A 237,808-nucleotide genomic window follows, 5' to 3' on the forward strand; every position below is an offset into this window, starting at 1 on the left:
CTCTGTCACAAGGACGAGCTGTTGGCCCTGCAGAAACCACACAATGACCGGCACAGTTCAGCAGAGCACATTCTTTGGCAGCACCAGCCCAGCCACTGCATTGGGCCGGGAAACTGCATGAATCACAATCAAAATTGCACAAATCTTTTCCCCTTCGGGAAAAGCTCTTGCCCAGAGCTTCTGGCAAACCCATGCCCCTGCCATTCCCTGGGCATGGGAAACAATCCTCAACTTTTAAGCAGAGATGTCCGCCTTGTGGGCAGCTGGAGAATCTTCTGCAGTCTTGGAGTAAAAGGACGTGCTTGGCACCCAGCGTTGCTTCATACCACATCCTCAGGCCCAGCCCCTCATCATCCCTCTCCTTCAAAATGAGGTCCCTGCAGAAGCCATTTGCTCGGATAGCTCAGCAGTGCCTCACCCCCAGCTCAGCACTGCCTGCATTCGGGTTTCTCCAGGCCGGAATCCCCCAGCGCAGGCTGAGTCACCAGGGAGGTTATTTCTGGATTTGCTTTCTGGACTTAGGGAAATGCTGCACGCCAGCGCCCAGCTGCACTTGGAGAGGTGCACTGCTTAGTGAGCCTCGCACATCTATTTCCATGTGAAAGCACATGCATGAATCACTCCTTATAAGAAAATGTTCTGGAACAGAAAGGGACAGGAGAAACTGTTTGCTGAGGGAAAACTGACCAATATTTTTCCTGTGCTGTAATTAAATGGGCACATGAAAGCAGAGGAGACCATGAGAAACCCCATCTCTCTCCCTGCACATATCAGTGTTTTCCTACCATCACCTATTCCAAAAGAGCACAAATTGCTACCAGGAATAAAAAGCTAGAGCCCATCACCTGCAGGTGTTGCTCCTGAGCTTTGGGTTGGTCTTCATAGAACTCAAGACTTTTTTCTTTTTCCCCCACCTCCCAGATCAAACAACGGACTGTTGCATACTAACACATTGCTACTGCAAGGCATCACCTCAGTGTCCTTATTGTCACTAAGCACCATCTTAATGCCCTTATACCAATCCCTGTCATCCCTAACTTATTTCTATTGCCCACATGGCACAACAGCAAATGGACATTCCCTACATATTTTGGTCAGTGGTTCCCTTCAAAACTTTCTTTAAAGCTTTAGATATGATTACACTCAGTGATCAAGATCAATGACTGAAGTTGCTCCTTATTTATAAGTAGTTGTGTACTTAAACATTCTGCAAGCTTATTTTCAAAATACAACTCAAAGATCTGTTAAAGAGCAATGCTGTTTGACCAGTCAGCACATGTGGTATTTCTGCTGCAGCACTGGGAGAGAAACTATCTCAGTCTTCCTGGAATAAGTGCATTAAACTCTGCATTTGCTTCTGTCTCGATTCTGGTAGTTCTTGTTTCCATACCCTAAATCTTATTCTTGGCTCTCCTTCTACAGTCCCTTAGCCAATACATTAACTTTAAATCTCTCCCTTACCCTTATTGCATCATTTCCCTTCTTTATATCTTGCTCTTCCTATTTATGTGTCTGGAAAAGTTTGTGCTGCTTTTGGAGTGTGATGAGCAAAGAAGCTTAGCTGGACTTGTGCTGATTTCTACTGTACTCCTACACTTTTCTAGCAATTCCCAGCTTGCTTGGCTGCCAGGTCATTTTTCCAAACACAAAACAGTGCCACCTCTTTCTGATTCAATGGCTACAAATAGAAGACGTTTGTCTGCTGCTCAATCTGAGATTAACAGCACCCAATATTGCTCACCAATACTTATCACCAATTCTTGCACTAATCTTCCAGAGAAACTGAACTTTTGATGGTGCTCTCTAACATCATGACAAGCCATACCCAAATACAACACATCACACTTGTCAAACCAACCTTCCCCCATTCTCTCCTCTTAGCAATTGAAACAAAAGCTCAGCTGTTTCTTCACTTCACAGTCAGCTGCACCAGGCAAATGCAATGACCTGGCTCCATAAGTGGTAGGTGTTTCACCCCTTGGCAGTGAAGTTGTCCCTCTCTTTCCCCTGCTCGTTCCTTCTGCCCTTGCAGCAGTGAGATGATTCTTGCTCTCACCACCTGGCTGTGACCCAGTGTCTGGTTCTGCCAGGGCTGTAAGTCTCACTCAGGCCAGCCCATATTATCAGGCTGCCCCTTAAACTTTATCTCCCATGCTATTCCCTGTTCTCCTTTGTTGCATGCCAGCTTGCACATACTGAACCCTAGCATCTTCTTTAAGCGCATGTCCAATCTACGGTGAATTTTATCAGCCAAAATATGTCATTGCCTACCCAAAGCCAAGGCACACCATGCAGCTTCTGCATCCTGTCATCTCAGACCTGCTGTGCGAGTGCTCAGGTCTCCTCCAGCACTGTTACCATCTCCTCTTCTCTCACCTGCCTTCAGAAAGAAGCAAATACCTCTGAATTCTCCTGCCACTTCCCTTCCTCATTTGCGTCCTTTCTCTGGCTCCCTGGTTCATGGCTTGCAGGACTTCCCCGGCCTTCTGCCTAAATGTCAACTCTGCAGCTGTATTTACGCTCAGGTGGAGCATCAGCCTGATATTCCCTCCAGAATGCACCTTCTTTCCATTTTAGAAAAATGCAGTCCAAGTGCAAAGCTTATTAGATGCATACAGAAAGCAATAAACCACCAGCTGGCAGATAAACATTACCTTCTCCTCAGGCAACTTCCTCAGAAGGTTACTGCTTCTTCCCTGGGGAGACACAAGATCTCTCATTTATCTCATATCCTGGTAATACTCACAAATCTGCTCTACAGTAATGACTGTACACAAACCACATGCTTCAGGGCTTCATCCATTTGCCTGCTGAATCCAGGAAGGGACTATTTACCTCAGTAAAGGATCAGCCAGCCTGTTCTGATGACTTCTTCTTCTTCTGAAGCATCAGCAGCAGGTGGGATGCAATGTATGACAGAATCATATTGAGGTGGTGAAGAGGATATCCTCTTGTGCTGACCTATTATGCACATATCTGGATGATTTGTGATCAAAATTAGATTTGGCAGTAACTGCTGTTCCTGGTCTTTCACAGCTCTCTCAGACCAGCAATACCTTCATTTTCTCTTACCTTCTTCAATCTGTGTCTCAGTACATATTTCCACTCAGCTACTGCAGGATACCTCCACTTCTCTCATTTTCTGATTTATGGCTCCCATCTTTCTGACTTCCAAGGCTGGAAATGCTTTCTTCTGTCTTAAATTACTGGAACCAGCATATGTTGTTGAATCTAATAGCATATCCCAAAACCAGGGCAGGTATTTCAACTTAATCATGAATGTGGCTAAGGGATGGGAGCCTCTGAGTTGGAAGGACAGATGGAGGCGGGATTGTTCAGCCTGGAGGTGAGGAAGAACAGCACGGACATACCAATGTGTACAAACACATGATGCAGGGAGACAAGGGGCACAAAGTGAATATGGAGTACTAAATGCAAGAATACGTGTATATGGTTTTAAATAAATACCTAGATGTTGAGGTATTTATCAATACCTCATTTTCTTGATTACACAACAGATGCCTGCATGAACTGTTCCAAGGATGCAATAGTCAAAGGACAAAATGATCACTTCTTGCTCAAGTTCTGCTGCTGTAAAAATGAAACAGCTCCAAAGCTCCAGCAAACAGCCACACAAGCCTCCATCCAAAAGCAGGGATGAGCCCCTCAGCAACTAGTGATGGACTGTGACAAAGGAGTGGATGCTGCCCTGTCTGCCACCAAACCTGCAGACTTCTCAGCGGCAGCAAAATCAGTCCTTTAGCACATTCTTTGCCAAGCTGTATAACCAAATTCAAGTTTTTGACAAAGGATGACGGAACAAAGCCAACCCCTCCTTCTCCTGAAGCTCGTGCTGGAGCAAAGCACTGCCTGGAGTACACAGTTATTCTATAGCTTGATAAAACATGACAGCCTATAAAAAAACAAAAACTGCCCCCCAGTTATTTAAAATAAATAAATAAAGGAATAAATTAAAGCCTCATAACACATACATTCTATAATGCTTAGCAAGTCTGACACTGCTAACAGTCAGTTAAATCAGCTCAACAAGCCTAAGAAAAACCAACTTTCAGCTCCATCAGATCTTCCTTCTTTGTGTATCTGTGGGCACGGCTGCAGACCACTGAATTTTCACACCCTTGCAAACATACACATGTGAATGCACGTGAACTGGCATTTATTTTTTCTAAATCTATCAGGAACCAGAAAGCTTGCCCTTTTGCACTAAATGGACATTTTTAGCAGAATCAGACACCCTCTCAAAAAAAAAACTAAGAAAGTGATCTGCAGACTATTTTCAAAACAGCTGCTTTGGTGCTTGTGGGTATTTTAATGTTTGAAATAGCTGATTTTCACGTCCCTGTATTTGTGAAAGAAGTGTGAAGATGCATGGATCTGACTAATCTGAGCAGCAATACCTTGAAAAAGAAGGGAAATAGATTTCTAAGAACTAAAATTATAAAATTAGTTTGAACTTAGAAGGTTCAAATTTTTGTTCCTTTTGCTGTGAACTAAAGCCATGGAAGATAGATCAGGACTGTACTAAATGGGCAGCATCTTTCAGCTGCCTGACTTCAATTTAGCTGGCTACATTCTCAGGAGTAAGCCAAATTATGCCTAACCTGCTTGAGAGGCTGCAGACAATTCTCTGTTGGCAGTAAAAAAGCAAGTCAAAGAAAATGATGAAAGAATTTGTATCTGTGCGTGACAGCTGGTGGTGCTGGTAGACACCTAAGCAGGGTAACACCAGCACAGTCTGGGGGAAACCCTGGACAATAACCAAGACTGTCTTCTTCAAAGAATGTATACTAACAAACAGCTAACAACCCCATAGCTGCTGAAAAGGAAGATCATGGTAGTGCAGAAAATACACATAACTAATATATCATCTCCCTTGGTAGAAACGTAGCAGTTAAATCCAGTAAAGCCTGATGTAGGCACCAATGACAAAAAAAGAAACCAGGAAGGGCAGATGTACTTCAATGCGTGGCATTTTACTGAGTTAGGCCGTGACATCCAAAACAACCTTCTGCAGCAGGCAGAAGGACAGCGAGAAGAGATTAGATGCCCTAGAAAGATAACCTTTGAAAAACATTTTTGTCCTTTTAGAACTTGATTAGAGGCTGAATTCTGGTCTATATTTGATTACAGCCCAGAATATACCTCAGAGATGCCCAGAATGTGCCCTGCGCTAGGGCAGCAGGGCTCAGTCCTGCAAAGAGCTAGGCCATCTTACCTCAGTACACCAAGGACACTATTTCACACACACAGGGCATTTTTTGTTCTTCCAAGACATAAAAAGTTCAAAAAACCTCCTTATAGACTATGTGGAGTTTCCTAATGCAGTTCTCAGCCTGGGCTAACTTGCTTGCCCTTGAGCTCTATGGCATCTCATCTGCAGCAAACCCACAGCTGATTTTTCGCTCTGATGGTTTAGGTTAAGTTTACTGATTTGGAGATCTATGCAACACCACCACCACTGCTGAGGGAAGGCTCCTTTCCTCCTGGTAAACTGCGGTAAGAAACTGCCAGAGCCCAGTTAAACCAATACTGACAATATGATACACTGATGGATACAGCTCTGCTCTGTATCACACAAACTGGCTGCTGAGTGCTACTTCCGATGATTCTATAGAAACTCTCAGCCTGAAGGTAACCCACTCACAGCTGTTCAGCTAGCACGTACCTAGGGCTAACGTGGCAAATAAAACAATCACTGGGATTTACCATTACTTTGTACAGAAATAATTTGATTAGTTAGATGCCGCATGCCTCTTCTCTGTGTTTTATTTCTATACAATCTGAAATAAAAATTCTCTACAGTGAGGGCGGTGAGACACTGGAACAGGTTGCCCAGTGAGGTTGTGGATGCCCACTCCCTGGATGCATTCAAGGCCAGGCTGGGTGGAGCTGTGAGCAACCTGGTCTAGAGGGAGGTGTCCCTGTCTGAGGCAGAGTGGCTGGAACTGGATCATCTTAATGGTCCCTTCCAGCCCAAACCATTCTACAATTCTATGAAAAACTTAAATCTAAAATTGTTCCAGCTTTCTAGCCCTGGATCTTCTGAATTAACTATATTTTTCCCACTATTCCTACTTTGCCAAAATTAACAAGGTGCTGAGATACAGTAGAAAGAACATGTAAGAGAACAGGCACCACACCAACATTTACTAACGCTACCTGAAAGGAAGACTGCTGCAATACCCACTGCTGCACTCTTTGGCATTTTCCATCACTTCTGCACAGGATGAAAGAACTGTGGAAGGATGCTGAGCACGGTTAGGGAGAAAATGAGAAAAAAAATGCAGAGCTTTTACAATTCATCTCTGACTGAAAGAGAGAACATTTGAAATCCGATACGGAAAAGCATTGATTTTTTTTTCTTTTCCTAAAGGAACACTGAAAATGAAAATGATACTAATCCACCTTTTCAGATACAGGAGAAGAGATGGCTAAGAACATTTGTGAGGCCTGTCCATGCAATTTCCTTGTTTCCAAAGAGGACAGGATGCTAACTGCATACTGTAGTTACATCTTCATAATTCACAAGTCACAATGGAAAAAGGGGAACCTCCATTTGCCCCAGAGTTTTCTCTTTGCTGTGGAAGTTTAAATGAGTCTTTCTGCTGTAATTCCCCTGTAAGTTTAGATTTCTAGTTACAAATCTTCTAATTAAACAAGTCTGCAACAACTGTAGGGGGGAATAAAAAAGCAAATTTTAAGTACAGGGCCCTTAGATGAGAGAGGAAGTGCACAGAGAGCACGTTGTGCACTCTGCTGGTGGGATGCACCGTACTCATTTTACAGAAAAAACAACTTCCTAGGTGGAATCGGGGGGGAACTAAACAAACAGGCAGTATGCAGAGCAGTGTAGAACAGCTAGGTAACTTTTATTTAAGTAAAGAACTGACCTTGACTTGTGAAACATGTCCTTCTTCCTTTATACAGATGGTCTTCTCTTGTCCAAAGAGAAAGAGAGTAACAAATGCGCGCGCGTGTGTGCACTTCTGTGATGTAGTCAGCAAGAAAGAGAAGAGCACTTAAGTTCATGCACATTTTTATTGAGTAGTAATATAAAATGCTTCTCTCATTGTTACAAGTGCATGCTTTTGATTGCCAACATTTCGAAGTCAAATTACAAAGGCAAGGCTGTAGGCTGTAGTGAATTACTTGGGCACTTATACAATTGTTAAAAAATATCAATGGACCGTTTTGTTTAGTTTTTCTTTTTAGAATGAACCAGTCGAAACCCGTAACTGATATACAAAGGGAAAAAAGTGAAAAAATTACACATTTTGTGGCACATGACAGAACATAACAAAATGACTAAACCATTATGACATTAACAGTTATCATGCATTTAGAATTTCACATGTAACTACAAACTTATTTAAATTTCACAAGGTTTGCTAAACATGCTACCCATCTATATGTGCACTGACAAGCTCATGTTAAAAACTTTAAGAATACTCTTCCCCTTAGATTTTTCAAAGCTTTTTTTCGATTACAAAATTTCAAAGGCATTAAGCATTTTTTTTTAGAGAATATAAAGTACGCCAGTATACATACATTTCCAGTATAAGTCAGACCACTAAGCGCATTACAGTCCCATACAGGCCTATACAGCCATTTTTTTCTTAAAAAACATGCATAGGCAGATTTTTACAGAATATAGATGCTTTTCACTGCACTTAATATGGTGTCTTGTTCACTATACTTAAAAATGCACCACTCATAAATATTTAAATTCAGCAAGCCACAACCAAGACTTGATTTACCAAAAAAAAAAAAAAAAGAAATAAAATCCAAAACAAAACCCAGAAAACCCCCCAAACCAAACCCTCCTAATTATAAACAGCAAAAAAAGATTTATGTTACCATAATTCCAGTTTTTTTTTTAACAAAGAAAAGGATAATTGCTGCCAAATTAGTAAGATAAGTGTTATATTTAAAGAAGGGCATTGAAGCACACTAAAGAAACCTGAGGTAAGCATAATCTGTACAAAATTAATCCGTCTCTCTCTCTCTCTCTCTCACTCTCTCTTTCTCTCTCTCTCTCTCTTTTTTTTTTTTTTTTTGGCATTTTAAACAAATTTCCAACATTCTTTTTTTTTTTTCTTTTTTTTTCTATATTTTTAAAGACTGCCTAATTTATTTCATAGCCATTGTCTGACAAGAGTAGCAAAACATTATCAATAAATAGTCCTTATTTAGTTTGTACATTTTGTTAAAAATGCTTTGATGTCGTCCATGTTTAGTGCTGCAACTGTAAACGTACAATAGTTAGTAAGAAATTAAACAAAGTTTTCATGTCCAGTAACATAACAAAAGGCCTTTCAGTAACATATCTAGAAGTTCCCAGTGCAGTAGGAAAACATGTTCATTCCCCTAACTTTGCAATATATACCAGCATTAGCTTTCAATTTTCTACAAGCATTTTAAAGGCATGTCCAAAGGAGGTGTCTATCCCCCACCCCCCTCCCACCAAATTAAAGTTTACGATCTCTTCGGAGATGATTTTGTAAACCGAATCCAACACCTGGCCCCCAGAGCGAGTAAGCTATTATCAGAGGCAAGAACATCCAACTGCCAATGCGCAGCAACCCCATCGCGCCCTGCAGCTCACCCCCCGCCCGGGCAGCGGTCACTGAATATTGCTGCTATTACTGCCGTTGCTGTCAGTGCCATTAGTCTCTGTGGAGATTGCCTTGTTGATGGAGTTAAGGTTGGCATCAGATGGCACATCTCTGCGCGGAGGCATTCGCTCATTAATTCGATCTAAGCCTTTGGCCTCTTCGAAGCTAGTGATCTTATGCTGGGGTGAAAATCCTTTGATAGCTAAATAAAGGATTATTAAAAAGTAAAATTAGCAACGCAGAACTCTTGTCAGTTTTTCCCCCAATGAACGCCCTTCTTTGCCAAGAAGGCAACAAGAAGATCTGACAACATAACAGAGTCCTTACCGTGTACACAAAGAGCTGGGGGTGAACCACCGCCACCTCTGGCAAACCATCTCTGTTTCTGAACAAGATCAACTTTCACTACTTTGTCGGTCATTGGGGTTCAGCCTAAAACACTCTGAGGCTGACATGAAACTACAGGCCGTAATGCGGAACCATTCCGAGGGCACAGTGGTGGCCCAAGTGAGTTGGCATTTGTTGTCAGGGCATACAGCCTGGAAGACATTGTGACCCACCATAATACCCTTTTATTAGGGAGAACTTCCACGGAACTTTCAATGGTCGTGCACATTAAGACTAAGGGGCTGACCGTATAAGGGGTTGCCCTGCATTCTTAATAACACAGGCAAGCTGCTTGCTGGTCACTTGGGGCTGTTGCCCTCTCCAGCCTCCCTGGACTTTTAGAAAGCAGCTCGAGTCTAACAGCAGCAATGCTGTGCAACACAGACTAGGGATACCATCATTTTAGCATATTGGTACAATTGAAATTTGAAAACACATTCACAGAGGACCAAAGTTCCAACTGGACCTGAGGACTTTTGAAACGCCTTTCAGCAGCAGCATTGATGAGGCCAACATTGACCTCGGAAGACAGACGCAGGCTTATGAATGTATTCACAGACTGTGATTTATTTATTTTGTCTGTGATTGAAGAATTTAAGATATTTAGCTTTAAAGCAAAAGAGAATAAAGCACTGTAGGCAAACAGCAGGTCACAGCCCCACAGACAATTTGTAAAAGCCTTCTATGTGTCTTCCTCTTATCTACACCAAATCAGTGTGCTGTACTTCCAGAATGCTGCTTGCGCTTTTGTTATGCCTCTAACTTAACATGCCATATAGCAGAAATGGTGCGTTAGTACCAGGAAAATGCAAACTCCCTGGGAAGCAAAATGGCAGGGGAGTTTCAAAGATCAAATTCAATGTTCCTTCCCACTCTTTATCTTCTCCCCTCTCTATCCCAAAGCATCCCTCCTCCAAAATGCAGTCCCGGTTCCAGACAAGCTTGAACTTCTGCTAAAAAAGAAAACGCCAAACAAACAAAACCAAAACCCCGAACCCCAAACATCCCTGGTACCAATCTACCACTCCTTGCATTTAGTGGGAGCGAGAAAAGCGTTTTCATGCTGGTATTTTTGCCAACCATTCCTGTGAAAATGGATACATCCTGTTTGCCTCAGGATTTAGTTCCTTAACCAGTTTCACAAACGTTAGATTGGAACTTTGAATTGCATGGTTTTTAACATGTATCATCCTTCAACTTAGAAAAACAACAACATAATGGCGATTAGTCAAGTGAGCAGGGATGGAGCAGTGAAAACAGAACAGGCCCTACAGTGAGTTTTTTTCCAGTATTTCATCTTCTACCACAAAAATGAGGATGTCTAACAAGCACCCAGGCCAATCCCTTAAAGCAACAGTTTAATGGATGGCCGTGTTGAAACTGAAACACTTGCTGTGTTCTGGAGCCGGCAAGTAGCACAGCTCAGTTGGAATTACAGCAATGGAGCACCTGGTGTCGTCAGGCCCTGAATCAAACTCCAAAGGGACAATTAGAAAAGGACAAAACATTTTCTCCATCATTAGCTTCGTCTGTGTAGACTTTTAGACTTATCCATTACAACTGTGGTTACTGTGTCTAACTAGTGAGGACAGCAAATCAAGAATTAACATGAGGAGTGCATCGTCCTGGAATGGGATCAAGTTCAATCAATTGCACTTCAAGCAGACACATTGTCATCTGTAATACTGAAGAAGGTGCTCTGCTGCAGTTGCTGGTCAGACAACGAGTATTAGCAGTTTACATTGAGAGTATACTAAACACAACACATAGTCACAGAAAATCACAGAAAACAGCCAAACTGTCAACGAGAATGCACACTGCAGATTAGAGATCGCCAATAGGAATAGATAATTCCAACATAAATAGCAGCTTACTCACTGCTATTTAGAAAGCAGTTGTATTTTCTCTTACTTATTTGTTCTATAATTTTATTCACTGCTTTACAAAAATCAAAAACAAATTCAACTGGCCAAAAGGGCACATCTCACCAACAGACAGCAATCATCAGATTTTGTATATTTATCTAAAAAAGTACCCACAGAAAATTTGAGAGGGGCAAGAACAAAATACAACTGAAGAATTTTGTTTTAAAGGGGAATTATGAAAATTCTTCTTCCAAAAATTTATAATGCTGAATGAATACTGTAGATCTGCATCGCAATATGCAATTACTTTGGTATTAACTGAATAGTTAAAAATTGCTTATGGGTAAAAATAGAGGCCTGTCCATAAAGCATCATAGTTTTTGATGCTAAACACTCAGCTATCTTCTGAGGCAGCCAGACACTTTTCATTTGCAGCTAAAAGAGTGCTAGCGTTAATGGTTGCTCTGATGTAAATATCCAGTGTGTAAACTGCCACTACCAGAGGAAGCAGACGTCTTGCAGACAGATGCCTCGTGTTGTTTTACTTAAAGAGAAACAGAAATGTGCTGAACTGTAACAAAAGACCAATAATTTCTTTTTTTTTTAACTAGTGAACTAAAAGAAAAAAAACAACAAACCGAAGGAAAAACAACAAAAGGAGAAAATATTAAAAGGCTGTGTGTTTTCCTCGACTAGAGATTGCTGAGAATGATTAGAGGCAGAGACAAGACCCAGCCTTCAGCGTACAGCTTTGGAGCTATGTGTCGCAGAGCATTTACGAGCTGCTGCCGAGTTATGTCCCTCAAGATCCAAGTCCCCTGATCTCCTACTGCGGCATTACTCAGTGCTTGGTTCAACACACAGAAATTCCAACAGGATCGTAACTTTCAGAAAGAAAAAAAGACGACAACAACAACAACAACAAAAAAAAACATTTTCCCCTTTAAAGCAATTACATTTTGGTTAATACCGAGCCACAATTGTTAGCCCAACACCCACACAATCTGTACAAGCTACAGCAAAATGAATACACCCAGCAGAGCCCTTATCTGTTGTAGCACCAACAGAAAGGGGACTGGCCAATTTACCTTCATCAGCCTCAATAGCCTCAACAGTAGCTGAAGAGAAGAAAGGGGTAGCAAAACGAATGAGAAAAATGAGCAGAGGATTTTAACTCTAAGAACAAATCAGTGAACAGCAAAGGAGCTAAAACACTAATGTTACTGTAAGTGCTGGATTTTGGCAAAACAGACACACACAGAAATGCTACATAAAAACAGTAATTTGCAGATCAAATTAAACTGAAGTGTTTGAAACAGAAAGATTCACAAAGTTTATAAAAGCGTATTAGAAAACTTTTCTTTGAACTAAAAAAAAAATCATACAAAACAAAAATGTCTTCCATATTGCACACCTGATCTGCACATCTGACCTGCAATGTTTACTGTATGATTCTCGTGGCTTCAAATAAGAGCCATTTGATTTGCAGCATCAACAGATAATGAGAAACAGCATAAAGCCATCACTCCAAATTCATACCACTTACAAAGTTGGTTTGAAAAGTGTTAGCTGCTGGTACAGGGCAAAAGAATCACATAAGCAACTTCTAAGATTTTTTTTTTTTTTTGTCTGTCTCTCTCCTGACTAAAAGAAACCTCCCCATAGTGTGGGAAAGAGTTTGCTCAGAGAGCTTTTTTCTTCGCTTGCAAACTCACTCAGTTTGCTCCATCTGGAAGTGTCCTTTATGGCAACCCAATCTTTGGGACAACAAAATCATTTTATTATTTTCAACTGATGGACATTGAAACCAGATTGAAAAGCTTCCAGAGCTGCAAAGCCTGGTCAGAGAGAGAAAAGGAGATTTCTGCACTGTTACAAGTAAATAAATACACTGTACATTACCACTGCTTTTAAACCTTCACAGTTCTTAAAAAATATAGCTTGCATTTGAGTTCTAACCATCAGCTTTGGCTTGAATTTGTTTCTTCAGTCAGAGTTTTACAGATGGAAGCAAATCAGCAAATGTGATCTAATAAAGCAATCATACAGTGAAGTATTTAAGAAGAAATGTTGATTTTCAAGAGCTTCACTGGTTTAAAGAACAGCTCAATAAGCAAAGTTTCTAGGGATTTCTCTCTTTTTTTGTCTTGTTTCTCAACATGGAGAAGCTTTTTTTGACGTCCATAAATCCCTGTTTATTTTTGTGGTTAGGATGTTAAATATGGATTGAGATCAATTCTAAAAGATGTATAATATTACCTTGCTGCATGGGGAAATTAGAGGAGCTAATCCACATGCACCAAGGTAAGCCTGTGCCTCTCAAGCTACAGAGTGAGAGAAAAGACAAAAATTAAGCAAATGAACTAATACAGATGTAAAAGATAAGGAAACATGACAACTATGATGAGAAAAATTAAAATGAAAAACTAGATCCAAACCAGCACTGACACATTAGGAAAAAAAAAGATGACTAAAATGTATTACTTCCACAGAACATAGTGGTCATATTTTCTGTTAAAACATACAATAATAGGAATGTATGCTTAATAGAAACTATGTACATTTCAGACTGTTTGGTGAATGGAGTACTACATGTTAACTAATTCAGATGAACATGTATAGTAATGTTTTACTGTGCTGGAATACTGCAGTATGAGGAGATTTTCCTTTTAGTCATTTGTAAACCAGGCTTCTAGGCAATTTTCTCAAATTCATTTCAATTCCTAACATTCAGCCAGGGCAAAAACAGCAGTTTCCTTGGACCAAGTTTTCTGACGTATATAACACAACCATAGAGTGAAAAAGCCTAAGACAAAGAGCTCAACCCTGCTGAGAGAGGCATCCCGTGGAATCATATTGCAGCATTTTCAAAGCAGAACGTTACTATGTCTGTAACACACAAGTCATCAAAAAGAAAAAGGGAAGGAAAAAAGGGAAAAAGAAGGTGTACCACAGAATACCTGCATCTCCCAGGTAAGAGAAAAGAGACGGTAAACGGGAAAAATACAGAGAAAGAATGCTCCAGGAGGGAAACAGGAAAATCAGAGGCTGAGACTGTGTTAAAATTATAAATATTTCTATTTCTTACATCTATTGCCAACAGGATCTCAGTAAGTCTAAGACTGGTATATATATATACACTCTACAGTAATGCACACAGAAAAAAATGGAGAGCTTATAGTAGTAAATTAAATACTTTGCAGCTCTTCATTTCAAAAGGAATATTTCATCAAAGGCAGCCCTATTACAGACTTAAGGATTACCTATAACAAAAAGCACTTGGTATAAAACTGAGCTGACAATACTGTGTTTGTGTACAAGGCAAACAGTGTTGTTAAGAGCCTCCCTTCCTTTCGGCTTAAATCAGAATGTGAAATTGCTCTCATGCTGTCAGCTAGAATTGCTAGAAGATAAAATCTACTTCTAGAACTATTTTCATTGGTGATTCTCTGTGAGGAAGAACAAATCAGATAAAATAAGAGCTTGAGTGTGATTATCTAAGCTGAATCTTCTGTACTCAGTGTATCAAAAGCTGCTCTTGAGAAAAATAAAAGATGACACTATAAACTGTGGAAACAGTGCACTTCAGATGTGATGCTGATCTAACACTGAACAGTTGATTCTCAGGAAATTTTCCCCCTCCTCTTTCTTTGAAAATCAGTGGTACATAACAAGTCTGGAGAAATGGCCTGACATGAACTGCTCCAAATGCTCCAGTACAACAAATCACCTGTTTCACTCTGTCCTTTATTTATTTATTTCTGAGAAGACTTTGGCTATTTTTCTTGGGTTTTTCACATGACAGTCATTTCTTTTACAAATAATGACACACAGAGGCAAACATGCTTACCGCTTTGCAGTGTTTGTTTTCCTCCAGAAAGCACACCACTGGGCAGCATTCCTGTGGGAGTCAGCCCTTTCAGTGTCAGCACACTTTCACTCTCCTCCCTGCAGAAGATAAAAAATAAGGAAATCATTCTCCTTCCTTCTCCCCTCACAACACTGGGCCTTTGTCCTCTATGTCAGCAGTTTACCTCTGCACCACACTGTACATGCACTGTCACCATAGTTAACAGAATAACCTGCATCTAGGAACCAACATACGCAAATACCTACATTGGATTGCACTAAAACTGCAAACTTGAAAGGATGAAGACCAAAGCAAAGTTATTGCCAATGACGTATTTAAACGTCTCACATTGTGTGGTCCAAAATCAACTTAAATTGTTTTCTTTTTGTCTACCCAGGAGTTATTTATTATTGATCATCAGCCACTTTAAAAACAAAACACGGAGCTAGAAGCTCATTAAAATTAATAAGCACTTCCACCCATACGGGGTGAGTGCTCACCATGAGCACTCTTCTTCTAATTTTGTATGCTGAAAGTGACACTGGATTCGAGGAAAATATTACAAGAAACTGAAATATGTTTTCCAGGCCCCCAAATGCATATGCTTTTCAAGAGATGTCAAGACAAATCCAACAGCTTTATCCAGACATGACGTTACACACAGCCCTCTGCAGTGCTGATGATGTACTTTCTCAGCAGTAAAACTGACCCCAATTCTTCAAGAAATGAATATTTTAAAGTGTTTTACTTTGAAAAATAAAATGGCATTAAGCTGGAGGAAGTACACAGAAAGACAGATTTTGAGACTAATATGGTTTTGTTTATCAAAACTGTATGTACTAGAATTGTTGACAGTGTTTTCTTCAGCCCAACATGCCCTGAATTACTCATTTATTTCAAACAACTCGTTTACCTATGACATTTACTCTTGATGTTCTATTTTTAGTTGAAAATGATTCTTTTCACACATATGCTTTTCTTAGTGTAAAAGTCAAAACCACATTGTGACTGTTTTCACGTTTCTCAGGTGATTAGAACTAATGCAATGGCTCACTAATTCCAAATTTAAGATAGTGTTGCAATGCCACTACAGAATACTGTCAATCTAAGTTTTTGCTTGCTCTTGCTTTGCTGATGCAAGAAATTATATAATGCCAAATAATTTGGTTCATTTCTTCTTTTTCTTTTGAATTAAACTGCAGTATCACTTTGTGCTTCACGTTCACAGGAAAAGTTAATTTACAGTATTCTTTCTTATTCTCTTCAAACCACTAAAGCTACAACTGTAAGCTGTGAGGCTCGTGGATATCACTTAAAACAAAGCACAAACTAGAATTATGTCGTATCCACCTCCCATCCTTGAAATGATTCTGGCCCCACAGTTTCTTTTGAAAGTCACTGATATACAGGTAATATGAATCCTTTGCAAGTTATTAATATATTAATATATATATAGTCCAGGTTTCTGTTATATTCATCCTATATTTCAAAAGGTGCTCCTCAAAAAAATACAGTGAATCCAAATGCTGCAGTGGAAGGCTATGGGAGAAAGCCAGGTTCCCCAAACTTTGTTTACTCAACTATCACCAGACAAAAATAACTGTGCTGTTTTGTGAAGGTGGTGGCAATGTCAGCTCCAGGCTCTCTGCCAGATTTAATACAGATGAGCAGATGGAAACATCTGATTGCACCCCCATCTTGTTTAGGGAAAAGGCACTATGCCAATTTCTCTTTTTTATGGGTACCACTGAAGTGGCTCGTGCATCACTACTGCTTCACACATAACAGTTTGGAAACCCCAGGTATAAACTCCTCCATCTCAGTATGCAATCTAAAACTATGCTGCTGCAATCTGCAGCGTGTGGGTGAACTGTTGCATCCTGAATATCTGCCCACTGCTTGCATGTTGCAGGAGAGTCTCAAATCAAGGAAGTTTGTGAGTTTCACCTGAAATCAAGAGTGCACTCTTCAAGTAACTACATTTATTTCTTTTATTCCCATCATATTACCACACCAATACATGTTTTTAAAAATCCTTTGATTTTGTACCAGTTGTAAAAGCCATAAACAGACTACAACAGAGCAACATACAAGTTTTGAGCTTCTCACTACAAAAAAGACATCGAGGCCCTAGAGCACATCCAGAGAAGTGCAATGAAGCTGGAGAGGGGTCTTATGAGGAGTGGCTGAGGAAGCTGGGATTGTTTCATTTGGAGATGAGGAAGCTCAGGGGAGACCTTATTGCTCTCTACAACTACCTGAAAGGAGACTGTGATGAGGTGAAGGTCAGCCCCTTCTCCCATTTAACCAGCAATAGGACTAGAGGGAATGACCTCAACTTGCACCAGGGGACATTCAGTTGAAGATTAGGAAAAATTTCTTCTCTGAAAGAATGGTCATGTGCTGGAAGATGCTGCCCAGGGAAGCGGTGGAGTCACCATCCCTGTAGGTGCTCAAGAAACATTTAGATGTTTTACTGAGGGACATGGTTTTGTGGGGAAATATCAGTGGTAGGTGGACAACTTGACTGGATGATTTTGGAGGTATTTTCCAACCTTGGTGATTCTATGATTCTGTAAGTTCCTGAATAAACCAATAAAGAAATAAAATCCATCTGCTGCAAGGGAGGAATAACTGCGTTTTCTATATTTAGACTTCAGTAGGGAAGAGCATGTTTTCTATTCTACTCAGAGATATCAAATGGAAAGTTCTAACATTGGCTAGCAACTAGTTACTCATGTTCATGTGTTTGGGGGAGTGCAGCTGAAGGTAACAAGCTGCTGCCGTTCGCACTGATTTCCTGGATTTTTAGTTAATTTACCCTAATTCTTTCATATTTAATCATTTGTAGCGTGAACTATGAGTGACAAAGCAGAACATTTGCCTTCCCTTTCAACGAGGCATTATGTGGAATATATTCTCTCTCTTCATTTAACTTTTGCCTCATAGTGTCTAACAGAGTTAACTAGTGAATGTTGAGAGAAAAAGACTTAGAACAAAAAGTAACCACAATTTTCTTTGCTGATGCCTTGCTTTGTTATTGGTATTAAGTCCAGCAAAAACACCAAGGAAGATTTTTCAATGAGTCATGATAAATAGCAGTATTTTATAAATAAAAACCTTTTTAAAATGTTGCAGCAGCAATAGAGTGCTCTATGTAATCATCAGAAGTTGTCTCGAAAGAAACAAGAAAAAACCCCACAGCAAAAACCCCCTTACTTACCTTAGCACTGAGAAAACTCTAGCCATTTTTCCTATTGCTCTTATCTTGTTCCTTATAACCTCCTTTCGAGCAGCAGCTGTTGCTCCTACAAAAAATACATTAAAAATACTTGTAGTGTATTGTAAATAATATATTACTATTCTGAACACAAGAAATGCCATATTAACACAATAGTTTGCCAAACTAAGCCATTGTGTGCACTCAAAAATACTTTTTGTTACTTGCAGCTCAGGTCTGATCACTTTTCAAGTCTGGTTATTATTATCCTTACAACCGTCATCCTTTTTTCTGCTATATATGAAGCCAGTGTGTTTTTCATCAACGTATTCTCATTTTCCATTTCAAAAACATTTTCAGAAACAAGCTACTTAGAATGTAGTTAAAATGTGAAAAAGATATTCAACATGAACAGTGTCCAAGTCATAAGAAGTCAGTTTAGAATAAATAAATAAATAAAATAGCAATGGAGTTTAAATCTATTTTACAAACTTGACATTTTAAGTGGAAAAACAATCACATTTCACTCAGTTGTCTAAAAAAAAAAAAAAAAAAAAGTGATTGGAATACATTTAAGGACAAGGAGGATCAGAGGACCCAGTACCCTATCAGAAAAATTTAAGGGGTAACAAAACCTAAAACCAGAATTCTGGAAACCAGCATGAAACTGTAGAGATTATGTTGGCTGGCAGCAGCTAATAGAGTTCCATAGAAAGTACTTTTTTCCCATCATTACTATGGCCTGCTCATATTACTTTGAAATTTATGAACTCACAAAATAAAAAAAACCATACACTGGAACAGTGACTGCCTTTTAGCTTGTTTTGCGTGTGCAATTGCTAGTTGGATATAATCAAAACCAAGGATATTACCTATGAATCCAAAAAAAAAAAAAAAAAAAAAGGGATGAAAATCACCTGAATGGGGGAAAATAAATAACTATATTAATAAGTTAACTGAACCAGCAGTTTCTTTTTAAAAAAGCTTATATAAGAAAAGACCGTGCTGTACTAAGCGAAACAGGTTCACTTGATTATCAAAACCGAAACCATATACATCATAAAGATTTCTCCCCATAGCATTCTGAATGAAAGGCAACTTTGCCTTGTATGGCTTGTATATTGCCTGAGTATTCCTACCTCTGAAGTTCAACGGTGCAAACAGAAAAAGACTACAGCAAGGTGCTGCTTGCTTTTTTGCTGTTCCAGAATTCAAGGACAAATTGATAATTTCTATCTTCAATTCCAGGTGAAAAGCAGCAGAAAGCCCAGCCCTGGGCCTGGTCACACAGGCCTTCCTTCACCATATTTTAAGCACAGTGATCTCAGCCAGAAGAGTTAAGAAGGAAACACTGACTCCAGCCATTTGGGGAGCGCTGGAGTGGTCCAACTGAGCTAAGCAGGTTTGCTGGGTACTTTCCACGGCCAACACTGAGATAATTCTTATCGTTGTGGTTCATCTCCACACAGCTCTGCTGACAGTAGCCCCACAGTTCCACTCTCAGGCTCTGTTACCTCTCCTGCTGCAAATCTCTCCCCTACAATTAATCTCCCAACTGCTTGAGTCATCTCTTGGAAGCACAGGGATTGCTTAATGCTATCCACAAGGCTGATCCCCCCGCTATACTCTGGCATTTTAGAAGATACAAAAAGGATGCACTTTTTTTTTTTTTCAGTGCTTGGATTTCAAAATAAATAGCCACCCACTGTAAAACTTTCAAAACTGAAAATAACAATGCACAAATCTTAATGCTGTACAAAAGGAGGCCAAATCAACCAAGAGAACAAGTAGCCCAGGTAACAACTCACAAACTCTGGATGAATTTCAGTGCAGCTTTTAATATCACTGTCAAGAGCAAGCTTAAACTCCTACCAGTAAAGAATGAGTTTCATAAAATGGGAGATTAACATATGCACATGAAGAACTGTGCAGAGCCGCAAGTGCAGTTGTGCATCCCTGACTAGCCTGTGTACAAACGGGGACACAGGAATCAACCCACATGCACCTGTACTGGTCCATTTTCACACCCATGTATCAAGGAGCACAGGCTAGCTGTCTTGTAACCGTGGAATGCATGTTGCTTTTGCCATTCCATCTCTTGGAGCAGTTCTCAAATGCACTATTTTCAGGGTTTTCTAATTGTCCTCCTAATACATCTTGGAATTGAGTCTGCATCTTGAAGTTCAAAATGAAAGAAGCTATGCTCAGAAAGATGTCTTTCAAATCAAGAGCTAGTTTGGGGTATAACTATGTGATTCCAGATGATAAAGAGCAGGAGAAACAGCTGTAACTCAGCTGTAACTGAATTATATCTAAAGTATTAGTAAGAACTTAGTGAAAAATTTAGATTAAACAGCAATAAATCATGTTTGTCAGGAAACAGTACATTCCTCCCTCAGTTTCTATAACCTCACTGAATTGTACCTTAAAGTAGTATGACATGGTTTTCATTCTTTTTTTTCTCCTAGAAGCACTGAAAACACAATTTGTCTTTTCTTTCTGGTCTCACTGCTCCTTTATTACAAGCCCACACTGTTCTAGTAGATCTTATAAGTACACTTGACCTTTTTCAGCCACTGTTCAATTTCCAGAAGAGCTGAGAACTGAAAACTGGGAATATAATTTACTACTGAAGTAAAACACAATGCTCTACCCATAAATAAAAAATAAAAAATGCCCTAAATCATAAAACGTAACAGTCTCAAAATGAGTGTTTTATTTCTCACCAACATGCATACAATGTTACTGAAAGATATACCCAGAGATTTCTGTCTCCGCTGAATTCCCTAATTTGTAACAGATTTGTGACAAAAAAAAAAAAAAAAAAATCTGTTCACTAATTATCGGTAATGATTTCATTGATTTCATTTACTTTATTTGTGTGTGTGGTTTTTTGTTTTTTTTTTTTAACATTATGTGCTAAATAATGCACCTAGCATTCACAATGTGATATTGCACTCCCAATTTTTACTGAATGCTGCTCACTGGACAGTATCTGGATTCCTGAATGATATATATGACTGACAGAGCACTGGAACAGGCTGTCCAGGGAGGCAGTAGAGTCTTGAGATATTCAAGATTCGTCTTGTACACCTACCTGTGCAACCTGCTGTAGGGAACGTGCTTTAGCAGGGGGGATGGACTCAATGGTCTCTAGAGGTCCCTACCAACCCTGTGTTTGTGTGATATTTAAATTTTTGACTCACATTTTAAATGTAACTACACAATTTTTGTGTTCTGAAATTCACAATTACTGCAATTCTCCATGAGTTGCTTCAGCTGCACTTAAACATACATTTAACACGGAACTAAATAGATCATAACTTGAGAAATGACTATGAATAAAGTAGTTAATTTTAACCTTAGCAAACATAGCCTGATACACACTTTAATATACACACACACACACACACACTATTCTTCCAATATCTTAAACTATTTGCATAAAAATAACTAAAAAATAATTATGAATACAACCAAGGTTAAAACTGGACAAATCATTTTGGAGGTAGAATAAAAGCTTTGAATCTCACCTCAGTAATTTAACAAGTTCTACTGGATTTTAGATCTGTAGAAACTATACAGTTATTTTGCAAACTGTACATATAGGATTTACATAAAATATAATCTAAACTTTAAGATTAAGAAGCAAAACAATTAAGTAAAACTGTAAACTGAAAATATTGAGATGTGGGACTGAACAGATATATAGCAAAATTGGTTAAAAAAACAGCAAACCAAAATCAAAAACTGATTTTCTGAATGACATTCTAATATACTATGTATGAATATATCATGCATGAAAGCAATTAATGAAACTTAACCCTTCCAATTTATTCTATACCTTTCTTTTGTGCATAAATGGGATCTTCTTATGAATTCCAAGGGGAGAGGGGAGGAAAGAAAGAGATCAGTGATGTTTGCAGAATGAAAATAAAAAACAACAAAGAACATTTGACAACATCAGTGGAAACGCAATGTTTAAGTAAAGTCTGAAAAACAGAAAAGAAACAAATTAGGCAGGGAACACCCAAAAGGAAAGAAACAGATTGAAAACTATGGGAGATAAAAAGAAAACAACAAAAAAAAACTTAAAAAAAGCATAAGGCCTTGTTAGTAGATTTGCAGAAACAAACATGCAGGCAGATTAGCAGGTAAGCTTAGCCTCAGTGCTACCATATCTTGACTGCATTCTTTCTTCTACATGATTGCAGCTCCTCTAAGGCTCAATGACTTCTCAGAACCAGCAGACTAACCCCTTCCGCTTATTTGAAGTGTACCTGACTGATGATACCTCCTTTCTTACACCAAACACACCAATTCTTTGTTTATTTACATTTGATATCTGAAAGAATAGCTTGCTTTGTGGATGTATATTGCTTCTATCAAAACCAGCATTGCCTATGGGCACATCTTGCAGTTAGCAAATCCAAGTGGCTTTATGATACAGTGTATTGCATTTTAACCCAACTATTTTTGAGAGGAACATGAGCGCAGTGCTCAGAGCCCTGGCACAGCTGCAGAACTGGATGTATTTTGAGGACTGTGGTTACCTAGTGTATGCTGTCAGGCTGGTTCAGAGGCAGAGCACACCAATGTGAAAAACGCTTTGGGTATGGAAACAACCAGATTTGGCCAAAACAGTAAAAATCCCATTAAAATGCTCCTCTGCCACCAGTTCAGAGAGCAGGTATGCCCTGCAGCACAACGTTGCTGCTTTGAAGGGATAATATGAATAGAATGGTGAAAAGTAACCTCAATTTCTCTCCTAGTAAAAATTAACTCATTCAAAAGCTGACTCCCATCTGCCCAGCTAGAATCATGAAATCTCTTATCGAGGCACTAGTAAGCACCTGTGACCTGAAGCCTTTGCTCCTCCTAGGGCACTGTCTGTGTTACCTGGTGCAGAGCTTGCCCAGGTGTAATTTACTGCTGAAGCACATGACACATGCTGATTGCTGCTCGCTGTAGAACCCAGTTTGACCAACAGGACACATCTGACACGGTAACTCAGTTCAGTTTCAGACCACAGCACTTGGCTGCAGAAGCTGTGCTCCAGCCGAGGAATAATGGCTGCTACCAGCATTATGACAGCAGCTTTTTCCATGAGAAGGCTGTGAGCTACAATGTTGAAGGCAATACAAAAATTAATGCAGGTAATTTAGAAGTGTCTTTATACCAAATCATGATAGCAACGCATACAAAGCAAGCAGAGCATTTGTGTTAAGTTGTCTATTACATTACTGCACCCTTTTAATTAGCAGCTTAGTTTTTCAATGAAATGCATGAGGCCAGAAATGTTACTAATTAAAATAAAACAGGATTCTGACTACGTGCTGGCTGGATAGGGGTATTTGTAGCTCCTGTTGCTAAGCAATATGTTTGATGCACAAACCATACAGTGCATAGCTACTGTTCACGTAAGGCATTTTTTACTGGATTGGATTACGTTGCAACCACCACAGCAAGCAGCAAAGAAAGGATACTGCAAGATGAAGCTATCAGAGATAAGAAAACCTGACATATCATCTCCTCTCATTTTTAAAGCAAGCGAAACCAAAAGCCATAAGGAAGACAGTCTAAATGGCACTATGACTGCTGTCTAGGTTCTCTTCCACTAAGCATTCACATAACCGCCTCCAACAAATTGATCAGATCCCCAAGATGTACTTCCTTAAGGGAAAAAAAAAGAAAAAAAAAAGGGTTTGGGGAGAAAGGAATGCATGCTGTGGAGCATCCTGCTCATGGTGCTCATGATTAGATGCAGCATGCATGATGTGGGGTGGGGAAAAAAAAAAAAAAAAAAACAACAAGAAAAAAAGCTTACAAACCATGCAGTGAGGTCAGGCAATACTGCCGGGCTTTGTTTTGAGGGGAAAAGTGAGTGAGAGGGGAAGACAGAGGGCAAGAAAATGTAAGAGAAGATAAATGAATGATCGGTGCAAACCATAGTGATGGATCATTCTCACTACATGTGGGAACCCAGGTCAGGGCATGTTCAAACTGCAAGGAGAGAAAGGAAATCAGCAGCGAGCCCTGAGAGCTACAGGTGATGCAAAAATATGCAATGATCAAACAAAACACATCTGCTGTGGCAGATATCAGACACTTCCTTGTACGGCAAATACTGCTAAGGGAAAATGTCAGTGAGTGAACAGGACTCTGCAGTCTAAAGAACAGTGGAAACGCTGATCCACTGCAAGGCTGTCAGCATACAGCCCTGACAGAACGAGTTTTAAACTGATAATCCTTCCAGTTTGCTTCATTGAGAACACAAATGAAACATCGTGTACTTCCTCCCACAAAAGGCAATGGTTTTAGGAAAAAAGAAAAAAAAAAGCGACAAAAAATAAACTATCTCTGAGAAAAAGATTATTTTCCTTTGTTGTCTGGGTAATGCATAAAGAAATCATTAAAGATATCAGTCTCTATTTAAATTTAAATCAACTTTCAGATGTAGTTTTTATGTCCAAATCCCTCAGTCTCTCCCATGCATGCAGCAGTGCCCCTGGGCCCAGTGCTCCCTCTGGGCCACAGAAACATGTGTCCCACAGCCCCTGCAGCCCCACTGCCACAGACTGTCTGGGGAAACAGGCATGAAGATACCTCAAGTCAGGTTGTAGCTGTGCATCCTAAAGAGGAAGATACTGCTAATATCTTCCTTAACATAATGCTGTACACTGAGAAAGCGTTCATATGGAAAAATCTGAAAGTACATTTAAGAGGATTAACATTACGGTACCAGGAATGGTTTAATTATTCTTCATCTAGAAATTTTAACGCCGTTGGGTGTAATTATTCAATACACACACATTCAAGCCAAGAGGCTTTCAGCCCACGTTCCTCCTTAGGCACCTGTAATGCGGTGAGCTGCATGCCTGGAAGCATGCCATGGTACAGTTCCCTGGGAGACAGCTGCTGCACGCTGCTCCCAGCACACAGCACGGGAAATCCGCAGCCGACACAGAGCCCTCCTATAGCTGGAGACAGCTCAGTCCATGGCTGCAGCAGAGCTGACCACCATGAGTGCTGTTGTCCTGAAGGACATTAGGGAACCTCACCTGCGGCTGTGCTTTGATAACACTCTGCTGTGCTGTCACCTGGACGTGGGAGTGCTGATCCAGTGACATTCAGAAAAAGACGACAGGCACTGGCCTAGCTATGCTCTGCTTGGTGTCAGTGGAAGCTTATACTACAACTTTAAAAGAAAATATTAGGTCAATGCTGAACTAATTTAAAAATCTTTCCCATAAAACCTTTGCTTTGGCAATGAATTCAGTGAAATTTCAGCCTGTGCTTAAGTGCTTTCTTGAGCCAAGGATTTAAGCATATGGTTCTCCTGCTACTGTATTTAATTTGACACAGTTTTTTACTCATTGTATGCCTTCACGCTGTTTCACACGCTGCTTTAATTACACAGTAGCTACTTATTAAATTTCATAAGAAAAGTTTGGGCACAATATTCAGACAGGTGCTTTCTTCTCTGCACTGATTATTCGTTTCAGTAAATGCAATCTTTGTCCCAAATCCTGCAAGATAATGTGCACGTCCACACTGCAGCAGCTACAGAACAGGGAATCCCATTTGGCTTCTCAGGGTAAATGCCAAGTGCTACAATCCATGCTCTTCTTTTCCATCATAAAGGAAACTCATGTCAAAGCCCATGACACAACTTACTCCTCTAAAGATTAAGAATAAAGACTCAAAGAGAATTTGAATGATTAATTCTATTTCATTAAGTATTTGTCTTTCTTGATAGTTCTCCACTTTCCCCTTTTTTCATTCTACCAACAGACTTCATGAGAATTTCTAGTTGCTTAGTAGCTCTGTTTTTCCAGATTTATTTTTTTTTTTTTTAAATATTTCCTATCTCTAATTTTATTATTATTTAAATTATTATATCAAAACATTGAAAGCATTCATAGTAAGAACATTAGGGTTGCACAGGAGTTTTTCAACTTTTCTTAATAGAGAAGGGAAATTCTGGAGAGTTGCAATTGACTCTTGCACAGCCAAATAGCTAAGGAAATAAATTTATTTCCAAGAAACATCAAATTGCAAGATATAAGTATATTTTACTGTCAAAGAAATAGGTACAAGAGAGCTTATCATATCAATTCCCTTCCAAGTTATAGAAGAAATGATAATTCCTTTCTTTTTAGCAAAACATTTTCTGTATTTGCATAAGTTGATTTTTATTGATTATATTTATTTACTTAAATCCATTTAAATAAGAAAGTAAATTGAAAGAAGTGACTAAAAATATTTCAGGTACAATTCTTCCAAAGTTGCAGTACCTATGTTTTGGATAGAGCACTGAAAGCTTATTTTATAGTAGGAATAGTTTTATCAATATAATTAAGCTTTCTGTGGGACTCACTGGTATATTATGCATAAAATCAACATCTAATCCCTTTTGTGTCATGACTCAGACATAACTCAGATTTCATGAAGAGGAAAGCTTTTTTAAAATCAAAACCAAAAGACTGAGACCAGAGAAAGATTTTACTTTTGGCTGGGGTTAGAAAGGCAAGATTTTCATTAATTCTTTCCAAAACATGCAGTAAGCAAATCCATTGGATTCTAGCACAACAGTTGCTTTCAGCAGCACAGAACTTCAATGGGACCCAGAAAATTATCCCAGGGTTAGTAAATAAACCTTTAAAGTAGTTTCAAGGCAAATAATCTCTATTAGGGACAGGATGCTCTTACCATCAAAACCATCTTCTTCTGTCCCTAATTCATCATCTGAGCAGATGTTCAGCACATTCACCAGCATCTCTGTCACTAAAGGAAAACAAATGCAAAATGTTGATATCAAGCTCCCCTGGTCTGTCAAAGAGCCAATTCTAGCCATGGTAATGCGAATGACAATTCAGTATGCAAATGGCACCCACTTTTTAAATATGGATCTTACTTTATGCATGTAATAATACAAGCACGGAGTGTCTGGTGTAGTTAATAAAAGGGCAGCTTGTATAGTTTTCTAATAGAAAATTGTTCTAAACGCAATAATCACTGCAATAAATAAATGAACCTAAATAAAATTAAAAAACAAAACAATCTTTGCAACTGTCGAACAGCTAGGTAACTTCTGTTTTTTTTTACCCCTCAATACATCTTTTATTTTTAATCAACTTGGACAACACAGTTGACTGCTCTTCTCTTGCTGCTACATTGCCATAGTATTTCAATTTGCAGAGCAAAAGAAGTAACATTCCAAATGAAAAATTATAGCAAGAGTAATGACAGTAAGGCTTTCATTACTACAGAGGCTTTAATAAACACCAGTTTTAGTTCAACAAAACATTAACCCTATTGAGATGCCTATAAAGGGGCAGCATCCCTTAAAACCCAGGACAAGTAGTACGAAAACAAACGTCATTGGTAAATTTAGAATATGTTCAGCTTGTTTGCTTTACAACTCAGGCATGGAGGGGCCAGCCTCAGACCTGTAAACTCAGCCCTTTTGAGAAATGGCAAGAGTGAGGCACTGACCTGAGAGCACACAGAGAACAGCCAAAATCCCCCCCCAAAAAATCACAGCCAAGTAAGTGGGATTTAGAGATCAAAAAAGCTGAAGTTATGAGGTAAAATGTGAAATCATTAGCAGACTGATAAAAACTCCACTACATCTACATGTAGTAAGCATCATTAAAATGGTTACCAGGCACAGCTAGCCTTGACCAGCTACACAGACTGAAAGTTTAAATTTGTGAATCAGATGGTTATTAAAATTCTCTTCTGTGACAACTATGATGGTTTGAAACATAAGAAGGGTGGAGCAAATCTATATTTCTCCTAAATTAGTGCAGGATTTAATGTTTTTTCCTTTGAAAATATTAGTGGAAAGACTTTCCACACTAATAATTACAAATGTAACTAACTGCTTCCTACCTTTGTTGGCCTTTGAGGAATAAAAAAATCTATAAAAGAAGAGAATTAAAAAGCTGTATAGAACATCAACTCTTACACTCCATGAGTTTTGTTTTGCAGAAAGGGGAAACACTAATTTTACCTCCTCTTCCTTGGGTTTCAAAATTTGCAAGCAATTGGTAACAGTGAGAAGATAGGAAGGACAACCAATTAAAAAGACAAAAGAGTGGACGTGTTCTCAGGATCTCACTCAATCTTGACTGCGCATTCTGCAGTCCCAGGGTTTCATCTATGGGAATGTCAATGAGAGACCTCTGGGAAATGGTCTGACAGAGCATCCTACAGATGTGCCATGTATGTGCAGAACAGACTCATCATCAGAACAGGGCCTGCCTGAATTTATGGTCAAACAAAATGAAAGCATTTTATCTGCCTCATGAAACTCTGAAACATGCATCAGCACGCATTATGTAATGTCTCCATTAGTGGAAACAGCTGTCTATTCTCTGTTAATCCTCATTTTATTGTCTATCTGTTCTGTTCACAGAGACCTCAGCCCTGTCAGTGGCAGTTTTTCTAGTACAAAGGAGTGGCTGCAAACAAAGCTGGTCATGACTGCAGGTAGGAGCCACAGCTGGCTGTATTTTCAGTTGCCTATTAAGAGGGAACTGTTTTTCCAAGCAGCTTTTATGAGTTTATTATAGTTTTCTGGCAGTAATTGCTGTTGCAGCAATGTACTATAATGGATGGATCAAAGCAAGCCTCATCTCAGGTCCTGAATAAAATGACTTGGGTTTAAGCAGTTTGCATTATGTATTCATTTAATATGTTAGACTAAAGCTTTTTTTTTTTTGTGCCCTTTGTGTGCTTGCCATTCACAGCATGAAGTTGTCTTCAGGCAAGATCTGGAGCATCATGTTTCAATAACTCATGAGCTACATTTTAGGGTGAGTCTTCTCGCCAACAATGAGGCACCATACACTCTGGGTGAAGATGGGGCTTAGAGGCACATTTTCCTTCATGTGCTTCCTTCTCTGCTATCAAGGAACAATAAACCAGAGTGGGTCTTAGCATTACCAGCTCTGTATTTACTGGTGAAAAAGCAACCCATCATCACCTTATCATGGTAGGTCAGCTGGATAAGGCTGTAACCATAATGTAGTAAAGTCTGACGTGATGTCCTTCAAGCAGAGAACAATATCCAAGAGAATTCCCAAGAACTTATACAGCAACAGCTTAAAAAGTAAAAAATTTATTCAGTGAATTCGCCTCTGGCCTGCAGCGTCATAAAATCCATTTCTACTGCAGATACAATGGCAGTATAGCCTGAAAAGAGTGGAAATTAGAAGAAAGAAAAAATAAACAGGAGAAGTGTGGTTAACCTTTGGTAATTGCCAGTCCCTGTGGCCTGTTTCTTCAAATTTGTCTTTGAAAGCAATTCATCCGTGTTCAAATTATTCTTGTCATTTCAAATAGACTATGGCACGTGCACAGTGACTAACAAACCATTCTACAGTTTCTAAGAATATATGAACAAAGAAAATTTACGCACCTTTCTCACCCACAAACGGCAAGGACCAGGTAAACACATCCATGAAATTTGGAAGCCAGTAAGGATGAGGGGAGCAGTTGAACTGCCTGATATTCATAACGTTGTTCTCATATTTCAATACTGCAGCTAAAATAAGAGAAAGAAACAAAAGATGTCAGCTACATCAATGATTCACTCTCAGACCAGTAACACTTGTAGTATTCATAGCCTTCAGGGCTGCAAGACCAGCTTTCAACCACTTGACGCTGCATCAGCAGCACTTGACTGCTAGTTATGATAGGATATAACCTCACAGAAGTCACAAGCCATTTCCAGTCTGGAACTGGTGTCATCTGCTAGTACTAAGATGTGTTGCTAAGTGAAATAATAACTTTTTGAGTACACATGAACATAGGCTCTGGCATCGGCCCCCAGAAAAGAATAATGGAGACTACCCACCCAGTGTTCCTTCTACACAGTTATCTGAGCTTCTCACAATCATACTCAGGAGATAATAAATAAAAGCTTTTATCACTCATATTTTGAATGCTACTTTTTCAGTGAACACTTTCAACATTATTTCATTCATGATAAGATACAACAGATCATACTTTCTTCTCACATTACTCAATCCCTATGAACAAGAGACTGTAGGTATGCAATAATAGTATTTGTCTTGTTCCATTTAAAATTAGTATCATTCTTGTCAAGAGTCTTTAATAGAAAAAGACTACATCTGCTAACATGCAGAAATATAGATATTTATGCTATAGCTAGAAGACTTCTAAAGCACCCTGTCAGTGCTATCTTGTGTTAATGGCTTCAGGTTTCTATCTGAAACAGGATCTGAATGACTTCAACTTATTTTTCCAATACTCAGAACAAAGTAAATGGAAGCACTACAAAATGCATCAGTAAGAAACAGCTATTTATTTCTAGAAAAGAGCATGCTGTACTCTGGCCCAGTGCAGATGGAAGTCAAATGAAAAGGGAAAGGATGAATATTGCTTGGTATTGCCAAGAGCACCAAGAGTGCAGACAGGAGAGAATATCAATTCTCTCAGGGGCAACATCAATTTGTCTAGGGAGGCATAAAGTAATAATGTTGAAAATGCAAAAGATGACATAAAATGAAGTCTAACATAAACCTAGATAACTGCCTTTATCAAAACTCATTTACCAAAGCATTAAGTTTGTCCAGTGTTATGCTAATACTGTTCCACAGCAAATCTAGACTTTTATGCAATTTTAAAATTTTCATAGCCTTAAGTAATTATTACAGTATTGTAGATGACTCAAACCTCTGGTCATTTATTGAGACCACATAGAAGAACAGTGAATGGGGATAGGTGCAATAGCTGTTTGGATCACAGTCTACCTGTTGGCTTTAAAAGAAGATTCTAAGGAAGAAAAAACAAGTGCTGAATTTCTATTGTTCACTTTATGACCTATATGCCTCACCTTGGGAAACAGTAAAGCAATTTAATCCTTTCCTTCTCCACCCTGCCCCCCATCCCCCCAACTCTTTTATCTGCCTTTTTGCAAAGACCTTAAATAATCTTCTCATAGCATCTTAATAATATAGTTGAAGACTCAATTTGGTAACAGTATCTCTAACCTAATTAGTGTATACTTTAATTTACAGAATATGTTTCTTAAAGTTAGTAATTTCTAGAATTATGCAAATATATTTATTTTGCACATGTGTGTATTTATGATGTATGAAATAGAAGAGCAAATATTTCTTTGTTTATGGAGAGAAAGGCAATTTTGAGATGACCACCTAAAAAAATAGGGACTTATAACTATCTTCAACAGAAAGACGTTAAAGTTCTTAAAGAATGCAGGTACAGAAGACTGCAGATGAGAGTTTTCATCAACACGGGACTAAAGCAATACTGCTGAAGTTTACAAAGAAAGCAAGAAGCATAGATGATAATGTCATCATAAATGATGAAATAGCAAGAATCAAAAGTATGTCAGAAATGTAGCATGTCAAAGACACAGATTACAAGGCATATCGTATTTGGTCTTCCCTTTTCCACCTGTCTTTTTCATTTATACCTCCCCAGGAGGAACGCAGTTCCAGTGACTGGTTAATACTTAACAGCCAGTGCTGGTAATGAAGTTGCACGACTTCAATATGTCAAAAAACATGGGGAATGCAATGTATCATACATGGACTGAAAGAGGTGAACAATTAACTCCAATTATTCACCTGTTTCCACTGACCGAAGTGTTTCAATCAGATTTTTTTTTAATCTTTTATTGTTTTTAATGCATAATGTTGTTGCTGAAGGCCTTCCGTTTTGCTGCTGCTTACAGTCTGGAAGTGACCTGGGAATTTCTGAAGCCTGCTTGCTGGTGCACACTGAAAATAGATTGTTAACATTTATGTGAACTTCTGCCAGCTAGACGCCCTTAATTTAAATAAAGCACATTTGACCCTTGCCCATTCTATTGGCAATCATTCTGCTTTTCAGTAAAAATGACCTAATCCTGATATTAGCAAAAATGAGAAAACTAGTGTGAATGCTCTTAATATTTCCTTCACTTTTTTGCTCAAATTACCGAGGAACACATTAAACTTCATTCTTCTTCTATTACAGTGACACAATTGCATAATAAAAATAAATAGCTTGTGGCTTTGCAGTAAAAATGAATCAAAACCACACAAACTTAATGGATGTGAAGATTCATTCAGGGGGACTAAAACTTCAACTGATTCATTTCAGTGAGTTGAAGGAATGTAGTTTCCCTTCCTGCTATTTCTCCAGTTTACCATCAAAATTCTTCTAAGTTCTGTGGAAGATGGAGATGTTCTCAAATATCTCTATTCTTAAAAGAGTAAAATAAGGCAAGGTAGTTACTAGTGCCACAAATACTTTTCTGAATTTGTAATTTACAATCTTTAATTTACAGGTGTAATGTACATCAAATATTTTACTATCTAATCCTATGATCTTAAACAGATCAGCTCTTGCTTAGTAGTCAGAGGGAGAAAACTTCAGCTGGATTGAGAAGAAATTGCTGCTTCTCTGAGCTTTGCTGGCCCCTTTTTTCTGTCTGCTCACAGATTTGTTCTTCCTTTGTTGGCTCAGAAAAGGTTTGGGGGTTTCACCTCTGCTTCATTCTCAACTTTACATTACTCTGATGCATAAGTAGCTACAGAAAACTTCAGTGGCCCCGATGGAGCAGGAATCTTTTAAAGATTATATGACTATAGGCCACATGGTTGATGGTTGAGGAGTTGGAACAAAGTGGGATGCATCCCTTTGGCTGTGAAACCGGTAACTGAGCAAAATCGGTCTCTCTCAAACACTTATTTCTAACTTCAGATGCTTGTTATGCAGCCCCTATACTTCTCATTCCGAAGCTATACTCCAGACACCAGCAGAGCAAGCCACTGGTTGCAGTTTTATAGTCCGTAATCACCAAGAGCAGCAAGAATCTTATTTTCTTATTCCTAAACAGTCACACACGTTTTAACTTCATTTTGGTATTCACAGTTGTAAATGAGTTTTAGAAGCCAATGTTTTGTAAAGTGAAGATGTGCAGATACCCTAAATGACATTATACCTCTTTCCAGTGCTTGTAAACTGAGATATCAGATGCTGAAATCGCATTAGAATGAAATGAAAGACTAATGCAGCAGGCAATGGGAATTCATACTGTTTATTTTAAGCATTTAACATCAGTACCTATGGCTGGAAATACGGGTGGTGATGAATATGCAGGTGAAAACCCTTTTTCCTTCGACCTGGAATGGAGACAGCTCTTCTATCTCATCAGGATAAAGCACGAGCACCTGATGCTACCCGAGACTGCCTTCTCTTTGGTCTCCCTCTGTTACAGAGGAGCCTCAATCACCCCCATGTCATACCTGTCAGAGCTGAGTGTGTATCACAGATCCCTCTGACATAAAAGATGGCACTTGAAAAGCCTGCATACTGGGAGCTGAATTAAGGCCTTAGGCAAAATGAACAACATTAAACTGTGTGCCTTATTGTTCACATACTCAAACACATCATACAACCTGCTTCAAGTACTGCTGAATATTTTTTCAGTGCAAATTAATTGAAAAACTGTTTGTCAGAAAAAGACAATTGAGCATAGTAGAAATACCAGCCCAGAATAAACTGCATTTATTTTAGGTAAACAACCACAAAGTAATTTCAACAAATAAATTAACTAATTTTCTTGTATTTTTTTCAGAATACTCATCCTGCACTTAGAAAAGTAGTGAAAGGTCTCTCAACTTCTCCACATTAAACAGAGGATTTCAATTTCTGACTTGATGCCAAATTAACTTCAGCATTAACTGTGCAACTGGGAGCAGTACTTTCTCCTCCAGCAGAGTTGCTAAGTAACCACAGTGTTTGCTGCCTGAGACAGGTCAGGAATAAGGGCCAGTGAAATGCTTATGGAGTTTAAACATTTTCAAAGGAAAAAATGACTCACAGCACAAGATAATGAAGTAAATAATACAATAATGAAGTAGGGCTAATTGCGGTTGGAAATTCTGAAGAATTTCATTTGACATGTACAATTGTATCTTCAAAAGAAATAGCGCCAAACATCTCTGCACTGGCAAAGACATGGCCTAAATATCCCAAGAGCTTCTCTTCAGAAGCTTTTGTTTCTTTGAGAAGGCCTCATCACAAAAGCAGTGATAGAGCATTCAAGAGAACTGATGGGGCAAACAGAAGGTTGCACAGCTTCCCTTTCGCATGACGGGGTATTATTTCTGAAAGATCATCTTTGCCTTCATTATTCTGCCTTTTTCCAACATGAAAATAACTTTCTATCAGACCAATCTGCATCAGGTATATTTCTTAAAATCTATCTACCACATGCTGATGCTTTATACACACTTGACTGATATGTTACTTATCTGATTTGTTAAAAAGCACATCAATGTACATCTGGTCTTGATTTTTCTAGTATTCCAAACTCCCCTATCCACTGCATATTTCCTTCGTTTCTTCCATCATCTGCTCTTCCTTTCAGCAACAGCACATGTACTTTGAAAAACGTTGGAAGAGACGTATTATTTTCTTCAGCAACTTTGGATTCTCTAGTGGTTATCTCGTCACTATGAAACCTACTCTTCTAAAAATGTTCAGAATAGTCTGTCTTTAGACAGCTAGTTAAAATTGTTCACTCAGCCAAAAAGCATGCACATGCATGCATGACACCAAAGTGACAGCCAGAGACTAAAATATTGACAATAATTAACAAATAAATTGCATGCCTCTGTAGATCTCCTGTAAAATCTTTGTTGTTGTCGTGGCATAAACAGCATTAAAGCAAGTCCTAATTAAGGCAGTATGAGCTACTAAAAATTGAAATGTGGGAATGAATGTTTAAACACTGTACAAGGCCAATAGGTCAAACAATGCAGTGCTTTTGGGCAACCTCTTAGTTGCTACAGAGAATTTCTCCTGGTGATGGGCATTCTAGAATCAAGAGGTAAATCTCAGTTTCTTGATCAGGACAGCTTTCTTCTTGAAGCCACAGGTAATTATCATAATCAGCTATCAAAATCAGGAGGATTTTTAATCTTCTCCAAGAATATTTCTTAGAATACCACCAGTGTACCAGTATTCCTCATAAAAAGTTTTAATAATTAACTTACAGTATCTTTTTCTTTATGCCTTTTAATAATGTGAGTGCATAAAGGTTTGGAAAAGTTATGAAATACTGAACAGAAACTCAGAAGTTGCCAAAAACATATGCATGAATTCTTTGCCTTTGCCAATGTTCTTCATTCTAATAAATATGGAAGGCATTAATAACAATAAAGAGGAAGGAGACGCTAAGCTCCTTACATCTAGGTAGTTTCTGAGTCTTGGAATACTCTGAAAGCATCTCTCTGCCTCCATTAACTACAATGGGACCCCTGACTGTAATTCCTTGAAAAACCCAACTTTGGCACCTTAAGTCATGCATGTGTGTGGGCTGAGGCTGTGACAGACCAACAGCCACTTGATGGCTGATCAACTCACACAGATTTCAAGACGCCATGGCCAGTAACCAGAAAGATGCAGAGAACTCCCTCCTGTGCCAGAATCCAGGGGTTCCAGCCAAAAAAAATTCCGATGGCTGATCAGAACTGTGACAGCATATGTCAAGGGTCCATAACAGCACTATTAACAGCAGATATGCTGAATGTGGTTTTGTTTGGGTATCTTGTCTATAGCTACTCCTGCTGAATTTCCATTTGCTCTAGGAATGTTCCCTATCTGTTCTTTGTATGAGTATCTGATTCTAGCGATTAATCTCCAGCTGGGACTGAAAACCCTTAAAGCTAGCAGCCAAGCCTAGTCCTGGTGAAGTGCTCTGAAGATATTCAACAAAGTATAGTTGCTTAAATGGATATAAGAACTATTAACGAAGGATACAAAATGAGAATTCCTAACCCCTTGTAGCTTTTACTTTCCTTTTTTTTTTTAAATATTTTTTTAAAAGCAACATTATTATAAACAACAACAACAAAACCTGGAACACAGCATTTGTGCCAGTAGGAGATGGAGACACTAATGAACTTACGCAAGGTGACTCTGCTAGCTAAGTTACAACCAGAAGCATATCAAGAACATATATTAGAAATGGAAGGCACTAGTAGGAGTGTAACTGCCTTTCCAAAGGCTGACAGTAACTGAAAACTCAATGGTTTGGTTTAAAAATCAATCAGGTTTCGCACCGATGCACAATGAGTCAGCTAGAGCAACTACTCTGCAATACCTCTGTACGGAGGTGTCCTCCTTCACCTCCTGAAATTAGCCAGCCAGAATCTCTGCATTCTTTCTATCTACTGCACATCAAGCATGTCAACAAGTGGCTTTTTTTTTTTTTTTTTTTTTTGACTGCTTCAGAATGACAGTTATTCCTTTCTTGAACAGGGAAGCAAACGCCCAAATGCTATTGAGATGAACGTGCATGAGTAATGCAGCATGAAAAAATATGCATGATGTGCTTTAAAAGCCAAGAGCAAGTGCAGTCAGTCACATAAAATAATGCATCAGAGCTTCTAATGAGAGAAAAGGAGGCAGTTAAACTAAACAGAAATGCATTAGAAATCCACTAAAGGTCAGCTTCTAAATTAAAAAAAAAAAAAAAAAAAAAAAAGATATATTAAGGAGTGGCACATTGGTGCTGCTCTCCTACCACTGTGATTTCGCCTGAGTTCACTCAGACTGGATACACTCAGCAGCACATCAAAATGTCACTTGTGACCACAGATGGTTATCAGCTCTCAGAAGCTGGCCCAGAACCTTTTACCAGCAAGGACTTTCCACCAGTCTTAAGGTTTCCACAGTGGGAGACAAGTGAAATGACTCTGCTTCAAAAGAGAGATAATAGAAAGGCAGTTCTTTTTCACCACCCAAACTTTGAGCTGTAAAAATTCAAGATTTTGAATTCTATAAATCATTACTTCATAATTAATGTCTGCCTTCATGACAAAATCTGATGCTGTTCACCCACTACCTCCAAGTGCATGGAACTGCCTTCATGTATTATGAAGCAAGAGGCAAATGGTTCATGTCACACTACTTCTACAGACCTGTCATCAGACTGCGCTCTGCCCAAAGCAGCCAACTCACAGCACACTTTTCCACCAAGACCATTGCTACTGCCAAGAAAACACATTCCTTGTTTCATCCTGCTCTTCTGGGTTGCTAGCAAGTCCCTGTATTATTTACTTTTACAAAAATAGCTACTGACAGCTCTACTTAGACAGTTATTTTGCAGAACGTTCTTAATTTTTCCACAAGTTAATATACATTTTGAGAACTACATGAACAAAACTCCTTACCCAAAAGTGAATTATGTCTTCCCTGTACATACATCGAATGGCATAGTAGCTTTCAGAGTAGAAGTTTTATAATATAAAATGATGCCTGAGGAAGCTTTCTTTTGCAAGTTTGCAAAAAGAAAAGCAAAACAAAAGCTTTCACAGGCAACCATCCAAATTAAAAATGTCTCTGTTCAAGGACTGATCTCTTTGCAATGAAATTGCTTTTCCCACTGGGAAAAAAAAATCTTTTTCTTACTAACACATACAAATAACATTAGCTGTACTGGGAATGGGAGGAAGTATATATTACCAATCATTTAAAGATATTGGAGGACAGGTTTATTAGAATGCTTTACTTTCAGAAACAGGTTTGGGTTCTTTTTCAGTTCATTAGAGATTTCAGGGAATGCAGTAAACTCAGAGAAGCTGCAAGCACTCATATTCATCAAAGCCTTTATAGAGTGACCAGTGACTGCTTATTTGTGCAACAGCCTTTCTTTGGCTAATGGAATTTTATTTCCTACCTAATTGCTTTCAAATGATTAATAAACAAAACATAAAGGAACTCAGACAATATGTATTCCAAGCTTTACCCACTGAAGATCTGTCAATGCTTGTTAGTTGGCTAGAAGATTTGTGTATAGAAACCCCATTAATTAAATTAATTTTTGAGCAGAAAAGTGACCAAAATAATTATATTGAACACTGGTCTCCAAACACACCAACAACAGCACTTCATAAAATACTTCTCTTTGTTAATAGAGCTGTTTTTAGTGTTGTTTCCTGTATAACATTTACTTAATAACTTGCAGTCAAAATACAGAAATATCCTAAGGCATGTTAGAATCTACAGTTATATTCAGAGGCATACATCTGCCCGTAATAAAGTCAATTAAATTTGCATTAAGTAATAAATTGAATGGTCATGAACTAATAAATAGAAAAAGGAGAGAAAAGGAAAAATAATGTAATACATTTGAGCAAAGAATTACAATCTACTGTATATCAATAGAAATCAAATCTTACCTTTGTTATTGTATACATCTAGATAGTTTGGTGCTGAAAAAATTGTGATTAGTGAAGGGAAGCCTGTTGTTTGGCTTTTCCTGTACATGCGATACCTAAAGGAAAGAGAAGATATTAATAATTGTCCCTTGTTGAAACCTCACTTATCACTGACCAAATACAGTGCAAAAAGCACAAGTACATTACTGCACTGGGATTTACAAATGCCAGAAGACGTACATATGTGCTTTTTTAAAACAGAAAAAAATATAATTCCTGCAGATTTATTCATTATTTCCAGTCAGGATATCTAAGAATCCACATATTCATAAGATGCAACTCTGACTGCAATTTAGCACAGTAGAAGTTCTTTTTTTGTTATGAATTTCTTAGTGGCCCGTCCTTGCACACTGGGAAGTGGCACCCTGGGAAGCTTCCATCACTTGGTCTTTCACAGGACTGAGTGAAGGCCAGCACCAGCACTCCTCCCTTCAGAAGAGAAGGCAATGTTCTCCCCAAGCCTCTGGCTGCTTATGCTCCTGCATGTGCAAGTGATGGCAAGGCTGGGGAGGTGGAAAGTAGAGAAAGGAAGAGGAACCAGAGGGTCAGATATTTTCAGTGCTACATCTAATCTAATTGTGTCTATTAGCCAACTTATTAGTGCTTGCATGTTTTCATTACTTAACCTTTCTGCATCATGAAAAATAAAAGGCTTACTGGACCAACAGAGCAACACGTAATCAGCCAAGCATTAAACCTGCAAGAAACTGAAAGCCAACTGACCAAACAGTATTTTTGTCTTAATTTGACACAAGCAACACCAAATACTTCTGGTTAGTCTTAAGCTACAAGAAAATGAAGAATGTGGAGGCCATCCACGATAGCTGCACTGAAACCACTGTAGAGACTCAGTGCAATCCTTTCAATAAAACTTTGTATTTCACCCTTTATTGGAAAGCAATAGAATAAAAATGAAATTTCATTACCCTTGGGTATTTCATGCCAGTTACTTTTGGCAGAGAAATAGCTTGCTTTTAATTGCATTGAGGTTTTTAAGTATGTGATAATTCAAGCATTCAGAATAGCTTTTTATATGCATAGTACATATCGACCTAAACCCTACAATATCATTACTTCATCTGTTATTACTGTTCAGGTTGGGTAAAGTTTCTACTTCCAAATAAACACAATAAACACATTACTAATTTATGCAGTACACCTAAAGGTGTATTGCATAAATGCATAAATTCAGATACCAACCCTTCATCAAAATTTCTCAACTATGTTACATTCAACAAATTTTCATGGTAAAGTATATATATTCTTGACCTATAGGTCAAGAAATGTGAAAAATTTGAGAGGGAACAGTTCTGGCCTTCATGAGCCAGACTGCTTCCTAGGCATCATGGCAGTCTGTGTGAGCCACATTTGTAAAATTTATTTTGCTAAGCTGAACTGATTTCCCCTCCCAAAGTTGGCATCCAAATAACTTCTGATCATTTTATGCCACTTAATATCACTAAATGTAATTGGGATGTATGAGGATTCATTAAGTCCTGTAGCTTGGTAGTAATCATGTGAGAGATTGCGCATTCTAATGCCAGTGCATGCTTTTGTACCATTGTACCATTAATAACAAGTAATTTTACATTGCAAGAGCTCTTAAGTTTTGCAGTTCTCTCTCACTCAGTTATTCTTTTCTGCCCTGCTTAGTTTCACCTGGTGCCCTCTCCACACACACTTACCCAGCATCCTGGGCTTCATGAGCTCGAAGTATAGATAACAAGTTATTGTGCTGTAGGAATTCACACACAGCAGGGTAACTGTTGGAAGAAAATAAAAGCACCTGTTATGGTATTACCAGAAGCACCACACTTAGCTCTAGCTTTCAAAAAATGATCCAATATGCATCATTCATGAAATGAGCCCCACTTTGCTGGCACATTTCAGAGACAGCACTATAAGCAGCACTTTCTTCTTCCATCCCATAATTACACTGAGTGAAAACACTGGAAATCTGCAATTTATTACATAACAACCGTGATGCAACCTATCAAAAGTTGTTTCTTCCACTGTACTTTTAGATTCAATGAGCTCAGAACAAGAAAAAAGCAATACAATGGTTGCCTACAGCAAACCTTGTTCCCTAACTGCAGCAAGCACAGGCTGCTTATGAACACCAAGTAATAAGGTAGGAGAGAGAAGGAGAAACAAAGAAAGGCAAAACAGTCTCCAAATTACATTTGTGATCTTATGAATGTCACATCTCTGATAAACAAGGACTTTCCCCTTAGCAACTGAAAATATTAATTGTGTGACTTCTGAACACCCCCAAAGCATGCTCACTGAATGTACTTTTACAAGACATATTCTACTGTATGAAGACAATTAGATGAAAATGGTGCAAATCCCTCTGTCATGATATTTTTCCCGCACATGAAAATTGCTGCTTTCAAATGGCGGGGCCCTTCTCTACCACCTCTGTATCATGAAACCCATTCTTACTGTTACAGACACTGAGCAAGAATGAAGAGCACAACCTGTATGCAGTTTTGTCGGTACGAGTGTGAAAATAACCATTTTTTAGAGAAAAGTTATTTAAAATTATAGCTAAATACATGTTAATTGAACTTGAAATTACTCCATATTACTAATTTCTATAACAAGCTGTTTATTGTTGTAACAGAGATTTTCTTGCTTTCAAACCATCGATGATTCTCCAGGTCTGTATTAAAAGACAGCCAGCATGAAGGCCATCTACCACTTCAGCAAGCAGAACACCACCTATCTTTAGAAAGTTAATGCAGAACTGATCTGGCTTCCTCTGTCAAAAGCCAACAAAAGAAAGAGCAAAACACAATTAAGAATGTGCATTTATGAGTGTAAAGGTGAAGCAGCGGTGGAATAAAAACAACTCTTCACAGATCTGACAAAACCTTATCAGACCCCTTAAAAGCAGCAAGGGCTGGGAAAGACTGTTTAACCAGATGGCAGATGTGGAGGCTCTTCTCTTTTTCCTCTCGTCAAGTCAATCCTATGTAATTTGTTTTGCTTTATGCAGATTTATTTCCCACCCTTGAAACCAAGAGATCATTAAGCTGACTGCTTTCTCTTTCGTGATCCTTCATCCTGGCAAGAAAGTGAGCACCCCGTGAGTCAGCAGACGGCCCTGCTCCAAATCCCTCTGCCTGGTGATCCTCTTTCTGAAAGGCACTTTTGAATTTCACCTTCCTCATTGGCAGAGTTCCAGCATGGTATTGGCCTCACTCTCGCAGCAGCTTAAGGAAGTTGCATTTAAAACATTAAACCTGAGGATAAAGCAAGTATCTTCTGTCTCTTAAACAAAACTTCTGTTTAATTAATGCTCTAAAAAATACAAAATTCCATAATAACCAGACGAAAGGGCTGGTATGCTGTGCTGTCCTAACGTCACCGATGCCCCTTCAGCACCAGCAGATGAGACATCTGTGTAACAAAGGCCAGCCTGCCTTTACCAGAACTCCTGAAGAAGCACAGCCTTCTGTCTCCTGGGAGGCCTTCTGAACGTGGCCTGTCCCACAGCAGAGCCTCAGCTGTGACTGGGAGATGCATTCAGCAGATGTTTTCCTGGATTTGAGGCCCAGGATAAGGCTCACAGATGCTACAGCTCTCTCTTCCTACTACTGGGCAAGCTGCAAAGCAACAATCAAAACTGTTGCTTAAAGAAATAAAAGAAAAATCAAAACAAGCGACAAACGGTGTAAACTTCACAAAACAGCTCTGAAATTTTACCTCATGGCTGAAGAAAAAGCAGAACAGATTCTGTATTAACATCCATTCACAGTGCTATTTTGCAGTATTGATTCAATGACTCCTGTAGTTCAAATAATAGAATAGGCAGAAAGGTTTAAAAAAGGAAATACAAAGAGCTGGAGAAGACACAAAGGCATCTCTACGTTCACTTTTGTGCTGGTTCTATGACACAACGGGCTCACAGCATGCCTGTAAAAAATGCAAGCCAACCTGTAGCGTCCCTGCATCCCTGCATATTTTATTTTACAATCAGGTGTCATTGGTGGATGACAAGCTGGGCATGAGCCAGCAATGTGCCCTCGCAGCCCATAAAACCAACTAATCCTGGATTGCATCAAAAAAAGCATGACCAGCAGGTCAAGGGAAGCGATCCTGCCCCTCTACTCTGCACTGGTGAGACCTCACCTGGAGTATTGCATCCAGATGTGGAGTCCTCAGTACAAGACAGACATGGACCTACTGGATTGTGTCCAGAGGAGGATCACAAAAAATGACCCAAGGGATGGAACACCTCCCCTACAAAGGCAGAGAGAGCTGGGGCTGTTCAGCCTGGAGAAGAGAAGGCTGTGATAGTGACCTTTCAGTATCTAAAGGGGAGCTGTAAGAAAGAAGGGGACAGACCCTGTAGCAGAGTCTGTGGTAACAGAACAAGGGAAAATGGTCTCAAACTAAGAGAGGGATTTAGACTGGATAGACAGAAAATGTTTTTTTACAGTAAGGATTGCCCAGAGAGGTGGTAGATGCCCCATCCTTGGAGACTTTCAAGGTGAGGTTAGATGGGGATCTGAGCAACCTGATCGAACAGTAGCTATGTTACTCTTCACTATAAGAGAGTTGGACTAGATGACCTTTAAGAGTCTGTTCCATCTCAAACAATTCTAGGGTTCTACTATGATGTTACAGGGCTGCACCCTGTAACACCCTGGCGAGAACCCAATGTTTTGCACCTTAGGGACAAAGTACAGTCACAGGGTAATAGAGTTACAAAAAATACTTAAGAACAACTTTTTGCTCAGTGTACTGACCAAGTTTTAAAAAAGTCTCAGCCAAGCAGAAGACCTGCTGTCCCAGCCATAATCTCTTTTGCCACTTTCAAGGCCCACTTGCAACTACTTATTAGCCCCACCAGTTTATTTCAACACACATGAGATGATAATTCAGAAATGATGATGCAAAATCTAATGCTTCATCTTTCTTCAGCTTATCCAAAGGAAATCTTACTACTCACTTCCAACCCTCCTGGACACTTTGAAGCTGAAATGTTCTTCGCAGCTAAAGTCTACAAACCCACTCAAAGGGCATAGTGCTGGTTATGAACATGGCCTACCTAGTGTATGTTCTCAGGTATGGTATTTGGAATCACCTAAAAAACCTGGAATTATAAAATAACTAAAAATCCCAAATTAGATGGGGGTATAGTTTTGGCAACAGCAGTCACCTCAAAAGTTGACAGGCTGCCATTCAAACCAACGTCAAATGAGAACTAATTTGCATACAGTTATTTTCATAATTAATTGTGACTAAATGTAGGCTTATGACACATTTTGTTTAGAAATTTTTACGTTACCTAATGAAAACTGGAGTCTATAGCAAAAAAACTGATAGACAGTTGATTATGTTCATTATCAGTGTGGCTGCTCAAAATGTCTAGCTTAATACGTCTTTTCCAAGGTATTCTTTTCATGCAGTGTTAAGTACTGCTTTTACCACTTAAATGAAGTAGTAAAAAAAAAATTAAAAATGCTTCCAAATAGACATGATAGGTTCTTCTTTCCATTTCAAAGTAGAAAAGTTTTTCTTTTTTTCTTTTTATAATACCTTAATTATCTTATTCATCATACATCCAAGGAAAATAGACTTGTATTAGTAGGATTTGGCTATTTTTCAGATTCTACACAGCCCATTACCAAGAAAAGGCAAAGAGGCCAAGTAGTGTTCCATGCAGATAAAAGAAAATTTGACTGTGATATTTACTTCTAGGTAAATAACATGGCAAGTGTAGTGAAAAAACAATCTCAATACCAAAACAAGTAGCCTACATGAATATTTCAGTTCAAAAACCAGAAGGCAACTCTCAAAGGTTTTTTTTTTTCTTTTGCTATTTGCTGAAGTGGCTGCTGGGGAGAAGCAAAGTTTTCAGTTGTATGTAGATGTTACGTATGCTGTACTGGTTTTGACAATACAGGGCTTCAACTATCAGCACTTTGTTTTGTTCCTGCCCAAAGGTGATTTCATCTTAAACATTCTTTAACAGAAATTTATAAATACAGAAAAGTATCCCACAGTAAAGGAGGGAAGTAAATCCATAGGTAGAATACCAGAAATCCTGAAGCTATGGGCCTTGGAGAACAAGATGTTTCAGCAAGTCCTGCAAATGGCCAAACAACCAAAGATTATGTCACAGCTTACTAGAAACAAGTATTTTACAGAAATTTCCACTTGGATTTTTTTTTTTCTAAATTTGTATCATAAAAATCACTAGATTTTAAAATATTTCTAATCAAAGCAGCCATCTTGTAAGCAAATTCTCAACTTGTTTTTGTGAGTGCTACCCTTCCAGAAACACTCTCCTCCTTGCTATGCTTTGCAGAGCCCAGACTTTAATTCAGATGAGCCAGAAATAAAACAGTTGGCCAAGAGGAAAAACAAACAAACAGAACTCCCGCCCCCCCCCACGCAACAGGCTTTTCCAGAACAACCTACTGCTCTGCCTGCACCTCATGTGTCATGCTGAATCACAGAAGAGCAGTGACTCACAGAGAAAACAAAATATCCCACTGCTAAACTAGAGACGTTATCCTCCATGGAGTATGTGATTGTGATATATCCCCCTTCACCATTCCTTCTTCATTAAAATGTCTCATGAATATTTACTCGTTCTGAGGTATCTTTTGCATGATCAATGATTTCTTCTGCACAGAAACAATACTTAGCTAACATGAAACCAAAAGAGTAGATATTTTTACACTGATCTTCCAATAATAGCAGGGAAACAATTGATTCCATGCAAGCACATCATCAGCATCCATGCCCCGTGATTTCCACTTGCATGGTTTGCATTTTGCCAAGGAACATCCAGCCCTTCTCATAGGAATCACATGCACTTGTGCAAAAGATGCATAAAGAGGCACATTCATAATAACAGATCTCAGGGAAAGTTTTGACTTATAATACACTCCCAAAACAGACCACGTCAAAAATTAATGATAGCACGTTATTGTTTGAATAAAGTTTATCTTTCATCTAGTAATATTCCAACACATTTAAACAACAGGCACAGACATGTTGGGAGCATGGTTGTTCTTTGTTTTGCATTCATAGGATACCTTGAAGGCACGAACTCTTCTGGAAGTCCTTCAAAGCTACCAAAAATACCTGCAACTACGTAAAAATAGCTTCCATCTCAGCATCTTTTAGTACTCCCCAAATAATAGCGCATCATCCTACGCTCCAGGAGCCCAGCCACCTCCACCTCCTGCCTGGACTGATTGGGTCATTTCCTAGCAGACAGAATTTGAAAGTTTCAGACAAACGCAGCTAGTCCTCAGCTAGATCTACGATTCAAGGAAATGCAAAGATAGAACTAAACAACCTACGTGACATGGACTGGGCAGAAAATGACTCACACACATTTGAGAACTAGGCTTTAAATATGTTTTGAAATGTTTTTGTCACAAAAACAACAACCAAAAAAAAAAAGTTATTTACACATACTGATGTTCTAAATAGTGGGAGGAAATGACAAAATCAACCAAGACATTTGGCTTACTTCCCCCTGTGCTCGCCTCCAGATGACTTTTCAGAAGCTGGAGAAGCAGACATACCAGGACAACAACAATCCGAAAACCTTTCTGATCTTCGGTTTAACCCATCTCTAGCCCTCTTATGCGCACCTGGATAGACATAACTTGGACAGGTGAGCACTGTCATAGTATCAACTTTGGCCTGATAATTTTATACATCCACAAATTGCTACTTTCATGCAGTATGTAATCATGAAAGCTTTTTTTAATATATGAAAAAGAATGACTTTTTCTAAAGGAGTGATAATGACAAAATGCCCCATCCTAATTATTATAATCTTGCTTCTTTCTTTTTATACTCATGAAAACCCACAGATACATACTACTTTTAGCCAAATAAATGTCCAGTTTTAACAAAATGATGACAAAGCTTAACACCGCTTACATTTTCTTTTCTTGCAATATTACAAGATAGCAACTCAGAAGGCAATTCTTTGCCAAACATAAGAAACTTTGGAAACAATAGAGAAAAAAAAAAGGTAGAAACTCAAAGTTAATGATCACATGGCCTGGATGTAGACTTAAACTTCCACTGCAAAATGGGACAAAAAAATTTACTGAACTACATATCTTTTGTAATGCCATTAGTGAACAGCTGTAAATGAATTCTTAAAAAGAGGGCACTCAAATTTTTTCTAAGAAGATTACATGTGTGTATAAAAAGTTTTCAGTAAAACCCATCAACCTTGTATTTCAGTCACCAAAGGCTTTTGCTGCTTCACTGTCCTAGGCAGCTCCCAGCAAATCTTTCAGCCAGTTTTCTCTTGCCCTTAATCATGCTGCCTGCACTGAGAAACAAACCAGGGAGCCACAGCAGATCAGAACAATAAATACAAGGGCAGCTCCAAATGTAACGCCTCCTACCTTAGGAGGCAGAGTGACCTATGTACATATCTTCTTCACAGAGTCATTCTTTTTAAAATTGGTCTTGTTCCCAGATCTGATGGTACACATGAGCAATTCCACCAATACAACCGAGTACGTATAATGAAGTCAACAAAAAATTTCTGGCCTTGGAGATGGAATAATGAAAAGGTGGTGAAAATGTTTAAAATGATGGTACTGCACCAGAACATGCATGTAACTATGCTTCATACCGCACAGTGAAACACACTACAATCTTCAATAGCTTTTTAGCACATACTTATTGAGTCCTTGTTACTCACAAACCTAACTTATGTGTGAAGTAAATCACTGAAATGTGCTGACAGGGCTGAAATTATTATCCTACCCTGAGCATTTCTAAGGCCAAGTCACCTTATTTTTGCCAAGGCTAGCAAATGAAGTTCTTTCAGGAGTCTCCAATGGTAGCCACTCTGCTACTGCTTTGCTACATCAACACTTTCCCTTTTTGTTGCTTTAAAAAAAATGTAACAACTGCCAGACAACCTTACAAATCTCAGCACTCCCTAAGAACTACTAATAAGCTCACTAACAAAACCCAGGAAGCTTGTGCACAATGCCTGCAAAAAATTCCCCAGTATTTGCTCTATTTCTGCGGCCATCCACTGGCGTGGGTCAGGCTCATGTTACTCTTATGCTCTTGCTAACATCCATTAAATAACCAAGTCTAATGCACAAATGATTCCAAAAAGTGAGCAATAAGCTTGTATGCTTGCTTTTTCCTGATAGGCAGCCCTGTCACGGCAAGGCACAGTTAATTACCCTAGCAGCGTATCTGGACTCCTGAAGTTCTTCATCAGAGCTCTGACACAATGGAAATTAAGCAAGCTGGGCATGGATCCAATTGCAGTTTTCACAGTTAGGACTTTGTATACACATAGCAACTTTGTCTAAATGTGATGAAAGAACATCCTAATTCTTCATTCATCTCATAAATCGTATGGGAATAATAATGCTTCCACTCCAAGTGTGGCTTAGAAAGGACACTTTTTTGCCTCCTACCTCAGATATTGTCTAAACCACTTTCTGGCTGTCTCTCCTTAAATTAGTATGTTTCTGAGAGAGAAAAAAGTCCAGCTGACTTCAAGCTTTCTGTTCAGTGAAAGAAGCCATTCTTGGATTAGCAGCATGTCTTGCCAAGGTAGATGCATTTCTCACAAAAAAGCCTGAGAGTTACTGTACCACAAATCCAAGAAATAAGTATTATGGGTCATTGACAAGATCAGTACAACCAGCTAAGCAGAAATAAACACATACGATATAAATCCAAAGCAAAACTACATAATCTGATAAACAAAGTAAACTTCTTTATTGGTGGATCAGGTGAAAATCTGAAAAATCTGGGGGAAAAAAAAAACAAAACACCACAGGAAAAACTATTTCCCTTGTTTCTAGCATTCTCTGAATAAAATATTATTTTCTATGGGTTAGGATGAAATTAATTTCAAGAAAGGGAAATGAAATCTCATCACTGTTGCTCTTGGTTTGCTTTAAGGTACAGAGAAATTACACAAATTTCCAAAAAGTTACTTAAATATCACAGCTATTTTTCACTCCAGCATTGTGCTACTGCTATTTCCCAGGACCCACAGATTTTGACAACCTACAGTGTGAAATGCTGTAGGACGCAAAAGATAATAAATGTTCATGTGTAGCACCCTTGAAAACTGAGCTGACTTTCCTTTACATCTCTAAATGACAGGTTACATCTGTGATTTCCAGAACAGATTTTATAGTGCTATCCATACTCATTTTAAGAATTGTGACACAAAAGGAAATTTCTTGAAGAAAAAGCTTGATCAGTCTGAAATTCAATAGGCTGTGAGTGATCACCTAATAGATGTAGTGAAAAGCTTGTCAGACTACTATAAACAACATTCTTTATACTTTCTCACATACATTTAGCTCATACAAATGGCTCGACGTTTCTCAAATGAGTTTTGGATGAGTGGAGAAGATTTAATGTACTCCTGAGCTGGAAAGCCCAGTTAATGTTGCATGTACACAGCTGGAAGGCTGCTTTACTGTTAAACACATCTTTCTGATAGCATTTTGTTATAGGAAATAACCAGAGAAACACTTTAAGTGTCAGTTGGAATTTGCCATGATAATGAGCAGGCCTTATAAAAAAGAAACTATTTATCACAGATATTTCCTGCAATTAAGAGATCTTAATCATCTGGAAATCATTTTCCTGGCATGTGTCTCTGAAATCTTTTTGACATTGCTACAAAATGCCCACAACTATCTTTTAACTTAAAATTCTGGAAATGACTAATTGTTTATTCTTTGATAAATTAAACTAAAGTTCATTCTACGAACAGACAGTCTTGAGGAAGGACAGCCTAATTAAGTCACTTCTTTACATCCTAACTGGCTGCTTTGGAAACTATCCTTCTTTTCTCAGGAGGAAGCTAGAAAAGGCAAGCAAAGCTGGACTATGCACCTGTTATAATGGATTTTGTGTGTGTGTGTTTTGTTTTGTTTTGGTTTTTTTTTTTTGGCCAGGAATTACAATTTAGTAAACAGTGAATGAAATTCAGAGCAATTACATACTTCTTTTAAGAGTAACACTTGCTTTTATATAATCTCAGGCAAAGGTGACTCCAAGCTGGCCATCTGCTAGGGTCATTATACAGCTCCATCCTCCCACCCCCCACATTATCTCACAAGTAGGTATCTTGCAAATATTTCATCTTTTCCTGAATATGCACTTTTCTGTTTATGAAATATATTTTCAGGAGAAAAACTGATGTATATTATTGGGGAATTTCATGGCGAAATAGAGAGCTCTGGAAAACCCTAAAATCTAGAGGTTGTTCCATAAAAATACAAACAAGTATCTAAGCACAAGGCATATCTACAAGGCTTTCTATCCTTTTTAAGAGACGTTCATGAAAGGAAACTACTATTACTCATTGTTTGTAGGAATGGTGCTTGGAACTCCTAGGAATTCATCAGCGTTCAGTGTTGTTCAAAGGAAGAGGAATGATTTTAGCCCTCGGTGTCATAAGCCCATTTCTTCACAGATCAATTGTTTGCAACAGTTTGACACCTTCTTTCATAATGAGACCAAACACATATTGAGCACATTCCAGACTGTATTGATCTGGAGGCTGTGGTATTACTTATCCACAAAAGGTGTGTGCTGACAGCACAGGCTGCAGCACAAATGCTTTGTTCTCAGTCCATCCCATGCTGGAGCAATTACAGCTTAAAGAAAGGACTAGGAAGACTAATTTTTCAAAAGTCAAACCATCATTTACCTTTCTGCTAACGCTGCCAACTAGAAGGTTGATTTTAGCACCTCAGTCTCCCAGTTACTGGTAGAAGTCACTGATTAATTCTCAACATTTTATTAAAGAGTTCAAGATCAGTTACATTCTGGGTGAGGTTTTCTAAGTATTCTAAGACAATTAAAAAAGCTGGATTCTTCACTCTTGCTGAGCTCTTCTGGAAAACTTAAAACTATGTCACTTTACTTTTCATTCTGTCACTCATCCTCCAGGCTCTGCTAGTTCCACAGCCCTATTTTCCTTATAAGCTTGCCTGAATCACAGTAACAACAAAAAACATAGAAAAGTTCCTCAAAATCCCCATGGTTTACAATGTAATCACCACCACCTTTCGTAAGATAACACAGACCCTTCCTATTCTGGAAAGAGAAGGAAAGCAAGAAGACAGGCAGCACCTGGTAGATTCTTCATCACCAGCTCAAGCACACCTACAGGGTGTCCTCTGCCTTATGGCCACAGGACTCTAGAAACCAAGACTAGAAACCTACCACTGGAAATGGAGAAAGACCACAGCCACCTTCCTGTCAGACAGAACTGAGAAAAGAAAAAAAGGAGCTGCTGTTTGTTTGCATTTCCCTGGGTGCTGCTGAAGGGCTCCTCCCCAGCACCTAAGAAAAGGCACTTCTTCGGTGCATGGAAGAGAATCTTCTAATGCTTTATGCTGGTAGGGAGGCACAAAAGCCATGCTTAAAGGACAGAATTAAGGAATAACTATGAAACAGAAAGAGAATACACTTCAAAAAGTCTGAAATCAGCCCACAGATTTGTTTTCAGTGTGCTTCTATTTTTATTATTTAGGTGCGCCACTACTGTTACTTTTCAGAAATAATTCTCACTGCTGTATTTTACTAATGCATAAGTAGATGGAAATAACTTCAGTGATTAATTAAGAGTTTAAGAGATGCCCTTGCATTCAAGTCCGTACATGTTTCTGCAAGAACATTATAGGCACTTGCCTACATTTCAAGTGTTAGCAAGTTCTATTTAACCAATTCTGTTCAAAGCTCAAATGAGAAGAACTAATCCCTAATGTAAGCAAAAGTTCGATAAAACTGGGGTATAAAAGTGCCTGTGTGGAAAAATCTATTTTTACTGACCCTGCAGAACAACAGGTAGCAAGTTCTCCTACACCAGCATCAAAATAAACTTCTAGTTTTCAATCTAGAAATGTAGTTACCTACACTTTAAAAAAAAAAAACAAAAAACAAAAAACTGCTCACACTCGTTTCCTAACTTACAAGAACAAATATAAGCTAAATACACAGGGCTCGGTGAATAAAAATAAGTCATTTAGGTTTTCCCAGTAGTGGGGAAAAAGCAAGATAAATAAACCGAAGATGAAGTTATCTGAAAGCAAGGCAAGCCTGCAGAAAGAAGTGCCCACTCTCTTCTCAATCCAGTTATCAAAGAAGTGTCACAAACATCAAACATATCACCAAACTAGAATGAGATCACACATAGAAATCCATACAATCAAAAAGTAATGTTCACCTGTAGAAGTATGAGCATCCCCTGACTGTGTTGTGAGTGAAGTGTTCCTGAGTCTTCTCATTTCCAAAGTCCTCTAATGGATCTGACCAGAGGATGTCACACATGGGTCCATATGCAGGTGGTTCCTTGAATCGATCTAACTAAGGAAAATAGGAGAGAAAGAAATACTAACTTCTTTCAACTACGTATCACAGAAATACTGATGAAAAGTTATTATTTTTCATTCCATAGGTTGCCAAAAGAACATCCCAAACAAACTATTTTACAGCTCCGGATGCTCTCAGCTTTAAAGCACTAGGATTTTGAGAAACAGTAAAATGCTCCTTGCTAACACTGATGAAGAGAAGTAATAGATAAAACCAAAAAATTAAACACTGCATGTGAATTTTGTGCACGTTTTTAAATTTTTTTTTGCTGTTTTTTACATGTTGTTCTAGTGGCAAATAAAGATGGTATTTCTGTATTTTGTGATTTTTCAAATATCATAGTACTTGATTCATGTGCGTGAGGCATTACAAGAAAAAGATACACTTATTTCAAAACAAATTCCCATTTTTATTTCAATATATTTTTAGGAAAAATACAAGGCAACATTCACAACATAGCACTGGAACAGGCTGCTCAGGGAGGTTGTGGATTTTCCTTCTCTTGAGATATTCAAGATACACATGGATGCCTCCTGTGCAGCCTGCTGTAGGGGGCCTGCTTTGCAGGGGTTTGAACTTGATGATCTCTGGAGGTCCTTTCCAGCCCCCACAATTCTGTGGTTCTGTGATTCTCTACATTATAGAACCTTGCCATATTTCTACTCTTTCCATAAACCCAGTCCTAATTAAATAGCTAAAAATTTGTTTCTATCTGATCTCTGGTATTAAAAACTACAGCCATAAAGAATCATGTTGTAAGTAAGATTATAACAAATAGGGAAATATTAAAAAGCAGTATTCCTCTGTAAGCATCCTTTAACATAAAAACCTCCCTTGTTGAGTGTCAGAATCAAGCAGCAGTCCAAAGCATTCTCTACTCTCTCCATAAAAATCAAATAATGTTAATAACTAACTTAAAAAAAAAAAAAAAAAAAAAAGTAATTTTCAGGAAGAAAAAAGTGGTCTTACATGTTTACAATGAGTGAAAAAGTCTTATTGAGACCTCCACAAATTTAAATTTACCTTTGCACCCTCCTAATGAAATATTCATAGCATACCTAAACTTCTAACTTATTTCAGCTCTTTAAGAAATTAATGCTTTTGTAACTATAATTCATTTCAATTAAATAAAAATTCATAAATATCCAAAATCAATTTTTGCTGACCGCCAAAGATGAATAAACGCCTTTTGGGGGGGAGGGCGGGGAAGGAATGATGACAATGACTCTAAGCCAGAACCTTAGCCCTCAACAATTTTGCTCTGCCACTGCATTGTTGCAAAACCAGCCAAATATTTAGGCTTTCTTTAGCTTAAAGAGATAGTGAACCTTTACCTCAGAAACAAAGCTTTACAGTCAGTAATTTTAAAAAGCGCAGTTACTATCTCCATTTAAGTGCATTTAAACCAAAACATGTCATTACTGGTTCCAGTATTATATTTTAAACCATATTAATATCTTATCAGGTTATAAATTAATCTCAGAATACAATTCCTCTATAAAACTCAAAAGTACATACGCATATTTGCACATTTCAAATTGTATGCAAGAAATAGAAATCTTTACTTCTGGAAACACTACAGATGCATGGATCAAATATTTCTTTTTAAAAATATAAACTGAGATCTCTTTTTCCAAAACATCTGAATAAAAAAACCTTGAAAATGTGCAACAACACGAGTACTTAAAGAAACTGACAGCATCTACTTGGGGCTCATTAAGTTGGAGCTTACGCTGTACTCCTGTATATTGAGAAGTTTCTTGATAGTTTTGACTATACTCACTGCTATCATATATTACAATATCACAACTTCTGTCATGTGCCTTAAGTACCATGAATTTTTTTCTAGAACTGCCTTTTTTTCTTTTCTCCAAGAAAGTGCAGAATGCCTATGTTGCAAGGAACCGTCAGGTAGTATGTTTACAATGTGCTAACAGATCTTTCTTACACGAAATTAATGCTGTGTGTTCATTTGCTCCTACATACTTACTCACCTAACAGTTAGTTTTTCAGAACATAAAGATGATTAAGTTCTGTGCGTTACTGGATGTTGGTGATTTCTTCACCTCAATAAAACAACATAGCACTAATTACAGCAATTCCTTTTATGCTCTATTTAAAAAGACCTTTAAAAGGTGATAAGGTCAGTGTGAATGTCAAAATGACATACAAGCATCTTACATGAAAGAAAGCAAGAAAGGATTCACATTCTGCTTGTCAGTGATTAACTGTTCGCTCATTAGACCTGAGCACTACTCATACTTACTTTTCTGATGTCATCTAGGGTGTTGATCTCTGGAGACAAGCCACCATGTACACACAGGAACTGCTGATTCATCAGAGCTGCCAAGGGAAGGCAGTCAAAGGCATCCATGCAGGCATCATATACTCGTTCTGAATATTTGATTTTACCTTTTAAAGATTAAAATGATAACAGAAAGTGCCATCAACACTTGAAAGGAAAACAGAAATTAGAATGCTACTTAATGCTTTGATCTTGCTGTCACTACTCTCCTGTACTGAGCACTGCACCAAAGCTTGTTTTGCGTAAAAAAATCTTTAGGGTTATTGCTATTAATTGGAGGAAAAGTTATTTATTCTCTAATTATGGTGAAAAATTCTGCAAAGTTTATTATATTTCTCCAAAATATTGTAAATAAACAATTTTATATTCTATTATTGTCTGCCATGAAATCTACATAACAAGCCTTAATAAAGTTTGCTGAACGATAATCAGCTACTACATTTTCACTCAAAGCTCTCAAAGTAATCAGAAGCTCAGTCCCTTATAATTAATTATCTACAGAAATACCATTACGAAATGAATGGGGTGGTACAATGAAGCTGAAATGTTAATTTACCAATACAGATATTAAAGTCAGCAAACCATGAAGCCTTCCAGCCAATTAACATTTCCTTTATATTCACTGCTACGCAGGCATCACAGACTTATGGCAATAGCTTCAGTTTACAACCACAGGAAAAAAATGTTTAATTACACAAGTAAAGGTCTACATCTAATGAGCTTCTGTGTGTCACTGCATCCCTTCTTGCAACAAAGAAAAGAATTCCCTCAAAAAGAGTGTCAGCCTACTTACAAGGTAAATGAGAACATGCCATGTTTTAAGCAGCATTAGCTCTGAATCTAATTGCCTCTCTCCACCACTGAAACACCCTCTCCAGGCCCTCCAGGATGACTGCCCTCTCAGGGAGCATGGATGACACACTGATATTACGTATAGTAAACATTAAAAGTGCCTTAAAAATTATTGATATAAAGCAAGTATCAAATACAAAATAACAAACTGAAGGTGTTGAATAGGGAGTTAAGACAAGAAAAGTTAGAAGGTACACTTACATTCTTGCTTAAATGTGAAATACTCTGTTAAATGTCTACATTCATGATTCCCACGAAGTAAAAACAGTGTTTTGGGGTAAAGGATTTTCAAGGCCCACAAGTACAGCACACACTGAAAAGCAGAAACAAGACAGAGAAACAGAATTCATAATCCATTATGAAATCCAATCACTGTGTTTCCACCTAGATGGGAAAAAAAAAAAAGAACAGAAACAGAAAAAAAAAAAACAACAAAAAACAAGCAAGCAAAAGTAGTATTTATGTGAAACATTTACTTTCAACAGTTAAATGTCACCGTTCACAGATACATTTCAAACATTTCTCTGTGCTTCAATCTGGACTGGTAGAAGCTACTATCAGTATTCCGTAAAGCAGTTGCTCACACTGGGTAAGTCCCTGTTCAGCCTTCACTTGCGACAGCTTTCAAGAAGCAGTGCTGTGCACCCCTAAAATACCACGAGTGTGCTCCACCTGGAAGGTCAGACAGAAATCTGCAGTGGAAACAATTTCATAGGAAGATCTGCATTTCCTGATTGAATAAAGAGTTGCCATAGAACAATTTAACCCACACTTCAGGAAATACCTTAGCTTCCAGTACTACATAATTTCTGTTACCTCTTGTAATGAGCACTTGCTTATTATTCACTTAACCCTGTTCTGTGCAAGTGATCGAGAAAAAAATCCATCAAGCCCTTGCAATAAATGAAGTTACTCCAAAGCTTCAGAAAAGCCTTTTGTTTACCAGAAGATTTCTATTTGAGAGAATAATTCTTCAAAGCATGGTTTTAAAACAAATAAGACTTGAAAGGGCTAGTGTCTGCTCAGACCTCCAGAGACCACCTGAATAAAATAGCTGTGTTGAGCCCAAACTGGCATGGCAACGTAGTTCTTGACAGATGAGCAAACTTGCAACTTTTGTGGAATATTTGTTTAGTGCACATGATGGCACTGGCTTCCAGGAGAGCTGATGGAAGTATGGCCATCCTATGTCACTTCAGGAGAGTTCACTGTTCAGTCTTCCCAATGCTGCTGAGGCAAGCAGCTTGCTGTTGGGAAGAACGCTCCCAGGGGCTGTGATAGCCTCAGGAAACATGAGCTACGAGTCTGACCAGTTTCTCCTCCAACCCTTCCTTTCTTAAACATCCACTAGCTGCAGATTTGTTGCACAAGACATAAAAGGTATCTTTTGCATTTGCAGCTGTCCACTAATACCCCCTTCATTCTGACAGGGGAATTTATTTACCTTAATAACCAAAAGCTTGGAAACTCAACGTACTTCTAATAGTGGTTTCTGCTTAGCACAAAACCATCACTTTTGTCAGTTCAATGACTTTAAATGTGTACAGTATGAATTCTCTTCTACAATTCAGAATGTCTTGATAAAAAGAAACAGAAAGTTTATGGTAATCACATCTGAACATTTCGATTTCTGCTCTCATTTGCTAAACAGTCATCATCTCAAACAAAGAAACGCGACATTTTTATATTTGTGCTAAGACTCACACTCTCTACAGATAATTATATAGCAGCAGGAGTTTTACAATACTGCACTTTATGTTGAATTTATTATGCATAAACATCTAGATGCTGTCTGGACTCCCTAATTTGTTTGTTTATTCTAGGCTTAAATGCAAGTTAAGAAGTAGTGAAGTTACAGGCAGGACTTGAAAATTCAGTCTTCCCGTTTGGGAAAACAAGGAAGAGTTTCTTGAGCTCACATCACTTTCTCCATCCACTCGGCCCTACTGCCACCCCAGGCAGCGAGAAGAGATGGCCCATTGCCAGGAACACTGCAGTGACATCATCCAGATGGAAATTAGAGCATTAGGTCACAGGAGTTAATGGCCTCAAGGTGCATCGGGGGAGGTTTAGATGGGCGTTAGGAAGAATTTTGTCACGTAAAGGGTGGTTGAGCAATCGAATGTGCTGCCCAGGGCAGTGGTAGAGCCCCCATCCCTGGAGAAATTTAAGAGATACATGAGCAATGTCCTTTAGTGACATGCCAAGTGGTGGGGTTCAGTAGGTGTCGATGGTTGGGCTTTACGATCATAAAAGTCTTTTCCAATCTAGATTGTTCTATGAAGTATGTTCTGTGGCCCAAAACAATGAGGAAGAGCATCCCGAGGAAAGGTTTTCTGAAGCTTGTACAGGAAGAAAAGAGTTGGCTTTGAGGATTTCACTTAGCTGGGGAAGGAAGCTGGTGTCATGGGGAAGGACTCCTCCATGACACCAGCAGAATTCTCTAAATCTGATAATAACTGGTAGGTTTCATCATTATTCCAAGGACCCCTGGAACACTCAACTTCTTTTAACTTATTACTTAACATAAAAAATTGATGTAAATGCTGTGAGACAAGATGACTAAAATGATGCCTCCATTCATACATGAAAAGTTTCAACTTTTAAGAAGTTATATTGAAGCTACCCTAGAGCTTCTAGTTCTGCCAAAATCACTTTATAATTTGGGAAAGTGCAATGACTAGTGGAAAGATAAAAGTGCTTTATTAAGAAATAGAGTGGCTTAGATTTTCTTTCAAAATTTTTACATTTTCATAAAGCCCTGGCAAAATTGAAGTGAGCAGAAGATACTTAAAATATCATCCAGGTCTAGAAAGCTAGGCAAATAAGGAAAACTAAGTTTTATCTTTTATTTTTTTGGTGTGTTTGTTACTTGCTTATGCATAGATCACTTATATTTGCTTAATCATACTCTTATTCTTCCATGTTTCCTTTGAAGCATTCAGGAGAACCAGACAGAAAAGGGGAAATCAAGGCACTCCAGAGTGTTCTGCATTTCCAAGCCACTATGCAAGTAACATTAATCCCAACATTCACAGTTTGTGTAGTTTACAGTGCTGTCATACTTAAGGCTTATTTTGTTTAGATAATTCCTTTATTTTTTTCTCTTTTCTGTTTAGGAGTCCAGTAACATACTATATATAATAAACAAGAACTAATTAGCAGATTTTTCTTTCAAACTAAACAAATATGAGGTGGCATCCTCATCATCAGGAAGAAAAGGTCTGTGTAAGTCAAAGATGCACATTTTCAAACTGGACAAGGGATTTAATTCCTTTGTCATATGCTGAATTGGGGCTTTCTTACACTTTGATACCTCCCCACCTTCTGAAAAGGGAAAACAAAAGCCCCAAACCTCTTGCATGAATCTCATATTAAGCACTCAAAGTAATGATGAAAAACAGTCACCATTGCTGCTAATGATAGCACAGCCCTCTGCCTCCTGTATGCTCCTTTGACAAGTGTGCACAGCCAATCCTGTGAAAGCTGAAGATCACTGTTAGCCCTGTGGCTCTGTATGAATAACAGAAAATGAACTCTCTACAAATGACTGATGCCACTGTGCACTCCTCCAGCAGATGAAGTTCAGTGTGAATAAACATAAGATAATTCATACCAGAAAAGATAACTTGAGCCATGCATTACAAAGGTACCTACTGCTCTGTGAAGTGTGGAGTAATGTTTAGCACAGTTCTTTCATTCTAACACACATCTCCTCTAAATACAAAAATTGCATACTTTAACTGCACTGCAACAATTATACCATTGCAGAAGCTAGTACAGATGCAGTTTTCTAAAATTGAATAATTAACAGAAACAACATATATTTTTGCACACATAATTGCATTTGCACTACTAAACTAGTCCAACCATTTTCAGATACAGACACATCGCATCTGCAGCCAAAACAATCCAGTGATGCAAATCCTTTTCTGAGTTCCCATTTCTTGAAGACAAGGAAGAAAGCATTGCACACCACTGAAAATAAGAAAAGATTGCACTGACTTCGCTGCAACCAGTTTTGCATTTATTTCCCACCCTTCCTCTTCTTTTCTCCAGCTTTCAGAGCATAAACAATGATCTCTTCTCTTAAGACTCAGCTGGTAAACAGACAGGATCTTCAGCGTCAACTTACAGGCAGTCTTTATGCCAGTGCAAGATGCTTTTCTAATTGATGTAAGATCAGATAGTCAAATTCTTCAGACTCTCTGCAAACACCTCACTTTTTTCTTGCTAGAAATACAACAAAAGCAGTTTCTCCATTTTGGAATTTCAGTCTCTGTGTTTGGGAAATGAAGAAGTATGCACATTTTCAGTTCTGTCCATTTTGTTTAATTCAACTAATCTCAACAGTCTGCTCTGTCAAAACTGATCAGAATGCATCTCATGATATTCAATTCAAATTTAAACCTGTGTGGTTTTATATGGGATTGGGCAGGAAGAGAATTCCAACAGTTAATATTAATGCATAATATTAATGCATTATATTTGGTATTCACCATGATGGTTGTTTTTCAAACATCAATGAAAAGCAGTCTACATGCATACTCTACACTGCATCAGTCACATCTGACTTTCGAGATAGCCTTCAGACTCAGGTAAAGATCAGATACTCTTCCTCACAAGTCATTCCAGCAGAACCACATACAAGCTAACTATGCTTTGGTTTTAGAAATAAAAATAATTTAAAAATTACTTTAAAATATTTATTTTATCCATGACCATAAACCAGTCTGAAAAGGAAAGCTGAAAGGTCTGCAGTCAAAACCCTGGAACAGTGCACAAGCAGTCTGGAAAGGTTATCAGCTACAGAGCTGAGGAAACAAGTGCACCACATCAGATACTGCAGCTTGCAGAAGTCTGTTATTCTAAGTGAAGAAATGCTCAGCTCTGCCAGAAGACCAAGTGGAAAAGACAGCACAGCTAAGGGATAAAGATTTGGTCTGTGCCAAGAAAGCTCCTCTCATTCTAGCTAGAGGGTTTTTTTTGCTTGGTCTTTTTTTTTTTTTTTTTTTTTTTTTTGTGGTGGCCATTGTAATTTCTTTACTCCCTGTAACAACTTACTTAGAAGTAATCCTACAGGCTAAAATGCTCTCTTCAAGCAATGCTATTAACTCTGCCTGGTAAAAACAGAGCACGCGCATGAAGGATTGAACCCTTGGATCAAAAGCTCTGTGCAGCAAGAACTGTCATTTCTGCTGAGTGCCTTACGCAAACACTTTTCTCTTTTTCCCTCTGCACTATCAAATGCTTTCCACCTACCTAATGCAATTTCTTCTTCTGTTCTTCATGATAATAGCTTGCATTATATAGCACCTTTCATCCAGAAGAATCCCAAATGCTTTCCAGCCCACAGACAGGGATTATCTCGCCCACTGCAGAACTCAGCTAGGTCTAGGCTCAATGGTGTCACTTTTACACTAGATATCGCACAGCAACTGAAGGAGATTTAAAAAAGCTTGTATTACTTGTGATTAGTACCTTGGACCACCTACTTAATTATTTTGGAAAGACCCCAGAACTGCAGTTGTTTCATCTCATCTACACTGGCAGAAAAGGAAGCCAACAGACAGAATAAAGAGTGTGGGGTATAAGTGTGCTGGAAATATGCATTGAGCCACGGTAGGACCGTTTTTCCACTAGGACCTCTAAGCCAGCACGAAGTCCTGGCAAGGACTGGGGCCTGCTAAACGTGCTCAGGACCCCTTCTCCACAAAGCATCCCCCAGCCTGCCAAAGCACATTCCTCCTGTTTTCCTTTCCTTGTCAGTACTTATTCTGTTAAGTTCATGCCTGAATGCATAGCTGTAAATCCAAATACAGTTATGAAACAGTATGCCTTTTCTTTCAGAGGCATTCTTTAATCAAGGTGACAGGTGGAGAGAATCAGTTATGCACCAAAAAAGTAGTAATCTGAGAACCCTACATACAAAAAGGAATAATGTAAGTGACAGTTCAGATATTTCCTTTGCACTGATAGGAGCCAGCACAGCTCCCATTGAAAAAACAGTGTTCCAGAATGGAAAATCTAAATGCAGAATATAGTACATGTATGTGCAGATTGCTAAATGAATTATTTTAAGGGGTCTATTCCCCACCCATAAGCTATTTTGCTTTTATATGACTTGCTCATCTTTATTCAGTAATAGCTCTGCAATAAACTCAGGCAAACTGTCAGGCACTTGAAAACTGAAGCAGATCATTTGCCCTATCTCTTGTATTAAAAACATATAAAGAAATGGAAACAAAACTCAAATCTTCCAGATGCAACTTGGCACAGTCCAAGTCTCCAGGAGATATGAATGAGGCTGGCACATCTGAAAAATGGCAGCTCAAGATTCAGCTGCACAGTAGAATGAGCCTGTGAAGCCCCCTTCCACATTCCCAGCCTTCCCCCAGCAGCCACACACTGAAGGGTTGACCCACAGCTGACCACAGATCTGAGATGGGATAAAGAAAACACACATAGCTCAAAAGAAAGCAGGAAGCTTTGACTTCAGCATAAGACTAATCCCGGCTATATTCAAGATTTACAATAGGTGGACAAAAACTTTGCAGATCTTGAATTTTTAGAGCACTTGGAACAGTATTTTTCTATGTGTTGAGTATTTCACCCCCCAAAGATTCTGTTAGCATTTTAAAGTAAGTTTTAAAATCAGCCAATAAAGCAGAAGCAGTTTTATAGAATCTTATTTTTAAGACAATTCATACAATTCATAGAACTGGCAAGACAAAGCACTGATCCATTTTACAAATACATAAGTAATTCAGCCGTTTGGAACTATGCTTTTTATATTGGTAAGATAGAATGAAACATCAGTGCATGCTGCCACCTTATCAACAGGTACATAATCATGTATCACAGGACCAACATTACTTTTAATTGGTATTTTCCCTCATCCTGGGGGGAGTTCAAGTCCAAATTTTACAGAGAAAATACTTGAGCTGTAACTCAAAAGCCATTACAAGGCTTTCTGACTGGTTCACTCAGTGACCAGATCATCTATGATCAGATGAACGTGTCTAGATCAGATTTTATTTGACAATTGAGCACCTCAACTGTCAGTTTGCAAAACCAAACAGCAAAACAGAACAAATTCAGTTTCTCTCGAGAGCACTGCAGCAATGCACTTATGCCCAGTATTTGACTTTCTTCTTGTAAAAGGTTTGGATGGGACACTGGACAGGACACTGTTTCCTTCAAGGACTTTCCTTCACAAGGCCACTAAAGATACTGTAATTTGACCTCCACATTCCACATCCTGCATCTGCACAAGGTCTCAGCACCTTCAGCAGGTCACATGTGCATCACTGCTCTGTGGATTCAAGTGCTAACTCAAGATCCAGAGATCACGTGCTCTGCAACCTGTACCTAAATAGAAGCCAATCTTCCCAGCACGGTGTGTCACCTGCTTACTTTTGTTCTCTCCCTCCTGATCTAGTCCTTTCATTTCATAACTCAGAAAAAAACATCAGGAAGTCCAACTAGCTGTGAGTTACTTGTTTAATTCCTCTATCTCTTTCCTAATAGTTCATACGTATTCACTCTATTTAACTTGTGCAAGCTGCAGAGCAGATTGCCTTCTGTGCTATCCTAGGAGGGTCACTAGAAGTACCAAGGCCTATTCTTCATCAGCTTTTCAGCACAGATACAGTGGGATTTGGCTGGACATCACCCCAGTGACACGTAACAAGGACCTCTTTTGCTCATGGTGGTATCTCCAAAGAGCCTCAGCATTCCTGAACTTGTAAATTAGTATGCCAAATACATACAACAGTCTGCAAGCAGATTCACAGTCAAAAACAGAAATAAGAAACTTACTTCAATGCTGAAGTACCCTCTGTCCACGTAGTCCCCCAGGAAGAGATACCGTGTGTTGGCAGGAGAACCTCCCACTTCAAACAGTTTCATCAAGTCAAAGAATTGGCCATGGATGTCTCCACAAACTGAAAGAAAAAAAAGAGTAATATTCAGTGTAACCATGTTATAATCATCTTAGGCACCCACATTCTGAGGTCAGTCTCTTGTAAGAAATACATTATGACAATATTGTGCATGGCTCTCTAGTTAAGTGATCACCGGAAACTGCAGTTCAGCAAAAGGTGTTTTTTAAGGACCTGCATCCACTTAAGCGTGCAAAAGGTGACCAACTAATGAAAGTTAGAGCTATCAAGTGAATCTGACCTACATTTATTTTCACTTTTCTGTCCCTTTCTTCTGTTACCCAACAGAATACAAAAGACCTGTGATGGCAAAAAGATGAGCAAAAATGGTTTGAAGAGAAAACATGATCAAGCGAGGTTACTTTCTCTTTCACTATCATACCTATGCTTGTCTCAAGTTCAGATGAACATGACTAGCCTTTCTACAAAAGGAGAAGCATGCCAGTCCTGTGTATGCTGATGCTGCAACTGACAAATTTTGGACTTCTTTAGAATTAGAAGAAACCATAGAAGAAAACGGCCTATTTGATCTTCTAAAGCATGTCTTCAACAAGACGACACTGATTTTTCATACTTTCACCCTTACCACTTTATTTAACCTTGTATGATTAAGAATTGTTTCACTTTATTGCGATAAAGTCAATCTAACAAGCTCTAAAAACAACAGCTCCCAAAAACAACACCAGCACAGATGATGTGCATCCCAGGCTAAATGGGGATGGCTCTTGGTACATCTTAGACTTAACAGATTGGCTCTGCTATCTTGTGAAACTTCAGCTTTCCCCAACTGGTGAACGATTTTAAACATCTTCAGGAAGGAAGGAGAGGCTTTTGCAGTCTTGCATGGAAGCTTAACTAACAATGCTGTGTCAAAACCTGGTTAGTTTTGCTTTGTTTTGTTTCCTCTAACCAAGGGAGATAGGGAAAAAAAAAAACAACTGAACACCCAAGTTAGGGTCAAGTCCAGGCCTTTTCAGGCAACAAGGTTTGACAAAGAAAACACTAAAAGCCTTAAGGCCTGAAAATGAAAGAGATAAGGGTTGGAAGGACAACCTCTGCGGCTCAGTCTCCCACGAGAGCAGTCTGATAACGTCTGTCAAACACAGCTGTCAGTAGGGCAACATCCATACCAATTTTAGGCTGGTTCTGTTTAAATGTTTTCTCCAATGCTACTCTATTTCCAAAGTGAACAACATACTGTGGTAACAAATCTGTTTGTTTATCACTGACTTTTTGGATTTTCACAAGCTTCTAATGCAAAGCAGCTTCTCCAATGACAGGCCTTTGGCAAAGGCAAAGAAGCCTGCATGAATTCAATGCCTCCCGTTTTTTATGAGGGCTGCTCATATAAAATAGGAGTAATAACTCCTATTTTATTGTGTTGTTACGTCAGAGGCAGATGGTGGCTGTACGACAATAGAGGCTGAACCTTCCCAGCAATATCCCATACATTTTGTTACTGTGCAACAGATGGCAGCAGAGGGACAGTCGTACAAAATGGCATCTGATGTAGGAGAGCATATGAAACAAAGGTGTGTTACTGAATTCCTCCATGCAGAAAAAACTGCACTCATTGACATCCATCGACACTTGCTGAAGCCTAAAGAGTGGATGTGAGCACACTGAGGCAGTGGGTGGTGCGTTTCAGCAGTGGTGGCAGAGACATGAGAGACAAACCACATTCCAGATGGCCATGCACAGCTGTCACACCACAAAATGAAAAGCACCTCAATCAGCTCCTCTACGTGAATCAGCTAGTGATGGTGACTATGATGAAAGGTAGTGCTCTGTAGCTGAGAATATGCTCCATCAAACAGTGTTATTGTGCTCTTTGTATCTGTTGTACTTCCCATGGGAATAAGTAGGAGGCATTACTTTCAAAGCGCCCTACATAGACTGTCTCTCCCTTCAGCAACTCTAAAGTTCTGATTTGCAGACTGGACGGGTGATAACAAAGAGGTTGAATAAACCAGGTGACAAAGATGGACCTTATTTTGCATCAGCAACACAACTTATTTGCAGTAGACTTCAGATATTCTCCTTCAAGTAACAGTTAGAGCTTTTGTTATCAAGTGGTATTCTCATTTGAACTTCTAAAATCTGGAAGTCAGTACAAAGGTTTTGTTCCATCACATATTAATATACCTCAAATTTATCTCATGCCCTGGAAAAGCTGAAGTCACATCTCCCCATAAATAAAAAAGGACTATAAAGAATAACAGTTGCAACACCAAATCCAACAAACTGGCTGTGCAAGATCCCTTTACTTTGTCTTTCACTGCAGCTCAGTGTCACATTACACTGTTTACTTATAGTACTTCCTCCTAAACGTCTAGGTTAACAATAGGATCAGTGTAACATAGACACACTATGCAAATCTAACTAAACAAAACTAACAAAACACATAAAAAGCACTGATCTTGCAGTCACTGCTTTCATAAATGTTTATGTGAAATTGGTGGCAATTTACGAGTGCTGGTTAGCTGAGCAGCTTTCTGTAACGACAGGATATTTTCCCCACTAAATAGTATACAGTACTGTTATCATTGCTGCATTATATTGTATAATCTCTTTTTCCAAGTTGATTTTTCCTCATGAGTTTTAGATGACAGCCTTCATGTTGAAGTCATCAACTGATAGAATTTCTGGCTAAGAATAACAAGTGCAAACATTTACACAAAATAAACACAATTTAAACCCTCTAGTAGCACAAAAAACACTCTTATTTCTCTAAAAATAAAATTAGATTTGTGTACGCCAAAGGAAAAATGTTTTTATCATGTTTTTTGTTTGAACAAATTCATCTTCCAAAACCAGGCACGTTGCTCAACTGCACTCCTCTGCATGGACACTGTGGGAAGATGGAAGACACGTGATGTGTTGATGGCCAGGCAATCTGCTTGCCCAGCCTCCAGCAACAAGCTTTCCCTTACATAACTATGCAGTTCTCCTAATTATCGCCCGCCCCCATTTGCTGCAACTGTAAAAAGCCTGAAGTTGAACAAAACTGAAAGACTTGAAAGGGATTTAACTTTTGCTCTTTCACAAAAACACCAGGAAACCAACTATTTATTTATTTCTCTGTGTTCAGAATGTAAACAAATAGACACCATGACAGAGAAACCAAGGGGTTGAAAGGCTTTCTCCAAGTAGCTGCATGTCCACAAGTTTGTTGGAAAGTCTCAGAAAAGCAGAGCACAAGCCAGTAAAGAAGGACGTAAATAACAGCAGTGTTGCAATCCCATGACTCGTAAAATCCCAAACTGGACTGGAGAGTCAATAGCTGATGAAAACTCGAGGTGTTTTACACAGAGCTGCCTATTCTTCCATACTTGAGAGTAGATTCAGAAATATATGGAAGAACAAACGAAAAAGCTAAAAATCCCTCAAGCCAAATCTTGCCAAGCAATTATAGCAGTTCCAAAATAGGAGTGTAACGTCAGCAGGTAAAAGCAGTGGGCACAAGAGAAGATGCTCAAATTGAGAGTTAACAGTGGGATTTAATTCACATAGTCAAATCCCAGAATTCCTACTTAAAGATCACAATGTTACATATAGGTAATCCAATCAACATTTTGCTTTGGAATAGGATGAAATAGCTTAAAGATCCCACACTTTCCAGGTCTGAGCACGCAGACCTGAAACATCCTTTCAGCATTAAGTCTGCATATTCATCTTCCGATGGATGGTCTTATTCAGAAATAAATTAAGGAGAAATTTGCTAAGAACCATACACAGTAACTCCACCCGTAGTTTGAAATTAACTGATTTTAGAGATATAGTTTTGCCTTCTTTCTTTTCCACCAATAAACCCTTACTAATATAATATCTGGAAGATTTCCCAGGCAGCTGAATCAATGCTTCATCTTTCATTTGGTGAGGACGGAATTGTATTTCCATTCATGAAGGCAGAAGCATCCATCAGTCACTGCTCTGCTATGTCCTTTCATGTCTCAGAGCTTCTGATCACTCTCAGCATTGCAATGCAGTCTCACAAACAGCCCACAGCATACCACACCTGTTTTACATTGCACTAAGTTCATCACCTTCCCCCTTCATGTTACAGATGAACATTTTGAAAGCACAGTACTTGTTGTAGGTTCATGCTTACTCTTAAACAAGCATTGCCACTGCATCTATGGATCCTTTTCATTATGCTGAAAACTTCCCTTTGCATACTCACGAATGCTCTATCTTTAGACACTGGAACACTTGCAACTGAACCACATATTCAGCAAAATATGTAACTTTTTTCCCTTAAATGATAACAAAATAAAACCTCTCCAACAGTACAGCAAAAGCAGGAAATTCAATTCTTAATTAACATCTCAGTTAAAAGCAGCTGTGTTTGTACAAAACAAATTCTTCAAGAAGAGCCCTGCACGGTATGCCATCTATTAGGATTACACACAGAATCTACGAGGTTGGAAAAGACCTCTAAGATCTTGCAGTCGAACCATCAACCCATCACCACCATGCCCACTGAACCATGTCCCTAAGGGCCACATCTAGATGTTTCCTGAACACCTCATCAGCTTATAATTAGATCTGATAGCTTTTTGTCCCCCCCATTTCCCCCCAAAATGGGCTGGTTAATTTATCTAGTGCTTTACAACTTTCTTTGTAACCTTCAATTGCCACCTGCAAAACAGCATTTTTTCTAACAATACAACACGCCCTCTGATTTACCAATTTATCAATTCAGGCATGAAGCTCATTAACCATCAATTTGTATAACTTGATATGCTGATAATGTCTATCTACTTAATCTTTCATGACAGTAAGCCCACAAGTGGCCTACACACTACGTAAAGAAAACTTTTAAATTGTTTTACACTGAATTCACTGATGCAATGAGGTTTAGGAAATGCTGTTTATTTATGGACTCATTAGATATTCATCTTTGTTGAAGTTTTAGCAGAAAAAACAGTACTCCCTAAAGATTCAAACTGGCAGGTCTTCCCGTGCTATTACTGGCACTTTCTCTTGTTAAAATGGGTCTATTCATACACAACACCATCTTGCTCTACAGGATTAGAAATTTCCCAAGGAAACTGTGCATAAAATACCATTTTGTTATGAAAGTGGAAATTGGATACAGAGGAGGAAAGGGACTTTTTTCCTTAAGAAATTGTCATCCTAATGAATTTATGTTTCAGATGGCTTCAGAGAGGATGCCCCTCTGAATTATGTCAATGAACAAACAATGGTGAACAAAATTCAGAAAGTTCAAGCTGTACAAGCAGTGAAAGAAGCCCAAAGCTTAGCACCAGTACTGCCATCATATTTAGAGAAGCCAAACTGGCAGAACGGTGATTTAGATTGTGTTGGTTATTGGCACAAATAAGTCAGATATCTTAATTCAAGTAACAAAAAGCTCTTTGCTACGTATAAACTCCGTCCACAGAATATTCAGAGTGGTTTCTGACTACAGATGGATATTAAGAACATAATGTTTATTTATAATACATTGAAAACAATTCAAAAATTTTCTTTTGCAGAATTTTGGAAATGCTGTACTTATTTTCTCATTTATCATGTAAATATTTAATTGCTGTTACATTATGGTCTGATATTAAGATACTATTAATGTTTCTGATGAATTTACATTCCATGTACTACACGATTATGCTCCTCTCTTCAAATATCACTGGGGATTAGCAGCAGATATGCCACACACCATCACCAGCATCAGAAGCAACATATGCAAACTCGTATGTTTATGCTAATTAACAATAATGAAACAAAGGCATTGCTTAAAAACTTGTTCTTTCCATTCACTAAACTTGGAGTGTCTGCACAGAGCTCAGAGATCATGCTTCAGGAAAGAAGCATGCAATACTTGAAATCTAGAGAAAGGAAAACACCCTATTGAATTACACTGCAGACTGCAAACTGCAAAGGGGTTTTCTTTGTACACTGTTTAAAAATGTTTAGCTGCTTATAATTCCACTACTTAGCACATGCTTCCAAGAGCTAATCTTTGGGCTTGAAGGAACTTCATTTCCAAGTGTACATGTTTCTGAGGAGCACAGCAAACAAAATAAAATACCAGATTTATTCCATGCAACTCTTTTTATTGCAAAAAAATTAACTGATTTTTCCTTACTTTTTAAAGAACAAGGAGGGAGGAGAAGTATAAAATAAAGGAAGGAATTCCTGCTCACTAAAGCACTGCTCAATATAAACCCAGTGGTTAAGCTATATATTTTGTTCTATAGTCGTGGAATTTTGTTTCCCTTTATGAGAGATGCTTAAAGAACTTGCTACTTATTCAAATTAAAGTCAGAAGCATTTAAACAGCTCACTAGGTAATGTATAATCCTAAGAAAACATCTGCTAGACTTGACACAGTGAGCTTTCACAGAAATGTTTGTTATACTAAGCGTGTTGAACAACACCGCTCTGTATTTCCAAAAGAGGAATGAGCTCATTCATATTCATACCTGGTTATTTAACAACACTATAATAGACTTTCATCTACCTTTTTCTTTCAATCATTGCATGCAAATTGATGAGTTTATCATAGTAGAGTGGAATTGGCATTAATAAAACTGCAATTAAATATTTTTAAAAACAGGTCTGCCTCACCAAAGATAAAGCTGGTAACTATTAGACCCTACAGGTGCAGCAAAGGAAATAGCAAATGCATCACCAGTGTCACATTTGACAATGCTGTTTGGTTGCAGTCTTTACTTTTTTCTAACTGAGCAAAAGGAAGCGTGCCTTGAAAAAAGCTGATTTCTGTGTAGCACAGGAGGAAGCTATTCTGTATTCTGTTCTGTGAACAACTGAAACGTTGGTGTCTACAAAGATTAGCCCACGCTCATTCCTGGTAACAGGAGTTAGTTTACTCCCACCCTCTCCTAAAGGCTTGAACAAATTAATGATGCTAGATTTGAGAAGACAAAGTGAAAAAAGAATGATGAAGGGAAACAGTGCATCAGAAAAGACCTTCAGGACAGCTGCCATTAATATTCCCTGGGGACAGAGGAAGCAAAAACCTGACATGCCAGCAACAAACTACACATATTAAGCCTTCAAAAACATCTTCAGCAAGAAGTTTGTTAAAAAAAAAAAAAGAAAAAAGAAAAAAGAAAAACCCAACAAACAAACAAACAAACAAAAAACCCAAAAAATCCACCTCCACAAAGCTACTTTTCCACTTGCATTATAAAATTATTTGCAGTGACTCCAAATAAAGGCCACGTACAGCTTTGTGTGGTAAGCAGAGACTCACCATAAACAGCAGGTCTCAGAAAACTGCCTCCACTGACTGCAGTAAAACAGTTGCTACAACATCTGCATTTTTCAGGAGAATAAGCATGTGTCACAGCAGTAGGGCAGGCAACAGAGACTTTCAATTCCAGTCAAAGAACACAGCAGAATAGTACTAGAAAAAGGTGGCAATCTATTTATTTGTATTTCCCTCTCTGTATTTTTATTAAAAAAAAAATAATAATAAATAAATAAAATGAGGAAAGGTCTTCTCATCACTTATACACCAGAAGATACTGATTTAGGTGATGGAGAGAAACAAATAAGACTGTATTCACTTCCACGTGCATCACAGACCAACTGAATCTTCCCCTGCCACTCTCCAAGGTTAACAGTGCCTCTGAGCATCTTCCACAGCCAATGGAAAAGCACCAATGCTGCCATCACCTTTGTGTGATGCTCCTTCAGTATCTATGAGCAATTCTTATTCCACAAATAACCTCAAAGGGATCACTTATGAGGAAAATGTTTCACTGGAAGGGCAAGAATAGACAGAGAGGGAACAACACAACATTGTTTCACACAAGTACCAACTCACCAGAAATCCTCTTGATAGAGAAGAAAGAAGCAGGCACAAACTGGCCTTATGCACAGTGCTGCCAAGTAAATTTTGGGCTGATGAAAGATGGTACAAGGGGTGAGAACTTCTAGAAAGCAGAAGCTCAGATGTGCGCAGTTCTATTGGAAATATGACCACTCTCAAAAGGATTGAGGAAAAAAAAATCATTGCTGTGTTTTATTCTGGAAATGTCTTATTTTTGTAAGTATATTTTTGACAATATTACAGCTTAGATTGTAATACCATCAATCAAGTAACATACAGGTTTGTTACAAGAATTCTTCAACGTTGCCTCTGTCTTGCTAATCTCACTGAAGAAATCTCCAATATTTTGTTATAAAACATTTTTCCAGATTCACCAATTTATCATTAGAAGTAATTTGCAGCTTTCCTTCACAATATAATGTGATTTTTTGTTGTTGTTGTTGATGATTTAATTAAACTTTTAGGATTGAGTTTCTTCCCAGTGAATACTTCTCTCAGAGGCATGAGTCCTAACCCCAGTAAAGCTGAAACAAAAGGCACCAGCATTTCATGGATATAGCAGTGATTACATAAAAGTGCAAAGAAATCCTCCATCTTCACAAGGGCATGCAATGGTTAGTATGATTGCTTTTTTTTTTTTTTTTTTTACTGTAGAATTCTAAAGCATTATTTCCCTGATAGATGGCAATCTAATAATCTTAAGGAATCAATTATTTAACATAAATGTCCAACATGCTAGATTTGTTTCTATTGCGTTTTTATGTTTTAATAAATAAATAAATATATTTATATAACATAAAAAAGGTTTGTTCTCCTTCACTCAGTGCAGCTCAGGCGAGCCCAAAGACACTCATGATTTACAAAATTTTTTTAGGTAGCAGCACATCACAGTTCAATGTATAGATTCCTCACAGCTAAAACTAATTGCAAAAATTTGATGTTCAATGTTGAGTTGTATTATATATTTTCCATTTTAGCTGAGAAAGCCATGCGTTGTCACTGTTTCTTTGTTCTGTGCCATCAGACATGTACTTACGCTCTTTCCCACCTCTGACGATGTTTTATTAAGAATGAAAAGCAATGTTCTGTGACAAAAGGCAACCTCCTCCCTTCAGCAAAACAGTTTGTCTTATCTATGGGAGGTTAGCATTTGCTTGACATGAAAGAATGCATTTATTACCTTTGGAGCTATAGTACACTGCCTATATTTTGCAGGAATGGCTATTAAAGGAAAATAAAAATAGCACTTCTCAAATTTCTGGGCTCTTAATAAGCAACTGACAGTACTGATATGGATCCTTGTACGCACTCTGACAGGCAGGAGCAGCAGAATTAATTCAAAGGAGTTCTAGGAAATTCATCATTTTGATTTAATGGTGTATATTCAGAAGCCATGAGAGAAAAGAGCAGGCAGTGAACATATACGGAGCTTTAATCTCAGTTTTTGAATCCATGGTTTCAATGGGCATCAGTTTCATTCTAACCTCTCTGTAGAGTTCAGGTCTTCATATGCTAAGTAGCATCCATGAGGCATCCAAGACAGTTACTACAGAGGGTTAAGGAAAGCAAATAATTCACAAGTTTCCAATTTCTAACTTAAGCCACAGAAGATGGCTTTTCAAAATTACAGAAGCCAAACTCAACAACCAAAATCTTATACAACACTCAAGTAAAATTAACTATTTGTTAAACGTATAATATAATGACGTTATCCAGGAGGTACTGGTGTTGTAAGGGGAAATCTAATTCTTAGTGAAAAATGATTAACCTTTGAAAAAAAGAGAAAGCTCTCCACAGTAATTTCTATCCTGCTAAAAGCTCATTTTACAATTAGTGCAAAGAAGAGTTGACCACATTAATTTCCTCTTGCTGAAAATATATCCCTAAAACATGATCAAGAGTAGGTGGAAAATGCATATGCTGATACTAAATCAACATGACTATGTTAAAAGGTTGCTCTGTTTCCAAAAGCTAACACCATTTAAAAAAAGAGATGTCACACTATGGCAGACTGGCATAAGTATGGACAAAATTATGCAAATAGATTTGAAACTGGTGAAGAAAAAAATTATGTGATAGCTGCATAAAAGCTTAATATTATGGCTTTTCTGAAATCTTCTTTGAAAACAAATTACATGGAAGAAAAACATTTTCTTAAATATATCAATGAAGAAAATTACCCCATAAAACACTGCTATCTTAATGACAATTATGAATATGAACCCCTCCAAAAAAGCAACACTGAGGAACAACTTAAATTGCCAACTTAACTCTTTTTCTTCTCCTAACTTTGCTATTAGGAATATATAAGTGGATGCAATCTTAACAGCACTCTGGGAAGAATCTTGGGTGGCAACCAGGCAGATTCAGGCTAGCTCTCACACCACGACCCTTAAGCAAACTAATCCATCTCCACTACTGAACAGTTTGAGGAGAATTTTATGCATGTAGATCATTCTGAAACTGATGCCACTTATTTAGTCTCATGGAAACTACAACAGACACAAAGAGCACAATAACATTGCTTCTCAGCTACAAAACGCTATTTTCCAACACAGTCACCACTAGTACCTGTGCATTTTCATCAGCAATGAACAAGAGCTTGCATGCCACACCAGTGAAAATCTGCACCGGTGGAGGTGACTGTCACTGTTGCTACTGCTGAAATGCACCACTCACAGCCTCACTTCCACTCCTTGGGCTCCATCAATGTTCAGCAAGTGTTGATGAATGTCAATGAGTGCCATTTTTCCCCACATGGAGGAATTAATCGACACACCTTTGCTTCATACACACTTACATGTCAGGCAGCATGTTGTCAGACTTTTCCTCTGCTGCCACCTGTCACATGGCAAAAAAGCGTAACAGAATATTGGTGGGATGCTTCAACCTTTACTGCCGTACTACCAACATCCACCTCTGACATTGTGGGCCAACATAATGAAGTAGGAGGCATTACTTTCAGATGCAGCTCTTGTGTATATAGACATGTAATATACATGTATAGAAACATATAAAACTGTATATAGTTTTATCCACAGATACTGTTATATATAGTATCTGTATAATATTACATAATATCAATATCTGTACACATACGTAATGTATTCATATACACACACACATATATAAATAAAGCCAAAGTTAGAGATGGAGAAGGAAGCATTTTTTTGGCATACAGCAGCCAGCGACTCCCATGCAGTAAGCTGTTCTGGGAGGGAGCAAAGCACTGCTATTCATAAACAGAGATAAAACGACATCATCATCATATAAATGCCTTGCAAATGAGACTAACAGGTGGAGGGGAAAAACAATTTTATATTATACTGAATTGGTCTTTATTATACTCTGCTGGCCTTGTAGTCTCACCAGTAATCTCAATTTTGAGATCTTTTCAGGTTTCTAATGTATAGTTATCCAGTAGATTTTTTTAAAGTTACAGAGAAGCATTCCAAGTGGAAGTAAACAAATGTTTGAACACATTACTTATCAGACAAACAGGATTTCATTGGCATTTATTAGATTAAATTTAATAGGTGAATTAAGCATCTCTATCATCATAGTCTTTGCACTTGGAGGATAAAGGCCTTCACTGCTTCAATCAGCCTATGTCGAGCAGATCATATGAATTCAAACAGGACAATCATAACATACAAAGCCTGAAAATGTCCCCAGATACAGCTTCATCTAAGAAAAAATCACCTCACAGACTTAGTACTTTAATAAAAAGTTGTAAGTACAGAGAGTGAATAAGCTCCCAAGTCAGCTTTTGTAATATTTTATACTGTGAGGACATGATTTTCAGCAAGTCAAAGTTTATTAATTCTGATAGGAGCTACGCAATTACTTCTTCTACAGCATTTCTTAAACTATCTGGTTTCAAAGAAGAGGGAGTGACATTATCCTGGGCATTCACAGTCTAAATATGAAACAGTGTTTATGCAACCTTTTTTTTTTTTCCCAGAATAATGTGTAAGTATCTAAATGAAGTATAATACATAGTGTACTATAGTATATACAATAATATAATGAAGTATCTGATAATACAATGCTTTACTTCTTAAAGCTGTATTCAGAAGCACATGGTTTTAACAGAAAATAGGAAAGGAAATAGAAGAGCCCAGCAACTCTTTCAACTCTTTCTTTCTAACACCAGACATTTTCTGAGCAGTTCCAATACTAAATGTGAAAGGAGGAAATCCCACATCAGCAGGAAGTGACTGCATACACAGGCAGAAACAATTATCATTCTCTAACACAAAAATATTCAATGCTGCTGAGCCAAAAGAAAAAAAAAAAAAGCAAAAAAGCATAAAACCTCTTGAATATTGTTTTTTGCAAAATACAATGCTGCAATGGTAGGTATGCGTTGCTGATGGCAGAGAGACCAGACCTGTGCAGCTGTACCAAAAGGCTGCCACAGCAGTATGAAATAATCCCCTTAATCAATATCACATGAAAGCCAGGTGCCCCGCTTTGCACACTGCTGTTCTGCCCATGGATCTAATGTCCAAACCAGGAAGAGTCTGGTACACTTACTGCCACACAACACTTAGACTGGAGTTCACAGATATGAAGATACACAGCTTCACCCTGCACCTGCTGACATCTCTTTCCAACACTTGCATAGACCAAATTGGTCTCCACTTGACCAATACACGAGCCTTGTCATCTGTTACAGGGATTTCCAAATGGCACTGAAGTAGATACACGACTTATTTCTTGAATTTACATTTTACCAAGACATTTGACCTTGAGGAAGCTATCTGATAGAATAACAGAATATTAGTTTAGAGAACCATTCTATCAGGGATACCATTGGAGTTGCTTGGTTGTTTCCACAAGTTTGGGTATTACCTGAGCTTCCATTCAACCTCCTTCCAGTTCACAAAGAAGATCTCATCTCTTAAATCTGCTGATTTTAGTAATGAAATTACAGAAAAATTAATGTAAGCAGAAAATAAACTTTTTTTTTTTTTTTTTTTCAAGTCAATTCTGAAACAATGTCACAATGCCCTTTGTGCTTGTTCTTCCTGGGAGGTTGGTCTGTAGCCTACCAGACACAAGCAGTATAACTCCAGATCTGTGCTATATTATGCATTCAAGGAGGGCAAAGCCAGTACATGACTATTACTCCCTGCACCCTAAGACACATCTGTATTTTAGCAAGAGGTGCTTACTGCTTTCAAACCTTGCTGGGCTAATATCTGCTGTATCTCCACAACGCACCAGGGTAGACAGAGCAAAATACACTCTGTGATCATTATTTGAGACTATAATTTGTACATTCCTTTGAATATTCTATGTAACACTAGTCTATAAGAGCTCACAGCAAAATAATGTGCTAATGGGACAATAAAAGATGGCCTTTTCCCTGCTTTTACTGAAACACAAGGTAGGCACTGGCATTTGTCAACTCTTCGAAAGGGTTGATAACTGCAGGACAAGGGAAAATGGTTTTAAGTTGAGGGAGGGGAGATTTAGGTTGCATGTCAGGGGGAAGTTCTTTACAGAGAGAGTGGTGAGGTGCTGGAACAGGCTGCCCAGAGAGGTTGTCAATGCCCCATCCCTGGAGGTGTTCAAGGCCAGGTTGGACGGGGTCCTGGACAACCTGGTCTAGTATTAAACGGGGTAGTTGGTGGCCCTGGCTGTGGCAGGGGGGTTGGAGATTCATGATCCTTGAGGTCCCTCCCAGTCCTGGCCATTCTGTGATTCTGTGATTTGTTAACCCAATGCTTGATGCTTGTTAACTCAGTGCAGTGACTTCTGTAAGGATCTTCTTTAACTCTGCTGCTCCATAGACTGACTCATTTTTCCAGAAAGAAAATTGTCTACTTTTAGCTAAATGTTCTTCCCTACCACAGCGACTACAATACGAACCCCGAATCATGCTCACTTGCTTTACTTTTGTCCTGCAAAAGCAAGTAAAATTTCATGACATTACATCACTAACATTTATTTTTCCTCATTCATCCATCCATCTCTTCACCATGCATTTCATCCACCTTTAATTCAACTTAGAGTTACAGAATACAAGGACCACAGAAATGGTTATGATGAAAAAATATTTGGCAAAAGGACAATTTGGAAACACTCACAGATGACAAGTGTTTCTTTTACCTGTCTGTGGGGTTTGTAACTCCCGATCACCACTACACTACAGCAGAGCTTTCTATCACCTACTTTCAGGCAGGGAGGCTCCATCCCTTGGGGTTGGTGACAAGCTGGCCTCAGCAATGCACACTTCTGCTCTGTACAATCTCTCATCAATGCCAAACAAAACCACAAGAAGGTGCCCAAAGTGCCATGGACTCCTTACAAAGGCAACAACACAGTTCTGGTAGTCTCCTGATTGTAATCACTCTGGTAATGAAACCATGGACTAGAACAAGGAATTGTCATAAGAAGCTGAACATGTATTGAAAAACAAAAAGAGTACTAACAACAACAAAAACAGTACTAACAACAACAAAAACCACCACCATCACTAATGCCAAATGAAAATGGTCAGCTACCTCACGCATTTGGGACAAATAGACTTAAGCCAGCATTTGGATCATTTCTCATGCACGGGTAAGGCAACCATTGGACAAACAAGGCTTTACTGTCTTTCTCAAGGAGTGTTTCATTTCTGCATCTGCCTCAGTTTACAAGCCTTTATTGGTCAGATGCTTCAGATGCTTAAGTTTCAGAATTGTTGCTAAAAAACAAATACTAAGAGACATTGTCAAGAGTTGAAATCGACAGCCATTGTCTGCAAAAGCTGTGTTTTTACCCACATCCGTGCCATGTAAGGCAGAATGCTCAAGCCCCAGCACCTGCTAATAAATCAGAGGTCCAACACGAGCTCAACAGACTTTCACTACAAAACATGGGTCTACCCATGTTTCCTTACTTTGTTTACTCATTCATTCATTAGTTCATTTATTTGCCTGTTTCATTTATTTCTTTTTACAGTGTGGAAGGACCTTAACTAACTGGCTCATCTACAAAAGGAAAATAACTGACCTCCTAACTTTTACACTGACAACACATTTTCAGGATATAAATTGTATACAATCACCTTTCATGCATATTTCTAGTTACCTCAGTACTACATGTAGGAAAAAGTCTTATTCCCAAGAATATGCTGTCTCGATTTTATGAAATGTTTTGTCCTCATTATACATTCTTTTATGAAGCACAGACTGCTGTTGTTGCTTCATGCCTATACTGGTTGCTACAACTGATGGGTCAAATTGGCTCTCATAAGTCCAGCAATTCAAGGGAAACTATTCTCTTGTGGATTTGTTACTGTCAAGTGAAAACAGTGAGCTACAAAAAAATGCGCTCTTTGCACTTGTGTGACTTTTCAGACTACTCTCCCTGAATTGCAATAGTAAGGTTATTTCAAGTGACTGCAAGGCAGAAACATTACATGCACAAAATAGTATGATTCTAACATACTCCTGTATTTGCTGAAGCTTGTCTGTGCTTAACTTAAACTTCCGAAATTGTTTTGCAGTCTCTTTTTTAGCTTCTTTTATCTGGCCAAGTAATGAAAAAAATACCTCCTGGATCATAAGCCTGTATTTATTACACTCAAAAGCTTTCATGGACTTCAAACGTTTTATAACCCGTCCTTTCTTCTTCTTTTTTTTTTTTTTTTTTAATATAGTTTTCTTACATATACACTTCAAATTCAAATATTTATGTTACAAAAGTTAGTAAAGAAAATTTGTTGAAGACATTCGACTGGCAATGGTCTATCTACTGTAAATAGCCTGCTAGAAAGCTCAAAAGCATGCGGCTAAGAGAAAAAAGCCACATAAAGTATTTTTAAAAAGCAGGACATATTGTCTAAAAATATCAGTCAGTACAGAGAGGATCTTTAGAAAGCATACAGATAAGGGAATTAGGTCTCAGAAGATCATCACCCATAAAAAACTATAATCATGGATCTGTGTTTTTAGTGTCGCAAGAACACAGGAGCGTTTACAAATCACAGGAAGCTGAGTTGATGAAAGCGTTATGAAAAAATGCAAATCAAGAAGAATGAAGTTTCAATCCTTTTTTCCTTTGGTGCATTCTCAGACAATACATATTTCTAAACTACGGTCTAAAAATACTTATTCTCTAAACTCAGAAAAAGGCGTAAAGAGCTAGGAAATCCTCGAGTTTTTCAAGCACAGAAAGTAAAAAGCTATCCAACAAAGAGCCAGCTGAATGTGAATCCCCCAGTATGAAGGATGAAGTGCATGTTCTTTAGAATGGCATTTTATCAAGACTATGGGTGATGAGGTGAATCTTTAAAATCATTGCTAAGAAGAGACAATGTCACCTTTCATAAATGTTAGTACTCAATTTAGGGAATATTTAAGTGTAAAGTCTAAAATACTATTTTAAGAGCAAAATACATGAAAAAAGTCTTTTGTTCATGTCAAATACCTCTTTAGCTTTGAAGAAACTCTTATTTTAAAGACACTGAAACTGGACCAAACCAAAAAATAACTGAAATTCGGGAGCTGTTTTGATAGCTTCACTTAGAGGATGGAGGATGAAAAACCTGCCGTGGACAATGCTGATACCACCACATCTGTCAAGACTGAAAAAAACCCAAACATATCACCTCAGCATGATAACAGGATCTAGGTAGGGACCACAAGATCCTCCTTCAACATACGGAGTACCTGAGCTGTCCCAAGAAAGCTGAGCAAGGAGCAGCTTCCAGCCCTGGCCTGCGGGCAGTTTCCTTTGGCCCCTATCATTCTGGCCTCATGAGTCAACAGCAGTAATAAGGCAATAACAAGGCAGATGGATTTTACCACAAGTAATTATTTTATTTTTACCTCTTTCTGAGGTTGATATTGATATGTCTCATATCAGTATCTTTATCAGCACAGATTCAAGTTGTCAAATGCTTTTTTTTAAAACCAAAAATGAAATAGAAAAGTAAAAATAAAAACCCCAGTTCAGAAAACTATTGCATTTGAAAACCTCACACAGAAGAAGCTGCTGTAAGAAACCCTATTTTAAGAACATGAAGTCTTCTGAAGTGTATATAAGACTATTTCCAACTTCCTGCCCTAAGGACTTGTTTAAAATCCTGCCCACTTCCAGAACCATTTAAATGAACCAGCCTGGTTAGAAAAAAAGACAGCAAAGAACAAGGGTGGTGCAAGAGGCATTTCTTCCTTATTAAATTATTGAGCAAGACGATGTTGAACTGTACAAGCGTGGCTTTGTTCACACACTCTGAGAACTAGCTATCTCATAATTAGATAGCCCGGAAGCACTAAAAGAAACTACAGCACCAATTATACATGATTTTTTGTACTGCACCACCATAGCTTGGCAAACTAAGTAAGGTAGGGGAAAATAACACAGAATGGTCATTTCCTGCATCTGAGAAAATAGAACTACTGCTAAATAGAAGATAGGATTTTTTTCTCTCAAGCCCACTTGTGTCTTGAATGAAAGACATGAAAATAATGTAAGGGAAAAGGTTTCCTTCTGCTACTTTGATAATTATTACAAGAGGGAAAGTACTGGCCAAATACAATTGATGGGAAAATACCCTGACTTCATCCCACAGTTAAGCTGTCTGTTGTTGACCAGACTGTTCAGTAATGAAGATAGTGAGTGGTTTCATGTGGCAGATGTAGTGCTTGCAAAAAATTACAGAAAGAGCAGGAAAAACAAATATAGACAATCACGCCAAAGTATCGATACACTCCTAGAATGAAGCGCACTCATCCAAATGATCTAAACACGGTACTTTACTATTGTTTTAATTCCTATTTTTATTTTGTTCCCTCCCTTGTGTTTTGTTTTGCTGTAATTTTCAACTCACTCAGGCCATGACAAAAGAGCTACTGCAGAGGTGGAACGAAAAGATGGTCTTCAAGACTGCTGTTTGCACTGAAACTTGAACTGCATTAAAGTCTGGAGCAATCAGAGCCAGTTCTCATGGTCTCAGGCCATGGACAGTCCATACTTAAGTGACAGGACAAGAATAAATAAAGTACAGATGTAAATAAAATAGTTTTCTGAAGAGAAACCCGAGACAGCAGCTGTTACCTAATAATCTACTACTACATTCTATCATTATTTTTTAAATGTTTTAAGTCAGGAAAAATCTTTTATTCTGAAAGGAACAGAGTAAACAAAACTAGTATATATATTCAAATGTACATTCAGTATCAAGTTTCATACTTAGTTTGGTGCATTTTCATGGAAAATCTGCAATCAACAGCAGCGTAATGCTATCTGTAGGCATGAGTCATACACAGATCTTGCATCCCATATAAAACAGTTCTCCCTCATGGCTTTCCTCATATTATTAGACAGAAGCTTATTGCAGCAGAAACAATACCAAAGAAACATTTTATTGTTTCTCCTGAAAACCCTCAAGAAAATAAAGTGGAAAATAGCAGCTTCAAAATACAAAAATGCGTATGAGTTTGCAAAACATCATTAAAGTTTCATCATTTCTTCAACTCTGCTGGGGTCCTTCTGCTTTCCTAAGTTTACCTGTCACACACAGCTGCAGAGCTCTGGCTGATTTGGGTGTAGTCAGACTCTTGTATAATAGCCAGCACAAAGGCCTCATCATCATGAATACACTATTCCCACTTCCACATCATTGTACACTGCAGCCCGTTTCTGCACAGTGGCATCATGAGCAACAAATACACCACAGCACTGCACCAAATGGCGTGGCACTGACCGTCCTGCCTCGTGCTGCCAGGCTGAGCTGGACCAGGATGGGTGGCCAGCAGGCTCGAGTCAGAGGCTTGCAGCAGGTGCTGTTCTTTCCCAAGAATCCTCTGCATCTTATTTGTTCAGAAAATAAGAATTTTTCTTTAGAAGCCCCTCTTTGGAAAGATTTTGCGCAGTCTGTTTCTCAGTGTGCAGTACTCAGAGCAGAACAGCTGTCACACATGGTGGATAGCCTACAATAAAGTAAGGTAATATCTGCTGGCAGCGCTTCAAATTCATTTTTAAGGACTGTAAAGGACAATGTCAATAGAGTGCAAAGGTAGGCACCACGCTATGCTGAGAAGCCACAGTTACATTAGTCACTGAATTAAGCAGTTTTACAGCCTACAGTACAATACACTCAACCCTAACCTCAGAAATTCATGCTATTTCTTTCTCTCTCCTTTTCAATTCTGCTTTATTTGATTTTCCATTCAAACCTAATTCTGTTTCTCTGCACCTTCAGGGGAAACAGTTTCTGCTTTATTAAGTGTACAAAGGGTGTGCCTGATGTTGGTACTATGAAGGGGGGAGAGGGAACATACTGGATAGTCAGATACATTATTTGAAAAGGATTTACAGCATTCTCGGTTGAAAAGAAACAATGTCAACTAGAAATCACAAAATCAAACAAAGCCTGTTTTTAATCTGCCTAGGCATGCACAAGAATTAAGGAAGACATCCAGAGTACAACCTATTTTTACAACTAATTTTCAACAAGTGTCATTAGATCTTATCTCTCACCTCACCTATTCATCTCCAAGGCTTACCGCTGGCAGGGTGACAGCACTGGAAAGCAAAACAAAGAGCAATCCAAGCTTATAACCATTCAAGCCAATTTTTGTTTAAAGTGCAGAAGGCCGCAGCTCAAAATAAAATCTACTGTGACACGATACACTAAGCTTAGAACAGCAGTTCTGTTTTGCTTGGTCTATTACCGTCCACATGAAGTTAAGCATTGGCTATATACAATTAAGCATGCCCAAATATTCACTCCCCTGTCTTATGAAGTGCTATCCCAGTAGCATCAGCTTTATAGAAATCTGGACATTGTCCCTAAATGGTGCAGATAGCACTTGGCAGCCTAAAAGATTTCTGTGCAAGCGAAACGTATCAAACAAACACATAAAATGGAGAAGAATTCCATTAGCATCTCTATTAAAAGGGTTTTGAAACCAAATCCTGGAATTAACAAGCATCACACATCAACCACAAAACATATCTAAAAAGCTTTTCATTTTTCAGGAGGCCCTTGACATTTTTTTTTCTTTGCTATTTTCCTTAACAGTAAATGAAATAATAATAACAAATGGTTCTGATAATTAAATGCCTCCACATGTTTCTGGAGGCGTTCGTTTCTTTGCACTTAAATACAAGTAAAATAACTATATGGTATCCTGTAATACAGTTTTTTTCCTCAAGACTGTTCCTTATGTACTCTTACTCAGGAAAGGAAGCAATTATGCTGCCAACTGTAACAGATATTGACATCTATCATCAGACATTCACACTACACAATTTATTATTTCTAAACTCTCCTGTTTAAAGTAAAAAAAGATCTGTAAGTTGCAGGTATTTTTGCTATTCCTCACCTGACAGTATTCCCTAATTGTAAAGTACCAGAACCATAAAGAAATTTCAGTAGTTACTCATTTACTTCTAAGACTTAACCTGTGTCTCCATGCAACAAATCACTTCTGGATGGATTTGTAAAGGCAGCTGGATAGGCTCTGCTTCTCTTCCAAACCATAAGCTAGAACATTCACCAAAAGGTCAAAGAGATGGCATACTGCCTCATGACTCCAAACATATGAATAAACAGGCCAGCATCAGCCATAAGAAAAAGCTACATACAAGAGGAAACATTTTCACACTACTGTTAGGGAATCAGAAAAGTCTATGATCTTACGATGGTGACAATCACAGGAGGAGGAAATAACTCAAAAACACCCTCTTTAACTTTCAGACAGCCTGGAAACATGAAAAAACATTGGCAATATTCTAAAAGTAAAGAAAAGGTTTGAGAAACATCTGTCCCTCTCCTTCTTTCCCTTACCAGTAATTCAAAGTAAGCAATCTCATAACAGAATGCATCCTCCATGTTCCATCTCACTGAACTCACTTACTGAATTAGCTACTCAAACTGTAATTCACTCCTTACATAATGCTACGTGAGCTGCAGAAAACTAACAACCTTGCCAGCTATGATAACGTTGCATCTTTCTGGTTCATGCCAGACATTTTGTGCTAAAATAAATAAGAACACAGCAGAGTTTTGCAGAAATGAATATACATCTCCCTCAAATAAGATCCCTGCAATTCCATCCTCCAACATGTAATAGCAGGGTTTATATCCTCAGCATGAGGTTGTGTTAATGGCACTGCATTTCCCACAAGGAAAGGGTAGCTGTAAGAACAAGTGCATTAGCAGATCCAAAACATGCAATTACTGGCTTGAATAAGATACCAAAGTGTTAAAAGATCTTAATAATAATCGAGTTTCACACTGATGTTTGAATGATCTTCAGGAAAGATAGCCTATTTGTTTTTATTATTATTATTTTTTTTTACAACATCTCAAATTGTCAGCATCTTATTCTGGCACTACTGTTGTTATTAGTTACAGAAACTTTTTTTTTTCCCATTCACTCAAGTTTCTCCAGCCAAGAAATCACAGGCATGTAGCTGCATCAGCAGTGAGAACAGATGGGCATTTCCAACAGAGTCTCCTGTCCCCTTAGCCCAGCCTCCTCCTCCAAATCTATTTGACATTATTAAGTGATGGGACAGAGGCTTGGCTGCCAGCACACCTACCCACAAGCTCAATTTGCAGTGCCCACTGCAGTTATTGCATGGCCTGCTTGGACATGTCACGGGTGGCAAAGATTGTGACTTGGGATTGTCGGGCAGCTTTCTTTGAAACACCTGCTGCTGATGCACTATTATTTCTTCACTTGGTACATACTGCCAAAGGATGTAAGAGTAAATAAAAACAACAAAAGCAAAACCAAAGACACGCTAAGAGGACAAAAAATAAGCAAGCAAGTATCCATTGCCCCTGGCTAGTTGCATTAAATATAGTTAAGTACATAATACCAGCTCCTTCACAAAAGCTGTGATTCCATCACAATATGACATTACATGTAAGGCACTGGGTTAGGAGTTCATCTCCTGGCCCTGTTAGACACTTCTGAGTGATCACTGACAGACCACAGAGGGCCACATTCACTTAATGAAATATAGCAGTTCTCCCAGAAAATAAATTGAAATGTATCTCTACTTGTTTGATGCAACCTGAGCCTTAGCATCTCTGCTTCTATTCCCTGCTTCAAAGCAGGAAGATACCACTTCCCTAGAGTATGCAGTAAGATGCTATAAAAGTGCTTTAGATAAATATACATCATTACAGCTTTGTACATTCTCTTTCACCTCTAGTACTACAATGCTGTAATGAAATGAATAGCAAAGGCCAAGAAGGGATCATCTGCTTACAGATCAGTGGAGTGTATTTTTACAAAGGCCATCAGTACACACTCTGGAGATTTAAGGTAAAGAATTTCCTTATCTTCAATAAAGAAGCTGTGGTGTTTCCCCGTCTCTGTATTTCAATCCTCCTTTGCATGATGCTTAAGATTCCCCATCCCTTTCTGAAGTTGCTATTTCAGCTTAAGGAACTCATATTAATCCATAGAAGGAGTAACACAGACCATGAAATTTTCATTTTGGCTTATCCTTTGCAATTGACCTCTCCTTTTAATATTAGTTTTCTTTGCATTGGAAGTATGAGCTTTCATATTGAAAGTATGGAATTTCATGATTTAATTTTTTTCTTACCTTTAAAAAAAAATATCAATCCTTGTCTGTATGAACTCAAACAACAGTACTAAATGGTAGACGCTGTACAAGAGTTAAAAGAACATTTTCAGATTGCAAAGTGTTCAGTATCAGAATTCAGCTGCCTTTGTGTATCTATTATCACCATCATCAATTAGAGACACTAGCCTCACCTCCTTTTCTCCCCAGGAATCTTGCCACAAGCAGTGCAAAGGATGGAGCAGGCTCGTATTAAGAAGCAATGTTCTGTTTTTCTCCTTCTTCAACATATGGATCCATGCTGAATCTTTGCACTCTCACACCAGGATTCAAGCAGAGAACCTGTTATTTTCCTTCAGGATTCTTCCCAAGGCATGTAGCACAGGGGACTTCAACTGAATTCCTGTTAAAACCTTCCTGTTCTGCATATCAGTTTGATGTGTGCAAGTTTAATTCAAACTCTCAAAAAAAGAAAGCCACACACATACAAAAAAAAGCCACAATAGCAACATTCAACATTTGCCGGACTTAAGTAACTTCATACGCAGAAATGAGTAAACAGCAACTCAGCAAGATCATACCTCAGGGTTTCATCTCAGGAGCCCAGAAACTGAGCCAAAACCTGAAGAAGAGCCAGATGTAAGATGCTGCACCAATAAGCAGGCTGTTTTGTCCTGCCAGAGTGAGAGGCCTGGACAGACGGGGAGATTTCAGAGGCACCATAAAAACACCTTCACAGTTACCTTGCAATGACTTGTTCATGTGCTTAAGTCCCCTCCTTTGGGCTGGATGTAAACCACAGTTCTTACAGGTGCAAGAACAGCTGTGGACATGCACCCTGTCTGTACTAATATTTTAACAGCATTAGTGAGGCCTGCCTCCTTCATACTAGATATCAATTTGCAATGAGGTAATGAAGTCTCCAGATCTCTCTACAATAGAAGTTAGCCCAGATGCCCTAAATTAGCATGTCTGGTACTTCTACAGTGCCATACTGCAGAGATTAAATACAGGGAGAGCTCTCTGGTGACCTCCATGCTGCAAAACTTAATATAATTCTTTTTGGAATTTCCCCATTACTTCTCCAAAATCTCAAATTACAACATATAAGATTCCAAACCTCTAAGTATGCTAGCAATATTTTGAAATGGAAATACTGCTTAATGATGTAGTTTTTGACTCATCCATGTTTCTAATTCCACACACTGCTAAGTGAATCTCAGTTTTACAATCAGTAAAAAACAATTTACAATCAGTCTGAAGTAGCAATTCCCACCACCAGCTACAAGTGTTTACAACAGTCTTGTGCTTCTTCTTACTTTTCTGAAGCAGATTATAATATATTATAAATTATATACCGTGAGAAAAATTAATTTTGGCACTGAGAACAAATTAGTTGCTGATCTATGCTTTATGTCAGAATTCGTCTGCTTTTTTTTTTCTTCCCCCAACTCTAAGCCACAAGCAGATGTGTAACATCTTTTTTAACAAAAAACATAGAATTCGTGACATAGGTGAGCACTCAGTTATGACTTTCAGAGACACTGTAATATAGGATTGAAAGGGTCAAAGCCCACAGACCTCACATCCTTTTAACTGCTCATAAATCTTTAAAAAGAAAAAAAACTAGCCAAATTAAAATTTCAACTAATTCAATACTTGTTCTAAATAATTCTAACATAAATCTTTGTAGATCATTTCTAATGTGCATATGAGGAACACTTCTTCCAACTCCCAGCTGAGTTCTTCCCTTTATTAATAGGTGACCATCCATTCTTGTATAATGCTGTATTTTAAATAAAACAGGTCATCTTCCCTGCAGCACCTTCTCTTAGCCTTTTGTTTTCAGACTCTCCTCTTCCATCTACCGCTCATCCTTGTGGCCTTGTCTCTGTACGTACTTGTGCTTAATTTCATCCTGACTATAAACAAATCAGATCTGCATGCATTATTCCAGACAAGGTTTCACTCCAACTCTGAAAAACATACTGATGAAAATCAGCTTAACGTTTGGAATGCATTTTCAGCTAAGAGGGGATTTGTCTTTCACACTTAGAGACGTTCTGCCATTAACCACTGAAGCTGGGAGTCTCTCCTCCTCAGCCAAGCTGATAAGTAACCTACTCATAGCAGAAACTCTCAGCTTCATACCATGAAGCTAAGGAATTTCATCTCTTTTCCACAACTGTAACCTTTAATACATTCCAGTTTCTGTCTCATTCCCAATCCTTCTCTACTTGACAGTTCTTCCACAGTTCCTCCTCCCCTGAAATTGTATTAGCAAATGCCCTCTTCCTTATGTCAAGATAATTAAGGAAAATATTATATGTAAATTGTCTCCTGATCAACCTCCAAGCCTTCTGGGAAGGGGCAGTTCTGCTTCAACAATGATCATGCCACCTCATCCCACTGCCTCAAGGCTGACAGAATTCTAGTGAGATTCACAAGCCCAATGACCTAGATGATGAGTAGATGACCTAAATATACACCCAAGCTCTCCCGCAGCCTGTCAGTCCTAGAACAAACTGACTGCAGTAATACATTTAGAATATCCTTAGTTGCAGCATCCCATGATATTTACCTGAAATTATTATTATTTTTTGATCCTCCAGTGCTAAATTTCAGCCCCGAAACAGCCTTTCTGCTGCTATTTCCCTTCCTCAGAGCCATCTCCCATCACCAGCATCTGTACACACAGATTGACAGCTGCAGATCCACTGGGAGAGAACTGAGCATCATTTTGCAAAATATAATCCACCAGCTACTCAGTTTTTATTATTATTTTTGAAAGCCTTGCTGCTATTTCTGACCAACATGCAACTCCCTATTCCATGTTCAGAGATTAGCTACCTTGTACTTAGTAGGAAGGCTATGGTCAGCCTTGCAATGGAGCAACCTGACTAACAGTCTCCTATTTACATATCTTTCCCCTAATCCCCTCCATTTTTGACCAGTATGGCCCTCAACATCTGTCCTTGGCTGAAAGGATTGCATCCAAACAACACCAATCAGATCACAATCAAGTAGGCAGTGCAAAACTGCTGGGTTATCCTCTCCTCAATTTATGCCTTAACAAGGACTCATCACCAGGACATAACTCCTAAGAGGTAGCATTGCATCAATTCAGAAACTCTAGGTAAGACACTTGTAATTCACGCAGCTACTTACAAGCCACAAACATGATTAACCTCCAGTATCTAACGGCACCATGAAAAACCATTAATGCGCAGCAAGCTCTAATCATACCACAGGGAACTAAGATGAAATTTCAGATGCATAAATTACTTTTGCAGGACATTACAAGACAGGCCTTTTTTCTCCCTTGATCCATTTAGGTGTCAAGGCCCTCCCAGTCCTACAATACAGCACAAGTGACTGCTGATGGCAATGTGGCGGTGAATAATTCAGCTTCATTTAGTTCCTTCTACCCACACTGCTTGGTCACACAGGTCAGGACTGCAGGACCATGAATATTTTTACTGATCAAATGCAGTGCCTTAAGTTACAGCCTTAAATCCGCAAGTATGAATACAACCAAAAAAACAACCACGTACCACAACACAAATTAGAACTATGAATACACAATTTCTAGAATGGTAGCAGATTCCATCTCTTAAGGTAAGAGGCCTTAGAAGTTTCAGCATCTCCTATGGCTAGGAAGAAGTCCTGTGGACAAAGACAGGAAAAACTGAGACAAAGGTGACGTATTTGCACTATTTGCTCCCCAAACAGTATGCTACTGTCATCCTAACACGACTCAATAAAAAGCTTTCCTAGCTACGGTACAAGAGAATATGCATTTCATCTACGCTGGGGAGAGGGGGAGGAGGAATATATTCAGGAATATTCAACCAAACCTCAGGAGAACTAGCAGCGTGCATTAATTCTGCTGAACCACAACAGATACACTCAAGCACGACAAAGAAAATCCTCTTTCTTCTATGCCTGCCCGGCGAATTATAACCACAATCTCCAAAAATACCAACAGCTTGCTTTACCTCAGTTACACCAATAGAAACCACATGCAAAAGTCATTGTTTGTATCTTGAAAGCTGGCAAGGCCTAAAAGATGCACTGACAGCATCCTTTTAGCAGCAGGGTATGGTCACGTACAAAACCTCTATGTGCCTGCACCCACCCACTTGGCTACTAATGGTCATGTTCAGCAGGCAGAAGTCCATGTGCACAGCTGAAGCCAAGTCCCTCCAAGCCCCACAGTCCGGGCAGGTCCCTTGTTTACTCACAATGCCTGGGGCCAGTTCATTTAGTCACTGCAGTAACTGAAAGACCAGCAGTCCCTGGTCATCCCCACCTGTCTGTAACCTGTCTGTAAGTGTTTCAGATCATCCCAAGGTCCCCGCATACTCAGTCCTGCCAGTCAGCACAGAGGAGCGCCTCTAACCAGGCGCCCACAGCCCTCAAGAGCTAGCCTTTGATCCTTATCTGGATCAGACAAAAGACAGCTGCAGACATCACCGCATCACACCGGCCAGCTGGCACAACACTGCCACAGGCAGGGAGGAGGTAAACATCTGGACAGCAGCTGAGGGCTGCCCGGTATTAGCATGGTGAGGGAGAACCCCACTTGTCAGAACGGTTCGTTACTGAATTGAGAAGAGCATCAGCTACACAACGTGAGTCAGAAACCTTCGTAGGCGAGTCAGGAAAAGAATTAAGGGTTGGTTGTTTTTTAATTGACATCGACACCCAGGCAAGGAATTACAGAGACTTTCTGTTCACCTCCTCCCTGCACCACATCTCGCACAGCAAGAACAACCCCAACGCACACAATCAATCATGGTGGGGAGCAGCATGGGCCATCCACCCACACAACCTAGCTCATACTCCAAAAGAACGTTAACCCTTCCTATATCTAGCTCACATTGCAGTAAGGAGCTAGGAACCTGTTTCATACCCTTAGTATGAAAAAGCCACATTCCTGTCAAAAAACACCCTCTGTAGCTTAAAAAAAAAAAAGGTTAAAAGAACACTCAGTTTATATCAATTCCATTTAGACATAGAAAATCTGAATTTCAGCAATTAATCATCCCTCTTTCTTCATGTATACTTATTTATATACTTATTTTTTTACATTACATTTTACATAGAAAAATACATAGAAATAAAACTAAACTAGCTCTATTCTTTTTGTTTCTGCCATGCTAGTTGGCAGCTGCTGGACTTCCCTATGGAAATCAACCTTATTTGGATGTAAGTAAAAACCTTCTTCACTAACAGCCTTTAAAAAGAAAAAGAAAACTAGAAAATGTTTGTTTGAAGATGTACATTAGAACCAGGAGGCTCAAATATGCCCTTGTCAGTTCAATAGCTTCCTACTACAGCATATGAGGATAAAGAGCCAGAACCAATTTCTCCTTCAATTCCATTGTTAGGATTTCTATAATCCCCATATACTCTGACCTGGTCTCCCTCCTCATGTCTCCCTCTTCACTTCTTGGGTTGCATCAGCAGTAGCAGCCTAACGTGTAGAAACTGCTTCACATATATTTTTAAACCAAAATGGTCATCAGGTCCACAATACAATCTTCACATCATCTTTCTGATACTATCCATACTGAATGAGTTTAAAACCTGAGAAAATGGAAACATTTGTAAAACAAAAAACTTGCAAAAGCCACGGAAAAAGTGCTTAAAATATTTAATGGAAAACATGAAATTAATCTGTCACACATATACTAAATATTTGTCTTTTCTCTGGCTCCATACTAACGTATGTTTATCCTTCTCTTTCACGCAACTATCTAAGCACAGTTTCCTCTTCTGTGCCATGATCAGCACCATACATTACTACAGGTTCACAGCTGAACTTGAAAAACCATGCTTAACTATTACAGCTCTAGAAATGTATTGAGCAGAGCACAGACTCAGACAAAGCAAACAGTCCTTCTGGATGTCCTTCACTGCCTAAACACCTGAGCACAAGAGATGGGCCCCAGCCAGAACAGGGCTCAGCTGGTGCACAAGTGCTGCCCTTTTACACAGAGGAAGACATGGCCTGGGCCTTCCTGATAGTGGATCTATCAAAAGACTCACTCCACTGAGTTTGTATAATGAAACTTCACCAACAACAATTATTTAATGGAAGTGAGATCGACAGAAAGCATGAAAGCTTGGATGCACTTTTCTCACCCTTTGTCACCTTCAACACAGAATTCCCATTGTTTCTCTAGAAATGTTGACAAACAGAGCATCAGGTACATGTGCTTTAGGCTGACGCTTTCCTTAATCCATTCCTTGTCTCCCCCCCTCATACTCTGAGAAAAGATGTCAGGTCAGATGAAGCGACAAACACACTTTTTCTCCTTCAGAACAAGCACAGGCAGACCCTACAATGTTTTTTCCTCAATGTCCACACAATAAGAAGCTCAAAGCAGAGGCCAAAGTCATTTTAAAACACCTTGAGAAATGTTCAAGAGCAACACAGAATAAAGAAGACTGTAAAAACTTTGTAAAGAAAGGATTACACAGTGCTTTAAAACATCGTCTGGATTAGAAGAGGGTATGTTCACTCTCAACTGCTAATGAAAACCCAGAAGAAACAAACAATGCCATTTCCTTCTGATCAATGCACCTGTACAAAAAAGGTTCTGGATAACATTGTACAGGAAGAATTTTGCCCCAAATGCTGCTTGGCTCAAGTTCTTACATATAAACAAAAGCAAGCAAATAAAAACAGAGGACAAGAACAAGTGGGACAGAGATGCAAAGCAGAAACTGCCTTTTTCTAGATGAATGTAGAAAGGTTGGCATAATGGTACTGCAATCTGATTAGTATGTCTCACTACTTCTTTTATTAAATAATAATTTACAGTAACGAACCCAAAGATGGCAGAGATTAAAATAATTCAATATTACAGTAAATTCTAGAGGTGCTAAATATATCACCAGATTTGATTCCTAAGAGACACACGTAGCTACCTGCCTTACCTTGGATGTCTCAGCATGAAAGCAAGGGAGTAGTCTTTTATTCAAAAGAAAACAACAAACAAACAAACAAAAAAACCCTCGGATTTATTATTTTTATTTGGACAGTCTTGCATTCACATATACGCATGTGAAGAAAGCACAAAGGCAAAGTATGTCCCAAGTAGGAGGCAACATCTGCTTATAAATTATTTATATTCTTTCAACCATTAGCTGCCTGAAAAGAACTACTGCATAGATCAAAGCGCTGCTACACACCAGAATTTTCCATTGCTGCAAACAAAATTTAATTGAAAGCAAAAGCACCTCTTCTCATCTTAAATTTTATGATAGAACAGATTCACAAATGAATTCCTTCAAGAATCGATGTAATGCACTGCTTTAACAGGTTTCACTAGCAAGTGATATTACAAGATACATTCCTTCTCCTTTCCACGCCCAGCTGAACTTCCATCTGCTGCTGGACTTTCCTCAAACCCAGCTACTTGCCACAAAGACATTAAATTAACACTTGTCTGCTGTGACAGCCTGCTCTCTGAGCTGCAAACACACTCCTCCTCCTCCTAAGGCAGGACATTAGGAGCCTCACAAAGGCAAGCATAGATGAAAGGCATCTCCTAAAGGGATGCCAAATTTCAAGGCCAAAGAAAAAGAAAAGTTGCTTCCATGGTAAGCAGGGAAGCACCACTGTGTTTTGATACCAGGTACAGTTACATTATCTGGTGGAAATTTTGCAATATAAATCATAACAAAAAGGAGAAGAAAGTAGTTCCTAAAATGAACAAATGTACAACTGCAGAAATGAGTGGATGCTGCCTTCAGAGAAGGGGAAAAAGGAGAAAAATCAGGATTTACAGGGCTTATTGTGTGGCCAAGAACAGAAGGATTTCTTCTTCATCTACTCCTAAGCCAGGTGGTCAGCAAAGCATGTATTTATGGGTTTATCACAGGAAAAAGGGTCACTGCTCTTACAACCAATATTTTTCCTCATGCTGCAGTTTGGCAACTCAATAAGCAAACACAGAGAATTAAACTGAAATATAACTATATATGCAAAATCCATTCTCTCCTGATGCCGTTCACGTATTTATTAGTGTTCCCCATGAAATCTTCTAGTAAATATTATTCTGCCCCACTTTGGCTTGTGACCATTTTTCATCTGTGAATTCCAGGCTGTTCTTGTTCTGCTTTTAAAGCAAGATTGGGCAGCAGATTGTCCTGCGTAGTCTGGCACCATCAGATTGTGCGTTACATTTCTGCATTTCACAATCCTGGTGAGAACCATCTGCTCCACAGGTTTAAGATGCTGACCACCTGGACAGAAGCAACTTCATTAAGGGGGAAAAAAAAAAAAGTATTTTTGCATCATGTATCTATAACATATATTCTCTGCATTAAAAAAATACATATGTAATGCTGTGTATGTACTAGTAACTTTCCAGTTACAGCAGTATCTATCTATCTTGATCTATCATCAAGTTCTTGGTTTTATTATTTTGGTTCAATTCAATGTACTTTTCAGCAGTGCAATAACCTTCAGCAGAATTTGATGGATTCTTTTACATCAGTAGCGCTGACTTTTCATCAAAGCAGATACCCAGAAAGCATACATGAAAGCTCTAAATCAATTTGAGATTTGGAAGGAATAGCCAATAGTGAAGCCTGAACGGGTAAATGGAATAGTTAAATCAAAAATGAGGAATAAGAAAAGAGAATTTATTTTTTTAGTTCAAAAAGATACACAGCATATACAAATGACTATGAGCAGGGAAGTGCCTCATTAATCCAGTCAGCATGTACGAACAGGGAGTTTTTCAAAACCTTTCAACATCTGCCTGATTCTGTCCCTTGGAAATCCTTCTCCATTTCAGTGGGATGAAACAAAGATCTAGGCAGAGTACTTTCTAAAAGCCTTTGGCTACAGACAGCCTGCTGCATACATCATTATACACAAATCCCCAGGGAAGAGAGGCACAAGAAAATTAACTCGGTCTTCAAATCCTAGCATTTGCTTGAGAGTTGTTCCCTGGGAGCTCATACTCCATTCAATTTTACCTTTTTAACTCTTGGAATGCTTTGTTTTCCAGAACATTACTGTTATTTTTTGCATTGCCTGTTGAAATTGCACTCCTCTGAACAACATCTAAGCCAAGCGCATGGTTCCTTGGTGTCCTATTCCCATCACACCTTCATGAGGTGCTCCATACTTGTTATCCACTGACAAAATCTTTCTGATGAGCACCCCATTGATATACCTTTCCAAAGAATAGAGCACTCTCCAAGAGAATACAAAAGGCCGTACAATGCAGCTTCAGCTGCAGAAGGGTATTTTTGTTGTTTTGTTTTGAAATAAGCATGCCTAAGTTTTTGGCACAAACCGTAGAGCAATGTATCTGGCCACACTATACAGCACACACATTCTGCTGTCCTCAGAAGTGTGCATTTCTTTCAAACTCATTTCCATCACAGCTTCTCATCTAGATTGTTCTTTAGCACTTTCTTGTGTCTGCTGTGAACAAAGAGTAGTCTGAATGAACAGACTTAATTAAAAAGACAGATGCATACATAGCGTAACGAACACAATTAAAAACAGCGCTGAAATACCATTTTGGGTTCCTCTGTTCTCAGATGACTGTATACTGAACTTTGTAAGACAGCGTTTGAAATCTGACTATGCTTGATTCAAATGTTAAGAAAAGATAAGTAACAGCAACCTGCAGAAGAAATATCCCTAGGTACACTTACACCAAGAGATAAGCACATGGATTGTCATCTTCCCAGTTCAACTGCATAAATGCATTAGTAAATGTTTTGCACTCTAGAAGTGGCTTTCCTCAAAAAATTCCCAGTCAGCTTACTGACCAACGCTTTAAGTTGCTCAGTGTTTACTATATAGTAGGCACCTCCTGTAGCCCCCTTTCTCCCTTCCACAGATGCTGTGCTGGCACTGTGGTGGCAGAGCAGTGGGCTCACAACTCAATCCAGCTACTGCAGAGTTAACTCAGCCCCTCAGAAATATCTGTTTTCCTCTTCTGGAGAAGAAGTGACTAAAATACCACTGCAGGACAGTCAGGAGAACTACAGACACCTCTGAATTACTTTGGGCACCAATAATGTGAGTGGTCACTTCCATAGTCACTCGTGCTACAAAGCAAAAAAACCCCAAATCAACAACAAGTAGCTGCCGGTGAGCAGCTTCTCCTAAAAACAGCAAAGAGCTGCCAAGAGAAATTAGTCTGTCAAAGCAGTCTACAACGAGTTAACAAACAAAATAAGGAATGGAAAAGGAATACTATACTCAAGAAAAAAAAAAAAAAGCTACCAATGTAGGAACCAAAATATTATTAACACATACTTTTGTGGTATTTATTGCTACATACAGTCTTAGCTGTCTCATAGAAGAAAAAAACTCAGCACAGTCATCTCTGACTGCTAGGAACACCAAAACTGAATGGTTGTACAATGCCTTGGGACAGCATTTAGCCTACCAAATACACACTTCAACCTTAGTTGCAGAGATAGTATTAGAAAACTAGGAGACACTTGAAAGGCGCTTGAAAAAGGCATTATTTGGAGTATCTGAGTAAGCAAATAAAAGATCAGCTGAAAGCTCTGCAAATGTGAGCAGTGACATGGATGAGAGAAAAGTTGTGCTCTGCTCTTAAGCTATTTCTGAGACCAAGACCAACAATATTAAAACTGCCTTCAGCAAACACACTGCCTGGTTATGAAATATTAACCACAACAAGAAGCATCACTCAGGATTAGTACCAGCCATCCATTAGAAAGAGTATTGAGCTTTACGCATCCTTGGAGAACTGCAGCAAACAGAGCTCGCTACAATTCTTATTTCAGAAGCAGTCTTCAGAAATTAGAAGTTGATTCTTTCCAAGTTGGGAGCAGAAAACCCAATTGCTGAGGAAAAAAAAGGGCTTTTAGTATCTGACTCCTGAAGTAAAAAGGCCATTCAGTATTCCGTTAAATGAGATATTATACTGGGTACTCTGGGAATGTTATACCCACTACTGCACCACAAGCTGGATGCAGCGTCTATAATGACAGTGTTCCAGATCTAGCTGAAGTAGTACTGCTACCATCACCAAATGCAGACAAGATGTATTTCTTGCTATGGGATATGAGAAGCAAAAAAGACCTAAAACTGAAAGTCCTTCCAGGAACTAATGTATTTTATCTGTTTAAATACCACAAAAGTCTGAGATGAGAAATATAATAAATTCAAAGTCCTTTGCAGTTTTATTAATGACTGATTTTTATTTTTTAAGCACAACTTCAACCAAACGTATAAATCCCAAATCCCTTAAGGAAGATGAAAGCAAAGACATTTTTTTTTTACAGTAGGAGTTTGCCTCTTTTCCAGCCTTCCAGAATTTCTTAAAATCTTTTAACAAACTTACTCGATATTAACTAAAACATTTCCACATTTCCTCGCACCATAGGGGACAAGTTAAACAGCTCATTTCTAAATTGTACCAGACAGAAACTTTGTGTTTTCTGCGTACACGTATCCAACGTGTGCAAAAGGCAATGCCGACATGACAAAAAAACCCAAACCAACAAACCTGCCTTTCAAAGCATGGGGAAAGCCATAGGCATGTCAGAAACTTTTCTCAGCTATCAGAGAGGCTGGGAAGGAATATATGCCTTGAAGGAATCACAGGACACCTGTCTAAGTCCAGTGAAAAAGCATCTGGGCTGTTTGGGCTGCATCCTGCCTCTAAGGTATTCCCTTGACTTCAAAGGGAAAGCTAAAAGGAAATTTGACCACCTGGGCTTGTCAGGGGTTACTGACTATAGACTGCTGGACCTTTTCTATTGGTGAAAAATCTCACTCTTTTGCAAAAAGAGCATGAAGTTTTGGATCTCACATATCAGCCATCACAGCCAATGAATAACCAACATACTAGTCCTAAAAATCTGCAGTTTGATTTTAGCAATCTAAAGAATTTCAAAGGAAGCTGTACACTATCTGTATACCAGCCTTTAGTCACAGCACTTTCAGGGACTGCCAAAATAAAGAGACAGCATTTGGCTTCCCTTCCCAAGCAGTACAGGAACATGAGATGGATCACCTTAGATACAGCAGAAGGAAAACACGGGAGGAGAAGACATCAAAATAGCACCACCTCAGGTCACAAGAGCCTACATGAAGAACACAGCTAAAAGTTTCCTGGTGGAACTAAATACAGAGTTAACAACATGCTGGCATTCCTAATCTTATACAAGATTAGCTGGCTTCTTAGAAAACACCGTAAAGAAAATAAAACCAAGAGCAAGTAGATCATTTATCATCAGAGACAAAAAAATCTTTATAAACAGACTTACTGATTGAAAAGGAGAAGTAACAAATGGATGCTAAGGAATCAGAAATTACTTTCTCATTGCTATTCCTTGGAGTCCAACAAAATGAAACTTGCAAGGATAGAATTCAAGGCCCTGGGAAGACTGCAGCAAAACCAGCATCCCTCAAAGAGGCATTTAGTATCTAATCACCGAGTACTTCTTGCACAAGTTACAAACAATTGCAAACCGAGAGACAATTCTGAGCACTGGCACAAGCGATGCTGCTTTTGAAGAAGAATGTTAGATTATTCACTATGAAGAACTCAAATACCTTTACAACCTCTATCAAATGTATATGCTGTCTGATGCTTCACCAGAATAAAGTGTCGTGTGTGTGCTTATACACAAAATTACATTAAACTCAATCCAAAATAAGCCTTGTCTTATGAGCTCATACACGTAAACATATACTGATTTTATATTTCCTTTAAGCCTAGAAGTAAACAGTTGACCTCCATTATACTGGTTCCACAGAGATTTATTTCAGTGAAACCAAACACAACCTTTTCATCTTTTGAGCAAATTTCATGAGCATAATTTAGCTATATTTATCAGATAGGGGTCATCGTGAATTTCTTGATGACAAAACCATCACAGCTTATTTGAAATAGGATGACTGAAATATTGAGTCCAGGATTATTCTACAATACTCAGAAAATATCAGTAGATTTTCCCTCTAATAGCAATATTTCAGCAACATGGGACCATAGCAAATTACTTTTCAAGAAGTATTGAATTTCATTTATAATTTAAATATCATACCGTAAGAAAATGAGAAAAGCAGTAGATACTTTGGCTATGCATATTAGGCATGCCTAGATTATACATTTGACTTTACTGCACATTCGAGGTATTGATATTTATTCTTTCCCAAGCCAACGGGAATATACCTCATTTCAAAGAAATGGCAGAGTAACTTTAGCTTTCCTAATCAGCAAATGTATTTGCAGCCTGAGGTTTTATGGCAGTTTCAGCTTGTCAGGTCCTTGTCCATCACAGTTCCCTTGCTCTGGCTGCTGATCTCAGCCATTGTTGACCAAAATGAACCATTTCAGTGTGGCACAAGAGCAAAAAGTCAGTCACTATGCTTAATAACATAATTTTGACAAGATTTGGTTTCAGTGGGCACAGCATCCCAAAACAGCTGTGTATGAGTATTGGAGTGCTGCAGAGCCCATGCACAGAGGGGACAGGAGAGCATGCAGGCAGGCCAGCCTCCTGCCACAGAGCAAGCCCAAAAACCAAGCTGGCAGCAACCCTGGCTCCATGGCTCACTGCTACACTGGAGTAAACATCACTTGCATTTACCACCTCAGCACTGCTGCAGTAGAGGAAGGAAAATAGAAGGCTTGAGATACCCCAGCTCTGCTAACCTAAGGAAACAGCTTCTGGAGAGTTTGCTTCGCTCCCTTCCACCAATAATACGTACAAGGTTACTCTAATAACAGTGATTGCATCAGACCTAAAAGGATATTTCTAGTTATGTGGCTGATAAAGGACTGTACCAGAACATGCTCTGAATTCCTTATGTAACGAGCAGAACTTGATAGTACAGCCAATTTTACAATACCGTCTCAGCATTTTAACTTTAAATTTAAAAGAAGTAACAGCACGCACGCACACACACACACAGAAAGAGCATTCTCTTCATATGTATATAAAAAAAGAGGAAGCAATCAAGCTTTGTATTTTTTCCAGTATCATCAAGGACACTGGAAAATTGCAGAGCAAATACAAAGATTGCCAGGAATTATATTATTTTTGTAGATGAAAAGATGGGGAAGAAGTGGGAGGAGAGCGAGCTATCTTCCATACCGTGCAGCTAATTTTCCAGCTGAATTGTCATGCTTGGACTGCAGAGTTTACCGTGCAATTGCAGAAATATGAATGGCTATCAAATCTTGCAAATGCAGCTCAGATCCTCAGTCCCAATCTAAATTATCATCCTTATACCAAACGTCACACAATAAACCATGTTGTAAACACACAGAAACAAGGTTGAGGTTTCTACTAACCTAAATGTAATGAGAATGGCTTTATCAGTCAGATTCCACACCACTCTGCTTTTTCTTTATTTAGAGAGATAAGTGAGATTGATGTACTAATTGTACATGTTTAAGTCATCAGATACAATCACAGTACCTAAGGAAAGGACAGGAGATAGCATTTTTTTCCTGCTAGTTTTTTTTCTCATGATTAAACTAAGGACACCGTCATAATTTGCCATTATTTCAACCAAAAAAGTTAAAAGTCATGGGAACTGTATGATGACAATAAAGAATTATGAATCTTCTGATTATAAATCTTCCTTCTCACATTGCCTTACCCATCCATACATTCTCAGGAAGAGGAATAAAGCCACCTATACTGGCCAATATTATTAACTACATCGCTGTTTTTTCCTTCCATACTTTATTAATTAAGAATATGAATATCTTAAACTTCACTGTAGCCTAAAGACAATGCTTCTCCCCTTTCATGTGATTTTCACTTTTTCCTTTCATTTCTTATTGATACTTACGAAAACTAGCATTATCTTTCTGATATGAAACGTGATGTTTCAGAAAAAAAATTGATAATAAAATATTCCTCCATTTAGCTGCATCATAATGAAGGATTTTCTTCTGTTCTATTTGTTTGACAACTCCTATTGCTGCAGTAATGAAGGAAACAATGCAATCTTGGAACATCTGATGAATCAAAATAGTAAGGCCTGGGGCACAAAATGTCATATATTACTTATTCCTTTCGTGATGTCACAAGATAAAGGTATTTTTTTGTTTTTACCTTAAAATACACTAATCTATAAAACTTTACTCTTCAATCAACACATCAAAGCACATCACATGGTTTAACAAAAAAAGTATCCAGAAATCTCACAGAGAGGCTTTTTAGGCCCCATTACTCAATGCCTAGTAGAAGTTTCTTACTTGAGAGTAAGTGAGTAATACACAGAACCAGCTTTGGAATTCCTGTTGGTTATGATTTCTAAATTGTTCTCCTCTACTTTCTCCCTCCAATATTCACCTTTATACGAAGGCTTCTGTGTCTATTTCTAAATGACACAGATATCATGTGAGTAATCTCTTCTGTTTGAAAATGTAATTTATTTTAATTGGAACTGAAAACTTGTTTGAGGGGTGGCAGAAGGAAACTGTTCCTATTTCCTGCTATAGTTCTCTCAGCATCTAATTACACTCATAACAGGGAACAATGGGGAGGCTGTGTGTTATTGAGTTTAATGTGGTTAATCACACGATTCCCTATGTGCATGTAAATACACTAGAGCCTTACAACTGACACGGCACCCACACAGTACATTAATCATTTATAACAATTGTGCTTTGAATAACGTATAGCATATTACACACACTAGATACCTATTTGCTGGAAAAAGGATTCCAGTTCACCATAAATAAAAGAAAAAAATGGAGCAGAACAGACACCAAATGAAAAATTCTAACATTAGCACTCACATTTTCCACAAACTTCTCATCAATACAGACTTGTTTCTTCCAACTGGAATAATATATTTCTTATAAAAATATTTTTCCCCAGACTTTTCCTACAGATGCAAACTTTAGGGAGATCCTTTTTTTGCAACCCAATATCCCACAATGCTAATAGGTCTTGAACCAAACACTTAATTTCCAAAGGTTCAATGACATGTAGTCCACAATTTTGAAACATGAAAAAGGTACAAGTCAGATTTTTGCAAGTCAGATTCCATGCCCAAATACTTCTGAGGACACAAAACTCATATTTTAACTATTATCTAACACTGCAGCCAAAGTTTCAGCCACAACCCATCACGTGGATCCTCTTTGTTACTACTCTTCTCTTCAAAGTCCTGTTTAAGTCCAAAGGCAGGTAGACAAGAGAGCTGGTCAAGGAAGGTACAGTCAAGACAGCTACAGGAACTCAAAATATCCTTTCTGAATGTCATCCTCCCCTCTGTACACTTCTGTAACCTCAAAGGTGAATAATAATCAGTCAGGCGCTGAAGAGTAACAGCTGTTAACAACGGCTCAAACGTCAGCACTGCCTGCCCCAGGAAGGGCATGGGAAATAACTTGGTCTTCAGAAGAGAAAGAATACCCCGTGCTTAGAAAAATCAGTCTTACAAGGCCCAAGTTTTCAAGAATAAAGTCACAAGGACAAGGAAAAAAAAAAAAAAGAAGTAAACTACATGTGGTCCTCCTTCTTGTCTGCAGAATCAAAGAAATGTTTCATAGGCTTAGTGCGAAATGGTCTGGGTTCAGAATGAGTCACTGGGGTTCTTAGAGCCAAACAGACAATGTGGATAATTGATAAAATGGGGCAATCCTGATCCTTAAGAATAGAATTACTTTTGTGAGGAGTTAACCTCCTTCCTTCATTATACAGTGAGAAAAGAAGGACGTCTGTTCAGCAACATGGCATTCATACATAAGAAGGAATGTGTGCAAGTTGGGAGAATGCAGAATAACTGAGAAACGAAGCAGCAGAATTTAAGCGTGATCTAACTTTGAAGCTGGCTCTGCTTTGAACAAAGGGTTACACCAGCTAACTTCCAAAGGTACCTGCCAACCTAAATTATTCTGTAATCTGAAGCAATGGGCTTACGTACAAGGAACATAACAAAAACATTACCTTCATTACTGAATGAAATCCCACACTGAAAATAAAACTTTAGTTTGGAGAATGTCAGTGATGCCTGGGAAGAAATGAGGGCAAAAGCAGCCGCAAATGAGACAGAAGATGGATGTCTTTTGATAGGCTAATGTTTTGATTTTGTTTGAACTACCTTAAGTTAGTAATTAAACTTCAACAGCACAGTGAATAACTGATACTGCCATAACATTTTAACACCCATTCAATTAATATTAGGTCACAAAACCATTTCTCAGAGAAAAAGGCTTTACATAACAACAAGGAAAGATAATATTCACATTCCTCATACTCTTATAGATTTTGAAAAACATAGCCCTTGAGGTTTTAGAACATCAGGAAACAAAGTTTGATCAACTAATGTCAAAAGATCAAATTTCAGCTTTGAAATTCAAACAAATGTCCTTCTGCCATAAAAAATGCATCAGGGAAAGGTGGTAGATTTTCATCATGTCCAATATAAATCCAACTTGTTCCTGTCTTCTACTATAAGATAACAGAAAACTTCTCCCAAATGAGTAATTTGAAAAAGAAAATCACACTTTAAAATACAAGACTGACTTGCATTAATTTCTCATGCTCATAATCTCACACTTGTAGAGTTTCATGTTCTACAATTCCAGCAACAGCTGGAAACCTTTGTGCTCCGGCTTTACCATAATGATTGTTCTCAATCTCTTTCACCCTGAAGAATATACATGGTGATGCAACAGGAAACAGCCTGACATACAAAAAGCATTCCAACAAATGGCATCTTCCCTCAGCTGCACTTTAAAACAGCTCATGTCTTCAAAAGATTTACATTTAATATAATCTTTGTATTCTAGAGTCTCAAGCTTGTTTATCACAAAAAGCTAAGGTGCTTTTGCACACCTCAACTAGTGGCCATGAACAGGAAGTCATTTTGTACTGCTAAAATTATCAATTTACTGAGGATGGATCTGTCCCCATAACAAGAATTTGGTGAGCCCTATAAACACTCTATCTCATCTTTTGTTGGTGACTTCTCTCCACAGGTCTTTGGTGCCTCTTTAATTTTACCATAAAATCTAGGTGTGATAACACTGCATTTCCACAGAGGAAGTACTGATTTACAAAGGATTCAATGACATTTGAGTCTCTCCCATTACAGTAAGAGGCATTTCTGGTCCTAGGTAATCTCTATATGCAGTTAGCAATTTTTTCCACTTAATTAGCAACTCCTTTTCCAGCAGCAATTAGCTTAATAAATATAAAAACACATACACAAAAAAAAACCCAATTCCATGAGTATAGTAGACTACAAACCTATTTTTAATCTGCTGCAATCCATCATTAAAATTAGAAGTACCACATACAAAAAACCTTCAAACTGCTAGTGATTGCATTAGCTCTAATTGAAGAGCAGCCTAGTCTCACTTCAACAGTAGTTTATCATGCTAATCCCATTTCAGGTAAAATTTTGATTAAACGGCTAACAACTGTAATGCTCTATGGTTTAACAGCAATATGCATTTTCTTATTTGTTTAGAACCTAAAGAATATGAGGTTCTTGAAGTTGTTTACCCTTTCAACCAGCCTTTTTTTTTTCTTTTCAGTTAGTTTGGGAAAAAATTATACCCTAATTTTAAGTATGTAGGCTAATCTCACAGGCAGCTCTGAAATCTCTCTCTTAAAGAGTACCTTGTACCTGTAGTGAGGCTAGCATTTTCTCTCATAAGCCTGATAAAAAAAAACCAAGGAAATGAAGTGGAAAAAAGAAGCAAGATTAGCTTTCATAATTCATTGTTCTAGACAACCTGACTATTGAATGTGACAAAAAGAAAGCCAAGAAGAAAGCAAATAGAAGTGTTTTTGCGTTGCCACTTTGCCAAAGGATGAAATCACAGGACAGACTTCTGTGAGCACCAGCAATGCCTTCCATCCGTATTGCCTCCCTGCAGATCTCAGACTGCACGTATAGACAGCACAGTGCACAGATGAGAAAAAAAAGATGAGCTGCAATGTGCTTACTAGGATTCAGATTTATGTTTGTGCATCAGATATTGAAACGTTTTCCTCACTAACATTAATAATGAATGAATCTGACATAGTTTGCTTGATTTTATCTCCTTTATTATTCAGAAAAAAATATTTTTGATCTGCCTGGATAAACTCCTGCAGTGAATTAACACAAGCAATTCATTTTGGTTTCTGAGTTCTAAGTATTTCAATTGAAACAATGACTTTGTAGCATTTTCCACTCAGAATTTCTTATGGAGGTAGATTTGGAGCATGAGAGGAAGAGTAAAATTGACTATCAAGTAATGTTATCTTTCAGAAGTAACCTCTGAAAGTAATGATGCTGATACATCTGGAGAGCCAGAAGGAAAAGCAGTGCTTTTCCTTGTGCTGAGCATCAGAAGAACATTTTCATTTTTAGTCACAGCCTTTTAAGTGGAGCTTATTTCACTGCCATTGTTGCCTTGGGTTGCCTCTTTTGAAGATCAAAAAAACTCACAGAAAGTCATAACGCTTACAACAAGTGCTCCATGAGGTTCAACAGAACTGCAGAATTCAAGGTATTAGTTCTGCAATAAAGAAAGGCAATGAGAAAATAGAATGCCTTTGTATAAGAATCAGAATCAAGATCCTCCCCACATACGAAGAATATATTTTTTTGGTAATTAGCATCCCAAATGGAATAAAGATATTAAGTTCAACTTGATTTGGATGCCTAATCTTAAGAAAAGCAAGAAGCAGAATCAAAAATGTCTTTTGGAGAGGACAGCACCAAGGATCAATTTGAAACTCATTCACTTTTTAATGAATTGATGCTCTTAAAAGCACATAATGACTCAGTCAGGAGATAATTTTATGGCTTGACACACGACCAGTACAAGTCTCATACACTATTGCTACAATCCTGTAAGTAACACCAAGATTCTTTGATATCAACTGTAGATTGAAAGTATGCTTCTGTTCAGCACAAGGTGTCTACACAATTGGTGCATTTATTTAAAGAGCGTGGATTTTACAGAGATTAAAGACAATTTAGAAGCACCAGATTCTTTTACACTAATTGTTTTCAACTATACCAGATCTTCCATTTAAAAAGCAAAATCTTCACAGAGAATATTATATATGCTTGGAAATTATTCTGTAAATATTTCAACTTAGTAAACTATGGAAAACTAAATATGGAAAGCTATCTCAACTCTGGTAGTATTTTTTAGAATAATTAGAATACTTAAGAAAAAACATCAAAAGGCATGAAGAAGAAACTTCCCCAGTAAAACATATTTCTATAGTCATCATTTCCAACTTGAAATTCTCTCTGAGTTATGCTTTAAGTGATGACAGGTAATGTTTATGATCTCTCTTAAGAAAGAACCTGCTGGTTATCTCCTTTGCATTTGCCAAAATCAGGTTTTGGTGAAAGGTTAGATGTCTTCATCTGTGCTTGCTGTTTGTACAAGAGGCTGTCAGTGGTAGCTCCAAATATGCTACCACACTCTAAGCAATGGGGGCACACATTTGTACACAGATTCATAGATGGCATAAACCTAGAGATTTATCCCATCAGAACAGTCTCTAAATGGCAATGGTCAGCTAACACGCTGCTTTTAGTCTACCCCCCTCACACTCCTCCAATTCTTTTTCTTCTCTCTCATAACTGTTTCCAGCTTGGTTTCTGTACTCTGAATGCTCCAGAGTTGTTACAGACATGGCATCAATAACACAGAATCAATACCCCTTCCCCTCACTTACATAAAAATCCTTATCCTTATTATTACTAACTCACACAAAGTGGGGAGCTCCAGCTCACGCATGACTGCTAGATTTTTGCTTTGCTGGGGGCGAAGGACTAAAAGACAAATGTACATTGGAATTTCCTTCTCTCTACCTCCTTTTGTCATTCTCATATCAGCAGCTCCTTCATCCAGACTGGGGAAGGAAGGTATGCGGGTGGCTGTGATTTCAGCAGCGATCCCCCTGGATTCCCACATCTCCTTCCAATATAAACTACAAGCTAAGATTGATTTAAATTTAACCTGAGGCCAGAATCAGAGAGATAACTAGGTAAAGCTAAGAGAACACACAAAAAAAGCAAGAACAAAGGATCTCTATATTTCTAACAATCATCACACTGTGCAAACAATGATGCTTGTTTTTCAAAAATAACTCAAATAGCAAAGCTATCAAAATACCAAGATCCAACTTGAGTAGTTTCACCTATTAGATGACTGCAAAGCAAATATAAAACTTGATTTGCAAGTTTTAAAAAAATCTTTGGTAAGCAAAAATAAATACCACTGCTATGATATTCCATGTCCTCTTGAAATAGTCGCAGAAGAAAAACATGCTGTATTGTGCCACTTGTATTTATAGGATAAATAAGTATCCCCCTGCCTCTTTCCCACCCCTTCCCCCCCCCCCCCCCAAATCAATACAGTCAGAACAAAGCACTAAAGAGTTAGGTAGTAGCAAATAATTGGTTTTGTATTTTTTACTGATGGTTATTTTGTAACTAATACAACTTCCCTGCTGACTTGAAGCCCAACACAGATTTGATCCTCTATTTCATAGCATCAACTTAAGCTCTTATACCTGAAGGGTATCTATGCCTCTATGATTTCACTCTGAATTATTTGACTGATTTTTGCATCACAGCAAGTTAACTATACATGAATTATTTATAAGAATAAGTGAGGTAGTTGTATCCACTTGGCAATAATGATAGATTTAGGCATCTGCTACTAGAAAACATCAGCTCTGCCAAAATGTCAGATGCTAATAAATGAAGCAGCAAAATTAAGCTACAAGACACAATCACTTTGTTCTACCAAGGATGTAGGCAGGCATATTTCAATCCATATCTGGAACTGACAGACAGACGCATTTCAGTGAAGAAACAGATCAAAAAAATTGCAATACATACAGCCCTACATCTTCACCTAGCTTGAGTCTCAGATTTTTAAGGTGCTAGCCTGACTTATTATGAGTTCTCAATAAAGCATGCAAAATAGCTGAAGCAGTGTCAGTTTTAATCAACAAACCAATTAAAGACTTTAATCAAGTTCACTTTATCTGTTCAACAGTATGTTCATATCAAATTATTTTTAACGGGTGTTAAATATGCAGATTCTTTGCATTTTAATAACACTTTCAACAGTGATATGTAAAAAGAAATGTGCTGTTACAATAGGAAACAGCACTCACATCCATTGAGAAAACCCACTTTAAAAGTGATGGTAAATATGTCACCTTAGAGTCTAATGTGTTGAGTCAAAGAATACAGCTGCCATGTAAAAGCCATGGACTATCACTTGCTTTTAAGAAGGATGCAAGAGTAAACGGTGCTGTTGATTCTTTCCTCTTCCACCTTGTGTGACTAACTGTACTGCTGAAATGCTGTGTTTATGCAGACAAGATCCAGACTTGATGTTTGAGGCAGAAACAAATAAAAGTTTGTTTCAAACAAACATTTACCTCACTGTAGCCAAAGTCAATTTTTTTTTTTTGTGATGAAGGAGAATTAACTGCAGGTGATTCATTCCGGAAGGAAGAATAATTTCCTGCAGTGTACAGGTTCTTGTGTTTTACCGGTCCCCAAACAAAATGCACATGTTTATAACACAGAAACTGCTGCAGTTATACAAGGAACATTTGAAAATCACAGGCATTTTAATGCTAGAATGAACAAAATGTTAGCACGTTTTCAGAATGACTAGCAATATATTTAAAGCAGCTGAAGTGGCTCACAACCAGAAGACAACAATACTTGGCTGAGATACAGAAAAGAGCATCATATGATGCCTTAAGACCCTGTTCTGAGTGTAGATGCCATCACATATTTAGAGAACAACCTTAAAGATATTATTTAAAGACAATTTTAATTAATTTATTATGGGAAAGATTAGAAAATAAGAATTCTTGTGATTGACACTTACCTCAGAAGCAGCAGGCAGCCAGACTTCAGACTAACATCAAAGTACTTAGGCTTGGAGTCTGAAGACACTCAGCTACCTGAGATGCAGTCTTAGTATGTAAATACTTTTTTCAAGACAAGTGAATCTTCTACTTATAATAGTGTCCTGGAAATTGAATAGTTTCCTCAACAGTAATTTTGGTACATTAGGTTTAGAGTATTAATTAAATTACTGAACTGTGAAATAGAGAAGTTTTAACTAGAATTGATTCCACAGAAATGTTGATTTCAGACATACTTTGATGTTGTGTTAATATAGATAGATTTTACATTACTTATAAACCCCTAATAAGCAATCTTGTTTACTTTCCATACTGGAATTCTATCTCAAAGCATTACAAAAGTAAAAATAAAAAAATAATAATAATAAAAAAATTTAGAAAAAAAGAAGTTTTAGTTTTACTCTTCAATTCCATCAAGTCACTTAGATGTGTGCTACAGTTTGATGTAATTTTTAACATTATTACCTTTTTACTATGATGTGGGCATAAAAATACTTTTATTAACTTGCCTTAGCATTGATCACTTTAGATAGAAGCTTTTGATGCTTACAAAGTTCTAATTTGTGCAGAATTTGTACTTGCTGATGTTACTTGATGCTACCAAATGAAAAAATAAAGGCCAAGAACAAATGTACACAGAACATGAGGAAAGGTTCATGCCCAGGAGGCTCCACCATTCCATGGAACAATGTCCCCAGGAAGTATCCAGAAGTTTCAAAGATCTGACAGGCATGTGCTGGCAGGAAAGGACTTTCCCTTTGCACTTTTTATGGACCGACACTGTGCCAAAGGTTTCTGAAGACCACCAGAACTGCTCTGATTGTTCCCACGTGGGCCATTGTCTCAAGATTCCTGTAACCTCCCCTCCCCCACACACATTAACTTAGGGTTCAAATGGAAAAAACTCTGCATCTTCACTACAACACGCTAGGAGCAGCAAAGGAAACAATATGGTCAAAGAACAGAACCTTTGGAGACTAGGAGAATTTTTGTTTCTTTTTTATAAAAAATTATACACTGCAACAATAACCCTTATTCTGTCTTCACATGATGCTCAATTCTCATCACATACCAAGCTGTATGCACCCGTCAATTCAGAAAGCCCTGCACGCAAAATAGCACATCGCAAGGGAATTCTCAACAAAGGACATGAAAGCTTAGAACAAGAGTATATGTTTGTTTTACCTATTTTCCAGGTACTTCTAATTGAAAAAATGACAGATGATATACCGTACCCCATGCCTGCACAGGGCCTGGCTACTTTCACCACATCAGAAACTGCTGTCACTACTACTACTACTACTCCTGGTGATGGCTTCCACAAACAGAACTGAGAATACCTGTACAGGGGCAGTTGCCTGTGTAATGTGCATGTGATACAGGTAAGTACCATATGCAAAAATACACAGGTTTATATAGAAGCACATGACTTAGATTTGCATGTTCTTAGTTCACTACAGGAAACTTTTGTTAGTAACCACGGGCAGACTAACCCGGAGGACTGCACATTAAGTACACAAAATGAGAGATGCCATGTGTTACAGGAAAAAATAGCACATACTCATTACTTTTAAAATAGATAGCAATGGGAAAAATAGACTTACCTTAAAAACCCCAACATGTCTCCCAAGGTTATTCATTTGTGCGATCATATATGCAAGAGATGCATTATATTAATGATATTAGTTTTACAGATACTGAATGAAAGCAATATTCTCAAGAAACATAACCAAAGAGGTAGAAGTAAAGATGCACAGTAATAGAGAAACATATCACTAAGTTCTAGGTCTACTCTCCCAAATGACTTACTCAATTACAAAGTATAAATTCAATTTACAGAAACGTTAAGCTTGGAAGGTCTTCAAGTGCTATACTCAAAACTGGGTCAATTTCAAAATTTGATCCAGCTTCAAAGGTAGGAACTGGCTGTTGTCATCAGTTATTTTTCTGTAGAAATTAAATTCTGCAGTGGGGCCTTCATATTCTATTTTATTTCATTCCCTCCAGATTAATAACACTGTTTAACCTTTTGTAGCTTCAGATTTTTGCAGATGTAGGAAAACAACAACATATTATGTTCCAAAAGTGGGCTGGTTGCTCTGAAAAGGACCTGCGAAGAGGGGCTCATTCAGATCAACAAATCGTACACCTTGTAATTGAAGTGAATAATACACGTTTGCAAAAAAAAAAAAAAGAGCTCCATATTTAGGATGTGACTGAATTAGGGTTTCAAGTGCAGCCTCTCCTGTATACAAATTATGCTACACACTTCTTAATCATATAGCTACTTCCTGTTTTTCCACTCAACAACTTGAACGAACCACAGTCAAGCAGGGAGAAACTTTCAAGTTGTGCCCTCTTAACTTGCACAAAATGTGCTTTAATTACAAAACTTTTATAAATCTTAGTCTGAAAACAGCACGGTCAGCTTGCTCACACTTTTCAACACCACTCAGCATAACAGTATCTCCTCACTTCAAAAGACACGTATGATTTATTGTCTTCACAATGTGCTTAAGTCAAAGCATCAGTTTTACATTCCGGCAGACATGCAAAGCAATAGTCCCATCAAAGGCTTTACCTGCATTTGTTTTTCCTCACTGAACACATTCAAAATCCAAAGAGATTACTGTCTTATAGATAATACACAGAAGTATACTATACATATATACCCATGTACAAAGAATGTTACCTGTGCACCAAACTCAAAGGAACACATGCATGGCATGCAGTTAACAGCATTCAGTAGATTTTGGATCTGCAAATGAGTCTCCATTAAAACAAGCATGTAATTAGTTGTCCTGCAAAGGGTTGGTTAAGTCACTTGCCTAGAGTCCCTCTATATAATAATGAATCAATATAATAAGGCCATATAAAACTAACCAGGCAATCCTAAGTCTGGCATTCCTAGCTGTTCTTTGGAGTGTGAGTTTAGTAAATATTGCCATCAGAGAGGTTCAAAGATGCATTTCCTTAGTCTTTTGAAAAAAAAAAAAAAAAACAACCTATTAAAAATGAGCCAATTTCTCCATGGTATCATTATATCGCTAAGTACACAAAATAGGATTAGAAATTCTAAGGCTGCCATTCAAATATCTTTCATCTGAACACTGAACAGATGTAGTCTAGTGCTAGATCAAGCTCATTAAACCCATGAGCTTAAGATGAAAAACATATGCCTCAAAGAGAACATCAAGTACATGAATTCAGAAACAGCTGAGCCATGGAGGGTGGCAGCATCCTCATCCCTCTGCTCCCTGCTCAGTTTCTTATGGATGAAGGCTGACAGGGCTGTTCTCTCCATTCTTCTCAACTCACATTCGCCAGTCAAGACAAAGTTGCCCAAACACTTCCCAGGTACAAGAGGTCTCTTATAGCATGGACTGTTCATAATTCAGGCTCTGATCAGACTCATACCTAGCAAAGAGCAGCCCTGAGTAACAACAGTAGGACATTTTGCTTTTGTATAAATCAGCACTGTAACCTACATACACAGTTCACACATAGCAAACTAAATGAACTTCAGCTAAGCTTTCCAATGAAATAATCAAAAGCATTTGAAAAGTTATATAGCTTTACCAAATTCAAAATCAAAACTCAAAATGATAATCATATTGGATCTTTCAGCTAACTACAGATCCAGAATAAGTTTTATAAAAATAAAAAGTAATAACTATGAATGCTACATTAAATCTCCTTCCAGAACCAGGTATCTTCTCCCTCAAATCAGAGTTTTCTACGTATCCACTTTATTTCATGTGACTGTTTATAAACAGAATTCTGATATATTTTTTTCCTCTAAAGGTAAATATTTCACTCCTCAAAATAAACAAAAACGAAGTTAAAAAATGAAGGATGCACATGGCTAAAAGAAGTGAAATCTTTTCGTATTTTTTTTTAAACAAATAACTGATTTTACCAATGCACAATTATCATACTTGAACAGTTACTCTATCTTTTTTGATTATCACCATCTCGTTAACCAGCTACAAGGATATGTTTGTAAAAGATGAAAGCAACTCCTCCCCACAGAGGTTCCCATATTAACGATTAATGTCTGCCATTCTTCAACAAATATAACATTTATTTTCTTCTCCACTATTCACTGATTGTGTTTATTTTTCTGCAGTGTTTGAAAAGAGCTGTCCTCCATTCCATAGTTATTTCTGTACTGTCTGTATTCCTTGAAAATGTACCAAATCACTGTTCAACTGATAGTCCCTTTTTCCAGTCACCTGCTGTCATGCTACTCACACAAAACTAATTGTCAGGTCCACAATGAATCTCACAACCTTTTCCAACCACCCTTCACAATTTTGTTTTCTTTTCTTATGATTACCTTCATAAATCCAGCTTTCACGGTAGTTCATACAGAACATCAGCACTTCTCAGCTACTTCACTAAAAAGCGTGAGGAGTCCAATCTTCCTACATTAGTTTAAAAGACAATACCTATCAGCTACCCCAAAGAATATTGCTGTATCACAAGCACTGCAGGAGAATAATTTTAAAAGCAAGAACAAAGCAAGACGTAGGCTCAACTGAAAAAAAAGAATCAAAGACTTAAATTATAGCAGTGATATACAATGGGGTAACCTTCAGGAGATTAATTGCTCAAATAGAACTCCAAACAATTCAGACACCTTCAAAAGCATTTAAGAAATAAAATAAATTCAACAACAGAGAACATTAAATGCAGACTTAGGAAATCAGTCAGGACATGGCAGACAGCTATCCTCATACAGTTTATGCCTTTCAGTAGATTAAAAAGTCCACGGGAAGGAAAAATTTCTCCATGACTGCCACTCAGTTATGCACTGAGAGGTAATAGCTTTACATTGCACCAGAGAAGGTTCAGATTGGATATTAGGAACAATTTATTCTCAGAAGAGCGATGAGGTAATGGAACAAGCTGCCCAGAGAAGTGGTAGAGTCATCATCCCTGGAGGATTTCAAGAAAAGGGTAGATATGTCACTTCGGGACACGGTTTAATGGGCATGGTGGTGATGGGTTGATAGTTGGACTAGATAATCTCAGTGGCCTTTTCCAAATTTAATGATTCCATGATTCTAATGGTATCCCCACAACTTCTTCCATTTATCAAGTTGAACAACCTGTATTATTCCTTCAAAGAAAATGTCTGCAGAACACTATTCTCAGGGAATTCTTTAATTCATTCATCTTGTTTCTTTTATTTTGCCTTGAGGTGCAACATGATTGACATCTTCTCCATCAGGGTAGTAAGGCACCGTGACAAGCTAATTATTACATACGAGATAATACTCGTTACCTCTCCAGGTCACCTTAGAATCCCTTATTTGGATGTCATTTTAAAAGTTATAGGCTTTAACTTGCATACCAGTTTAGCCTACACTTTATGCTCTATCATTTCAGAGCTATCCTAAAAATGAAGGCTTTGCTATTCCGTCACAGTTTATTGTTCACGTTATCAGTGCTGATAACAAAGACTGGTAACTCTTCCAGGTTAGGAAGGATAGAATAAACTATTTCTTTGATGTTTTGTCAGGGCTCCCCTGGGACAAAAGTTACGAGAGGACTTGCCTTCTTAAACCAAGTTTAATGGTTTGGTTTCATAGCTTAAGCTCGCTAGAATTAGGTATCTTTTTCCCCTCAACTAACTGACTTTCTATGCCACAGATCACTTGCCAAAAATGCGTTCATTTCTGATAACAGCAACAAAACAGGGGAGGAGGCGTATTAGAGCAAGAAATGCATTCATAATACAGAAAGTAGTTGAGGCAGGAGACAGAGACGGAAATTCAAAATAGAAGGCATTTCCTGAAGATTAATGAGTGGGTGGTAGTATCTGATAGCCAAGGGCACAATGGGTTCTGCAATCAGCACAACTCTGACTACAGTCCCAGGCAACACAGATGAAGATTGTGCTAATTTTTTTCCCCTTTTTTGCTGTACTCATTTCTCTCAATCTTTAACTGGAATTTCCCTTCACCCTAACACCACTGTTCTTTCAGTCAAACCATGTCTGAATAGTGCTACCAAAGTAAAGGACACATATAAAATGACAGATGTAATTCCTGGTGAAAAAGGCCAGGTGAAAAATATCTTTTTCAAATTCTTCTAATTTTCTCATATAGAGAGAATGAATGAATTTCAAGCTTCCTTAGGAAGCCACGCACACTACATATTACTTAACATGTCCCATACCAACAACCATCACACCTCCACCACTGTAAATCAGTACTAACCTGTGACTGGTGCATCTATGTCCAGCAAATTTTTTTCTTGACGAAGAATTGAAGCTCCCTCTGTTATTATTCTCAATGCCACGCTTTCTTCCAGTCTCCCTTCTTTCATAAGGTGTGCCTTTAAGATATCCACACGTGGCTTGCCATCATTATCAAACACTTCCTTAGCTGTGAGCCGGTGACTTGGAGGAAATGGGACAGCTGTATGGAGAAGAAAAAAATCTGATCAGTTTTTAAAGTAAAGCCTCTATTATAGATCATCACACATTTCAAAGTCATCTCTGCTGCCAAACCGTATTAGCATGAATTTCCTATTGCCTCTTATAACTTGGAGCTTAAATTGTCCTTAAATGAAGACATCACTGAAGCTAAGTTATCCATGCACATAAGAACAGCTATTTCATATTTATTAAAAAATTGACAGGAGGATTTAGGGCAAGTTTACAGGCAGACGTGCGAACAAACCAAAAAACATATCAGAATATCAGGGAAAAAAGGGGGTAGAGCAGGGAATGCTGCAGCAGCACTGCAAAGCATTTATATAAAATACAAAAAGCAGTGCAATATTTAATTTACATGTATGGACATGCATAGATACACTCCAATTAAAATGCTGAACTCCAAGACAGATCTCTCTTATCATTTGGGTGGTGATGGAAGATGTCTTCTTCCTATCATGTTCGATACATTCAACCACCACCAAGGCATTCCTGAGTGTGAATTACAGAATTGCAGAATCACAGAACGGCCCAGGTTGGAAGGGACCTCAAGGATCACGAATCTCCAACCCCCCACCCAGGCAGGGCCACCAACCTCCCCATTTAATACTAGACCAGGCTGCCCAGGGCTCCATCCAGTCTGGCCTTGAAAATCTCCAGGGATGGGGCATTCACAACCTCTCTGGGCAGCCTGTTCCAGCACCTCACCACTCTCTCTGTAAAGAAAGCTTCGTTTAAATACTTAGTAAAACAAAGAGACTAAACCATTTAAACAGATATTGGCATGAAGCCAACTACACTCTAGCAAAGCAGCTTCAGAATGGAGTTTAACACAAATTAATAAACTGGTGATGTGCCATGGACCAGCAACCCATGTCCTGCTCTCACATCAGGCCTCAGGCTTGCAACAACCCTCAGATGCTCAGGCATCCCCTCTCCCAAAGAGGGTCGGAGCGGAGAAGGCTGGAGTTGCTGCTGTCAGCTGCAAGGATGAGGCTAGAACATTATCCCAGCTTAACCTCCTTTCCCTTGCTGTTCCATCAGAGCCACATCAGGCATGGCCTGCCTGGACAGCTGCAGGGTAATTGTACCAAGCCGTGCCCAGCTGCAGGGGCTTATTAGAGGGGAGCCTAGAGCAGGGAGAGGAGACTGCCACATTCTCTGCACAAACCTGCCCCTGGTTCCCCGCTGAGTGCCTCACTGTGAGCTCTGGTACAGTATGAGAAGCAAAACTCAGCACAGCAGATCAATATGCCTGCTGGTTCCAATTTGTTTTACATTTCATGATCTATTCACTTTGGAAGCAGCCCACAAATTGCATATATCTTCAGAAGCTCAATCCAAGAACTCTACCTGCACTACCAGAAGTAACAGAGCAGATAATAAACAATTGCATTTTGTGCAGCTGTTTGACACAGATAATTTAAACATTAACATCTTCAGAAAATGCTCTCGTTTCCTTGATTCAACTTTTTTTTTCTTTTTTTTTTTTTCTTTTTTCCTGTCATAACTCCATCATTACATTCATCAAACACTTTGGTGTGGACTAACGTGTATGTGTCTGTGAATGCACTGAAAATGGAGACTGAGAAGTGGAACAAGATGGGGGAGGAGGTGAAAGTCTGTCAAGTCTCTGACTCCACCTGGATTCTGGGGCACAGAGACAGCTACAGCCACAAGGAAGTTAAAATGCAATGTCTGGGATTCAGAATGTCCTTACACAGATCTGTTACAGTTTTCGCACTCAATCCACAAGAACACCCAAAACACTTTAAATCAGCTTATGCTTTGACCAATACTTCTGTGATAAGTGGTTAATTGGTGATGACCAAAGCCTTGTTTTGCTCTTTGCAGTTGCTGTGGTTAAGCCAAGCCCCTGAGGCTTACAAAAATCAGTGGGTTATATGCTTTGTGGATCTTTCCAGTAGATTGAGCAGGCCTCAATTCCTCAAGAACAAATAACTGCATACATGAGCTATGAACAACTCCTTATACAACACCAGAAAAAAAATAAAACACTGCAAGGAAGAGGAAGGGGTGAGGGAGAGAACTCAGCAGTTCTACATGCCTGTATAAATACATAAAAAGATCCTTCCTCCTCCCTAAGTTTGGAAAGGAGAGGGAAAAGCTGTTACTTATCTCCAGTCCATGTGGCAAGAAGAAATACCAGCATGAGATTGCATAGCTTTGCGATGAAAGCAGCCTCTCTTCTTCCCCTCAAGTACTGCAGTGTGAAAACCTCTGCAGCACAGCGCTTCTTACAGGTAACTGCCATACAGGAACATATGCCAGGAGAAGATTTTTGCATTTATAAAGATGGAGAGCAAAACAAACAGCAAGCAAGCACACAAACAAAAAAAGCGCTAAGATGTTCCTTCTGATTAACAGAAAAATATGGCACATGCTGCAGCACTGGAAGAGCTCTGCAGGCAGATTTCAGAAACATGTACCAGAGGCTAATTAGAGAAAAAAAGATACTGTTCCAATAGCAGATGATTAATGATTAATTAGCACAAACATGAGCAACTGAATAGAGCACAAATTGCATCTTCCATTATGAGAATATTAATTTTGTATATACACATGCAGAGTACTTGCACAGACCAACATAAGAAATGGCCGTGTTCACAGGGAAATTCATCGCTGGAATCGCCAACAAACGCCACAATAAATCAGAAGCCTTTTATAAATATAACAAACATTTAGTTTCCTCTGCTTTAGATAGCAACATTATTCTCCAAATACATGGGTACCTATCCACTTCTCCATACCTGCTTGTTAGTGCATGCAAGACAACTACTTCTTTCCCAGTGTTACTGCTTTTGTCAGAAATAAAACTGAGAGCATAATCAGACAGCAACTGTCCACAGCATGCACAGTGGGGAGGAGCAGAGGAAAAAATAGCAAATAGATAAAAACAGAAAACAGTATTCCAACTTTATTGCCCCCTCCTTTTAAAAATGACCTGCATTTTTAATTTTTGTGAAGCAAAATATTCTGGGGCCTGTATAATTCTCTGCTAAACATTAGGATTCGGTGGAGGCGAGGAACAGCAGTGCTGCAGGCTCTGTGCGAGCAGGAAGGAGGTCTGGAGGCAGAGCCAGAGGGGAGGTAGGAGGGAGGGCTGCAGCACCCAGCCCCTCACCACGCTGCTGCAACCAAGGGTAGGAGTCTGCATTCCCATGGGGGGCAGAACCTTGGACACAGAAAGAGGATGGATTGTAATGTGTGTATGCACACCACGAGCGCGTGTTGAAGAAGTTCAGTGACAAATCCCACTACAAGAACACTACCCAAGGAAGTCATCAGGCTACCCGCAACTCTGTACCATTTACAGCCAGGTCACTACTTCCTTTTGTAGTCGTTTAAGGCCTTTTAAAGGCACACCGTTTATTTCCCCGCTATTGGCATTTAGAAAGAAAAATCTTCATGTAAGATGCTGTCATCAGGGTGCAGTAATAAAACAGGATACAGCAAGAAGCCATGCAACAAAGACTTTTAAGCCTTTATCGCACCCTGCCAATAGCATCTTCCTGAACCTGGAAGTACAAAGAGATAGCATTTAGATTCCTAGTGCTTTTAATTTTTTTTTTTTTTCCCTTGTGCATTCAGGCCTTTTGAGCATGTTCCAGCAAATGGAGAATAAGTGCAACCTGCTATGTTGGTGTTCTTCAGATTCCTGCAGAACCCGCCTCATTGCTAACACAGCCGCCAAAAGGTCAGACCTCGTTACCATCGTGCTCAAATATTAAACAGCCTCTCCAGAAAAAATAAATAAACCATAACAAGCTATGCTTAATTAGTGCTGAACATGTGTGCACACATAAATAAAATACAACCATGTGGCAAAGAAAGCATTATTTTGTTTATATATTATTCATTTACAAACCAAGCTGTACACTGCATTAATACTCTCTGAGGAGGCTGCCCATCCCATCAGTATTCAAGTTCCTTGCATCTCATCTCCCCTCTGCAACACTTGCCTTATAATTTCACATAACTAATGCTGCGTGTCTATACGTAACTATGCCTAGATCATGGCATATTTCTCTAGAGAAAATAAGTCAATGCTTTCCTCTTCATCAGTAAGTGAAACACACCAGTAACTACCATCATCACAACACTACAGAGCATTGCATTTGTCTGATGGCAATTTGCAGTTCTGTAACTCAAGAAACTGTTGGCACTGCAACAGTGGTGAGAGCACAGGTTCTTAAACAAGTCAATAGTTACTCCACACGTAGAAAAAAAGGCAGATCTCTGCAGCTTCCCCCATCTACTTACTCACAGTCTTTGGACTCAGGATACATAACATTTTCCCCTGCCATCTCAGATATCCCAAAATTGCTTTCTCAAAAGACAGTACCATTTGGAATAGCTACCTAAACACCTTTTGCAGGCTGACTTTGCAAGTCTACCCTCCTTTCACATCTCTGTTCAATGCAGGGCACATTCTTGGGTATTCTCGCCAAACAATAACAACATCCATACCAGCCAGCTCATGGTCATGCAGACCATTAGATAAAGAAGCAGACAAAGACCAAAATGTTCAAATATTAACATTAGGTTAAAAAGTTGCATTTCTGATTGATTATATTCCTATGTAGTTGCCTATGAAGTTCTAGCTTATAAGGTTACTATGAACGAAAAGGGAGAGAATCATGACTTTTTTTTTTCTCCAAGAACACAACTTACTTCAGGCGACAGATAGGAACTAGAAAATGAGTCACTGTCACTGATTGCTGCTGAGAGGAACAGGGTGAAGCCTCCTGGCAGCATAGAGCTCACCAAAGCACGGAGATGTGGAATAGCACTGCCAAAATCTGTTTTAACACTGACACATACAGAAAGAGAACACAACTGTCACATGACAAATAGCCTTTTCCACAGATTTCCTCAGGCAGCATTTAGACAATGTTTTTATCTCCACATACAAGTTATCTAGTTATCTGGCAACAGATTTGCCACTCAAACCTGGTGGAACCTTTGATATTTTCTTAACCTGAACATTTTCTTAGCAGGTATTTCAAAGATTTTAAGAGTAATAAAAAGGAGAGCAAGTTATTTAGAAAACACAATTTCTTTACAGTATAAAAATGTGTACCATTGCATTCATAGCATATACAAGTTCTTGGGGGGGGGGGTTGTCCATTTCAATTATGGAGAGTAAAATATATCACCAACTGGTTAAAAAAAAAATCCATGTATTTATATGACAGTGCAAAACTCAAAACATAATTTTCTCAGTGAAGCAAAAAGCAGTATTCATATTCTGCTGCTCCCTAACTAGAACTCTTAGGTTTCATTTTTCATTTGCTAGTTTCATTAAGGGTAGGCACACTTGATGCAAACCCTACCTGGAAGCTATTAGTGACTCTGATACATCACTGGAATTAGCAACCTCTCTCTAATATATCAAACTTTAGTGTGCTATTTCAATACATTATATATTTGAGGCCTATTTCTTTATTTATTTTACTAAATACATTTATCAGATTTTCATGAAAACAATTTGACAGAATTAAGTAAGTGCTGATGTGATAAGAATAACAGAAACTCACACCTGAGAAATACCTCTACAGTATAAAATAAATGATGAGGGTTACCAATTATCTACTGAAATTTAGAATCAATCTTCCCAGGGCTAAGCAGTACTTCCAGCAAAGTTGGAAGAGCTCAGCACAGATGTATTTGTTTGAAGATGTAATCAAATACATCTCCCAGACTAGGCATGCTACTTCACAGAAAGGTAACTGCTAGTAGGGGCCAGCTAGTCAATAACATACCAAGAAACATTCCATCATGAAAAAGATGCTGGTACGTGAAGTCACCTTAGAGAAACAGCACTTGTGTATCAAGTTAGGAAACTGAAAAGCTCATTGCCCAACCAAGGCCATATTTAGCAAACAAACAAATAGAATAGAAAGAGAAGAGCTCTTTGGCAGATGTGTGAAACAGCTGTCTCAGTTGGCAGCATGGAAACCAAACCACCTGAGAAGAGGTAATAACACCTGCAGCCCAAAATTAATTATTATCAATAGGAAGCTGCTCAATTGCTTTTCAAGTGGCTATCCAATTTTAGTTGCCGACATCATCATCAAAAGGTGCTACAGGCTGGAAAGGCAGTTGCTTCACAAAACAGACTGATGAGTCATGCTAGCAGCATTTCTTTCTATCTGCAGGCCAGAATAAGGAGAAAAGAAAAGAAAAAGGAAAGAAAGAAGTGGCTGAGACCTCTTCAAATATTTCACTTCTGAGGAGTTACCTCACAGTTTTCAGCATTTTTGGAAACTTCACTCCTAGCAGAGAAACACACAACAGCAACGACAGAAGTGTCCCAGAGCAGCTCACCCAGCTGTGCACAGACACTGCTGGGAAGGTGCTTGTAAAAGGAAGGGCTATGTCAAGCCAGTGGGTCCTCAATCTACTGCCAAGGTATTTCCTAATGCTAAACGTGTTGAGCTAATTAAAAAGACAAGTCATGCCCTCACTCTACCTGTTTTCCTGAAAGCTTATAAAATTACCAGTTTCACTTTGAATAATTGCACTTTATAACCTACAGATAACTGAACTCCGAATGAAACATCAACCATTACTTTACATCTACTGCTTCAGCAACTCATTCTTCTGCAGTTAGAAGTGTGTAAGCTCAGAGGCCAGAAAGCCATGTGGCATGTCTTGAGAGCAGGGCAAAAGTGAACTGGCCATGCTAACAGGCAATGCTCTGTCTAAGCCAATAACCAAGCATACCATAAGCAGCCCTGATGTGGTAAATTTCTGCAATACACATGGAAGATAATCCTCTCCCTAGAACACATTTGCAGGATTTGAGCATTAAATTGCAAAAGAATGATTAATTCTTCCCCCATACTGTGCTACTTTACAAGAGAAACCAGCATCCCAGCAGCTCCAGAGCAGAGACTGTACTTAGAACCAGAGCTGTTTTGTTATCTTGCATTGATGGTGCCTCAGTTTGGACAAGCATTTCAATAAGGACCATAAGTGTCCATTAACTTGGAACCCAAAGAATCCTGAAAACCTGAACAGAAAAACATCTAGAGGTATATGCACGTCACACAGAATACCCTGAGAGCTTAAGAGAAAGTGCGGGTTGGAAAGGGAAAAGGGAAAGAGGTACACTTGAAAACAGCTGCCTTGAAGAAAAGCCTCATAATTCCAAGAAATTTGGGTTTGTTTGAAATACGAAATTGTAGGCTATGCAGTTATATAGTAACAGCATTCCCAAAGTGTATTTTGTCCACCTACTGGAAAAAAAAAACAAAAACAAATACTAACAGTTTTACTGAGCACAAAGCAACACGCGATCTTGTAAAATATTACAAAAATATTTCCCTTCCCTATGTTCAAAATCATACACGAATATTTTTTTGACATTTAATCTTCCCTGCTGTCCTCAGTTTATGGATAAAAAACAACTACCTAATAAAAGAGAAAGGAAAAATTAACTTTAACAGGAAACATTTCCAATTAGGACCAAAACATACAGTTAAAGCTGGAAAATGTGATTGTAGCTTCCCAGCCTCATCAGCAAAGTTTGTTTTTCTACTTTGTGTGTTACACCCAAGTTTTTCCACAGGCCTCCAACTACATACTGTTGAGCTTTGTTTTTATTAGCTTTTGGAACAGAGAACAATAATTATCCACAGTTTAAATTCCTTTATAGGAACAATTCATTTGGAGAAAACAAAGTCAGAGGGAAAAAAAGCCCTGCAACAATGGAAAATACCAAAGATCTTCCAAGACTCAGATAAGAAATCAGGCACACTCCTCCTTCCCCCAAGATACTTGTGTGATGAATAACTTCTCTTCTGTGTTAAGACATAAGCATTGTTCCTGATTGGTAGTAATTAAGAAGCAATTGCATGTGGGTAATAACTGAAATTATTTAAATCTATTGGAAAAAATGTATAGATTCTTGGACTTGAATAACCTATAGATGTCAATACAGGTTATGGAACCATTTTGATCTGAATTTCTGGTTCATCCTATTTCATTACCAAATACCAGCCTTTATCTGGCAATGTATATATATGTATAAATATGAAAATAGATAAAAACATAAATAAAAGGAGTGCTGCCAAGAAACTGAAATCTTAATTCTCTATCACAGCTTTTGAGCACCATGAAGTACCTAACCAAGTTTGGTCAGGTTAAGGTCTGCTGTGACAGGCAGAGGGGAAGAAATGCAAACATGTTTTCCTTTCTAAAGCTTCTCCATCAGGACAAGACTGAGCTACAATGAGATTTCAGCATGCAAAAACTTACTAAATATGTAGGATCTTGCAGCTGACCACAAATGTGTTAAAAATGGTCCTAGGAGGAAAGATGAGGAAGTGCAGGTAAAAGTAGCTTGTAGTCTCAGATATTTCTATTTCATAACACTTAGGCTTAAATGTTTTGGACAGAAAATGCTTTGCTTAGATGTCATACTATAGAAGTTACCTCCTGGAACACCAAACACTAGCTCAACTGTTGCTGCTACAAGAAAGCTAGGAAGCTATTTACCAAGCAGAGGAAATGGAATTTCCTGGTAGTATTACAAAGTAATCCCTAAAAAATGTACCTGTATGTTGCAACATTCCAAATTTTGTATGTTTTGGTATTTAGCAATCAACACCTTGCTCAAATAGCCTGCACCCTCTAAGACAAAGCCATGGGAATAGAAGCACTAACAGATCTTGGTATTTTACCTCCTGGCTTCTTCTGGGCTCTAAGTTGATAGCACTGACCAATGCCACTTTCAAGAACATGTTTGAATTGTTCAAGTTCTGATTTGTCTACAGATCTACTTCCTCTTCCCAAAAGCCTCAAGGAAAAAAAAAGGGGGTGGGGGGGTGAGGGGGAGGTAGGAGTAGGGGGGGGAAGGGAACCCAACAACAAGAAACCAACACTACCATATTTCTACACTTGACCTAATCCAGTAACTTTCAGGATGTGGAAAACAAAACATTAATGTCTGAGCTATTCCATGTGAACTAAATAAAAAAATAATGCTGATCTGTAAATGGTAAAATGGTTTATTTAGTATTTCTCCACTCATGAGAAATGCATAACGTAGCAGATCTACAACAGCACTTTCCAGATCAGACAAGGCCAAAGCTATATAAATAAAAGAATAAATGCTTACAACCATAAATATGTGCCTGGCACTTTGTGCACAAGGAGCCAATTTAACTTTAAAAAGTACTTGAAAACAGCAGTTGATGAATTATTATTTTTTTATTATTATTTACTCCCAAATGGCTTTTCTTTTTTTAGTTGCATTTTTTGCCTTTGATAGAAGTTTTAAGTCAGCATAAAGTAAATCTATATATACAGACTCACACTGGATCACACTTTCTGAGGAACTTCCCATAGTGTTCAGAATTATACTAAAACTGAATTCTTGTTCAGTCATAATCGACAGCCATTAAACACAAACACCTGACTATATATGAAAACTAATTTGTGTCAGGTTGCAAATATTATGATCTGCCTACAACCTTTTCTTGGTAGTGGCCAGGTTGTGTACTTGAAAAAAGCACCAACACAAAGCTATCAGTCTTTCTTATTCCCCTTTGTAATTTAATAGGTAGACACTATCGGCCTTTGGAGAAAGGTTTGGCTTTGCCTAGATTAGAATTGAAGGACGTAGAAATCACGTTACACGAAGTCATACTAAATAAATACTGCTTAAATGACTGGCTGCTCCTGAAACTGAACTTCAATCATTTCAGCACATGCTCAACACAATTTGTTTTGTCTTGCCTGGTATCTGAAATATTGCTTGCTAGTTCAAACTAATTTCCCAACTAGAAATGCTATTCAAGACCTATGAGAACCTTTACTAGGGAAATTCAGCACGTAATTTTCATAAGAGTGCCAGCAGAGCGTGAAGGGCACACTAGCTCTCTGCCAGCCCTGTGCATGCAGTGTCTTTGCCTTCCATTCCTGACAAAAAGGAATTGACGCTGCATGAGCTGCATGAAGTGATTCCCAATGACTCCCTGCTCCTCCTCCAACACACTCGGGAACTAGTTTCCTTGTGATGTTATTACAGTTCACATAGATCAGTGCTAAAGATTATGGAGCGCATTCATCACTGTATTATGCCACTGTAATTCCATTAAACAAATGTTCTTTCTAATCCAGCATTAGCAGATCATACCATGAGCCTCGAAACAGGGTTCAGCCTGCTCTAGATGCCTAAATAAAACTTACCAAACTAAATCGAGTTACGCTGGCACTAATCTGAAGTAATGTGGCCATGAATCAGGCCTGGTATTTTTATCCTGCTTTCATGGCTTAGCTCTACTGGCAGATACACCATTTTGTGTCAACAAGGAAATTTTCTCTTGGAATCATCTCCAAAGTAGTGCCTCATATTCATATTTATTTCCATCATTTAACCTGGATGGCTGTAAAAAGCTGCTTCTAGTTTAAAAAAAAATATTTGGGAAAATACACGTAGGATGTAAATAATACAAAGTTTTTGTTGATAAGGCTGCTGTACTTCAATGGGCTTTTTATTTTTTTTTATGCTGTTGTTGAGCCGAGTTTTGTCTGGGTATATGTGGCAGCAGCACAGCCAGTTTGAAAGCCACCAGCATCAGACTCTAGCCCTGTATTTAACGGGATATTTATTACAAATCCTCCTTTTATTTTGCCCTAAAGTTGCTTTTATATTTTTGTAAGCCATATCTTCCCTCAAATCTCAATTGCTGTGTAATAAACAGACAAAAATGAATCTGTCTAAACGTATAACTTTGCTAATAATCTCCAAAACATCCTGTTCTTAAGCACAATATTCAAGTTTTAAAAAGCAGCTTTATTAGACTATGAGAAAGCCAAAGACGTGCTTCATTCCCAGCTGCTACATATAAACAATTTAATCTTGACTTGCCCATGACTCCATCCACAGAGAGGAGGGGGCTCTCAAATGCTGACAGTGAGGGAAGCCCTGCTGGCCACAGCCCTCACCTGAAGTCCTTCAGAGTAGAACAGGCCCCATTTCCTTCAAACTATGCTCAGGACCTTTTCCATCAGGCAGAGCTTCCTTCACAGTCAATTGCTGCGGCTCAGTAAATGAGAGATGTTCAACACCATCTCCTCCTCTTAGTTATCATTTCAGCTTTCAGCTGTTCCAGGGTGAGTTTTGGAGGTCCTCTCCCCCACCCCGAGCCCAAAACACCTTCTGAAGATGACTCAGAAGTGCTATGTCAGATGGTGAAAGAGGGATCCCAGCATGCTGCAAACCTAGGCAGACGTATGCCAGCAGGTAGAGGAGAAAACAAGTTTTGCTCCAAGCACTGTACTGTATTTAACATCCAGCGGGTGCTGGGGAAAAAAGGCCTCATCTAAGGCCAGGAACATGGGCAGTGCTCTTCTCCTACACGAGCGACCAGTCCTTAGCAGTTTGACTTTATTTCTGCTAGCAGTAAGCTATCAAGAGAAGCCAAGGAAATTATTTTTTAACTCCAGGAAGAGATAAGCTGAGTATTACTGCACCTTCCCAAGAAACTTTACTCCTCCTCAAACTGAGGAGTTTTAATTAACTTGGAATGCAAGCACGGACATAGGACAAATGGAATGGATTGAGAGGAGAAGAAGAGAGGGACAATTGTGCAAGTTATTGGTGCAGCAGGTCAAGTTTGCAAGTTTACTAAAAATTGTTATTAATCATGAATGTTAAGCAGATATAAAATTAATATTACTTACAGAAAGAGAACAGTAAAAACAAAATCAGCAAATAGGTCTCAAGTGTTCTAGCTAAGATCTCTAGTCAGGTCAAGCCACGGGTGCTGTTGATGTAGAAATAACAACAAATCCATTCACCAGTGGAGTGCAAACAAACTAATCTATGCATTTTCACTGGTTCTTTATATCTCAAAATCATCAGTTCACTGTGTTATCAAAATATGATGTTTATCTCTTACTATTTCTTTTTTTTTTTTTAATTATTGACCACAGAAAGATTATTCTACTGATATTAGTAGTCTAAATAACATTGCTAGTCTACTGCATAATTACCATGATGATGCAAAGCAATCTGACAAACCTAGAGAAGCAAGCTGTATCCACAACTTAGTGCCGATAAGCGACCCAGCACATACAATCCATGAATGTGTGAGCTGCTTTTTTTTTTTTCTGAGAAATAGTGCTGTGCTGTTCTGTTTTGCTAGATACATTACTTCATTTCTGCATATCATCTTGAGTCAAGAAAAACAATTTTGACTTAAGTGGGACATGGAACTGTTAGTGCTTTTATTCAAATATCAAGGGGCTAGTTCCTGCTACTAGTAAATGAAAGAAGCATCTTTCCAAGACTGCAGTTATTTTTATCATTGAAAAATGGTTTTGCATTAAGTCTACAATAAAGGCCCACAGATGAAAGGCATACTTCACAATAAGGCAAAATGCAAGAGGATTCACTGGTTATTGCTTTATGCACATCTCCAGTCCCTTACAAGAGAGGCAGCAGGAAGATCAGAGATACTCAGGGAGAAAATAAATAAATAAATAAATCATGGCCTGAACCAGCAGTAGGAAAAAAACAAAAACAAAACAAACAAAAAAATGAAGTAAAAGGTAGGAAAAGGAGTTTGATACATGCAGTAAAATGCCTGAGACAATGCTGCGTACTGATCCAAGCCAGACAAGCCTAGGTGAAAACATCACGAAAGGAGCAAAATATTTGCCACTTCTCTCAGTTGAGAGCCCACTCTAGATCCTGCAGATGTCTGATATTTACTCACAACACAAGCACTTCAAACCATCTCTGTCAAGGATGCCCTGGTTTTCTCCTAGGAAAAGAATGAAGTTTTTAGCAAAGCCGTTTGTTTAGAAAAAGGGCAAAACTCTTTTAGCTTTCACCATACACAAGAATGACATTCAGAGACGATACAACATCATTAACTGGAAGATAAGAGTCAAAACAAACACCTTAATGACTTGAAAGGTACATGAAGAATTACAGAGCCAGCACCTCAATCACTTCTCTGGGTATGTTATGACCAAATTAACAGTTACTACAAGGAACAGAGTAACAAAAGGAAGCACCTTTAAAATTTACAGGTACTCCACACTAAGTAATTCACCCTACACACTTTCAAAATCAACAGGCTTCCACAGAATCACAGAATCGTAGGGATTGGAAGGAACGTCCAGAGATCATCGAGTCCAGCCCCCCTGCCACAGCAGGTTCCCTACACCAGGTCACACAAGTAGGTGTCCAGGCGGGTCTTGAATATCTTCAGAGAAGGAGACTCCACAACCTTCAATACATAGTAAATACAAACATACAAAGAAGTACCTCCAAGTTTTGAGTTATTAAAATATTTGCAAAAATTACAGTGATTATGCCTCTTGGACTCATTTTTCTGCTGTTACCTTCTGTTACACTGCAACACTGCAATGAGTGCTAAAGTACCTGTCACTTGGGCACAGACTGCATCTGGAAATGAAATGTGTATAATACTCTGCATGACGATTCCAAATGAAACATTTCTATCTTGCATTTACTAGACAACCTATTGAGGAAAAACGCATGTTTTCTTGATACCACAGTGGTATCAAGAAACACTGCTCATGTTTTTTTTCTACATGCTCACATGCATAGGGAATTACAATTACAGAAATAAATTATATACTTGTGTTTGTGCTTGCATTTTCACCCACAAAAGTAAAACGTATACAGATTACATCCACATAGCCTTAACAGATAACATCTGTAGAGAGAAGTACAATGGCTAAAACAATTTCTATTTGTTTTTCACATTAAAAAACAGCAAAAATTCCACATCACACTTAGGTTTGCTGACAGTCACACAAATGCGACTAATTGGTCACTTCTGAGAGAGACCCCTATGAAATTAAACCAATTTTGTAAAAGTTTGGAGGAAGTATGCAAAGTCTCACCATTACAAATGAGATACTCCAGCTGAAATCAAAGGGCAATGAACACACTGATTCATATACTCCCAAAAGGTTCGAGGACCATAACTAGCAAACACACGGAATAGCTGTAAGGCTTTTAAACTGTGTTAACTTTCAATCAATACAAATTCAAGTACAAACTCCCAAATGCACATTACCACCACAAATTCCTATTCCATTTGAACAAGTTTTTAAGGGAAGATGTAAACAGAAATGCACCTTGGGGCAGGGAGTACCTCAGGCAATCTAGATCCTTCAGATCCTTATAAAATAAAGGGTACTGCACCCCAAGTGCATACTGAAAGAAATTTCTCAGTACCGGTTACCTCCATTTTTGACCCAGATAACTACAACAGCCTTGCCTCTATCCAAAGAGCATCTTGAGGAAAGCCATTATCTCCACAAGCAATATTACTTTGAGAGGAGAGTGCAGAAGAACAGCTAACATTCTCTGGGCAGCTGCTGGGTAGCTCCAGGTCTGAAGTGCCCTCTTTTGTCACCAGAAAACTCTAGAGAGGAAGCAAGTCTTTCCCAGGCCTTCGTTTCACAGAAGTGCCTGTACAAACAAGCCAAACCCAGTCATACACTGCAGGTAAACGTTCAGCTGAAGGACAGATGGTCCCTTCCTCTTCATCCCAAGGAATAATTTTGGATCCAGTATAAAGCTCTTCGCCCTATTAAGAAGGTTTCCAAAATAAAATCCGAAAGATAATAAACACCTTTTTTCTACTTTTTTTTTTTTAAAGTAAATTTCCCAAGACAAAATAAATGAGTGAGATGATGGCAGATCCCAGCCATTTCATTCTGCTAATTGTACCTCTGGAGTGCTACTGGAGAGCTGAAACAATATTTAAATTTACTTTCACACTTTTTAATAGTCTTTTCTTATTTGTAACACAAGAGATATTAAATTCAGTAGACTGACTAGTTTTCCTGACTAAACTGCAGCTCTTTGTGAGAGTCTACATTATTTCCTTGTAAATGCAACTGTTCTGAATAACTGTTCTGAATATCTGGTATAAGCACTGAAAAGACAGTTGTCATTATTAACACACGATGCACATTACTAGAGATATAAAATAACCCAGAATAAACAAATAGCTGAAAGAGGAGTAAATTTATAAAGTCGAGATCAATAACCACCTCTGATTTAGGAACAACTTTGTTTTTTCCCTAGAGCACATTATGAGTGAAGGCACAAAACCATTTTTCCATACTTGCTAAAATAATTTCCGTGTAGACTACACAGTATAAGTCTCAACAAAAGAACAGAAAAGCTGCAATCTAGTCCATTAATCTGGTTTCAGTCCTGACACAGAGGAAGAAAGCACATCTTTCACTCTTTACTTCACACTCAAGAATGGCTTCCGGCAGCATATGTGTATGAAGGAATACAGAATTTCCCTCATTTACTTTTCTCCTCTATATCACATACTAAAACATTCTTAAAATATGATTAATCACCTCACTTATATTTTGCTATGAGAGAAAACTGTATTTTTCAGGATGCTTACACTATATTGCATAATATTTACCTTAAACTAATTCCTGTCATTGAATATGCACAAAATCTTAGTGGAAGATGTGAAGGCTTAAATGATTTGCATCTGATTTTGTCTTGAAAGTGTGTCACTGTACTCTTCTGAACACTGAAGACTAACTTGTGTATTTTTACTGCAATGCAATAAGCTGCTGGAGGGTGGTGGTGGCAGGGAGACCCAGGCACTGTGCCCAGTGCAGCTCAGCTTAGGCCAGCAGGCCCAGCACCCACTGGCAGCCAGGCAATCTTTTGGCATCTGACTCAATTTTTATATGGGTTTTCTATCTGCAAACATACATACAAGAATTAATCCATCTATAAAAACATAAGTATGGCAAGTAAGTTTAATACATACTTCAGCTCCAGACAGGTAGGGTTCATTTTTACCACGGCTGATCTTCTACCACAGCCTGTAGGACTATAAGGAGGCTTCCACTGAAGGAAACAATGCACAGTCCAATACAGCCAGCTGAAATTGGCACGCTGAACTATACATGCCTCTCACAGCACGTGCAGAAGCTACTTACACCTCTGCTCAGAAAGGTGCTCATAAGATACTCTGGTACAAGAAGTGGCAGAAGCTCATCCAACTGCTTCCCGCCACATGATGGTACAGTTGCCTTTTCCAACATGCTTGGAAAAGGGTTCTCATGACCTATATTGATCACACTACATCATCCCTTCACTCAATAGATCAAGCAAAATGAAGCTACTGTTAAGAGTCATTTCAGCCTGGAGGCACACTGTCTTTCCTAAGCTTGTTTTGCTGAGCACAGAGACCTGACAAGGCCTGTGGAAAGCCCTAGGCAGAGCAGCTCAGCAGGACACTCTCAAATTCCTAAGCAGAACTGCGAGACTTGAGCTTCTTGAACTACTTTCTGAATATTTTTTTATGAATACTTGAATTGACAAGGGCTTATGTCATGCAGCCATGTACTTTGCTTTGTCTTTAAGTGAAATCCCAGAATTATTCCCCGTATTACACATTGCAGTTAACGCTCCCAGAAGCAATGCACTGCAATAGAAGTATTGCACAGATTGTAGAAAGGACATTTCAATCTCAAGTTGTTTCAGAATTCATTTGAACTACAAAACAAGTTTAATTATAGTCACTATTTACTTAAAAGTTTTTTCCTTCCCTTATCTCCCTCAAACTTTGTAAACCTCTTTGAGTGTTCTGCTCATAATCTATACCTGATCTATCAGTTTTTAATAAACATTTGGTTTACATGAATATTTTTTAAAGAGCAGGCTTTAACAAAACCATCTCCATTTTGTTAGGCAACAGAGAGACCGCTTTATTTTCTAACAAAAAGGATGGTAAAGGTCAAAGAAGAAACTTGCTCTGTTGAAGATGGGCCGATGTTTCTAGTATTGTCTTCTAGGGGAAAATACACAATACTAAACTTCAGTAGAAAAAGGAAAAAAAGTACTTATTTTCTCCCTGGTAAAAAGAAGCACTGGGGGGCAACTACGTGAGACAGAAATAGGTGCCTTTTTCACTCTTCGCAGTATCAAGACAACTGTAATGACTTAGCTGATGACAGACAAAGAATGCATGTTACAGACTCAGCACCCTGATCTATCTTCCAACAACCTATTATCTGTGAAGCATGCAGCAAAAACAATCCCAATCCTGCATGTGTTCCCCTCATACATCCTTTCCAAGTTACTTTTGTAAGCAAAAAAAAAGGACCCTTGCTCTAAAACTCTAGAAATCATCAGATAACAAATCAATTATTGGCCAATTCACAGCCAGCAGTAGTTTGCTCAGATTGCTAATTCAACATTCATGCTGCAAGACAGCAAATAATGCAATAACTACATTTTAGGAGTGCATTTAACTGGCTGCTCCATCAGCTCTGGACCGAGTCCATGAATGGCTTACTTTGCCACCACAGTTCACATTACAAAGATCCACTGACCTTTAGGAGGGAGCAAGAAAAAAGAGCAATCTCAAGTCTGATTTAACTACAACTTTTTAAAGCACAAGTTGAGGCATTTTCCATTATCTTTTATCAAATACTCAGTGAAACAGAGGAGATTAAATTAAGTGCACTTCAACTGAATCATTTTCTGCAGAATGAAGCAGTCTCAAATTGCCTGGCAACTTGATAAAGAGTAGAAAAACCTGTCGTTCTGTCAATTAAAGTGAAAGGCAAGTATTTATTATATATTACATTTGTATGACACAAAGACATTTTCTAAACTTAATATTATCAGAGCATTAAGAACAAAGATATTAATCTATACTAAGCAGAGTTTACCACATAAAAACCAAAAATCTTTTATGCTTAATTTCCTGTATGTTTGTTAACAGAGTTCCAGGAATTTCCCAGAGAAGTAGAGAAGTCAGATATAAGTCGTCTTATACAGATACAGGTAAGTCAGTGAACTCCAGAGTCTGACCAGCTGTCAACTGTTGGTAATATTGTTTCTACAAGATAACTTTCAGATTTTCTTTTTTTAGAGATGAGTCCAAACTATAATCTAAAGGATTGCTGGACTGACCATAGAATCCAAAAAACAATAACAACATGGGTCTAAAGATTTGTCAAAAACTATCCCCTGCTCCCCTAGATGCTAATATGCTATCGATTCCATCCTTCCTCATGCTAGTTGAGTATAACATGTCAGAATTAAAACTTATGGGCTATACAATCATATTAACTTTTAGTAATATTAACTTTTGACTCCTGCATTGTTGCTATTTTCAACCTGAGCCACTGTCAGGTCACATGCTTTGGCAAAACCCTCATTACCACCCAAAGCCTTGCTCAGACAACACCCTTCATGGACTTGATCTCACAGAACATCTGTCAACTCAAAGCAAACAAACAAACAAACAAAAACCAACCAAGAGAATCCACAGCAGGAGGGTTGTTGGAGGGTAGTTAGCGCAGTGTAAAGGTCTCCAAGTTAAACTCTGGCCTGTTTCATAGAGGTGTCCCACAAGATACATTAAAGAATCACTGTATGTGGATATCCTTTACTTTTTTTTTTTTTTTTGCCCTTTATCTGAAAATATTAAAATTCATGTCATAGTCATAATAATTTAAAGACATTTAAATATTAAAAGAATTTATAGCAAATTTAGTAGGATAAATTCTACATTTAAAACTTTAATGGTAAAAATTAATGGCTTCTGGTTTAACTCCTTTGGGAAAAGAACTCCTTAATTCTCAGCCTTACAGAACCCTTACTTCTATATGAGGTGCATTCTACATTTACACTTCCTAGGGTGCTAGTTTATGTCAGAACCCACCCGCCTATAACAGTCAGGGGCAGGTACATAGGGATATTTGTTAAATTCAGTCACAGATTCTTAACTTGCACTCATTGCTTGAATCTGCAACTTTGGCTGACATGAGAAACAAAACAGTACTGAATTTGTGTTTTTATTAATTTCCTACTCCACAGCCAAAACGATCTGATACATTCACAAATATCAACTTCAGCAGCAGATGTCAAGCAAGTCAAGTCATTTGTCAGTTTTCCCCCCTGTGCTTAAACCTTCCAAATAGAACCCCAGAACATTTCCTGCTGGAAGCTATGTATTAAGTTGTTTTCAAATTGAAAAAATTGCTTGGACTAATCTAGTGAGCAACAGATTCCTCACAACAAATGCAACTAAGTGGATGGATAAAGAGTTTTCTGCAGGTCACAGAAAAAGGAAAGAAAACAGAAGAATACATTACATACCCATCTTTTCCATATGAGGGACTGTGTTTTATTTTATAATGCACCAGTGTAGACAAAACATATTATGCTTTCTGCTATAAATGAATGGCCTTGGCAGAGATCCTACAAAAAGTAACTGAACTTGTTTCTACAGCACTTCTTTTCAATCTCACCTTGAAATTTTTGTAATTTGAATGCATGCTAAATTTGCGTTTACAAATTTGTTCTCATCTGTAGGAATCCCTACTACAAGATGAACATATCAAAATCACAATACCAGTAACATCACATACCGCAACTTCCAAACAAGTTGGATTTTATTTGTGTTACAGAAAGACATTTTAGCACTTGTGCAAAGGGTTTGCTTTGCAGAGGGCCAGGTCTATGAAGTGGTAGTACCGTGATACTTTTTACACTGTGTAGAGGAGCTGTATTGTGTAAAACATTAACAGTTCACTCAGCTAGAGCAACTTGATTACATTTTCCAGAAAAAAGAAGAAAAAAACCACCACAATGAAGAAGCATGGTGAAGATGTATACCGCAAAAACCTCACTAAAGAAAAAAAAAAAGACTGTGAGAAAGCAAAATGTATATATATGTTAATGGAGGCAACTTAGACTCCTTCCCTCTGAAATTTAAAATGAACCAGGACATGTAATCAGTGGTAGTTTGGTTTTCGTTTTTGTTTTCCAGCACTATGAAATACAGCATGCCATTAATGCCATTTAACTCTACCTGATTACTTAAAGAATGACATTTCAAACAGTATTTGAAATATGTCCTCTCAGAGTTCAGAAATTTGGTTTAGAAAAATCCTAGTGGCAAATCACAAAACACAGAATAAATACTTCTACTGAGGAAGGACTGGACAGGAGCATATGTGTTTCTGTGAAAAGAAAAGGAGCAAAACAAAATCACATCCAGAAACGACAAGTAAAATCTCCTGCAGCAGTAACAGGCAACACACTATTTCCCAACAGTTATCTTGGTGTAAATACTCTATAAAAGATCGATTTATGCATAATAAATATAAAAGCTCTTCTTGCAAACAGAAGGATATATTGCACTCGTTTGTAGACACTTGGTATTTTTCTTTCACCCACTTCCTCCTCATGCAGCTCTTGGCCCAAGGAAAGGCTTAATCTTTTCCAGAACTGTAAATACTCCCTGAACATCTGGTAGCTTGCATTACCTCAGCACTCCAAGGTTTGCCACAGAAGTGAGGCAACATTCACGCTCAGAAAATTCCTAACAATTTTTTCCCCATACTATAAGGATTTCCAGTTAGCACACTTCTTTCCCTCTTTGGAACAACCATTTGTTATACTGTGTGTCAGTCTGCGGGGTTTTGCAGCTGTCATAGCGTGGGTACATTTTTTTCTTAAATTTGAAATTTTAATGCTAATACGTACCACAATAGATATCAAACAAATCTCTTTATATCATTGAGCAACAGCATCATAATAGCAGAGCAACCAAAGCTTTCTGTTACATTTGGATCTAGATTTAGAAGTCTACTTCTAAAAATAGAGGAATGGAAACAGATGCAGACTCTACGATCCCTTTCAAATTCTGGTTTACATAGCCTAAATGTCACTATGCAGAACCTCATGAGATCTCCTCCCGGATTAACTGTTGCATGAAGTTTTGAATTTGGAAAGCAAAACTTGCAATTTTCACTGAGAATTAGGAAGAAGGTTGTTTGTGCATGTGTGTGTGTGCTTATGAAAAGTGGGGAGGGAAGGAAAACAAGATGTAAGAGGGAAAATGTTGCAGTCACACACAAGAGCTACAGCAACCAAAGTAAACACTTCTCTTCTTGCCTGAGTGACTTACTTCATACACAGTGCTACAGGAAAACTTCTAAAGAGTCGTCCTCCCTCCTTATGCAAGGTCTTATTTCTACGATTGTTTCTGTTCCAGAGCTTTTGAGAGCCACCCAAACATAAACAATATTGAGAGCTTTATCCAGAACATGAAATTGACTATTTGCTATTAGAACAAATAAAACAAAACCTTTTTGAACAGAAAGCTATGATTCAGAATGGCTCTTTTCCCTTCCCTTCCACCTCATAAGGAAAAAAAAAAAAAAACAACAAACACCTTCTTAAACCAAAAAATAAGTTTTAAAAAAAAAATCAGGTCTACAACCAACCTTGAGAGAAGATTCTATTTCATGACATTGAAAAACATTTACTTTTTTTTTCTTAGTCAAGCAGTACTGTAAAGTAATTGTACAGTTCCTTCTATCTGGAATATCCTTCTATCTATATGTCAATACTTTGCTACCTCGTTGTTAGCCTGCTCTTCCAGATCATTTATATGGCCGACAATACAGTAAGAACTCATATCTCATCTTTGCAAAATACATGGCAAGATTTCTGGCTTTCCAAAGCACAGTTGATACTGCCTGTTGTAAAGGGTATTTATACTTGGAAGTTACCATTTAATTTCACATTTAGGTCTATGGAACACAGTGCTTTTCTGCAGGGGAAAAAAAAACAAAAAACAAAAAACCCATTGCCTTACTCATACTTTTCATTTTTGGCAGGCTCTCTCAGAAACACTTTGTTTCCTCATGGAGATCATTATCCACAGATGATGCAGTCGGCGTGCAAGAATGAGCTATATGCCATTATGTCTCACTGTAACAGATTTGATTCCAGTTTCACACTGTTACAACACATTGCATTTCATCCTTATTTTATTGCTCTTGACTCTATTAAGGATGACAGTTTGATCTACTATTGGGGACTTGGCTCAAAGAGAATGCAAAATAAGCAACTCCAACTTCAAGCTAAGTACTAAGTCATGCTCCTTGGAAAACTACAGTAAGATCGTTCTAATGTCATTTCAGCACAAGACAAAGCTTTTTTCCATGCTTACAATATATATTGCGGCTTTTGCTAACATAACTTCAAGTCCCATTTCATAGAATTTCAAGTCTGCTAGCTACTGACATTTCACTGCAAGATGCACTATCGAGTGGGCCTCTTCCCCCGGTGACCTGAGAAGCATGTGGATTAATCTTGAAAACAGCTAACAAAACACAGATTGGCAAATCATATGGAAGTTCACTTGCCTGAGCAATGGAGTAGGTTAGAGGAGAGAGGAAAAGCAGTCAAACAGTTGGGCACTTATACTCAAAAAGAAATTTGACTGCAGCACATACCTAACAGATTGTATGAGAATTATTAGGTTATTAGGAGGAATCTCAAAGTTTAAGTACTCACGAGCATTTTAAAGGCCTGCATAAAACATTTGGCTGCCCAAATATTTATCTTATTGACTTTTCAACCTATTAAAACATGATTCATCGTGGTGTCATTATTAGTCTCTTCGTATGCTGCACTTTCAGTAGTAGTGTATTATCTTAGAATATTTTCAGTACTTTTCTTAAATTCTAAATGATTCAAACAATTCAAACATGAACTAGCCCTGTCACATGAAAGGTGTATAACCACTTGCGGATGGCATTTTCCCTAATGCTCTGCTTCTTAAGTAGAGTGTACACTTCAGCTCAGATTGTTTCTTTACATGAATGGGCCACATTTGCTTGCATTTAGGTTAAGCTATCACTTAAGCATCTTGTAAGAGCAGAAGGAAGTTCTCTTATGTGCCCTGTCTTTAATGATGTCCTTAGGCAGGTCCTGAAGAAGAACAGTATGAAAGCTGTGAGCATTCAGCACGAAGGATATGAACAGCACTGGTACCCAGACCACCCCAGCTTGTCTGAGGAGCAGTTCTCTGTTTGCTTTACAAGTACATGGCTTCTGACAGCTATCCCCTATCACTCCTCAGCCTGCATGAGGATTGTGACAACCATTATGACAAGATTTTGTTACTATAGTTCAGTGACAAGTGGAAGATCAGCAAAGGGAACTGCAGTGGATGATGCAAGGACATCAAACAGGAGAAAGGACAAAAGCAGAAGAGAGAGCAGCCTATGCTCCACGGCCTCCTGTCAGCCCCAGGAAAGTGACAGCAGAAAAAGCAGCACAATTACAAGAACTGGTAAATGCAACCATATAATTTAAACTAAAAATAATGCACTGTGGTCCTGCACTGTTTTCCATTTCTACCTTCAGATTGTTACAAAAGGAAAAGCACTGCAGCTGAGGAGCTTGTCCACTCAGTTTCTGAGAATCTCAAAGAGATTTCACAGTCTCCCTGAGCAACCTGTACCTATGTTTGACACCCATCACAGTCAAACGGGTTCTTCAAATCACTTTCCAAAAGCCTTTCTGCATTTGACTTTGTGCCCAATGCCTCTTGCTTGTCCTGACAGTGGGTAATGAGCTGAATCTGGCTCTGCTTTCTTAATTCCCCACCAGGAGACCACACACACACAGAGATAAGATGCCCCCCTGTGCCTTCTCTTCACCAGGATGAACAGTTCCAGCTCTCAGCTTCTCCTCATAGCAGAGGTGCTGCATTTGTGACCATACAGCTGACATTAGTACCAAAGTGCACATGTGAATAGAGCTGAACAGGTAATCATATTTTAAGAATGCTTGGTCTGAACGCTCTCAAGTTTGTACTAATTTTACACCACACATTTTAAGATAAGCCTGTGTCCTACTATTCCTAACAACACAGAATCAGCAACGTAACTTACAGGAGTAGGTGCTGGATTCTCATCTGACTCATGCATCATTTAAAGAGTTCTTTACTCCTGTTACATAGAGGTTCTGCAATTAAATATAATTTATATACTATTTTTTTCAGGAGTAATTTATATACTATTTTTTTTTCCTTCAATTTTCATACTCCAGGCTAAGACTGAAGAGTTGGCAATTGCTGAGAAAAATTTTATTTTTACTTTCAGACTGCAAGTTTTTTTTTGAAGAATCTCAAAAGAAAGCACAACTCAATCATGATCATCCATACTTCAAAAATCACCTGTTGATGTACTGTTGCAAATAAAGACCTCTGATGTTAGTCAGAACAAAATTCTCACCTCTAAGCACCTAAAATCTCTTTGTGACAAAAAATTTTACTTACTGTCACCTAAGAGCTAAATGAAGATGCAGATTCAGTCTCACGGTTGTCATTTCACTCAACACATATATGAAGCATTAAATAACATGCACACTTAAACCGGACAATAAAATTAAAACTGCATCGTCCTCAGTACATACTAGACAACAGGGAACAATCTCGAAAGGATCATGAACATCAATACCTACACTCACTGCAAAGAATACTAGTCTGTTAGCAACTTGGAACAAAACATACTGAAAAATATTACCCAGTCCTCACCACGTATTTACAGCTACACAGGTGCAGCAGCACAGCCTTACAATTATCAGATACTAATCAGGCATTTCTTCTTGGACACACTTTGACAGAACAATACATTTTACGGCCAGAAACTGCAGCATAGGAAGTTCTGCACAAATGTGTGCAAGAACTTCTTTACAGTGAGGGTGACGGCACACTGGAACAGGCTGCCCAGGGAGGTTGTGGAGTCTCCTTCTCTGGAGATATTCAAGACCCGCCTGGATGCCTACTTGTGCGACCTGGTGTAGGGAACCTGCTTTGGCAGGGGGGTTGGACTCAATGATCTCTGGAGGTCCCTTCCAACCCCTACCATTCTGTGATTCTGTGATTTTACTGAAAGTAAACTAACACAGAGCTAACTACAACCTAGATACCTTAGGAAGGAACAGCGTAACTCTCAGTCGTGAGTATATTACTGCTCTTCCAGTAACTCAAAGCAACAGAAAACATCAGCAAATTCTGATTAGAGCTTGCTACGCTCTCATTCCAAGGGGCCAAAAAAATCCAACCCCTAGCACAGTACCAGAGGCCTAAATAGATGACAGGGTACACAAGTTGATGAGCCACTGTCAATTTGTACAACATCTCTTTAGGACTAGCATAAGATACACACTGATTTATGTGTAGATTTACCTGATTATGATAACCTATCTATGTTCTTCTAAGAAAATAGAACTATAAACAAAACAACAGAACAACACATAAAGAACACCCACAAGTTTTAAGTATACTTGCAAAAGAGCGGAGTGTGAGGATGTAGTGTTGCTCTTAAAATTTAAATTAGCTAATGACATCAGGTCTGATACTAGTACCTCCAGAATAAGGCCAGTCCAGACTTCTCTGTCTGTTTCAACGCATCTTTGCAATCCATTACAGCAAGAACAAACGTACACAGACAATTTCACTGAGCTGTATTCACTGTGGCTTAATTACTTCACTTACTATGAGCAAATAACTTTCCCACTTGAATACCTAACCTTTACATATACTTGGCCCATCTGATGTCCTTGTTCTTCAATAATTACCGTCACCAGCCTTCTCATTATATTTAATAGTGATGTCCATATGCCATGGACATCTGTAAACGGGAGAGACTGTTGAAAAAAGCCATGAGAAACTTCTTTCCTTTGAATACTGACATTATTGGTACCGGAAAACAGCAAGAAGGAAGAATAGATTCTAAGCACATCGCTCGTTCACAACTTAGACCTGTAAATGCCATTCACTTTGTTGCTGTCAGAAATCAGTGCAAGATCGAGACATTCTGAGCATGTAGCCATGGAAAGGGAGAACACTGTGGTATTACCACGTGATAGCAGCACTCACTTCAGCAGCAACTTCTCATCTACTTTAGAAGTCTCCTGAAAGTACCAGCTGCAAGGATTATATAGCTTTTTAACTCCTTTACAGCAAACAAAACAGTTGCCAAGATAAAGCCAATGTGTGCAACCCAGAAGGATTACAGACGCACAACAGCAAACTCAAAAGTAACAAGAATAGCAATTAAGTTGTAATCCATCTCTCTCCAGCAGTTCTAGAACTATATTGGACAAAGTATGAAAATAACTCATGCGGTTTTGAAGAAGAGGGATAAAGAGGAAGAGAGGTAGATAACCTGTGATTATTCACAGGATTCTGCTGTGCAGACAGACCGGGCTCCTACCTCCTGTACCCTTACACCAGGGCTTGGCTTTGCCAGGGGCTCTCTTCTTCTAAGTACTTCTACCACAATTGCACACACATGGCATTATGACAACCTCTACCAACTGCTGCTAAATGCTCTCGTGAAAAACTAGCTTTAGATTACATAACAAACTGCAAAAGCACAAACAACATTTCGTCTACGCAGTGCTACCTCCAGCCATATTTTTTCTTGTTTTCTTCCTTGTCAGATTATTTGGAACTGGAATAAAAGGCAGGCAAAGAGAAAATTAGGTCTTAGTCCAAACCTCAACTATGACTGAATCTGCAACTAAGAAGTATTCCTAGCTTTTAATCAATTTATCCTATTTTCAGGACATAAATTCACAAAGCAGAAATTAAAAACCAGGATTTTTAGAATTTTTAGAAATGATAGTTGCACACTGTTTTCTGTATGCTTTCGTCCATGTAAATTCATTCAGCTTGTTATTGTCCCCTTTATTTTCTTGTAAAATTGGGTTTCCAGTTTTGGCTTACATCTATCAGTTGCAAGTGTAATCATTTTCCTCTGCTGGGAGACAAAATATAGGACATTATGCATCTAATCTATACATTAGCATAAGGAGCATATCCACATTTTCACAGCATGCAGGAGAAAGCAGCTGAAACACTCAGATACATTTATTTCCAAGTAAAATACCGAACAGAGGAAGTTATGTTTCTAAGGTTTTTTTCTTTTAATTTGAAAAGAAGATTAAAGGAATGCAGCCACACTTTTATCCCTAACATTCTGGGCCTCTCTTACTTTACTGAAGACCTCATTACATTCAGCATACCAAAACTAGGATCAAGAAAACTCCTCTAGCTCTGCCTGACCCTGTTATGAAGTTAAAGTCAGGTCATACTTGAGAATTTCAGGTATGACCCAATATACAGAATATCAAAGAGAGACTAACCTATTTATCAGACATTTTGTTAGATGAACCTAAGAGTTGTGTCCAGAGGACAGTGTCTCTCACCACCTAAACTTTGCTTGGCTCTGTTCTAACCCTGCTCTACAGCTGCAGGAAATATTCACAGCTTTCCCATGCATTCTGCTTGCCTACACTACATTTTGTCAGAGAACACTAGCAAACTTGAACACCGATCATAAAACCACCTCAGCAATGACCCTAGACAGAACTGCATTCAACATTTTTTCTCCACTGACATGACAAATGTTGGGGGGATGTCCTACAGCAGAACATGCTTCCAGAGTACACTTTCACTTACACTGACCACCCGGCCAAAACTCATCCCTAACATCCCTAACATACAGCTAGCTAGCTAGAGCTATGTCATCAAACCAGCATCTTTACCTAAGCTCCCTTTACAAGCAGGTGTTTTTTTTTTTTTTTTTTTGACAACATGACTGAGCTCATTCATAAAATGGCCTCTCCTTCTCAGCAAAGGCCTCCAGCTTGTGCCATCACGGAGTTTAATTAATGTAGTCTGTTAAAAGATTTAAATCAGAGGAAAAAAAAAAAACAAAACACCAGTCACAATCCATCCTTGTTATATACAGTATGAAGGAGTAATGTAAACATGTAAACTCCTGAATCTATAAGCTGTTGGTCTATCTGGTTTGAAAGCTTACATGACAAGTAAAGAAAAAAAAAAAAAAAAGAGAGGCTTTTAATCATATCATACATCTCTTTCTGTGAATTTCTTTTGAAGAAGATAGCAGGCAGACTATGCACATGCACAATACCTACAGCAGGGGAAAGAGTCAGCTTCCTCCAGCCTTCCACCAATAGAAACAACACCATCTGAGCTCTGAGATTTCATCTGATTTGAGTCAACCAACCACTTGAACCACACTCAACAAAACATATTTTACTTTGTTCTCTTCTGGGAATTCCTCCTTCCCCCCACTACAGACAAATGATCTCATAACTGAGCCATATTCTTTTGTTGTAACAGATTTTTTAAGTGAATCGACAGACTGAGTTGTGAAGAAGGCACAATTAATGTCTTCATTTTCAACCTATATACTCAAGACATAGCTTCCCACGTGTCTATTTTTGCCAAATAGACGGCAAAAATAAGTATAAAACCCCTATAACATGACAAATAACAGTCAGAGGTAATGGGTATACTCTAAATGCAAACTTAATTAGAATGGAATTGAAAAGTTAAGAAGCCATAAAAAAGCATTAACAAAATATTGCCAAAGAGTACAGATAATGGAGAAAAAAACCCACTTGTTTTTTCCTCCCCTCTTACCTCAAATCTTTCCCTGAAGTCTGTTGCACATATGGGCATATTTTACTCATCCATTTGTTAAACTGTTCGAATGCAAAAAGGTTCTACTCCTCCAATAAAAACTCAGGGTAATTTCTAAATCAATTCTTGAATTGCCCCATCTTGAAAGTCTTTACATACACATTTACCAGGTGCAGGACTCCAAATGACTCCCAGCTAAGAGGATGGTAATGTCGTCTTTAGTTCTGTGGGCAAGACCACACAGTTAAATTTTGAATCTCAATCTTAAAAAGATCTGATAATGTAACCTCGCAGCTGCATACCTATTTTAACTTCATATTTGCTGTAGCTCAAGTACTGTCTACAGACTAATGTCTTAAAAATATAAAGTAAAATTAGCCTTGCATAGAAAATATAAATCAGGAAAGGAGAGGCAGACCAAGAAGCAATTTTTAGTTCAGAAGTACTATCACAAATAACAAAAAGGTTGTATCAGCACCAGAAATATGCAAAATACTTTTACTGTAGATCACTATCCATTTCATTTGAACATTACACATTCATAAAACTATTCACTTGCTTTAGTACTGTGCAATTTTAGAATAGTTACTTGTTCTGAAAATCTATCATGAAAATGTTTGGGTTTTTGTTTTTTGTTTTTTGGGTTTTTTTTTTTTTGTGCAAATCCTTTATTTAATCTCTTGCTCATTGCTAAACTTAATTGTAATTGCAAAAAGAAATAAGAACACACACGCCTGCTATCAGGGAATACTGTATTGAGAACTTTTGATATGCTTTCTTTATACTTATATTCTTACAAATTATGCATGTGAGGAACAGATGATGAGCGACAATTTGGCAACACTTCACCATCTGCTATTTGCAGATCTAGTCAAATTCAGAGAGTTAATTAAAGATTAAAGACAGAGACCAATACTGTTGAAGCAGAGAGCCATCTTCTTTACTGTTATGACTGTAAATAAATAATTTTGGTAGCTTGTTCCCACTCACTCCAATACAATCATAAATCGGCAGCACTGTAAAGGCAGCACAATTTGCATTCATAATACACCTGTGTGTCTTCTATTCCAGTCAACAAGGTACTAAAAATCACATCAGCTTTATTACATCACAATTGCAACATATGGCCACTGGAAAAAAAATGCAATACATCTACCGCTGCAAGAAACCGAATTCTTACTAAAAACTCCTTAAAGAATGAGCTACAGAAAATCCTAGCTACAGAAAGAACTTTCAGTCAGCTTGCACCATTTTCCCCATTCTGTGACATGCATATTTAAGCACACAACATCTAAGGGCAACAAAATGAGGTGATTCTGACAGTCCTCTTGCATCATTATCTTGATGGCAGGCTACCTCCTTGTCTTACATCCTACATCGCCTATACTCTTCAGCAAGACCCAGATCATTCTGAGTATGGCCCTCCCCTGTCCAGCTTCCCAGCCCCTTTGCTTGGCAGCTTTACTACAGAGGCCTCCTCCACATACGGACTCTATCAGGGCTAGGAAGAAGGAACAATAAGAGGAAGGGGTACGGATCCTTCCAAGACTCAGATGCACAAAGAACAGCTTCCTGCTTTACACTGAAGACCAGCAACCTGAGTTGACTCTTTCACAAGTGGTCTGCAAGCCCTGTTCTGCTGCCTGAGCCTACAGCCACAGTGTGCCAAGTTCAAGTAAACCAGCAGTCGATGAGAGCATCCCCAATTGAGCTGAGCTCACCATGATGCAAGCTGCACCCACTGCTGCTCAGGGCTCCTCAGTGAGGCACAGAGCCATCACCACAAATAGTGCAACCCAAAAAGTGTGACGACACCACTGTGAGAGTCCTTTGAGGGCAGGCAGCTCCAGGGAAAAGGCAGGAGAAGGCTATAAGATGAACAACCGAAATCCCCCCCTTCCTCCACCACCAAACAGGAGCTACTTATGGGTAGAGAGGTAATTACTGAAGAGTAATTATACAAGGAACAGATTAATTCTGTAGTTTGCCAACAATTATTTATTTTTAATTAAATTCCATCAAAAGCTTGTCCCAAGAAAACATCAGTCTTCCTGCTTTCTCCTGCTCCTTTTCCCAGCAGTGAAAATGTTCAGAACTCTCTGTGAGAGCATTATGGCAGTAAATAAGCTCCAGTTCACTAGCGCTCGTTGAGGCTTACCTCCCACAGGACTGTTACATGAGAGATAAGGGCAAATGAAGCATTGATGGAGTCTATTTTGTTGAGACTAAGAAAAGTTGGACCAATGAAAAATTTATGTCAAAATATTTAATTTCTTTCTAAATGTCAAAGTAAGGTTTTCCTCAACTTTTGAAATGTCAAATCCCTGCAAGAGATGAAGCACTTTACAAAACCAAAATTAATTCCAGAAATACTCCAGTGTTTCTAAAATTACATTTTCTGCCAAAAGCACCAAAGGAAAGCCCTGTTCCAATCACTACTGGTGCTGAGTGCAGAGTTTCAGGGGTGAAGAGGAAAAGGAAGGAAGGAAGCTGTTGTGACACATTTCAGTGCAGGTTTAGACCAAAACCGAGATTTCACTGGTCCCGTGGTGAGGAGGAACCATGCAACCAGAGAGACTCACCCACGGTAAAAACCTGTGCATGAGGAAATGACAAGAACCTCTCACAGTTCTGTGAACAATACCTTAGATGACGGGTATTACCTACGGACAGCAGGACTCACAGCTCTTAACTACTAAACTGAATTGCACTTGTACATGCAATGCAGTTTCTGGTCATATATATTACATTTGCCTGCTGCACAAGAAAAGTTTCCATGAAGCATTCATTGTGGACACAGAATACTACAAACAAAGAAAACAACCACCAAGTGAAATTTTCTACTGCATCAACTATGAATGACTTATTTACCCTTGGAGAAAAATATTCAGATTAATTAAAAGGAGATTTGCCACCATTTATGAAGTAGAATTACTGCCATTGTAAATTCAGTGTTGAAATCACAAGGTCGCTGCACGATGACTTACATGAACAAAAGACCTAGGTCATTTTCTAGTTATTACTCTAAGAAATGTTTCTTCAGGAACGTGGTAGGCAGATACTGATGCATCTTTTTCACTGTAGGGAACTTCTCAGCCCCAAGCACGCCACTGCTCCAAGTGCACACAGCCCACAGAGTCAACAAGAGAACCATGTAAGGTTTGAATACAAGCTTATTTCTAGTGGAGTGGGTGGAAACAGTTTTTAACAGGTTTTCAAGTCCCACCTCTATATGTGCATCTACAACAACTTAGCCAACAACACAGTTGTCAACCCATGGTCTTCCCACTCCCAGTTTCAGGATCAGGAAAACTCACCTAAGTGCTACCTGTATAACTTCTGCTGTTTAGTAATTTTGCAAACACTTGCTTTGCTATCAGATTTCCTTCCTCACCTGTAAGAGATGGAAACAGATCACATTCAAAAGATTTCTATAGACAGTACTTACATCTACCACTACAAAGGAATTCTGAGTAATTTAAACTACATGAGGCTGAAAAAAAAAAAAAAATTAAAAAGAAATTGATATAAAAGTAACAGTATCTCATCCAATCCAGAGCAATATCAATAACAGAGCTCAGAAGCAAGTCTTTGCTAGGCGAGGCATTCAGTAGGTGAACATTACTTTGAAGTGTATGATGACTGTTTCCTCATGACCATAGTTAATTCTTAATAGAAAGTCTTGTTTGCTTTCAGACTATGCCCTCCCCCCTCAAAAAGAAAAGGGAAGGAAATGAAAGCTTGACAAAAACATTGAGGTGTGTATTCCCACATACAACTGCAAGCACTCAGGGCCTGCAGTGCTCTATTCTGAACACCAAGATTTGCAATATGGCAGTTTCTGATGTGCAGAAAACCCCAAGCTGCTTACTGCACTTAGAGACATGGTGCATCACATCCAGGAACATTTTTAGGCAGTTTCCACTGCAGTATTTATTTCAGACTGCCTCTGTACGTGATTTTCTTAAGTGACTACCAATGGCATACTGCAGAAATACTGAGGTTAAAAAAGGAAACACTCATTGCATCACCCAGAGCAATCTCCTGACAGGGCATGATTTTGTTCCTATTAGTAAATTTATAACATTTCACACAGTTCAACTTGACAAATATTAAGCAATAACATTTTGAACTCTTGTCAATGACATGTTTACTGGTGGAGATTTGAGGGTCTTTTGGTTTTGTTTTGTTTGTTTTCCTGGAAGACTCCACTACATTTTTTCATTTCATTAGTCTGTTTCATACTTCTATTTTTTCAGGTTTGTAGTTTCAAAACAGTTTCTGGTTCTATACCATCACTATCACCTTACTCCTTGCAAACAACATACATTGTCTCTCTGTTTCTAAAAACATTTAAAGGATGGGAAACAAAGAACATTAAAAAGCAGAAATCATTTCCATGCCCAACCCTGGAATGCGTGATGTGAGCTGTAGATATAGTAATTTGGAGGGCTTTGGTAAAAGATTGCTGCATGTGCCATATACTGCTCTGGCCACCAGTATTCAAGACATGAATTCCTATCCTTAACAGGTGCAGAGCAGGGCTGTGAAGATGAGCACAGCAGCCCTGGGTCTGTTTTACGAGAGACAAAAAGAGTCTGCATTGTTTTGCTATGCAAAATGAAAGGGGAAGGGATGGAGACGAATGTCTGCAGTAAATACACCACAGGAGGTGGCAAAGATGGGCTAGGGATGCATTGCTGGACAGTGCTGATCAGAGAAAGTGGGTCTAAATCTGGTAATACACAACAAGCCTTCCAGCTGGAAAGGTCTTATTTCATCTTTGGACCCAAAGAGAGATCTCAACAATATCGGAATGTGACCAACTAGTGGAATAAATTGCAAGATACTGATGGAGCCACTGAACAGAGTCGGTGTCCCAGGAGCAATACTCTCCAGTACTGCACATCCTGTATTTCCTTCTTTTGCAATTTATAGAACAATCCTTGCAGGTTCTCAGTCAGCTGCTGTCACTGCTCAGCACGTTCTCCTGCTTTGCTGGCTGTGCCATGCAGATGCTATTCCCATCAAGCAACAGAGTTCCCCTCCACAGCTTCCCACAGGAACCCATTTACATGCACAGCACTCAGCATCATCCTTCAGAGACCAGACACAATGCTGGATCTTCTCGAGCAGCAACAGTTCATCAACAACCAAGCACGTACACAGTCAGGAACACATGGAAGGGCCCTGACAGCACCAAGGCGGCCTCACCACAGGAGGAAAAGGGCATCATCTCTCTGCTCAGAGACAGGGCTTCTTTAGAGAATTGCATTTGTGGTCCGGATTATTGCAGTGCTGCTTGCTCAACTCAGATCTGACTCCATGGTCACAATCTCAGAATATTTTCATGTAATTTTATTAGTATTTATTATTGTAATTATGTATATGCCTATACAATAGACATTGTGTGTACAAATAAAACTGGTTTGGGAGGAGGGGAACTATTATTTTATCAAGCTGATTATTTCTGCAATTTAACATGAAGACACAGGGATGGTCTATTATCTGAAGATCAGCATTTTCGTACAGATGTTTATCCACAAAACTAGACTGCTTCCACCTCTGAGCTTTCACTTCAGAAATTTTCCCCTCTTCCACCACTATACATTTTCATATATGCATATATCATTTACATATATGGAAAACATACCCTTGGTTGATCCCAAAATAAAGAAGTATTCCTCAGGCCTATATTAAACAATGCACATAGACATGTCTCAAATGCCACTTAGGCATCAGATATTTGATAAAATTCTTAATTATTAGTCAACTTCTTCAGTTAATTTGTCCAACAATTTGATTGACTAACACACACACAGGTCAGCACATTGCTGATAGGCGGTTCAGCAAGTGAAATTAGCACATCATTTATTCAACCTAATTTCTGCAAAATAAACTAATAGTAAAGGATCTAATTACTAGTCAGAAGCTTATGCATTTGCTTAGAAATGCACAATTAACTGAGTCTTGCTATCTACCCCAGCTCAATTACTGAAATAAATGTGGTAATTTAACAGAGATGGGGAAAAAAAAAAAAAAGGAAGCTTAGCTATGAAAGGAAAGGAACATATTAACAGCATCTAACTTCCTCTTCGAATACAGGCATCTTAAGACTCATTTGCTTGACTTTTCTACTCCTATTTTTCGTAGCTATGGTGGTATCATCATCGTAGATATAAAAATAACTCTAAAATAATTCTAAGTATAACTAAAAATTAAAGATGGTGGCATACATTTGAAGCTACATCACAGTCTGGTTTGAGAATTCACTCTCTATTGAACTACTTTTGATAAAGTTTTCAATAATCAGTTTACTAATAATATGGCAAGACATAAAACAGAAATGACCCAAAATTGAGCATTTTGGTATTTACACAGTTCACATATCCCTTAGTGCTTTTTTTGTTCTCCCTTTGCTGTGAGAATCCTGCACAACAAACCTTATTGTAAAGTTTTTCCAGGTTTTGTGCTGAAAAGGTTGAAAGGTTCATGTTCTACCTGCTTAACAAAGGAAAACAAATCGTACTTCTGCAGACTAAACTGCACAGATTTCCCATATATCCTAATATTTTGAACAATCAAATAAACTGAAACAAAAGGCAGAACAAAACAACGGCCTGCATGCAGCAGGAAACTATAAGCAGATGTAATTTTGGCATCTATACACTGATAAAGGCTCTCCTGTAGTAAAAGCCTCTTCAACATACACAGTAACTAACAACCAAAACAGTAAAATATCCAACCTCCTCGCCAATCCTCCCTTCCCCCCCCCCCAAATATATATATTGTTTTTATATGACAGGTGGAAGAAAAACCTTCTCTGTTCAGATTCCCAGCCAAGGCAGCACTGTGCTCCATCTTCCAAGAATGACAAAGGTCAAGCTGTACAGCAGTCTCAAGCTAACAGATGGCACCAGTCTACTTTTTTCAAATGCGACAGGAACAAGCAAATCCAAGCGAGGAAAGCAAATACTTAAATAGTGCTAACAATTATCTGAGTAAAGAACTAACACAGACCAAAACACCTACACACACTCATGTCCTGGTACATGCACAGCATGTTACTGCAAATTTGACATTAAGAAAGCAAAGGAAAAAAAACTAGCTGACTTGAGTTATGGAACATATTAGAACAAATGCCAAAATAAAGCTAAGCATTAGAATTCAGAAGGTGAGATCAAGCAAGTGCTTCATTCTTGAAAAATTATTCTGAAAAACTAAATTACCAAGAGATCACTTGCATCTTTTTTTTTTTTTTTTTTTTTTTTTCTCCTCTCAGCAGCAAGAGCCATCATTTGTGTGAGCTGGAGAATTATTTTATTTTTTTTAAGTCTCAATACACTGTCACACACATTTAATTTAAAAATAAAAGAAAAAAAAATCAAAAAAACAACTGCTTCTGCTGCAGAAAAGCAGAAAAGCATTCATTATATTTGAGGGTACAGTCATTACTACCGGAATTCAGACCTTGCAGAGACTGACAGCATGGGGCAGAAGTTACTATCACAGCCCAGAATGCAGATGGCTGAGTGCATTAGGCCCAAGCATTCTGACAAGGGACAGGGGGCAGCCAACTATTTCTACAGCATGTTTTTCAGACTTTGCTAATGCAAAATACCACAATATATCCATACACAAAATTCAACATACACCACTATTGGAAACAAACAGCTACATCAGGAAGAACCAGGGATGGTATAAATGAGATCGCACCTCCCTAAAATGCTCAGGACTTAGTTTTTTGGGAGATGATTGAAAGGCAAAGTTGTGATGCTTCTTCATTAGATTCATTAAAAAAAAAACAAACACAAAGTGAACCATAAAACACAATTCTTGGAGACACTGATAAGCTCCACTGAGATTAAGAATAGTGCTATAATCAAAGCTAGATCAAATCAGAATGTTCAGCTGCAACACTGGTAATTACACAGTTATACTGCCCGAGCTAAAAAAGTGAATAGAATCATAGCATCCTTAGAGTTGGAAGGAACCTGTAAAGGTCAGCTACTCCAACTCCCCTGCCATAAACACGCACAGCTAGATCAGATTGCCCAGAGCTTTGTTCAGCCTCTCCTTGAAAGTCTCCAGGATGGGGCACCTACCCATCTCCAGGCGACCTGCTCCAGTGCCTCACCACCCACACAGTAAAAGACATTTCCCTTGTATCCAATCTAAATCTACCCTCTTTAAGCTTGCTACAATATCCGTTGCTACAATATAACAGACTCTACTGAAGAGTCTGTCCCCTTCTTTCCTGCAGCTCCCCACTTCAGATGCTGAAAGGCTGCTATCAGGTCACCTTGGAGCCTTCTTTTTTCCAAGTTGAACAGTTCCAGATGTGTCAGCCTGTCCTCATGGGAGAGGAGTTTCATTTCCATTCCTTGCATCATTTTTGTGGAATAATTTGAAAGTTTTAACATCTACTGTAGTAATAACTCCACGGAGCTTCATTCCTCAGTAAACTGCCTTTCATAGACAAGAATGTGATTAGCACATAGATGAACACTTCATGTCAAAGAAAAATAATTGTATAGCCATGTTCCAACTTCAAGAACCACTCCCATTTATCCCTTTGGATTTCCAAGCAATGAAGAACCTTAACATTCCTCCTTTCCTTCCAATCTAACACAGCTGCAGGCAAGAGCAGAATATACTAAAGGAAAATTGTCAAATTTTTCATACTGAAGTACATGAAAGTATACAGATGCTCTCCAAGTACAACGCAGTCAGTCTTCTCAACAATTTCAGCAGATCAGGCACTCCAGCACTCAATGGATTTGAGGCAATGTTTTGAACCTAGTCAATTCAGGAGCTCTCCCTCTGGTACCACCGCTCTACATGAACACAAGAGGAGTTCAAGGACATTCATGCCACAACTCCACTATTCCCAGGGCAGGAAAACACAAATAACATCTCTATGCTAGCAAAAGCAAGAAGAAACAAAACAAAACCAGCTACATGAAATATGAGACAACCTCCCCATGCCTTTCCATGCTTCTCTAGTCTTTGTGCCCGTTTTAACAAGGCCCAAGTAGCGCCGCATTCCACTAAGATATACGATGGTGACTGTACTTCTTTTTAGCATCTTTCCTTTAACATTCCTGATCAATCGGAAGGCTGTTCTATCAGTCCCTCAGAAACATTCATGACTTTTTCTTGATGTTCCAAGTCATGATAAGCAGCAAGTGAAATGCATACCTAAACAAATTCAGCTAGCTCTACAGTACAAATTTAAGAAGATGAAAGGGCTTCAAGGAAACCAAGTGAACTGTAGGAGAAGATCTCTTTAAAAAGAGTCTAAAATATTACTACTGGACTCAGCAAATTCCAAATAGGCAGCACAAAAGCCAAGCTCAGTTTACAGCTGTAGATTTTCCAAACAAAACTGTATGAAATACATCCTTTTACCACCATTCAGAAATTTAAAAAAAACAGGGGACTAAAAAGGCCTAAAAGCAATTTTTACTCCCATTCTGCAAGAAAACCAAAGAAAAATTGAGGATTTAGCCCTGTCTTATAAAGAAGCAGCGTTTACCAATCAAGTGCCAATGACATTTGTGAGGTGCACCACAGAAAAAAACTCATCTATACAAAGATACCTCCAGTTTTGAAAATTTTGAAGAACAGCATATATGTACTGTAGGGGGAAAACAATACAAAAAATAAACATAACACTTTTTCCAGAGTATGTTTTATTCATTTTAACATTATCAATGTGCACGATCAAAAAAGAAAACCACAAAGAAAACAACGACAATAAAAACAACCACACCATTTCTAAAACAGAAGGCAAACCTTTCTGGCGGCTTTACCCCTTGCCTCTGGAGAAAGATCAGCATCTGACTTAACCTTCCTCTCTTCAAAGAATATCTAAGAATACACGTGTACTCAAATCTTCCTTGTGCATTTTAACCTTTCACAGCTTGACGTAATAATACATTTCATGTGGTAAATAGGCAAGATAACACAACTTGCCAACGATATCATCAGTACTCAGACACTTTATTCAATTTCATTTTCAAAATCTTTCGTCATACTATTAAAAAGATGAATAAGAAAAGGAGACAGTTCATCTTTCCAGTCTCAATGTCATTTACCAACTATCTGTAATGCTTGAAATTAAAATGCTGAACCATAATAAAAAGCATTCTTTTTCAGATTTCAGACAATAACCATCCCATTAAGCACCTTTTCCTCTTAAGTACACATTAATATTGTATTACATGTAATCTCTACTTATAGTATTATATACAAGTGGTTCCAACTTTGTGAAAACTTTTAGGCCTGTCTGTATTGCCCTTCTAAAAACACCATGACTGCTGTTAGTCATAAAATGCAACTCCCCCTGCATAGAGTCTGGATACCTTAACACCTCTCTCAGTCACTTTCAGAGGTTAAAGATTATAATTCTGTCTAATTCCAATTCTGGACACAGTAATTGCAAGCTGAAATCCACCTTTTTATTACACTGGAGAACAGCAAAATCTATCTGGGAAGCCAAAGCAGAAGATGAGAAAGCCTGATGGCAGCTGGAGATGAAATTGGTCCTTCCTCTTTGTCATAACACATCAAAAATCACCCTGTTTTTTTTTAAACCGGGAAGGTAAGCGTGCTTGCAAAAGTCTGCTCTGCAGTTAGGATCAGTAAGGAACGCTTAGCAGAGATGTGATTCAGCAGCCCATGGTGCTCAGTTACTGCCATATTTGTCCACCAAACCCAGGCTCAGAATAACTGCGCTTGTCATACGCAGACTGCAAGTCAGAGAGCTCGAAGGAATTCCTGCTACGTGTGAAGTGACAGGACTGCACTGTCAGTTTAATATTACCAGCACGAATGAGGCATATTAAACTAAATGCATTTTGTACACTCCATAAATCATCCCTCCTGAGACCTAGTTACCAAGCTTAATCCCATATGTGCGTACTTAAATAAGATACCTCCCTCAAGGCGGAAGTAGATGCATCCTGGCAACAGGTAGCTCTGCTTTCTTCATTTCAAATACATGACTCCTAGTAGGCAGCTTTAGCACCAACAGAAAGGATAATGCTGCTCAGGGCTTCGTGTCCACGGGGCTTGGCTTCCTGAGCCCGTTTTCCTTCCCACATGCACACGGAGCCTTGTCCTCATGTGCTGTAATGGCAGACATCACTGGGTGGCACTGTTAGACAATGTTTGCCTCCTTATCAAGGTAAGCAATATCCTCTCCACCCCCCTCAACCACAAATGTTTAACAGCTGGGCAGGTTCTCAAGGATGCTGCTGCACGCAACAGCAGCATTGCTCCCAGACATCCACTTTCTCACTACAGTGCATGCTGAAATACTGCTTCCTCCTCAGACGTGAAACCTTGTGCTTGCCAAAGAAAGTGGTTTTTTTTTCATGAATACTGTACCAGTATAGAACCACGCTCATGAATCCTCAAATTCAAAATAACCATACCAGAATTACAACATCATTCTATAATTGTTTTCTGTCAATAAAGCAACTGTCCTGACTATCTAAAAAGCTGCTATCAAAAGATCTATGTGCATCATTACTGCTACAGAGGCATCTGGACAGTTACCAAACCCATTCTAAAATAATAACATAACTCCTAAACAGAAACAGGTCAGTTGCAATTATTTAGAATAATTTTCTGTACAGATGGCAGCAATACACTCAAATTCCAAGTGAGACGCTTATTCAAAGCCAGGAAAACCACTCCTGATTGTCCAAAATGTGTAGGCTATTAATTGCCAGAAATTTCATGTAGATTCTTCATTTTCCATCAAGAATTGCAAGATTAATATTACAGGAAAAGCGTAGAAAATTAGGAACCAGTGCTTTGACAGTGATTACAGAACTTCAAACACAGCTATCATTTGACTGAAAGCAGGTTTAATTCTCACACACAGACACAAAAATACAAGTATATTAATAATTCAGTTCTACAAAGATGTGTGAGGCCAGAAGATAGCTACTGTATTTCAATACTGCAGACAGTATAAGACACTTCAGAATAATATTCCAAAGCTTATGCACTGCTACTACTTGCATCCACATTATAAAATTTTATATTCGTAATCTGCTGAAAAAATACCCCTTTCTTTTCAAAGTAATAGGATGGAAAGAATGAGGTCAGAAAATGATGCTAAATTCTAACTGTTCTACAGATGACAGGTATTCAGTGCAGTGCTACCTAGAAGAAATCTGCAGTAGTCACAAACACTGAGCTGGAAGGCAAACAGACCTCATGAGAATACTACAGTGGAGAGGGAAATGGAAGTTGCAAATGATGTAGATGCAAGAGCCTGGGTCAACCAAGGATACCCCTTCACCTCCTGCAAAAAGATACATTAGATATAACACACAGCATTTGATTTTCAGAGAAGGAAATGGCAGCTTTTGAGTGACTGAGATACTCTATTGGGACACCATCCTCAGTCTCTTGAACTTCATGGGCTTTATTACTTGCTTTCCTGATTTTTGCTCTCGGTATTGAGACAAGTCAGAGCTGTTTGGAAGAAAAACCTAAATGCAACCAAGTGACTGTCTTTAACTGATCTCCACTCAGAAGAACACTGCCTCTCACACCTACCACCATGCCACTGGTTACCAGTATGGAGAGAGGCCATGGATAGTGGACCCACTGGGAATAATCAGGAACTTAACTTTCACTTGGCTCAGTGGCATAGAAGGGACAATTCCAAAAAGGAAATCCAACAGCTCATTCTTCCAAAACCCACTTGGACAGGCTTTCTAAAGTAGCTCAAGTACATGAGCTTTAGGAAGGCTGGCAAAATAAGATTTGTTAGGTAGCTTACAGCTTTCTAGTGTTCAAAATCAAATTTTATCACACTGAAGCTTTGACTCCACTGTTAGACACTTAGGCATCTCAGCATTCAGAAGAGTGAAGGTGCTTACTGGAGTCATGGCAACTCAAGGAAACAAAGGACTGCCAGCCTCATGTTAACCCATGGTACAAACTGCTCTCAATTCCTTCCCATGCCACCAGAGCCTGGCAGCTCAGCAGAAAAGCCAACCAAAATAAAGGAAGCAGGACTATCAAACAAGCACAAGATCCAAACTGCAGCCTGCGACACACTTCTCATCCACAAAATACAATCCTGAAGTCCTGCCTCAATGCAGAAGTTTGCTTTTCCACTGCTGTATCAATTTTGGTATGAGAGTTCATAATTTGCTTTCATTTAAAAATAAAAAATAAATAAAATCTTTGTAATGATTATATTTCTTCCTGTTTTGATGATCCCCAACATCACAAAAATAAAAGAAAAAGGAAAAAGGGGGATTGGAGGGCAGAGGTTGAGTGGGAATCCAGAAGCAAACCCAAAACAAAACAAAAAACCCACCCAATTAGTTTAATAACTGCAAAATTTAAATCTTCCTACATGCCCCCTCCAAACTTGAGGTCTACCTTTTGAACAGTCAGAAATAAATGCCTTATCAGGACAGATAACAGGAGGGGTCCAGCCCACCAACTTGCCTTTGGACATCGACGAGAACTGCTTTACCCTTGCTACACAGCAACTTCTTCAACATCAAGTCATTAGTGAGAAGCAGCCTTTATACAGTGTGGAAAATAATTTTGTCCCTGCTCTTGAAGGGAAGATTTCAGATTTATTAGCATATACACATTGGTCTCTACTTCATAAATACATAGAGACACAGAGTGAGAGACCAAATAGACACTTTTATTTTACCTAAAAGCAATAGTAACTGGTTCCCACACGCTGACAATGTCCAGTTTGGGAGTGCACGTGCTAGCTACCAATAAAAGCTGTGCTATAGGCAGTTTCATTGGTCTGCTCCCTCATTGCTTCTTTACCTTTTCTCACAGAAATGGGATAAAAGCCTACACACAAAAACTTCTAAGAAGCTACAGCATACAGAGCCATTATTTCCTTTATTTTAAGGCTCATAAAACCATCAGTTCTTCACAGAGAAAATTACTCAGCTGCACAATATGACTAATGGCCCCAGCTGAAGAAAGCATTCCAGCTTGCACTCAGCCCCAAGCACACACTCAAGGCCCAGTGATATGAAGAGGAACTAATTGTTTTCCTTCCTCGGGATTACTGTCAGAGAGAGTACAAGGCATGCAGTACATTTCCAATTCCACTTGACTGACTTAAATGGCCAACATACAAGCAACAACAATGAAACCCCTGCTGATGCGTGTACTCCGTTCTTCTCCTTCTCTCCCACTGCCCTTCTTAAAACCCGTAAATAAGGAGCCTGGAGTGATAGGTCTCTGCTAACGTTTGATAGGAATTAGTGTTTTCTTTGAAGCTATTAGCAAGCAAAGATGACAATTCATTAGGACAAGCAGTATGAAAGTCTGAACATATATTTCAGCTTACACAACTAAACAACCTTAGCTTATTTCAAAGACTTTAGAAAGGAGTTAAAGGTACATTTCTATTGACATATGAAATATATATATTTTAAAGGATATATTAGTCCCTCTTTTAAGTAGTATCATTCTTCTTTCCAAATTGGAGGTAGTCCATCTGATGAATGAGGTCATCTGATTGTGAGGTCATACCCAGAGAGTGGCAGACAACAGTCTGGATAGAGATCAGTGATGAGTGGTGTCCCTCAGGGTCAGTGCTAGGACCGATGCTCTTTAGTATCTTCATCAATGATACTGACAGTGAGATTGAGTGCACCCTCAGCAAGTTTGCGGATGACACCAGGCTGTGTACTGCAGTTGGCACATCAGAGGGACTGGATGACATTCACAGAGACATAGACAGGCTCAAGCAATGAGCCCAGGAGAACCTCATGAGGTCCAATTGTCATGGCTTTATGATTTTCTGTTATCAGTTTTCCACATCTTAACATCATGTTGTGCACTGAGAGTTAAAGAGTTAATGCTCCAGTTCCATCAACTGCCAATTTTCCAGGTACCTGGTTCTCAGAAGAGAAGAACCACATATTCCAGAAGACTTTTCATTTCCGTTTTTTTGTTCAAAGAGAAAGATAAAGCTGCTCACAAGTCATGAGATGCCCCTCTTCTTTTACTGGTCGTGTCTGCAGTATGTGCTCCCTACCCATCTCGCCTTCAACATTAGAGGAAGGCCTTTGGTTTTGGACACTCATTTGATTTATTAGCTTCAATTCCAATTATATTGTATTATATTGTGTTATCTTGCTTTCCGCTATCATATTTAGTAAATTAGCTTTCCTTCTCAGATTGCTGCCGCTGTTTTGTTTTTAAACCCATCTCCCTACCTTTTTCCCTTTTCCCTTTCCCAGAGCGTGTGATCTGTGGGTCCTCTCACCCCATTAATCATAGAACCAGGCTGAACCAGCCCATAAACTGTTGACACCGCCTGTAAACTGTTGTGGATCCAAGTGCAAGGTCTGCATCATGGCAACCCCCACTACCAATACAAGCTGGGGGCTGCAAAGATGCAAAGATGAAGCACAGCCCTGCCGATAGATGCCTGGGGGTACTGATGAATGGCAAGCTGGACATGAGCCAGTAATGTGCCCTCTCAGCACAGAAAGCCAACGATATCCTGGGCTGCATCAAAAGAAACATGGCCAACAGGTCGAGGGAGGTGATCCTGCCCCTCTATTCTGTGGTGAGGCCTCACCTGGGGGTCTGTGTCCAGATGTGGAGAACCCTGTGCAGGAGCGACACAGAGCTGTTGGAGTGTGTACAGAGAAGGACCACAAAAATGGTCCAAGAGGCAGAACACCCTCCCTACAAGGACAGGCTGAGAGAGCTGAGGCTGTCCAGCCTGGACAAAGGATGGCTCCAGGGAAGCCTGATAGTGGTCTTTCAGTATGTAAAGAGGGGCTATAAGAAAGAAAAGGACAAACTCTTTAGTGGGGTCTGTGGTGATAGGACAAAGGGAAATGGCTACAAACTAAATGAGGGGAGATTTTGGTTGGATATGAGTAAGAATTTTTTTTTCTTTTTTTTTTTTTTTACAGTCAGGGTGAGGCATTGGAATAGGTTGCCCAGAGAGTTGGTGGAAGCCCTGTCCCTGGAGACATTCAAGGTCAGGCTGGATGAGGCTCTGAGCAATCTGATCTAGCTATAGATGTTCCTGTTAACTACAGGGGAGTTGAAAGGGACCCTTAAAGGTCGTCTAGTTCATCTCAAACAATTCTATGACCTACAGAGTACTGTACTGCCCTCCAACCACATCTCAGTTGCCATACACCCTCCTTTCCATGAGCTCAAAGAGAGCAGGTACCCCAAACACCTTGCCCCTCTCCTCCTAGGTTCACATTTACACTCAGCGCACCCCACACATCTGAGCACTGCCAATTCACATTGAGAAGGCAGGTGATCTCCAATGGGGTGGTGGCAGCTCCCGGAGCAGCCGTGGGCAGCTGGGCATGGCAGCCTCACAGGTACTGAGGAGGGCTCACAGGCACCGAAGCAGTCCAGTGCTTGCTAAGGAGGCTGTTTAAGTGGGTCAGCTGTCACCTCCAACAGGGTTCAGACTTCTCACATAAGAGCACATCATCAGTGGCATCTCAGGATCAGTTTTCGACAGCTGAGGCTGCAGTCTTTTGGCCTTTACGGAACACCAGTATATTTTCTGGCTAAGAAATTGGCTGTTTTTCCCCTCCCTCAGTTTTTTACAGGGAGGACAGCAGCAAGAGCTCTCCTCAGGCTGCTACAGAGAACGCTTTCCCTTTGCATTTTCAGCTGCCCACTTTGGAGACGTTACACAGGAACCAAAATGCAAGATTCAATCATTTTCAACTAAGCATGAACTAATACAGTCAGTATTTTCAAGTTTGCAAACACATCCTGAAGACAGTCCTAGCTAAGTGTATCACTTCATCCCTCAAAATGGAACCAAATCAAGGAGGGAAGCAGAGCCATACTTGCAATTTTAAGTAACCTCCACTTAAAATTCCTCCATTTGATATATGCCATATACACTTCCAATACTGCTAGAAAAAATAAATTCCATAATATCAACCATATAGATGAACAGTTTTTTTCCCCCTTCTAAAACACTTACTCCAAACTGCATTTTTGCATTCTGAAAAGCACATATCCACATATCTCTGCAGCTATATTACTTGGTTTGTTTTCCCTTCATTTTAGGTAGTTAGTTTTTTACGGTTTTGTCCTTAACACAACTCATTCCAACTAAAATCTCTAGAGCAAGCACTACTTGACACCTGAGTTTGCTGGACCAGTATAGGATATGAAGGGGAAGGCGGGCTGGAGTTCACATGTTCTAGCCTTAAAGTCACTGAAGAATGAGGGATACAGCTGCTCAAGTTTCAACAGTTTCTCAGTTGCTGCTCCACAGTCCTGTCTCACTGCAAACCAAAAATCATTCTGGGGGGCCAAAGTGCTGCTTCTGATGAGTGGTCACCATCCCTCTATTTAGCCCTCTACTTAGTTATGTGAGCACCAGGCTTCAGCAAGGGTGAACCTCAAATACAGAAAGATGGATCCCAGCCTATTCGAAATCTGGGAACTGTTCTTCAAAAAGAAAAAGTACCTACATGTGTTCCAAATCCTTATCTGCAAGATAGGATAAGAAGGTTTATCCTCCCTCCTCTGGTATTTAGAATTTTCCAGAGAATTAGGTCCTTTTTTTCTTTCTGTGCAAAAAAAGTATATGCATAACATGAATATAAGAAAATGTTTATTTACCTTTTTCCCCACAGAAAGCTGTTTTTCCCCTCATATATAAAAAATATGCTACTGAAGTGCCTCACATGCATCCACTTCTCTGATCATACTGTCTGGTCATTGCATATGAGGGGCCCGGAGGAGTCTGGAACAGGAGTAACTGAGTAAAGGAGAAGACAAAAAGGCACACCTATTCCCCTCAGCTCTACCTGCCACTGAATGCACATCTATTGTCAGAATGAAGCATCTCGAGTTCCATCCAATTCATGTGCCATCAGTTAGAAGACAAAGAAATCCAAGTCTGCTCTCTCCTCCACTTACTTCAGCAAAGCTCTTAAGCTCTGTTTAAAAATAAATACAAAAAAGTCTTCAGGAAAAAGGAGAAGGGGGACAACTTTAAATAAATAAATAAATAAATAATCCAGACCAATCCTGCAACAGGAGTTCTGAGACGTTTTTTCTTCAGGCAGTAAGAACTGGTTAAGATGTTCCACCTTTGCACGTATTCTCTATAAAAGGCATTTTGTAAGCTCTTATCTCATCTGCAGTGAAGGGTTTTCCCCTCCTCACCATGCCAGCAGGAGATGGATTTGCTGACTGGATGATGTCACCTCTGGGAATCCCCCCCAAACCCTGCCAGCTGAGTCTTCCTAGTGACTGAGATAATGGCTATAAATAGGTATCTGGGGAAAACAAGGAGAGCTAAGGCATTCTGAAGGAACCAACAGATGAGGAAGACTCTAAAAAATACATTTCCAATTAGTCCCTTTAAGCAGAGTGAAAAATACACGTAAGGAGAGAGTGATTTGCAGTGGTTTGCTTACAAGAAATCTGCAGTGAACCAAGATACTGTTTTGTCATCTTCGCACATCAAAATTTTTCAAATTCTTCTGAAACAGAACTACCAGAAGAATACTGCTGTCATGTGGTAATGGGCTCATTATCCAAATTTGCCACTGTTCACATGAGGAGTGAAAAGAACATAAAGATCATAATCATACAAATCTGCTACTGAAAATAATCTCTGGCAAATACAGATACCACATGCTGGGTAATGTTACTCCATGCTTCACAACTCTGCAACAAAAGATCTCTAACCATGAGAGCCTTGTTTTGGGGGGCACTGTACTGACTTCCTAGCATTACATACACTTCCAACTCTAGCTCTGTATGCCACAAAGAATATTCTGAAAGCTCTTTGGAATTACAAACTGTGAAAGGTTTTTGTAATTCAGAATAGAGGACACATGCTGCAGAGAATTATTCAGCCTACACAGCATCGGATCTTAAACCCCAGCCCAACCCATGCAACTCCTCTAGTGACTATGCACGGTTAGTACCTACGTGATGTTCACAGCAGGACTGACAGTAAATGCCACTCTCTGAGGAGGGCAGAGGTCTGCTGAAGGTTTGTGTGGCTCTAGGACATGGAAGGATGCACTAGTGGTAGAGATAAAGCATGTCCAAAGTAAGTATTGCATTTAAATACGCACACTTAATTACATAGCATATTTAAGTAGATTATTTCCATCCTGCAAAAGTTGAAGGTATTCTTGAGATGTAAAATTACACTGGACGAGAGCAAATGCCTTAACACAGAAAGTGTTAAATGTGAGGAACTTTTGTAAGTGCGGGTGTGCAGATTAAGGTTGAGCTCCACCTACATGCTGCTAAGAGCACACTGCTGTCCTTTTGGTGCAACAAACTTATCTCAGATTCATGTGAAATATTTACGAAGCCAGAATTACAACACCAATCATTGTTACTTTAAGTTTTAGGGGAAGTTACACTGCATCTCCAACACTATTTGATAATATTCATGCCAAATCTCTTCAAGAAATACCTGCTGCATTTCACACAGTGGTGTGGAGAAATTAAAGAACAAACTACCATAAACCAATTCTCTTAGCACAGGAAAGGAAGAACACCAAACCAAATGAATTAATGAGTTGGTGTAAGAGCACAGTGTCAAGGCAGTAAAAATAACCTTTTCAGTTCAGTACTGAATAGAGGAAACAGCTGTCTAAATATTTGAGTTTTTCTGAAAAATATTTAGATACTATCATGAACAGCAAAGCTAATACTTTCACACACTGAAAAGAACTGACCAGAACCAAAGGGAACCCTAATGGTGACGTTAACAAATTAACAAAGCTATTTCCACTGGATGAACACTGCCTGATAAACTTCTGTAGATAAGCTGTCAAGGAAGGAAATGAAATTAGACTAGGCTAGTCCAAGTGGCTAAATGAAGCAGTCAGTTCATTTGAACCAGCCCTACTGCTGATAAACTGCACTGGAACAGCTCATTAGAAGACTACCGTCACTTCATCATTTAGTCCTCCTGATAACTGCCACAAAACAGATCTAGGGACTATCTGGGAAAATCTTAATGCTATTAATTTGACTCCCAGCAATAAAAATGGACTTTCAACGTGATCCTTAATTCACTTGAAAGGCGCAGCCGAATGAAGCACTGAATCATATCCACAGCAGAGACACAGAAACTCCACCAATATATAGAAAACATAGGCATCAAGTCTGGTTTTCATTTAATTCCACAAGTTATACAGATGTGTCAAGATCAACAACAAGTAATAGAACACATCACAGGAAGGCCACTGTGCACAGTGTCCTATTGAATCTGACCAAGGTTACGCAAATTTTGGATAAGACGTACTGTAGCAGTAAGAGATGAGCAGAGAGACAGAGAGAATCAACCCAGATAAGGTGATGCAAATACATCAGCAGCCTGAGTGCTACTAGATGAAGTTGTCCAAAAATAAAAATAAAAATCAACAAGATTTTCCATATGAAATGCTCTCTTCTCTTCAAGAAGCACCTCAATAAAGAATTAATGACAGCAGCCTAGAAATGACACCCTGTTGAATTATCATAATAACCTCCTGTTAATCATCTGAAATGTGTGTCCCTTCTGTATGTGACATTTTAACTTGATTTCCTCCAGACTGATATAAATGATCAATGGCCTCAGCATTGAAAGTCAATGCAATGGTTTGATTTTGTACACCGGGACAGAACAAAAGGATACAGCAAGGCACAACTTTATTACTTGGAACATTTTGGAGGTTAGGCCCTGTTGTGCTTTAACTCAGCAGGTGGCTCAGCACCACACAGTCACTTGATTCCTCCCTTTCTTTCCCAGAGGGATGGGGGAGAGAAATGAAAGAAAAAAATTAACCAAAGTAGAACTGATGGCCTGAGATAAAACTAAGACAGAGGAAAAGAAAAGGACAATTATTATATATGTAGATACATATGCATATTAAAAATGCATATAAAGAATGATGCACAAGCAATTGCACACCAACCCCCAACCAATGCCCAGCTAGCCCCCACTAGAGAGAGAGGTGAACTCCCATCCCCTTCAAAACTCCTTTCACACGATGTCCCACAGGACACAATATCCCTTTGGCCAGTTTAAGTCAGACATACTAGTTCTGTACCCTCCCAGCTCCTTGGGCCCTTAGCCGCAAATATAAACACTGATGTGATATCAACATTGTTTTTCTCCTAGAACAGAAACACAGCATCATACCAGACACCCTGAAGAAAACAATTCCATACCAGCTGAAACTAAGACAGGCCCTTATAAACTGAAGAATTTGCATGAATACAAGAGTTTCAAAATTTTAGCTTCTGCAAATTACATAATCAGTTTAAAAAGTCCATTTACCTGAATGAATCTAAATATCATAATTTACTTTTATATGCACTTTCCTCCAAAGATACAAAATCATGCAACATTCAGATTAATCTTCCCCCCACTTACCTCACCAAAATAAGCATTCTTCTCATTTTACAGCAGAATCTAAGTTAACAGTGACTTCACTGAAATCACGAGCCTAATCTCCAGTAAAACTCAGAATTTTTTCTGTCAAGTCAGAGCTCCACAGCTTTGATAGAACAGCTCATCTCATGTTCCTTGAACCTTTTGTGTGCAAGAGATGAGACATTCACTTCAAAAATAGTAAATATATTTAAAAAGCAAAAGCCACTAGGTTATACATACAGGATTTTTTTTCCTATGATGTTCAAATATAAATAGTGCTTCAATCTATTGCTCTGTTGTTTATGGCCAGTGAGGGAAGAAAAAAAAAAGCCACCTCTTATTCATCAGTGCAAGCAGCTCCTAGTACATGTCACAGCAAAAGAAGTAAAAAAAAAAAAAAAAAAAAAAAAAGTAAGCAGTTTATTTGAGTTCAGTATTCCATGCAGTTGAACAGGTCCAGACACAAAAAGAAAAACATTTTGTCTCTAGCTACCACCTAATTCCCCCAGCACAGTAGTTAACATAGGCTAAAGCAAACCTGCTGAATACAGACCAAGGGAAGACTGCTTTTCCCTGCAGTACAGCTGCAGGGCTGGGGAACAGGCCTGACACTCAGGTAGGTCAGCCCCGTGGAGACATCCAAGCCAATTCTGAACATGCCAGGTCAGGTACAAAAAAATAATTTAGCCACTGCAGCATAGATTCACGTAGGCAAATTTACCTAGCTGAGAAGCTAAGTCAGTGTTGACTCAGATGGTTACACTACAGCCTGCTCTGCTATTTTACCTGCTTTGAGTCTGGTAAACTAAATGCTTCTTATGAATCCAAGACCTGTTTCAAAGCCACAAGCTAATCCTCATAGAGACATTTTCCTAACTTTGAAATGCACCTTTAGATAAAACTGAAAATCATCCAAGAAATAATCACCCAGTACTATTTAGAGAACATGAAAACTATCCAATTAAAGCATTTGCACACACAAAGAATTCAGAAGTACATGCTGTACTCTTCAGAAATATAAAAAGAAGCGATGAAACTACCACTCACTACAGAATTTCAATTCACTGCCTAGTTGTACACAGCTTTACCAAAGCTGCAGAGATGACACAAATCCCAAGACGTAAGAGTCTGGATAATTAGAAAGTAATAAAGAAAAAGGAAGAAAAGTGTATTTCTTAAACACTACATTGACCTCAATGAGAATGGAGCTATTTAAGTGTGCACCACATTAGCTTATCAAATGCAGTTCAGAAGGCACTGGAGAGAAAAGAGTAAATAATAATCTCTGCACACGAGTATAATAAATGTTAATATCATCTTAAAAGTGAGACACTAACTCTTAATAGGATAAAACTGAGTATGGAATATAAAAGTTGAGGAGCTGTGAATATACCCATCCCTGCCCCCAGGACAGACTCCAGCATCTTTAGGACACCTCTGTGACACACAGCAGAATCCTCTGCAGAAGCATCTGAAGCAGCTACATCCACAGACCCAGAAATCCATGGCTAAGTAAGAACAGCTCTAAGGCCAAGACAACAAGTTCCTACTGAGGTTAACTCACTGCTCAGCTGTTCCAAATCTGGCTTAGATCTCTTTTCTTATGTCCTACCACAGCTGGAGGGAAGGGGGTTACCTATTTAGGTCAGCTTTAATTTGTACATCTTTGCAATGATGCCAATACATCCACCTCCTTTAAGCCCTCGGAGAACACCTTTCAGTCCTCAAGCTAGAAAATTTCCATTCTCCATAATCTAAACCTCCTTAATTGCAGATTAAAATAGTTAATTTTAGTCTCAGCCTTGACAGAAACAAGGAACAGTTGATCTCAATCTTCTTTAGACCATCTTTTCACATTGCTTAAGATTTAGGCATTCCTCAAGCTTTCTGTTTTCGGGATTCAAGGAACTCAGAGCCTTCAGATTTTCCCTAAGGCTGAGTTTTTCAAACCTTACAATCCTATCCTTGTAAGTACCACTGAGACCCTGCCCCATCTACCACACAGGTCTTTAACAAATCCAAAACAGAGAGTAGAGAGACAGTGCTAAGCACAATAGCCTCCCCAGCTATTCACCTAACATATTTCCTCACCTACACAGCCCTAATGAAATCTCAGTGTTATGTACACCATTCCTGACAAATTTAGCTTGTGATCCACCACAATTCCTGAGTCCCTCTGGCCAGAACACTGTCCAGCCCATTTATATTTGTGCATTTGATTTCTCATAAGCGTAACACTTTACGGCTGACTTTATTAAATTTCACTTCATCGATTTCAGACCATTTTTCCAATTCATCTTTTTAAATTCTAAATCTGTCCTCTTAACTGTTTACAGTCCCTTCCATTTTTGCCTTCCAAAAATACTCAAATTATCCCATATGACAGTAATGAATAGATGATGAATAATGAGAATATCGACTAGTAAACAACTTGAGCCAGCCTCCTTTGGGAATTAACTTAATAGTCTGACAGCAAACTAGCGAGCCTAGCTCAACGCTTCACATTAATTTCTCAGTGGACTGTGTGCTGCCTGTCATCATGCAGGCAAGAGAAAGAAAACATTTCTTCAGTGTGCGTGCTACCAAGCTAGTCTCAGCTCACCACTGCGAATGCCTTTCCCCCTCGCTGAGTTTGTTGATGGACTCCTACATGCCAACCTTTTCTTCAGTGGTCAGAGTCTGAATGGGTATATCTTTAAATGCATATCCCTATTTACAGTCCTAAAAACATTCTTGTGGCCAAAGGCAGTAATTAAGCAGAAACCAGAAAGATATTTGGAGAAGTCGCTCCTGTTTGGGAATGGAGCTGCATGAGCTGCAGACTCCTTGCCAAGTTTTCAGATGTAAGGCAACTCTGCTGAAGCCATGTGCTCCCCTAGATGGGAACTGTGGGAGGAGGGGTGAGAAAGAAAAAGGCTTCCCAAGTACACAACAACAGAGCTAATAAAATCATGCTAAAGGACCCTTCTACCTTAAATAAAGCCAGAATGCACCTGCACAGATCAAGACTCTGTGAAAGACCTCTGCAGAGGTATTTCATATTCTCTAAGTTACCCAAAAAACAACTTAATACTTAAGTCCAAAAATAGCAACTTATCTTCAGCCTGAACACCATGCAAGCTTTGTAAACAGAGACCAAAATAATTTTATTTAAAGACCTACATCTTCAATTGGAATTACTGAACCTTAGAGAAAAAAACAAAAAACAAAAAACAAAAAACTATATAAACAACCTACAGGTTAATCTACAAAAATTCTGTAGTGTCAGCAGGCTACCGTAACATTATACAGATCACTTCAACAAGACAAGTGCCAGCCTTTTCAGAAGCTGCGTGTATCTTCCAGTTGCTTTACTCTGCACATGAATATTCAGCTCTTCTTTGCAACACCCATTACTGGTATTATTTCCTACCTCAACAATCCTTTGGATTTAAAACAACAGTAAGTTAGTGACCCTCCTTCTCTTAGCTCAATACACTGCTCAGAACCCCCTCTCACTCTCCAGTCTCTGCTCAGGGCACACATGGGCCCCTCTTCTTCGCAGAACGGAGCCCAGCCGTGTGGCACTGCTCCCCATGCATCCTGCCAGCACCACTCACAAGCTTCTTTGCACTGGAAACAACAGAACTGAGCATAAGCAAGAGAAAAGATGCCAGGCATCACATCTCAGCCGGAGGCAGACTCATGGTGTAACTGGGATGCATACAAGGGAGAATCTGGAAAGCCTTGATCCTTCAAGTATCCCAGCACAACTTGCCTCCTTTCTGCTACCTCACTGCTAAACTTCTCTGCAATTCTGAAATCAATTTGAAAAGTGGTGTCCATCAGAAAACATCAACTTTTAAGTCACATCAGGGTATACAACTGTGTACATTGTAGCTATTCTACACTTTCAAGGTTTTGCACATTTCCCCCTTTCATGCAAGAGTGACAAATAGAGAAAAAATAGTAATATACCAGTAACATTCCAAAAAGAGCAAAACATCTATAAAACCTACTCCTTAGGATAACAATTGAAATGTTGGAGGTTTATTCATACAAAGAGAAATGTACGTTTCTCATGCTCAGTTTTTATGTGTTTTCTATAAACACCAAAACGTACGAGGACAACCTACTAACTTCAGCTCATCCACACTTCATTTCCTGTAAGTGAGCTACAGCAGTATTTGATATAGTCACAATACACTTTATCATAGGGGAAAGTAAGCTTCTTAATAAACGCACTCTGGATTTCTTCAAAACAGAACTACTGAACAGTCATCTAAGTTGGCAAATTTCTTTCAAAAGGATGTTTTGGGTCATGTGAATCTCACCACTGCCAAATTAAGTTAAACACAAAATAACGATAAAACAGGAAACACATGAGTACTGTCTTCCTTTTCAATGGTTTCTATTTCTTATCGCTACACTTCTGTTTAACAAGGTTTGAAAGTCAAAAGAGCTCTGGCAAAAAAAACCAAAAAAACACCACCACCCTAAGAGTAGCATGCTTCTCATTAAAATATTTTTTCTACTATTGATTTTTAAAAGGTTCATTTTAATTCTTAACAAGTAGTCATCTTACCTATCACAAAAATTGCAAGAACATTCTTGTCAACCACCAGTTTGAACTGCATGAATTATTCAGATTTTATTAAACACAGTAAAGATGAGATGTGGTATTCACACAGGACTAGGCAACAAAAGAGACATCCCAGAAGAAATGCAAACCCCCTCTTTTGGAAGAAGCCAAGCTTTTCAATCATTGTATGCTTCCTGCAAATGTTCTCTCAGAATTCACCATGAGATCCAGGTCTTGGCACAGCATTACGAAAGACAGGGGGTAAAACATAACAAGCAGAACGATTTCAGGACTCTTTCACACCACTGCAAGGCAGGCCAAAATGAACAGAAGTTGCCCTTGACACGTTATTCTGGTATACCATAATAAGTTGCATATTTAACCAATCCTCTATTAGACTGGGATAAATACATTTGGTTTGGTTTTGTTGTCATCACACCCCAATGGGATACAAAAAGATAGGTAGTTATGAAGAAGACAAGCATTTCAACCAATTCTTCTGAGTGCTATCAACAAACTCTTTACTTGTCGATATTGCACCAGAGAAGCACAACCATCACCCTGACATGTTGCCACAGAAAACCTAGCAGATTTTTGAACAAAACACGAAGTCTACAAGTACAGTACAAATACAACTTCTATCATTATTATTTCTGTACTTCAAAAGGAAGTAAAGTCAGTGACTGAAGGAGAGAATATGAGAAGTTCTGCCAGAGTTGCAAGTCCAGCAGAAAGCAGTACTTTTAGTCAGCTGTTTTGTGAATTATTTTCATTTTCTCTCCTCCGTTTATGAATTCTGACATATGAATTACATATAGGCTCTGTAGTAAAACTTAATTCTAATAAGGCACCAATCATTAGGGCTAAGGAAAGTTCTCTTCAGCCCAAGTTATTTGGAACACTAAAAAGAGAACGTGATGCTAAAAAGCTCAACCTGGATGGACAAGCCTGAAAAGCAAAACTAGAACTTAATTTATATACCTTCACATGCCATCCTTTCACATGCAGAAAAGAACTATATTACCCAAGGGCATTTTGCTCCAAAATGTACAGGGTGATAAAGTGGTTAGGTTTTGTATCCATTCATTTTGCTAACCCCAACCTGGGACAGATCTTTCAGTGCCGATACTTTTTCCAGCTGAAACTTGCAGGAAGGTAACTTCATGAATGAATCATTCAAACGTTCGAACAATTATCACTAAGTTGTCAGACTTCCTCATTTGTTTACTTTTTAATGACCAAACTAATTCTTTTAATCTTTGCCCCCCCCCACACACAGGAAAATAGTAGATAAGAAAAGATAAGTTGAAGCAGGAAGGAAATTTCTGATCTTCAACTTCTAAGTCAAGATCTTCAGGATTATGGAAGATTCCTACAAACGAAGAAACCAAATCCTCCAGCCCTTAAAAAGCTGGAAAAGACTTCACTGGGGAGAGCAGAGAGCACCATACAAGGACTGCAGGCAACAGATCAGCCAGAGCAGTACTAGGATTTTCAACTGGGTGAAATTCATCCAATCACCAATGGCAGGAGGGTTGCCATTGGCTTCTAAATATCAGTCAGGGAAGCATGTCTGGTTAATTCCATCTTGCAGCTCTTTGAGCAAGGCTAGAGTCACTGCAGCTGTTTGTCTCAAGACTTAGATTTAAATAAAAACACCTAAAACATGCTTCCACCCACAAATATGGATTTGGATCTATTTTCAGATTCCTCATTCTCACTGCTGCATTTATAAGCAGTAAGAATTGTTTCTTAAAAAAAGTCTGTGCTCTGCAGATGGCTACAGAAAAATCCTGCTACAACAACACTGATAAGAAGATGTGCATGGTAACTTCCCTACCAAAGACAAATGCTGAAGTGCAAACTAGCACACCTCTGTATCACTTCAGGACTGTCTAGCATAGGGGGAAAACATTTCTAGAAATAAAAAAGTTCAGAATACTGGATTCGAAAGGCAAGTCTAGACCATAGCTTGATTATTCCTTCAGTGATTTCAAAATCTTTGCTGCTTCTTGGAGAGTACTGAAGTTCATACACTGTGCTTTGTGACTTAAAAAGCTGATAAGTTTAGCCCAATATAACCTTTTTAAGACATTACTGTGGACTTTCAAATACACAAAAAGCACTAAAAAGGGACAAGAAATAGCACATCTGCAGTTTATAGATTGCTATATTTCATGACATCTAGATGTGATTCTCAGATATTCCAAGCAGTCTTAAAATTCCTCATTTTCAGATAAATATTTAGTTATATACTAGTTATTGTGGCTTTGGCTTTGCAACATAGATTAAACAACTGCATGTTTTGGCCATCAGCTAGCAAGCTTTTTCTTGCTGGAAATGAAGTGGAGGCTCAAAAGACTTAGCTCCTCTCTTCCTTGCTCCTTCCACAGAAGCATTTCAAAGTGACAGAAAGGCTACAGCAAAGAGAGGATAACAGGCCATTGCAACCCCCCAGTGAATTCTCCTGGCCTGCGCTCTGTAACTGAGCACATAGCAACAGCACCAGAAATGCCGAAGCTGCTCCATCTGAATGGCAGATGACTAAAGGAGGAAGCTGACCACCAGCAGCATCTCCTCTCATATGAGCAGCACTTAAGACATCCTCAGCCTGCAGATGACTGATATCGAATCATTCAGAAACCGCGGGCAGTCACCTCCTATCCTCCAGAAGGAGGGATGGCTGCAGAATTTCTTTAAAATACACTTTTCACTAATTATAAAATCAGAAGGATTTCACAACTCAAGAAAAGCAAGCAAACAGCTAGAGGTGCTCTCAGTGCTTAACAGCAGAAAGAGGATGACAAATTTAAAGCCAAAATAAAAAGAACCGTAACTCTTACATATTAATCAGCAAAACTTCAGGAGCTGAACAAGACCTGGCAGCACTATCAAAAACACAACACTAAGTTGCTGACAAGCACTTTGTACTCGGTTTCAGGCAAGATCCTGAGAAAACAGGTCATCTTCTATAGCCTTCACAAGAATATGTCAAAGGTTGTACCTTCCTCATAGCAAAGGCACCGTATCTCTTCATTATCCTTTCAGCTGACCACAGAGCAGCAAATGAGATGTCAGCAGGAAAAATCCTTTCCATCCAGCCCGGCTTTTCAAGAATGTCAATGTAACAAACTCCAACCTTTTGCAGACTGTTCTGAGGGGATGCTGAAACTCTTACAATTCCTCGTATCTTCTGTGAGACATCAGATCATACACTTCTGGAAAAATAACCAGCCTTTAAAGAACAAACATGAATCTAAGGAAAAAAAGGCACTATTTCCGTTCAAACTTAAAACTGATAATATAGTTAATCAGCCTGACTTGAGACCACCCACACACGATCTTGTGATTTATTTGCAAGCCTGCCATCACAGATGAGTATACCCTCGCTGGCCTCTTAAACTAATCTCAAATCAAATACTTTAATTTAATAGAACTGGGATCATTTACCACCAGCTATTTAGAGAAATTGTTTAGGTTAAGAGAGATAAGGCAAACAATGTTTACTAGTCCTTAAGTGAATTTCCTCAGTCCTCTATAAACTGTTATGCTTATCTGAAACACTATGACAGGAAGGCTGCGGTATGGGAAGCAGCACAGCTAGCTCCAGTGGTACATGTTATTAGGAACTCTTTAGCTATACTGGAAACCAGTGTCAGTAAGGAGAAAAAAAAAAAAAAAAAAAAAGAAAGAAAAAAAATAAAATAACAAGTCTATAAGCTGAGAAGACTTGACTGCAAGCTTGCCATCTTTCCATGAAAAGGCTTAAAGGCTTTCTTGCAACAAGCCCATGTAGGTTGTGCTAAGCCATGTTACCTAACAACACCACTCAGCCCATGCTTCTTGCACCACTACCCTTCAGAGCACTCATCAAATACTGTGCTGGTTGAGTTAAAGGCAAAACAATCTCCATATAAATGAAGCAAATACTTTATTAGACAAGTCTGAAGAAAGGTTTGTTTCCACCCATTGCCCATCCAGTAAGCTAAGGCTTTTTATTTGCTTCTCCATAAAATATTCAAAATTCTCTATAGGAGTGATTTAGACAAATATCCATAAATATCCCCTTCAGCTGATTGTAAGCTTAAATGAAAAGCTGACTTACACACTAAATCACCATAACTTTATAGCAATGCAGAGGGAAAGAAAACCCCATCTGAGGTGTTTTCTACTTTAGCACACTATAATGTCTTCAGAAGGACAATAGCACTGACAGCCCACCTCGGGTAGAACACTTATAATTATTCACCCCTGTTTTATAATAACCAAAAGGAAAGCAGTCTCCCATAGAGCATTTGATCTGAGTTTTTGTACATGTTAGGACTAGATATTTTTCCAGAAGACTTCTGGCAGCAAATCTCAAAGAATGCCAACCTGTCAGCACACTTTGTTTTCATTGTGTTTCAGATCATGTCACAAATCAACACCATTCAGTTGAAAAGGAGGAAAAAAAAAAAAAAAAAAGAGACAAAGTAGAAGGGAAGATAAAAAAGAACAGGGTTCCTTCTCCGGACGCTTGTCCTGTAAGCCAATACCTCCCACCTACAGAACAATCCACTCTGCAAAAAGACCCAACAAACCCTCTAACTTCCTTCTTTTCAGAAGATACATGCTATTACAAATAGCAGTTTTGACTTCTGCTTGAAATGCAAAACTATTTTTTTAAGCTGTTGTCACCACTCTCCAGGGAGAACAAAAAATTATTTATTACGTATCCGCTCTAATGCTGTAAATTGATTGCACTTTCAATCTGTAATACTGCTTTGCCCCTTAGAGAAGCAGAGAGCAATATATTCTCTGCGTGCAGCTCTTCTATGAAGTTCATGTATGCTTTCTAAGGGGAGAAAAACAAGCACAAGAGATTCAGATTTTATAGAATAATCACTTTGCCTTAGGAAATATGTATTAAGAAAAAAAAAATAAGACTCTTAACTTTCTCAAATTTTAACAGTCTTTTCAGAGGGTACTTCTTTTAACTAGCTGTACAAAACCAAAGCAACTACCAAGGACTGCAAACCATACCGGAATCTAACCAGTTTCCTAGGTTGTGATACTCCCAGTTTGGCGGAGTGCCTAAGAACATACTCAAGGTCTCAGGATGTAACAGTAATAATGCACGTACAGTTTTTAAGATACAGCAAAATCTTCAGGGAGTTGTGACTGCACACCTGAACTGGGGGAGACATTCCCACCCCTTCCTGTCTGCCTCCCCGTGCCAGAGATACTCTGGATTCTGATCAAATTAGATCACAAAATGGGATCAAAACCAAAAACTGCTGAGGTTTTTGTTGTTGCTGCTTTTAAAAAGATCAACAGACTCCTGATATATACTGCAAATGATTAAGTATTGTTTTGTGAGCAGTTCAACTACTTTACATTTTAGCATTTCAAGTAAAATTATTAAAACGCGGCAAGTATCTCAGTTAAAAATGAGGAAAAAGAGAAACTACTACTCTGGAAAAGACTTGCTATTGAAACTACAAAAACATCTGAGTGCATTGAAAAGGCCAGGCTTCGTGGTAATGACTCAGATCCACATTTAAAGATAAATCCTTGCTCCTGCTCTGGAATCCCAGTTGGGAACAGAAGCACCGTGTACCTAGAGGATAAAATAAGTGCTTCAACTTAGGCCAGAAGCAAAGAAGAAAAGCAAGTATGTGCCAGACCAAACTGTTCTGTTGCAGGGGTAGCACCGGATAGCACTATTTTCAGCACAGTGTTGATGAAGCAGATCAGAGCACTGGGCTGCAACCTGGGAGACAAACCTTGCTGATTTCCTGCAAGCCCATGGGAAAGCCACTGAGCACCTGTGGACTCCAGAGAGGGAAGAGTTTCTTCTTTGTGTCTCAAAGAAGGCAAAGTGCTAAAACAAACAGCTTGCATATTAGCTAGAGTACCAGGACAGCTAAATATAATTTGTATTGTTATTTACTTTGATGTCTAATGTCATACATCAAACACCAGTAAAATTAAGTGCATTTTCAAAGAAACTTTGCTGTGGATCTCGACACACGTTAACTCCTACTGAAGCTACATGATCCATTTCTTCTTTTGGTAACTTGCACAGACAACAGAAGGAGAATGCCAGCTTGCATTAGAATAGCCAGAAACAGAAAAACATAACCACCTTGCATCTTGATTGGCCTGACTGAAAATGAAAACTGAAAGAAAATAAGCTGGTAGAGAACTAGAAGAGAAAATATTGCGTTGCCACTTTCCACTATCTTCCCCTTTTCTGTAGATTATCTCCCCTCTAGCACTTCTGCACATCTCACAGTCCCCCCCCGATTAAACCCGCAAACATCTGAAAACCTGAATAATACTCCACAGATAGATATGAAGAAAGATATTTGAAGCAGTTCTTTATATATATATATATATATATATATATATAATATAGCATTTCTTAAGAACATCAAAATAACCAATGGCTGTACTGTTAAGGTGAACCCTCATTACATATCCCATGAGCCAATAACTTCACAAGAAGATGAAGCAAATGAGAGACCAATTATTACAAGGTCTGAGTTATGTTTGCAATATGTAGGTTTTTATTATGTAGGTTTATTGTTAGAAAAATTGAAATACATATTGGATTCTATTCTACACAAGAAGAAATTAGAAGTGATTTATGACAAATCTTCCTGGATCTTTTACAAGGCCTAGAAAGGAACAAAACAAAAAGAGAAGCTACAGATGCATGACACTGTTGAGCTTTCCTCCTGGGAGAACGAGCGCGCTTGCTTCCACAACTCCTTTAAAAAACAAACAACAAAAAAAAAACAACCACCCTTCAGGTATTTTATATACTTCATCATGCAAGAAAGGACTGGGGGAAGGGACTAGACTCCCAAAACAAAACCAAAAACTTGAACAAAAAAGGAAAAAACAGAAAAACTGTTAAGGAAGACTGACCCCATACCTGATGGTGTGGGCCAGGTGAGTAAGGAAGGCAGAGATGATCAGAGAATTTCAGAGTTCTGAAGGAAGATAGAAGTTAGGTCACCACATATGCAGGCATGACATGTTTCTATAAATATTTATTTTCTCTTTGCTTCTTGTTCTTGCATCATCCTTTTTCCCATAAAGCCTGACCTGAATTCAACAATGATCAGCAGCTGCAAACCGAGGTCTAAACTCTTTATCTTTCCACGAAGAATGGCAAGCAGAAAGAGTGCTTCATTTTGGTAGGAGTTACAAAGCATCTAGCTTTTTAAAAGGAAACTGCTAGACTACACAGGAGAAGGGAAAGTCAAGGATAGACGTGTCTCATACAGATGTGCAGAGCACAATGTCTAGGGTCACCCTTAATTCTTGTGGAAAAACAGGAACTTTCTCCCACAATTTCAGCCTAGCAACAACTATGTCCTCTTGTGCCAGAGGACTAAACCCACTTACACAGCCTTGTTTTGGAGCTGCAGGCTCCAACATCTAAAACATTCCTAGCAAGGAGCAATCCAAGACCGAAGTTTCTTCTGCCTATCGCTGGGTGGGCACATTCTTTCACACTGCCTCCCCCCAAGGCAGAAAACAGATGCCTGACAATCCAGTTAGAGGAGAACATCGTCTATTACTGCCACCAAATCCTCTCCAGTTTCATGCCCTGGACTCAATCCAACATATGCCCAATTTAAAATATGAGATTCAATTAAATCAGTTTGTAGCCAGGTTTCAGATGGTTTTCTGTGAACTTTGCCCAGCAGGAAAGAAAGATTACAGACGTAATAGTTTGGGGCTATGTTATTACTTCCCCCTGGATTGACTGTCAGGGTCTGAAACAAGAAGTTTGAGTAGCTTCTGTAAACAAAGCTTTTTTCACCCAAATCTGGCACCAACAGTTCACATCAAAAACACAACAGAAAGGAGATGTATTAGAGTGCCAAGTCTTGCACTGGAATTCCTCTGCCATGTGTATCTACTCGAAGTAATACAGGCAGGCATTTATTCATAGGTTGGTCCTAGACATTTGAGATAGCTTTCCAGTCACAGCCCCCTCCAGCAAAGTGGGATTTATCCTCCTACTGCTCAATCCTGTTTACTGGAATATTTCTATTATTATTAGGTTTGAATCTCTCATCAGAGACTTCCTTGTACATAATCTGACACCTTCAGCAGACACTTGAGGGGGGAGTCTGGTCTACAAGAAAGCTTCAGACTTGGCACAGTTGCTCCCATATATTTAAAAAAAATAATAATCCTGTTAAGTATTTACATGGTGAACCATCAGCTGGGAGGTCAAAAAGTTTTTATTTTATTCATTTTGCCAATCACCTTAGGTTAAACGCAAGAAAAAAAACTACAGTAGGCAACAAACCAGGAAGTAAACTTGAAATGCAGAAAATATTGAAGTATGCGTATGTAAGAAGTTGTGTGTGGTAATCACAGCATTGTAAATATTTAAAGTACCCTGATTACAGAAGCTGACAACATGCATTCCAATCATCACAATTTTCTTGGTAGGGAAGAAGGATACAACACTAGACAGGCCAAATTACCATAGGTTTCAATCATCTAGGTTACCAAAACAAGAAAACATCCTATTTCTCATGAAGTCCAAATTTGCATGCAAAGAAAAAAAAAAAAAAAAAAAGTAATTCATGTGTACAGCTGTACACATTTTTACTTTTTTTTTTTTTTTTTTTTTTAAGAAATTGAAAAACATTCATTTCAGTTAGCTCAGGAACAAGTTCATTTATTTTCAGTAGGATTTAGCAGCATGAAACCCAAGTATTTTCCGAGGTGAAAAAGGCCAAAAATTTCTCAAGAGTTTAGGCTAAAGTCTAGTGTGCGTATAGCACAATGCATGAAAGCAATTGCCTCTGCAAGACCTAGCTGGCCAGACAGCTTCGTACATTAAATCTCCATTTATATTGAAAGTCAAAGGCTCACAAGAGAACCAAGGCATCTTTTAACACCTTTCACACTGGTTTGGGTCTGGTTAGAACACCATCTCCTCTTGTTACAACGTCAGTGAATTAGAACAGCATACATATAAACAGATGGAGGACGCTCTTCTATCAGAAACAAACCACTAATATGCTGGTATTTACAGCTCAGTAGCAAACATCCAAACTGCCCCTATTTCCAGTTCAGAAGTACAGGTCCGACGCAGCTGCTAGTATCAGTAACAGCTTCTTATTGTACTACAATACTGCCATGCACAATAGCATCACCTATGTGCACCCATTTTCTTACAGCATCTTTCAAGAGAAACCACCCACTCAACAGAGACTTTTATAATGCAATAGATACACGCACATGAATAAATAACCCTACTTTCCAATCCATTTATCGTACTCAGCACTCCTCACTAGCGAAGGTCACATCAAACAAACTGCTCCTTTGAACTACTTGCATGTAAAGTTCACTCTGAATAATGTGTTCTAAATTAGTCTGTTCCAGGGTGTGAGCTAGTAGAGAAGTAAAACTTTCTTCCTTTTTAACTAACTAAAAAAAAAAAAAAAAAAAAAAAAGATACATCCTTGTTAGTATGGCAACAAAGCAACAGAAGGCTGAAGGATAACCTTGTGGGAAGCAGTGATGAAGAAATGGGAAAGTAGCTCAAACTCCACTTATGCTTTTCCCCAGCTCTGAGCAATATCCTTTCTGACCACGGCTGCATACTGCATCAGCAATAAATTCAGCCTGCTCCTTCCTGGCCTCCCACAGCACAGGGTTTCAGAACTAATCCAGTCTGCTCTTTCCTAGATCCTCAGCCTACTGAAACTTCCAGAAGACTCATCCTTCACTAAGAAAGTCTGACAAATCTTGGCAGATGCTCCCCAGCACATACAATTATGCATGTCCAGAAGGTGCAAAAATGCACGTCTTTCAACAAGGGCTCCTGCAACAAAATGGTTACCATGTAGTATTCCCATATTTGTAGACTACTCTTTAGAAAATCACTATTAAGCATTTAAAAAAAAAAAAAAAAGGCAGCTGTTGTAGAAGAGTGATGCTTGGAAGGGAAAGGGAACATCTTGAAAGGAATGTTATTACCAAAATAATCCATAATACTAGGTTAACAAATTCAGGCTGAGGTGATTCATTCTGTAGCTAAAATACAGTTGTGAAAGGATTTTGTGACCTGTTTAGCCAGAGAGAGCTATCTGATCTTACTGAGCCTTCATGTTTACTTCACTGCTGTGTACACTGGAAGTGCTATTATTGCCACTAAATATTTTCTTCAAACCAAGCCAAAACTTGGCATCTTAAAAGCCAATTTTTTTCCTATTAAACAGTTAGGGAGGCAGTTTAAATTCTGACCCCATATCAAGGCACAGGAAGAACTCACTGCCCTCACACAGACCTCTACATTTTGAGAATCATGATGGAACTAAGGTTTACCTTTGGTTTTACCTTCGCACAGTTTTCTTATATTAAGACTTCAGGAAAAAATAAAATAAAAATAAAATAGAAGCCTTATAAAACCCTGGTGAATTTTTAATGTGGCTGACAAATTTACTTATTTGAAGGAGCTTGTTCCATGGCTTCAGATAAAGCACAGCACGAGTTGAAGTTAGCTTTTTATCTTGCTCAAAATTTCACAGCATCAGGGTGCAGCAGGTTCTCAACAAACACTAGTATCACATGCCTTTCCTCATAAATAAATGCTGTAACATCTATACGACAACTTTTCTTCCACAGTCACTCTCAAGAAGTTTTTTGTGTTACCCATAAAAACAATCTCCTCTGGTGAAATATTTGTGACTGACAGGCACGCACTTGCTAAAAAGCCTTTTCTTGGCAGGGCCTGAACAAAGAAAAGCATAAGTGTCGAAGCAATTTAGGAGAAATGCCCTGCAGCATAGCTAGAAGAATCACTCCCCGAATTTCCACTGAAGCTGAAGGTAAATGCATATATGCTATTAGAAGCACCTGCAGGTTGCTGAGCTTTCTGGTTTGCTCTTCATTTACATCTATCCAAAGCACTTCTTCGGTTCTTTTGTCGTGTCTGGTTGCCAGCAAGATCCTACCAGGTTGCAGAGTTTATGTTCAACCTGACATTTTCTCCCCCTTTTTCTTCATAAGTATCCTCATGGCAGCTCTTAACATCCCACTTCCCTCTTCTCAAACCAGAAATTCTCCCTGAAAACTCATCTTTTGACAGAAGTTTTTTTTGTAACAAGTACTCAGGCCAAAGATTTATCAGTTGAACTAGCAAGTCCTTTTCCAGTTGTTCTGTCAGTTGCAAAGACAGTAAAAGCACTTACTTCATAGCAATGCACATTGCCCCAGGTCTTATTAGATGATGACTGCTCCAGAAGTAATGCCTCTTCTGTGTGTGTGTTTTTTTTTTTTTTTAAATGCTGGCCAACATCAGAGGCAGAGGGTGGTGGTATGGCTGTACAGGTTGAACCCTTCAACAATATTCCATTACCTTTGGTTGTCGTTGTGACAGATGACAGCAGAAAGGCAGTCTGACAAACTGGGTCTGACATGGAAGTGCATATGAAGCAAAGGGGTGTCCCTGAATTTCTCCACGTGGAAGAAATGGCACTCACTGACATTGAGTAATGCTTGTTGAACATTTATGGAGACCAAACAACAAATGAGAGCACACGGAGCTCATGAGTGGTGTGTTTCAGCAGTGGTGATAGTGAGAGTGGGTCACTTCCTCTGGGGAAGATTTCTTGAGTCTGGCATGTGGGTTTTTGCTCATTGCTGGCAAAAATACATAGCTAACAGTGGTGACTGTGTTGAAAAACAATGTTTTGTAGCCGAGAATTCGCTCTATAAAATAGTGTTATTATTGTGCTCTTTGTGTCTGTTGTTTTTTTTCCACAGAAATAATTAGGAGGCATTACTTTTAGAGCAACCTACATACATTATGATCTACATGAGCACTGAGGCAATTCACACTTCCAATTACAGTACCTAGATGCACATCGTTTTCTTCAAGTACATCTAGTCAACAAAGCAATACATGGAAACTACATTTACACTATAAAAAAAAAAGTTCATTATCCAGATTAATTATGCATGAAGGTGATACCATCTAGAGAAGTTGCTCAGAACTTCTAGTGGGTTAGTATCGATAATTTTTCTGAAGAAGTCAGCACAATTCAGACACATTCAAACTCTTCTAGTTACTTCTTTTTGTTCCACATCACCAATATTTAAGAGATTGCCTTATGAAAAGTTTGATTTTACTTTTTTTTTTGGAAGACATCTTCCAAGCTGAAAGACAAAGTCTTTATTACTATAAATTTCAAAGCTTTTAAACTGACTGTCATTAACCTCAGTTTTAATCTTCATGTCACTGTGAAATGATCACATAAAGCAGGAACAAGCAAAAGATAGGTCTATTTTCTAATTACTAGAAGGATTTTTATGATGGATCCTCATAATCACATAAGGCTGTACTGTAAAGTATCTCCTTAGCAGATACCACCATTCTTTTTTGCAGGAAGAAAGATCTCTACTCTTATGTTTTGTCAAATGGCCTGTAAATTGATATACAGCATTTTAATCAGCCATTTTAAAGAATTTAGTGAAAGACAATCACAGAATCATTTAGGTTGGAACCTCCAGACATCATCATGTTTAACTCCCTGTTCAAGCAGAGCCACCTGAAAGGTGTGATCCAGCACTGCATCCAGAGAGCTTTTAATATCACCAAGGATGGAGACTCTACAACCTCTCCAGTCACTTTGTTTCTATGTCTGATATCCCTCATAATATTATAAAAACATTTTTTTGGTTTTGATTTGGATTCTCTAATTTTCAGGGTGCCCATTACCTCTTGTCCCATCAGTCACCAGACACTACTGAAAAAAACCACAATGCTCCTTCTTCATTTTTTCCCCCATCAGGTATTTATATATATAGACAAGCTCTCCCTGTTCTCCAGGCTCAACAACCCCAGTTATCTCAGTCTCTTTTCATATGAGAGATGCTCCAGCCCTTATCATTTTTGTGGCCCTTCTTTGGACTCACTTCAATATGACCACGTTTCTTTCATACTGAACAGCCCAGACCGGGACCCCAGCACAGCAGACATGGCTTTACCAGTGCCTAGAAGAGGACAAAGACCTCTTGCCTTGACCTCCTGGCAACACTCCTCCTAATGTAGTGCAGGAGACTCAGTACGAGAGGAACCACAGGTTCAGACATTTGGTGTATGTGCTTGGCTGAGGAGCCACTGGAGCGAGGCTACCATCTGTGGGATTATGACTGAATGCCTCTAAGTCAGTAGGAATGCAACATTCCTCCTAATTCAGTCCAGGAGGCTGTTAGCAAATTCTTCAAGAGTACCTATAGGAACTCCATCTACTTCAATTCCCTCAAAGCTAGGGAAAAAAAGACTAATACACATTCAGAAACCATAGCAACCAAAAGGATATCTGCAGAGAAACCTTCTGCCTGGAAGTACTTCTAAGATTAACAAAAAATATTTACCATAAAGTACTGTCCATGAAAACAGGATAAAAAATGAAGTCAACACTGTATGAAAAGTTGCCCATAGTTTAGACTTCCACTAATGAGTGTTGTCCCTCACCTTGTGATATCTTCTGAGTGGTAAACAAAGACTATTTACAAGTGACACAGGTACCATCTGAGATTCAGAGCTCTAGAGAAGCAGAAGTAACTCATTAGAAAGTATAAGGATATGCTATTCCCTTATGCACAAGTTCTTTATATGTACAAATTCACTAGTATTTGCATTTCAATTTCACACAAAGAATTGTCCGCTTTCACACTTCAAAACCAAACTGTGAGTCAAATAGCCCAGTTCTGCCACAGTGGGTCCAGTCCTGGGCTCCCTAGTGCAAGGGAGATGGAGCAGCTGGAGAGAGTCCAACGGAGGAAAGGGGCACTGAGATGATTAAGCAACTGGAACATTTCTCAACAGAGAAAAGGCTGACAAACCCAGGACTGTAGCCCAGAGAAAAGGTTGGGGGAGGGGGGGAACGTAAATCTTACCTACATGTGCAAATATCTGAAGGGAAGACACAGACAGCCACTGAGCCAGGCTCCTTCTCAGCAATGCACAGTAAGACAGTATTCTCCTGGGGAACCTGGCTGCCCGTGGCCTGGAGAGGTATAGCCCTCTTTGGGTAAGGAACTAGCTAGTGGGCCATGCCCAGTGGGTATCACAGAATCACAGAATGGTAGGGATTGGAAGGGACCTCCAGAGGTCCAATCCCCCTGCCAAAGCAGATTCCCTACACCAGGTCGCACAAGTAGGTGTCCAGGCAGGTCTTGAATATCTCCAGAGAAGGAGACTCCACAACCTCCCTGGGCAGCCTGTTCCAGTGCTCCGTCACCCTCACTGTAAAGAAGTTCTTGCACATTTGTGCAGAACTTCCTATGCTGCAGTTTCTGGCCATTTCCCGTTGTCCTGTCTCCACACGCTGCTGAAAAGAGTCTGGCCTTGCCACTCTGCCCCCCACACTTTAGATATAGATCGGGATCAGGTCCCATCTCAGTCTTCTTCTCTCAAGGCTAAACAGACCCAGTTCACTTAGCCTTTCTTCATAGGGGAGTGGTTAATGGAGTTAAGTCCAGCTGGCGACACATTACAAATGGTGTCCCCCAGGGGTCGGTACTGGGGCCCATCTTAATATCCTTATTGATGACCTAAATGAGGGGATTGAGTGTACCCTCAGTAAGTTTGCAGGTGACACCAAGCTGGGAGGTACTGTTGATCTGCCTAAGGGTAGGGAGGCCCTTCAGAGTGATCTAGATAAGCTGGATCGCTGAGCTGAAGTGTATGGGATGAGGTTCAACAAGGCCAAATGCCGGGTCCTGCACTTTGGCCACAATAACCCCATGCAGCACTATAAGCTTGGGGCTGAGTGCCTGGATGACTGTGAAGGGGAAAGGGACCTGGGGGTGTTGGTTGATGCTCGGCTGAACGTGAGCCGACAGTGTGCCCAGGTGGCCAAGAGGGCCAACGGCATCCTGGTCTGCATTAGAAATAGTGTGGCCAGCAGGAGCAGGGAGGTGATCATCCCCCTGTACTCAGCACTGGTGAGGCCACACCTCAAGTATTGTGTTCAGTTTTGCAAGAGAGATACCCTCACTGCAAAAAAGACATCAAGACCCTGGAATGTGTCCTGAGAAGGGCAACGAAACTGGTGAGGGGTCTGGAGCACAATGGGGTCTTATGGAGAGCGGCTGAGGGAGCTGGGGTTGTTTAGTCTGGAGAACAGGAGGCTCAGGGGAGACCTCACTGCACTCTACAACTTCCTGAAGGGAGGTTGTGATGAGGAGGGGTTTGGCCTCTTCTCCCAGGCAACAAACAGAACCTGGGGAAATGGCCACAAGTTGTACCAGAGGAAGTTTAGATTAGACATAAGGAAAAACATTATCTCTCAGAGAGTGGTCAGGCACTGGATTGGCCTGCCCAGGGAGGTGGTGGAGTTGCCATCCTTGGCTGTGTTCAAGAGGCATCTGGATGAGGAGCTATGAGATATGGTTTAGTGCGTGTGGTAGCAATGGTAATGGGAGGACAGTATGACTAGATGATCCAGTAGGTCCTTTCCAATCTTGCAATTCTACGATTCTATGAAAATGAGGGTTGTCTCAATATCAGAAAGCACCTTTTTTCCTAAGAAAACCAGCACAAGTTGCCCAGAGAGGTGGTGGCATCTCCTTAGGGATATTCAAAAAACCACCTAGACATGGTAGCAGACAAGCAGGGCTATGTGCTTGAACAGAGGTTAGACTAAACCTCCAAACGGCCATTCCAGCCTCTGCCATTCTGTGACTGAACCTGTCTGAGCTCATACCTTTTAGTCTTGAGTGAGAAAGTGACTTCAATACAGCAGTCATAAAGGGTATGTTATTACACTACTGGAGTAAGTAAACAGAAGGACAAATGATCAAAAAACTCCACATATTTACACCTGCTAAGGTAGAAAGAAGACTGCCCAGAAGCTAAAGCTGACATCTCACCAGAAATTAATACAAGCACATCCCTATTTTTTGCAAAATGGTTGGGAGTTGTTTTTGTTGATGTTTTGCAGTGTTTTTTGTTTGGTTGTTTTTTTTTCCCCTTTTTGTGGATTTTTTGTGGTTGTTTGGGTTTTTTTTTTTTGGTTGTTTTTGTTTGTTTGTTTGTTTTTGTTTTGTTTTTTGAGTTTCTGTTCTTTCTTTTCTACCAGAAGTAACTTCTTCTAGTAAGCTCAGATGGTTCACTTTCCACTCTACTACTAGCAGTGTATGGACAGCAAGCACTTCTTAAGAAAAGTTTCCCAAGATAAAAACTACAAAGATTATACACTGATAATCTAAATCCACCCACAAAGTATATGAGTAACTAGAACTTTCACCAGGCGGCCTCTCCAGCTCTCTGCTTGTTGATAAAGTCAGGCTCGTGGCTAATGCCTAACTTCCTGCCCCACTGCACACAAACACCTCTAAAACGCTAAGATATTCACCTGTTCCAAAATAGCTCATTAGGCAAAGCACTTCTAAAACAGCTCTGTGCTTTCCATTTATCAACAAGCTAAGATTCCTTGAGTAACTCTTTGTTGCCCTGAGAATACTGCCTTCACCTACTGTGCTCTGCATTTCTTCTTCCACATCCCCCAGCTGAATGTCCAACACCACCTTGCTATGCCCTTGGGTCTCCTTTCTCCAGTCATGAGCACTCTGCTTCCCACTTCCCCCACCCCAGTGCACTTATTTCTGTGCAACAGAACTGCAGGTGATGGGCTAATAACAGGGCTAGATGATCTTAGTGGTTTCTTCCAACCTTAATGATTCTATGATTCAAAGACGACACACATCTCCTATGTACATCTACTACCTGTGTGATTTTAATATTAAAGACTTACTCTGTTAGACCAGAAATCTGAGTTAAACAAAGCAGACTGCCTTTTATTTAAGGCAATCCAGATGCATTTGTTAAAGAAAAAGTATCTTTAAGTGAGCAGCACATAGGCAAAAAGCCTTTATATACGAGAATGGCATCTATGTGATTTTTTCAGTGATAAAAAGCACCAAAGTACGTTCATGTATGGGAAACATCTTAGACTTAAATTTCTGAAGACGAAGCAATAAAACAGCAAACTATTACTGGGGAAGAACAGCTTCATACATACAAGACAAGTCCCTGTTCACTTGCTAAAAGACAGAGTTGCAAAGTAGGAGTATACTTTGCTCACTGTGAAAATAAGAGATAATGCTGTCCTGTCCTAAGCCACTTAAGATCAGATATAGCAAAGCAGTTTAAAACAGATAGAAATCACCTACTTAAAAGGAAAGCCAAAACTGTAAGTCACAGGATGACTACTCAATTCACAGTTTACTCAAGTTAATGAAAAGATTCCAACTCCTGCAGATTTCAGCAGATTACGAAACAGGTCCCACAAGGGGAAACGTTCCAAGTCACAAACAGCATCATGATATTTTGATACCTAATTGCCACCATTGCCTATTATGAAATTCTTAGCATAAATTAGAGAATAAATACAAAAATCTTGGTTTCTCACTTTGAAACAGCATGAAAGGGACGCTGAAGTTTTTGAAGAGAACTAGCTTTCCAGCTGTTATCATAAAATACTACAGCTGTTCGTGTCATTGTAGCTAATGACCAGTTGCACTTTTTCAAAGAATGTAACACAGTATGACCACTGTAATCAACATCAAACTGAAACTTGGCAAACACTGTGGAAAAAGCACTAAAAAAATTATTTAAATTGCTGCATTTGATGTTTTAATTTTGTTTGTGGATTGTTTTGTTTGTTTTGGGGGGAACAGGAAGGGATTTTTCTTTGAATGGCCTTCCACTCAAATTGCCCATTATTTTAAACTCCTTGAAATAAATGATCGTAAGTGAAAGGTGTTAAATTATCAGATTTGTTCTATGCAGTAATAAAAGCAGAATCAGTCAAGAAGTTTCAAATTTGTTGTTAAAAAGAACTGTGCTGAGTAGAACAGTATCTCAAGTCCAAAGTAGATGATGAAACAATTTTTCTCTGAGGCCATCAAGAAGGCAGGTTTCACCATCTAGAAGCTTTTATTTGTTTTCTTAACTGTATCACTGTATGTGAACAAAATCACGTTTTCCATAAAGATGTAAACACACGTGCAAAGGAAGGCGAAAGTAGGAAAGAAAAAAAACACAGATGCAGAAAGAATTTGAGGTCTCTCTCTCTCAACTGGAGCATTATTCTTTGCCAGATGGAGAAAAAGCCAGGGCAAAGCATGTAAGCCTACAGTTCTCTGCAGAACTCCCAAAGTCACTATTTCGTGCAATTTTATGTCATTTGTAGAGAAAATACACCACCATATTTCTCTCTAGCCACATGCCTTCCCCTCCCATATCACCCACAGAGGACTGTAAACCAGAGAGATGTCACAAGCTCTTTGCTGCTTTGTCTTTAGTTATAATAAAAAATGAACGTTTATTTTACCAGGTTTCCCACTTTAGGAAACAATTCCAGAAGAATTCTAAACGCTTCAGAAAGAATACCACACAATCACATATGCTGTATACCCATTTTCATAGGAACTGATCTGAGACCAGATAACAAGTAACATACAGCCACAGTAAAGAATGAGAAAAAGCTCATGAACAAGAAAAGCAAAAAGAAGATGACAGGCTGAGCCTCTTTTTCTCCCCCTGAGCCATTTATCTAGACCATTAACGATTTCTTTTCGAATGATGGGTACTCCAAAACATGAACAATTACGGAACTCGGCTTTTATCTGGCCACACAATTACTTGGCTGTCACTATCAGCAAGGAGAAAAAAATTGCATAACCCACCTTCACAAAGACACTCACAAATGCTTAAATCAGAAGTTAAACCCTAGTCACACTAAATTAGGCTAAAAAACTGTAGTTGGGATTCTATTAATTAAGTCTATTGAACAATGCCCAGAGTGAGTGTTAAACACTGTCTGCAACATCACATCTGCATAACCCATTATTAACACATGTTATTTTCCCCATTCTAATCACAAGGTCAAAGCGCACTTCCTTTCTTGTGGCAATGCTGTTCAGGCCTGATATTTTTGTGTAATTGGCAAGTATCAGAGAAAACATCATAGTACAATTTGCTCTGCAGGAGGTTAGTTATTCTGATTTTGTTGTTGAGAATTTAACCACCACAATCAGGTAACCTTGCTTTAGGTTACTTGATTGTCTAGTCAGATTTGTAATCTTCTTTCCCTCCAGTCCATCAGTTCTACGCTGGGCAAGAATGAGCACAACTCAAGGAAGGTATACTGGCTGACATCAATATGCTGCAACAAAATTCCTAAGACACACGATTTAAAAGATGGCATGGAGGAAAAGGAATGTGATGGAAAAAAGTAGCAGTTTTATACCAATACCTCTTTCCATCAGTATGCATTTTATCCCATTAAATAACTTCTCAATTTGGAAAACCACAAAACGGAGACTTGAATTATTTTATTCATTCACGTCTGCATATCCGAAAGATGGGAACATAGCTATTACTATTGCTAAGATTTAGAGCAATCATATTTTCTGCAGCATTTTTTATTCTTTCTCTGGCACAGATATTTTGCATAACCTATACTCAGACCAAGTTCTATACCTCCCATGCTTAGATATTAAGGTGGAGGCTTTTAAGTTCACTCACCCATGGTGAAGTTCAGTTTTTTTCAGGCAAGTGTTACTACCTTCATTAAATATTATCTTCCTGTGCTAATTAACTTCTGAGCCTGGTTGCACAGACAACAAAGCATGCGCATTTATGCTCCCTCTTTTCCTAAATTAACCAAAACTACTGCCATCTATGCTAGCTCTCAGAGCTCTTTGCAAGCTACATGAGTTAAAACTAACAGTCATGCTTGTGAGTTTTCAGTGTTACTGCTAGGCAACCTGCAAGCAGCAGCTGAACTGCAAAATATAGACATCCTTCTGTGACAAGTTGGGGAGAGCTTGAGCAGCACACTGACAGTGGAGCTACTGGCTGAAAAGAAAGCCACAGAGTCAGCAGTTGGCTGCAGAATTACAACACAAGTCAGAGGAAGAGTCATAATATACTTCCCCTGTCCTCACATGCTTCCCTGGGCACTTACAGATGCCTATAGATGCACAGTCAAAGGAAACAAGTTGTGTTTGGTGAACACAACTTACACTAAGTACATGCAACACGATGACTGCTAACAGGCAGCACTTAGGCTGCTCAACATGCTTAGTCAGAAAGGTTGGAAGAAATGCATGAAAGGAACATCAACAAGAAGAGAAAGAGCTTACTGACTCTTAAAAGGAAGAAAGTATTAAAAGAGACTGAAAACTAAAAGGAAGATGCAGTAGAACTTCAGTACAGCACAGCTGTATTTCTAAGTAGAAAGAAGCTTAAGTGTTAGATAGTCATCAGTGTTCTCAAAAGCTTCATGAAACGCACTATAAAAAGGAAAAAACACCACCTATTTCTATGTCTTAAGCAAGAGCAACATGGACACCACACTTGCAAACACCTCCAATGCCTTTCCACTCTACTCTTTCTCCTCTTCAGTTCCAAGTACAAATGGTATCAGTCAGAAACTGTGTTGGTGTTGCAATTAAATCTTAAATAAGATGGTCATGTTCTCCTCATACACAAGTGGTGCCAATGTTAACATGCCTAACCTTGATTATAAAAATAGATAGTTTATAATGCATGTAAATGACCGTCAAAGAGGTACAGCTCTGGAGGTGTCATTTCAACAATATCAGCTTTCTGGTGGGGGAGCAAGTGAGGTAGGAATGAGTACTTCAGATATTTATAAGCGACAAATTTTAACATCATAGCATTTTACTGTCCATGCTTCTCCACATCCAGTCTTCTATCTCTTCCTCCATCCAAGAGTTAAACAACAAGAACACAGCACTAACACACTGCAATCTCCAAGCTGAGTGGTAGAGCCCCCAGTGAACCACAGGCTTACACAAATGAGGCCACACACACACTGAAGTGATTTTTAGACTTGGGGTGATACATTTCACCGTTATTGACTCAGAAGCCATAGAAAGATCTTTCCTGGGGGAAAGTCAAGGTAAATGACCAGTTATCAGAACAGGAAATGATTTAAGCACTCAGCTGAAAAAATGATACACAACAGCAACTTGCATTTGACTCCCGAAACCACATATAAAAGGATGTAAGAAGGCACTTTTTCATGAAGGTGATTTGAAGTGGCTGCTACTTCAGAAACTTGTGGCTTCTTTTATGGCACATTCTTAAGAAAATAAAAAGAGTAAAACAGTATCTTTGTATCTTACAATACTCTTAAGGAAGTACTTCTGTCCGTATTCTTCCAAGTTGTAAAGAAGGAACTATCCCCCACAACATGGTGTGTATCAACATCTCTAGGAAGCCTTAAAGGAACCAATATCCATACTAAACAGAGTACCCAAATTTTTTACTCCTTCTGTACTTCAAGTAGAAGCTACTCAGCAAAACAGAAGAAACTGAAGAAGGACAATGAGTTTGGAAAAGAAAAGCTATGAGAAGTAAGCGAAAAGCTTATTTTATTAACATTACTCCAAGTGTCTTTTGGCAGAAATTTCCTCAAGAACTATCTGGTGGGAAGAATTCTGAGAGTTCTAGTAATCATGGGACTACCTAAAAAGAAAAATAGATTTGACTATACAACTTAATACTCTTTTTTTATTTTTATTTTTTTAAATCTCCTTGCTACGATCTACAAAGAAAAGCAAGAATAACCATGTAGCATCTATCATCTCTAAATGAGATGCATGTAATGGATGTAGATAACGTTGAAATTGGGAATAGACAGCAAAGAGGAAACAACTGCTCTGTACAGCATTCCCCTATGGAAAATTACCTCCATTGGTTCATATTTTCCACTGAAGTTAAAGGCTGATAACACCCAGCATGAACTCCTCTTTCAAGTTTCTCACTACCACCAGTGGTATCAAAAACACTAGTTCTCTCGCTAGGCCCAGCCAAAAAGAGCATGAAACAGCAGAAAGCTTTAGACAATGTGGAATTCAAAAACAGAAAAGGATTTTAAACACAAATAAGGCAGGCTTTTCTCTCATCTCACCTCATATCAGTCTACAGCATGAGAAGAATCTCCCACCAACGCAATATCAGCTGCCTAAGAAAGGCATCCTTCAGTGCACGCATGGTTTTTCTCTATGGCTGTGCAGTAAAAGGCTTGTTTAACTAAAGGTCTTATTTACAAAACTATCTTAATGAGTAAGAGGTAAACTGAGTTCACAAATCAAAATAAATCACCAGCTTAATTACACAAGCATAACTGTCAAGCACTGTACTTTGCTTTTGTTTAAATTTCTCCTTACTACATTCCCAATCCTTTAAAACAAGTGCAGTCATTAGTCACTCAGGCACAAGTTTACAAAGTGCAAGAAACACAAGACTGCAATACCTAGGCAACATCCAACTGATAGAAGCCATTAGTTTTAGAAGTATTAACTGAGTTCTGACCATGAGATACAAGAACATAGCAGTTAGACATAAGAAAACAACAAGCCAATCTCAATTTCTATTCTAAGTTATCCTAACTTGAGCCCTAAGCAAGCAAATTCACTTCTATTCTGTTCTCAGCTGCCCCTCCTATGGCTTGCTTCATGAAGATACCAGGGGATCTTCAACTACAAAGCTAGCAAAGCCATTCTTTCAGTGAAGGAAAATAGTAAGGAGCAGAAACTCTTCTGCTGCAGCCATGCGATGAGGGCTGCTCCAAAAGTAATGCCTCCCATTTTATTAACTTGGCTCATGATGTCAGGAGGTAGATGTTGGTAACGCAGCAGTAGATGTTGAACCTTCCCATCAATATTTCATTACAGTTTGTTGCTGTGTGACAGATGGTAGCAGAGGGGCAGCCTGACAAAATGGCACCTGACACAGAAGCACTTATGAAGCAAAGGTGTGTCACTGAACTCCTTCATGTGGAGAAAAAGGCATTCATTGACATTTGCTGAATGCTGATGGAGACCAAACAGCGGATATGAGCACAGCGAAGCAGCGGATGGTGCATTTCAGCAGTGGTGACAGTAACACAAAAGGACAAGCCACATTCCGGATGGCCATGCACAGCTGTGACAACACAAAATAAAGAATGCCTCCATGAGCTCGTGCATACGAATTTGCTAATGGTGGTGACTACGTTGAAAAATAGTGCTTTGTAGCTGAGAACATGCTCTACCAAACATTGGTATTGTGCTTTTTGCATCTGTTGTAGTTTCCATGGAAATTAATAGAAGGCATTAGTTTGAGAGCAACCTAGGTACCTTTCTGACAGAACTACAGGCAGATTCTCCATCTGATAGCATCCCTTAAACCCAGATGCAGGCTTCCTCAGAGCATGAGTGCATTCTTAAGTATTACAAGGATAAATTTAATTAATTAAAACAAAAATAGAAACAGCTACAAAGCAAATCCTTCCTCTCCCTCGTGAGGAGCTGAGGGATATTGAACTTCCAGCATCTCTGGAGAGGCACAAAACCATTTCATCTACTGTTATTAGGCAGTTGTAATATCCAAGTAGGATCATCCCTTGCCATAGATTTTGTCATACTTAAATTTAAACCAAAATGCATACCATGTTTACCAATGCTACTGACATTGAGGTCATCACGCAGAATTAACACATAAGGACAAGCCAGCGCTTGCATGAAACATCCAAGCTGGAAAACATTACATTTTACTCACAGAAAGACAGAGGCAGGCTTCTGCAGTACACCTGCTCTGGCTCACTGAAGGTCAGTCAGATGCATGAGCCTTAGCAGGGTACGTACGAGTCTCCCTGGACTAATGGAAACTTCAAACTTCACAGCTAACTTCCATTATTGACAGCAATAAACACCAGTTTTACCTTTCATGAATCTGAAGTTAACACTGATGGCTAACATTGATTGGGACTGACATTCATATTATATTACAAACAACTGACAGCCTGAACATTAGACAGTTAGAAATTCAGAGATAGAAGAGACCGGTGCCTACTTTTTTGAGCTTCATTAATTGCTGATGTAACTGCGAACACCTAAGCACGCAATGCTCAACATGAGATTGCCAACACCGAGGATCAAGAGTCATGGCAGCAGATCATCTGAAGAGCTGAGATTCCACTAAAACTCCACTTTCTTTCAAACAAGAAAATCAGCAAATTCTCAAAAAGTACACAGTCATCTGACATACATGCAAAAGTCCAAACAACTACTATGCCTAGCTAACAGCGGGATTTCCAAGAAATACTGCTTTCATTTCTTTGTATGACTATTACAGCTCACTTTTGAAGTTTTTATTTAGGATTACTCTGCTTTAGAGCAGTATTTCTAGAAGGCGGTAATGCAACACTGAATATTTTGAGGAGGTCAAGTAATCTGATACACGGCTTCTCCCTCCAGGTTGGTGGGTTCAAATCCTGCTAATGTCAGTAGTGACCACAAGCTGTTGACATCAGACAGCTGTTCAGTGACCCATGAGGAATGAGCTAGTACTCCCAGTCCAGCTTTTCCTGGACAGGTATTCCCACCTCCACAAGAGCAACCAAGCCCATGCTCTGGCTGGTGAGTCTCAGGACTTAAAAGCACTATGGGTAAGGAGGAGCTTTCTCAGTCCTGAAAGAAAAAAGGAACTCATGTACAGCTTAGTCTGGGCGAAGGCTGCATCATACATCTAACAAGAAAGAAAGGAATGTCTATCTGTAAACATGCTGAGTCAGCATTTGCTGCAACATTATGCCATCCCGAGCCTTGATCCTGCCAACCTTTAAATGTACAGGTTACCTTACTTGCCTCTCAAAGCATTGCTCCTCTACAAAAAAAAATAATAAATAAATAATAAAAAAAATCCAATGATTAAAGATGATTGGCCTAATTTGCATCAAAACACACATACTATGCTAGGGAGAATGCACAAGTACATCAAAGAAGTACTACTGCAACTGCACGCTGTGGATTCCTTTTCTTTAAATCCAAAGAATCTAATTTTGTCAGCTTTACCAAGAGTTAATTTGCTTCTGGAAATTTAACATTACACAGACTTGAATTTCTTCTTTACATCATCCATTGCACAACCATTTCATATCTGAAAATTTCACTCCAACTGTTGAACATAATTTTATACCAGTTGCATCACGGAGGTAGGAGGAGACTTTTTTTTTTAGCATTAGGGGCTTCAGAGCCATTCTTTCCTTCTCCCAAAAGCATTTTTTATTTACATCAGTTTGAGCACAGTTCAGAAGATTCAATAAGCAATGCAAAATGAGCATGAGATGAAGTTCTCACCTACAGAAATACCCCACTCCTCTGTCTACGTGACTCCCTTAAGTGCAAGAGAAGAGCCCACAACAGCCCACCTCAGAGGCAGCATGCAGCCATAAGCAACCCACACAGAGCTGCTGGAACTGTCACCTCCCCATACCCACCCCATCACTGCTAACAGTGCCTAGCCATGACTTCCACGAGCCAGATCTCAACCGACATCTTTGGTCACGTACCAGCAAACTGAAAGGTTCTACACACACACAGAAAAAACCCAACCAACCAACCAAAAAAAAAAAAAAAACCAAAACCAAAAACCACACCCCCAGCACACACACACTGGCAGAGAAGAGCTTAATCTAGAGCCTACATCCATATGCTACAAACATTTCTTTTCCAAACACAGCTTCATATGATATTTAAACTTAAAAAAAAAAAAAGGGGGGGGGGAGGGGGGGAGAAACAAGTTGTTTTCACTTTTCACAATTCTTTTCACAATTCTCTTAATACCATCAAAGTATCTGGCTTGCTTTGTAGAACATCAGGGCTCTCCACTTATAGACATGGGTGCTAACAAGGTGTTGTAGCTTTTTTTTTTCTTTTAATTCATTTTAGCCTTGCAAGCCTTCTTCAGTTGCTCATCTCAGGAAGACACAAATCACACCCCACAGAAAAACAAGGCAACTTTTTCCCTATGTATCTCCATTATCACCACCAGTTGTTTTCTTCCTGGATTTCCTTACAGTCTGTAGGAAGGCAGAGATCTATGCAAAGAATAATCCTACAAAGGACCAGTTTACTGCGCACTACTCCCCTCAGGTGCTATTTCAAGGCCTTAGAAGGATTTAACAATGTATCAGAACAAGTAACTATCTAACAAATGTTGGGACATAGGACAACACTTGGAGTTGAGATGAAGAGACACCTAAGCAGCACATACGCTTTGCCCAGTACTTCCTCAGTTTAACAAATTTGATTTCTAATTGCACTATAAAATTGTATCTAACTATACATACTAAGTTTGCTAAGAAAATGGTTTAGATATGACAAACTTATTGGCACATGTAAAAAATGGAAATCTACCACTGAAGCTACCAAGGGTTGTGTCAATACAAAATAATAGTTCCAACCCTGCAGTTATTCTTATTTATATGAGCATCTGCTTGAGTCCAAGGGAGTTCTGTCACACATGAGATCAGGACGTCTGGTCACATGTCAGAATTTTAAAAGGACAAAACAGAAAAACTGCCATCCCATGATGGCAACGAAGGCTTCCCAATAGGACAGCCATTCGTTGGACCTCACAAAGATAAGCATCAGCTCAACATCACTGTTTCAGGCTTCCAAAGCCTGCTGGTAGTGTGACAGCACAGACCACGTACTCAAGCTGCAAGCAATTCCAGATAGAAGAAGATAAATTTCCAAGCCACTTCCAAAAAATATCTTTTATTGAGCTTGGAATTGCATTTCTTACAATATCCAAAGAACTGCAATTTCATCCGGGGGAAAAAGGACGTCAAAAAAAAAAAAAAAAAAAAGAGAGAAGGGGGAAGGAACGGTGGGAAGGCATAAGGAGATGAGTATGTATAAACACAAACGCAAAATAACAACAGTCATTTGCTTTCCTAAATAGTCCGTACGTTAATCGTGCGGTCCTGGCACCCACTCACGCCAGTACGGCAGCGCGTACGGCGCCGCTCCGCTCCCCGGGCTCTGCAAGGATGCGCGCAGCCCCCGGCTCCGGGCTCCCAACACCGGCTCCGTGTGCCGGGTGGATGCGCCGCATCCCAGCGCGCCAGGCGAGGCGGGCAGCACGGCAGGAAAACCCTACCGAGCGTACCGAACTCCGAGCAACGCACATGGATCGCGCAAACCGGGCGCTACCCCGGTAAATACGACCTTGGTCCTCACTGCAGTGTTGTTAATCCAAACGAGCTGTGTTTATACGCTGCGGCTCACGGCGCACGCACACCTCGGGCTGAGCGCAATCATGGAGCCGCGGCGTGGGGGTGCAGAGCCCCCTGCACATCTGCGTGCGCGCACACACACACATATACGCATACATACGCACACGCACACACACACACGGCCGCGGTGTGCCCGCCGCCCGACTTCACACCCCAGCAGGCCGAGCCCCGCGTCCGAGGCGGCGGCGGAGGAGGAGGAAGCCGCCTCGGCCGCTTCGCCCGGCGCCCCGGAGCACGGCACGGCCCTGCTGCCCTCATCCCCCGGCCGCCGGCATCCCCAGTGCCGCGGGGGCGGGCGGCCGTGCAGAGGAAGGGGATGGGGAGCCTCGGCCGCAGCGGGGCCGTGGGTAGGGAGAAGGGGGCGCGGAGCCCCGGAGAGAGCCGGGGGGCGGGGGGGCGTCCGGGGGAGCGGCTGGCGGGGGAAGGGGCCGGGAGGCAGCCGGGGCTCCCCGTCGCTCCGAGGCGAGCCCCGTGCAGCGCCTTCAAGGCGGAGAGGGGAGGCGGGGAGCGGGGCGGGGGAAGGAGGGGGGGAAATGCTGCAATGGAGCGCCGGGCAGGAGGCGAGGGGAGCCGCAAAGCCGTCGGCCGAGCCGCCCTCCGGCCGGTACCTGCCCCGCCGCCTCCCAGGGCGGGCCGCCCGCAGCGCAGCGCAGCACCCACCTTTCACCACCCTGTCGGTCGTCGACAACTTGGGCTCGCTGGCCTTGTGCTCCGACATGTCCGGCGGCGCGGCGCTCCCTCGCGCACAGCGGGCACGGGCTGAGGCGGCCGCCGCTGCGGGCAGCGCTCCGGCTGCTGCGCCGGGGCCGAAGTTGCCGCGTCCCGCCGCTCCGCCGGGCTCGGCTCTGCGCGCGGTGCCTTCCTCCTTCGTCTTCCTCCACCCCCGTCCTCCTCCGCCTCCTCTTCCTCCTCCAGTTAATTATTTCTCGCTTCCAATCACGCCTCCCGGTCGCTGGAGATCGCTCGCTTTCCCCCCCCCCGCAGAAAACGGCGGCGACAAACAACTGTCAGGCGGCGGCGGCGGCGAAAAAGCCCCAGTTCGCACCGAGAGCCGTAACCACCGGCTGCACGCGCAGCGGCCCCGCGCTCGCTCCCTCGCTCGCTTCCTTCCTCCGCAGCGCAGCGCCGGCTCCTCCCGCCGCCGCCGGCCGCCGCTCTGGGCCGGGATCCGTCCTTCCCCCCACCCACCCCCCCCACGAGGGTCTCTCCCCGCACACGCAGCGGCCCCGGCCCCGCGGCGCCGCACACGCTCCGCGGCGCAGCCCCCCCCCTCCGCCCCGCGCCGCCCTCCCCGGCTCCCGCGCCGCCGCGCCGCCATTGGCCGTCGCGCGATGCCACTCACTGTCAGGTAGCGCCTCCCGCCCGCCCACCGCCGCCGCGCCGGGGCCGCCCAGGTGCGCCGCCACCCGCGCCGCGGGGCCCGGCCTGCAGCGCCCCGCCGCGGGGGATCGGCCGGGCGCGGAGGGGCCCGGGGATGTCGCTCAGGGAGCTGCGCTCCGGCTGCCGCGCCCGGAGCCCGGCTTTGCCAGCGGCCCGCCATCTCATCGCGGCCCCCTCAGCGCCCCGCTCCGTGCCGCTGCTGGGCGGCAGCGCGCGGCCGGGTCCCCCAGCGCATCAGGCAGCGTACATGTTGTTTGGGGCTTGTTTGTACACGTAGTGGTTCAGGAGGAGCTATCCCTGACTGATTTAATGACTAATTTCCAGAACAAGGCTGAGCTGTTCCGGTTTAGTTTAATTAAAGAGGAAAAGAAGGCACACCTGTTCTGGAAGGGGGATGTTTAGAGAGCATTGTTGGGCAACTTGTGTGTAGATGAGCCAAGAACCCGGCTCCCCATTCCCCTCAGGGCGATGCACAATCTGCTTGTCTAGCAGATACTGCTGCTCCAGAAAGCCACAAAGAAAATAATAGAGCAGTTATGACGCATCCTCCATGCTTTGATTTGTCTGGCACTTTTATTGGACATTTTATGGGCTCTCCTTCTAGTATTTTCGCTGAACGTGAGAAGACACTGTAGATGCCATTGTCTGTGTGTTCAGTTCATAGAATGGCTCAGTTGGAAAAGACCTCAAGGCTTACCAAGTTCCAATCCCCTTGCTGCCAGTTAGGTCATGGTACCAGATCTTACCTAGGGCCCCATCCAACCTGGCCTTAAACACAGGGCATCTGCAACCTCCTTGGGCAGTTCTAACGCCTCACCACCCTGTTAGTAACAAATTTCCCCTGATACTATTCTCACACCAAGTTCCTTGCAGTGTGGTCATCCTTCGGTCCTCTGAACACAAACTAGCTGGGAACAAAGCTCCTTTCAGATTCCTCTTGAAATGGTACCACAAGAATCAGAGAACAGCCAGTGCTCAAACAAGATATTTGGTGCATGCCCAGATAAGTCCCAGAGTTGATGACAGCAATGCATGAGTCTCCCCAAACGCTAAGCACAGTCTTGAAGCACCAAAAGCACAGAATAACCTGGACAAGAATGCCTTCCACCAGCCTGCCTGTGGCTGGGAAGTGCTGCTTAGCAGCACACAGTGCCCAGGCACAGGAGGAGAAGCAGCACATCAGGAATGCAGCATGGCCAGTATATTAGGGTGTTACATACACCTTGTGGGACACAGCTTCGTGAGATGCAGAGGACCAGTCAGGATCCGTCCTTCTGTGACTGCAGGCTGTTTGCATGAGTCACTTTGATTCTTCTTGATAGGCTGCAAGAGCAGAGACACTGGGTCTTGCAGCCCACACTTGCTTCCCCATTAGTCACAGGACAAGGATTCAGCTCTGATTTTTTTCCAGTGAAGAAGTATGACTGTCGCTGCTGACCTAAAGAAACAGTCAGTGTCACAGCTCCAGAATGTTTATAGGAATTCTGAAAACAACCCAGCTTCTTAGCAGTTTTTCTTGAACGTTTATCATATACCATCTAGGCCTGTCAGTGTTCTCCAATTTTGTCTCATGAAAGGTCTTAGAATCTTGATTATGCATCTCCTGCATGTAGCCTTCCTTTCCAAGGCAGAATCCCCATTTCAGATAATTTCTTTTTAACGAGTTTTCAGATAAGCTTACGTAAGATAAAGGTGAGTATCGCTGCCAAATTCCATGTCATACCACATCTGCAAGGTACGATACGGCCAGATTGCAGTTCACAGGTAAAAGACCTCATGCTGCTTCGTTGTGATGTGGTGCAATCTCAACCTCCTGACTTGCTTCAGTGGCATTCTCAAATCCCTCATCTGTGCCATGAGGGAAGGAAAGAGCCAACAATCACACAACACCTCCTGTTTTCATGTAACATAAGAGTTGGAAAAAAATATATATATCTGTATATAAAGTATGTATTTCAATCCATGTTAGTAGTAAAGGTTGTATAAATCCCTTAGTGTTTACACGTTCCTCTCCACCCTCCCCCCCATCTGCACAGTTTCTTCATTCAGCTGTTTCTCACAGAATCTCCTTTACTGCAGAGAGATTTCTTTCTCACAGAATCCGAGTTCTATTATATTCCTTTCTTTCATTTAACAGTAGAAGGAGAAAATAGAGATCACCACTTCAAAAGGAAAGAACACAGTCCATGGATTTATGGGCAAATTCTGACACACTTGACTTCTTGAATCACGGAGCCTTGGTAGCATTGTTAGTTGGTTCATTCCCTAGTAGTCCAGAAGCCCAGCATAACAAATGAGAAGCTCTCGTCTTCTGAAGAACAGTCGCTTCTGACCGCAGATTCTGGAGACAAGGCCTGTGAGAACTGGGGTTGTGGGGGAAAAGGGGAAGAGGGAATCATTTCAAATCTGAAATAAGTCCGCTCTGTCTCTTTGCCTCTTATGGCTGCTCATTTTCCATTTTATCTGAGACACGACAATTCTGCTGAGTGCATAGCAGCTCCAGAAAGCAGCAGTGCCCATCTGAAGTGGAAGGAGGAATAAATGTCCTTACAGGCACAGGCTAACAGACGCAAACTTGTCATAAGTCCCATGCAAAATTTAGGTGGCCTGGACTTTTATTCAGGCAACAAGATGAAAATGAATCTCTAGATATGTAACTATACATTTGCATACTGACTCAACTAGTTAAGATTCTGTTTAAAAATATTGATCATAAGACATAGCATTTGAATTTTTAATCATTATTATTACAAGAAAAACCACTCTAACTGCAGGAAGTTTGTCCTTCATGCCTTAGTTTTAGTCCCTGGAAGTTCTGGCTTTGAATACAAGAAATATAGGTTTGACAGTGTCTTGGAATAAAAGTGCTTTTGAGTGTTACAGTTACCACATGGAAAATGGGTGCAGCAAGGTTAGTCTGGATATCTGTGCTGTCTTAACCGATTATTTTCCTGAATCTTCTTCTAAGAGAAATCTGTAGTTGTTTCAGTTTACTTCCCTTCAGTGTAAAAGTGATGGAATTCTTAGCAGCTGTGTATCCAAGACATAGGCATAGTGCCAACAACACAGTTGTCTACAAGATTAAAGCTGTTACATAACTAGGTGCCATTGACAGTGCATTTTCAGGAGATGCTCACAACCCTAGGCTGAAGTTCACAGTGCTGACTGTGAGCACTTAAAACTTCCGGAAGATTTACATTTATTTACATCTGACAAAATTAAATTTGACAGCAAGTGCTGTATGCTAGCCTTGGAAAGCCAGTATAATTTATTAGTGCCATTTCATCATATGCAAGAGAAGAAATTCATGCCAGTACAGAAAGCCTATATAACAAGTTGGATCACTCATGAAAGGGTCAAGGGGCATCATCCAATGGCTTTCTTGACAAGCAGTTTCTCACAGTTGTGCTATCCCAATACACAAGAGGGAGCTACATGAAGGGCCTGTGGCACGTAATGACTGTCTGTCTCATCTGCCTTTGCTTGTAAAGAGATAGAAAGCACAGATAACAAGACACAGACACTCCATGCATCACCTCATGCATTCTTTCATCTCCCCACATGTGGTCCTCGCACACCAATTGCAGCATTTAACCTATCACATGGCCAGCCCCTGGAACTCTGCATGTTTCCCCCTTGTGCACATCTGTTAGGCATTTGGCTCAGCTCCTTGTATTGGTTCTGGGTTAGGTCATGAAGCTATTAACAAAATTTATACACACTGTTAACGATACTGTGCCCAGTTCAGAAAACAAAGCAAAACAGACAATTTTACAGAGTCATGGAATGGATGATAGCAAAATTAATTATGTTGGAATAAACTACAAGTCATGGCATCAGCAAAACTGGAGAGAGAAGGCAGGTTAGCTCCAAATTCCAAAATGATGAATCTACATGGAAAACAGTAAAAATGGTGTTATGAGCAATTACAGGGAGCCTAAGTGACATTTAGGAAGAGTCAAAAGATAGAAATAATAATTAAAAAAACTAAAATATAATAACCTTGAACTCTGGAAACATAGCTACTGCAAAAACTAGCCTGCTTCCCATAGACTTCAGGATAAAAGAGGCACAACTATTCACCTGCAGACTGAAGTGACAATATCTGCATTCAGAGTAAACCTCTGATGCAAAGTTAATCCACAGGTCACACCTGTCATCCCAAGCCACGTAGGGATTTGAAACAAATCACGCGAAGGTCTTCCACTTACCCTTTCATGCTACAGATATACTAGGTTTTTTATACTGCAGTTTCAGATTTCTTAAGAGGCCTGTCTTTCACCAAGCTAACTACCTGTTTAGGAAAAAAAAAAAAAAAAGTGATGGCAGTGCCTTCTAACAGCATACAAATACCACAGAACAATAGCAGGTAACAAAGAAAGAAAATTGGCTCACGATTTCAAACAACCAGCCAAGCTCAAGTGCTATCTCTATCCAGAAAGACACAGCTCCCTCACCTGCTAACCCTTAAATGAGGGCAAGGAAGGGTAGATTCATGCTCCGCCCTTCCGGTCACTCAGGTGCATTGCTTGCACCTGAACTCCCTGGGTTAGCCATGCCTTCTCACCTGGTGTTTAACCATTGGTTCAGGCTGTGACCTGGCAATTTTGTTGCAATACTGTGTTAAGCACTAAGGTGAAGACCTGGATTAAGTTTGCGGCCAAGTGCTGGAGCCAGTATGAGTCAAGACACCAGAGACACAAAGATGAATACATACTAAAAAGAGCAGCATGATCAGAAAACCACAGAGCCAGAAGTTTGAAAGTCAGCAAAGTCTCTATCAGGAGGTAAGTCAGGTCTGGAACAAGGTGAGGTCTAAGAGCTGAACACAAAGGAGGCAGGAACTGGGATCAACACTAAACAAACAAGAATGAAAAGCAGGAGAGATAGAAGTAAAACCACAGCCAAATGGCCCTGCAGGCTGCCAAGAGCAACTGGTGGAGTTGTCTGACACATCTGCTGTTAGAGGAAATCGGCCAAGCCTGAGTTCCTGCACAGCTGGGCCGCAGTCCCAGTCGCCCTATTGCATCCAGCTGCAGGCCAGTAGCCCAAGCAGAGCCCAACAGTGTGGACAAACGGGCACCAGTTTAAAACTAGACCCGCAGGAGTAGCTTGCCCTATAAATATACTGGTGCAAAACAGCAGATTTAATTCAGCTTATGTATCCAGAAGAGTACCACACTGATTTGCCTAAATGTGTTTAAAATTATAGCTTTAATTAAATGCTGCAAGTCGGTGCACTGAAAAGGCCTTAGTGCAGAAGCAGTAGCTGGATTTGATGGCAAGCAACAGCGCCAAGGCTCCCGAAATTGGAAAGGCATCCCCTCATCTCCCCCTGCTGGCCCGCAGCTTCCCGAGCCGACGGCTGGGAGCACCCAGCTCCGCCTCACCGCTCGGAGAGGCTGCAGGAGGGGGCTCTGGGGAGCAGCCTCCAGCATCCAACCGCTCTCAGATGCTAGCAACGGCATAAAACCACAGCCCTGCTATCGAGAATTAGTCATTTGCTCCCGGGGAGTTCATCCTACAGGCTCTGGTTCTTAATTAGATGCTGTTCGTAATGGAGAATACAGAGTACGGAATTTCACACTGGGCCTTAAGATGTTATCTCAGTGAATATTAAAATCTCCTAGAAAATATGAATTAAGAAAGGAATGGAATAAAACCTTACTCTTTTTTAAAAATATTCTTGCAGCAGCAAATATCATGGCATACTGATGCCTGTTTAGAGACAAAGGCAACATCTAAAGGAAGTGGGAACAGCAAAATGACAAAATATGTGTTCATTTTGTGTTACAGGCACCTCCTATCTGGTTATGGTGGTATTAAAAATGACATGCAGTTGGAGCAGCTGAAGAGATCCTGCAGCAAAATAGGGTACTTGGTGTGATTAATACCCAGGATGCTTTTCTCCCTCCTTTTTCAGGAGCAGTGCTGTTGTCAGAAACAAAAGGGCAAAGAGGAATATTTGTAATTGTTTTTGCAGGAGTGGAGCGTTACTAGTGTTCGTATGGTGTGATATATTATTTATTTCTAATGTCTTTATGGCCTGAAACTAGTATGGATTATATCCCTGCTAACGTAAAGGAAATGTGCATGGAACATGTCCTGGAGTAAATGATTTATTCAAGTGTCATATGTGCCAGCCAAAGGCTTAGTGGTAACAAACAGACCATCACTGGTGCTGGGGTGAGATAACTAATCCAAATAATTTAATATCCAAGAAACCAACTCTGAAAATTTTAATTTAATTGTCAAAAACTCTTAGAGTACGAACTGTCTTCTGATGTATTATTTAAAGAAGCATGGTGATTATGAAAAGGAACAATGGACCAGAACGTGTTTTCTGTACCGACATCCTGTGCTATGCCTTCTCCTAGGCACTTGGCAGTGAAGAAAAAACAGGACAGAACAATCTGATCTTAGAAAGTGAGTCTATAAATTCCCAAACGTTTACGAAGCAAAACACAAACCTGCAGATTACCGTACAGTTTAAGGAGCACTAATGAATACAATTGTTGTCTTAAATTAAGTGTAAATAACATATTCAGGTTGGTTTAGTGGTAGAATTACAAAATATAAAAATCTTCAATTAATTTTCAGTCAGAAATGCTATAATTTTGCACTGAGAATCTAGATTCCCACTTACCCCTTTAAGGCTTTAAATTGCTGTAAGATGCAAAGCTGCTTTATAATGGTTATAAGTTACACTTGCACTCACTTAAAATCCATTTTATATTCCCAGGGTGATGAAGAGCAGCCCTAATGTAAGGCAGAACCAGGTTTCTAGTTGACTACCGACAGTCCCAACCGACACTGCAAATTCAGGGCTGCAGACTTACCCAAATGCTGCCAAGGGGCCTTCCTCACTGCACCAGCACCCTGCCATCCCACAGGGCTTTCCTGTGGGGCAGAGTGCAGGGTCAGATGTTAATATCCTTAAACAGCAGCAGAAAAATCAACAAGCAACACTCCTCTTCCCCCGTATGCACCCACATCATTTAAAAACATCAACCTCAGCATGTCACAGAACATTCTTTCAATCATATTTTAATCAAACTGCTTTTCAGCTTCTCAGGCTTTATGTAAGAATCACATGAGCTGCTTCAATCTTTCCTCCTCCTCCCTCCTTAAAAAAAAAGTTTCAGTGCTCTGTGCTTACTCAAAGAATGGCACTCAGCACAGCAACAGACACATAAATCTTTTGAATTGCTAAAAAAGTGTTACCCAGAGGCTGGTATAGCTCTAGATGATGACAATCAAGTGCACAGGACTGGAGAATGCAGTTGAAAAGCACTCAGATAATATATTTTCCTACTAAAATATCCTTATTGGTACAGGGCGCATCCATTCTATAAATAGATGTGCCTTGCAGGATAGGGCAATTTCATCATCTTGACTTTAATGGTTTGTGAAAATAATTTAAACCATAAGCAAGGAACAGATATTAACATTATTCAAAGCTATGAAGATGTTACTTATTGAGTGCAAGTAAATATTTGTCAGTTTTTCTTGCCATCTGAACATTGCCAATAAACCTAGCACTTGAGTTAGTTGCTTTGTATGACACTGCCTTCTGCCTAAGAAGGAAATATTTCTCTAACTCTCCTGGAGTTCACAGCTATCCCGAGAGAAATGACTTCTTGCTGGTTGTCTTCCAGGGGATGCTGTCAGCCCATCAGTAGTTCACTTTGGGTGAAAACAGCCCTTGTGCTGAGCCCAGGCCAAGATCATATACCAAATAAGTCCCATTAAAATCTTCAGATAACACTTAGGTGATATTTAAGTACCACAGCACTAGCCTTCTGCTCGGTAGTGAACTCATCTAATACCTGCAAAGATGGGTTTGTTGCAAGTTAAAATTAGCAAAGGCTTACCCCGACCTCAGTGAGGGACTGGGGAGATCAGCTCCAAACCCTAGAGAACATCCCCAGAGACATGCTCTGCTGGGTTCTTGGGAGTTTTCCACTTCAGCACATCAGCGAGCAGAGGGCTGGTCACAGCTATCTAGATGAGATGCACAGGAGTGCAAGCATTGTGTGCTTGTGCTGTGTTCTGCCCAGCTGGGCAGCAGGGTGCCAAGGCATGCCATCGTTCCTGCACCATATCCATTTTAGGCTGCAGTAACCAGGCTTATATTAAAGAGCAAGGGGCAGGAGATAATATTGAAGAAAGGGATTCCTGCAATGCAGCTATCCAGTTAAATGCGTCCTACCAGTATAGTAAGATCCTACCACATGGCAAATGGCCTCAGGAATGGGTCACAATCACTGTGACTTCACTAAAATGCTTTCATTTTGCTCCATCTTGTCCAGACCTTGTGTTGGCATCTTTTGTTCTCGCTCCAATTTCTTCTAAGTGTTGGGTCAGCTGCAAAAAAGGTCTTGTTCATGCTGGAAAGAAACAAGACAAAAGGATGCTTCCAACACTATATAATTAGTGTGCAAAGCATGACCACAGATAAAATATAGATGCATGTAAAATATGGGAACCAGACCTTCTGCCTTGCTAATGCAATTATTCATACGCATGGCAACACAAATATGCTGTGGAAGGGAATCTGTGTCAGTGATAATGTTTGCTCAGATATTCACTTGCATATTCATGGCCTCATATGGAGAATATGCAGTGGGGAATGATTGGTCCACCTACTTCCATTTCTGTTTCCTCAAAATCTTCTTCCTTTATCTTCCTTTCTTCTTTTTCTCTCTTTTTATTCTGTTTTGTGTGTATGTGTTTTGTAGGTTTTTTAATCATCCCTTCACTCTATCTCAGAGGTACCTGGAACAATATTTCAGACAAGTGCTATAGCAGCATGCTTCCTCTTAATAATGCACATTGCATCTTGCATATAAAATCGCTTTCTCCTGGAAGAATCTTTGTAATATCCAGTTAGACTTCGTGACTTTTCTGTCTTTCTCTTTTCCTCTTGTTCTCTCTCTTTTTTTCCTTCTCTCCCCTCCATCCTCTCTCCCTTCCTCTTTCTCTTTCCCCTGATCTGAGCTCTGTTACAGTCCCTGGCAGGCAGTGACTGAGAGGGATGGAGAAGGCCCTGCTGTGACATTTTCCAGAGAATCTTTCCCAGGAAGGAGCCACTTCACAGCATTCCCAGAATATACTCTCATAGTGTCCAGAAACACTTTCCAAAGTATTTTGGAGACTTTTAACCCACTCCATTACTGCAAGTGGTCTCCAGTTTCTCCCTGCCTCTCATGTACTTTAAATGATTTCAGGCTTCGATGTCTTTTAAGTAACTACCTGAATACATCCACAGGTAAAACCTATGTAGCTCACAAACAGAGGAGGAGATTCATAAATCTTTTGTTTCCTAGTTAAAAAAAAAAAGAAGAAGAAGAAGAAGAAATCGCTAATACTGCACTAAATACGTAGTCACTGCCAACAGTAATACACAAAGCAGCCAGCTTCCATCTGCACTGAGATTTCTCAGACAAGCTGTACAGCATCACTCCATGCTAGACCTATTGTCATAAGATTGGTGGGGAGACACTGCAGAGATGGTGGATAAAGTTAATCAGGCAGGCCTGACATTTGCACAAAACTGAGAAGAAGCTGCTCATTCCCTAGGGACAGACATCATCACCATTCTTATCTGAAGTTCTGCATATTTTATAGGTCATCAGAGAGAGCACATTCATCTATAGGATGTTAATATTTTCATGTTATGTAAGAGTATAACATTCATACATAATGTTTGCCTTTGGTGAAGATCATATAGGAAAGTTTATATGAATTAATGCTAAAAAATTACATTGACTTTCTCCCAAGAGTATACTGAATGTCCAAATGGGGGAGGAAGATGAGAGAAGGCTAAAGATAACGTATTGGTACAGAGCAGTATACAGATGCTTTCTAGCCTTTCACTTACTTTATGTTAGACAAGGAGTATATATTAATTATAATCAATGTTCATGTCACTTCTTGGTAGGACTTTTAGAGCTGTGAAAGCCACTTGGCATCTTTCATAATGCTTGTGCAGAAGGGCAGGAATGCTGTTACCCTCCTGCCCACCCTGCTCACCAGCCATACAGCACCATCTCTTTTCCTTGTGCAGATAAGCTGTGTCAAATAATCAACAGCCAGAGAGATTCACATTTCACATTCAAAATGCAATGCCTGGAAGCTGAATCAGCAAAATTCAAACTGGAGACAAGACACACTTCCTGAACAGTGTGGGTAATTAACCACTGGGATTGCTTGCCTTGGAATATGCCATGACATTTGGAGCTTTCAAATCAGGGCTAAGTGTCTATAAAAAGATGCTGTCTACTTCAATTGCAAGATACTGAACTTGGTGCAGGAACCACTGGCCTAGTTATGCACATTAGACTAGACAGCCCTCAAGCTTTTGGTGGCTAGGAAACATACATGGAAACACAGCCAAATGTAAAACACAATTTGCACAAGTGCCGCTAATATACTCTATTTATGAGTTCACTTTTGCTGAGTATTGCAATCAATCAAACTTAAAATGAGCTTTTTGTGGGTACCTGCACTTCTGCTGGAACAAACAATGTATACAACAGAAAGTGTACAGCTGGATGACAGCACAGCTTTAGATGCAATGAAAGCTAAATTTACATAAAATGCAGACCTCAGTCTCCATTGCCTGAGCCTTCCCTTTGAGCTCTGGTCACCCACGCCAGGCAGCATGAAAGCAAGAGCTCCACAGCTCACACCTTGTAGGTTTGCATAAATGTTTGGCTTAAATCCAAAGAGCTAGAACCCATGTCAGCTTCTCATTCCTAGGAATCAGACATTTGAATGCTGGATGTCCTATGCCCTTCTGCCACCTCCAACTAATTTTAAAAAGTTTTTTATGGCACTTTATGCCAGCAAATTCATAAAACCAGCCTGTGGACTAGTTTGTTGGGTTTTTTTCCTAAACACTCCACACTGAATTCCTGTAGACAAGCAAAATATGACATACATGAAAACACCAGAGTGGTCATTTTTTTTTGCAGCTCAGTGACGAAGTGTCATATCCAGCTGTTTCATGGCACTGACAGTGAGGCACCTTCTTAGTGATACCTGTCCATGCTACTGCACACAGTCCATCACTATTTTTCTTAACTTAGCCAGTTATCCATGCAACGGCCAGATCAATTTCATCACTTGGACTACCTGTATGGAACTGTGTGCTAAAATTCACCTAATTTAGATTTTTACTAGAAAAGAAAACAACATTCAGCCCATTCAGCCTTTGCATGAGAACCACTAAAGCCAGTGGTTTTACCTTCCTGCTCAATTAGTTCATTTATTTCAGGGAAGCTCCACAGCTCCACAAGCTTTCACGAGAGCTGAATATGTCACATATATTCATATGTCATAAGATTCTTTTACTGCCCAGAAGTCACTGTTCAGTGCAAAGCTCTCTGAGCCTGCGCTGAAGCAAGGTAACATGGTGATCTTGGAAAACCAGGCCATTATGTGAGATGTCAAGCTAAGATTCCTGCAACTTCATTTCCAGACCATAGGACTGAACTGGACCAACTGGACACATTACAGACTTCCTGTAGCCACAGATGAGCTGTTTGTCATTCTGAATCACAAACTGTCCTTCAGCATTCCTGCATTTTTGATTCTGAGAACTGCAAAGGGCAGCCTGGAGCTTTGTGCTGTTTCAAAATGCAATACGTGCCAGATGCCTATTTGTCCACCATGCGGTTGTGTAAGAGTGGATAGACTAGTCTTGCTGCTTTTCCTTTCCCATGCCACAGCAGAATGCTTTAAATCCTAGTCTGCAACATTGACTGTGTACTAGTAGCTTTTCACCTGAAAGGTTTGAGGGTTTGAGATGTCAGGGAGCACAGCAGCACAGCTATGCAGATGGCTGTCAGCATCAGTTTTCCCATTTTGTGGTTAGATATCAAACCGCTGTACCAGCAGTGGACACCAAGGAGTCTCCTGAAAGCTGACCTCCTCAGGCCTGAGAACTGCACAGTATGGTTCTGTTAGAATTTATTCATTAAAAATTCAGCAGATTTTCGGGATATTTTGATGTATGTGTAACCAAAAGTTACAGAAGAAGAAACATGCTCTCTTTGATTTTACTGATTTATACTTTTTCTTCTCTTTTCCGTTCTCCCCTACCTACATGACTTTTAAATCTGGCTGATCCAAGCAGGGTCTGTTGTGGCAGTGCCAGCAAAGGAAAGCCCTTCACCCCCAGTGGCTCAGGCCTGCATGGTGATACTGTGGTCCCACTTGGGTGTTCTCTCCTGGCAGCTGGTAACCTTAAGCAGTACAATTTGCTCACCGTCCATGCACAGTGAAAGAGAGATGAACAACTGCAATGGCTTTCGAGATAAGGTTTTTCTACCAATGCTCTTCCTCCACTGTACCAGAATTCTTGTGGTGAAGTCAGTGAATCACAGCAATATGTAAGTGTTGACAGCTATTTATGTTAGGTCCTTTTGAATTTGTAAACAGAATATGACAGAACTAAAGTAAATGCCAAGAGGTTATTTTACACTCTACTGAACTACATGAAGCGATATAAAGATATTCCAGAAAAGTTTTACAGAGCTGGGAGAAAACACTGCACCCTTGGACAAAAATTCAGTCTGGGTTAGAGAAAAATGCCCTAACATGGTTCTTACAGGGAGAGCTCATCCCTATAACACTCTGAGAGCTCAAAGCTGCTTCTTAGCTGCAGCAAGTAGATCATTAACAAAGCAAGCATGCACATCCAGGCGTACCTACAGTAAGATGTGGAGCCAAGGCTTGGGCTTTCTTATGTATTAGATACGTGTGTCACTGTGGTAAGTGTCCTGCAGGGGCCTAGCACATAAACACAGAGAGAGAAAAAAAAAAAAAGAAAAAAAGAGGGTGTGAAGATTCTGGCCTAACCACAGGCAGGATGTAGCCCACAGAGCATTTCAGCAGCCAGCCACATCCTCCTCCTCTGTTTCTTTTCTAGGCTTTATGGGAGTCCCCAGGAACCACTTGTAAGCAACACAACCCTTCATTCTGCTCTTTTTCTCAGCCTCCTACTCTCATCCCACTAGAAATCACCTAAGAGAGAAAACTAAATTATGACCAGGGTATAGGAATGGAAAGAGCTTCCTTGGTAAATCAATAGACAAAACTGATTTGGAGTTAAAATTCACGAGGAAACTCTGCTTTGTATCCAAGCTGTACTTTTTCAAATAGCTGACTGTGAGGTATTCAGTCTTTCGGGGTGATTTTCTGCCTGACCACATTGCTATTTCTGAACACGGTTCATGCAATCAAGCTGAGCTCCATTTGATGATGCAGTGACATCTAGCAAGGCTCAGACTGACCCAAGGCATGCTCAAATGATCTTGTGATATCACAGACAGATGATGGGCATAAAGAGATCTGCAGAACAGCCAGTCTGGCAGTGTGGGTGCTTTCCCTGCTCCAGTTCTCTGTTTAATTGCATGTCGTGCCCTTCCATCTCCAAGAGCTTTAATTTACTTTATTCTGAAAGAGAAATAAGATGGAACTGGTAGAGAGGGATTCTGATCACTTCAATCCTAACAGGTGAAAAAAAAACAGAGTTTGTTGCAGACCATCATTTTACAATTTATTTATCACAGAATATCTTGGCTTAGGAGGGACCACAAAGATCATCTAGTTCCAGCCCCCCTGCTGTGGGCAGAGTTGCCCACCAGTAAATCAGGCTCAAGATCAGGTTACCCACAGCCCCATCCAACTTTGATTTGAGCACCACCAGGGATGAGGAAGCATACACAACTTCTCTGGGCAGCCTGTGGCAGGACCTCAGCTTCTCAGTGAAGATTTTCCCCTCTTTTAGTTTAAAAAAGTTCTCCTTCATCTTATCAGCATCCATCCACGTAAAAAGTCTATTTCCATCCTGTTTGTAAGTTCCTTTTAAGTATTGGAAGGCCACAGTGAGGTCTCCTATAGAGACAGCGTTTCTGTTTCTCTTGTCTCCTTAATCTCTCTTCCCACCCCTCCTCTGCACCCTCCAACACTTTTCCTTACATCCTAACCATACCTGTTCCTTTCACAGGGAAGACTTTTAGCATGTCTTTGGTGGGGAGTTGAGTACAACAGTCATATATGCTTTCCATGCTCAAAGAGTTTTCTATCATACTTAGGGGTATGAACTTTAATATTAACTTCAGGCTCCTCCAGGTCACTTGTCATTAGTTCTCCTGTCTTACTGGTTGGTGGGTTGGACGGTGAATGTTTTCTTTCTTTTTTTCTGGCCAATGTACTTGTGGAAGCCTTTGTTAGTCTTCACATCCCTTGCCAAAGCCACCTCTAAGTGTGCTTTGGAGAACGTTGGTGGCCAAGAGGCTTTTCTTCAGGGGTGCTTTCCAGCTGGTTACTCTTCGTTTGCCCTGGTGCCTCGGGTTGGGATGCTCTGCAGCCTTGTGAGGGTACACTGTGTTCCGTCACCTAGATCGTTCTTGAGGCTCTTATATGGGATTGGACCCATTATTGTGCACATTCAGTCTCATCAGATGGTCTTGACCTTGCTCTTCTGTTACTGTGTAAGGGGATGGGAACTGTGCTTATAACAGTGACAGAAGTTGCAGCTGTTTTCAGCAATCTCCTGTAGGCTGAAAGTAGTATTCCTACTTGGCAGGACTGAAGCAGTCTTTACTCTCTTCCTGCCACATCTTCCTCACATCAAACAGGAGGGGAATCAACTACAAACAGGAGGGGAATCAACTCTTTGAAAGGGTGAGTGACAGCAGGACAAGGGAAAATGGTTTTAAGCTGAGGGAAGGGAGATTTAGGTTGGACGTCAGGGGGAAATTCTTTACAGAGAGAGTGGTGAGGTACTGGAACAGGCTGCCCAGGGAGGTTGTGGATGCCCCGTCCCTGGAGGTGTTCAAGGCCAGATTGGATGGGGCCCTGGGCAGTCTGGTCTAGCATTAGGTGGAATGGTTGGTGGCCCTGCGTGTGGCAGGGGGGTTGGAGATTCATGACCCTTGAGGTCCCTTCCAACCCTGGCGATTCTGTGATTCTGTGATTCTGTGTTTTTTGGAGTGAAAACAGCTGTACTCGTGACATCGCACACGGGTGATGGGCTGACCACTGTCTGGGCTCTGCTACTTAAACACTGAGGTTGGCCGTGGCTAGAGAGGTTTCAAATTTTCAGAAAATCTTGATTATTTCATTTGTATGTATACATACACACTTATTTTGGAAATATATGTATGTATTATGTATTTATGCAGCATTCTTTTTTATTCATGCTAATTTGGATTAAGAGCAGCCCAGCCACTCCACCAGCATGAAGGAGCTCTCAAAAGGGAGATATCTGTTGTTCTCTCAGCTCAGTAAGGGTCACAATACTTTGTGTGAATATCTGCTGACACTTCTGCCCTCCCCACAGGAAAGCAAGTTTCCTGCTAGCTACAGAAAAAAAGCTTGCAAATGTGAGCACTCTGAGTTAAAAAGTCATGAGAACTTTTGAAAGTATTACTGCTTAAAGCATTATTGCTCACAAGCCAATTTCATGATTTTGAACACTTGGGATTGGCAACAGGGAGAAGCTTGGAACAAATGGGCTGTAAATGATAAGTAAGGCCAACAAAATATATGCTGTGTAAGGAGAATCATATATGATTCTCTCGTCCACAGTGGCTGACCTCTAAATAGAGTCTGAAATGCTACTTAATGAACACTGCTTCAGTAACCTCAGTCTTACTGCCAAAGTCAACACTGCTGTTTGTGGTAACATGGCATGTTAAGATACGTGAGAAGGACTGGTCATAAAGAACCTGATGAAAGCTGGAACGACTGAGGGAACAGATAATGTTTTCAGGAGAAAAAAAATTAGAAGACATGGAAAATTCTACTTGTTTGGGCAGCTGAGCACAGCAGATGGCAAGATCTTCAGGGAAATAAACACAAAGTTTGGAAAAGCAAGAGTGTGTTCTAGCAGTTGCCAGTGATCTCATGCAGCAGGAAAATCAGTCAAAAATTAAATAGACACTCAGTAGCACCAGTGTTTTGTCAACATTTTGTAAAGAAAAAGGACTTGGCAGCCAAAAATGATAGGACAGAGAAGGCTGACTGGATTCGAGGGCCAGTGTTTGCAAAAAGAATTGTCAGGATCAGATGGTAACTTTAGCAATAGGGAGTTTTTAATAGAGATTCACCAATTGTGTATCAAACACATTCAGCTTTAATAAATATGCATCTGCCACAGTCCACTTCGAGGTTAGTGACTAGTCAACTAAAGAAACAAACTGTGAGCAGGAGCCAGACATGATATGTGAGGCAGCAAAGAATACAGTCCTAAGGAAAATGCTTTCATCAATTAGTATGGTTCATAAATATGTTCACTGAATAGTATGATCTGTAACCATATGAATAAGTTTATAAATCCAAGTACAGAGTGTACATAAATCCATGTTGTTCCACAGAAGGCCTGTGACAATCCCTCGTGGGTATGAACAGACCGAAGCACTCTGCAACATCTCACCTGGCATGTGATCCTATCTCCATCCGTTCCTACTCAGATTTCATATTACACATCTACAGGACAAATAATTCAGGCAAGATTGGGTCTATTGTGTCAAACAGAATCAGCAAGTGAATTTGGCTTCAAGAAGAGAAATTATAGGTGGCCAGAATAATCCATCCTTCTGTTTGTGTTGAAGGTCTGAATCTCTACTCAAGTTTTCTTTGCACATGGGATTTCTCATTTTGAATTGCTATATAGAAGTTAAAAATAGCTTGGTGTTGTTCTGCAATGCTACTCAGCTGCCAAAGCCTGAAAAAGCCAGTGGCTGCAAGGAAAAGTGATTATGGAGATAAATTATACATGCTTTCTGTACACAGACTCTAAAAGTGAAATCACTGTGGAACTGAAATGAATTGATCATTATGTACAAACATACAGCTTGTATAACATCTACCTCACAATCAGATGTAAAGCACATAGCATTTGTTTAAAAGAGACAAAGCTGGGTACACAAATTATGCAAAAACTTTTGTATCCATCTCTACTTATGTTGGGACACTTGTGTGCACAGGGGTTCACTCTGGCGGTAGCACTGGGGAAGTTATCTGTTCATTACATTTTGCTGACAGTCTCTGCTGTAGGTTTACAGACCAGATGAATGAAGTACTCCACAGTAAGTTTAATTTAGCTTCTTTCTTATAAGAAAAGCTATATGTCCAGTTGCCATTCAGTACTAATAAACAGGTGCATTCCTTGCCTATTTCTGCCAGAGAGTTTTCCTGGACTTCAGAAAGGGTAAAGGATTTCATACAGCATTTGAAAAGGGCTGAATCAAGTAAGAGGATGTGTTATATTTGTATGGATACGAATATCTTAGGCTTAAGTCTAGATACAATAGGACCACAAGCAAACAACAGTGATTAATAAGCTCTTGCAGGAATCATGGCCAAATTACAGTATTTTAGTAATTTACCTCAGTTGTTAATCTGATTTTAGGTATTCCAGGGGTGTAATATTAAGAGCAGCAGGAAACAATCCCCTTTTCTGTTTGTTGGTTTTGATATCATTTGGATGATCCAGCACTCTCACAAGAGAACTTGAAACATTAAAGCACCTATCCTCTTGAAAATATTGGGCTATAAGAGAACAAGGCATACTGTTTTCCATCTAGCCTATCATACAGTGGACTGACCATGAGATGTCTCCAGAGAAATCTTCCTTCTAATATTCAGTTGTTTGAAATTCACTCCCTCTCTGAAACTTAAGAATTTATTATATACTTCCTGCACATTTAACATGATAAATTTGGAAGTATTTATTTTCTAGATACTTTATAAGATACTCTCTGTACCCAGGTAAAGAAGCTGATCCCAAATATAGCCATTCATCTACGCATTTAGAAGGAGAGAACACTTTCCACCAGCTCAGCATTCACAATATTTTAGTTACAACAAACCCTGCTCACTTTTTGTCCAGGTGAATTAGCTTCTGCCTTCCACAAAAATAAAATTTCCTCTTTTTAATTATACATCTCTGCGCTTGTTTTCTCTCTAGCATAAATTTCAAGTCTGAACATTCTGTCTCTCCCCTGATTTGAACAACAACAAGGCAAAGGCAGTGCGAATGTCCTGTTTGCATTCAACCAACACTTTCTTTGCTGCTTTTTATTTCTTTCAATAAAGGAGCATTTCCAACCTCCCTCAAATTCTGTACAATACACAGAATGTTCTTCTGAAAAAGTAACCTCAATTTCTTTACCCAGTTATCTCCCAGAAGACTGAAGTCTGCTTCAGAAATTACTGGTAATAACCTAGGCAACTGCTAGCTCATCTTGTTAGCATCTATCACCAGACAAATAAAAAACAACCTCTGCAAAGCTTTATTCATCAGCCTGCGTATCTGCAAACTTCATACACCTGTGGAGTTGATTAGATCCTAGTATTGGTGCCATAAGGATCTGAAACACCTTCAGCAAATTCCAAGAGAGAAAAGAAATTCCTCTCACTGATTTCATGGGAGAGACTTGGAGACTCTTACCATTTCTTCTGTGCATTAAAAGCTCAGCGGGATGAGGCTTTGGAACAGGGATCTCATCATTATGTATACCTTAGCAGAAATAAATAGCATGTCTTCTACTTAAAGAGCTAAGTAGACTTCTATGAGCATATACATATATATGATTCTGGCATATAAAATATGTGATAAACAACCTGTCAGGTGAACAGAAAATAAGTCTGAAGTGTTTCAGGCTAGAAGTATTCCTGCCCTCTAGATCAGTGGCAATTATCTTTGCATTTAGCAAGGATTTTGTAGGCTTAACTCTGAATATCTCAATTGTTTTAACATCATATTTACATTCCGAAGGAAATGACTTTTAAAACACTTGGACATGTTTCTGGACAAGTATCACAGTTCTGTAAGGACAGACAGTGGATATGCAGTGGGAAGAGGCTACCTCATTTCAGTGACTAGTTCTGCATTGCTCCCCAGCCAAGTTCCTAGGAAGGCAGATCTGTTCTTCCCTGGTATGTAGTCCAGTGGCACTCAAAACAAGTGTGTATCAGGCTTTTTGATAAGCCACATGTCATAATAAGATACTTTAGGAAAGAAGTTCCATGTCATTTTCTGTCCAAGATCCAAGCCAAGGTATTCACAGGTCTAATGAGAGGGAGGTTAGGAGCAGCAAGCCTGCACAGTGCCTTGCCTCCTAAGGCAAGAGGCAGCACATGCTGATGGCAGTGTCAACCAACCATGGCAAGAAGCTAATGTAGTATTTCCGTGTGAAATGTCAAAATGACTTTTCATTGTCAGTCCAAAATGTCAAATATAAGTTCTGAAAATAAATATATTTTCAGTTCAGGTAGCTGTGCTTTCATATTCCTATCACAAACAGTATGGGATTTATTTGCACTTAGATTTCACTCAAGATTTTGTGGGTTCTGGTTTGATTGCGGATGCTGCTCCTGGCAACCATAACAGCACAGTTATGAAAGATTCAACTTTTAATTTGTAAACCTACCTTACATGTTACATTTTTCTTTGGAGCATATGTGAAACATGATTTTGTACCTATGTTTCCCAATTCAAAGCTAGTAAGCTAACGTAGAAAAAAATATATGCTGAGAAGTCATCATTATTATCCCTCTTTCCACCCCCCCTAAAAAAAGATGACTTTGCTATTTCAGTGTATACAACATTAAAATATTAATCCACCTTTAACTTTAAAAGACCTTGTAACCTGGAAGAGTGTGTCACAGAGTAAGGAGGCAACTATCAGGACTTTGTCCTTGAAAGCTCCTTACTTTGCAGAACAGTTTATCGTCTGAATACAAAGAAATAATACAAAAACGAAAGTACTCAACTGATAAGCATTGCCTTTAACAGCAGGGGATTTTCCCTCACACTTGCATGTAGAAAGCAATCAATCCCAGCTTGCTTTACTTTGTGGGGCAAGCCTGAGTCCCTTGAATGGGGCCAGCCTTCTCAGTCCCATCCCTTTGCTCTTCAATACACCCAAGTTTGACTGCTTGGTTCTGACAGAAACTGGATTGAATCCAAATACCGTGTGTGCAGGCATTTCCTGAACAAACAATTCTATTTATTGACCAGCAAAGGAAAATCTACAGTGGCAAAACTAAAACTAAGCTGCTAGAACTATACCATAGGTATTCTTTTGCAGTGTCTATTTATGAATACATTTGTATCACTGCATAGCAGTTATGAAATTACTAATATATTATCATGTGCTGGTGATTGTTTACTGAAAGGAGAATGATAAGAAGAATTATCGCCCACTGACTGTTTCTAGTTTAAGCTTGGGAGAAGGGTGTCTGATCCTTCACTTTTACATCCTGTTCCTTCACTTAAACCTATAGGCCTGGGTCTTTAGGTCTGTATCATGTTAAGTATATATAGAGCTTGTGAGGTGGCCATCATGTTGGGATAAGCAACTACAGCTTTGAAGTCTACAACTCTTCCTGTTTATAAATAGAGTTCTGAATGTCAAATGTGACATTGAAGCAGATGGTACCTTCCAAAGGAAGCCATTAAATGGATTAAATTAAATTAATTTTACTGTACCAGTTATTGTAGAGGCAAATAGAAAATGCATATACATTTATGTGGATGAACATATAAATCAGGTCTCTTTCTCAGACTCCTGACAAGTGCCTAATGTAGCAAAATCTGTTTACCATAACATAATGTGGCCCTGCACTGTATGGGGAACGGGACCTACCCTTTGAGCCTCACACAGAGATGCCCAGGTGCACCTGCGCTACTGTTATTGTGGCACAGACAGACCTGGAAGAAAGCTGTGCCCCAGGCCATGAAAGGGCTGGGGAAGTATTTTTAATGGGGTACACCAAAGCTCATTCTTAAGTGCAGGAGCCTCTTGGTAGCTGTGGATGGGAAAGGCAGACAGAAACATGGCATAGGATGGGCTCCCAGCATCACAGACTGCAAAAGGGACAGAAAAGTCTTTCGAGCCGAGCACCAGCAGGCAGAAATTAACCCATGAGGGCTGTGGATGGTGCTTGATCTCCTGTGAGCAGCTGTAAGCAAAGCTGACTGCTGGGAAGTGCATTCTTAATTAAACAAGACAGAGAGCGAGAGATGGGTATTTCTAGATCAGCCAGTCTGGGTCCAAGGAAGCCACAGAGCTGCTTCACTCATGAAGAGACTGGGTAAAATAATGTACCCTAATAAAAGTTTAACACCACATACTGGAACAATCTTGGGCCACTAAATTCCCTTTCTTTTCCTAGGAGAGTCTGTGCTATGATTATTTTATTCTCACTCTGAATTTGATATATTCCATATTCTCTCTTAGGAAATAACATTTTATTTATGCTTCTCCTTTCCCATATATTCAAAAAATTCTGAGTTTATGCACTCAGTAATGTTGAGAATGGTTTCTGGCACCTTCTGAGCTACAGGTACAACTTGTTCAGTGCTCTCTGCACAGTCCTCAGACATGGGCCACACAGGGACGTTTTGATACCAGCATCTGTCATGGGTCTGGCTGACAGCCCCAAACTCGCCCCCAGTTTAAACTCTGCTCTGCATTTGCTAATGCATTTTGATCAGAAGAACGAATTTTGTTTGGAGCAAGCCATGCATTAATCACTTATTTTGTGGTATCCAAGATCCTTGTGGATGTTAATTAAATGCTTGTGAATGTTAGCCTCCCCATAGTTATGGTGGCATAATTACATTTCTGTCTTTCACAGCACAGCTCATTTGTGGAGCCCTTGTTTAAAAAGTAGCAGTCATCTAATCAGAAAACATAAAGAAACCCATGAGATTTGGGTGACTAGCTATGATAACAAATAAAAACGCATAGCAAAGGGAGAGATTCACAAACCCAGTTTTGTAGTTGGAATATCTGGATAAGCATTACAACTACCAAAGAAAATCGGGACACTGAGACTAGGTCATGAATAACTGTTAAACCAGAATAGAGCTAATTAATTATTTGAAAAGAACTGTTTGACCTGTGCAATGAGTAATTGTTACAGAAATCCCATAAACTGAAAGGTATTCTGGAGCTACAGTAGATGAAGGATGTGTAAAGATAGAAACACTTCTACTGAAGGATGAACAGTCACACAGAGACATGCCAATCAAGAAAATCCTTCATGTAAGAGGTCCTGGTCCAAAGATCATGGAAAACCTTCAGCAGAGAACATGGCTCTAGGAAGCTGTACTGCAAGCATTAAGGAACATCATTTGCTTTGAGATTTTCAGGGCAAGACTGAGCATGAAGGTGTGTACAAAAAGCACCAAAAAGGAGTTATTTCCATTTGTGTTGGGACTGTAAACATAGATGACTTGATGCCCTTCAATTTGCCTTAACAATCATCATCTCGATCAGTAGAAATTGGTGCTCTCCATGATAGGAATGTGATCAGGTCAGTCAACAAAGAGCTTGCCACGTGCTTTCAGCTTGGATTTTAATTGCTTTATCAGAATTTCCATTCTTTGGATCACTGCACATGCTTTGCTTTCCTCTACTGATGTCTGCTCTGCCAACAGAGCATTGCTTTAGACAGCCTATTTCTGGCATTAAGTTGGGAAAAGTCTTCAGTTGTTCTTTTAATTATTAAAGACTTTCTAACTTCAAAAGTTTGTCACACTATCTAAAAGTATTACTGATCATTGATCTACAGTGCTGCAGGTGTACAGGTGTGCATTTGAGCAACATGATGGAGTAGAACATTCCTTGTAGGGTGCCGAAGCAGAGATCATGTTGACTACAGTCCAAGGCAACACCAATCAATCCCTCCAACACTTTTGGTAAAACTTAATTGGAACTACTCTTCTAATTACCACAGAAATTCACATAGGCAAGTAATAACACAGAACTTAGCTCCAGCTGCCATAAGGAATTCCCTCATAAGGAATCTGAACATTGACAATAATGATTTATCGTGATAGAAATCTTGGGGGAAAAAATCTAAAATATAATTGCCAATCTGGAGAAAATTATGGAACAAATGACTTGGTGTTCCACATCATAGCAACGCAGGGAACATTAAAGGTTTCACTTACACTGCCACAGTGTCCTGAGTTCCTCATTACGTACAGAGAGAAATCCAAGTCTCCTTTGAAATTCTGGAGAAAAAAACAAACATTGCCAATGCCATACAATGTGACCTTCTTCTCTGAGCACTCAGAGAAGTTACAACTGTGTTTGCAATCAGAATCTCTATAGTATATAAAGGATTGCACTGTACTTAATCCCTTGCCTCTGGCCTCAATTCATCTATAGTGTAAAATTACTGACCATGGCATTGATTTTCTTCTATGGCTTTCTACTAGTGTGTCTTCAGACTCTCAGGCGTGATACCAAATGGGATTTCGTTCTGCTCTTTTCTATTGTTACGTTGTTGAAAGCAATGAAACGTAAGCATGAGCTTGAAGACATCCCATGGTAAAATAAATGCAGTAAATGACTTTGAATACAGTGTGTTTAAGTTGGGCAGAAAAGCACTATAGTCACATCCATTTAACATCTAACGGCCACACAAAACTAATGTAACTACACAGATTTAGCATGCGTGGGGATTGTGTTAAACCTTAAAGTCTGGAGGTATTTTTACCTACTAAAGCTCTCCAGAACTGCTTCTGGAGCTCCGAGAGAGGTCAACCACGTTTCATACTTAAGCATGCATACTTACCAAAAATCAGATTTCCAGAAAGTTAATAATAATTAACACATCTTCCGTCCAGCCTGCACCTGACTTTTAGTTCATACCATATATTTTCATGGTCAATCAGCATTTAATTTGCTGTGACTCAATCAAGGAGCACGGTGCAGAAGCCCTATAGGTGAAAACAAGCTTCTCTTCATTTGTTCTGCCATTGCTATTCCCAAAAAATACCTCTTGCCAAGCTATTAACTACCAAGTGATTCAGTTCATTCTGAATGGGTTCTTTAAGCTGCAAATGAAGCTGACCTTAAATGTCAGGAAGAAAATTTCACCCACTGCAGTAATGTAGTTGTAGCACCAGAAAACATACCCATCACCAGGGATCACCATGAAAGGAAGGAAACTCAAAGTCCTTCCTGGAAAGGAAGTGACAAGGAAGTGACTTCAGTTCATATCATAAACTCAAAAAAGCCACAGAAATCTTGGTGTTCAAGGCCACTTCAGGTGGTCTTTTGTAATCTGCCTGCTATTAAACACAGCTTTTACTCTATGGGAAGATTTGGTCTAGAACTGCACGTGTCCACCAGTAGCCCAAGGCAAGAGCGACTTTGCAGAACACACTCTCTTCTCATAAAAAGTGTCAATGCTTAGGTAAAATGAGAATCTGTGAGGTGGACTAAATATGAATGCCATCAGCAGTCAAAATTCAAGAAAATGCCAAAAAAAAAAAATAATTTCACAGTTATAAACCATTTATGTTAAGGAAAATCACAAAGTTCAGAAAAAAAAAGATACATAAAAGTGGCTACATTCAGTTATAGTGTAAATCCCTCTAGCTCCACTATCCACTCCTTGCCACAGGCCAATAGCACTCATCTAGGGAAGAAATGCAAGAATTATGAAACTAGCAATTCCTAGAAATACTCTGTCATCTTCCTAGCCAGTTGTTCAAGAACTTCCTGATCAGAAGACTGCATCTGAAATAATTCCAACTAGCCCCTGTCTGATCTGGCCCTCATAGGAATGTCTAATTCTTTCTTTGTTACTCTCAGTCCTTTGCCTTCACCATACCCTGTTAAGGACAGACATCGATGTGCTGTGCACCAGTTGCACAACTATCCCTTCTTGTTTGTTTTGAAATTTTGTGATAGTGTGAGCACAGAGCAAGACTCATACTGTAAGAAGTAATGAGTAATCTCTGCCTACCTGCTTTATTGGTTTCACAGCTCTAGAGACCTGTGTCATACCTCTGTTAGTCACCTTCTTTTCATAATAAAGACAACCACGCTACAACTATTAATGAGGTCGGGACTTTCCTTATTTATTTCTTTTATGACATCAATGTATTTCCAACTGAAGGAAAATTTCTAACAAAATAAAAATAATATTGTTATTATTAAAAACAAAAACAAAACAAAAAGCACATTATTATCCCATCCTACTCTGTTCCATGCAAGGTGATGCATCTGTGCTACTTTCCCAGATCAATCATAACTTGCATAACACTTATTAAATAACCTTTTTTCTTTAGATGTGAGAACAGTAGCAGTATGTGTCTCTTTTCATCAGGACTTTGAAAAACTGAAGAAGACTGTGCACAGTTCACGAGTCAAGTGGTTGTGCACGGTCTCATTTTTCATCACAGTAAGAATTATAGAAGTGTCTGCAGCCAAGGAATTCCTCATGCAAAACATCTAAGTGCACCGGCCTGTCTGATGGGCTGCAGGCATCAAAGAGCAAGCAGTCACATTGCATTTTGGAGAGAGGAGACTGCTAATTTTAACACTTAAATTATCTAACAAAAGGAACAAGTTCTCTGTACTATTTCCACATAGATTTCTATATTTACTTCAGGAGAGACAGTAAAATACTGCTTCAAAGAGCTTTGCAACCCAGAGTTCCCTGACTTCTAGTAGAGCCAGTAATATCTATGCAGAAAAATTGCCATCACACCATGGGAAGTTGTCTGGCAACAATTTTTTTAACTTTTGTCTTTAGCCCATTATAATCTCTCAGAAGAGAGCCTGATAGCTTTGTCATCTTTTCTTAATAACTTTCTGCTAATTCATGCATTGACTCTTACTGTCTTGGCATTCCCCTCCTTCCTAATTTGATGCTATTTTGTACAAAAAAGGTCAGCCTTTTACACAGATGGACTAAAATCTCCCCCTCCCGCTGTTGGAACCAGGGTATTCCCTGGCCAGCAGGTGTGATGGATGGCATACTGATGTACTACAAGATTCAGGCTCATGCCATCCTGCCACTCTTTTGCACTCTGAATGTGTAAATAGTTATTTTCCTTATTTTCTGGAAGATGGATGAGTATTAGAAACAATCACATCACAGAAGCGTCATATCAGGTTTCTTGCCTTTTCGTTTCCCTGCCTTACAAACAGCATTAAACACTTGGGGGCAAATTTGTCAGCCATTTCAGTCTCAAAGGATGTGAACTTTACAATCAGCTGAGAAAAAAACAGGGTAAGAAAATACACAATTAGGTGCTTTCTCAACAAGTGTTTTCACAATAAAATAACATCTGACTTATTTGAACCTTCTTTTGAATGTAACTACAGTATATTGCACTGATCACATTTATGTACCTCACCAGTATTCCAGAGCATGCTGGAATTCCTCTGCTAATGTTTCAAACCCTTCAAGAACTCGATTTGAACATTTTGGTGAAAAAATAATTCATAAATCAAGGTCAACCTGATGAGAGCTGCGATTATGTTCTGCTAATCAAGCCTACATTTTTGGGTAGGTATAGTCAAAGCACGGCTACTAAAAGTATTTTATTTTGGTTTCAAATACTATATGTGCAGTTGCTTGCTTATGGATAAGAAGAGCTCAAGAGAGAGCTTGAGGGATCAGAACCCTCTGCATTTTTTTGCAATGACTTTGGCATCTGAATATCTGAGTCCATGCCACAGAAAAGAAGCACAAGCTAGAAGTCTGAATGTGACGAGAGACACTGGAAATTTTATCCCTAGATTTAAGCTAATTGATTGCTTTATTCTGGCAGGGCTTCCTGCTCAGTCAATACAGCACATCATCAGGCTGGGGCTCAGAAGGACCCAGGCATGGTATTGATCCATATGCAGCTGCTCTTCTGAGCTGTTGCAACCCAGAGGTGTAACGAAGAGAATGCCTGTTCAGTCAGATCTCTTTTCAATCTGGTCCTGTGTCAGGGTAAATCATGCTAAACTTTTAAATAGCCAGTGGAGTTAATTATGAGGGAAATAATCACGCCAGTGAAATCAAAATGAAGTCCTTTTGACTTTGTGCACAGTTATTGTAAGAACTGGAATGAAAAATGTGGTGCCTGTGCTGCCAGGGGCAAGTGGCTTTCCTAAGGGTTTTGACACTTAGTTGCTCGACAAATGCCTTACAGTTCTTCAGGACACACGAGGCTCTATGGAAATAAAATAGCGGCCGTGGAATTGGCAAGCACAGTACAGGCTTCTGCTGAGCACACCAGGAACGTGCTGTGCCCTGTGAGCACTGGAACATGCTGCTGTATGATCTGAGCACACAGGAATTAGTGTATACATTTAATGTGTCTTCACAGGTAATTTACAATTGTGTTCTCGTATATACTCATAGAATCACAGAGTGGCCTGGGTTGAAAAGGACCACAGTGATCATCTAGTTTCAACCCCTCTGCTATGTGCAGGGTCGCCAACCACCAGACCAGGCAGCCCAGAGCCACATCCAGCCCGGCCTTGAATGCCTCCAGGGATGGGGCATCCACAACCTCCTTGGGCAACCTGTTCCAGTGCATCACCACCCTCTGTGTGAAAAACTTCATCCTAATATCTAACCTAAACCTCCTCTGTCTCAGTTTAAAACCATTCCCCCTTGTCCTATCACTATCCACACTCGTAAACTGCTGTTGCCCCTCCTATTGATTAATATTAATTGAAGTTAAACTATTTCACTATGTCTGAACTCCTCCATGCACAGAAGAAATACATTTATACTTAAAATGTATTTTTGCAGTGAACATTACAGAAAGATGCAATAATGTGTAGTATAGCCAGGAAAGCAAAAAAATTGTTCTTGGGACTGAACTTGTGGCTGTTCTTGGGAGATTACAACGTAACCAGGCAATATACAATAGCAACATAACTGAAGTTATTTATAGATGCACACTATAACCTACAGATACATAGTGATGAGACAATGATGAAACAATTTCACAGTTCCATGCATTGGATAAAGTTGTTTATATTTTTTCTATTTTCAAAGGAAAGATTTCCTCTTTCTTTGGAACGAGCAATTCATTGGATTAGTATGTATTGATCCAATTTTCTTAAATTCACAAGAATTAAATAATTGCCTTAGATCAGACAGCAATTTCTTCTGACTAGAGTGCCTTTTGTTTTTACACGTGTTTTTCCTGGAGAACGGAAATTCTGAAATTCACAAATCTGTGGAAAAAAAAGAATGCTCATTCCAGGTCCCAGGGCTGCTGTGTCCCTAGTTACATGTCTCCATATTTTATTTTATTTTAACATTTATTCACAGAGTTGTTCCTCTGATAACCTGTAATTTCACTGAGTCCAGTGCTGCTAAATAGAAACGTTCAAAACATGAGAAAAGGTGCCTAACATCACAAGGTTAGCTTAAAAATATGAGCTCTTCAAGTACTTTGGGTTCAGTTTTTTTTCATATTCCCTCTTGAATTTACAGCCTTTGGGATTTATATTCTTAAGATTTCTCTGGCAACGTTTTATTTTTCTAAATGAAAACACAGACTTCCAGCTAATTATAGAGGGACAGGAATCCAGAGGACTTGTGACAGAAATGTAGGTATGGGGTTTTTTAAAAGACACAATTATAATGATTGGGTCATTTCTGAGAGCTGCAAAGCAGGAGGGAAAGAAAAAGAAAAAAAAAACCCAAACACTTAAAAATATGCAATAGGGCATAAAAGACTGATGGTGAGAAATGTATGAGATGTCTCTTTGAATATTCTGAGTTGCTGATTCATGTCAGTAATGACAGAGTCACTGATGGAATTTCCAGATTTTTGGCACTGCAGGCAGTGTGAAGTGTTTTCATAAGATTTTGTCATGTTTTGCTAGATATACTTCTTGTTATTCAAGGGAGCAAGTCCAGCCTCTTTTCGATGTAAGCTGGATAAATTATCCACTTGGTTTTTTGTGGATCTCTGTGAGAAGAAGCTGCACTCAGCTACTGGGAGGTATTTTCATTTCATACAGGCAAGATGGCACATTTAGTTCAGGCAGTGTTGGGTGATCCTTGCTAAGAAAAGTTTCACATGACAAATAAGAATGAAAGCATGAACTTTTTAAAAAGACATGACACCATTCTTCATGTTGTAGAAATAGCTCTCTTTTGGGTTTTTTGTTGTTGTTTGTTTAGTCCTAGATTATTTTTATGCTAGGAAACTACAGAGGGCTATGTAAAATCCGTTGCATTCATGGTGTCTGGTCTAAAAACATTTATCTAAAAATATTACAGGATTATGGGTTACAGTAGGCAAGTTTCAGAGCTGCCTGAAGTTAAGTAAACATTTTGCATTTATTTTCTAAAATAATGTAAAAAACAAACTACCAATTTGAAGCTATTGCCAATTAAAATCAACCTTTGCCTACATCTGAAACTGCCTAGGCTGTAATTGTGAGAGTGTATGCTTTGAATGATGCTGTAACTTGATTACATTTAACTCCATGCACTATTTAGACCTAGACACTGGGTTTCTGGGTGGGTACGACACAAGTACCAGGGGCAGCATCAGTGGCAGATCCACAGCCAACGAGGGCAGCCCTACCCTCAAGAGCCTCTGTCTTGGGCTGGCTTTGAGTTCCCTCAGCAAGCAGTGCTGATGGGACTTATTCACAAAAGCAGCCAGTCAACTCATTTGTAAAAAACAACAGCTGACTCTAAAAAAATGACGACAATTTTCCTGCTATTTGAAATGACATAAACACAACACATATACAATGAAGGTATTTCAGGACTTTGCTTCCCAGACTCCTCTTCCTTCCCATCACTGGCTGCATATTTGTTTAATAGGGCTTCAGTGTAAATCCAGAAGAATTTCCATACTGGCAAGAGAGACCAATGACTCCTCTATGAACAGAGCAGGGTATGAACTCTGGGCCCTCCAGGACAGCTCAAACCCAAAACACAGTGATCACCCCAAGCTGCTTGCAGCAGCAGATGTAGCTACTTTGGTCCTTCCCCACGTTCCTCTTTGCACAGCCTACAGAACTCACTGCATGAAACTCCTCCCAAATGCATGCTCAGGCAATTTTTAAGATGCAAAATTTGAAAGGCCTCTGTTTGCAGCAAGAGCTCCTAAGGGATAGGCAGTAGTTCAGTGATACTCATTCAGACACATTCAGCACATGCACACAAGCAAACAGAATGTCAACACCTGCTTTTTGCTATGAATGGGGAAAGGGGCAATAAGGCTTATTCTCAACTTTCTGGAAAGACCTAATAGCATCAGAATGGCAAATCAGACACATTTGACGGGTACTTGCTTCACCTGCTTCTTCTGTCTGCATGTGCCTCTTCCATGTCATTCTTTCTTTCATGTGCTGCAGCCAGCCACCTCCACTGAATTTTGTGGAATATTTCACTTCAAAGACCATCTTTGCAATATTCAAGAGAAAACTGATTATTAAAATCTTCTTGACAGTGGTAAGAATGTCATCATAATGCAACCAGAAACTTATGGGGTGACCAAGAACTGAAAAGATTAAAGGAAATTTTGAAATCCATATACCCGTAAGAAAAACAATCTACTCAGGAGCTTTGAGGTTATTTACAGCGATGCTTTCCCAGACTTGCCAATTTCTCCGATAAAGGCTGAGGGATGATTTCTGTATCTTCTTTTCCAAATGGCTTTATTCTAGCAATTCTCTTGCCAGTTTCACCCAACTCCTCTCTGTTAGAAACAGAAACTTCTGAACTGCTTATACAGCCACAACCTCTCTGAGTAATGATCTATATCTCTTTTTGTTTTTAATTTATTCTCACTTTATTTCTATTTGAATTAATTTCAGCTCCTGAATACTGTTCCCTAGGAGACTGACCCTACTTCTGACATTCATCCCAGCCTTATTCCCTGAACTTAGCATTACTCATGTTCTCTGTAGGGACGTGATGTCCTCTTACATCTCCATAGGGTTTTCTGACTCCTTTTTTCAGGCCATCAACTCACTCCAGTTTAACTGCAGGGGAGTATTTGCCCTTTAAGTGCATCAGATTATTTTCATGGTGTCTTCTCAAATAACACAAGTTAACATTTTCCAATTATTACTAAAACAAGCATGCTTTTAAGAAAATGATAGAAGTTAAAAATGAGACCCAGGAATGTATTTAAAACTACAAGCACGCAGACACAGATGCACATATATTTCTATCCCTCATTACACACACATGGTATATACACTACAAATTGAGTATTTTGTGGTGTTATTCTCAACAGTTTTGTTTGTGAGGATATTACAATGTAGGTGGTATAAAAAAGTAACTATGGCAAAAGGACTGGAGGGATAAGGGTGAATCAACTAACAAACAAAAATAAACCAGCCAACAGAACCAAAAAACCTACTTCATTCCATTTTTGTTTAGCTTCCCACTGTTTCTTTTCAAGGCACAGGCTCTGCTCCAGCTTCATGTGCATTTCCAAAACTATGAACCCAAAAGCATCAGCATAATGTGAAATAGCCTACTATATGAGCTGCTCCAGGATAACAGTGAGTCCCAACTCCAAGGCTAATTACTGCAGAGTAACAGCATGCCACAGGGGTTCAATATCCTCATTTCTAAATGGGTGAGGCTTATCTGCTAACAGCTGCTGACTTCACATTAGTATTACTCTGAGCCTGTGAATATGAGACACATGCCCAGGAATCTGTTTGACTTACAGTCTCCACATGTCCATCTGGGGCTGCAGGAGAGCCCCAGCCAACCCCACTATGCACCCGATGGCACTGGGCTGCAGGGTGGTGTTTGGCCCACCTCACATGGCCAGGCGGGCTTCTTCACTGTCTGCTTTCAAGCTCGATCTACTGCATCATAGAGCCATGGAATGGCTTGGGGAGGAAGAGACCTTAAATATCATCTAGTTCCAACCCCCAGTTCCAACCTCATTATGGGAATGCATCGTTTGCTCTGACACCGCATCAAAGCTCCACCAGATCCTTTTTGTCTCATACATATTTCTTATCAGACTTCTTCATGGAGAAAATAAAGATGAACTGTTAGTCCTTAAAACAACTGCTACTTTAAAACATGCCAGAACCAGGTCCTTCTGCATTTGTCATTTCCATTTGCAAAAGCCTGTGTGTCCCTGATTCATTTTACATTCAGAGAACACAGCACTAAATAACGTCAGTTCAAGCACTGAGAGCTTTCAGTGCACATGCAAGAGGGATGTCTTCCAGACAGAAACACAAAGCTTCACACAAAGAACGTCTGGGGCCTTTAACACTGGTTTCACTTTTGCCAAAGCATTTCATAAAGGCTATAAGAATACACATAGCATTAGTATATACAAGACAATCTAACTTACTAATTGAGCAAAATATTTCACTAAAAAAGTGCTCCTGCAAGCATCTGTATTTCAGTATATATGTCACAGGTAAGACACAATGATTTCCGTGTCTTTTCTGAGCAAAGGTCAAAACATCAATGCAGGAGGATAGCAAATGTCCATAGTAAAAAAGCACTTTTCCTTTAGACTTTGTTTGCACTTTTTCTCAAGAAGTAGGATGACCATCCTAGCACTCATAAATCTTTTATTATGTCCTAGAAATAGTTAATGTCTGATAAAACTTTTTCCTGCTTTTAGGTTCATGATTTCTTTATCAAGCTATTTGCTGACAGAAAACTCTAAAACTGAGTCCAACTTAGTAAGGCTGTATCTGAATACATATTTGAATCAAAATGTACTTCTTGTCCGAGTTAGTGCCATCAACCCATTTTCTAAGAACATTTGATACTTGAAGATTCAAGAATAGTTCCTCATGGTCAGAAATGCTGGTGTAAAAAGCTAACAAGAATGGGAAGAGGGCCTCTTCACTCAGCCCCTTTGCCATTTGTAAGCCTAAGGGAGGATGCGGCAGAGTCCCTGCAAACGATTTAATGGGTCCATGAGTAGAGCACCAACAGCTTTGCCTTGTAGTAGTCTTTGAATGCCTTGGCCGTTGTTGTCCTCATTCTGACACTGAGGCACTGAATATTTGAGTCTTCCTTGCTGAAAGCTTTTTGAATTTTTCATGTGTGATGCTATAGCTGTCTTTTTAACAAAAGGAAGCCTTTTGATAAAAGGCATTAAAGCCCAAAAGAAAGCAGCAGTGAGCACAGGCTTCATTCAGGCACAGGAAGCATCTGGTAGCCAGTTTTTGCTGAGAGCTGCCAAGAGAAGGTTGATTGCTGTGCCTGGCAGTGAGGGTCCCGTGCCTGACCTTGCCAGGCAGAAAGCTATGGGGCAAGGGCATTTCCATCAGGATGAGGCTGAAACCCCACTGTAAAATGACAGTCCAACCATACAAAGCTGTCCAGGTTTGAGTGCTTCTGTTTAATTTCAGAGGCAAATTAGAGCCCTGCTGGAGCCCATCTGAACTTCCAAAAAGTTGAAAGGCATTTCAGTACGGTGCTCATTTTCTTTCCAATAGAGATCTAGCTATTCATCTTCTCTATTACCTTACCAACTGTGAAGACTTCCGCTCAAAAAAGAAATGATGGAGGATCACGTTATCCCTTATGGCTGCCTGGTACAACAGAATCTGCTGGACACTGCAGGCATTAGAAAGGTCATACTTACTGGAAAGCAAGCTGTAATTAACTACTTTCTGTTAGCCACTATTTAGTTTGGAGAGGGGTGATTTAAACACTTTAGGCCTTTTTCTCCCTTGCACAGTGTACAATTTTCATGCAATTTTCAATGCATTATCTGTTTTTCTGTATTCCATGTTTCCTCATATTTCACTCAACAAAAAAAGTTTGACACACTTGCCTCAGCTGAATTGAGAACATTGTGAAAATCCAACCAAGCTGCCTCTGTATTTGAAGATTGATTAGTTTTTTAGCTTGGCAAGTCAGATCCAATTCTTTCCCTGGCCTGCCAGAAATCATTCCCAGTGAAGAAAAGCGAGCAAAATGTGGTCATTCTGGTAAGTCTGCCACAATGCCCAGTAGGGTAGGGTCTTGCCAACAAACAAGATAGCAAAGATGCTCCAAAGGAATCTTTCCAGAGGCTACATGAGTTAATTTTACACCACCCCAACCTTTTGCTGGGGACACAGAACATAACAGAATCCTAGCATGAGAGAATAAGTCACATTCCTTAAAAAGGCCAAATAACTCAGTACAAAATTATCCCTTGGTTTTTACTTGCTCTGTTGTTGACCAAATTTTCCACAGATGCTTCTGTCTGTCTGTATATATATCTTGGTATAAATGACCTTTACAAAAGGCTCAGATCATGTACATATGTACATGAATCATCTGAGAGACATGTCATCTCCTACCACTAGGGCCGTGAGGGGCTGCATTGTACACTTACATCACTTGTATTGAATATCACGCTTAATGGAATGTTGTGCAAGGCTCAGGCACATGCAACAAAACATTCATTTGTGTCACCATGTCAGGTTACACAAGCTCTTCTTTTCAGGCAGAACTAATCCCATATAATATATATTTATACTAAGTTGCACAGATCCCACCAACTATGCAGAAGAAGTTGTATATACAGTCATGAGCAGGAATTTCATAATATCACAGCATGTACTGCCATCTGTTAAGATTTACCCGTGGTTTCTACTGACAGTCAACCTTTATGTTCAGAAATACAACTTTCTAGGCAGAAATTGCTGTTTCTAAGGTCAGGGCTGAGTAAATTTGAACTTGCTGAAATTAAAATTCCTCTGCTAAAGAAATAAAAGCTCAATCAGATGCTGGGAAAAAACCCAGCAACAACGAAAAAGGCTTTAAGAGTAACAAAAGTAGGTTACTTTTATTTAAAGAATAAATCATTCTGTTTATATGAGGAGATGCATGTCAGGTTTTCATTTCTCCAGCAATCTTGTCTCTGCTTGCAAATCAGTAAGAACTGCAATTACTAAAACCCCTGTGTCCAAAATCTGCCAATCTTCTCATCTCCAAACAGAATTTCTCATTGGTGGTCCAATTCTGAACCAGACTACAATGCAAAAAAAAAAAAAAAAAATAGATCAGCACATTCACTTAACATTGAGGAGAATTTAAATCCTTGAAAAGTTTTAAAAAAAGTGATGCATGCCACAGAAAATAATATATTAGCAGGAAATAATATATATACAAGAAAATAATTTAAAAAGGAATATCATTTTTCTTCACAATATATAAGTAATATTATTCCCCTTCACTCCTTACATTATATATAGCACATACTTTCTAGAGTCTTGGAATCAAGACAGAGAAAACAAACCTAAAACCCCAAGACAAGCCTATCCAGTTTAACTCATTAAAACAACCGCTGGCTTCTAAGTAAGGATCTGTTTCGTTTATTTCAAAAGATTGCTTTCTTCTGGAATTGAGCTCCATGTCCCCTCTTTGAAGCCATCTTTCTTCTCCTACTGAAAGGAATGTTTTTCTTTAGTAAATGGTCTAAGAAGTGAACTAAGTATTTCCCCCAAACAACAAAAGAAATTTTTTTTTCTTAAATCAGAATCCATAGATATGTTTTGGAGAGTCACTTCACCTTCATTAGAAGTCAAAACTACAATAGGATGAAGTGCAATATTAATTTAGCTGTTAGAGATTTATTTCTAATGTTACCAATGAACTTTTCTAAGGAAGGTTAATTGAATCATTTCTTATGATCCTCAGAGCAGTTGTATCTGGAAGAACTGGTCTAGCTATAGAGATGAATCTAACAAGGAAGATAAATTCCTCTAATCTAGTTACTAAGGGGTAAATAGAAGAAAACATTGGCATTGATGTTCTCTCTACTGTAGTATCCTTTTCTGTCAAGAACCAAAGGGCAGTGTAAATAACATGAGCCACATGCTTCTTGTTAAAATTTTGGTTAAAATGTATGATAATAACATGATGTAAATTTTCAGAAAAAAACAAATGTAAGACTCCTGGAAATTTCATTTTCTTTGGTATGAAAGGATTTAGGCTGCTTTATCTAAGCTTCCTATTTTCCATGCCCAGTGTTGGTCACACAAAGCAGAAAAAAAGTCATTCATTTAAGCTGCTTGCATAGGATAGACAAACACTTTAGAAGTAATCAGGAACAATTTGCAAACAATTTGCCTCTCTAAACGGTTCTTTCACTTTTAACAAATTATCTACAATGTACAGATCAATTACTGTTTCCAATTATGTCTGCTTTTCAAAGATCTTAAAAACTGCAAAAGTGCCTTTTTTAAAAGGGAATCACAGGTTAGGGTATCTGCAATCTAAGATAAGATGTTTTAATAAGAGCTAAAAATAATCCAATTTTATGTTTTCCACAGGAAACAGTACTTCCAAAAACAATGACAGCCTCTGAAATAGAAATTCCTTCACAATTTTTTGTCTCATAAATAAGGTAAAATGGTGCTCATAAATAAGGTAAAACGGTGCCAGAGTTGTTACTGTAATCATTTCAGGGACCAAAAAGTGGAACACTTTCTGTTTACCGCACCACAATGAGCACATTCAGGATTTCTTGGAGAAATGATGATTTGTGGTGCTTAAACTCTCATATCAGACACTCTTGCAAAGGAAGGAAAGGTTCAAAGAACAGCTGAAGGAATCTGAAATATCTGAAACACACAAAAATACCTTTTGTGTGTATAGTGTGGTTCACAGAGTTGTGTCTGATTGCATGGGTACAGCATTTGGTGCTAAGAGTCTTTGCTGAATATCTCTCTCTGCTAGAACTGCTCTTTGACCAGAAGGAAACAAATCAAATTAGGAAATGCTTCTGATACTGACTTGGAAAATACGTTTGTAAACTGGAAACTTCTGCATGAGAAATCCCAGCTGAGGAGAGGAATGGCTCTTCTGTACAAGTGTTCTCTTATATACATGCTCATGAAAACAGTACCACAGACTCTAACGTGGTGGGAAAGTGAATTATTCAGGCTTTGGATCCTCCAGCAGAGGCCAGGTTGAGAAGGACGATAGCTCACAAAGTAATGAGAGGATTCCCAGGATGAGTATATGCACACTGAGAAGCTGGTTAAAATAATTATAAATTTCAAATGTATTTTCAGAAGTTCGCTTCCTCTTTTTTGTTGTTAGAATATTTAATGTTGAATCTATGCTATTAAGTTTTATTTGTCTATCTGCACCTACAACATTTATGCAGGCTTCTTGGGTAAAAAGGATAGAAAATAAGCCCCAAAGTGGATGCCCCAAAATTATCTTGCCCTTTTTTTTTTTTTTTTTTTCCCCTAGTGGCCACCAAGCCAGAGTCAGAATCAGGAATACTGAAGAGTTAATCCCAACTGCTTTACTGATGGAAATATTGCTTGTCTCTGAAAGAATTTGTTAGGTTTTTTTTTGTATGTTTGTTTGTTTGTTTGTTTTTTAAATCTAGACACCATGCAACAAAAGGAGATTAGATAGGAGCCATTAAGCTGTGTACTAGTTCCAGATTACGCTAGCTTGATGCAATAATTCTAAAAAGAATACTTTGCACTGCATGCATATATACTCAAACATACACGCCACAGTGTTTCATTTTATGGTTGTCTTTGCATAAGGTCTATCTGAAGTAGAATATGAAAATGAAGACTCACAAGGACCTTCTTCCACAGAATATGCAGGCAGAAGTATACAAAATAAGGAAGCAGTAGCTTCCTGTAGCTGGGGTAGGAGAGAAGGCAGCAGCACTGTGGTTTTTATGTAAGAGTCCAGAGAGTCACTGACTTAAGAAACGACTGTACTCTGTCAACTAACAGAACCATTTTCAGAGGAAGCTCTACCAGATTTGCAATTCAAAGCTCTCCAACTTTGAGGTACTTACATGAAGAGGATGTCACTACTCTGCTCATGTGTAAGCTGGGGTGGATGTAGGCTGGTTTGTACTAGGGCCTTCTTTTACCAAGAGTCACTTATTCCAACAGAATAGCTGCTAGTAGAATCCTTGATGGCTACTAAGGTGACACAACTAGGCTTCAGAAATTTGAAAAGTCTGCTTCTGTCAGGCCATGGAAACACACTCTGTAAAGCATGACTGTTTCCCTTAATGGGAAACAAATAGAATTTTCAAGTACCTCTCACCAACCATGAGGCTACACCTCAGCTGGATTTCCCCATTCCTTGGGGTAAAACCCTCCAGTACACCCTGCAACTTCCCACATCACACTGTTATCTGGAATGGTCTGCATCTGTGCCTCGCACTGTCATCCCAGCCTCCTGTTCCCAGAGTGGTACAGGGACAAAAGAGGAAGCCAGAGAAAGAACTAGAAAGCAAGAGTTATGAGCAGCAGCTGAAGGAACTGGAGCTGTTTAGTAGGGAGAAGAGAAGGCTGAAGGGACACCTCATCGTTCCTTACAACTGTCTGAAAGGAGGTCTCTACGAGATTGTCAGTCTCTTTTCAAAGCTCACAAGTTACAGAACAAGAGGAAACAGCCTCAAGTTGAACCAGGAAAGGTTTACATTACACATGAGGAAGGATTTCTTCAAGCATTGGAACAAGATGCCTGGAGAAGCGGTAGAGTTCCCACCCCTGAGGCTAAGTAAGAGCCACTTGGATGTGACAGTAAGAGACGAGGCTTAGTGACTGGACTCTGTAGGTCAAGTTAATAGTTGGATTTGGTGATCCTGAAGATCTTTTCCAACCTAAGTGATTCTGTGAATCCAGACAGCACAGAATAATAGCTCTTACTTCCCACCAGATCCCTGGGGTTTCACCGCTGCACTGGAAACCTTCTACATCCCATAGCAAGTACACCCATCCAGCCACTACTGAACACTCCAACACTGTTGATAGTACTGTTGCCTCCTCCACGCACACACGTGATGCAGTCAGTATTCCAGCAGTTCTTTCTTGTTTAACTCAACTCATTTACCTTTCTTCATTTATTTATTGCTATTTTTTATCTGAATTTCACAGCAGAATGGAGAATCAAACTAGGCATAACTGATAAATGAACCTTGTATGTCTTTCAAAATGGCTGATAAAACTCAGTCCATAACAATTCCAAATTGCAGAAGATACTATTAAGCTATGTACTAGATGTTTATAGTATGTACAGATGTTAGCAACATCTGAAATTACATGCGAGATTGCGAGATAATTTCTGTTGAACAAACACTGAGTAGGGTTGTGATATATTGCTCCTCTAAGCCTACTTGTAAGGAAAGTAAGGACATCTGTTTGAGTAAATTGCACTTATCTCTAACCTTTTCTCTACTGCAAGAGAAGTTAAGCTTGTTGGATGTTAATATCCCTCAAACACGAACATGGTTCTTCAAACAAGTAAATTTGGTGTTACAGAGATTATGTTTAGCTTTGCAAATCTAGTATTCATTCTTACAACTAATCACAGGGTGACATAGTTTTGTTTTCTGATGATGCTTGATTTCTTGTTAACATATACAGTAACTTTATGAGTAGTTGCCTGAAGCTAAAATGTTGCCTTGGTAACAAAAATTGAAGTACAGATGCCCTCTAGATCAGAAAAAACTAAAATTCTTAATAGCGCAGCATCCTGCAGATTTAAGTTTTGCTCTTAAATGTTAACACATACAGTTCAAAGCAAAGAATAATAACCGCTGACCTCTCCATCCAGGCATTAATTTTTAACATCTATGTGTCAAAAGGATTCAAACTGCTAGCAGAAACCTTAACATGAAGAACAGAATATGAAGTAAACATGAAAGATGAGATCAAATACAAACAAAAAATAGGAATAGCACCCATAATGGTCTATGGTCTATTTCTCTATTTATAGTTCAAAGAAGAGTAAAACACACAGCTTCTATACCTATGGCAAAGAATGCTTTCTGTTAGTGACCTCTGCTGTGAACACTACTCTGTTCTGCACCACATGCCTATATGGTGATGCACAGCCACATCCTTGATTTTCGTTGTAGGCTTGATTAATGCACAGTATTCAAAGGCCATATTTACCATCACTCTAAAGTACAAAGCAAAGCAACTGGAGGCAATCATGAGGCATAACCAACGCCCACAGTATGTATCAGCCTGTTCTCTTTATTTAGTCACATTATATTTAGTCACTTTATTGCGGACTGAAAATAAAATAAGGAAGTAAGCTACTGTGGTCAAGTCTTATTCCACCCTATGATATCTGGGGAGCTCATGTGGGTAGATAGAGAGATACTGACACTGCTTAACATCAGGTATAGAATTCTTTCAGCATCTGATATTTACTCTGTCAAGGTCCCTCCCAAGACTGTCTTTGCCATCAGTGGAAGAGGTGATCTTCCACAAGATGAACCTGAGATCGAATTAAAAAAAATGCAGAAGGGATTCTTCATAAGTTGGTTTCACAAAGAGAGGATATACTTAGTAACCTGCATATCCTGGCATATCTTTACTTTGATCCTGGACGAAGAAATCTTTTCAAAGTTTTATTCTGAGAGCTAATTAGGCCAATATTCAGTTGGAGAGACTGCAGTGTCTCTGGGATGTTGTTTGCCTTTCATTTTTATTAGCACTTAAGGTATAACACAAAGCAGCCCTTGGCATCAGTATGAAATCCAAATCAGCACATGCCACAGAGCATACCCTTCTCATATTTTTGCATGTTACCTCTGCATATTTCCTTGCACCACGTCACAAAGAACCAAACCGTGCGCTGTTGAGCATGAGAGCATTTCCAACTGTGTGGCCTTCATATATAGCATTGGATGTATTACTGAACTGCAAACAATAAAAACTGATGCCTTTACACACACACACACACACACTATCAAAGCCATCCTGTTTGCACCAGTTGTGCTTCAGCTCTTTTCTTTCT

The 237,808-nt window shown here is 39.4% G+C and overlaps 1 protein-coding gene and 1 long non-coding RNA gene across 6 annotated transcripts; one reads left to right on the plus strand and one right to left on the minus strand.

The window, feature by feature from the left end:
* Positions 1-7,040: 7,040 nt before the first annotated feature.
* PPP3CA (protein phosphatase 3 catalytic subunit alpha) lies at positions 7,041-197,079 on the minus strand. 5 transcript variants are annotated; one of them, XM_090139322.1, is made up of 15 exons: positions 196,547-197,079; positions 114,213-114,413; positions 62,581-62,705; positions 54,961-55,072; positions 53,869-54,014; positions 51,457-51,596; positions 39,917-39,994; positions 38,193-38,287; positions 29,387-29,512; positions 26,671-26,745; positions 21,803-21,826; positions 17,962-18,046; positions 14,739-14,836; positions 11,977-12,006; positions 7,041-8,838 (listed from the first exon to the last, which is right to left on the minus strand). In XM_090139322.1, exons 1-15 carry the CDS (start codon positions 196,602-196,604, stop codon positions 8,645-8,647), a joined length of 1,587 nt encoding a protein of 528 aa, XP_089995448.1. In that variant the 5' UTR covers positions 196,605-197,079; the 3' UTR covers positions 7,041-8,644. The 5 variants fall into 5 exon arrangements, with proteins under 5 accessions (XP_089995448.1, XP_089995447.1, XP_089995449.1 ...); XM_090139321.1 differs by having other exon boundaries at positions 21,803-21,829; XM_090139323.1 differs by lacking the exon at positions 21,803-21,826.
* On the plus strand, positions 41,814-45,699 carry LOC116238918 (uncharacterized). Its single transcript, XR_004169011.2, has 3 exons — positions 41,814-42,935; positions 43,164-43,307; positions 44,554-45,699. It is a non-coding gene; the product is annotated as an uncharacterized LOC116238918 (long non-coding RNA).
* Positions 197,080-237,808: the final 40,729 nt, after the last annotated feature.

The sequence above is a fragment of the Phasianus colchicus genome, chromosome 4 (assembly GCF_987193195.1).
Source record: "Phasianus colchicus chromosome 4, bPhaCol1.hap1.1, whole genome shotgun sequence".
Lineage (NCBI taxonomy): Eukaryota > Metazoa > Chordata > Aves > Galliformes > Phasianidae > Phasianus > Phasianus colchicus.

Bases quoted from the DNA above. Each gene is read 5' to 3' on its own strand.
- PPP3CA (XM_090139321.1), bottom strand. From the start codon at position 196,604: ATGTCGGAGCACAAGGCCAGCGAGCCCAAGTTGTCGACGACCGACAGG. The intron at 51,597-53,868 runs GTAAGTATGAGT...TATTTTCCTTAG, and splicing joins CCCTAGATGACATCAGAAAA to TTAGATCGATTCAAGGAACC. The intron at 29,513-38,192 runs GTAAGATTTGAT...CTCTTATTTTAG, and splicing joins AGATGTATACAATAACAAAG to CTGCAGTATTGAAATATGAG.